The sequence below is a fragment of the Engraulis encrasicolus genome, chromosome 16 (genome assembly GCF_034702125.1).
Source record: "Engraulis encrasicolus isolate BLACKSEA-1 chromosome 16, IST_EnEncr_1.0, whole genome shotgun sequence".
NCBI classification, from domain to species: Eukaryota; Metazoa; Chordata; class Actinopteri; order Clupeiformes; family Engraulidae; genus Engraulis; species Engraulis encrasicolus.
The window spans coordinates 27,946,790-28,165,633 of NC_085872.1; the positions used below are offsets into that span (position 1 = coordinate 27,946,790).

General features: G+C 43.3%; 10 protein-coding genes and 2 long non-coding RNA genes across 17 annotated transcripts; 9 read left to right on the forward strand and 3 right to left on the reverse strand.

The window, feature by feature from the left end:
* The first annotated feature begins 1,201 nt into the window (after window positions 1–1,201).
* rnf182 (ring finger protein 182) lies at window positions 1,202–1,966 on the forward strand. Its single transcript, XM_063219955.1, has one exon. The coding sequence runs from the start codon at window positions 1,202–1,204 to the stop codon at window positions 1,964–1,966; it is 765 nt and encodes a 254-aa protein (XP_063076025.1).
* Window positions 1,967–5,611: 3,645 nt separating this feature from the next.
* On the forward strand, window positions 5,612–15,288 carry ranbp9 (RAN binding protein 9). Its single transcript, XM_063219231.1, has 14 exons — window positions 5,612–6,251; window positions 8,116–8,227; window positions 8,330–8,382; window positions 8,748–8,915; window positions 9,367–9,389; window positions 10,618–10,802; window positions 10,956–11,068; window positions 11,335–11,443; window positions 11,547–11,701; window positions 12,005–12,170; window positions 13,027–13,148; window positions 13,735–13,886; window positions 14,825–14,936; window positions 15,132–15,288. Exons 1-14 carry the CDS (start codon window positions 6,035–6,037, stop codon window positions 15,260–15,262), a joined length of 1,818 nt encoding a protein of 605 aa, XP_063075301.1. The 5' UTR covers window positions 5,612–6,034; the 3' UTR covers window positions 15,263–15,288.
* A 1,522-nt stretch (window positions 15,289–16,810) lies between these two features.
* nol7 (nucleolar protein 7) lies at window positions 16,811–20,152 on the reverse strand. 2 transcript variants are annotated; one of them, XM_063219232.1, is made up of 8 exons: window positions 19,940–20,151; window positions 19,754–19,814; window positions 19,559–19,614; window positions 19,436–19,461; window positions 18,914–18,974; window positions 18,515–18,636; window positions 17,677–17,754; window positions 16,811–17,005 (listed from the first exon to the last, which is right to left on the reverse strand). In XM_063219232.1, the coding sequence occupies exons 1-8, from the start codon at window positions 20,116–20,118 to the stop codon at window positions 16,932–16,934; spliced, it is 657 nt and encodes a 218-aa protein (XP_063075302.1). In that variant the 5' UTR covers window positions 20,119–20,151; the 3' UTR covers window positions 16,811–16,931. The 2 variants fall into 2 exon arrangements, with proteins under 2 accessions (XP_063075302.1, XP_063075303.1); XM_063219233.1 differs by lacking the exon at window positions 16,811–17,005 and adding an exon at window positions 17,040–17,554 and having other exon boundaries at window positions 19,940–20,152.
* Window positions 20,153–20,617: 465 nt separating this feature from the next.
* epdr1 (ependymin related 1) lies at window positions 20,618–24,783 on the forward strand. The gene is made up of 3 exons (XM_063219234.1): window positions 20,618–20,971; window positions 22,549–22,757; window positions 23,631–24,783. The coding sequence occupies exons 1-3, from the start codon at window positions 20,724–20,726 to the stop codon at window positions 23,819–23,821; spliced, it is 648 nt and encodes a 215-aa protein (XP_063075304.1). The 5' UTR covers window positions 20,618–20,723; the 3' UTR covers window positions 23,822–24,783.
* A 306-nt stretch (window positions 24,784–25,089) lies between these two features.
* On the forward strand, window positions 25,090–34,998 carry stard3nl (STARD3 N-terminal like). Its single transcript, XM_063220357.1, has 9 exons — window positions 25,090–25,227; window positions 26,581–26,864; window positions 28,187–28,264; window positions 28,879–28,956; window positions 30,004–30,057; window positions 30,405–30,525; window positions 30,894–30,995; window positions 33,408–33,469; window positions 33,835–34,998. The coding sequence occupies exons 2-8, from the start codon at window positions 26,673–26,675 to the stop codon at window positions 33,464–33,466; spliced, it is 684 nt and encodes a 227-aa protein (XP_063076427.1). The 5' UTR covers window positions 25,090–25,227; window positions 26,581–26,672; the 3' UTR covers window positions 33,467–33,469; window positions 33,835–34,998.
* Window positions 34,999–79,996: 44,998 nt separating this feature from the next.
* Window positions 79,997–112,066, reverse strand: amph (amphiphysin). Its single transcript, XM_063219956.1, is given in 25 exon segments — window positions 79,997–80,107; window positions 81,205–81,306; window positions 82,293–82,454; window positions 82,815–82,958; window positions 84,840–84,881; window positions 85,357–85,410; window positions 86,336–86,389; window positions 86,877–87,038; window positions 87,986–88,030; window positions 88,691–88,723; window positions 89,065–90,684; window positions 91,442–91,465; window positions 91,644–91,667; window positions 91,932–92,030; window positions 93,312–93,428; window positions 94,349–94,484; window positions 95,135–95,226; window positions 97,222–97,297; window positions 98,967–99,052; window positions 100,557–100,661; window positions 100,880–100,975; window positions 102,573–102,667; window positions 102,904–102,958; window positions 106,204–106,284; window positions 111,998–112,066. Coding segments are annotated over 25 exon segments (3,678 nt in total). The 3' UTR covers window positions 79,997–80,002.
* A 1,462-nt stretch (window positions 112,067–113,528) lies between these two features.
* Window positions 113,529–124,987, forward strand: otulinb (OTU deubiquitinase with linear linkage specificity b). Of its 4 annotated transcripts, none has more exons than XM_063219235.1 (9): window positions 113,529–113,867; window positions 114,496–114,681; window positions 114,829–115,068; window positions 115,185–115,282; window positions 116,986–117,092; window positions 117,804–117,947; window positions 119,371–119,490; window positions 120,104–120,370; window positions 124,376–124,987. In XM_063219235.1, the coding sequence occupies exons 1-9, from the start codon at window positions 113,689–113,691 to the stop codon at window positions 124,655–124,657; spliced, it is 1,623 nt and encodes a 540-aa protein (XP_063075305.1). In that variant the 5' UTR covers window positions 113,529–113,688; the 3' UTR covers window positions 124,658–124,987. The 4 variants fall into 4 exon arrangements, with proteins under 4 accessions (XP_063075305.1, XP_063075306.1, XP_063075307.1 ...); XM_063219236.1 differs by having other exon boundaries at window positions 113,530–113,867; window positions 116,989–117,092; XM_063219237.1 differs by lacking the exon at window positions 113,529–113,867 and adding an exon at window positions 114,061–114,163.
* Window positions 124,988–126,357: 1,370 nt separating this feature from the next.
* Window positions 126,358–146,727, forward strand: ankhb (ANKH inorganic pyrophosphate transport regulator b). Of its 2 annotated transcripts, none has more exons than XM_063219239.1 (12): window positions 126,358–127,101; window positions 132,063–132,279; window positions 134,305–134,423; window positions 134,670–134,753; window positions 135,994–136,164; window positions 136,792–136,926; window positions 138,230–138,322; window positions 139,597–139,689; window positions 142,171–142,300; window positions 143,617–143,740; window positions 144,097–144,196; window positions 144,450–146,727. In XM_063219239.1, the coding sequence occupies exons 1-12, from the start codon at window positions 127,006–127,008 to the stop codon at window positions 144,585–144,587; spliced, it is 1,500 nt and encodes a 499-aa protein (XP_063075309.1). In that variant the 5' UTR covers window positions 126,358–127,005; the 3' UTR covers window positions 144,588–146,727. The 2 variants fall into 2 exon arrangements, with proteins under 2 accessions (XP_063075309.1, XP_063075310.1); XM_063219240.1 differs by having other exon boundaries at window positions 144,453–146,727.
* Window positions 144,460–150,475, reverse strand: LOC134465533 (uncharacterized). Its single transcript, XR_010038163.1, has 3 exons — window positions 150,396–150,475; window positions 149,852–149,932; window positions 144,460–144,551 (listed from the first exon to the last, which is right to left on the reverse strand). It is a non-coding gene; the product is annotated as an uncharacterized LOC134465533 (long non-coding RNA).
* A 130-nt stretch (window positions 150,476–150,605) lies between these two features.
* On the forward strand, window positions 150,606–152,400 carry LOC134465532 (trichohyalin-like). The gene is made up of 2 exons (XM_063219241.1): window positions 150,606–151,267; window positions 151,673–152,400. Exons 1-2 carry the CDS (start codon window positions 150,704–150,706, stop codon window positions 152,144–152,146), a joined length of 1,038 nt encoding a protein of 345 aa, XP_063075311.1. The 5' UTR covers window positions 150,606–150,703; the 3' UTR covers window positions 152,147–152,400.
* A 6,088-nt stretch (window positions 152,401–158,488) lies between these two features.
* Window positions 158,489–161,296, forward strand: mycb (MYC proto-oncogene, bHLH transcription factor b). Its single transcript, XM_063220358.1, has 3 exons — window positions 158,489–158,671; window positions 159,078–159,722; window positions 160,087–161,296. Exons 2-3 carry the CDS (start codon window positions 159,080–159,082, stop codon window positions 160,653–160,655), a joined length of 1,212 nt encoding a protein of 403 aa, XP_063076428.1. The 5' UTR covers window positions 158,489–158,671; window positions 159,078–159,079; the 3' UTR covers window positions 160,656–161,296.
* A 2,820-nt stretch (window positions 161,297–164,116) lies between these two features.
* LOC134466460 (uncharacterized) lies at window positions 164,117–206,245 on the forward strand. The gene is made up of 3 exons (XR_010038307.1): window positions 164,117–164,275; window positions 169,160–169,355; window positions 206,055–206,245. It is a non-coding gene; the product is annotated as an uncharacterized LOC134466460 (long non-coding RNA).
* Window positions 206,246–218,844: the final 12,599 nt, after the last annotated feature.

Consider the following 218,844-nt stretch of genomic DNA (forward strand, 5'->3'; position numbering starts at 1 on the left):
GCAAAGGATGGACTAAAGATTTAAAATAGTTGGATCATTGTATCTTCAACCACGATGCAAAATCAACAACAAGAAGAAAAATGTCCATGTTTATGTGTTTTAATCCTATTCAGTCTAACAATAAAGGCATGCATTGCTGCTTTCAAGGTGAGTGACTTTGATATAGACATGCTCTTTTACATGCATGCACACAGGGCTATTAAGTCTGGGTTTATAGTCAAGAGCAGGGCCGATGACAGCTTTGGATGGGCCCGGGACAAAGATACATGAAGGGACCCCAAACCCAATACATACAATCTAATGACGATCCAATTCTGGGGCCCCTCTCTCCCGGGGCCTGGGACAAGTGACCCCTTTGTCCCCCCCCCCCCCCCCCCCCCCCCCCCCCCCCCCCCCCCCCTCCCCCCCCCCCCCCGGCTTCCCTGGTCAAGAGTGAGGTCCCCCAGAAGTTTTTTCTGTTTATTTGACATCCATCATACATGGAAGGGCCCGAACAATGTCTGACTTTCTGAGCGAGAAGAGAATGAGGCACAGTCCTGACCCATTTTGCTTCCTTATGACTGAACTCCATAGATTGCTTCAAAACTAAGCCACTTTTTCAATGCCAAGTTACAGTCCTAGTAACATCCTCTACAGTAATTACAGTTTGAGCAGTGTAGGCTATAGTCTCCTTTTTAATGTCAATATTCTGAAACTTGTGGTGTATGTGCCTTTTGAGAGATGCAAGTCCCTTCTGGTTGACAAAGGGAAGATTCTTCATTATGATCTATCCTTGCACAACTGAATGAGCTTTCTGTCAGTCATTAACAGTGTACCAGAAACAAGTGTTGCACCACTAATTGGACTGAATTGCACTGGCAACAAAAGGCCTGGCTAGAAAATTCCAGCCCTGGTTTTACAGGGGCTGCTTTGTTGCTGTTGTGTTTGTTCTCTATTGCTGTGTTAACAGTTATCTTTTCTCTGGCGGCCTCTCCCCACCCTTCCACACAGCCCATGAAAGGCTCTTCTGCACGAATCAGCCCAGTGTTGTGTGGCACGGCACAGGGGCAGTTTCGCTCAGCTCTACCCCCAAATCCTGCCTCACTCGGCCTGCATGGGACAGCCTCCGGACCCCAAGACTGGCGTAGCAGCAGCTGCCTCGCGACCATGCTCCCCAGTCCTGCCCGCTGAGCACGCGGAGGACTGCCAGAGCTGAGAAGAGATGATGGGACAGACACCGCAGACGCTGGGGGATGGTGTTGCCCCTGAGGAGCTGGAGTGCAAGATCTGCTACTGCCCCTACAGCCTCTCTAGTCGCCGGCCCAAGGTGCTTGAGTGTTGCCATCGGCTGTGCGCCAAGTGCCTTGCCAAAATCCTGGACTTGGGGGAGTCTCCACCCAATGCAGTGGTGTGCCCATTCTGTCGGTACATCACTGGTTTGCCTGGGGAGGCAGTGGGCAGTCTTCCCGACGACTGCAACTTGGTGACGGCGCTGTCCCTTCAGGTGCACAACCACAGGAATCTTCAAGATGGAAGCGGAGAGATTCTTCTCAACCCTCGGCACCTCAGTGCCCTGGTGGGGCCGTCTGCCACAACCCCCCCATCTTCCTTGCGCAGCTCCAACTATGTGGTCATCACCATCATGGAGCCCCGGCCGGAGTCTGGCAACCGTCAGCCCAGGGGCCTGGCCGCCTTTGGCAGGGACTACCGCTCCTCCAGCCTGGACTCCATGGCCTCTATCACACAGAGGTGGACAGTGTGGAACTGTGCGGCCCTGCTGTGCCAGACGTCTGCCCGAGCGCTGGTGTGGCTCCTGGGCCTGCTGTACTTCAGTTCTCTGCCTCTGGGCGTCTATTTGCTCATAATGCAGAAAACCACGTTGGGTGTGCTGCTGGTCAGCCTGGTGCCCGCTAGCCTACTCATGATCATGGCGTATGGGCTCTGCCAGTGCCTTTGTCATGAATTCTGGGACTGTGCGCCACCTTGATAACCAAAGCACAATCATCCACATCTGTGCCCAGGATATGTTGTTCCAGAGTGGTTGTGAGGATGGCGGGGAATTGATGTGGATACAACATCCCCACCATAGTTTTGGACAGTTTGGAATCAACCACAATAAATATATAATGGGTAAAGGACTCAACAGAAAATGTAAATAGTTTTAGCTATAGATAATAACATTGCCAGTAGATCCTTGTTTTGCTAATAACTGCATTATAATGTCTGTCATGTTAAAAAAAAAAAAAACAGGTCCACTAAACTGACCACTAAATTGTAAATTATTTTTCTCACTGCTAAAAGCTTAAGACAAGCAATTTATTAGTATTTGATTTTTTAATATGAATCTTTATGAATCTTATATACAGACTACCCAACCAAGTATGAAGATGTAGCCTATACTTGCCTCACAGTAAAAAATGACCAACCGTCTATCACATGTTCAAATGTTTCTAAGCAATATTTTTGAGGTCTGTTTATGTTAACCACCAAATGCATTCTTGTGCAAACTCTTTGGCAATGGCTATGGTGATCAAATGTCAATGAACAAATGTGATTTCTCTTTTATATGGGATTTGCAAAGACAGATCGATGTCTTGAATATAGTGTTGTGTCAATACAATGTGACTTCAACAGTCATTTTGTTCTGTCATTATTCTGACCAGAAAGTAAATGTGGGAACACTTCAGGAAGACTCGTCTTGAGGTATTTTGCATCCTATAGAGGCCAGTAACTCTATACATGGGTTCTCAATTTTTGTTTTCCTCTGGCTGTGTACAACTCAACCTCTGATTGTTGGAAACAGCCTGTCGGTCAAAAAATTAGCTCACGTGGTTGGCTGCCAGAATCTTGCCCCTCCTCACAACAGCATGTTTATAAACAAAAAAAAACATGTATGTGTGCTGGGAAATGTTCAACAAAGGGGTATGGAAAATCATCAGAGCAAGACTACGTACATGTATATGAGACATTAGAAGCTTAGGCATGAGAGTGATGGCAGCATATTTAATGATTGTTAAAATTGTTCAAATTAGTTTTGTCATCAACATGGAAAGCATGCAGTGAAGGCTAGCCTGTCACATTTCTCCAGACACCAGACCACAGTTTAACCCATTGTGTCCTGGAGCGACATATACGCTGCATTCAAGTTCTTGAGCGGTTTTATTAAAAATGTGGGTACGTTAGAGTTGAATGAACACATTCTAGTGCGTAGTGAAGATGCTAGCTTTTCAATGCAACTTATTTCATGCTTTTATGTGTTCGGAGGCTGAGATATTTAGGTTTTAATAAGTAGAGTGCACATTTTCCCAAAAAGGGCTTAGGCTAAAATGGGTTAAAGGACAGTGCACTATTTTGAACATTAAGCCTTTTTTCTGAGTTATCTGCCCATCAGAGCCCTCTCACCATTTTTTTTTTTTTTTTAATTATCTTATGTTATGTTTGCTGCTGTCTCCATTATTTGGCTAATTTGGATGTTGTCTCAATTGCAATGGTCATCTATGGGCAGGTCCAAATATGTTCTTAAAAATCACCCTAAGCAATTGTTTTCTAAAGTAGGCCTATGCATCTCACTACTGTAAGTGGTTGAGTTGTTCAAATTCCCTAACTCGTTTGAAGGCGAAATATGTCATTTTGTGAATGAAAGGGGAAAAAACACGACAGAAGCCATGCTGTGCTGAATTATATGGAATAGTGAATACCCCTAAACACTTGGTGGTATTCATAAAACAATGTCTAGTGGGGTTTTAAGAACAGATTTGTACATGCCTGTAGATGGCCATTCTAAATCTGGTTGAGACAAAATCCAAATTAGCCAAATAACAAAGACAGCAGCAAACGTGAAATAAACAGTGAGGGGGACTCTAAATAAAGCATTGCAGACAGACAACTCAGAAAAGGGGCTTAGTGTTCAAAATAGTGCACTTGTCATTTAAGAAGTTGTTGACCACGGTTACTGATGAAAGTTGTTCACAAAATGTTTAAATTAAGTTTTTGCTTAGTTTCTAACTGAATAGCTGCTGCTTTTCAATGTGCTCTAAATATTGCATTTGAAGATAATCAGTAGAAAAGGAAAAGATGTGCCCAATCAGCTGTTTTCATGAGTGAGTTTCTTTTCTCTTTGAGTTTCTTCTCTTCTCTTGTAGGCCTATTTGATGGAAGTATTGGCATTTTAGATTGAATGTCAGTTTTAAACTTCTCCAACTGCGAAAAAGTCTCACTCTCAAATAACTTTGGTCGTTTTGAATGATGACTTGTCCTGGCTTTAAAAATCATACAGCTGACCAATACATGAAAGTGAAAGTGAAAGCCCATTGGGAAACTCCAACTCCCATTGTCATTGTGACACAGCACTCCACAGCACACAAGTGAACACTGCACACTACGAAATTGCATTTATGCCTCACCCGTGCAAGGGGGCAGCCCTCAGTGGCGCCCCATGGGGAGCAGTGCGGTGGGACGGTACCATGCTCAGGGTACCTCAGTCATGGAGGAGGATGGAGGAGAGCACTGGTTGATTACTCCCCCCACCAACCTGGCGGGTCGGGAGTCGAACCGGCAACCTCTGGGATGCAAGTCTGACGCCCTAACCGCTCACCCATAACTGGCTTTTTAATAACAATAGGCAATATTTCGTAGCCTACAATGTGCATATTGTGTCTTCAAAATCCTATGTAACAGGCATAGGCCTTAATAAAAAAATGCTTTTACCATCAAATCACATTAAATGCACCTATAATGAACATCAAATGCACCTGTTTAATTTTTATGCCAGGTGTAGGCCAGGTGAATGCTATTTTATGCCAGGCATGGAAAGAGTACTGAAAAAATGTAATTAAGGAGATATTTGTACGTAGCCTGCTACTTAAGAGTATAAGTCACTTTGTTACTTTCAGTTAGCTTATATCGAGAAATTATTTTTTTCTTCTTGAATAGTGCCCTTCCGTGACCTCTGTCTATCTCTGCACCAGTCATCTTCCAATAACCTGGCTATCGTGACTACACAATTCTGTGCGCTTTGGTCTGGCAAAGTTGACCTGGACACTGTGTTCTTATGTCTGGCAGATTTTCCCCTTTATTCCATTTTCTCTCCCTATCAGAATGTACTGAATACAAGGCAGATTCAAATGTATATCCGTAGAATAGCCTACTTGTGCCAAAAATGTAATTTGAGAAGGCATATAAGTAAAATTACCCATTTTAAAAACTACTTTAAAAATTCTAAGTTACTCATCAAAAGTACTCAATTACAGTAACTTGAGTAATGTTACTTTCCACCCCTGATGCCAGGTAGGCCTAGGGCTTTGTCTAACAGGTAGCTATTAGGCCTAGGCTATCTCACCTGTTGGCTTTCCTCCAGATATGGCAGAGAACACCTATAAAAAGCTTGCCAAGTATTCATGACAGCTGGTTCTAGTAGGAACAACTCCTCTACAAAGCAGAAGAACAAATGAGTAAAGGACCTTGTCAGTGCTCTTAATCAATACAAGGCACGAGGTGTACTCCATAAATATAGGACAATCTATCACTGTCTACTACTGTAGACTACTTGAATGGAGAAGACGGTATGCCTGGTCATGTTTGATAGCCTCGAGGCATGGACATGACTGGACTTTCTCTTAGCCAATCAGATTTCTGGATTCTTCACTAACAACAAACAAAAGATCGGGTTTACCTACAGAGCTATCTGTCGATGTCCAGGCTTAATATAGCACGTAGGATCCATTGTGTATCACGTAGAGTCATAGCGTCAAACTTGTATAACATGTCATAGGTCGCGAATGTTCGTAAGAGTTATACTTTATTTCCGTTGTACATGCCAGCTAATGTTAGATAGCTAGTTTCCATTGCTCACTTGGGCAAGAGAACTGAGGAGCTAACTCGAGGTGCTCTTTGCATCGGAGCTAGCTGGCTAGCTGGGTTCAGAGGGGTTTACAACACAGTCAGGACCACGACATTTGTGGTCATAGTAAACGACTAAAATCGGCCGCTCTTCAATAGCAGTCCAGCTGTAAAAAGCTGGCTAGCTATTAAAGCAAACGGATTAGAACTATTAGCCATGTCAGGACCATCTTCGGGCTGTGGATTGTTCATGTCGGTTGTTGTTCACGGAGACTCTGCTCTTAACGAGCAGGAAAAGGAGCTCAATCAGCGACTCAGAAGATTATATCCAGCTGTAAATGAACAAGAGACTCCACTGCCTAGATCATGGAGTCCCAAGGACAAGTTCAGTTACATTGGTCTTTCACAGAACAATCTCCGAGTACACTATAAAGGTACGACAAAAATAAAATAGGCTAGCTTAAGCCACTGATGCTAACTTTATTTGTGGCTAGCTTGCGTCGCATTACTATATAAAGTATCTGAAAATCAGTGTTAGCTGCAGTGGCTAGCTAGTTAGTTAGTTCGCTAACTTATATATGGGGTAAACAGTTAAGTCAGCTTTGAGGCTCTTTTTCTTTTGGATCCGCAAGTCAGTTTGGCCGACATGCTAACTTTGCATGGCTAAAAATAGCCCAACCACCTCAAATACAAAATAGACATAGCTGTTAGTGCCTTTGAATAGGCTGAAGTAGGTAGCAAGCTAGCCAGTTACAGCTGTCAAGCTAGATCGCTAACTTTATGAAGTAACATCAACATAAGCTAACATTGCCCTAGCTCGAGACCAGTTTTGTGACAACCATTCGCGTGCCTTGGTTATATCCTGTTCACAGGCGAGGCCTCAAATGTGGATTCCTCGAATTTAAAAGAGTCCCTTATTGATAATTAAGTCAGTTACTGTTGTATATCTCAACAGCAGTAAACAGAGAAGCCTAGCGCCTTGGGCATACCAGCTGAAGCCAGTTTGGTTCACGGCTACTCCGTATGAACCTGTTTATGTGCTACTAGTTGGGAGGCTTGTGTGTTATTGTCAGCAATGTTGACAGTCCCATTGTGCTCACTGGTGTTTGTCGACAGTGTGACTTAACTATGACATTTATCCCCGTTTACCAACACAGGGCCCTGCATGCAAACACTGCTCTTTAGCCTATCAGTCGAATGTAGAGCCACAATTTGCTTTCTGTGGAGTGCAGACCCAACAGGTCAGCCAGGTCCGGAAATGTTGACTTGGTACATGATCGCTTCAGTGCAGAGCTAACGAGTAAACAACAGATAACAGTTAGCATCATGCCAACCTGAAGATTAAGTGAATTGTATCGGTGGGGCTGGACCACTGACTCGTTGAATACGTATATTGTGGATTGCGCAGGATACCCTGATTACTGTCGGTAGTCTTGGTGCAATCGAGCCATATCGAAGCTATGTGGCTAAGTATAATCTGCTTGTATCGTTAGCTTGCTAAACATTTTCCCTAAGTTATGACGTCAAGCCTCCATCTTCAGTTATCTCCGACTCAGCGCAAGCTATTGCACCTAGAGAGATTGGCTCCTACACAACTAGCTGTATTTTCAGTGTCAACTCAAAGCAAAGCGTACTTATTTTCTTCTGCATGTGTGAGAGGGCCCTCTCTATTTTTTTACCCAGTTGCACATGCAAACTCCGAGTAGAAATTATTATTTATTTTCATACTCTGTGAAAGGTTGAATAAATGGTAGTCTATTGCTCTTTTTGGACTCTACCTGGTCGAATAAGGTGGAACATTCTAAAGCAGGGATGGGCAATTATTTTAGCGAAAGGTCTGCTTTGGGTTCACAATATCGGGCCTGAGTTTGCCCACTCCTGCTCTAAAGGGATTGTTCTGTCCCACTATGTACACAAGGCCATGAAACATCTTCATTTGCAGGACAGAACTCCATATGAACATAGCCACATTGTCTTCAGTGGCAGTGGCAGTGGCACAGTTGCTAGATGGAAAATGCTGAATTATCGTACTAAAACCTCAATATTATCGTTTTAGGGGGCTTTTTGGGAGGAAATTATTGTACAAGACCCAAATTGTTGTTTCAAGGCATCTAAATGAACTGAGTGACACCTCTGAAATTATCGCACATCATGTTTTTTCGATTGTACAGAGGACAAAATGGACAAAATTATGATATAATTATCGTACATCTGGCAATACTGGTCAGTGGCCTATTAAGCCATTGACTAATCTACTATTTCCATGTGTTTTGTTGGACACTGTATGTCTCATTGAAGGTCATGGAAAAACCCCAAAAGATGCTGCCTCTGTAAGGGCAACCCACCCTATCCCAGCAGCTTGCGGTGTTTACTATTTTGAGGTGAAGATCATCAGCAAAGGTCGAGATGGGTAAGAATTGAATTTCTGCAGCTGTGAAGGACGTCTCACTAAACACTATATCACTCTATAGAAGGGATAGTTGGCTAATATATTTATACTCTTGATTTTCAGTTATATGGGCATTGGCCTCTCTGCTCAGGGTGTCAACATGAACAGACTCCCAGGTAAAGCAGAACCAACAGTTTACATATTTTTTTATGTGTGTGTGTCTGTGTGTGTGTGTTGTGGTACAGTTGAAAAATGTCCCCGTTTAAGCCTGTTTTATGTCGTCAGGCTTTTGGGTGTAAGGCTGGAGGAAAACTCTGGCCTGAAATGACACTGCACTGATGGGGCCCCATGTTTACATGCAGCCTGAGCAATCTGTCCCCTTTTAACACATCACAGCCCACCCGTTGGGTCCTGTACAGTGCTGTGGGATACAAGAGATCCAAAGAGATACTTCAATTTCAGTGTATTAAACAGTCTCATGGCACTGTGTCTTTCCAGAATGGAATAGCAGTCATTCTTTTTTTGTAATAATCGTGTACAGGTTGGGACAAACACTCATATGGCTACCATGGAGATGACGGACACTCCTTCTGCTCATCGGGCACAGGGCAGCCCTATGGCCCAACGTTTACCACTGGCGACGTTATTGGCTGCTGTGTCAACCTCATCAACAATACCTGCTTCTACACAAAGAATGGTCATAGTCTAGGTATGAAAGTTTACAACACTGTGGCTTTGAGCTGAGCGTCAAAGCTGGCTGGCCTCGTCTTCTCCCCAAACAAGGCAATTTCAGCCTACACCAGTCTGTTGTTGTCCCGCAATGGTGGTGGCACTTGCTATGAGATTAGTGTTTGTCCTCCTATACGTTTTTAATAAGCTGTTAAAGTAGTTCAATTTTCCTTTAAATCTTTTTTTACTCTATTCCTTTGTATGTCTATAGCTTGTTTATGTCCTTTATTATTGTAAGATTACAAAAAGAATTTGATTTGAATGGATTAGGAATTAAATATTCCAAAATGTCCATTACAAATCGTTAATTTAGCTTGGTGCAAATTTTGTAGATGGATAGTGATTCGCTCACTCTATTGTTGGCATCTTGTGTATGCAGCTGATCTGTAAGAGATGAATATCTTAAAGTTTCTTGTTTTTCCTCCCTTTAGGTATAGCTTTCACAGATCTGCCGGTGAGTACAAAAGCTGTGTCTGTGAAAGACAAAAGATGAAAGGATATGTTGTGATTGCTGATGTATTTAGCACTCTGTTATCTTTGTCTGCCCGCTTATGTCATCAGGTTAAGATTATTTCATTCAGTTGAGTTCTAATTTTGACTAGACAGTGATGATGTTATGCCTCTGTGGACAGGATGATCAATGATCAAATATCAGCTTGTTGTGGTGGTTTCACTGTCTGACTTGGAAGGCATGTTGTTTTAGGGAGGAAACCTGATCATGGTCTGTGATCGTTCTTGGCCAAAGTGCACAAGAACAAAACTACCACCCAAACTATGTATGCATAAATTGATGTAGGCATGCTGAACTAGCCAAAAAATATGTTTACTTTCAATTGAAGTTCAGATATAAGAGCACAAGTAGAGACTGTGAGTCACAGTGCTGCAAATTTTCTCTCTTCTTTTGAATATCTGTAACACTCATTGCTAATTCTTACCTGTAGGTTGTAACGCTAAACATAATTATCCAGAGAGGTAGAGACATAGTAGATTCAAAAACCAATGTCTGGAGAAGTTACTGAAACAAGTATCTTGTCATAGCTGCGAAGTTGCATGATGTAGTACTAGCAGATTTGCCAAACAAATGTCCTTTATGGAAATCAGATGAATCAAAGTTGTGTGATGTACTGGTGCTATAAATATGCATTTTTGGTCATGGATAGCACCCTGTTTTAAAAAGATATATGGTCAAATCCTAGGTGTTTGGTGGGGGAAGGACCATTTTTTATTTAAATATTTCATTTATCAGTAGTGTTTGCTAGTGTATTCTAAATTGTGCTTAACCCTGATGTTTTTACTTAAATCTGTCACTCAAGTGTTAAGTATTACATTTATGGTAAACATTCTCAAGACGAACCTCAAGGGTAAATTGTCTTCCCTCAAAGCAGCGGAATGGAAGACGGTGTTAAGAACAAGGCAAGAGAATAGGTGTGTTTTGATTGACATGTTTCCACCAAAAAATAGTGGAGTTTGAGTGCAAGAATTACATTAAATCATTTCTTGGAGTGTTAAAGGTTCAGGCTCAGGATTTTCTTCCATACCGTATCTGCAGTGGTGTAGAACAGGTTTGTGTTGCCTTAATCTGATAGGCAGATAGGGATAAGGAGGACCCCCCCCCCTAAAAAAAAATCCTGTTGTGAAATCTAACTTCTGGTCTTCCATGTCCATATTTTCTCTCCTCGCAGCCCAACCTGTACCCCACAGTTGGCCTGCAGACCCCAGGGGAAGTGGTGGATGCTAACTTTGGGCAGCACCCCTTTGTGTTTGACATTGAGGACTACATGAGCGAGTGGAGAACAAAGATACAGGGCCAGGTGGACCATTTCCCTGTCGGCGAGCGAGAGGGAGAATGGCAAGCTATGCTGCAGAAGTGAGTGAGAACAAAATGGCCAGCTTTCTCCGATCTGTTTGGAACTTCCCTTAGTATAAAGCTCTGCTGCCATGTTTCACATCACATTGGCTGCAGCACAAATTTAATTTTCGATTGTTGACAACGTCCTTCCCTTTTCCTCATGTCTCTCAGGATGGTGGCCTCCTACCTAGTTCACCACAGCTACTGTGCCACTGCCGAGGCCTTTGCCAAATCCACTGACCAGGCTGTGCAGGAGGAACTGGCTTCCATCAAAAACCGACAGAGTGAGTCTCCCCCCGCACAGGTCATGTGATCTATGGCGTTATTTGCTCAGCAGCCAAACAAGGAAGATCTCTTCAGGACTGTTTGTTTTATTGCCATTTGCCAAAGCAACACGCTGTTCCCTGAACAAAGCTGGAATGTTGAGCAAAAATGGCAACCAGATAGAAATGTGTTGACATAAGCCAATTGTATAAAATGTGTAATTACCCAACAAAATTACTCCATGCGAAAAGGCATAATTAATTAACTCATTTTAACATGCCAACAGATATCCAGAAGTTAGTCCTATCAGGAAGAATGGGCGAAGCCATAGAAACCACACAACAACTTTACCCCAGCCTCTTAGAGAGTAACCCGGACCTCTTATTCATGTTAAAGTAAGTCACAAGGTGCATGAAAAAACATATTTGCATATTGTTTGATAACCAATCACCATCACCAATTTAATCAATCTAAATGGCACTCGATCCCTTTGTCCAGAGTCAGGCAGTTTATCGAGATGGTGAACGGTACGGACAGCGAGGTGCGGTGCTTGGGTGGTCGCAGTCCCAAATCCCAGGACAACTACCCTGACTCACCCTGCCCCTTCAGCAGCCCCTCTCACAAATCCAGTTGCACACAGGGCTCACTGACGGGTACGTGTAAAATCTATCTTCAGTCTAGTATCTACGTCAAGACATGTGATATTGGGACCGAGATTTATTTGCCATATTTTATCTTGCACTTCTTAATTGTTATGTCCATCAACAAGCTATTCTCTAATTGAAGAAAGCTAAAAAAAAAATAATAATAATAATAATAAAAACAATTCTGACAACCTTTTCAGCAAAGTTGCTGATTTCTTAATCCTTTGGAATCTGGTCAAAATGTAAAAGATCAAAACCCTAAACGCTGAAAACAGCATTCCTGTTGACTTTGTCTGTCTTTTTCCTTCAAAGGTTTTGAGGGTAACTGTTGTAACGGAGTGTCGTCTAGTAAAGCTCCAGCCGCAGCCTCAGCCCACTCTGGGAAGACCTGCCCTTCCAGTCTGGCGGGTGGGGATCTCGGCAGCATGAACGGCACACACAGCCAGCAGCAGCAGCAGCAGCAGCAGCCAAGCACCAGGTAAGCTGCACCCTGTACCAGAGATTCTTTAAGTATATAGAGATATGCCAATGTAATAGATTGCTATGGGCACCTAACATGACCAGGTTCCGGTCTGCCTAAAGGGCTGTGTCATAATACTCCTAGCATTGAATAGAACAGTCCTTAGGTCTGCCTAGGTCTGCCTAAAGGGGGATTTCTCCTCCCTCGCCCTTGCAATAATAGAACCCGGAAACAATGGTCCAATGGAACCTCTCTCTCTCTACTCTCTCTGCCTGTACCTTGCCCATACAGGTCAACACAGGTCTCCCTCTGCCCCAGACCTCCAGCCAGCCATAGAATAGCCATGCATGTTCCTGTCTTGTGTTTGGACTAATGGTAGGGACACATAGACGTGAATTTGGCCAAGCGAAATGAGGGAGGTGAAGGCAAGCGAACAGGAGCAAAGCAAAGCGAACTTATTCAACCAAGTTTATATTATGCAAATGAGAAGCGAATTTCGCGTGCTGCGGCCTATCAAATCAACAACACAAATATTCGATTTGATTCGCTGCAAGGAGCTAATGACGGTTGGGCTGTCAGAATGGACCACTGAATTTCACCTCGCTCGTTTCACCTGCTATGTGTCCCTAGCGTTAGACTTTTAAGTGACTTTAAAGTGAGTTTGCTTTCAGTTTATTTGACTTACATGCTTGATTTACTTCTGTCACAAGCATCATCCTGTGTTATAACCTTTCCAAATGTGTTGTATAATGTGAGATTGCGGTATGTGTTTGCTCTTGACATTCAGTTCTCAAATAATATTTCAACACACTTCTCTAATGGGAATTAGAGCTGGTGATAAGTGTGGCTTGATTGATTTCTTGTTCATCCACAGTAGCGAAGTGGAGATGGAGGTGGATCATTTCTCCAATGGCACCACAGAATCCTCCTCAAATGGCTTTCTCAATGGGAGCTCAACGCATGGGGTGGAACCAGAGGAATGTGATACAGATATGGGTGAGTGTTTTACCAGATGTTGGTTAAGAATGTTTTATGTAGCATTTTGTAAATATACGTTTTCTGTCATTCACAAAATACCTAATAAAAAATGATGGAAACCATTGTTCGCCTTATAACTTGTTAGGGAATGCCATTGAAGACCCCTAACCACTTAGTAAGATGTATACTTTCGAAAAACAAATGTTTAAGGTGTTTTTAAGAACATATTTAGACATGCCCATAGACGGCCATTGTAAAGCCAATTGAGACAAAATCTTAATCAGCCAAATAACGGAGACAGCAGCAAGCATAAAAAGAAACGGTGAGTGGGGTTCTAAAACATTGCAGACAACTCAGAAAAGGGGCTTAATGTTCAAGATAATGCAGTTGTCCTTGAAGCACCTGGCCTTATTTACTGTGGTGAACTATCTGCATGTTTTTAGTTTGGCAAATCTGTTTTATCCTGCCTTCACTTTTTGGTCAACCACATCATATTCTGCTCCGAATGTCTATTTCCCTGACCCCATGGTCTCTGATTGTACATTGTGCTACAGTACCTATGCAAATACATCATTCATGTACTCCTGTGTGCCTGGTTCCACAGAGGTGGAACCTGCTCAGTTCAAGAGGCAGCTATGCGGCGGCAGCTCGATGGCCATTGAGAAGATGATCCACTTTGGCCGGGAGCTGCAGAGCCTGAGCGAGCATCTTCGCCGGGAGCGCGGCAAGAATGCCACCAACAGGAAGATGCTGCGGGTATGTCGCTCTAAATGATATCTAAATGATAACTCAGTCCTGTCATTTGCAGAGATGTATAAAGTACTGGAGAAAAGTAGTGGAGTAGAAGTACCAGTATCATCTTGTCAAATGACTTGAGTAAAAGTCAAAAGTAACCTTTCCTTACCTTACTCAAGTAGAAGGACAAAAGTATTTAAAATGTGTTGTACTTAAGTAAAGCAAGTAGAAGTATTGCAAGTTTTGCTACTTGAGTAAAAAGTAGAAGTAGAAGTAAAAGTACTGCATTAAAAATGCGGGGGAAAAAAGTCAGTCAAAAGTTTGAATACCATTTGGTTTATTAGAGCTCTGTACAATAAGTCTCTTATGAAGTGCAAATACCATTATGGTTTGTTATTAAAACAGCTTTGTAACACAAGTTCAGTTTTTAAGAAAACGTAGGGCAGTAGTTTTACTGCTTAAAACAGTGCTTCCAACCAGCAACCGTGGCCTAATTGTAGGGCTCGAGGTTACAACACTGGCGACCCGAGTTCGAGTCCGGCCCGGGTCATTTTGCCGGTTCTTCCCCGTCTCTCTCTCTCTTCCCCCCACTCGTTTCCGGTCTCTCCTTCACTGCCCTGTCACAAAATAAAGGCACAAAAGCCCTAAAAAATATATTTTCAAAAAATGACAAACTTGCTCCAGAGGATAGGGATGAGAAAATCAAATTCAAAAGTGTTGTAAGACTGCAGTTCTAGCTTGAACCATCTTTAAAAAAAACTAAAAAAAACCAAATTTTCTTTGGATTTTATTCTCTGATATCTATACAAATTTCTGTCATTGAGCATGTTCGGCTTTGATCTAATGCTTCTGTTCAACCTTTTGAAAAAGCTATTCAGTTCTCTCTGTAATTCCTCAATGTGCTAACTGAAATCTGAACTCCTGCGCGACCTTTAACGAGTGTGCTCCCGTCCCTGCAGGATGCCTTCAGCCTTCTGGCGTACTCGGATCCCTGGAGCAGTCCAGTGGGCTATCAGTTGGACTCAATCCAAAGAGAGCCAGTCTGCTCCACACTAAACAGTGCAATATTAGGTATGTCTTTCGCATGTCGCATGCTTTCATTTTTAGTGTTTTATTGTCAGTCAGGTAATTGGTGGTGCTTTGTCTCTTTGAAAATGTCCGATTTGTCCGTTATATTAATGACAAGTGAAAAATGAGCATTTGATTATGCACATATTATTCACACCGTCTTTATCATCATGCAATGTTTGTATTCTTTGTTCACAGAGACTTATAACCTGCCCAAGCAGCCCCCTCTTGCCCAGGCAGTTGGCCAGGCTGCACAGTGCCTGTCCCTCATGGCACGCACAGGCATTGGCTCCTGCGCCTTCGCTTCAGTTGATGACTACCTGCACTAGCCCCCAGAGAGCCCCGCCCCACCCCCAACCCCTACCCCCCAATCCCAATCCTCATCTGGAGCCTTGGAACCCAGGCCGACGATCCATCCCAACTGCCATGCAGCAACACCCCAATTCCCCCCCCTCCACGATCCCCTTCAATCACCGTCAACAGCTGGGCTCCCCGTAGATGAGTCCATGTGCAACCACCAGGGCCATGGCCCTCCCCGAAGACTTTATCCGCCCCTACTATGCCACATGAGACTTATGGCACATCAGGAGGATGGTCCCTAAGTCGGGGGGGAAATCCTTTTGGTTATCATTACATGGTTGTTTTTATTTTCCTTTACTTAAAGTTTTAGATTGAAGATTTGTTGAATATATATAAATATATATTGAGGGATGGGGGTGTGGAGGCAAGGTCTGATTGAATTAGTTTACAAGGCATGATGCAAATTCTGATTTAATTATGATTAAAGGTATTATTGTTATTGTTATTATTATTAAACTTGCTTATAAAATGTTTTTGGTTGAAAGCTGCAAACTCATGAACTAATAAAGGTCCCATCACAGCAAACTTGCTACTACCAAGTGTCAGAGTGATGTTGCGTTAATAATAATAATTTAAAAAAGGTGTGGAATACTTAGGGATTTTTGAGAGAGAAAAAAGGTTTGAATCCATAAAACGTTTGTTGTTGCAGGTTTAGGTATATTGAGATTGTAGGAGTGCCTCTTGTAAGGAAAGTCCTGTATGTATCAGCCTCCACCTCTCTTTGCCAACAGCTCAGCAGGGTTGATGTATGTTTGGGTGCATTTATTTCAATTCGTTCAGTCCATGCTTGCTCCCTAACCCCTATTTTCATTTTTCTCACATTGTGTTCTCCTTTATGTCCATCTCAGATTTCGTTTTGCTCCATTTTTGTTCAGTACAGCTGTATATCTGACATGAAGTACATAATGTCCAGCCTCAAAATGGATCTGCATTGTCAGCCATTTTGGTTTTGAACTCGTACCCCTATGCCTCTCAGTGCTGTGCTTTAAGTCATCTAACTTGGGAGACTGGTTCAGTATTGTCAACAGCACTGTCTTAAATTTACAATAAAATGACCCTGTGCAGGAGGACCGTGCCTCTTCTGTCCAAGGCTCTTCTTCATATGGCCATTGTTTCCACTGCATCACACAATGATTTTTCCTTTGGCTATCAGGTTTACTTTTAGCGTTGAATGTAAGCATTTTTACAAGGCACCTGACCTACCTGCCTCTGCAGATAGGCATGTCCATTGAACAGATTTTAAAACAACAATTTGTTTTTGGTAGACAATTCATGCATGTCTGTTTCAGAGTTGTTCTGTTAAAATCAAGTCTGAAGGTGAGAAGAATTGACAGGTTGCGTGCCTTTCCCCACAAATAGATTGCAATGGAGTGCCAAAAATCAAGCTTAGCTACTGACTGTGCAGTGCTGTCGAGACCCAAAGTTCGCATGTGGCAAATACCTCATCAGAAACTGTTTTTGATCAAATACAGTTGCAGTTATAACCATAATAATAAAAGACAAAAGATACAACATGACCAGGTTAAACATCTTTACTGGGTATCTGGGGGTTCAAACACAGTGATTAATTTTCAAATATGATACAAAAGCCATGGTCTTCATCCATCCCCGCATCTCTGCTTTTTGGTCTGTCCACCCTCAGGTGCTAAGGAGCTGCTTCCTGTGCATCCACCGTTTGTTGGCCTTCTCCATCTTTGCTTTCTCTTCACTACCTGTGTGAAGAGTTGTACACTAAGTTACACCTATAATTACATTTTATGAAGATTGGATTAGCAACATATAGGAATCATTTTCTGGATCTTGCACAGGGCTTGATTGACTGACTTTTCAGCTCAGTGGCCACTGTGGCTAATGATCATTCCCAAAAATACAGGATTTAATTTCCAGTTTACCAGGTCACAAGCCATTCTCAACAGTTTAATTGTCAGTAATTATTTTTTGTATACGAAAATATGTCTAAGGTCTGAAGATGAACATGTCTATGAACATACAGTAGCTTCCTACAGGAAAATAAAGGAGACAATTTAACCAGTATACTTTTTACCTCCGCCAAGGACGGAGTTGGTTTATTTTTCTGTTTCTTTGTCTGTCTTTCTGTAAGATAACTCAAAACGTTATGCACGAACATTGATGACATTTTGTGGAGTTGTTAGAAATGACAAAAGGAACAAGTTTCAAAAAAGATTTTTCACCATTGCGGCCAGGATAGGGCGGATTTTGACATTTCAGTTTTGAACTCTACAAGAACAAGGCAGAAAGACCTGGGGAAAAAATTTGGGTGTAACAGTCAAATGTTCTATCAAACAGCTTCCTTGGCAGAGGTCTGCACTCTGAGTACATAGTTCTAACTTACTTCAAACACGAAAAGAAAAGGGGAACTCACTCTGTTTTTTGTTGCCAAACTGGAAAGCAGCACCTTTTATTCTCCCTTTCTTCCTTTCTAATGAAAGCATATCACTGTCTGTGAGAGAGAGAGAGAGAGAGAGAGAGAGAGAGAGAGAGAGAGAGAGAGAGAGAGAGAGAGAGAGAGACTTTATTAATCCCCAAGTGGGAAATTGAGTGCCACCTGGCCATACACACAACACATAGCAGGAAGACAGGACAAATACATAATAAATAAGACTAAATAAATAAATAAATAAAAAACAGTCCATCAGAAAAACACAACGCAACATTATAAAACAATTCAAAAAGGCACTCAGCAGCTCTTGCTAAAAAGTGTGATGGCTGCAGGACAGTGGCAGGCCTGTTGCGTTAAGGTAAGCAATGTAGGCAGTTGCTTAGGGCCCCCGAGTAGGAGGGCCCCCCAAGTACGACAGGTTATGTGTCCAACAGCAATGACGATTTTAAATAGCTTTATAAGGACTCTGCTGTGACATTATGTTGTAATAATGGTAGGCCATGTGACAATGACTGAAGTGCCATCCAAAAATGGTCTGGCCCATCCGAAACAGAAATTCTGGCGCCGTGGCTGCCCTGTCAGGCGCCCCCCGTCTAAAAAAAATGCCCTAGGGCCCCGACAACCCCATTGCCTAGGGGCCCCAAAATTCTAGAAACGGGCCTGGACAGTGGAGAGGTAAAAACTTGTATTGAGTGTAAAATACATATACATATGAACAATGTGGAACTCACTTACTGTACATACATTTAAAAGGCAATATTGGAAGTGGACCTTGCGGATAAAGACAGATTTCAGTTAATGAGTTCAAACCAGTTCTTACTTGATGTTCGTCGAGCGTTTTTCCCATAGAACCTTGACTGAATGAAGTCCATAGCCTCTTTCTGTTGTGAACCAGATAGGAGTTGATCCTTCACTCTTGTTACACTACAGTTTGCCTGTAAACTACATGGTTGTTGAGATAATTATTAGTGAGAGAGGTCAAGTCAAGTCGTTTAATTGTCAATTTACATGCACTGATCATACAAAGAATTGAAATTACGTTTCTTACTTTCCCATGCAGACATAGGTGTGGACATAGACAATTAGACATAGACAGTACACATTACACCTAGACTACCTATACAATACCCTTACAGACATACAAAGTGCAGACTGGGCAACAGCAGACAATCAATAAACAATATCAATATAAACAATATCAACAAGATTTTTTTTTTACCTTCTTGCTCGTTTTTGTGTTCGTTTTGTACCATCTGAATCCAATGCCTGTGTTTTCTCCACTGTGGACAGAAACAACAGCACATTTCTAGGACATGCAGCAGACAGTGGTGGTCCACGAACACAACACAACCACTGGCAGAACATGTCCTCAAACAAATTCACTTACGGCATAAACAGCAACTGAGCACAGACACAAGTCAAGAGTATTTTATTGTCAAAAATCTATGTAACAGGGTTAGCACAGAAGTTTGAAATTGCGTTTGACCAGTCTCCAATGTGCAGTTTGACTAAAAACATTGAAGTAAGACATTGACAATAATCTCTCTCTCTCACAGATGAATTTACAATTCTCTCTGACATTCATTCACAGCATACATACAGAAAATACACACTCACACGTGCCTGATATAGACATGTACAACACAACACACAGTGTGCAATAAGAATAGTGACATAATACACATACACACACAACTAGCTCGGAAAGAATTTGAAAAGTAAAACAGACCACACAACCTACCTGTTTTGCCCGTGGATTCATCATGTCTGCAATAATAAGGAATTAGCAGTTAGGCCTACAACTCATTAAAACGAACACAACTTGGTGAAGTAAAGAACAGTAAACATTGAGCAAGGCACTTACATTTTGGGCCGTGCATCAATTTCCTCTAATAAGGATTCGGGAAGGAGTTTTCGTTTCTTGAAAGAATGGAGGATTCGTGAGTTAGTGAATCACATAATATGACATGCAAGAAAATACAGTTATGACATGATGGCCTGTATTTGTCCTGAAACAGTACTGTAGTTTGTTTACATTGTGTCTACTAGCGGTACTGACCTTCTGTTCCAAAAAGAGCTCTTGTTTTTTTCTTCGCTTTTCTTTCAATGTTTCTTTTTCTCTGCAACGTCAAAACAACCAGTTTGTGAGTGAGTAGGCCTAACTATCGCTTTTATCTCATACAAAAAGTAGCTGAAAAGCATAGACTATGGATGCTAAAGTTAGCATATAAAACAGCTAATTTACCTTCTACTTGCTTCCAACGCGTCTTTTACGCTTTGCAACGCAGATCTTTTAGAATCCTCAAAGTTAACTTCTTCTGGAGCCTCGTCATCGCTCGAATCAAACTGTAAATTATTATCAATTATCCTTGTTTCACTGTGTGCTTTTCCTGACCCACGTTGTGTTTCACTCATTTCAGCCATGTTGGCAGGAGCTAGAAGACCAAAATAATGTACGTCATCTCTACTTGACCAATCACAGCTAAAAAATACAGTCTAGTCTACACCATAAAATAAACACTGCCCCCTAGCGTGTGGATGTTTAGAGGTTGGGGAGTACACTATACAGTCGACGCTTGAAACCACAGAAACAGAAGCGCTGATATGAGCCAGCCTCCAGAAAGAATCATCCTCCTCAGTCCTCACCCAAGGATGGACTGGCTGGCCAAAACTGATCAAACAGTCTTAACTAAGCAAGAGGAAGAAAAAGCTCAATGGCATACTACTAACGCATACAGGGGTTATCCAAAGTAGCCTAATAAAAAAATAGCCTGGAGAAAAATTGCCTAGATAGCCTAAGTGGTCAGTTAAGGATGCCAAATAATGTTTGTTTTGGTTTGTTGTGTTCTTGCATATGACCCCGTTACGCAAACCAATAAGATGCTTCAGAGCAACGCTGGAGGTCAAGTCTGCGTGCGCCGGATGACGCCCATGCGACCTGACGCCCGGTGCGGCACAATCATCCCTTGTTCCAGTTGGACAGCTCGTAGGAGCTAGATGTCAGCTTGGTGCACCACGCGAAATTAATTATGATGGAAAACACGAAGGCAGTTGTGCTTTGGCTTGCATTTTGCGTGTCATTTGTAATATCTGCGTTGGGGAATCCAGCTGGTGCATCCCCGGCCAAACCTTGTCTTGCTCCTGTACAATGGGAGGGGAGGATTGTGGTGTATGATCACGGTACGGGGCGCAACTCCCGGTCCGCTATATCATACGACGGAGAAAATCAACGCATTCGGATACTTGAACACAAGAAAGGACATGTTCCATGCAAAAAGTATGTAGGCCACACTATTTATGATCTAGCTAAGCGTCGACGCGTACAAATTGTGATAACTACCCAAGTATCAAATGCAAAAACCCGTTTTAGATAACGTCGACTAAATATACCCCATTTATGACGCTTGGCGCACATGCTTTTTTTTTTTATCCCAACAAGGGTGTGTTTCACTACAAACAACCTGTTTCCATTATATGCTACTTTGTGCTGCTGTTATAATAGTATAATAATAATAATAATAATAATAATAATAATCATAATAATCATAATAATGTTGTTGTTGTCAACTCTATTACCATGTTATTATTATGTTGACCTACCAACATTGTACTACTGCTGTTGCTACTATAATAATAGTCTATTGCTACTTAAACTAATACAAATACTAAGCATATTTAATAACAATATAACAATACTACTAATGACAAGGTTGTTGTTGATGATTGCAATGATGATGATGATGACGATGATGATGATATTCATGATAATGATGATGATGATCATTATAAAAACTACTAAGTATTGCCCATGGGTCAATGTGATAAAGTGACCATCACTTGTGGGTGTGCTCTGACATACAACTAAAGCAGAGTTGAATAATTAATTTACATATATTATACATTCACATATTAAGTCTGTCAGTGCAGTATTGGGTGGGTTGGGGGGCGGTGATTAGCAGGCGAAGGGAAGTCAGATAAGAAGAGCAGATGGTGGGGGGGGTTTGGTGAACCAACAGCCTCCATAAAGGAGAAGGGTGGGTGGGAGGGGTTGGATATGCGGTCTAGTCAGTCACCTATGACATTATCTTTCTGTGTCATCTTGTGTGCTATTAAAAAGCTGGATGGATCTGATTGAGTGAGTAAAAGTCCAGCTAGATCTTCCTTCTGCCTGATCTAACAGAGATTTCATTAATTAGCTAATCTACCTGGCTGAAGGGGTTTGGTAACTGTTGTTTGGATCACCGAATTGGCTTAAATATGCTGTTTTTTGTTGTTGTTTTTTTTACTTTCTGGACCCGGAATATCCTGTCATGCCCTTTGGCCTCTTTGGTGATGTAACAGTCAGAGCCAGTTTGGTCCCCCAGTAGGCTTGAGTCCAGGCAGGGCATCTCCTCCTTTACTACAAATCGTGTAAGATGGAATGACAAAACATAAGGCTATTGGAAGAGCATCCAACTATGAGCCACAATGTAGATCCAGGGGACCCCCACGATACGTAACTACTGTTTGAAAGGCCCCAGTGATGGGTGATACAAGGGATACTGATGCCATCTGGTGTAGTGGTTGGTCAGAGCAGTTTGATACACCAACATGGGTTTAGGTTTCAGTGGGGACTACAGTCAACATTAATCTTAACCCCTGACCTTACTGTCACCAAAATTGTAATGGCTATGTTTTAATCTGTTACTTAAGGCTCTCAGTAATTGCATAGCAATGTTATTATGATGTCGTTGAGTATTTCCAGCAAATTATAGTGAATAGGCCCGCCAGCGACCCCATCTGCAGTAAGAGGCTGCTTAAATGAAATTGTATGGTTTTTGCGTCACTGAAATATTTTGTGTGATTACTTTTCAGGTACTTCGAGTACATCTACTTATATCAGAGGGGGATAATGTTCCAGATTGAGCAAAGCACTAAACTGTGCTCAAAGTTGGCTCTGACACAGGCATGGGACCCATTCGACATCCCTGACAACTCCACATATGAGGACCAATACTTCATTGGAGGCCCTGGAGATATGATTGAAGTGCAAGAGTGGTCTGACAGAAAGCCAGCTCGCCAACGTAAGGACTCATACATAGTATTTGCTATTATTATTATTGTTATAATATTCTTCTATTCTATTCTATGTTTCCCTATATGCCTATGTTAAATGTTCAATGTTAAATGTCTAAAGTGTTATTTATTACTTCATCACTGTATTGTTACTGGTTCATCACTGGTCCATCACTGTCACTCACCAATGTTAAATGCTCAGTTATTATATTACTTCATAGCTGTTATGGTCAATCACTGTTACTTGTCCTGTCTTGCACTTTGATGTCAGTTTGTAAATGTCCGTCCTGTATATGTCTATGTCCTTTCATGGTATAGAGCAGTGTTTCCCAACCTTTTTTGTCTTGTGTACCCCCAAGCCTTGTCGTTGTGCCATGAGTACCCCCTATGTCAAGTTCTATATCGCTTTCTCCATCCCACTGTAACTAAGCTCCATATATTTGTTAACATTATTTTTTTCCAAGTACCCCCTGCAGGGTGCTCGCGTACGCCTAGTGGTACACGTACCCCTGGTTGGGAAACACTGGTATAGAGAGAGAAACGTTATTTTAATTTATAAAACAAAGGAGATAAGCACTCCGCGCTTCTAAATTAACAATCCGGTGCAACCAGAGCAGGACCAAAATATAGGCAAAAAGGGAAAGAAATCTGGTGCCACACGGATGTCTATTTTCTGTAATTTATTTTTTAGTGCAGTGAGACTAACGTTTCGACATGCGTCTTCATCAGAGTCCTCGATTATTTTAATTTCCTTGTATGATCTGTGCATATGAAAAAAACTGACAATAAAAACTGACTTGACTTGACTAGACTGATATAAAGTATTCCTTACATCAGTAATCTTATATTGCTTTTCCCTTTTTTTGTTTCCTGTCATCCAGATGAAACCTGGGTGGGTGTGTACACCATGATAGACTGCTACCCTGTGCAGGAGACGTACACAAAGAACAGCAGCGTGACCACATCGACACGGTTTTTTGATCTGTTGCCAGGCATCAGTGACCCAGGGGTTTTCACACCCCCAGGCACATGCCAATCAGCCAGCCCAGAGAGGATTACATCAGAATGCTGAGTCACCGTTTGCATCACTGACATGTTTATTTACTCTATTGTCCTCTCACGCTATCATTGAGTTTGAGATGTCTTTTTTGTAGATAGCACTGGAAAGCATTAATGTCTGTACGCAAGAATGAAATGAGTGCTGAACAATGATAATCATGTTGATGTGTGGCTGGTGTGTTTAGCCAGATTAACCGATGGAGCAGTGCAGGCAGGGGTGGATTAAGACTTAAAACAGGGGTGGGGAACCTTCAAGGGCCGTAAAAGTCCTCCAAGGACCATACTATGAACACAAACCAGGATTTCCCCTGGCACTTTAGGCCTATATTGAAGGCAGCCACCAACAGACGCCTTCTCTGAGTCCCCTGAATATAGCTCAATTGTTTTGCAAATTGAATTTCTAAGATTCCTTTACAAAAGACATATTTCATATGAAGCTGCTTAACAATAAAATTATGTCGGAGGCCGAATAAAACGGCTTCAACAAGGGCTGCAAAAGGCCCTCAAGATATAGGTTCCCCACAGCTGCCTTAAGGAATCATCAATGGTTTTGGAGGGCATGCGTAGTCGCAATGGTGCACGGGGGGTTATGATGGTGGGCTGGAGTAAAATTGTCTTGGCACCTTGGGACCTGCGGTCTGCTGCGTGGGCCCAAAAGGCCTGCTCATTTATCCAACCCTGTCTACAAGATGAGAATTCCAAACCGGTTGTGATTTGCGCATTTTGAATGTTCTTTTATAATAAAATGTTATTAGATGTTGCTACTCTCTCGCTGTTGAATCACACTTTCTCTGCTGTTAAGTAACCTAAGCTTGTTGGCAATTTCCCCTTAATGAACGCACACTAAAAAAATACATCCTATGCCCTTTTCTAATTTTAATGAATTTGATGTGCATTTCATTAGGCCTATTTACACAACTACAATGTTTTCCCCTTTAGGTTGTGTTACAATAAAGCAAACATCTGTCTCAAAAATGGTTTAATTACTGTCTGTCTTATGAATTATCCTGTGATTTGATGTTCAAGTTCAGCACATTTTGCCATCAAGTAAATGTTCATTTGGAAAGTGAGGGTTTTATAAACCCCTGGTCTCATAGGCCTACTTATGTGTCTTCAGTGCCAAAGGTACTGTGTCTAAAGATAATAGGCTTAAGGCCAATATGAATGACAATAAGCATCATCATTAACATGCAACGTTGCCATCCAAAGTCATCTCTGTATCCGAAAGTCCCCAGGCCTACATATCCCATGAAGCTCTCATCAAAGAGTGCTTTCATTATTGTCCGGCAGGAACAAATGACACAGCACTGTAGTTCTCACAGGTTGTAAAGAAACCGACCGTTCAGACAAAAACATCGATAGCCAGAGGCATAGCTTGTCAGCCTGTTTGCATTTTTCAAATTCGGATATAACGTAAAGGTAAGATACAATCCTCTAGGTCTATATTTTAGTAGTAATGGCGCCTTGCGTGAGCTAGGCTACTTAATTCATAAATTTCCATTTCAGTGTCGTGCACAACGGCATGCACAGCTACCATTTTACTTATCGGTTTGATTAGGATTTGATTTCCGTTTGATAGCGATGCTATTTATTTGACAGACCTGGCACCCAAAAATAATATTATTATCAATGTATGCAATTAGCAATGAGTGATTCATTCTGAGCGAAGTTGTTTCCGCTATCTAGCACAGCAGTAGCAGTTTCGATTTAGCAAATGGGCCAGACGTTTTCCCAAGCAATTGGCCTCCATTGTCAATAATAATGTCATTATTCAAGTCTATATCTGCAACTTAAAGAAACTGTGAACTGGATAATATAATTACACTGATATAACTATTGCGCTTCTGGCACGCAAGTGCAGGTCGCTGACTTGCATTGTTATGGTCGTGATTCACATGATTTGGAACACTTGAGAACTGGGTCGCTAGTAAACATGTAACTTGATCGAGGAAGTAGCATGTCGGCCTATGTCCTACTGACGATGCATGTCCTTGGCTTTTGCCGATCAACACTAAAACTTGCCTGTTTTGTTATCGATGGGCCATGTAGCAGATTATGAAGTTAGTGTACCTACTTCTGACCAATTATCAGATCAAATCCCACCACCCCTTGCATGAAACAAATTCCATCACGATATTCTGCATGCCAAAAGATAGCTGTGTGTTTTAACTTTTTCCCAAGTGCACATTTGTCATTGGAGATGAAAGCTGTCTTTCAAGGATGCATATGCTCTTGTAAAGGCCTCATAATCGCTGTTGATCTGTATGGTCGTTAGTCCACTCAGGAAATGATTCTGAATTTTACCAACCTTCCATGTGAAAAAAGGAACTGAGATGTGGCCCTTTACACAAAGCTTTCTGACATCAACATAGGCTTACTGTAAATCACTACATGAAGTGTATTGAAGTGCAGTTGTTCAACTGTAGTATGATTTTTTGTTGCTGTTCAGTGACCTCTAACCCATCCGTCTACAGCATCTGTTAAAGAAGAATGACTGGTTTGAATATTGTTTTCAATTGTGTGCCTACATTTCAAAACCCACTGTTGCTCAGAGTATAAGTATAACAGTACACATTACACGTTGCAATGCTTACACAGAGTCCACAAGCCTACCCAGCAGTAGTCCGAACCTTAATTTCCTTGGGGATCAATCCTGGATTACAACTTCTTGGCTCTTTTACCGTACAGCAGTGATGTCCTTGTCCTTACCCACTGGTCAATGCTCACCACCACTCAATTGTGCTGTGTTCCCCCTCCCCCCCATCTGAACAGGAGATGTGCGTACAGTGATGGCAGTCCAGCGCGCAGGTGGCCTTGACTGACTAAAAGATCATTGGTGTGCATCCATCCGGGAGTAGGCAGGTATGGATAGCGAGTGCGGCAGCAGTGTGGATTGCCGGACCACACCTCGGGGCCTGGGCTCCATAAACTCGGCTCACACCGAGCTGTACGAGCCAGCGGAGAAGAAATGCATCTCTGACGTGAGGAGGACGTTCTGCCTCTTTGTCACCTTCGACCTGCTCTTCGTCACACTGCTGTGGATCATAGAGCTGAATGTAAGCACCAGAGGGAGACGACGTTGACTATGGCTTGGTTAAGGGAAAGACTTGGCCGACTTTGACTGAAAGAGTGGAAAACAAAATATTACAAACACCATGTGTTTGTGTAACTGATGCCAACCATACGCATGAACGGCCATCCGGGTACTTTGCTCATGAATGTGCGTTACGCCCCTTTATGTGTGAATACAAACCGAATGTCTCATCAACTTATATGCCACATCGGATGGCCTACATGAACACAGTCCATGCTTCAGTCACGGCTGTTTGGCTCTATTATTTGAACAGCCGGCAGCACAACACGTTTTCGGCATGTTGCGCGTGAACAACGCTAGTCTACAGTTCCATATCTTTAGTTTATTAAACCCCAACATCACTAATTGACTTGCATGGGTTGTTTTCCCCCACAAATGGGCGTAACGCACATGGAAAATGTCACGCCATTCATGAGTATAGGCGTAGCTAGGGGTGGGCCTGGGTGGGCCTGGGCCCGCCCACTTGACATCCAAGCCCGCCCCATTCACACTTGACGGTCAACTGTTGCCTCATTGAACTATAATTAATGGCATAGCACTGAATGATAATTAATCATTTTGTCAAAAGTCTGGTTCTGTGATTTCTATGATTTCCATTTCAAAGTATTATTTTTGAGCGCGGTATTATAATATCTACCTACACGCTTTCGGGTTGGGCCCGTCCGATTTTTTCTGGGTCCACCTTTTTTAGTATTTCTGCCTACGCCCCTGATGCCAACTAGAAGAATTGAGTGGCAGAAAGTTTGTAAACTTCCCTCCAGACGCTTTATACACATACAGAAGCGCTGAGTTAGCTGTCTAGACCTTTAGATCAATGGTGTTGCACTATGCCTCCCATGCCAAACCAGGGCGTAGACTGGAATTAAGCGAGTTTGAGCCCCAAGTGGCGGACTACGTAGGCTTAATGGGTTACCAAAGCGGAGCTCTGACTGCTACACCAAAAAGCCAGGCTCACTGGTGGGACAGTCAAGAGAACACTAATGATGCTGTTTAAAATGGCCTTGTGACCAGTTGGCTATGTTGAAAATAGGCTTGGGATCACGTCAGTTGAAAGTTGAGATGAATGTCTGGAAAAGGCTGCATTGTTTAATAATCTTAGCCTGATGGGTTAATGTGGGTGTGTGGAAAATGTAGAAGATAACACTATTTTATAGTATTTTTATCATGGTTCTGAAGGCTGCGCTTATGTTGATGTCCGTAATAAAATCATTGTTAAGAAAAAATAGCATGTTTTAAAGACTACATGTGGCCCTGTTTTAAACAATCTCTCTTCATCTGTTTCAGGTAAATGGTGGTATTCAGAATCGACTGAACGAGGAAGTCTTGAAATATGACTACCATGCATCATTTTTTGACATTTTTGTAAGTGGGACCATTTGAATGACTTCAGCCATCTCGAAACTTGTCTTTTGCTATAGTGTATTACAGGTATAAAATGATGACACTAGGTATTTCACGCAAATTTCACCAAAGAGTATCCAATAACTAGTTCTAAGTGTAATTATGGGCAGTCATGGGTGAGCGGTTAGGGCGTCAGACTTGCATCCCAGAGGTTGCCGGTTCGACTCCCGACCCGCCAGGTTGGTGGGGGGAGTAATCAACCAGTGCTCTCCCCCATCCTCCTCCACGACTGAGGTACCCTGAGCATGGTACCGTCCCACCGCACTGCTCCCCATGGGGCGCCACTGAGGGCTGCCCCCTTGCACGGGTGAGGCATAAATGCAATTTCGTTGTGTGCAGTGTGCAGTGTTCACTTGTGTGCTGTGGAGTGCTGAGTCACAATGACAATGGGAGTTGGAGTTTCCCAATTGGCTTTCACTTTCTTTCTTTCACAATTAATAATAGGGCACAACTGGCTCAAATGGGCGTTACTCGTCCTAGCAAGGCTAGGACACTTCACTTTGAGAAATAGCCACTGTGACCGGTAACTTCTGAAGTTGTCTCTTTCTCAACTCTTCTCCTTCAATGCCCTACAGCTGCTGGCGGTCTTCCGATTTGCATCCCTTATCCTTGCGTATGCTGTGTGCAAGCTGCGCCACTGGTGGGCCATTGCCGTAAGTTTTCTTTTATTTTCTCCATGCAGTATTATGTGGATACAACAGTCTTAAGCGAATAGTGACTTGGGACAGTCGTGGTCTAATGGTCAGAAAGTTTGTACTGGAGTCAGAAGGAAGTCCAAATCCGATACTGTCAACAGCTGAAGTGCCTTTAAGTTTGCTACCTAACCCCACATTGCTCAAGGAACTTTAACCAATGAAGTGGGAAAGTCTCGCCCTTCTACTTTCAGACCTTGGGTCACATTTTGTGAATGGAATTAATTGGAGAGAGGCGAGCCAAATCCTTATTCCGTTTGACATGTGGTCTGGATTTCACATGATGGCATTGGATTTTAAAGAGTTACTGTAGATTGGCATCAGAAGACCACTTATTTTAGGCTGAAGTCAGGCAGCTGGCCCTACTGTAACTGAAGTGGCTGAGTACATCAGATGTGCAACCTCTCTTGTGTAGTCCAAATAATTTTGTATTTTTGCACGCACACAACTCACAAATTGCTTGACAAGTGAAGTCGCCAATCACACATCATTAGTAGAGGAGCAGTATATGTGTGATCAAGGGGGGTTAAAGAAGTGTATTGGAAGATAGTTTTAGTCTGTCCATTAGATCCCAGTCATTTTTTTTTTTACTTCTTGGGCCCCATGAAATTTTGACTTAGGTACTCTACACATCTGTACCTAAATAACTGGAAGTTGGTTTGGATAGACGCGTCTGCGAAGTGTAAGAAAATGACAGCAGAGGGCAGTGTAGCCTTTCTAAGTGAAACCCCACAGACAGGAAATACTGTACGTCACAATTCATATTAACACATTATTCCGTTTTGTTATAGCTGAGGAAATCCCATGGACGTGCTAATTACACTTCAGATTTAGCAGCAGCATGTACCTAATCTTTGTACCAGCAGCACTTGTCCTCTGTTTTGATGGTTAATATATTACTTGATATGCAAGTCAATAACTAGAGTAACAATGTAAGGATGCTGTGTCATGGACAGTTGAGAGCTGTTTGGTTGCAATATGAGAAGTATTGTGTTGCTCTCTCAACAGGTTACAACAGCAATCTGCACTGGTTTCCTGATTGTAAAAGTCATTTTATCAAAGGTAATACATCAGCCATTATCGTCCTTTATTGCTCACCATTGAAATGCTCCTTTAAACAATTTAACTAGATCATCTTATTATCAACATCCCTTAGAACCTCCCTTAGGATTTGTACAGGAAGGTGTTATGTATGTATGTTATGTATGTTTGATGTGTTTGCACACTTCTCAGATGAACATTTGTCAAAATCAAAATCAAAGTCAAAGTAGAGAATTCAGTTAATGCTTTACCAGTGCTATCTATGTGTATTTATGCTGCATTGAAGAAGAACATCTCCATCCCTGTGTGTCTGTCTGTCTGACGGCCTGCGTCTCTCTATTCCTCTCTCTATTCCTCCCTTTTGAAAGCTCTTATCCCAAGGGGGACCTTTTGGGTACCTGCTGCCCATAGTGTCATTTGTGCTGGCCTGGATAGAGACCTGGCTGCTGGACTTCAAGGTGCTGCCACAGGAGGCTGATGATGAAAACAGTGAGTTTAGTAATCATGGAAACCACACATGTGCACAGTAGTACATTGCGCATACATTCACTAATTTGTGCTATGCGGCACTGTTGATGCTGTTACGTACTTACATTTTGCTGTACTCTGTGATAATGGCAACACGTCCTTGAATCAGTTTTGAGCATCCTTGTAATCAAACAATCGATTTCAAAAGATTTCCAAAATATACAGAAAAGCAGATTATTGGCAAGTAACAAATACATTCACATAAACATTATGTACACAGTGTAACAGACATTGAAATATCTTTTGCGTATCTAAGCCTATTTTCCTTTGGTGAATTAAGCCATTGTACAGTGACATTTGCAGTAAGATTGTGATGGTGCCCTGTTTAGGATATCTGTCTGTGTTGGATGCTGCTGAAAGGGCCCCTCTCATGCGCCACCCTGGCCCGATGTCTGACGGCCAGTTTTACTCACCTCCTGAGTCTCTAGCGGGTGAGTAACACAGTTTAAAGTCTTTTTAAATCAATTTTCAATGGGAGAGTACAACATTTTCAAGCCTCCTCCAATGTCCCTCAAACCACAAACTTTAGATGATCAGATTTTCAGAGCCATTTTCAGGTAGTTTTGAAGTGCGTGTCGAGGATATTCTAGCACTCCAGACATTTGTGACCTATTGAGAAGTATTATACAGCCCTCTAGTAGAACGTTACGAGAGCTTCCATTCGTTTTGAATGGGCTTCTATTCCCAGACGTTCGGTGGGCAACTATTTTTTGATAGTGCCTGCTGCGCCCAAATAATGACCAGTTTATGCTATGTTTTGGTATTGACACCATGTACTGTATGGGATCATTTTTATAATCAAATTCATTTTTACTAAGTGTGCATTATCAAAAGTCATCTGACAGCTTGTTGAAAAATGGCTGCTTTTTTTACAAAATGTTGATTTTATACAAGCAGAAAAAACAATTTTAACAGTTTGTCACTTGTATTCCCCAGAATGTGTAGAGCCCCACATTAGTTTTTTTACTTTTTGAAATTGTATTTATTGAGTTTGAGTCTCCAAAGTATTTACTAGTAGTAGTTATGTTATAATCTCTTTTAAATAGAAACCATAATGCATTCATATATTCAGATAGGCCTGCCATCTATATCATCACAGTACACCAGAGAGCAGATCACCTACCTAACTAGCTTGGCAGCAGTATTTAAATTTTTAATTAATTCATAAAATGAATGTAAATTAAAATTAAATTTTATTTTGTGTTATTTTAGCTATCAACTTTTAAACTTGCGTTTTTTTTTGTTATTATGAGCCGCTATGTTGGTTGGGCTGGCTGCGGGAAACTTTCGCTTTTAAGGGGTTTCTGTGTAGTGTGTATTGACAGTGTTTTCTTGAAAATGGGCTACATTTTGTGCCTTTTTTTGTCTGATGAGCATAAACCTTTGTCTTTTTTAGTGATGAAGAACTTGAATAATTAATGATATAACGGAGGAGGTTACTGTTTTTTAATTGACATTATTATATGGTTGTGACGTCATCGGTCGAATGCTCCATTCATTTCAACGGGGCTCCCCAACGTTCGCACGTCTGTTATTTTTCGATAACGGACGGGTTGGTCTATAACAGACCGCTGTCAATGGCAACAAGACTTTTCACTGCTAAAGCGACTTTTCAACAAGACTCTAATCAGCTGCTGTGATAGACAGCAACCTGTTGTCCTGGCTACCTAGCTGTTGCCTAGCGGTGTTCCACAACGGCACTGTTTTGTTTTGCGCAGCAACAATCTTAACATTAAATAGGCCTAAAGAAATGTCCCCGCCATGTGTGAATCATTTAAGTATATCCATATAATAAGCGGGTTAACTTTCGGCGAGTCGGTCGCTTTGTGGAATAGCAGCACTTCAGAGAGAACAAGACCCCTCCGCTCCGCGTCGGGGTCTAAAGATTCTCTCTGTCGTGCTGCTATTCCACGGTAGCGACCTTCTCGCCGAACGTTAACCCTTACTTAAAATTGCCAGAATGGTGAAGTTAACCAATTTAAAAGTGTCAATGTGTTTTTCATTACACATTTTTGACAACAGTAACATCACATGTACAGTCAATAGTGTACTCTATATGAAGAATAATAAGTTGACCGTTTGAGCTAGTGTTTTAAATGTACAGCGGCATAGGGATAAATAGGGCCTTAAACTGGTTCATGTTATCAAGGAATGGGCAGCACAGTTGTGTGTACAACATAGTGTAATGGTTCTAGATGGTTTGAAATTGTCTATTTTAAACAGGTAGAACAACATATATGATGACTTCAATGGATAGAGGGTGCAGTGATGCTTAGCCATTCTGATATAGTTACATTTGGAAACAAAAAAATCAGATTAAAATAAGAATAGATATTTTAGATGGTGTAGGGCCTAATGCACAGACGTATCCACAGGAGACATTCTAGCCAACTGTGTGGCTCAATATCCAGCAAGGGTCCCATTAATCAAGGGTGTCTGTATGTGGCACACAACACTTAAAGCTGAAAATGCTCTACCCATAGACATTCATTTCATATCTGGTGTGTTTATTCTTTCCCTTAGTTAATTTGCCCACTTTCCCAGTGCTATTTATAAGCAGATGTTCTATTACCGTTATTACCGGTATGTGTTAATCGTTATGGGCGTGCAGGTGCAATCGTTTCTCAGAGATACTTATCTATTAACCGCTCATTTCTTAGAAAAGAAGACGTGTTTTATATAACGCACACTGACTCCCGGAAATGCACCCACCCATTTTCATGTTCTGATGTGGTAAAACTTGCGAGGACTGTATGTAAATGTTTTGCTATTACGATAAAATGTGGAAACCCCTACCTCGCTAATATTTTGTAACTTCTTATTATTATGTTAATGTATTTCAGATTCAGATGATGAGTTGTTGGATGACAGTAAACATGACCCTGAGAAGCCTGTCATCTAATAGGTAAAGTATAAAATATACAGCCGTATTTGCTTCTACTACTACATCCCTTTCATACAATTTGAGTGTGAGAAGAGTGAACATTTCAGACAAACATTTAAGACAAACACAACATACTGAAAAGTATGCAAGATTCATCTAGTAAGGTTTTTAGATAGATGAGAAAATATCTATTACAAAAGCTTTATTTATGTAATTAATTTATGTGGTGTATTCATTATAATTCCGTCATCAAATTTGTAAAATACATAAACATTTCTTGATAAAACCTAAACATAAACCGTTTCCCAAGTGTGTGCCTATCATCCTGATGATGCACAAACCGAGATTCCACAGTTTGGTCACCCCTTCTGTCTCCACTGTTGCAGGGAACTACATGACGGCCATGAGGCATAAAAGTATGGACACCATGCCGCTGTCTGCCGACTCTACAAGGATCAGCAGACTTGTGGTATTCACCCTTCACAACAAGTTTGTCTGACCTGGAGCATGGCAAAGGAAACCACTCTTGGGTCCAACACTATTCTGTCTTTTAGTTTCAAGGTCCATTTGTGTCATTCCACAGAACAAACGTTTGACACAACAGCACCTAAAATATATATATGATGTATATCTTTTAAGAAATGATAAGTCTGTGCTGTCACCCATGAGCAAAGCCCGTAGTCTGGTGGCTACACTTTAGGGGAGAGAGGATTCTGGGTTTGCTCAGTGCCTGTATGATTTGCTCTGCTTGATCTGCCTTGTACCCTTAAGCACGCTCACAGATCCCAGTGTCTTCACTGCAGAGACACTTAAAAAAAATGCTGCAGCACTCCCGCGATAATGTGTCAAGATATGACTGACGTATGGCGACTGAATGGGTGTTAGGAAGTTAATGTCATTAGTATGCACAGTACATACAGCTTCCCTTAACATGTGAAATTCATTTGATTTGTATTTTAACAGTGCATGGTGAGGCCAAGCCTCAGTCATCGGTGTTTCATGAAGGCGTTATTGTGCCCAGTGAAGGACCTCAAGTGTTGCCGCACTGGGGTTGAGTCATAATCAAACTCCTATTACTGGACGCCAAACAATATACTCTTTACTTACGATGTGAGGTATTTTTATGCATGAGTATCTAGTCTCTTTATTATTATTTTTTTGTTGTTGTTTTTTTTCCTTTTATTGTTGATGCTTCATTTGTGGGCCTCGTTTTCACCTGAAAATCACTGTGGTTTTTTTTTGTTTTGTTGCCAAAATAAAGTGACACAAGATGTGGCAGAGCTCAGTTTTGAGCTGCAGCCAGGCCTTGCCTGTGCCATGCTGTGCTGGGGCTGCATGCATGGATCTGGTACTCTCCTCTCGGAGGTCTAGAGCCTGCTGCACTCTTGCTGGCCTCACCTGCAAAGGGCTCTTACACTGTCCACCAGTCGTGCTGTTTTGAAATGGGTGTGGGGGAATCTTTTTGGCGCATTGACACCACCACCCTCTGAAATGAAATGTATGTTATGTGTGTTTTTTATTTTATTTGCCGTAATAAACACAGTTTATTATTTAAACGTATAGTATGTGCCTATTTCTTTTATTTTCCATCAGATCAGATAGTCTTAAGCTTTGATGTATGTGTGAAATATGCACACAGTATGTACTGTAGGTATGCTTACAAGCTCATTTGGGTTCACACAATTCTCCACAAGGTAGAGCATTGGTGAGACTTAACTTCTCTCTGATGTAGTCCTAGTCCCTATACAACCAAAGAAATATAGGCGTGTGTGTGGGTGTGTTTGTGTGTGTGGGTAGAATGTGTGTACAAACACTTCTGTTTCATGAGCTTTCGCGTGGGCCTGAGTTGCAAGCATCTGATGTTGTTCATGGTTGTTTGCCCTTGAAGGTGATGCGCTCTTGCAGTGACCACCTTACCCACAAATAGTCGAGTGCTCGAGGTGATGACGCGGTTCCGGTCGGGAGGTTAATGGCGTTGGCGTGAGGCACCGTGACCCCGACACCCTAATATGTAATTTACAACTTAACTAAAGAAGATTTGCTAAAGAAAAAAATTGAAAATTAAAGAAAGAAATGTAAGTGTACTGGACTATCGCAGATGTCCGCAAAAACAAGATCAAAGGGAAAGAAACAAGAGTTGGCGTCCAGCTCAACCATGGAAGACGCACAGGAAATTAAACAGCTGATCACGGACTTGAAATGCTCCATAACGGGAGAGATCCAGGAGTTTCGAAAGGAGTTTAAAAACTTCAGACAACAAACAGAGACCGACATCAAAACAATCTTGCAAGAAAACAAGCGGCTGCAGGAAAATGTGGAAGCCCTGGAAAAAAGAACAACCGAGCTGGAAAATAGGATGAGCCAGCAAGAAGATGACGCGTGGAGATATCAAACGCAGATTAAGGAACTCCAGAAACAGGTGGATAACATGAGCGACCAGGTGGATTATCTTGAAAATAAATCTCGGCAAAATAACATATGTATATACAACATCCCAGAGAAGAGTGAAGGAAGCGACATGATGAACTTCATTCAAACATTATGGCGAGAAACTTTGAAAATGGAAACGGAAATTCCAATAACCCGGGCGCATAGAATAGGCCAAGAAGAAGAGGAGCGCGTGAGACCGATTATTGTGAACTGTTTGCATTTTAATGACAAGAGAGCGGTGTTAAATGCAGCCTGGTCGAAGGAAATAACGTTTGCAGAAGAAAGGATATACTTGGACCACGACTTCACCACGAAAGTCAAGAAACAGAGGGCGAAATACCGTCCCTTAAGAGAAAATCTAAAAAGTCAGGGGGTGAAATCGCATATCCTTGCACCAGCAAAACTTAAAGTTTTCAACTCAGACGGAACTGCAACAATTTACCGGGACGCGGAACAAGCGCAAAAGGATTTACAAACCAAAGGCCTGTTTAATCCTACACCTGGTCCTACACCTGGGGAGTCGGTGTAGTCGGTGAAAAAAAGAAGGCAACAACAAACTGTAAGTGCGCTTTCCCTACACTTTATGTCATGGTAGCCTGTCTGTGGACCAATTAAGAACTGTCACGACCCCATTGATTTTGTTTGTACCGTGTTTCGATGATGGAGTATCACAACCAAGAAAGACATTGTCGGTTTGACAAATAACAACGAACTATTAATCACTTCCCCTTGCTGGAGCGAACTCTGAACGCCACTATGGGAGTGCCTTTGAAACTGTATAGGCCCATGTTCTCACGGAAGGCGCGTCGGCTGCAAAGATGGATAGAATTGACAGAGTCGCCAAGGAAAACGGAAATATTTCGAAAACGAAAGACACGTACATGTCGTCTACGAGACGCAAGTTTATGTTAAAGGTGTTGCTCGTGATTTTTTCTCTCTCTCTCTCTCTCTTCTTTTCGCGGTGGCGATGGGCTACCATTATTGGAGAAAGGACTCTACGACAACCATGGAATGAAAAAGAACAACAAATGGAGGTATCATGGACAGGCTTGCTTAAGCCAAATATGATGACACTGCTTGGACATTCTCTCTCTCTCTCTCTAGACTGGTGGCTGGGTAGGTGGTATGCTGGGTTTTGTGATGTTGTGGGGATGGAGAGATATAAATGGTGTGTGTGTGTTTGTGTGTGGGGGGGGGTACATTGAGTGTGGATGGAAATGGTCTGTATGGGTGTGTGTCAGCGGAGGGGAGGGGTGGTGGGGGGTTGCTTTGTGTGTGTGTGTGTGTGTGTGTGTGCTGTGTGCTGTGTGCTGTGTGTGTGTGTGTGTGTGTGTGTGTCTGTGGTGTGGGAGGGCGAGTGCGGGTATATCTGGTAAATGGAGTGCTGGGGAGATGGAGACATGGCAAGGGTGTGTGTGTGGGGGGGGAGTGTGTGCCTGCACAGAGTTGGGAGGGGGAGCTGAAGGGTTTTGTGTTGTGGATTTTGAAAGATGGTGTTTGTCTGTGTGTGTGTAGGACTGAGGCAAGTGTTGTGGGGAAGGACATATAGAAATGGTAGGTATGGATGTGTATGTGTGTGTGTGTGTGGGGGGGGGGTGCTGGGAGGGGGTGTTTTGTGTAGGTCTGTGAGGCGTGTGTGGGCGGGTGCGGGTGTGTGTGGTAAGTTTAGGACTGAGTACTGGGGAGATGGAGATATTGGAAGGGTGTGTGTGTGTGTGTACGCCTGAGCGTGCCTTTGGAGGTGAGCCTGTGTGTGCACACAGAAATCTAAAAGTGAATGAGGAGTGTTTTAGAGATGAAACAGCGCGAATGACATTAGAAGCTGGAACCAGGGAAGGAATGGATGTGTGTGTTTAACAGTGATGTGCTGTAAGGTGGAATGTGAAGGCGTGTGAGTAGTGTGTGAGTGCTAATGGTTGGGGGGCTGGGGGGGATGGGGGGTTGTGAGAGCTAGAGACTAGAGGAGAAAACCATGGAATTAAGCTAATTAATAAATACAAATAACTTTATTTTCGATGTGAAACATTTGTTTTATATATATATATAAATCATTATTGTTGTTTATTTCATTAATATTATTATTATTTAAAAAAAAAAAGGTTTTGCTCTGGATCTTTTTGTTGGTTATGAAAAATGGGGACGGGAAACGAAGTCACTGCCAACGAACAAACTGTACTGACGTATAGACTTTAATTTTGAGGAGGGGCGACATAAAGTACGCCAAAACAACCATAAAGGATGGTTGATGAAAATAAGAAACTTGGAACCGTTATTTTCCTTTTCTTTCTCCTTTATCCTTCCACTTTTTCTTTAAATTCACTTGTTTTATCCTGCACTTCTTTTGTTAGTCGTTTTCATTTCCCCGACACACTGACCCAACACACAAAGGTAATGGTAGTTGCTCATATACAGGGACATATAAGGGTCTCAAAAACAACATGGATTAACAAACAAAACAAGACCTTTAGTCTATGTATCTTTTAAATGACTGATATAAACATAATATCGTTAAATGTGAATGGGCTGAACAATCCAATAAAGAGAGAAAAAATCCTACTACAAATGGAGAAAGACAATGGGGATATAATATGTTTACAGGAAACTCATATGCAAAAACAAGAACACCAACAACTTAAAACTAAAATTAAAAGTGAAGTTTACTTCAGTTCATATAATTCACGCCAAAGAGGTGTAGCAATAATAATTAAACAACATCTAGGCTTTGAAATGGAAAACTGTATGGTTGATAAAGAAGGTAGATATGTTTTAGTCCTGGGTAAAATACAGGGAACAGAGCTGTCTATTCTCAATGTTTACTACCCCCCTGACACAGGAGCCGACTTTATGCTGCACCTATTAGAATTAATAACAACAAAAAGCAAGGGCATTCTGATAATGACAGGAGATTTTAATCTTGTGCTAAATCCAAAATTAGACACTTCAAGTAGCAAGACACACAGAGCAGAGAAAAACGCAAGTATATTAAGAAAATTCAGTTCAGAGGTGGGATTAATTGATGTGTGGCGAGCTCTCCATCCAGGTAAAAAAGAATATACATGTTATTCAGGAAGGCATTCTGTATATAATAGATTAGATTATTTTTTTATGTTTAAAAATAATATAACCTCAGTAAAAAAATGTATTATTGATTCAATAAATTTGTCTGATCATGCAGCTCTGACACTAACAATAACTTTAAACTCTACAAAAGGCAAAACATTATGGAGACTGAATAATTCACTATTACAAGATAAAGATTTTCAAGACAAAATAAAAAATGTTTTGAAAGAATATGTGGAGATTAACAACCAAGAAGAAGTAGACCCAATCCTACTATGGGAGGGAGCAAAAGCTGTAATTAGAGGACATATTATATCTTTCTCATCAGCAAAAAAAAGGGCGAGAGATAAACAACAGAAAAGGTTAACTCAAGAAATAAAGGAACTGGAAATTAAACATAGTAAAACAAATAGGGATGAATTCAAAGCAGAATTACAAGGAAAACGTCTCGCACTGGACAAATTACGAAGTTTAGAAATTGAAAAATTAATGAAATTTACACAGCAAAATAATTATGACGGAGGACCAAAAGCCTTGAAAATACTAGCATATAAATTAAAAAAGCAAATAAATAGAGCACATATTACAAAACTAAGAAATAGAGAAGACAAATTAATTACTGACAACGACATGATTGCAGAAGAATTTGCAAATTATTATGAGGACTTATACACAGAGAAGAGAAGTGAAAATATAGAGACTGTACAACAATACTTAAGTAACTTAGAGATACCAAAGTTAACTGAAGAAAACAATAAGGAACTAATAAAAGAAATCACAATGGAAGACATAAATAGACAAATTCAACAATTAAAAATAGGGAAATCTCCTGGAGACGACGGCTACACAAATGAGTTTTATAGAATGTTTAAAAACGAACTGATACCTTTACTGCATCAAGCATATAACTATGCATTATGTACGGGCAGATGGGCAAAAACCTGGGCCTCATCCATCATAACATTGATACACAAACAGGGAAAAGATATAACAAAATGTGACTCGTACAGGCCTATATCACTACTTAACACAGATTATAAAATTCTCTCACAGATACTAGCAAGTAGGTTAAAAGATAATATTCTAAATATTGTTAACATCGATCAATGTGGATTCATTCCAAATAGATTATTAATGGACAACATTAGAAGGACGCTGAACATAATTGATTATGCCCAAATGCAAAATGAGGATATGGTTTTGATTACACTTGATGCAGAAAAAGCTTTTGACCTCGTCAGCTGGAATTTTATGTTTGAGGTATTTAATAAAATAGGTTTAGATTCAGTTTTTTGTTCATGGCTAAAGGCGATATATAATAATCCAACGTCCAGGATAAAAACAAATGGTACAATATCAAGAACAATTAAAATACAAAGAGGCACCAGACAAGGAGATCCACTATCCCCACTTCTGTTTGCTATTTACATCGAAGTATTAGCTGTAGCTATAAGACAAAATACAAATATAAAAGGGATTCAAATAGGAAAAGACTTACACAAATTAGCTTTATATGCTGATGATGTTATACTTTACTTGCAAAATCCTAGGGAATCATTCCAGGAATTAAAAAAAGAAATTCAAGTATTTAGTAAACTTTCTGGATATAAGTTAAATGAAAGTAAATGTGAAGCATTGATAATTGGTAAAGAAATTGAAGAGGAATTGAAAAAACTTTTTAAGTTTAAGTATACACAAAAAATAAAATACCTGGGCATTAATATTAGTAATAATTTGAGAGACCTGTATAAGATTAATTATGGTGTATTGGAACATAAAATAAAGCAGGATTTAAACAAATGGAAGATAATCCCAGATGGTATCTTGGGTAGGGTAGATACCGTAAAAATGATGATTTTACCACGCTTTTTATTTCTGTTTCAAGCCTTACCACTGGTGATTCTAGAAACGCAGTTCAAAGTATGGAACAAAATAATTTCAAATTTTATATGGAACAACAAAAAACACAGAATTAAGTTTCAGTCACTAACTCAACAGAGAGAAGAAGGGGGCTTAGCGGTGCCAAACTTACAAAACTATTTTTATGCAACACAAATACAAACAATATTGAAATGGATTAACAAAAAACAAGAAGCTAAATGGATCAATATAGAAAAAGAAGTGTGTGATATATCTTTAGGGACACTACCATTCCTAGAAAGTAAAGCACAAAAAAACTATTCAGGACATAGCTTTTGTGTTTTCAATACAACGAGGAATTGGAAACGAGCTTGCAGAAAAATGAAAATAAGAGATAACCTAGTATATCTAAGAGAGATGGCACACGATCCTGACTTTCCACCAAATAAAATGGATCAAGTTTTGAAAAACTGGACTGCTAAAGGCCTCATAATATATGCACAATTTTTCGACCAACAAGTACTTCAATCATATGAAAATATTGCCTTTAAGTTTAATTTGGATAAAAAATATTTCTTTAAGTACCTACAAATAAGAAGTTACATTAAGGAGCACCCACCAGACGAAACGGAAAACGAATTGATACAATATTTGAGGGAAAACAGATTTACAGGAAAAAATAAACTTTCAAAAATATACAAGATAGCACAAAAACTTACATGCGCTAAATCTGAAGTAAAACATAAATGGCAAGAAGAATTAAATATTGACATTACAATGGAAGACTGGATGGATTCAATAAAAAGAAACGTCAGAATTACACACTCAAAACACTGGAACGAATTTGCATGGAAACTGCAACACAGATTTTTCATTACACCAGACAGATGTAAGGGAATGCAAACAATAGGGACACACTGCTGGAGGAATTGTGGTGAACAAAAAGCAAACCATAGTCACATATTTTTCATGTGCCCAGCACTGAAAGGATTTTGGGAGAGATTTGAAAGAGCAGTAAAATATGTATTTGGAATTAAACAAGTTTTGACTGTAGATAACTTATTAGGCATAAATCTTCCAATAGTCAGGGTCAATTTTCCCAAAAGATGAACCCTGAAGGCAAATTGTGTTAATTTTTGGTATACAACTGATTTAGGGGTATTCAAGGGTGCTGAATCCAAATCTGTTGTATACCGGACGCAAAAATGTACGGAAATGCCTCAAACGGGCAAAATCCAATATGGCCGCCGACACCAGGTTAAAATCTCGCAATCCCTTTTCTTTTTGACTATACAAGGTATGAATGTGAAAATAAGACTTATTTTTATGTTTTCATATATGGGGAACCCCATTCTGTCATCAGATTTAAGGTCAGATTTGAAGAAAATGCTTATATAATTGGCTGGCAGCTTTTTTAAAACAGGGAGCCTCATATTGTCAACGATTTTTAGCATTATGATCAAACTTTCAAGATCCACAGAAAATAATGTCTGATGTCTTTGTGAACACCAATACTACCATAAACTGCACTGAACTGTCTACTTTCACCTGAAAAAAGAAGTTTGTGTCTACCTAGTTCCATTCTTTAGTTACTGGCAGTAGAACATAGGATGACGCCTCTAAAAAAGCACTGATTTCTGACCCAAAAATAGTACACTTCTGTGTCCATATTTTTTCTTTCAGGACAAAGTGCCTTTTTATAGTGTTCATGTTTGGTATACAGCATTTCCATGGGTTTTGAAATATGCTCAATTCAAATCTGTCGTATACCAGGCTCAAAAAAATCCTATAATGCCTCAAAATGAAGGAATCCAATATGGCCGCCGTCACCAGAGATATACATATCTTTGATTAAACAAGGTGAACTCTTAAAAACATTATGTAGCTATATGTTTTCTTTTCATACATGGGGAAATAAATTAAATAATTTAAAATTTATAATCAAAGGTAGTCAGTGTAGTCAGGCAGTTCAGTGTAGTCTGAATTCATGTTTAGGCTACAACCATTGTTTTTCATGCCAATTAACTGACAGGCTAATTTCTATTGAAATATTTTCTTATTTCAATTGCTTATGCACAATGAAATGTGTTCACCTCAGCCCACCTCTTCCATTATGAACAAACTATACACAGATAAGCCTGTATGCCTGAATGTACCTTCATCTATGAATATCTAGTTTTGGGAAGTTATTGTCTGCTGATTTTATTACCTTGTTTAGATTAAATCCTTGAACGGTAGAAAGGTGAAAGGTGGAACAAAAGACAGGTTGATGTCATTGTGAAATATTTACTTTCTTGATAGTTAGGCTATCTCCAATCATTATCAAGCTCCTCCTACTCAGTGATTTGGCCACTACATGTTTAGACACTACATAACACCAGGCACTACATTGTACTTTTGCTAGCGAAAGCAATGGAGTTGTTTTGCAGTGATTAGTCCTAGTCATAGAGTCTTTGCTATCTACATCAGAAGCCACACAATGGCATATTGTGCCCCCTCATTATCAAGCCAATGTACTCAGGCAGGATCACATACTCCACCCTGTCCTCCTGTCAGTCACTGAAACGGGATGGATGAAATTGAATGGGGCATTAGTCCCACTACTCCTGTATCTGCCATTCACGAAGTATGAAAAGACATCACAACTTGTGCTCGCCCCAAGGAGTGCCTCATCCCCCTCTGGATCTGCAAGAAGAGGCATGGAGTACATGGAGTCATTCAGTTGCTGCAAATAAGATAAATTTGTCTTGGGCATACATAGCTGTCGCATTTAAGCGAACAACTCCTTCAAAATCACTGGAGAGGAGGAGAGGTAATTGAGAATAAGTTAACCTAGGGCTCTGACTTCTACTCCAAAGGGCTTGGATCATAAGTGGGACAGTCAGAGCACACCCACAACCCTAGTGATGGTCAATATCACGCTGCCTTCCCCTTACTTGCACTTCACCCCCATGGTGTCCCTCACACAACTGTGTTTCTCTCATCCAGTGTGCTCCATCATCTAAGCTTCACCTATCACTTGGATCCCTCACATGGGATTACAACTCCATCACGTACAGTAGATAACCTATAATCCTGGGCAGTCATGGGTGAGCGGTTAGGGCGTCAGACTTGCATCCCAGAGGTTGCCGGTTCGACTCCCGACCCGCCAGGTTGGTGGGGGGAGTAATCAACCAGTGCTCTCTCCCATCCTCCTCCATGACTGAGGTACCTTGAGCATGGTACCGTCCCACCGCACTGCTCCCCATGGGGCGCCACTGAGGGCTGCCCCCTTGCACGGGTGAGGCATAAATTCAATTTCGTTGTGTGCAGTGTTCACTTGTGTGCTGTGGAGTGCTGTGTCACAATGACAATGGGAGTTGGAGTTTCCCAATGGGCTTTCACTTTCTTCACTTTTTCATCCTTCGGATTCGCCCTGATCGCAAACCACAATACCGTAGAACCAATCAGGATCACTGATTTTTCAGAGATGTGACACAGTCAAAATGTATGGTGGTGAGAAGTTAAATAAGTGAAAAAAGTAGTTCTTTCAGCAACAATGACTGCTCCAATGAGTCACTTTTCGAATCTGTGAATAGTTAAAGCGCAGCTCAGACAAATGTGACACAAAATGTGTCATAAGTGCAAGGATTTCTTTAAATAACTCCACTCTTTTGGACCTCTATGCCTATGGCGTAGCTCCAGATGGAAGTTGCTGTGGCCAGCAAAAGGTGGTAGTCTGGTATACAGAGAATAATTTCTGTATCTTTGAATGCAAAGAAAACCAAAGAGATAATTGTGGCCTTCAGAAGGCACACCTACAAGAGGAAAAAAGTTAGCCCCTCTCTAATCCTCCTGCTGCATCAACAGAGCTAAAACATTATCTAGGACAGCCTCCAACCGGGTCCTCAGCTCTTTGCCTTGCTGTCCTCTTGGTACAGGTGTGTCAAAGGAAGGACCAAACAACTCAACAAAGGGCCATAACCACATTTCACACGCACATGCACAGAATGACCATTCATTGGTATCCCTCAATCCAATGATCTCTTGTGTTCTGCAATAGACTAATTGATACAGCACAATGTAAAATAGTTGTGTTTGCAGAGTGGGCCACCACTACTGTAATCTACATTGAGCAAGACAATCGATGCAATAACTCTTGGATACCAATGAGTATGACATGAGTACCAATACATGAGTATGTCCTCTGTGTATATATTCACACACACACACACACACACACACACACACACACACACACACACACACACACACACACACACACACACACACACACACACCCCGTATGCACTCCCTGCTCTGTTCATGTTTTTTTTGGCACTACTAATTGTATATTCTGCTCACCAAAACTGTTTTGTGAATTAAATGTGTGCTCTGAAGTTTGTTCCTCTTCATCCTTGCCAACTCCTAGCTGCAAAGGCGTCATAGTGTCCCAGCTGCCGCAGCGCCCTTACTACTCGCAATCCAGCCCTGGCAGGGGGCTCCCCTAGGTGGCCGCTGGTCTCTGCCTGAGGTTTCTTCCTGACTACAGGGGGTCTTTTTTCTCAGACCCCACTGAGCTTTTTTTACCCCTCACAAACTATGAATCAAGCGAAAGGGAGTTTTTCCTCACCCCTGATGCCACCAGGGGCCGCACCTGAGCGCCCAATCTCTGTGTGACTATCTATGACTTATGATAGGCCCAGCCACTATGGACCTTACACATCTAAGAATCCTGGTCCTAACCTACGTTGACCTTATGACTCTACATTCTCTGTCTATCTCTTCTTCCTCTGCCTTCCTGCTTTTTCTGCCTCTCTTCTCTACCTCTCCTTTTAAATCTATCTCTAACAATGTTTTTTCCCATTTGTTAAGCACTTTGAGTTACATGCCTTGTATGACACAGTGCTATACAAATACAATTATTATTATTATTATTATTGTTGCTTTCAATCTCATTGAACATGTGCATAGTGACAAACACCATTCTATTCTATTCTATTCTATTCTATTCTATTCTATTCCAATCTATTCTATTCTATTCTATTCTATTCTATTCTATTCTATTCTATTCTATTCTACACATCAGCTCACCACTCAATCCTCCTTTATTCATAGATTGAATGAGCACATCAATAAAATTGGCAAACAGTGATTTCCATTGTAAAGTTGTATAAAAAGAATTATTTAGGCAGACTCGTGTGTGCACTTACTTTTATGGTTGAAAAGATGGGAGCATGGGACGTGTTTTAAGATGGAAACATTTCATCATGGTATAATGACTCAATTATTGAATTGAAATCTGCCTGAGTGTATATTAAAGCGCCTGTATACGTACGTATGTGTACATTGGTGTTCCAATAACAATGTCTTCTCTGCCACACTTGCGTGTGTATGTACTCTCTCAACGTGTGGTCCGTCCGAACATTGCCATGTCATGCTTGATTGTTATTTACATTAAGAGTGGCGACAGGGTGGGGATGAGGGAGTGAATGTAGTGTATGTGGGTAGTAAGTGTTGTCTTTTCAGTGACAGTGTTCGTATTGTAATGGACTCTACCAGGGGCCTATTCGAAAACAAGATATGTTATCTAAGACCAATACATTTAATTAATGCCGGATTAAATTGAAATAGGGGAAATATTCCAATATAAACGATCAATTTATTAACAGTCTTAAACATGTATGCAGGTCTAAATCATGTCTTTTCATCCAAATCTTAAACCCGAGCACAGCAATGAATTCCCCATGTATGAAAACCTATAGCTGGCATAATATATTTAAGAGATGACCTTGTTTAATCACAGACATGTACTGTATATCTCTGGTGATGGCGGCCATATTGGATTCCTTCATTTTGAGGTACTATGGGATTTTTTGAGCCTGGTATACAGCAGATTTAAGTTAAGCATCTTTCAAAACTCATGGAAATGTTGTAAACACTAAAAAGACACTTTATCCTGCAAGCAAAAATATGGACACAGAAGTGTAGCATTTTTGGGTCAAAAAACAGTGCTTTTTTGGTGGTGTCATCCCATGTTCTACTGCCAGTAACTAAAGAATGGAAATAGGTAGACACAAACTTCTTTTTTTCAGGTGAAAGTAGACAGTTCAGTGCAGTTTTTGGCAGTATTGGTGTTCACAAAGACATCAGACATTATTTTCTGTGGATCTTGAAAGTTTGATCATAATGCTAAAAAATCGTTGACAATATGAGACTACCTGTTTTAAAAAAGCTGCCAGTCAACTGTATAAGCATTTTCTTCAAATCTGACGTTAAATCTGATGACAGAATGGGGTTCCCCATATATGAAAACTTAAAAATAAGTCTTATTTTCATATTCATACCTTGTTTAGTCAAAAAGAAAAGGGATTGCGAGATTTTAACCTGGTGTCGGCGGCCATATTGGATTTTGCCCGTTTGAGGCATTTCCGTACATTTTTGCGCCCGGTATACAGCAGATTTGGATTCAGCACCCTTGAATACCCCTTAATCAGTTGTATACCAAAAATTAACATGATTTGCCTTCAGGACCTTAAATAAGCCCCTTTTCTGGAATCCTGCCTAGACTACAAGAGAAATCACTTCAACGAATCACAAGGTATTCAATATTCTACGTATTACCGCAATAAAACAAATAACAAAAGCATGGAAACAAACAAAACCACCAAACCTGGACAAATGGCATAATACAATAGACAATATTTTAAATATGGAAAAACTTACATTAAACTCCAGAAATCAACTGCATAAATGGTACAAACTATACCCAAACCCTATAATAAACAAAATAGCAAGATACTTTAGGGAAACTGATTGATAAAAATATAAGACAAAAAGAGCATCTACCATAAACCGTACACACACACACACACACACACACACACACACACACACACACACACACACACACACACACACACACTTCCCTCTACCTACCTCTACCCCCTTTTTTTTTTTTTTTAATTCCCTCCCTACGCAGAGGCATATATGTTTATGCAAAGGTCACCATTTATGTTATCACTTTATATACACACAAAAAAAAGAAAATGTCTGCAAGTTGAACCGACAAATGATCAGATGAAAATGTTGACTTGAATAAACTTGCAATAAAGTATTAAAAAAAAAAAAATAGTCGAGGGCTCGCATAGCAAGACTAACAAAAACAGCCGCCACCATCTAACCGGCATGCACGCCATCAGGCTGCGGTTAAACTGTTGCGCTGTTTCCAGTAAATGCTGTCTGAGTGTCATATGTAGATATTAACCACATGTTCCAACCACAGCCCCCTCCACAGTCATGTGCTAATTTCTCAACAGCACACTTGGCGAATTCATCTGATTATACAAGTGCACCTTGTGTGCAATTGTGAAAGGCCAATGCACCCTGAACTCTGTGCTTATGAGCCGGAAGATACGTGTGGCATTATATCAGTAAAAAATCATTGCAACTATTTCGAGAGATGTATCTGAATTTGGGAAATGTCTTTTTGTATTGTGTAATTGTAACAATCTGACATGTACTTCATTTTTTAGCACTGATAAAGGGTGAAAGTGTGCACTGAAATATATTTTTAGCACTAAATGATTGGTGCTGGTATCCATTTTACTTCAGTAAAGGACTAACTATTGTAGTAGTAGAATTAATATTATTGGCTTCAATAGTTATTCCTGATTAGAATGCAGATGTGAATGTTGTCATGAAATACACTGTATATCTGAAAAGTAATAGCATGTAGGGCTATGTTACTTTTCCTTTACTGGCAGTTCTAATTAATCAGTAAAAATCATGTTGATTTATTTTTTTCTTTTTACTTAAAATGGTCTTGTGATCTAAGTCTATCCTTATGTAAATAGTATGGTTGTCTGCCCAGATTCCTTTTTAACAACGCCTTCCAACAATCACGTATGTATCTAAGCTTCATGTGAAACTCGTTGATTATTTTTAAAATGTCATAAAATATTTCTTCATGAAAGGAAGTATATTATAATAATGACAAAATAAATCCTCAATAAGACAGTAGGAAAATTAGACCTTTATTTAAAATTGCTGGCTTCCATAATAGTAATTTGTTACAGTTGAGAATAATATACAGTCACACTTCAACTGTCTAGAGATACAAATAATTAATTATACTATGATTTCTGTCATATACAACTGAAGAATATTGAATTTCTAAATGTGATTATTGTTTGAAAATGGACAATGTAAAATATACTGTGGGGTTGATATATACAAATCGTAAAAATAAAAACAGCAAAATTTAATCATTTCAGGTTACTACTACTGCACACATACACAGGAAAGAAATAAGCACAAGATGAGATGAAAAGAAGCTAAAAATGTGCAATTTCTGATATTCTGCAGCAAAAATACCAAACCACTGATAATAAAGAATAACCCATTCAAACATATTTCATCAGCAGAGGTAAAGTGCACCATGCCGCTCCATAGCTGTGGCAGCATCAGCATCAGGGGCCTATACTAAGAAGCTGGTTCAGAAGTAAACCAGGTTAAGTTAAGAGATACATCATCTAATAGCAGTTAACTTAACCTGGTTTACTCCTGAACCAGCTTCTTAGTATACCCCTCAGGGAGCTCTCCTGTTGGGAGGGGGCTGGCTGGCGGTGCTCTTGGCCCACAGGAAATAGGACACAGCACAGAGGTACACCATGCTCTTAATGATCATCATGGTGTACACCCATGTAGCCAAATACAGACTTTGCTTTGCTCCAACGTACTCTGTCAAAACAGAAACAGAGAGAGGACATGGAAGGTGAATGTAATGTGACATTAAGTAGCTGTATGCATGGAACTGTCTGATTTTTTTCTGTATAACACATTAGATCAACTACATTTCATTCACACACATATCTTCAAGTTATGTGGGTTGTATAATGCATGTATGCATGTATGTCTGTATGTAGGCCTGTGACCTCTGTTTTTTTGTTTGTTTGTTTGTGTGTGTGTGTGTGTGTGTGGGGGGGGGGGTCAGTTGTGCGATAGTCTTGTGATGTGATGTTATGTCCTGTCTTAAACAAGTGTTGCTCAGGGACGCAAAATGAATTTCAGTGCAAACTGACAATAAAGTGTAAGCGTATCGTATCGTATCGAATAACACTTTCCAGGTACTTTACCATTTAATGGTTGTGGATTTGTGCCATAGTCGATGTCAGGGCAATCCGTAGGTACTAGCAGGGACGGAGAGGTAGCAGTTTCCTTCTCGGAAAAGTTCCCTGTGACAAGAGAGGAACAGTATTTCAAAACCCAACTACCCATTCAAAATATAAACCCATTACAATGTATGCAACAACTGAAAAGACACTGTGAAAATGCAATGAATATTGGAAAAAAAGCAAACTGGCAAACAGTTGGACAGAATTGTTTTTTCTCTCTAACTGAAGAAACATTGTAATTTATTTGTAAATATTTTAGCCATCATCATAAATGACATGATCATTCCAAGAAACGAATAACCAAACCAATTCTTGTGAAAACTTGAAGGCACCTTGCGGCATCTCCACCCGTTTGGCTTGTCCGCCCTGGTTTGCCTCGTGTGTGTATGAACAGGCATAGCGATTTCGGTCGTTCTTGCTGACGATCATCATGCTGGTCTTGGTGCTTGTTGTGGAGCTGGACTCCAGCACATCGGCATCATCTCCCACACTGGTCCAGGCCTGATTGCTGCCCTGCTTCTCCCACTGGAAGCGGATGATGTCTGGGAACATGTCCCTCGCGTGGCACAGCAGGGTCTTCTTGTCATGGTGGGCTTTGGGATTGGAGTAGATGGACACTGTTGGCGCCCTGTTGCTTTCATCTGAGGGTGTAAGACAGGCAACAGCTCTTTATTTTTTTCAGAAGAGACTCACTACATTTTTAATTTTACAGATGCATAAAACACAAATAAAGAAAGATTGATGTGATTTATATGTGGACATTTTTTTTCCAACATATTTATAGCAAGACCTCTTGTTCAAAACACTATGTTAACCAATTCCTAACTAATCATAAATGTATGTACAAATAGAATGAATACTTTCCCCTCCCTGTTTTCTTATGCTCCATACCTCAATATATTGTATTTATGTATATTTAAGTTCAGTTTTTTTCCACATCGTAATGTTTCAACTGAACGCATCAACTACAATTGCAAATTCATTAGGTGAAAAATACATCAATACCTGATTTTTGTTGTCCAAGAGTGTGTTACTGGATTAATGTATGGGCATCATGACATTTTTATCCTCACTTTTTGTTGAACTATTTTTTGTTTGTTTGTTTTTTCTAAGGTTAAACAACTTATTACCGGCGACAAATAGCCTGGTCCCTCTTTCAAGATGTTTAACCCATACAGTGGTGTACATACAGGGAGTTCAAGAATATTGGGGCAGAATTCCTTAATTATTTCTTCACTTCAGCTAATTTGTAAATAGTTATCTATGGCCATCTGGTGCATGTTTTAATTCTACAAAGTCATGTCGGATGTTGTGAGGCTGTTCTCCATACAATCATTTTTTTAATCCATAATCCTTGCTTCACATAATATGAATATTAGAATACAGCTATTTAACTCATGAAATGATTGTTATGACACATTTGAGATCTTACCTGTGACAAACAGTCTAGTTCCAGACCCAAAGCGTTTAATCATGTATCCAGAGGAGCACAGTGCCTGAATCAAATGCTAATACTATCTGGCATTTACATTTTCTAAATACAATCACGGGCAGCTACCCTGTATTATGTTTATTGACCTGTTGACAATTATCTGTAATATGTTTAATGACCTCATAGAAAATTGAAAGCAAATGTAGGCATATAGTTTGATATGATGCCTTTTAGTAAACCTAGATGTAGTGTTCAGACAATTATAATAGGCCTACCTACATGAAAATGTCTTAATGTCAGCTTTTCAACAAATGTAGGCCTATTTGTTACTCTGTAATCGTTACGTATTCCTGGTACCCCATTTCTACTAATTTACTGTCTGTCTTAAAAGTCTACACATGTCTGTGCATAATAAAGTGCATCTTTTTGCATCTAATGTATTTGTTTAAAAATTGACTGACTTACCAGTGACAAATAATCTGGTACCACTTCCAAAATGTTTGACCCGTGCAGAGGTACACCCTCACTGAGTTCAAGACAAATAGTATTGGCAGAATTCCTGCAGTATATCTGCATTCTTAATTTTCTTAATTATCATGAATTGGTATGCATTAATATGTGTATACATACATACATACATACATACATACATACATACATACCACATGCACAGATGCATACACATAAATGCTGGAATTTGTAAATAATGCAATTATTTATAGTAAAGTATTGTACTACTAGCATTTTTACACATAGGCCTATTCCATAAGGTATGCAGTTTTCTAAACAGAAGCTGTTTTGTCGCTAATGACTTCTCATTAATTGTCCCCATGGTATTTTCCTCATCAGTTTACACATTTGCATTGTATCCATTGATTTTATTCATGGTATTCATTTATTGTTTAACAAATAAACTAAATTAGAATAAGATTCAGTGCGTTTTTGTCTACTTCAAATCAATACAGTCTGTATATTTTACTGGCGCCCTAATTTGCATTTTACTATAAGTTATAAGTGCATCTATCCCTTGTATTTGAGATCTTACCTGTGACAAATAGTCTCGTTCCTGCCCCAAAATATTTAATCCAGTAGCCAGAGGAGCACAGTGCCCGCGTCAAATACAAATACTATTTTGCATGAAGTTACTTCTGATGGAAGGTTTTCTAAATATTTATCACCAATCAAACCTTTCATGTCATAAAAGATGTTAAACAATCTGCAGTATTTCCCCCAAATTGCCAGAGTTATGCCTTTGACATTTTTTCTTACCTGTCACATAAAGTCTTGTCCCTGATCCGAAGACCTTTTTGTCTTCCACAGTGAAATGCTCAACAACATAAACTCAACCATCTTTCAAACCATTTTAATATTTAAACATGGATTAAAAAAACATTAATGGAATTTCCTGACGCACCTTACTATTGTAACATGATTTTAAATGTTGTATTAAGCCCATATACTGACATTAAATGTTATATTAAACGCACATATTGCCAATTACTGACACCACTATGTATTCTGCAAGAAACATTTTTCCATTGTCATTTTCATTACCTCTCCTTTTTAGCATGTTCATCTCCAAGAATGCTAAACTTTATCAATGTTGTTTTGTTTAGGCTGTAAAGAAAATATTGTTGTCTCATACCTGTAACATAGAGCTGGGTACCTGATCCAAACACCTTTGCTCCTCCCACAATCACTCACTGAAGCACAAAAACTACAGAATTAGTTGTTACAATAAACCAAAGGCCAACATTATTTTTTCCTCAATGTAGACCTATAGGAGGTTATGGCGTAAAAGCCACCATTTAGATTACCTGAATTTCTCATAACAGGACTAGGCCTACCTGTCTTGGGACAATTTAACTGAACTGTAACACACATATGATGTCAAGCAAGTCGATACATGAATACAACAAATATCTTAATAACCAACCGTTTAAATGGCACAGACCTATAAATCATTTTTAGTAGGCCAATAATTTATACACTGGAATTGTATATCATGCAAACTAAAGTGCAGTAAAAAATAAGCGACTACAGGCCTACGTCTACTATCTAGAGGTAGACCTATTACGATCTATAATAGATAGGCTTAATCATCCGTTGTATTCAATTCAGGAAATGCGCCCTCTGCACCTTTTGTGATGGCTTTCTTCATCAACGTGCCATCGTGTATCCACTCCATGCTGCACAGTAGTATTTCGCCTGGTTGTTGCCATCAGCAGCTCCAATAGTTAGGGTTGATTTCTGGCCACTTCTTGACGCGCCAATTTGTGAAGTCAGCGCAACGTGGCTTTTGCCTTGTGTGAAATATAATAGTCGTTGAAAACCATTCCCGCCTTTTTCTACGTACCAATGGACTGCATGGAGCTCCAGAGGAAGGCGATTATCCACTTCGCAGTCTATGAGAGCTGTTCTTTTGGGGCGTACCATGACAAATGGTTTCTGGTTGATGATTTGTTCAGTTGTGAAACCTAAAAAGTAAAAGAGAGTATGAAAAACAGCATAGGCTTTACATGGCAGGCGGATACATTCCAAGTGTAAGCCTAAAGACCTTACCGAACAAGACGACAATTAAGTATGCAAGTTGATGTGGCATGGTTTGATGAACGGTCCTAACCAAAATGAGGCCTATACTAACTGACACTGACTATTTAAACAATACTATTCAATTAAAATCCTCGAGTGACCATCACATAATCTCGTCCATGCATGTCTGGTTTAACAGTTGCTTAATGAAAATACAAAAAAAAATAAGTTCATGTGTTTCCCTGCAACAAGAAACTAGTCTATGAGGCGTGGGCGTGGCTGCTTACGTCCGCACTGTCGTCTGTGGGGCGCTGTCCATGGTGCTGAATCGCGCGTAAAAGTTTTTCAGCGCTCGAACAGTGAAGTCGTGTTTACGTGCCGGCTCGATCTCCAGAATTGGTCTTCCAATCAAAGGGAATCCTGTAGTTTGGAACTCATCCATCAGGTATTTTTCTGGAACAGCACAAGGCACCCTTTGTTTCCCATAATAACCAAAGTGCTGGCTCATGGATTAATGGATAAAAGTATAGCTGCAGTCCAGCACCTTCAAGATAGGCTATAATCATACTTCAGTATATTTAGTTGATTCTTTAACTCCTGCTCCTTTGAAGGGTTGAGTGGCCATTCAAAATGGGTAAGTCAAACCTTGGTTGAACCTTTGGGATTGTGTGATTAGTAATACAGAGGATGCAGTTAAAAGTCAAACAGTTTAACTCAATGTCTAACTTTCAATTCGGATATCATTAACATTATAATTTCGTTGTGTTACAATGCAAAACATTTCATCCTCTCCAGTAGAGGACTGGTATTCTGTTACTTGTCTGGATCTAGACTCCAGAATTTACTTCTACAAAGACGTGTATTCAGCATGGAAAACCCCTAAACAACAAAACATAGCTGAAAAGTGCTGTGAATCTAAGGGGAGGGTGAGGTATTAGTCTCATCCTATTACAGAACTACAGTGAAGATTTTGCATGAGCTTCCTTTGAAAGCTATCACTGTGTCTCCGCTCCACACTGCACAGAAGTAGATGGCTTTGTCATCAGGGCTTGCACTGGAAATGGTTAGAGTTGATATTCGCCCACTGTTTACTGCTGTGTATTTTGTGCCTTTTGAGGTATCGTCTTTTACAGGGTTGTTGTTGCTGTTAGCTGGAAAGTGGAGAAGTCGAGTAATAGCTTCCCCATCTTTCAGTTTATACCAGTGCAGAGCGGTAGTTGTCAGAGGATGGGAAGAATCCACTTCACATTTTATCCGTGCAGCTCGATCATTCTTGGCTTTTACCCATGTCTTTGGATGTGTCACTTGTCCTGATGCCAATCCTGACCAAAAAAGTAGCACAAATGTATTGCAGTTACTGCTATTGGTGTTAAAGAGTCTTTATGAGAGACATTTCGATGTGAAAAGCTTACCAAGAAATATAAAGGCACAGATAACTCCTCCGTTTTCTAACATGTCCTTAACACAAAGTGTTCTTGTGAGCACTGCTGATTACTGAAGAAAACCTGTACATATTGAACAAAAGAAAGAGGAAGTGCAATTGGTCTGTCCTCCCAAACCACAGTACAGTACTCTGTGTGTGTGTGTGTGTGTGTGTGTGTGTGTGTGTGTGTGTGTGTGTGTGTGTGTGTGTGTGTGTGTGTGTGTGTGTGTGTGTGTGTGTGGTTTTAACCATAGCTGTTCTTTATTACATATAACGTTATTCCTATTAAAACAGAATTGCCATTGTAGAGAAATGAATGGTATTGTATTATTCTTAAAGGGGTATGCCACTATTTTGGGGCTTAATACAGTTAAAATCGTTGGCTGGGGTTTATAAAGGTGGTAAAGTGTCTTATTTTTCATGTTAAGCGTTGTCTTGCTTTAAGACAAGTTAAAAGAGGGAATATGTCGCTAAGCTAGTGAAAGTCAATGTATCCGTGTAGCATTCTAGCATGCTACATGGATACATTGACTTTCACTAGCTTAGCGACATATTCCCTCTTTTAACTTGTCTTAAAGCAAGACAACGCTTAACATGAAAAATAAGACACTTTTCCACCTTTATAAACCCCAGCCAATGATTTTAACTGTATTAAGCCCCAAAATAGTGGCATACCCCTTTAAGGGGGAAGTTGTGTGTAAGCTGCATCATGGCACAGTATTACACTCCACTGCATTCTCAACAGCAACCCTGACATGGTGGTGAAATGTGAACAACAGTGGGAGAAAAATATAGGCAGTTTATGGGAATGCCCATACGTTTGATTGATTGATTGATTGATTGTTTACATGTATTGCCATTTCAGCAGCTATGGCTATATCATGGCCAATACAGATAGGGGGGAAAAACCCATTGATGCCCATAAGTAAAATATACTGTAGAGTTCAGATGAAAAAAAATATGGATCAATACATTGAGTTCAGCTATTTTCACAAATAAATACAATGTAGGCATAATTAAGCATAATGCATGTGGAATGTGGATCTGGATAACAAATAAACTCATCAAAGTCATCAAAAAGGCGGTGGTAAAAGAAGTCCGCAGCATGAAATGGAAGCCTTTTTTTCACTTGTTAACTCTGGTGCCACCTGTCTTCTCGCAGGGGAATATATAGTTGGGAGATACACTTCACAGTTTACATGATGACACAGTCTGAGAATTTCATCCAAGAACACCTGAGTGGTAGCCTAAGTGTTTGCATTTGTTTCTATATTTTTATTGGGGAGTTTATTTTGTTTATTTTGGTGCATTTTCAATAATATAGGGGTACACAACAGGATAGTAAAAACAGTGCATAATCCCAGTGGGAATATTGTGTAATCACTAGAATCTTACTATGAAACTTTATTTTGTAAGTTATTGTGGTATTGGGTACAAAACAATACAGTAGATAGAGTAGGTAGTCTTTTACACTTTATTTTGTTTTATTAATGGTCTTTGATAAGGTGAACCTACACATAGCAATCAAATTAATATTCCATAGTCATATGAAATAACGGTTACACATATTGTACACATCCAGTTTATTCCAGGTGTTTGGGTAGAGGTTGTAGGAGTTTTTTGTGCAGGTTGTCTACAGTCTCTTCCACTGTGGGAGCCTCTTTCCCAGCAGGCACAGTAGTAAACTGCACTATGAGACTTCTTCAAATTAGATATCTTTAACCTAAACAAACGATTGCTTCTTTTATCTACGTCAAAGTCCTTATCAGAACCAGGTTCCCGTGTTTTGCTTAGAGCAATCATTGAAATGTAAAAGATTCTCTTGAAGGCCTCTCCATCTTTCTTCTGGTACCAGTGGATGTATTTGTAGCAGCCTGATCCATGAGTGCAGCTAATTGAGACGTCCGTCCCAGGACGTCCTGTCACACTGATCTCCTGATGAAGTTCCACAGCCTCCAGGCCTGAAGTGAGAAATATCAGAGGTCATTGAAAGTGCCTTTCAATTCAAACATGTTTTATTAAAAACCCTACACCACTCCCTCATTCTGTTTGCATCTGAATTTCAAACATGCATAATGTAACAGAAGGATGTTCTAAATAAACACATCTGACCTGTGATGCTGAGGATGATGAGTGTGCAGCAAAGGGCTGTATCCATCCTTCTCCTGATGACCAACAGCAGAGAGTGGTTGGTGAACACCAGATACAGTATGTGGCTGCTGCTGCTGCTGCTGCTCTGACGGCTACAGCTCTCATCTTTGGCCTTGCAGGAGGAGGAGTTGGGGCTCAGCATCAAATGTAATGAGCCAATCAGAAGGCTGAAGGGGGCATTCTCAAACATTCTCACTTCAGAAGGAGGAATATGAACACAAGCAGTGGTGTAGTCTACTGTTTAGAAGTGGGTATACTGTATATTCGGCCAGACATAGGCTCGGTGGTTACCAAGCTAGGGCTCGGGACGCCACCCCCTCGCGACCCCTCGCGACCAATCTAAGTGACAAAAATGTTTGCGTCCATGTATCAGAGTTGTTGTACAAGGCACTTGAGCAAAGAGGCTATATGGTACGAAAATGTATTGCATCTCAATATCTCAATTTCCAACTCTCCATCGGAAAGATGTTCAATAGTCATGCCCTAATGCCCTAGTAAAATCTATTCTATCTATCTATAACAGTTCTTCGTCATTCATTTTACTTTTTAGATTAAGCACCTTGAGTAAAATGTGACAGTGCTTATAATATGAATATAATATAATATAATATAATATAATATAATATAATATAATACAATACATAATATAATATAAAATAATATAATACAAATAATGCATAGGCCTATACCTGCTCTTGGATGTCAATAGATTCCTGGAGTATTTCCCTAGTGTCTACTGCCATCTAGTGGTCAGATTTCGGAACTGATCCTGGTCACGAATGATGGCTTACCCACTGGTGTTTACATTCACCTGAATTGGTTAGATAAAAAATCCAACAAAGTTTTGTTGTGCAAACCTGAAGTTTGTCCTTTCTGTGAAGTAAAGGTCATGAACTTGGGAAACAATTACTGATCCAAATTGGAAGTCACTATAAAAATGATTATGTTATAAATAGTGTGAAAGGTTACAGTTTGATAATGCAAATTTCAACCAGAATTGAACATAATAATGTAATAAAAATTGTAATAATACATTTGTACAAAAAGTGATTGAAAAAAGAATGCACAATATATAGAACCTTTCAAGGGCACACACATGTGACAATATACAGTGTAGGCTATATTTATTTATATATTTATTTAAATGTTTTTGGTATACAGAGTGATTGTTTTGAAGTAGCAGAACACCATCACATCATGAAACAGGTTGTGTGTCTTCGACATGTCCATTTATTTCATAAAAAAAAAATCATTAACAATTGGGCAGAACACTTAATATTTAAGTTTGAACTAAACTGGAATGTTCGTGAAAGTTAGACGAGGGGTCATATTGTTATTAAACACCTTAGCCTACCTGTCACAGCCCTGGAAAGTCTACCCTGCAAACGCGAACCCACGGATGTTGAGATGATAGTTGTATAATCCGATCCAAATGGTGAGAACATGAGAACGTATCAGCCCACTCCAGATGTACAAGGACATTTCGTAAATGCCTCGAGTTTACAATTTAGCAACCTTTAGCAACTACCAATACGCACTCCATGTTAGATTTTTGTTTGGGATGGATGACAGGGAGGCAGAAGCGTCTGATTGGTTGGTCGCAAGGAAACCATAGATAAATGGACACATTAATTGTGGCTATTCAGCCTTTCGGCATAGCCTAACCCCAGGCGCCGCCATCTTTGACCTGCATCATTACATTTTGCATTGATGCTACCACCACCTACAGGATAATGTGCGTATTAGTCTGGAACTGATTGATGCTGGCCATCTAATTATGATACCGGTTAAATATGGCGCCGCTCTGACAGCAGCCGTGCCTGGTTAACACCAGACCTAATCACAGATCGAAACGATTGTGTAGAACTAAAGGCAGTATGGGTGTTCCCAGGCTAACAGCAGCCCAGTGGTCAACTGAAAGGCGTTCATATCTGGAAATAGTAGGCTATACCTTCCGTCAGAGAATGATTGACGCAATCTCCGAATTAATAAAGTCTAATATATCGCTGTGTTGTTAAATTACAATGCTTCCATGAGAAGTGGCCGTTGATGAAACGGATATTCTAAATAGCCTATTGAAAATGATTTTTAAGTGGGTATACTGAACATTAGAAGTGGGTATACTGAACATTAGAAGTGGGTAGGCTATACGGAAATTACCAAAATTAAGAAGTGGATATAGCCTACGGCGTATAGCCTACCTGCGTTCTACGTAGACTACACCACTGAACACAAGCCTATTGTGGCTACATAGGCCTATAGGCCTATTTATTCTGAGGAAATCTAATGCAGTGTCCTTTTCAATCTGCAGTGTATGTTAAATATGATGGAATCAGAAAGTAAGTCTGTCATAAATGGTCTGTTATTGTTGCTTTTTTGCTCACATTCACAAGACCCTCTTTAAATGCATTGTTAATGTGTAGGCACTTTGCTGAAAGAGGCTGCCCTGCACTGCTACCTTGCGAGATTCCTACACAGACCTTGCTGCCCACCCCCACAATAACACACACACACACACACACACACACACACACACACACACACACACACACACACACACACACACACACACACACACACACACACACACACACTCATATGCTATAGGCCTACACAAATTCAGGTTCATTAAAGAAACGTTTGGGGATCCTCATGCAACTGAGGGTTCTTTGAGAGCCTTTAGATTAGATTAGATAAAATGGATTAGATTAGATAAAACATTATTGTCTGTTACACATGAAACAGAAAATTGTCTTTGCCGTGGCTTCAGTGATTCTCACAGACATTGGACAAGACTTGAAAAAAACAGGACAAACACAAGACAAGACGAAACATGCATGCTGAGGCTGGACAGCTGGTCATTGTTATTCTCTTGTTCAGTAGGGTTACAGCTGAGGGGATGAAGGATGTCTTGTATCTGTTTGTGTGCTCCAGTGGAAAATTGAACCATCGACCTGATGGCAGCAGTTGGAAGGAGTGATGGAGGGGGTGAGTAACCTGATTTTCATCATCTGGCTGCGTTCAGCAACTACATGAGGGCGTTCCATTCCCTGCCGTACCGTAAGCGGAACGGCATACCAGAGGGCAGGGGTCCATGATCTGGAGAGGGGGTTAGATCATTTAGTGGCAAGTGGCATATGTGCCAGTGACATGCGGAAGTGCCGCAGTGGCATGTCCATTGATTTTACATTAACCACAGACCTATACTAATTATCATTAATAAGTGTAATCATATTTATTAATAGTAAGTATTATTTTTAATTATTTATGTATTCTAGGTCTGTAATTACAACAGTTACCGGGCATGTCAAGCACCGTCACGGCATGTCACGTTGGTTACTATGTTACAGTGGCTACTACGATGTCAAACTGTGCCTAACCCTAAACTTATTCCTAAACCTAAGTTTTATAATTGCATGCCAGTGATGCTCCGCATGTCGATGTTGAACTGTGCCTAAACCAAACTCATTCCTAAACCTAACCTGTTAGTGAAAATTGTGTGTAGGCTACACCAACCTATAAACATGTCGAACTGTGCCTAAACCAAAACTCATTCCAAAACCTAACCTGTTTTAAAATGTGTTTTATATAGCATGCCACTGATGCCACTTCCGCATGTCACTGGCACTGCCACTGAATGATATAACTCAGTGGTTCTCAAACTTTTTGTGTGAAGTACAACCCGAGAAAAAATTGAGGTCTCTGAGTACCACCTTGAATACAAACATTAGAATATCGCAGCAAAGGCATTCCATATTCACTTTTGCCAGTCAATACAGGAGAGGTTCATAACGGCATCAACAGCTATGGTCACATTAAGTGCAAGTTTGTTTTTAAATTTCTTGCTTGCCTAGTATTATTCTGCATTATGTTTTCAGATTCATACAGTTCAAGTACCACCAGAGATGTCTCAAGTAGCCTACCACCAGTGGTACGCGTACCACAGTTTGAGCACCACTGATCTAACTCCTACTGATGATGATCTGGTCACCACTGTACAGCTCAGATAGGGAGAGTTGATGTAAGACAGTAATTTTGATAGCCTGGTTCACTATGTGTGACAGTTGGTTTATTTTTACAGTGTATCATATTGTCCTTGAATTCTTGACATGTAGGCCTATTCTATAGACTACCTGCTCTATACATGCTCTTACTTACGTCCCAAAAGAAACGCACTATAAACAGAATGCTGCATAGATCGGTGGGACAACAGGTGGTAAGACAAAGAGATGTGCCACTGCCACAGTTTAGAAAATAGAAAATAGACGGAGCATTTGTTGCTTCTGCGCGGCCTCACCAACAAATTCCTTCAAAAATGTCTTCTGTTCATCTCTAAAGAGTCAATATAGTCTATAATCTCTCCTGCGACTCCTCAATGCAAGCTGCCATTGATATTGAAGCAAATGTTCGGTCTACTTTCTGGCTGAACCCATGGCATGCTCTATACATTGGTTCCGGCTATTTGTAGGCCTACACAGACGAATGCGTACGCAGCTAGGGATTCCAAAATGCTAGGCGGCTAGGTGTTTAACATGGGAAGTTCAATTGGAGTAGTATAGCGCGTGGTTAGAACCCGTTTTCTCGTCAGCTGGATGTTGTTGCGGTCTCTGTCGTCTCTGCACTGCTACCAACTCAATTCTGGGATAACATATCTTACAGTGAGTACATCAGAATCGATTCCTATGCTTTGTAAATGAAGTTTTATTGTATCACACCAATCCAATCACACGTGAAGAGGACGTTTGAGTGATGGCAGCTTCCAAACAATCAGAAGCCACCGCCGACCGCGAAAGCCCGCCTTGTCAGCAGTGGCTAACACTTTGCAACACAATAAGGTCGTTCATGATGGTGTTTTTTCAACCAGGCAGCAAATTTGATAGGCAGCGAGCATGCTCACTGTGTCCGCGTGAAGCATCCTGGTTAGAATTTCCGTTAACAACGCAGCATAAGGGAGTGACCTCTGCGCCGCAGTCGTGTCACATGGTGTTAAACCATCGCGGGAACAAAAGTTTTGTCAAGCAGCCACGCAGTACCACAAGAGCAACTGCTGGGCAGAAGACCTCCTCCATGCCGTCGGTAATCTGCTGTGATTGGCATTCATCAATCTGACGTGAATTGCAGGTGTAGCCCACATGCTTGTGAGGCAGCTCACTCGCTGCTCCAAGTAGGAAGCAGCGTTTTTTATGTCTTGGGAAATCACGTTAGAAAAAACTGTCCAACTTGTTTGCCAAGCATTCAACTCTACCTTTATGTGACTAAGCAGATCTCGTGTTGATCAAGCATTTTTATGCTTGGTTTCGTCCGTGCCTAATATAACGTTTTTCAGAGCACATGGCAAAGAATTCCGAGCGACATGATAGTATGTTCTTCTAAACGGTGTCACAGACATGACAGCGTGCGAGTAAGTGGATAAAACCGCCAGCCGAGAAGACAACAGGTTCTTGTCATACACTGTGCAGGGCTCCAATGGCACTTCCAATAAGGTCATTCATGATGGCGTTTTTTCAACCAGGCAGCAAATTTGCTAGGCAGCGAGCATGCTCACTGTGTCCGTGTGAAACATCCTGGTTAGAATTTCCGTTCACGACGCAGTTTAAGGGAGTGACCTCTGCGCGGCAGTCGTGTCACATGGCGTTAAACCATCGCGGGAACAAAAGTTTTGTCAAGCAGCCACGCAGTACCACAAGAGCAACTGCTGGGCAGAAGACCTCCTCCATGCCGTCGGTAATCTGCTGTGATTGGCATTCATCAATCTGACGTGAATTGCGGATGTAGCCCACATGCTTGTGAGGCAGCTCACTCGCTGCTCCAAGTAGGAAGCAGTGTTTTTTATGTCTTGGGAAATCACGTTAGAAAAAACTGTCCAACTTGTTTGCCAAGCATTCAACTCCACCTTTATTAGACTAAGCAGATCTCGTGTTGATCAAGCATTTTTATGCTTGGTTGCGACCGTGCCTATTGATAAACACCTAGCAGTTTGGAATCCCTGACTGCGCGCGCAATCAAAAGTTTATAAATATTCAAAATGTATATGGCTATGTACCAGACCGTAGTGTGTGTAGCTCTGCTGCACCAGGGGGCGCCGAAGCTACACAAACACCGTCTGGTGACAACCAGGCTACTTCACCCAGATTGACTCCTAGATACTGCACTGCCCTAAAGAAATGGATGGCCATGAAATGTGTAATGTGATGTAATACAATGTTAATACAGTAGGCTATGTAAGCAGACCTGATTGTCAAACCATTATGGTTGCTGTGGGGCCCCCGGGAGGACAGATATACTTTGTGTCATAAGGGCTAGGAATTAAGGATATGTCTACCAACTGTACTCATCACCACAGATTCATTTTTCAGTATTGCATCTTGATGGCCAATCAGGGGGTCTCTGGCAGGTGGAGGCCCCTAGGCTGCAGCCATATCTAGCCTGTGCGTTAATCCGGCCCTACATACATATATAGGCCTACATACATACAGTACATACATACATACATACATACATACATACATACATACATACATACATACATACATACATACTGTACATACATACATACATACCGGTACATACATACATACAGGTACATACATACATACATACATATGTATATACAAAAAATGGCATGTTTGTGGTGTGGTGTTTGTGATGAGGTCCAGGGGACATTTATTCAAAAAAGCTTGAGAACCTTGAAACAAGAATCCTTCCCTCTCTACTCGCATATGATGGCTGCGTGAAGCTGGCCCCCCTTCCGACCCAAAATGCTGAAATAACACTGCAGATTGTTTGCTACCTTTGTGCCGGATTGTGCTGTAAAAAAAATTGTTTGTGCCGTTAAGTATTTTGAGGAATTCAAATTCACAGGTGCATGAAATGAATAAAGAACCAAACACCAGCATTTCAGGTGTTGTTCATGACATTGCAGGCTACGTTTAGACAAGGAACTGGCCATTTTAAAATATGAGTTTTTTAGATATTCAATTTTTAATTTTTCAATTGATCATAATTCATATTCTGAGGGTTGTTGTATTCCAAGCTGATTGTGTAATTTGTAGAGCCAGAAAAGAGCTTTCAAACAACACCACAGACAGCTTTTTGTGACTAACACTGACTGATATAATCAAGGCTGAATGTATAGTGTCCTACCCTCACATGTGAACCTTTCCTAGTCTGTTTCTCCCTTAATATTAGTGTCAGATTCAAACCAATGCAGTTCTGGGGTGCTACCTTGCTATTAAAAAGAGACACCAAGTATGATTGAAATCTGGGTCGGTCGGGTCCCAAAGTGTCTGATTTCACGTGAAATGACCCTAATAATACATTTTATTTGTAGCGCCATTCAAGGTACCCAAGGACACTTAACAGTACAGAATTAAAAAATTGTAGTATGTTAAAACAACTATAGAAATAAGCAGTCAAACAGTAGAAAGAAACAAAAGTCAGCAATACAAGACAAAAGGCCCAATAGTAAATAAAAGTTAGCAATACTTGTAGGTAGGCCCTACAGAAGTATGACACAGAAATAACATCAGAGCAAGAAAAAAGTCAATAAAATAAAAGATAAGTGAGGTTAAAATAAATAAATAAATAATAAATAAATAAATCAGTAAATTACCATTGTGAAGGGAAAGAAATGCGTGTATTCAGGCTATACATAACTATATTCATCTACCTTCTTTAAAAGATCTGCCAGGCTCGGGGACCTCACACGCTTCAGCAATGCCTGTTTGACTGCAGCTGATCCGAGGAACCCATTCAGAGCTCTGTTGAACCTGTGGTCACAGATTCTCTCTTGCATGTGGAAGTCCCTCATGCTTTGGTCTCTCTGTTTGGCTACAAGATAGTCCTCATCATCCAACTTGTCCAGTTCTGCTTGAATGAGTGCGTTCTCATTTTTCAGGCGCGCGATCATTTCTTCCTCCTCCTTTATCATCGCTGCCTCTGCGTTGACCTCCATGGAAGGGATACTCTTCTCCCATTGGCACTTAGATCACTCAATCTCTCTTGATGCCTCTATTTCGTGGGAACAGGTGGGCATTGAATTGTGTAGCCTACTTATATAAAGGAAATGGCCGGGGTAGGCTACATTGCATTTACACCAAATTGGGAAGTGAAGAGACTGACACATCAGAATGTCTTTGTTGCATACAGTATTAGAAATAAAAGAAAGAAATCATTACTTATTAATCACATTGTTTTTAACCAAGGATGACCAGATACGTCCTTTTTCCTCTCTAAACATTTGAAAGGTTTGGTGTCCAAAAGGCATATTCTACATTTTTTGCCATACAGTATATCTTTTTTTCCAACATTGCAATTTTCAAGATTTTAGAACATGTTCAATATGTCAATATGACATCATATTTTGTTTTGGGTCTTCTGTAAAGTTGGTCAAATGTCACTTACGCCCCTCTGGCTCCAAACCCTCGATATGCATTTGACATGATATTAAAGAGTGAAGTGAAATGACATTACGAGCCAAGGGCCAAATTTGCCCCCCAGGCCTTGTTTGGCGCCTCATAGCATACCGTATCTGCAATAGGCTATATGGGCCTAGACCATTAATGACAAGTTTTAAACTGAATTCTAAAATTCACTGGAAGCAATGACCTAAGAACTTTGTTGTTGGTTAAAAATCTAGCTGCAGCATTTTGGATTAGTTGCACATGCCTGAATGACATTTGGGAGAGCCAGTAATGCTTGAAAGCAATGTAAATGAACCCTCCAGACATGGTCAAAATGGTCAAAAATAAAATAAAATAGAAATAGCCTTATTTCATAGACATCCAAATCCTAATTTGTAAAGCACCCTTCCCAAATACTGAAAACCCACAAAAAGGGAGGCATTTCTCCATTAGGCCTATGTAATTCAGTTTTTATTTCACAAAACTGAAAATGTAATGCCTTCAAAAGTACCTGTGTGAACCCTTTAGGCTAGTACTCTATAGATTGGGGCATTGCGCAATAAACTTCACGCTAGGCCTAAACATCATTCATACACACCGAGATCATGCGTGAGCAGAGACCCTGAGACAGTTTCTCGTGTTACATTAGGCCTACAGTGTGCGCAATATTGTGAGTTTACACATATATATTGTGAGTGTGACTTTTGATAATTTGAGACACGTAGGGCGATTCTCCAATTAAGGAACAATTTATGTCCCTGGCGAATATTGAAGATTAACTACCGGTATGTCTATATTTCACCCACATTTAGTAAAGGGAACTTGGAAAAAAAAAAAATCATGGTTCAATTATGCTCTCTATATTACTCTACAGAGGCTTGAAAACTCTCTAAACTTTTCAAAACTTAATAAATGGTATTTCTCTAAAATGTAATTGTTTTTTGTCAAGAATTTTTCAAGCTTGTTTATATTGTGATATTAATGGTCTTATGGTAGATTCATTGGCCTGCCCCCTACAGGTGATGCAATATGAAATGTGTGAAAAGATGAACCCATGCATAAATTACACACCAATGATAAACATTTTGTTCTTCAACAAGATTGTATAAATAAAACAAGCAGTTGCCTAATTAGCTGTTCTGCATTTGTCGGGTAGATCGTTAATATCAGCCCAAGCCTAGCCTACTTCTTAAAGACAATTCCTGTTTCATGTGTTACAGACAAGCACCTGATACAAGTTATTTGTGGTTTGTCCCTGTCATGTCAGAGAGAGAGAGAGAGAGAGAGAGAGAGAGAGAGAGAGAGAGAGAGAGAGAGAGAGAGAGAGAATTTTGTTCAAGTTGTCTGCAGTTGCACCTACTGTGGTCGTCAGAATACAAGTCCCAGCAGGCACAGTAGTAAACTGCACTATGAGAGTTTTTCACATTAGATATCTTTAATGTAAACAAACTATTACTTCTTTTCTCTACGTCAAAATCCTTATCAGAGCCAGGTTCCTGTGTTTTGCTTCCGCCGCTTATTGAAATATAAAAGATTCTCCTGAAGGCCTCTCCATCCTTCTTCTGGTACCAGTGGATGTAGCTCCAGCAGCCTGATCCATGAGTGCAGCTAATGGAGACGTACTTCCCACGACTTCCAGTCACACTGATCTCCTGATGAAGTTCCACAGCCTCCAGGCCTGAAGTGCAAATATCAGAGGACAGTGTAAAGTTAGCGAAGCCGACTATGTCTGAATTTCAAACATGCATAATGTAACAGAAGGATGTTAGAAATATACATCATGATTAGTCTGACCTGCTTCTGTAGTCTGAGCCGTAACACCTGTGGTGCTGAGGATGATGAGTGTGCAGCAAAGGGCTGTATCCATCCTTCTCCTGATGACCAACAGCAGAGAGTGGTTGGTGAACACCAGATACAGTCTGTGGCTGCTGCTGCTGCTGCTGCTGCTGCTGCTGCTGCTGCTGCTGCTGCTGCTCTGATGGCTACAGCTCTCATCTTTGGCCTTGCAGGAGGAGGAGTTGGGGCTCAGCATCAAATGGCATATTAGCCAATCAGAGGGCTGAAGAGGGCATATCAGAAATGTTTTAACATGCACAAGTCTACTGCACAGCATTTCATCTGAGACACAGGAGGCATGAATGATGACTTGCCACTATTTGCAGCAAGGAGGTTATGTTTTCATCAGGCTTCTGAAGTTAATTTCTTTGTTGGCTTGCAAAATATCTCATCAACACATGCACATATTGTGCTGTAATTTTGTCAGTGTGTTGGTATGGTGAATGGCTCAAGCAGATCCTTTTTTAAGACAATCTGAAATGGCTCGGTGGAGGTCTTCACTCTACAAGTGCTCTTATTAAGTTCATTCTCATGTATAATATCAATGTATTTGTTAATTTCTTTAGGGCTGGAAGGAAACAGTCACCAACAGTCCTACAGAGTTTGAAACAGCAGTCTACAGCCTGGCCTGGTGAAAAGTTCTCTGTTTCTTTGTCTGTCTGTCTGTCTGTCTGTCTGTCTGTCTGTCTGTCTGTCTCTCTCTCTCTCTCTCTCTCTCTCTCTCTCTCTCTCTCTCTCTCTCTCTCTCTCTCTCTCTCTCTCAGGCATGGCAGGCAGTGATATACCATTTAGCACCCAGCATTTTTGACATCTATACATAGAGGCCAAGTCTTTGAGGCTTTTGTGCAGGTTGTCTACAGTCTCTTCCACTGTGGGAGCCACTTTTCCAGCAGGCACAGTAGTAAACTGCACTATGAGAGTTCTTCAAATTAGATATATTTAACGTAAATAAACTATTATTTTTTCTCTCTACGTCAAAAGCCTTATCAGAACCAGGTTCCCGTGTTTTGCTTCCATCACTTATTTTGATGTAAAAGATTCTCTTGAAGGCTTCTCCATCCTTCTTCTGGTACCAGTGGACATAATATCGACATTCTGATACATCTTTGCATGTAATGGAGACTTCTGTCCCACGTCCAGCAGTCACACTGATCTCCTGATGAAGCCGCTGGGCACCCACCACTGGAATGACAGAAACAATACATGAATATGAGCACAGCTAACTTTGTCTTTCAGTCCAAACATGTTCTGACTTTTGTAATTAAATCAGATGCGGAGTAATGGTTTGGCAGATGGTCTTGGAATTTGAAGGTCACAGGTTTGAGTCCCATACCATGCACAGCTGAAATGCCCTTGAGTAAGGTAAATAACCCCACATTGCTCCAGGGAGTGCACTGATGCCCAACTGTAGGTCATATTGGATTGAAGTGTATGTTGTATAATGGAGCTCAATTTAATGTAAGATAAAAACGTACGTTTTTTGATATGCCACACTTACACTAACATTTTAATTCGTGGGTTATTGCCACTAACACTGTATTTCAAAATAAACACCATATTTAATATGAGTAAGTATGATATTCCATCTGACCTGTGGTGCTGAGGATGATGAGTGTGCAGCAAAGGGCTGTATCCATCCTTCCCCTGATGACCAACAGCAGAGAGTGGTTGGTGAACACCAGATACAGTATGTGGCTGCTGCTGCTGCTGCTGCTGCTGCTCTGATGGCTACAGCTCTCATCTTTGGCCTTGCAGGAGGAGGAGTTGGGGTTCAGCATCAAATGGCATATTAGCCAATCAGAGGGCTGAAGAGGGCATATCAGACATTCTTACTTCAGTTGGAGAATGATGCATACAAGTCTGTGGTTGTATTTTCATCTAAGGAATACAGGAGGTGAACATGCTGCCTTGGTTGCCCTTACTGCATCTGATGTCATTATTATGTCATTATCAAGGAGGATATGTTTTGCCAGGTTTTGTGTGCATTTACTTGTTTGGTGATTTGCAAAAAAAATGACTTCCCAATGCATGCACAAAACACGAGGGAATTCTGACAGCATGCTGGTAAGTATCATGCCCTTTTCGTGATCTGAGCCGACATCGTATAGGTTTGCACTTGCTACAAGTGCTCTTGTTATCTATGTAGGCCTATCTGAATATAGTTTAATATCCATGCATGTATCCATTAGTCAATTTTAGGGTTGGAAAGAAACAATCACCAACATTTTCACTGTATTTGAAGGAACAGACTGGACTTAAGCTTCTACTCAGTAATCATTTCCCTGCACATCACCCGTGTGGAATTAAAACAAGTATCTTATAAAACCAGATTAAATTTGCGGAAATATTAGAGTCTGTAAGTGACAAATTCATTGTGGGTAATGGTAGAGTATGATTAAAAAGTAATATAAACATGAAACAGTACAGCAAACATTACATACAGTATAGACAGGACCATAGACAGAACCAAGACATTGGCAACAACATATAGCTTAAAATCCTACTAAACAAGAAACATTCAAACGTGGATATAGAGATATAGCCTTTAGCCTGGTACAATATTGTTCTTAGTTTCAGTCTCATATCAGTATAAAGACATTGCTTAGACTTTCTCTCTCTCTCTCTCTCTCTCTCTCTCTCTCTCTCTCTCTCTCTCTCTCTCTCTCTCTCTCTCTCTCTCTCGCTGTCTCTCGGTCTAATGGAAAGACTAAGACAGGGTGTACAGTGATATGCCTTTCCCCCCTGCTTATCCCCCCTGGGATAACTACATGCTGTAGCCCACACACCAAGTGTTTTTCCACTGTAACTCCCCACTGTGGAAGGCAAAATCCCAGCAGGCACTGTAGTAGACTGCACTTTTTTTCATGTAAACCCAGACAGACAGTTAACTTTGTTTATTTCTGTCTAAACCTCCAGTCATGATGTAAATATTTAGACCAATTCATTTCTCGTGTATGTGTGAACTGCTACCTTTTTAACAGTAAGTCAACCAACTGATGTACAAAGGGAATTAAAGGGCACTAAGTGGACTGGACCACAGATTCTCATATCAATATAAAGGCATGTTTATATTGTTCTCTCTGGACCACAGTTGGTATGGATTGATAAAAGGGTTCATAGAATTGTGGAGAGGGAATGTCATGCTACATCACATTACTGAACATCTTCGGTTCTTGCTCAACACCTTCACAGCTGCTGTCACTGTGGGAGGTCCAGCAGGCACAGTAGTAAACAGCTTCATGCGCCTTCATCACCTTCGGGATTTTTAAAGTAACCATATCATTCCCTCTTCTCTCTGCTTGAAATTCTCGATAACCATGGTCATTTGTTTTGGTCCCGTCAGATGTATCGATGTAAAGTATTCTCTTGAAGCTCTCTCCATCCTTCTTCTGGTACCAGTGGATGTATCTGTAGCAGTCTGATCCATAAGTGCAGCTAATTGAGACGTCTTTCCCACGACTTCTAGTCACGCTGCTCTTCTGATCGAGCAGCTGGCCCCCCACCACTGAAATGACAGAAATGTGGTATTAGTGTAAGTTCATGGTGGCCTTTAACTATTGCTCTAACAATAAGAAGACAATGACATTGACACGTATAGTACAGCCATGGCCGTAACTACCATTGTAGACACAGAGGTCATGTCCTCTGTCTTTTTTTCATTAATGTAAAATGTATCTATGATGAAATATATGACCAACAATGAAACATTCGGTCTATATACGCCACCCCCTCTATCAAGACAGTGATGAGTTTGGCTTAAGTGTTTGAAGCAGTCTAAATGTTCAGTATGCAGTACAACACGTAGTATTTGACCTCAATATTTGAAAATGTGTCATAGGTGCCATCACACGTCATAGCAAAATGGCATTGTTATGTGTAGGTACTATTCACAAGTAATACTGACAATATGTAATGTATATTCCATCTGACCTGTGGTGCTGAGGATGATGAGTGTGCAGCAAAGGGCTGTATCCATCCTTCTCCTGATGACCAACAGCAGAGAGTGGTTGGTGAACACCAGATACAGTCTGTGGCTGCTGCTGCTGCTGCTGCTGCTGCTGCTGCTCTGATGGCTACAGCTCTCATCTTTGGCCTTGCAGGAGGAGGAGTTGGGGCTCAGCATCAGGATGTCATATTAACCAATCAGAGGACTAATCAGAAATTCTTCAACATGCACACACATCTACAACACTGGGACACAGGAGGTGTAATCGTAAGTCAGTGGGTGTAATCGATGAATTGTCACTGTTTGCACCAGGAGGTAATGTTTTCAACAGGCTTTGTGAGTTTATTTCTTCGTTGGTTTGCAAAATACCTCATCAACACATGCACATATCGGTCTGAAATTTTGTCAGTGTGTTGGTATGGTGAATGGCTCGAGCAGATTCTTTTCATATCAATGCATTTGTTAATCTGTTAACAGGTTGTCAAGTTTAGTGCTGGAAATAGTCACCAACATTCCTACATAATTCGAAGCAGCATCTAGAGTCTGATCTGATGAAAAAAAATCTCTCTCTCTCTCTCTCTCTCTCTCTCTCTCTCTCTCTCTCTCTCTCTCTCAGATTTAACTGACATTACAAGACAGGTCGAGGCCATGGTAAGTAGTGATATACCATCTGACACCCAGATTATGTGACATCTACATACAGTACTGTATATATAAGCCAAGTCTTTGAGGTTTTTGTGCAGGTTGTCTGCAGTGTCTTCCACTGTGGGAGCCTACCCAGCAGGCACAGTAGTAAACTGCACTATGAGAGTTCTTCAAATTAGATATCTTTAACTTGTACAAACTATTATTCATTTTCTCTACGTCAAAGTCCTTATCAGAACCAGGTTCCCGTGTTTTGCTTCCATCATCTATTCTGATGTAAAATATTCTCTTGAAGCCTTCTCCGTCCTTCTTCTGGTACCAGTGGACATAATTCAGACAGTCTGATGCATCTTTGCATGTAATGGAGACTTCTGTCCCACGTGCTGCAGTCACACTGATCTCCTGATGAAGCCGTTGGGCACCCACCACTGGATGGAATGACAGACATGTGAATATGAGTACAGCGTTGTGGTTCATGTGGGTTATTGGCATTAACACAAGCTAATAGTGTATATAAATGAGGAACTGTGTGTGTAAATAACCACTATATTTCAAGAGAATAAAAAAAGATATTCCATCTGACCTGTGGTGCTGAGGATGATGAGTGTGCAGCAAAGGGCTGTATCCATCCTTCTCCTGATGACCAACAGCAGAGAGTGGTTGGTGAACACCAGATACAGTCTGTGGCTGCTGCTGCTGCTGCTCTGATGGCTACAGCTCTCATCTTTGGCCTTGCAGGAGGAGGAGTTGGGGTTCAGCATCAAATGGGATATTAGCCAATCAGAGGGCTAGAAGGCAACTTTCATAGAAAGCAGGACTGTAGAGCACCACGCACAATAGTGAAGGGACACAGCAGGTAAACATGTTTGTTTTTGCTCTTTAATAAACTGAAATTGATGTCATGAGGCACCAGATTAAAGCTGTAATTGAAGTGATGTAATGAAACAGTCAGTTGCATAGAAAAGTATGCACGAAAAGTAGAAAAGTAACCATGGTGTGGTTGATGGTCATAGATTTAGAGAAATGGGTTTCTTTTGAAAATAATGAATGAAGAAGTTTTTGCTCAGGGTATTGTGTATGATGCAGAATGCTGGTTTCTCCCTGTTAATTTCAAGCATGCATGCACGCACGCACACACACACACACACACACACACAGATAATTGCTTTCTAAATGCTAATACAGTGGTTCTCAACCTTTTTTTGAAGAAACGCCCATGGCCTCATCACAAGCCTCACAACGCCCCCTTGACATCATCATAAGACTGACAATGCACACCCCCTCTCAGGTGTATCCTTCTCAACGCCCCCCTCGAGCTCTCCAAAGCCCCCTGGGGGGCTGTACCGCCCCCGTTGAGAAACACTATGCTAATATGACAGCTACAACCAGGCAGCGTGGTTTTTGTGCAGGCTGTCTGCAGTCATACTTACTGTGGGAGTCTGAAAGCCAATACCAGCGGGCACAGTAGTAAACTGCCTCATGTGCCTTCATCACCTTGGGGATTTTTAAAGTAACCAAATCATTCCCTCTTCTCTCTGCTTGGAATTCTCGATAACCATGATCATTTGTTTTGCTTCCATCAGATGTGTCAATGTAAAGTATTCTCTTAAAGCTCTCTCCAGCCTTCTTCTGGTACCAGTGCATGAAGCGGGAACCATCAGAGTCAGATCCATATGTGCAGCTAATTGAGATGTCTTTCCCACGAGCTGCAGTCACGCTGATCTTCTGATTGAACCACTCCTGGGCCCCCACCTCTGCAATGGCAGAGATCTTAGATCAGTCTAGGTAGTATAATACAGTGTATTGATCTAAGAATGAGAAGACAATAAAATGTACACTTATACTCTGAATCTTCAATCCTAACATTGTTGGGCATATTAATATCATAGTATAATGGTATGTCTTGTGTATAAATTATTTACAAGTAACACAGACAGTATGCATATTCCATCTGACCTGTGGTGCTGAGGATGATGAGTGTGCAGCAAAGGGCTGTATCCATCCTTCTCCTGATGACCAACAGCAGAGAGTGGTTGGTGAACACCAGATACAGTCTGTGGCTGCTGCTGCTGCTGCTGCTGCTCTGATGGCTACAGCTCTCATCTTTGGCCTTGCAGGGGGAGGAGTTGGGGTGCAGCATCAAATGGGATATTAGCCAATCAGAGGGCTAGAGGGGGGCATTGTCAAACATATTTCAGTGCAAGCAACATGCATACAGGTCTAGTACTACACAGCATTTCATCTGAGATACAGGAGGTGTAATTGATGAATTGTCACTTTCACCATGGACATTTTGTATTCACCAGGGTTTGTGAGTTTCAATTTGTTTGTAACTTTGCAAAATAACTTCATTCTAAATCATTCTGAATGTTGTCAGTGTGTTGGTATGGTGAATGGCTCAAGCAGATTATTTTATTATGATAATCTGAAATGGCTTGGTACAAGTGTTTTTAATTAAGTCCATTCTGATAATAATATTAATATATTTGTTAATTTGTCAAGTTAGGTTGACAAGTTTAGGGCTGGAATTAAATAGTCACCAGCCCTCCTACAGTGTTTGCAACAGCTTGTGTATGTTAGCTTGTTTGTGGGATTGCAAAATAACCCACCAATGCATATATGTATCTTTCTAAAATTCTTACAGTGTTGGTATGCAGCATGGCTCAATCCGTTTTGGTGCTGATGTGAGCTGTGAGATGGGGAGGTCTGCAAACTACAAGTAGGCTACATTGTTATAAAAAAAAAAAAGTGAAAGCCCATTGGGAAACTCCAACTCCCATTTGTTATTGTGACACAGCACTCCACAGCACACAAGTGAACACTGCACACAGCACACAACGAAATTGCATTTATGCCTCACCCGTGCAAGGGGGCAGCCCTCAGTGGCGCCCCATGGGGAGCAGTGCGGTGGGACGGTACCTCAGGGTACCTCAGTCATGGAGGAGGATGGGGGAGAGCACTGGTTGATTACTCCCCTCACCAACCTGGCGGGTCGGGAGTCGAACCGGCAACCTCTGGGATGCAAGTCTGACGCCCTAACCGCTCACCCATGACTGCCCATGAATGTATTCTGAATATGAGTGATGTCATGGCATGGAAGGATTACCAGAACATCCCCAGTCTGGTACTATATTATTGCTTATTACATGGATATCGACCTAAAGCATTGTGTCATTCACTGTACACATATTGTCTCTCTCTCTCTCTCTCTCTCTCTCTCTCTCTCTCTCTCTCTCTCTCTCTCTCTCTATATATATATATATATATATATATATATATATATATATATATCTGAAAAGAAAAAAATAAAGGCAGTGTTAGCTGTAAGGTGCTTATTGGCAACCAGCTCCTGGTTTGAAGTGTTTGAAGTTTTTGTTCAGGCTGTCTGCAGTCACATCTACTGTGGGAGCCGGAACTGCCCCAACAGGCACAGTAGTAAACAGCACTATGACTGTCGCCCAATGTAGCAATCTTCAAAATATATTCCCTTCCCTTTTTTTCTCCTGAGAACTCATTGTCTTTATTATGTACAGGATCATTTGTGGTTCTTCCATTATCCATGTCTATGTAAAGTATTCTCTTGAAGCTCTCTCCACTCTTCTTCTGGTACCAGTGGATGGAGCTCCAAGAATAACACCCTGACCCATAGGTGCAGCCGATAGAGAGTTTAGTCCCGTGAGCTGCAGTCACACTGATCTTCTGATCAAACACCTTGGCACCCACCACTGAAAGAAAACATAACTGAAGTCAATGTACACTGTACAGTATGTGCCTAGCTTTGTGTGTCGATTCAAACAGGTTTTGCCATGATGGAACTTATTAATTCTGTGTTAAGAAAAAATATAGGCCTACACTGTTGCCAGACATTCATTTTGGCACTAATACAAGTTGGAAATAGTGCACATAGAAAATGTGTTTCTAATAAACGTCATATTCCATCTGACCTGTGGTGCTGAGGATGATGAGTGTGCAGCAAAGGGCTGTATCCATCCTTCTCCTGATGACCAACAGCAGAGAGTGGTTGGTGAACACCAGATACAGTATGTGGCTGCTGCTGCTGCTGCTGCTGCTGCTGCTGCTGTTGCTCTGATGGCTACAGCTCTCATCTTTGGCCTTGCAGGAGGAGGAGTTGGGGTTCAGCATCAAATGGCATATTAGCCAATCACATACCTGAAGAGGGCATTCTCAGAAATTCTTCAACATGCACACAAATCTACTACACTGCGACACAGGAGGTGTATGATCAATTGTCACTATTTGCACCAAGGAGGTAATATTTTCACCAGGCTTTGTGAGTTTATTTCTTTGTTGGTTTGCAAAATATCTAATCAACACATGCACATATCGCTTTGAAATTTTGTCAGCGTGTTGGTATGGTGAATGGTTCAGCAGAGTCTTTTTTTCACAATAATCTGAAATGACGTGTTGGAGGTCTACACTCTACAAGTGCTCTTACCATGTTCATTCTAATGTATAATACACTGTATTTGCTCATTTCTTTAGGGCTGGAAGGAAACAGTCATCAACACACTCTAACAGAGTTTGAAACAGCAATCTACAGTAACCTGGTCTGGTGAAAATTGCTCTGTCTGTCTGTCTGTCTGTCTATCTGTCTGTCTGTCTCTCTCTCTCTCTCTCTCTCTCTCAGATTTAGCTTACATTACTAGACAGGTCAAAGATATGGCCACGAGTAAAATGCTATTTGGCACCCAGATTATGTGACGTCTACATACAGTACATACAGGCAAAATCTTTGAGGTTTTTGTGCAGGTTGTCTACAGTCTCTTCCACTGTGGGAGTCATCCCAGCAGGCACAGTAGTAAACTGCACTATGAGAGTTCTTCAAATTAGATATCTTTAACCTAAACAAACTATTACTTCTTTTCTCTACATCAAAATCCTTATCAGAACCAGGTTCCCGTGTTTTGCTTCCATCGCTTATTTTGATGTAAAAGATTCTCTTGAAGGCCTCTCCACCCTTCTTCTGGTACCAGTGGATGTAGTCCCAGCAGCCTGATCCATAAGTGCAGCTAATTGAGACTTCTGTCCCACGTGCTGCAGTCACACTGATCTCCTGATGAAGCCGCTGGGCACCCACCACTGGAATGACAGAAACAATACATGAATATGAGCACAGCTAACTTTGTCTTTCAGTCCAAACATGTTCCTCTGAATTGTAATGAAATAAGTGGTGGACTGAAGGTAGGGAGTTGGTCTTGGAATTTGAAGGTCACAGGTTTGAGTCCCATACCATCCACAGCTGAAATGCCCTGGAGTAGGTAAATAACCCCACATTGCCCCAGGCAGTGCACTAATGCCCAACTGTAGGTCACATTGAATTGAAGTGTAATATAATATAGTTCAATTAAATGTCAATACATACACTAACATTTTAACCCATGTGTGTTATTGGCACTAATACTTTATTTCTAAATAACCACCATATTTAATCTAAATAAGTAGATATGAAGATCCCATCTGACCTGTGGTGCTGAGGATGATGAGTGTGCAGCAAAGGGCTGTATCCATCCTTCTCCTGATGACCAACAGCAGAGAGTGGTTGGTGAACACCAGATACAGTCTGTGGCTGCTGCTCTGATGGCTCTGCAGGGGTTATCATAGATCTTTCAGGAGGAGGAGTCAAGATGGAACACACAAGGCTGAAAGATTTCTGGCATAGTGCCTGAAATAAGACAGTGTAGTAGGCTACATAAAGTAAAACATTTGGTAATATACACTATGTGTCACTATATAACAGATTTGGTTATGCATTTAAAACATAAAGCTGTTTTTTCCTGACCCCCTCAGACAACTTTAATGTGGTTGGAGTAGCACTCTACCCAGTTCAAGCTCAAGTTAAATGTATTTATTTAGCACATTTTATCCAATGGAAGGTGGTAAAATCGAATAAAAAAATGTTGAGTCTTCTTCAGAATAATAATTTTGTCTTAAAGACCCAGGAATGAGTTTGACCCTGCAGATCAATGTGTGCAGTACTGAAGTTTTGAAAATGTTTTCATACTGAACTGATGTTTTATAAATTAAGTTGTATAATCAGAAATTGACTAACAGGTGTTGCAAAGAGGTATTTTAATAAGCTACAAAATGCATTCCTGATGAGAAGTGAAATTGTCATGCTGTTACGGTAAATGGAGATAAATGGGTTGAAACAAAATACTGTATTGTAACCATGAATGTTAAATTCCCCATGCATTTTACATCTGCATCATTGAAGGGATAAGGTTATGTCTGAGGCTGGTTGTTGGGTATAAGTGTGTGTGTGGCTGGGGAGCTAAACATCACTGAAAACAGCACATATGCCACATTAGTATAGCCATATTAACTTTTCTTTATTCACCTTATAGATAAATAACACAGATATGTACATCACAAAAATGTTCTATGGTGAGGGCTAACTGTACGGACACAGGAGTGGCTTAGTCTTTTGCTAAACTAAACAGTCAGACCATGGTTGTCCAATGAACCAGCCACATATATTGCATATGTTGTATTCCCATCCCCCCAAAATAAACAATCCAGTGATATTCTGATTTAAAAAATATAAAGTTCAGTAAATACAATTCATCAGAACATACATTTCCATTCACAGGTGGATGTTTTCTTGTCTCCACTGAAAGACTTGTTAATATATGTTCTCCTGGATATAAGGTTTAAGACACACAAGGACTCGGGGGAGCTACATTTTATGTTTTGCAAAGCTGTATTTGCCAGGTCCTGTTTTTTTTCCTCAGGTTTGTTTCCCTCAAAGATCACTGTCTCATGCTTGTAACTCAACAAAATATCCATATTCATCAGTAGAACTTCGATTCATTTTGGCAAGAGCACAGCAAGTCTTGTCAACGGACAATGTCAATAATACGCCAAACATCACCACAGCCGTACACATCCAGCCATGAAACTACAGAGAACACTAACAATGATGCAAGATAACATTTATGACCGAAATGTCTGAAAGAAAACGTCTGTCTTGTGTAACACTGAGAACGGTTAAATAGATCATATCACTACAAAGTCTGATAAAATTCGCTGCAGAGCGACAAAATCAATACAATACACTTGGTGCAGAGAAGATAAGGTCATTTTTTTTCATTGGTTAGAGGAAAACTCACTTCAGTTTGCCTTAAAACAGAGGGGGGTTACGTGTGGAAGTCACCACAGTTCCAACAAAGCACACATCAATTCGCTGCTGTTCACAGGTAAACAAACAAAAAGTCTTGATTTTCAAAAGGAAGGTTAGACCATAACTATCGCATCATGCTCTGTTACAAATCTTTTATTCTCAATAAGCTCTTGAATAGTTTTACTGTATTTTATCCACAAGGGTTCTTCATTTATGTTCTTTATATGAGTGTTTTTTTTCTCTTTTTTTCTTCGGTCACTGGAGTGTTTTTGTTTGCAGTTGTCCCTTTCTGGCAGGCCATGGAGGTGGGAGTAGCAGGCAACTCAACGCAAGCTCCCTGGACAAGCGAGGCCTCGTATGAGTGTGTGTGTGTGTGTGTGTGTGTGTGTGTGTGTGTGTGTGTGTGTGTGTGTGTGTGTGTGTGTGTGTGTGTGTGTGTGTGTGTGTGTGTGTGTGTGTGTGTGTGTGTGTGTGTGTGTGTGTGTGTGTGTGTGTGTGTGTGTGTGTGTGTGTGTGTGTGTGTGTGGTGGGGCGAGGACCACTAATCCACACGCTGGCAAAAGTTATCAGGGAACAGTCCTGTTTTAGCTGAGGCACCCTGCTGAAGCCAGTCAACCTCTCGCATGCCCGTGAGCCAGCCAGCATCCTGGAGGAGGACACAGAGAGATGACAGGTGCGGAGGGAGAGAGACACATGGAGGGAGAAAGACACATATAGAGAGAGAGAGAGAGAGAGAGAGAGAGAGAGAGAGAGAGAGAGAGAGAGAGAGCGAGAGAGAGAGAGCTATGTTAGATGATACGTTCCGCTCCAGTTATTCTTATCAGGCAAACACACAAACTCATAGTGTACAGAAGCTATACAGTAACATGCTGTTTAACCCATAGAATGTATAAATAGCACAGAGCCTATATTATAGCCCTAATGTCACCAACATTGTAATGGCTATGTCTTAATATGTTACTTAAGGCTCTCTAATTAGTCATAGCAATGCTGTGATGTAGTTAAGTATTTAAAAAAAAAATAGTGATTAGGCCCGCCAGCGACTCCATCTGCAGTAAGAGGCTACACAGACCACGTTCAAAACGTCAAGCAGACAACACGGCATGTTTCTGAAGGGCACTATTGCTCTCTGCAGGTGAGAAACAGAACTTGCGGTTTCCTTTGCATATTAGCCGGAGGAGATGCGCAACACGCCTGTGTCTGTCTCTTTTCATGCACCCTCCTGTGATGTGCATGGAGTGTGTAATATATTGACATGACTTGTAAGCAGCTAGACTCTGAGATGCGTATGTTCTGTAGGTATCGCATAGCAGCCTTCATCATATTGCCCGGATGTGTAACATCTAGTCGGTCTGCCAAATGGAATAAAAACACACCAGTCGCGTTCGTAGTCTGTCTCCAGGAGTGACTATTATACTGATAAGGATTGTCAGTCAGGTAATTGAGAGAACCCAAATATATTACCAGAGAGTGTAGAGAGAGAGAGAGGTTCCGTTGGCCCATTGTTTCCGGGTTCTATTATTGCAAGGGGGAGGGGGGGGGGAATCCCCCTTTAGGCAGACCTAGGCAGACCTAAGGACTGTTCTATTCCATGCTAGGAGTATTATGACACGCCCCTTCAGGCCGACCGGAACCTGGCCATGTTAGGTGCCCATAGCAACCTATTACATTGGCATATCTCTATATACTTAAAGAATCTCTGATATTACAGAGTGACAGGAGGTGGTGAGGAGGACGCCATACCTGATCCTCCGCCTGGACTGTTGGAATCACTAAGACCATGTCTCCCTGCTTCAGGTTGAGCTCGTCTGTGTTTTCTGCATCAAAGTCATGCAACGCCTCCACCTGAAAAACAGAGAGCACAGACGCAGCTGTTTTATAACCATTTGTTTTTCTTATTTGTGCAGAACTGTGAGTTATGTTTGTGCAGTACTGTACGTTTGTAATACAGTAAGAGCACATACGTACATGCAAACATACAGTACGTGTGTGTGTGTGTGTGTCAGGGGTGGAACTTAAAATCTTCTAAAATCTACCAGTCAGTCACTAGCTATATTTACCACTCAAAGTGACTGGTGGGTTGAAAAATTTACCAGTCAGCCCTGAAATGTATCCGTCCTTACACATCCGCATTTGTGCAGAACTGTAAGTTATGTTTGTGCAGTACTGTAAGTTTGTAATAGGAGCGCATATATACATGCATACATACAGTACGTGTGTGTGTGTGTGTGTGTGTGTGTGTGTGTGTGTGTGTGTGTGTGTGTGTGTGTGTGTGTGTGTGTGTGTGTGTGTGTGTGTGTGTGTGTGTGTGTGTGTGTGTGTTATGCGTACAGGTATGCCTTATGCACATGTAGCATGCTTGTGTGTGTGTGTGTGTGTTGTGCATGTGTGTGTACTGTATGCATGTGTGACAGAGTGGGATATATATATTGTGTGTGTGCTTTTGTAGAGTTTTTTTATGCATTTATTTGACAGGACAGTCGAAGATGGTGACAGGAAACGAATGGGACAGAGAGGCAGGGGAGGATTGAGAAATGACCCCGGTCGGACTTCAACCGTGGTCCCCGTGGGTGGGCATGCAAGCCCATATGTGGGGGGCTTGGCGCGCTGCGTCACAAAGCCCCCTATTGTGTGAGTGTGTTTATATATCCATTATACTGTATACAGTATATACAGTAGATGCTTGGAAACAGCTGAGGAAGCCAGCTGGCATGCCCGCTTGTGTGTGTGTTGTGTGCGTGTGTGACAGAGCGAGATATATATTTTGTGTGTATGTTTATATATATGTGTGTGTGTGTGTATGTATATACTGTAGATGCTTGGAAACACACCTTATAGAGGAAGCCAGCTGGCATGCCTGCCGCCCCAGAGGATGTGGGAGCCACCCCATTGTCGCTGGTGGTGGTGGGAGACAAGATATCCACGTCGCGGTCATCATCTCCCTCGTTGCTGGATGCCGGCTCAATGACCACAGAGGGAATAGGCATCTTCTCCTGGAGGACACAAAGACTTTGCTCAGCATTCGCATTCTGTGGTTTCCTTCAATGATGCACACTGACTGTGATCGGCATAATTCAACTGACAAAAAATGAAATTTTCCTCTTAAACAATTTTGAACAATAGATTAACTAATAAAAGAAAATAAAAACAGCATACAGTATTATACAGGAAGATACCATGGGGACAAATTAATGAAAATCATTTCACAACTGATCATTAAAACTTACAATACAATAGAGGGAGTGGGGGAAAAAAACTTAAATAAAAACGTTTTCCCTGAAGAGTGCAGTAAGTTGGAAAGGGCGTGTTGACGTGAGGAACTGGCATGGTTGGTTGGGTTGGTTGCTGTATACCTCCTCAGACACACTGTCTGCCGCCCCCTGTGCTGGAGCTGGCGCGGGCGCGGGCTGGGCAGCACTGGCCGCCTCCTCCACCGGGGCCTTCTGCTCCGCTCCGTCGCTGCCCCCACCCTCGCCATCAGGCTGGGCCGCCTCAGCCTGGGACACGTGTCCAAATCAGTGAGCTGGCATCACGGTTAACGCTCATGCTCACACACAATTCAGTATGTATATTACGCTGGATGTAAGAGTGGTGGTGGGGGGGTGGGGGACTGGAGCACCATACGCACCATTCACAGGTGTATACTGTGTGGTGGTGGATGAGAGAGGGTTGGGGGGTTGGAGAATCGGAGCACCATACGTATGTCGCCACAAGGGGGAGCGTTTGCAGTGGAGTTTCCAATGAGAAGCTGGAGAGCTCTGCATCATTAGAGTCAGACTGATGACCATGAGGGGAACTGGTTTGGGGGGTTGCAGGGGTTAAAAAACGGTCCGTTTTTTAATACTCCCGGTCACGTTCCCCCAAAAGGTAGAACACAACCAAGTTCACCTCAGCTGGGATGGTGGAATGGTGATGTTCATGTTCTTTCTGTCTGATGACGGAAGAGAGACCAGTGTAGGGAGGGAGGGAGGCGGACGGAGGTGTGGTATCACGGAAGAGAGACTTCACAACTGCCTGACCTACAATGCTGCTCAACAGTCTTATACATCACTCTGAGAGCCAAGACAATCAGGTTTGGCTGAAATACCTGAGCTACTGTGTTAAATTGTCAGCGTACGCTCAATTTGTGTAATTGTTTGCAAAACACAAGTTAAAAACAAGATGGAAAAGTAGGTAACGCATGCAGAAATGAAAGATGAAACAAAGTTTTATGATCCATATTCTGTGTGTAGCTATTTATGCAATCTAATTCTGTCAATAGAAACATTTAGTCACCTGCAAAATCAAATCATCCTACAGTCCCGCTCAAGAGATTCATATTTTTTCCATCGTAAACTAAACTAAATAGCCTTTGTATGTCGTGACTATGTAGCTGTCATTTTTGCTACTTCTTCAGAGTGAAGGGGTCCAAGTAAGACATCACAAACCACTCATTATGGCATGGCCCGTCACCATGGTAACCACGGAAGGTCGTTTAGCTGAGAAGGGCCGTAATCACAGTCATCAGTGATGTGTCCTAATCAGGATCCCGTAATTGCGGGGGAGCCAAAGATGGAAGAGGTCACTCACTGCACAGCGCTCACATAATCTGATCAATTTCTGAGATTTACCGTCTTTTAGCGCTTCACTAACATGTAAACTCAACGAAGAACGTCAATACAGCCAAGAACAAATGACTTTCTGTGTTATCATGCAACTGGCACCCAACACAGGTGTGCTGGAGACCCACAGTAAAATGGATGTTTACTGTTCTACAGAAAATCAGGACAAATACGAACATAATTTGTATCTGACTTGATATGATGAAGTAGACTAACACAGAGAAAACAGGCTAAGAAAACAGGGAAGTAAGAATGCCTTCTTGTATTTTAAGCAGTGTTTTCTGTGTTTCTCATGAAAAAAGGGTAAATGTGTAAAAATCAAATAACAAAAAAAATATGTTGAAAAAATGGATCTAATGTATAATGTCTTTGAAATCCATGAGAAAATCCTTTCAAATAAAAATGTATTTCAGAGAATAACCTCCACACACTGGTGTGAAAACGGCATACTTTCTAAACCCCAAAGAGCATGGATTTCATTACCCGACACTATACACACACCACAGCCTGAGCAGGCATGCTACAGCATTAGCCAGAGCACACCCCTGAGTTAAGGCTTAGGTTTAGTTGACACCAGGGGTCTATACTACAACGCTGGTTCAGGAGTAAACCAGGTTAAGTTAAGAGGTAAATCACCTAATAGAAGAGTCTGGAGTTTTTCATTTTCTTAAGCTCTTCTATTAGATGATTTTACTCCTGAACCAGCTTGGAAGTACACGCCCCAGCACAATGAGGATGATTGGGTTTGATATGATTAGGTCAGTGTAAGGTAGTTACCGGAGCCTCGTCAATAGGAGACCCCTTGTCCTCAGCAGAGGCCTACGCAAAGAAACATTAACATTACACATGGTAGCCCGACCACCAACACATTACATACACATATAGAGTCACCGGGGGACTGACACAGATGAGGTCCTTCACAACACAATTAAGGTTTTCTCACAGAACAACAAATGATTACAAAACAAAGACGGATACAACAGGAGAACATGTACAGTACTGATAATGGGAGAGGCCTCAAACCATCCTCATCACCTAAAGTTACACCCCCCCTGGGGCCCTGTTTCATAGTCCAAGCAGAATTATTTTATGGTTGTGTTCTAGACTAGCACTGCTTGTGAGGCAAAATCAACACCGTCAAACATAAACAATTGCCTCAGATGAGTGCTGTTATGCTGCCGTGCTGGCCCTGGCATTACTGCTCAGGTGGCAGCCCAGATGGCTTGTAGTGCTGAGGGGTCGTGGGGTGGGGGGGGGGGGGGGGGGGTCGGGTTGGCAAGGAGGGCATAGTTACCGGAGCCTCCGCAGTGGGGGACTCCTTCCCTGCCTCTGGCACTGCAGCCGACTCCTACACGTGAAGGAGAACGTTGCGTTGTTTATTCAGTCGATTGTCCATAATGTGTTTTACTCAAACAGTTTGGCCACCGTAATCGAGACTGGGCTCGTGTGATAGATGTTAGATGTGTTCGATTTTAAACTGATACACTGTGGAAAGGTTGTTGTTGTGACTTCCTCCTAATGCTGCTGGACTGAATGAATTAAAAAAACACTATGGTAGCACCCGGCAGCTACATGACTGACACATCTTCATAGCTTGTTGCTTTAGTTTAGACACAAACAAGACTTTAGACAAAAAGTGACAATCTCAAATATAAATGAAATAAATGATAGAGAAAAAAACACAAACAACCTTGAATGACTATGGATGTACTAAAACAAAACAAAAACAGGACATAGTAATAAAGGAAATAAATAAACACCAACAAAACAGAAATAACTTTAAAACTAATTGAAACTAATTGTGTGTTGTGTGTGAGGACATGAGGTGTCTAAATGTTCTTCCCAAGAAGTGGAGCCCCACATAGGCTACGCTTACATGTCGTTTTTAATTCCGAATTAATAATTCCGAATTAAATAGTTCTGTCGAGTTTACTTTGATCTTTCATTTAATTCCGAATTGTGAGGTGTTTACATGACGTTTCAAATCGGTATTAAGCTTTATTCAGAATTAAAGTGAGTTAATTCTGAATTAAATGTCTCATGTAAACGTGGCCATGCTATACTCCCCACAGTTTAACCCTTTAAGACACGGCGTTGTAAATTTGCTGTTACCAGAATGGCAATGACCAAGTCGTAGTGCATTACTAAAGGCCCGGTGTTATGTCATAGTATTGTAGTACTATGGTATTTAAGTTTTCAATGGCTATTACAGCGTGCCACAGGAGGTATGGCATGCATTATGGGGCTACAACGGGGGAATGTAGACCACATACCTCAGTCTGGAAAGCGTCCACATTGCCAGCAGACACTGGAGACTCTGCTGGCGTCTGAACCCGACACAGTGCACAGGAAAACACAGTTAGCGCTCAGTGAGGAGCCTACCGCACACACAGCTTATGCATGAACATGATGGAGCGAAGTGAAAATAATAACACAACAGACATCTTTTTTTTACAAAAAATGAATTAATAAACAAATAATTAACAGAAAAATGAGATGGAGATAAATGATCGATGAAGAACAAACTGCAACCATGACTTTAAAAATTATGACAATGAAAAAGAAATGGCTATAAATCCAATACAATTCATTGATGATGATGATGATGATGATGATGATGATGATGATGATGATGATGATGATGATGATGCGAGGAGGAGGAGGATGATGATGATAAAGGTGATGAGAATGAGGATGAAAATAACAATAATGATGACCCTCGCAATGACACTGTGGATGATGGCAATGGGGATGGTTTATACCACCGAATTGACACGTCAATGGTCATGCACAAAGACTCCAGTCTCCACTTACAGGTGCTTTCTCTCCCGGTGGGCTGGTTGCTGTGGTTTCGGGGGCCTCAGCAGCCTCAGCAGAGGCAGGCGGGGTCGTGACCTGTCCCTCAACCCCCTCGGCTGCCACCTCTGCAGCAGGCGTCTCCGTGGCAACAGGGGCCTCCACAGCCTCCGCTGCGTCCTTTCCACAAGCACAGGCAGGGGCAGCCAGTCAGTGCCATGCTCCCAGCCCCAGACACTGGCAAGACAGGGCTGGGGTGGGCACTGGCACAGTGCTAAAACAGCGCTATACCTGCTCCTCAAAACTGAGACCAGCTGAGGGATCTCTACATCAGTGACTACAAGGGGCGGAGCACTGTTATTGTGACAGGGGGGCTGAGAGATGTGTCAGAGGCCCCCCTCACACCTAATGATTGAAAAATACGGCAATAAAGGCATTTAACACCAACTTTGCTGTTAAGCATAATACTGAACTACTTAAAAAATAGTGAAATATCGCAAATGGGACCTCTGAGGTGTTTAGAAATCCAAAGCCATTGGTAGGGGCCCCCCTTAGTGGTGAGGCCCGGGGTTTCTGGACCCTATGCCCCCCCCCCTCTGCTCCGCCCCTGGTGACTACCGTTCTCCAACTCATTCGCCAAAAATAAAAATAAATGTATATACATTCATTGCTTGAACAAGACTTACCCAGACCAAAACAATGGTACAATGGGCAACAAAATATTACATGTTGTATGAAGGTAAGTTAGAGATGAAACATGCGATACCTATTATTTACAGTAATAGTAATGTCATAACAAAGCATGTCGTAACTATGCTTTCGAATCTGAACAATAACACAATGTACAATGAAACTTAAAAGAAATAAAAATAAAAGAGTACACAACAAAACATACACGAAGCATACTGTAGATAACAAAAACAGTTCTTACATAACAAATTATGGAACAACACGAGCACAAAGATGCAACAGCAGCGATGACGGCATTATCCTCATCGTATCAAAATCATCAGTTGGGTCAGCATTTCAAACATGCACTCTATCACCACTGCTTTTTGTAAACAGGCATATCAGATGATTCGCTGACAGGAAACGACGCTCATCGCCACGTGGGTTTGTTTACTCACCATTTTCTCAAAGTCTGCAGCAAAGGCAGGGACAGAGGCGTCCGTCTTCAGAGAGGAAGGAAATGAAAGAGCATATCATCAGTATATCGTTGTAATCTTGCACAACAACTGACACGTTTAATCAAACATGCAGTTAGTATCAAAGGAAGGAAAAAGAACAGGCTTTGATTAAGTCATTCCGGGAAAAGGTGTTAGTAAGGGGAACAGTGGAGCATACACTTATGCCTCTTTTCCACTGTCGGTTTTCTGGCAGGCCTACAGCTTGACACAGCACGACTCGGCCGCCACCTTTTGCTTTTCAATCGGGCATGACACAGCTCGATTGTAAAGCAAAATGTGGTGGCCGAGTCACACTGTGTTGAGCTGTAGGCCTACCAGAAAAGCGGCAGTGGAAAAGAGGCATTACAGTATTACAATAATACATATACTAATGTTGGGGTTTTCTTGGCATTTCTGACCCAGATTCGGGACCTACTGTATGCTCGGCTCACTACGAAAAACCATCTTGCAGCGATCGAAACAATGATCTGCATTGACTAAATGACACTCAAATAAACATAATATGCTCCTATTTTCTCGAGACAAATGAAAAAAAAAGACAAGTGTAGACAAAAATGTCTCTGATGCAGCATTTTGTGAGGCAAATATAGAGAATGGACTATGGCACCATGTTAGAATGGTAAAAAGATCTTGAATCTTGTTTACCTGAGGAAATCCATTAAATGCACTGTTGGACACCTAAACCGAATCATAGAAAAACAATTAGACTTTGAAGCTGCTCGGCATGTTTTTTTCTAAAATTGTATGATATAAATGGAGTAGAAATGCAATTTCAAACATTAGTTATGAAAACATTTAAGCAATCAGCAAACAAGCAAGCAGAGGAGGGAGGACCACAATCTTTGGGCTGCTGCTGGGGGGGTCCAGGGGGATCCACAGACGGGGGAGTTCGTAGCAAGGGGGCAGGGAGGGGGCTGGTACCTCATCTGCGGGCGGGGAAAGAAGAGGGGGTAGGGGGAACTCTCGCTGAGTTCTACTACTCTACGCTACGCTACACATGGAGTGAGGAAGTCAGGTACCTCGTCTTTCTCTGTATCTATTTCTTGGTACAACTTTCCGTATCTCCGGTTTGCAACCTCGTCTTCAGAGAGATCTGAGTTCTCTGGCTCTCTGGGTGAAGGGACTCCGTCTGCTTCGGGGGCTTTGGCCCCCAGTGGCTCAGTGGGGCTGGGGAAGGCGGCGAAAAAATCCTGTGGTTGGCTCGCGCCTCCACCCCCACCCCCACCCCCACCGCTAGTGCCACTGCTGCTGGCGTCGCCTGCCCAGCCTGCCGTGAAGTCGCCCTGTCCGTCGTTGGAGAAGAAGCCGCTGCTGTCACTCACCTCCTGCCAGGAGCCCTTGCTCGACGAGTCGGCCTCTGCGGTGGCGGAAGGGTTGGCGAAGGCAGCCCACTGCGCTGAGTCCTTAGCCTCCTCGCCGCTTGCTGATTCCGCGCCTGCAGCCCATCCTTGGGCATTGGTGTCGGCGAAGGGGTCTGTGGCCCAGCCGCCGTCAGCTGCGCTGCCCTGCTCGGTGCTCTCGGCGAACGGGTCGGAGGGGAACCCCATGGCCTGCCCGTCGGCTGGCACCTGGGTGTCGTCTGCTTGGTTGGCGAACAGATCCTGCTCCGAGCCGGCAAAAGGGTCTTTGTCAGAGGATCCAAACGGATCCGTTTCAGAGGTACCGAAAGGGTCCTCCGCGGAGGCAAATGGGTCCTTTCCTGTGCCAAAAGGGTCGTTATCTGTGCCAAAGGGGTCAGCATCAGTTCCGAATGGATCAGAAGCTGCTGCAGACTCAGAGTCCGGCACAGCCTTGGGGGTGTCAGGCGGCGACATGCTACTGGGTTCCTGAGACACCAGCTCGGTGGTGGCTGGTTGGTCCCACTGCACCGCGAAACCCTCTCCACTGGCACCTGCATCAGCTGCCGGGACCTGCTCTGGAAAGCCGGTAGCCGCGTCGCCTGCACCCCAATCGGCGAAGCCCTCCTGACCGCTGCTGCTGCTGATGGCAGCGTCGGCAGGCACCTGCTCTGCGGGGGGCTCGGCGACGGCCCCCTGCTCCGTGCTAGCTGCCAGCTCATCGTCAGCGCTCACATAGCCTCCAGGAGCATCTCCCCACTCCTCCGCCGTCTCGTACCCATCGGACCCCTCCATCTGGCTGCTCCTGCCCTGCTCCCCGCCCTCCTGGACCTCCTGACCATACTCGTTGGTGAAAACAATGCCTGGCACAGCGCCCTCCCCCTCTGCCTCCCCTAACACTCCCTCCTCAGTTGCTGCCTGCTGCTGCTGATCCCCCCACCCCCACCCAGCCTGCTCTGGGGCCCAGCCCGCTCCCATTCCCTCTTGCCCCTGTCCCAGAGCCTGCTCCTGCTGCTGCTGCTGCTGCTGCGCCAGCTCAGCTTGGCTCTGCACCACATCACAGGGGTTGGACTCGGGGGTTTGCTCGCTCGGGCCCTGGCCTCTAACCTCGTCTCCGGCCGGCTCCACCGGAGGCTGCGCTGCCTCTGCGGCCCAGCCGCTAGCCGGGGGCCATCCGTCGGCCGCAGGGGCTGCAGCGGCGGGGGCGGCGGCGGCGGCGGCGGCGGGTGCCTCTGCGGTCTCTGTGGTTGAGGCGGCGGCGAAGTTGGCACTCCAGTCGACGGTGAAGCCCACGTCAGCAGCCTGGTCCTGGAAGGCGGGGAGCGAGGGGTTAGCATTGACACTAGCCTGCTCCCCCTCCCCTCCCGGCTGAACCACTCCTCCTGCCCACGACCCAGAATCCAGCTGCTGCTGGGGTGAGCGGGGTGAAGAGGGGGTAGCGGTAGAAAGAGGAGGAGGAGGAGGAGGAGTGAAGAAAGCAGACAGTTTACACAAGAAGAGAGGATGCTGTCTCAGAAAACATATCCATACATCACGAACCAAAAAAGTACAGTACATAAAAGAGATATGTACGCACCCGTTATAGTGCATATATTCATCATTACATACCGCAGTGTTTACCAGACCACTATGGACTGCTAAAACAAGTTTAAACACACTGTTATCAGTAATATGAGATCACATAGCAATTGTTCTAATATGCAACTGTTCTAATATTCTTCTGATATACAAAGCTTACTTTATCAGGAATGTGACATGCCTTGAGAGATATTATCTTAATAACTAGTCTTACACTGACTTCATGGTCAAAATTGGAATGCTTATACCATTACCACTCAAGTGTGCCCTGAACCTAAAATTTACTCCGTTAAACATACTCAGTCATACAGTTACAAGATCCAGGAAACAATTGTTCTGTCAACAGGAACAAGTGACTGAACATAAGTCTTGGTACATTCTCCAATACAAGAAAGTGACATCTGTGGGCGACCGCAATACAGTACTAATGTGAGTGTTTTGAGTGGCTGGGAGACGTCACTGCTCAGCAGTCGGTACTCACGGGTTCTGCAGCTGCTGCGTTTCCCTGAAAGAACAGATGAACAAAGGCCTCAATGAGTCAACCGCGGCTGACAAGCCCCACAAACCGTCTTCTCCGCACAACTCATTGTCTAATACACTTTTACACTCGGCTACATCCATAGTTTCTGCCGAACTAAATTTTGAAAGACATCGACAATTGAAGACAGCAGAGAGATACTCACCGACCATAGATCCCAGGATAAATTCTGAAAGAGGAGAGAGAGAGAGAGGGAGGTTCATTAGATTTACTGACTGATCCACTCAATCACTGCGCTGCTAAACCCACTCACATTTAGCCTATCGGGATACATAGCTCTTCTTTCTCTCAAAGCACATTCAATTCTCCTGCTAACTCAATTTAGCGGGGCAGAAAAGAGTGGTTTCATTAGCTGACTGGGTCTTGATGAGGCATAGAGAGGCAACCCTTCAGAGAAGTGGAGAGAAGAGAGATGGAGAGGGGGGGGTCAGACCTGAGTCATAGGGGACGCGGACTGTCCGATGGGCTGGGCAGTGCTGGGGAACGGATCGAAGTCCAAGTCTAGCAGAGATTCGCCAGGTCTTTCATTTGGCTGCAGGAAGTCAGACACAACAACAGTTAGTTGATATCACCATATAATATTTAAAAATATACCGTGGGAAAACTCAACTTTGTTTTTGTAGAAGCGTTTTGTCTGCATGAATATATCTGGAGATATCTGAAGATATCGCATTTAAATGTGATATAAAGGAGAGGCCCAAACAAGCCAGAACACAATTCAAAGCCAGAACATTTTAAATCCTTCACCGCCTACTTTATGTATGGTATCCTCCACAGAAATCTTAAATAAACCACCTTAACTATCTTGGTTGCCCACAACATCTAGACCTCCTGCCCGTGTGGTTTCCTCTACTTAATTATCAAAGTGATGTCCAGTGGCTAGGGTGTGGGTGTGTTGAGGCTGACCAGTGTGGAGGGTGTGGGGCTGTAGACTGACCTGTGTGTATTCACAGAAATCTTAAACAAACCATTTGGACTACCTCTGTTGCCCACCACATTTAGACCTCAGGCCAGTTCGCGGTGGTGTGTGGGTAGGGAGGGGAGGCTGCCCAGTGTGGGTAGGGGGGAGGGAGGTTGACCAGTGTGCAGAGTGTGAGGGGATGTTGATCAGTGTTGGTAGGGAGGGGCAGAGAGGCTACTCGAGGGTCATCTGGGGCCCCAAGCAAAAATACAAAGGAATGAACATACCTGTAGGAACCAAAATCGCCACTACTGTAGTAAAGTGAGAGTTGTTATTCACTAACTGGGACTTGGGGGGCCCTAGCTGCTGCTTGCCGAGCCTGGTGACAAGATGGGCCTCTGGGGAGGGAGACTGACCAGTGTTGAGTGGGGAGGGGAGGCTGAGCAGGGTTGAGTTGGGAGGGGAGGCTGAGCAGTGTGGCTCGGGTGCTGTGGACTGACCAGTGTGGCTAGTGAGGGGATGCTGACCAGTGTGGGTAGGGAGGGGGGGCTGACCAGTGTTGAGTAGGGAGGGGAGGCTGAGTTGTGTGGGTGTGTGTGTGTGTGGGGGGGGGGGGGGATAGGCTGAGCAGTGTGGCTCGGGTGCTGTGGACTGACCAGTGTTGAGTTGGGAGGGGAGGCTGAGCAGTGTGGGTAGGTGAGGGGAGGCTGCCCAGTGTTGAGTAGGTAGGGGGGGCTGAGTTGTGTGGATAGGTGAGGGGAGGCTGTCCAGTGTTGAGTAGGTAGGGGGGGCTGAGTTGTGTGGATAGGTGAGGGGAGGCTGAGCAGTGTGGCTCGGGGGCTGTGGACTGACCTGTGTGGACAGTGTGAGGAGGCTGAGCCGTGTGGCTCGTGGGCTGTGTCGTGGACTGACCTGTGTGGAGGGTGTGGACACTGGGAAGGCGCTGTCAAACAGGTCTATGATCTGCTCCGGCTGCATGTCCTTGCTGGGAGTGGACATTGGTGGAGGTCGCACAGGAGGTCCCTTTGCCTTGGGCTGCGGGGGAGGGGCACGCTCATTAGTCATCATTTGGAAAGACGAAACACATGAATGGGGATTGATACACACATAGATTAGGTGCGTGCATTCACCAATACACCTACGCACACAAACACACATTTGGGTACATACAATATAAACCTGTACACTCACACACACACACACGTCACACACACACATACACACACAAAAGCACGCAAACACACATACATACACACACACACACACACACACACACACACACACACACACACACACACACACACACACACACACACACACACACACACACACACACACACACACACACACACACACACACACACACACACACACACACACAGTCACTTCAACTGACACAGACAATCACAACATGGGAAGGATGTACGACACTAATATACAGGTAAGGAGCAATTAAAAGACTGCAAGGCAACTGGGATTGAGTCGAGGTTGGACTGGATGCTGGGTACTGGATACATATACAGTACAATATGTACAAAACCTGGAGGGTGTTTGGAATAGGGGGGTCACTGGTAATACTCGTCATTTAGGACATGCTACAATATACAGTACAGACTACAGTATACACTACTGACCACTAGACAGATACTTACATCTTCAGTCTGTCACATGTACATGAAAACAAAGCAAGTATGAATCAATATCAAATGCACACCGGTCTGTTTGTATTAATGTAATATGTTTGTCTTAGAGAGGCACAACCCTGTTCATCACCACATATTCACTTATCACTTGAATCCATCATTGTGTCACCACATTTGAAAAAAAAAAGTTGATATTTGGGGAGGCATTGATGGATGTGTGTGTGTGTGTGTGTGTGCGTGCGTGCGTGCGTGCGTGCGTGCGTGTGTGTGGTGTGTATGTGTGTGTGTGTGGGCGAGCTGTAGCACCTGTGAGGGAGATTTGGGCCTGGGCGGGCCAGGAGAGGTGGGCCTCAGCATGTGGTTCGGGGCCGCATCAGGACTCTCCGGAGGAGAATCGTCCGGAGGGGTTGGAGTTCGAGCCAGCCTCAGTGGACCCGAGTCACTGCCGCACATCAGAGTAGAGTAGAGCATCATTTTTTAATTCCGAGGGAAATTAAGGTAGCATACATACATACATAAATACAGAAAAAAACACAAAGACATTACACAAAACATTGCACATATATTTGTATTCAGCAGTAAGGGACAACACCATTAGCCTTAATAACCTATTGAGCACATTGCGCACTTCCTCTGCCACCCATGATCTCAGCACGTATGCCAAACGTGTGCAGATGCAATGCGCAATGTGTGCACTAAAACCTATTTGTTTGCAGGGCAATATTTCAAGGAGATGTTACTTGAGGGAGACTAATAGTGTAATTGATTCTACTGTACACAGTGGGAAATCTATGTTTTTTGCAAAGTGCTACGCTAGGTACCTAGTCTACTGACATTAGACTACGGTAACTCAAACATATTGGAGGGGAAATCCTCTACTGTCTGATCGTCTACATGTCACTTACCCGCGGCACATATGGGCATATCTGGGCAATATGTAACTTCTGTACGGTGAAGCAATATAATCAATTATAAGTTTAGAGTCCATGCCTATTATAATAACTGTATTATTAACATATATCCAAATGTGATAATTCATAAAAATAACTAAGTAAATAACATTTAAGTGACCATTTTTAAGACAAAATAAACAGCATTTACCTGGGTGCTCCTTGGATTGTGAACATTTTGTCAGCATGCTGTTCAGCCAGTCTGTTCATCACCTCATATAGCTTGTGACAGAGCTGGGAGAGATCAAAGAAAACAGGAATGAAACAAACTTTTTTCGCAAAGATTACACTTTAGCACATTACAAAGAACTTCATTAGCAGAGAGCTATAACTTCGGTAACACTTTATTTTAGGGATACATCTATAAGCACTAATACAGACAATGCTAATGCCTGCATAAGTAACTTGTAAGGCATGTACTAAGCAAACGCTAAGGCCTACTAGGTCCTTACTAAGGTTAAATTGGTAATAAATCCCTTATTGTGCATGAACAAGACATTTGCGAATACATGCCTAATAAATGTTTGATTTTGCTTTGCACATGCCTTACAAGTTACTTATACAGGGACATTGTATGTATTAGTACTAATAGATGTATCCCTAAAATAAAGTGTTACCATAATTTCAATAGCACAATCAACAGTTATCACGGTCCAGTAAATGTAACCATGATCAATCTGTCCTTATATCTCAATCTCAGGCTTTACAGTGACCAATACACACAGAAAAGGGTCCTTCAGGAGCCATTTCAGAGGAGCACGTGGGAGCTACACCACTACCAATTCACTGTGATCTGAGCAGGCCAAAGACAAACAGACAGACAGACTACAGCTCGACACAGCGCGACTTGGCTGCCACTTTTTGCTTTTCGATTTGGCGCGACACAGCTCAATCTAAGAGCAAAAAGTGGCGGCCAAGTCGCACTGTGTTGAGCTGTAGGCCTACCAGAAAACCAGCAGTGGAACAGAGGCATTAGACAGACATGAGCATGGTTGACTGAGGCCTAACATGGCCCATTTCAGCCGAGGTAAGAGGATGAGCAGGGAAGAGCGCAGCACAGCACTGAGAGAGTGCTATCAGCCAGGAGATCTGTGCCAAGGGCTGCCGCTCACCGGAAGCACACTGACTGCACAGACAAAGGCTGGCTTGTGTGGGAAGTAGGGTGTGCACAAATGGAACACAGATATGCCTCCAAGCACTTACACTGAACCGCCCGTGCGTGTTTGCATCACACACACACACATGGAAATGCACACACATTTGTGAATACCCACACAGACACACAACACTGCATTACACAACATTCAAAGACCACATATTAAAAATAACATTAAAGGGCAGTTTTATTTCATCCCCTAGCATCTTCCACCCATTTCTGTTGAGGTCCAGAAGGGGAATGGTCAGACCAAAGACACAAGAGACAAGCTCCCCTGGCGAGGGGGAGGAGAAAAGCTTGCCCAGGGCTTCCATCAGCTAAACAAACAAATGAAATGAAATGAAATGTTGCCCGTGGGCCTAGAAGTGCGATATGAATACACACTATTTCACAATATGTCAGTCAAGACCTTTTTCCATTTTCATGCTGTGACCAAAGCTGCCCTGACTATAAATCTGAACAACAATCTGCTTCAATACAAAAAAAGCCACAGAATCACAAGAAGGACATGAATTGTATGCTGTGTAAAATTCTGAATTCATCATCATCACTGCTCATTCAAAAGGGATCATGCTATAGGCATGTTGGGTTGGGTGATGTTATTATATGAAGAGTGTAATACTCTTTAGTGATGGTTAAGATGCTAAGTGGCAGTAGGCAGGCAGCTGTATGACAGCATGTCAATTGCACATTACACAGCTGCACAATGAGGGCCAACACCACACCGGAGCTGCAGACTGACTACCCCATCATTTGGCAAAATTACACTGATGGGAGGTTGTCAGGCGTGCTGACAAGAAAATAAGACCAGAATCCATGTTGAGAAAAACAGAAGACATACAAATTGCACATAAAATCACTAAGTGTCAGACTTGTGCTATCAGACATTCATGCAATATTCAGTAGGTTTTGTTTTTTTTGCTCTGTCTTCTCCATCCTTCCCTTCACGTTTTTTTTCTTCCCAGCAATGTTCTTTGCTGGGCCAAAAACCTGTAATTCAAGCTCATCACCTCACCCATGAACGTTTCATCAACCATCAGATCTTTTACAGAGAAAGAGTTAGGGAAACATACCATTGATATGTCTCTATGGAATTTGGCCTCCAAGCTGGTGACGCTCTTGAATGTGTCCACATAGAATCCAACTCGGCTGCAGCAAAGGGGAGAGAGAGAGAGACAGTGGTGACGAGAAGCACCTGACTTCTGTTGAATGTGTGAACAAAGACAAGATGTTGAATGACAGGCGCCGCGCTATGACAAAAGAAAAACAAAAAAAAACCTTTCTTCTCTCACACAGCATGCCCTTAATGGTTTTCATAATGGATCTACAAAGTATGAATCAAAGAATACAATGGAATAATGATGTGCAAAAAAAACATGTTAGGGCACACTAGGGCACACAATTCAATTTTAAAAATAAAAACGAGAAGGAAACAAAACTCAGCTCCTGCAATATCTGCACATGATTAGCTGCAATTATGTATAATTACGCTCCTGTTACCAATTATTGTGCACGGGGTAGCATTTCCTAACAGCTGGCCCCTGTCCGGGGCATCCTCCCCGATGTGTGTCAGCAGCATATTGAACATGATAGTCCCGGAGGGAGGGGGAGGTGTGTGTGTGTGTGTGTGTGTGTGGGGGGGAGTGTTGACTATGAGAGAATGCTGCGGAGGGGCGGCAGGAAGCAGTAGGAGGATATAAATAACCCCCAGCCGCCCTCCTCTCCTCTTCTCTCCTCTCCTCTCCCAGATGAGCAGAGCTGGGGGGCTGCAGGGTCCTGCCACTAACAGCAGCCATCCAATTGGACACATTACGCAATCAGGCCCCGCTGCTGCTCCTGTGCCCAGGCCAGTGTTGCCAGATGTGTCTGATCAAATCCCGCCCAAAAGGTTCTCAAAAACTGGCAAAATGCACTAAATTCCGCCTAATTTCAACAAATTGCATTGATTTCTATGGGCACAAAACTGCAGAAAAAAACGCCAAATGGCCAATTTTTCCCGTTTTTACCCACAGACAGCCATCCCAAGAAGCCCAATTGGGCAGGCAACACTGGCCCAGGCAGGCAAAGGGGCCAAGCAGGCCGGCTGGCGTGCGGGCATACGGGCAGGCGGCTGGGCATGCGGGAAGGCAGTCGTATTGCATGCCACAACCTGCCACGGAGAGAGTGAGCAGCGTGGCAGTGTGCTGGTGTCTTACGCACTGCCTCAGGTGCTGACCACAGCACCAGCTCATTTTACCCCCACATGCAAAATACAACCAGGAACAGCAATCAACATGAGTGCCGACAAACCAATATTAGGGGAATGGAGCACTCTCTCTCTCTCTCTTTCTCTCTCTTTCGGTCTCTTTCTGTCTGTCTCTCGCTTTTTTGTCACTGTAGGAGTGTGTGTGTGTGTGTGTCTGTGTGTGTGTGTGTGTGTCTGTGTGTGTGTGTGTGTGTGTGTGTGTGTGTGTGTGTGTGTGTCTGTCTGTCTGTCTGTCTGTCTGTGTGTGCGCGTGCCTGCGTGTGTGTGTGTCTGTATGAGTGAGTGAGTGAGTGAGTGAGCAAGCAATTTGGAGAGAGATGGAAAGAGAGATAGAGAGAGAGACAGAGAAAGACAGAGAGAGAGAGAGAGAGAACACTTTAAATGTTTTTATCTCCAATGTAAAAAGCAGCCTTGGGCATGCTCTTCACTTTATCACAATTCGTAATTTATCAGTAGTTTGGCCGAGCATCAGTGGGGAACTGAAAAGGATGCCCAGGCAGGCAGAGTGCTGCTTTAAGCCTTAATGCTTAATGATTAAACGAGTCGAAACCCAGAGGCAAAGGTATCGCTTACCTGTCCCAGAGACCGGGCAGCTCATCTTGCAGGCCGACATTGAGATCGTCAAACACCTTCTGCGCCTTCTTCAAGTCATCCTCCGCCTAGGCAACAGAACGCAGAGACCCCTCATGTATCAAATGGACGTTACATGAGATCATGCAATACTGCATGTTTTGTTCATGCTGTGTCTATTACAGTAGCCCCTTAATGCGCGCCGTACCTCCAGTGGCACGCTGTAATAGTCATTTAAATGTAACTACCATAGCACTACAATACTATGACACTACACAGGCCCTTTAGTAATGCACCACGACTTGGTCATTACCATACTGGTAACAACAAATTCATAAAGCCGTGTCTTAAGGGGTTAATGCATACATGTACGCTTGCAGTACTATTATTAATGTGTAATTGTGGACTCTACTAATTAAGACAATTGTGGACTCTACTCTATTAATACTAAGACTTCTGACAGTGGCTGTACCTGCAATAGTATATGTATGCACATCTCATGTGTCTACAGTATTAATGGATTAATGCCCAAATGTCTGCATTATGCCCTCCTTCTACAGTACATGTCTGCATATGTTACACATGGGTTTTCATTTTTTGTTTCCCCTGGCTGCGCGACCCTGACTGCACAAACTCAACTTCTGATTGTTGGAAACCGCTGTCGGTCAAAAAAATAGCTCATGTGGTTGGCTGCCAGTGTCTTTCCCTTCCTTACAACACTGTGCTTATAAACAAACAAAAAAACATGTATTCTATGACTCTTGTAATACAACTACTACCAGCACCACCACCACCGCCAAAGACAATTTTCTGTTTCCTGTGTAACAGACAATAAAGTTTTATCTTATCTTATCTAATCGCATCACTACTACTACTACTACTACTAATACTATGACTGAAGAAGAGGCTTTTCCAGATACCAGTGTTAAATGTTAATGTGCCCTGTTTACAGAACTGTGTATCTCTCATCTGAGTTGTCGTGTGTGTTCGTTTATATAAGATGACAACCTCTGTGTGCATCACAAGCGAGAAGCTGTCAGTATCCATTCTTCATGTCAGCTGCGTCAACATCAACAAGTACAGTACACATCCATTTCATGCATACATTTCAAACATGTTGAAGGCAAATACAACACTCCAACCATACTTTATCACGGTAAACCATCTGATTACACATCAGCTGTACATTGTGTACTTATATATTGTTTTATGTTTCAGGGTCTTCATTAACTGTTTTACGTATGGTTTGGTGTGCCTTTATTCGATTGCTCCAAACAGCACCTCTCTGTAGTTTTACAGTGGTTCTAAAGACGAACACTACTACTGCTGCTGCTGATGCTGGTTATACGCTGTAGAGTGTAGTGGAAAGTGCGCACATCCAGCAAAACAGCATCAGCAGGTGCCAAATCAAAAAAATGTCACATGTAGGAGCGGGAAAGGATCTGCACACTGCTTGCAAAAGACTTAATTTATTAGGAGCAACGTTTCGATCATACAGTAGATCTTTCTATGATCGAAACGTTGCTCCTAATAAATTAAGTCTTTTGCAAGCACTGTTTATAGGCTACCATTAACTACTACATTTGACTTTACCTTCATGATCTTCCTCTCACTTCCTTTCACTGTCTGCAAGGTCTCCAGATGGTGCCTTGCGCTGTCGTAGTCAATCAGTTTTCTGGCTCTCTTTGATACACGCACCTACAAAAAAATATTGTGAAACATATACTTAAATAAACATGTAAAAAAATACAACATATAATTTCACACATTTTATAATTGACTATGACTGAATTGTTGACATTTCCCCCCTAATACATATATAGTTACACACAACTCCTGCATGTACATGAACACAAATAATACAGAATGTATTTATGCAGACAACAACACATTAGGGGAAGCCATTGAAACCGCACCTTGAGGTCTGGGAATTGTATAAGGTAGTTCTCCAGTGCTTGGATGGTGGAGTCCACAAGCCTCTGATGAAAATCCTCCCACAATTCATCACAGTTCTGCAGGAGACAGCAGCATCAATATGTAACCATTATCTCACTACTCACTGTGGCCGTTATCTTCACATCACGCTGTCCTCCCATACACTATGATTAGTTATACAGCCATACGTATCCATCAATCTCAAGCTGTCAGTCCCCGGTATGGTTATTCTTTTCTCAATGTATTCTTTTCTCAATTGTATCATGCCACCTATTCTGTTTCTTCCCCATCTCATCTCTAATGGTTACCGTACATGAGTCATGGAAACAAAAATGAACTGAAGAATGAATGTTTAAGAACAGGCTTGTGGTGGGGAAAGTAATGTATGTCTCAGAAAGATGAGCATAATAAATACAAAGTATGTGCCGCTCGCCAGAGAGAATATTAAATGAGGCTGTAGGACGGAACTGCAGCTCATCGTTCTCATTAGAGAGGCCACAAAAACATGAGTCATGAAATTGTTGAAACCATAAAAACAAGCCACCATGGTCTTCTAGTGGTGACCTTTGCTTACCACTGTGTGGGTTTGTCGATGGTACATGACATGCCTTGTACGTTGCTGAAGTTTAATAAGGCAAACAACTCTTTTTAAAACTAGACAAGGGCAATTAAGAAAGCATATGCAGGCATGTGAAATACAACAAAGTCTGTTTTAATAATTATATGGAAATACTGTTTGTTTGTTAGTTATTTTGTCTGGAACCATCTGTTAATTCCTGTATCATGTATGAATTTACTATGTCTACAAAAAAAGAAAAAACATTCCAAACTAAGGTGTTGCATACAACAGTCAAACCAAACCGACCTCCTCATCTACTAATTTAATTAGCCGTAAAATGCCGCTTCATTTACTGCACCAAATTTGAGAGGATGTTTCACCTCATCCTCACTCCATCGTGAATTTGGCAATTGAGACACAGAATAAAGACCATCATGTCAGTGCTCCACTCTCAAATGCCCGCAAATGATTTGCTTCGAGTCAGATGTCACCTTTTATTTCTTTCGGTCCCTATGACATGCCGTGGCATTCAACAGACATCTTTGACAAGGCGAGTGGAACACTTGGCAGTGGACACTCTGTCTGTGTAGACAGCTTGGCTTCTCAGTCTATGCCTCTGTCTAGAGAGTAAGCGATACTAAAACATAAAAATGTCTTATTTCCCCCGAGACAAGGGCCACACATTATTTTCAACTTGCAGCCACAACAGATGAGGTCATCTTTGCACTCAGCATGTGACTCCATGTGGAAACACCTTGATGCGCCTTTCTGCATGTGTCTAACTGTAAGAGACTAGCTCCAATTCAATCAAAGGAATAGCCCCTTGATTTGTTATTAAGACAGCACAACTGTGCCTTCTTCTTTCTGGCCGTCACTTCCGTTCAGCTGGCTGCTGTTAGATAACTCTGTTTGTGTAGCTGATGAGCACGACGGGCCTTCGTTTTTCTCCATAGTGTGACCATACCACTAACATGGTTATAAATTATCACACAGATCATTTCAAATATTTGATCTACAGTAGGCTACTAACATTATTTGAAATGCCATTCAGTTCACTCATCAAAACCACAGACTGTATCAAATGATTCGTATGCTTGGTTGTCTCTGCTACGTACCTTCCCGATGGTCATGACGTCATCCTTCCCATGCCAATCTGGCTCATACACCTCATGGAGCGACTCTGTCAGATTCATAGAGGCCTGCTGCATGGCTGTGGGAAAATCAAACAAGAAGAGGTAGATAAAAGCATGCGTTAACCGTAACCAATGACATATATCAATGGGAAAGGTAATTACAGTACATAGAGAGAGAGAGAGAGAGAGAGAGAGAGAGAGAGAGAGAGAGAGAGAGAGAGAGAGAGAGAGAGAGAGAGAGAGAGAGAGAGAGAGAGAGAGAGAGAGACGGTGGATATTTGTGAATTAGAGTAGTTGTTTTCGGATGACTCACCTTTTACAGCGGCAATATAAGCCTTCATCTCCCTCTGCAACCGGCCACCCTCAAACTACAGGCACAACAAGGAGAGTCGAGAAATCACACACACACACAGTCTTGCATAGAAACACTGATACATAGCATGTGTGTTTACATACACACACACACACGCACGCACACGCACGCACACGCACACACACACACACGCACACACATTCATGCAATGCACACACACACACACACACACACACACACACACACACACACACACACACACACACACACACACACACACGTACGCGCACACGCATACACACACACACACACACATTCATGCAATGCACACACACACACACACACACACACACACACACACACACACACACACACACACACACACACACACACACACACACACACACACACACATTCATGCAATGCACACACACACACACACACACACGCACACACTCATACACACACACATGAACACATGTACGCACTTATGCACAATCTCCATGTCCAATCATGACTGGTATGGACATGAGGCCACACTCACTTCTGATCAGAATCACATCAGTCTCCTACTGCCATCCGTCACGTCACACAGCACACATACAGTCTTAAACATACAACGTTTCAATAATTCAGTCTTTAATTTATGGGCAAGCGCATACACACAACACAAAAGTGCATCTGTGTCCTTTCAGTGCCATCTGTGTTGTGATAATTGCATGGTCCAGTACACGCCGCTGTCCGCGGTGCTGAAACGGCGCAGCGCTGCCTGCGAAGATCAGTGTGTGGTTTTTTAAATATCTGGGCCTTGTTTATTTACAAATCAAAAGCCCGGGGCTCATACATATTCTGCGAGAGCGGTTCCACTGATTGAATGGCTCTCACTGGAGTGGACCGGGGTCATTTTGCAAAGCATGAGCTTCCCATCCTGGACATAATGAGCTCTGTTCTGCCTGATGACAACCTGCTGTACTGTGTGCACGGCATCATTAGATTTTGATGAGATCAGATTGGTCCTGTTCTGCGTCGACTATTAGAGCAGAGGCACAACACAGCACAGCACTCTGCCAGACTCTCTTTTATACTGTATGTGGAAGGTCAGTAGACCGAAAGCTTGGCCTATTATTAAAAAGAACAAAAAGGGGATTTAAGTGTGCAGACATTTTTCTTTCAATTTTACACAGTTTTTGTTATGTTTGGCACCTTTTAATCAAGAGTGCGGTGTGATCCGGCTAAATACTGTATGTGTGTAAAAGAAATAATAATATGAATATTTACAAGCCAGGCAGGCCTGTTGAGAAACACAGGCTCAGGTGTGAACTACATTGAGAGCAGCTGATAAACAGTGACAACACTTCATGGGCCTATCACATGTGAGAAACAATGTGTTGAAACTACCAACAGCGATAGGACCCTGAGTCAGCATTATTCTCTCACTGGCTGGCTGGCTGGCTGGGTATGCTTTCAGACCTGCCTGCTATGAAATATGCACGACGCTCTGTGGACTATTCATGACCAATCATGATGGGGCACATTCTGTATATTTACATATAAATGTAGCCAAATATGAAGGAGCCAATGAATGCAGTCAATCATGAATTAGCTGTGAATTGTCCACAAGAGGGAAGGGGAAAACAAAAACCTGGAGGGATAAATAAGCAGTCAGACTCGAAGATGAGGTTAGTGAGAAATATAAAAAGGAGGCAGCGTGTTTCTGGGTAGGTCTGTATACCCTTGGGGTTGAGGCACTTTAATCAGGATTAGAGAGGGCAGGTGGGAAGAGAGGATTAGCTATGGTTTTTTCCAGCACTTCAAGAAAGTGCTGTTTTTTCTTTTTTTTCCAATATATTTTTTGGTCTTTTTTACTTTATTTATGACAGGACAGTGAAGGTGGTGACAGGAAGCGAATGGGGAGAGAGAGACGGGGAAGGGCCGGCAAAGGACCCGGGCCGGGAATCGAACCCGGGTAAGCTGCATGGTAGAAGAGTGCCCTACCGGTTGGCCACGGCAGGGACACTGTTTTATGCTGTCTATTCACAGTAACATCTAACCATCAGTCCTCACAGTTTAGCATTCTTTTCTCACTGTCTTTGCCTCGTTTTAAATTGGGTTACAGAGAGTGTGTGACATCAACTTTCTGTTGATTTGCCTTCTGGGGTAACACTAGACATGCTGCACGGTTGTCAGAACAGACTGTAAGTATGAATCGCTGAGGCTTCAGTGTTTCGCTCTTTTGCTCTTAACATTTTGCCTCTGAGGCAGGGTCAGCACTTCTGAGAGCTGAATGACCTATTTCGAGGGATGGGCACTCTTAGACAAAACTGTAATATAAACCTATAGACCTGTGGGCTTACACAAAGCATAGCCAGAGCTGTAATTGCAAAGTGTATTTAGGGGACATGACTGTGCTTGCTCTATCTATCTTTCATCAAAATATCTGTTTTTACAGTGTGTGTTTGAATGGATGAATCAGTACCAGGTACACAGCATGGCAAAAACAGTTGTCTTCAAAAAAAGATCTCAAACACTAATATGTTGCTGGACCGCCTTTAGCTTTGATTACAGCACACGTTTGGTATTACATTGTTTCCAATGCATTATTACATGTATTACATGCATTTATTACATGCATTTATTCTTTTCCAGTGTTGCATTATGCAGTGTTGCTTGATTGATGGTAGTAGATTCTGATTGCTGTGTCTCCTCCAGAATATCCCAAAGATTCTCACTGAGGTTGAGGTCTGGTCATTGAGGTGGCGAATCCATGTGGACAAATTATGTGTCATACTCCCTGAACCATGATTTCAAAATCTGAGCCTGATAAATCTTCCAACTGGCTTCTTCTGGAATATAATATGCTTGTGCCGTCAGGAAAGAAAAAAAATCAATTGATTGTATTACCTGTTCATTCACTAGAAGACATCATTTTTGCACATGGATTGGTCACCACCAGAGTCCAGACCTCAACCTCATTGAGAATCTTTGGGATGTGCTGAAGAAGGCTTTGCACAGTGTTTAAACTCTACCATCATCATCAGTACAAGATCTTGGTAGAATGTAACACCAATATAAGATATAAATAAATCTAGACATTTCAGAAATGTATTGAAACAATGCAACACCAAGTAAGCGCCATAATCAAAGCTAAAGGTGGTCAAACAACATATTAGTGTGTGCGACCGTTTTTGGGTTTGTTTTTTTTGGTGGCTACTTTTTTTAGCCCCACAGTGCATTTTCCTGTACTGACCATGATAACATATGGGTACGTATGTTCTATTACATGAAATGGGTCTGCTTTACCTCCTGTCTCTTGAAGTTAATAACAGCTTGCTCAAACTGTTCATCTTTTGTCTCGTCTGCCTTCCCCAATTTCTGCAGCACCTGAAATCAGACAAACACTATCATGAGGACGGGAGAGACAGTACATGCACACAATCACAAATCAGACACTACCGTTCAGCTGCAACAAAGATCTTCTGTAAGAGATTCAAATTTTATTTTATAATTATGGATTATATTGTGGGTGTTGGGAAAGAGGCATACATCAAAAACCCCATTTCTAGTATGTGTCATACAATATCTCACATGCAAAAAAAAAAACCAAAACAAAGCAACTGGATGGATAACAAAACAGAGACACTAAATCCTCTTTGAGGGTTTCCTTGGCAGATAAACAAACCACCAATCCCACACAAGAACAATGAGACAACCCTTGACCCTCGAATGCCACAGACTATAGCCTATGACGAGGTCACTGGCCACTAAGACAATCACATAAACCATGCACTCCTCCTGGAGTGCATTATAAATCTCTCGCAGTGCTAATGCAACCATCTTACACTACACAGCAAGAGCACCCATGACAGAGGCCTGCCCAGACATATCATAAGCAGTGGCAGTAGGAAGGCCTGCAGCCTGAGTGGAGCTGCGTTAAGACCCAAAAGCTTACGGCCAACCAATCCTTCTATGCGCCTGATGATGATGTCATCACGCTGCTTTCTCGTGTAAGCAAATGACAGAGGCCCATGAGGGGAGGGACGGAGAGATAGGGAGAGGGGGGTAGAGGGTGTGACTAAGCCTATAAGTGTGTGAGTAGTGTGTAAGTGCGTGTAGTGGAAGAGAGAGAGAGAGGCACAGAGAGAGAGAAAGAGAGAGAGAGAGAGAGAGAGAGAGAGAGAGAGAGAGAGAGAGAGAGAGAGAGAGAGAGAGAGAGAGAGAGAGAGATAGAGAGAGAGAGACGGAAGGAGGATGGGAGGTAGGTTGTGACTAAGCCTGTAAGAGCATATTAGTAGTGTGTGTACGGACTGAGAGAGAGAGTGAGAGAGAGAGAGAGAGAGAGAGAGAGAGAGAGACAGAGGCAGAGACAGAGAGCGAGAGCATGGGAACAAGGCAGAAAGACAGAGTGAAGTCCTAGTCTAAAACATCAGCCCGTCACTCACACATGACATGACACATGACTTGTCCAATTTCAACCAAGAGTGGAACATGAAAATGATGGCTCATAACCACATGCCACTACAGCCCTGCCATGAGCCTGGACTGTGATAAAAGCGGGCATTACGCTTAAAGTGATACTGTACCAGACCGGTTACCAGTTAGCCGCCAGCTGGTCTCATAGGACTAAATGTTAACTGCTAGCTTGAAGGTAAAATTTGCACTGCCACTGCCTTCCTGCGGGAAGTACAGGAGAAAGGTAAAACCCAATCAATGAGAGGTGTAAAATAAGTTTATTTCCAAAAATGGGACAGTATCACTTCAAGACAGTACCATAGCGTTGTCCCTATGTACAGGGGATTGATTAACATCCCATCTCTAAAGGACAATGTCACCAATGACATTGGCTGAGTCACTGTGTTTGTACAGAGGCAAAGTGGAATAATCTCAGAGCTGGGCCTCCACATCTACTCCGAGCATCTGAACAAATGTCTTATTCACAAAAATGGCTAAGAACACACAGTTAGCTTAAGGATAACGCAATCAATTCACATATATTATTCCAAACGTGAAAGGTCACAGCCACACATCAGTGAGCACGACAGCCTGGGTAGCAAACACACACAAATGTCACTTTATCATTCAAATCTTAGTGCTTTGCTCACTGGTTTACCATGTTTGAATGGACGGGCTCCAGAGATATAAAAACAACCAATCTGCTATTCAGACAATAACAATTAGTGGTCATTTTTTAATCCAGAATTACTGCCTTGTGATGTATTAGAGTTGGTTATGAATATTCAAATTCCCAAGTAGTGTAATCCTCCAGCCAAGCTGATGAATTGGTGGTTTCTCTAACATTGTATATGTGAGCCTACAGTAATGACGTGGCAGTCCTCAAAGGACCATACTGGGAACAAAAAAACAGGATTTCCCCCTGCACCTTAGGCCTCTATTGAAGGCAGCCACCTTTAAAACAGACCCCACCTTCTCTAGGTCCCCTGAACATAACTTAATTGTATTGCAAATGTAATCTCTAAGACTCCTTAACAAAATATGTCATATATCATGTGAAGCTGCATAACAGTGGAATTATATTGGGGGCCGGATAAAATGGCCTCAAGGGCTGTATATGACCCTGAAGACATAGGTTCCCCACCCCTGACTTAAGGTGTGCAGCTAGCCGCTTGGAGCTTTGGCATTTCGGAAGTAGAAATTGATCTGCAATCTGAAGTACCAAAGCGGCATGATGCGGCATGATTCTCAACCATTGCCTTGGGGAAGTCAAATAATTTGCATTTGTATTTGCAAATGGTTTTAGCTAACACTATTTCTGGTTAGTCATTATAATCAATCAAAGCAGTTATATAGGGCAGTCATTGGTAGGCAGTTTGGGCGTCAGACTTCTATCCCAAAGGTTGCCTGTTCGACTCCCGACCCGCCCGGTTGGTGTGGGGAGTAATTAACCATGCTCTCCCCAATCCTCCTCCATGACTGAGGTACCCTAAGCATGGCACCAACCCGCTGCACTGCTCTCTTGGGGCGCCATTGGGGGCTGCCCCCTTGCACGGGTGAGGCACAAATGCAACTTCGTAGTGTGCAGTGTGTGCTGTGGAGGGCTGTGTCCCAATGACAATGAGAATTGCAGATTTCCAGGCGGGCTTTCTTTCCCTTTCATATAACACATTCAATGTGCTTGGAGAAATAAAATGACAAAAATATAAGACTGACTGGAAAGATGAAGAATGACAGCCGCTAGATTAGAATTGTTGTACTTAGCTGATATGCCAGTTAGTACACACTAGTACTCTTACTTAGTACACATTAGTAGAAACACTTGCAGTCACCTGCTCAAGTGATTGTAATTATAACTCAGCATTTCAGAAATCAATAGTGCATGTGCCCCTACTGAGTCAGATATAGATTTTTTTGTAATATTTTTATTTTTATTTTTTATTCTTTGTGTCTTTATTGCAGATAGGACAGTGGAGGGTGACAGGAAGTGGATGTGGAGAGAGATGGGGTAGGGTTGGGAAATGAACCCGTACACAGACTCAAATCGGGGTCCCCATGGGCATGCAAGCCCAAATGTGGGGGGTTTAGCGTCCCACATTTAGAACCCTGGTTCTAGGGTTGCAGTGCATGGTCCTGTAGGCCAAATGATTCCATTAAGTTAATAAACACACACTCATGTAAATCCAAAACCACCACTGTTCCTTGACCAAAACCAGCCTTTAGACAGGCCTAATCATGCATTTCAATAACCATGGACACAGATGATATATGGACATGTATTATTCTTTTTCATTCAGCATCGCATTTCCACTTAACTTACCGTATTTTAGCATACCAATCGTTTAAATTTCATTCTTACCAATGGACCACAGTACTGGTGTGGCTGGTTGTATAGCATTAGATCTGGACACATTTTCTAGTTAGGTCATACAATCTAGCTCAGTCAATAGTCTATGCAATATTAATGCATACGTGCAACCCCCACGGAAAGGTGTGTGCGTGCATGTGTAGGCCTATATGTGTAGGGGGGGATGTTTTGACGTGATGTGACTGAATTAAAGGCTTCACAGTCTTTCCCCCCATCTTTTCCCAATTATAATAAGACCTGCTCTAAGTACACATCAGTTATATGATTTGTCTCTTTTTGAAAACTGGGAACAAACGAATACACGTGACCACGGTAGGCATCTCCCACTCTGTATGTTTAATTATGTATGCCTCTCTTCATCTGCATTGAAGAACACTGACCGCCTACCTGTAACTGAATGAATTACACACTAGCCTGATGTCCTTGTACTGACGGGGCCCACCATGATCCTCCACAGCCCAACCATGCTATAAGGCAAGAATTAACTAATATCAATACCTTACAAGTTCTGATAAAGTGTTAGCCGTGTATAGAACATTGTTAAGAGTAGCAAATGGTGCTTTAATACAGAGCAGTGAGGCTTAAGGGGACGGATCTTGTTCCAGGCTCCGTGTGATCTGTCCTCCTGCTCCAAAAGCTCATGTTGCAGTCACTCTCAACCAGACACAACAGTCCGCCTGTGACTGAGGTCAGGTAGGCCTGTTGAATGTGTCCATCCTCTATTTCCCCTTAAAATCAACCAGATAGCAACATCTAATGCAGAGATCAAGCATTCATCAAGCATTCATCAACCTCATCTCTTTGTTTATGTATTTCAGCTCCATATAATATCTGAATTACCAAGCAATTACAAATAGATGGAGTGTTTTTGGAACAGCTGAAACAGACCCAGCCACTTCTGCAGGCCTTGACTATAACCTACAAATATCAGAATACAATGACAAATTAAACGTGTCCTAGCAATCTGAGCTACTACAGCAGGTGTTGAAAAACACAAGACACGTCACAGCATGCACTGATCTTCACTCTCGCTTCGTTAGTCGACTGACTGTTCGAGAGCCTGGATATTAAAAGAAAGGCAATCCTCTTAACGCCGCCCTAAACGTTTCGGACAACGCCATGTGCACAGTGTTTACCTATTGGAGATGAATGGTACAATTTCATGTTCTAACAACACAATTCCTGAACATTCACTTGACCTTTTGACTATAGAGCTAATATATTACCTATGCAGACCTGTCTATGCCACTCCTAGTAGGCTACATGATTAAATGAATGGGATACGTCCCCCTAAACCCAACAACCATGAAATGCGCCTCGGCCTAATCAGTCTTGGAAAAGCTGAAACTTTGTATGATGGCTTTTACAACAGGATCCTTTCGATATTTGGACTGAACCCATTGTTCTATTTATAGACATTGGGTTTGAAAAGAGGAGATTGACGGACGTATTATCTCTACACAACCAGGCGGTTAACTCGGGCGTTTAGCCTACACATAGCCTAGTGACAGATGAACATAGCGTGGCTCCCATCGGAAGTCCTCCCCCGCTACCGTTCATACCGCAGAGAGGGCATCCCCCACCTCCCCTTCACTGACCTTGCAAGAACACCATTGCTTCACATAAATTATGTGCGAAATTGACATATTCCTGAATGAAATGAAATAATTGATCGCCCTGAAAATGTCGGATTACCACTACCACCACCATCATCACGACCGTACAATTTTCAGGACACGACATTTCACTCGTTGATCGCGTCCAACTGATTTCGGAGCGAGAATAAAATAATGCGTAAAGCATCCCCATAAGTTACTCTGCAATCATCGTGCGAAAAGCGGCTGTTTTAGTAAGCATATCATGAATTCCCACTGTGGTTTTAACTAGTAATGGACCACTGTCTCGCAGTAGCCTAGGCTATTTCTCCTGTCGTTTTTAAATGGCAGTTGTGTGTTAGAAGCCGCTTGGTTGCCACCAAACAAACCTTTACGCACTCGTCTAAATCTTTGGATGGATGTCGACGCACGTAGGCCTGCGGGAGATCTTGAAACCACCGCAATATTACAATAGGCCATGTCGACAGATATCTAAGAGGTTAGATTTCTCATCCTGCCTCATCCTTGCCTACTCTTCCTATCGCCTCCAGCATCGAGTAGCCCGAGCATCTTCTGGACAGCTCCTCTGCGACCACGAAGCTCGCAACAGCTAGAGCAAAGGGGTTCAGAGAAAAATACAGTGGATGATGGTCATGCCTAAAAAATGATAGTTATGCCATACCTTTTCCTGAGCTCGACTGATCCTTTTCTGGACATTTTTGGCAAAAATGCCCGTTTTAATTTCCGCCATGGCTGGTACCTACTGAATCTGACAGGGAGGCTTCAGCACCAACAGATTCACTCACCGTCGGAGCAGGAGGGGGAGGAGTAGCTTGGCCCTTAAAGCTACAGCTCAAAGTACACCAGGAAATGAAAACAGAATTTAACCCAAACGCCGTTTATAATTAATTTAATTCCTTTGAATAATTCAAGAGATTCCAAATTTACGCACAGATTCGCCTTTTCGATGCACAAGAACGAAAATCTTTTTTTACTGACAATATTTCTATGGCTGCGTCAACGTTACATTGGCCTACAGATCTTCATCAATATGGATAGCCTGTCTGTGTTATGATACTGCAGTGGAAAAGCACTTACAGTTTAGTAGACATCAGAGGGCGCACAGTGCACGTTCATTGCATCAAACACAAGGACTGGCTTAACCATTTAATTAAAATCTCCAATGCTAAATGTATGGTTTAGAAAAGGTTGAAGAAAAACAAAATACCTTTGACAGATGGAAAAGCCTAGAACAGGGGTGGGGAATATCTCGAGGTAGGCCCTACATTTACGGCCCTTGACCTTGAGGCCGTTTTATTCGGCCCTGATATAATTTCAATATTATATTAGATTTGCAATACAATTATATTCAGGGGACCTAGAGAAGGTGGGATCTGTTTTAATGGTGGCTGCCTTCATATAGGCCTTTAAGTGCAGGGGGAAATCCTGGTTTTTGTTCATAGTACAGCCCTTGGAGGACTTTTACTGCCCTTGAAGGAATTTGAAGAGGCCCCTCCAATGAAAAAGGTTCCCCACCTCTGGCCTAGAGGCCTATCATGGCTAATAGGGGTGTAAAATTGTGTTAGGGCCATGTAGGGCCAAGTTGGCCTCCGTTACACTCTCCCCCCCTAAACCTCATCCCCATTCCGGGCCAACGGCACCACTGTAACAGAGGTGTTCCTGCACAGTTCGTTCCCTCGGGGAGTGAACCTGCCACCTCGTCAGCTACATCGGTTTGACAATGGGAGTCACAATACATACGAGAACGCTGAGCTAAAGGGCCGGTCTGATAGCCCAACGCTACCACACTGTATTGAGGTTGCAGGTTCAAATCCCATGTTTACCAGCACCTTCATCCATGGCTGAAGTGCTCTTGAGCAAGGCACCTAACCCCACATTGCTCCCGGGACTGTAACCAATAGCCTACCCTGTATATCGCTAAGTTGCTTTGGAAAAAGTGTAATGTAATATAATTTCTCACACACACACTTGAAATGTCCATGTTTCGGAATGTCCTTCATCATCAACATTTTACTGACTTTATGACAAGAGTCATGAAGTCCAAAAGGCCCTTTCCAGTCACATGAAGTCATTTTGATGAGTTGATGAGACTGCCATCTAGTGGTACCCAACATGTACTCCAAGCTCCACAAACAACATGGGCAGGGGAGGATCAGGTATCACACAGAGTTATTTCAGTCATCTTCTATTTTAGGAGTCTTGTTCCAGATGCTATAGCCTACAATTCAGATCAACATGAAATAATCGGAGGGAAAGGGGGTCGTGTAATCGTCCGGCAGACTGAGAATGGACTCAGCGGTAGGAGTGGAGTCTGTCTGATAGGCCCTAAAGAACAGGTGGTGCGCCGTGGACATGGGGAATTGCTGCCGGGCCCAGACCCAAAATAACCTTGAATACGGAGATGGTCTCCCAAAAGTAAAAATCAAGAACCATTGTGTCAACGCCAAAAGTGATGGCAAACCTGAGGCCAAGACCGTGGAGAGGCGCGAGAGCAATACGCTTCAGAATGACTCTGTAACAACATGCAAAGGGTAATAACAATAGTGTGGCTGTACTTTAATCCATCTGTTTTTGAGTAATGTGTGTAGGCATTGTGCTCAGTAACACAACTACCTTCTCTTAATCTAACAGACTATGTAGGCTTTTCCCAGTGTTGGGCCCTCTAGTGCAGGTTACTAAAACACCATTACCCACAATTCCCCAAACCAGGAAGTATTTGAAATCGTGAAAGGCTGAGTGGCATAGCTGTCACGCTTTCTTCGTTTTATCTCACTTCTTTACTTTAAACGACTGATCATGCAAAACCAAGTTATTAACACTCGGTCCGGTAAGGCCAATCTTTGCATTCTTTTGCAGAGTTGTATCGACTTAGCTCGATCTAGCCACCCTCAACTAACTAAATGTACAGGTGTATGCTACTCGTGGTGTTTGTTAATGACAGCCACTCTAGCTTGCAACAACAGTAGCTAACAATTTTAATGTAACCTAAACAAGCTGTAGAGAGTTGTTTTTCAATGTTAACCCAGTAATGCCGGAGCATTAGCAGCTATGCATGGGGAAGTTAACATCTTACTTTTAAATCTGCCAGCTCATAGCTTTGCAATACATATTTGGCAACTGACAATTGTTTACATGCCTCTGGCTAAATGTCGTCCTTAGGAATGATGCCTATCCAGTGGATGTGAGGACTATGCCTCGCCCAGGAGGAAAGAGCCCAAATAGTTTTCGGGGTTCTGCCAAATCAGATCGCAGTCTGCAGAAGTCAACAGTAGGCCTACAGTCGACTTCCCCTTCAGGCTGTCAAGGCGAATATCAACCTAAAAGGGTTAAAAAACAAGCTAGTCGGTATGTGTTACACTGCTTCTCAGAATTCATGGACACGTAGCCTACAGTTGGTCTTTCGACACAATGCAGCGTTGTGCATAGATACGAGAAAACAGTTATTTCCCCCTCGGTTAAGTTTCTATTTTTTTCCCCCAACAATTGTTTAAGACATGGAGATGACCCTCACGTGAACTGTTCGCAGCTGAAAGCGGCAAATGCTGTAGAGAGCAGAGAAAAGGCTGTGGAACAAAATAATGAGAGGCTGGCCAGGCTGGGGGGAACCATGGAGAGAAGAACAAGGCCTACCACAGAAACACCTTCCACGACTCAGGACAAAGCCACTGAACAAATAGGCTCTGGAGAACACAAACCTCCTCTCAGCCCCCGGGTGCCAGAAGAGGACAAGAGGTATTTCCAACAACTGAACTGATTGATATGCTACTGTGTGAAACCAGAGTGTTGTTTAAAAAAGGCTGTAAGAGCATACTAATTATGTGGTTTCTTCTTAAAACATTGTTTTGTAGTGAGGATGATCTTTACAGGGGAGAGGATGAAATCGAGCAAGAGCGAATTGCCAAAGCTTCATCAGAAGAACACACCTTTCCTGGCAGTCAACCACTGTGTGAGTGCAACAGGGTCATGCCTTTACTATCTGATTACGATACAATACGATAGTACTTTATTGTCAGTTTGCGATGAAATTCATTTTACATCCCGGAGCAAGACTCGTTGAAGACGGGACATACACATAATAACATCATAAGACTATTGCATGCTGCATGCTCTACATGCATAAGCCCTAACTGACAAAAACAGACAAAACATTGCTTATCAATGCACATGCACATTCACCTTCTCTCATGAGCGTTCTCTAAATGTCACCTCAGTCCTGCCAATGGTACTTCATGTTGTACAGTATATCACGAAAGTGAATACACCCCTCACAGTTTTGCAGAATTTTGAGTGTATCTTTTATAGGAAAGCATTACAGAAATGTAACTTTGACACAATGATTAGTGACCTTTTAACAACATATTTAACCGCTTAAATTTCTTGTTCACTCAGAAAAAAGCAAAATACAGCCATTAATGTTTGAACATGTACTCACAAAAGTGAGTACACCCCAGATTAAAATCCGGTAGAGAAGGGGCTATGTTGGCTCGAATCGTCTCGAAATGAAACGAAATGAAAAGGGATGACAAGGGAGGTCATCAGTGTGTGTTTCAACATTTCTTTGCATTGAACTTTTACATTTTGAGTCTGCATCTGGCTTAAATAGATTGGTGTGAGATTTGAATGCAATCCTATGGAGAATATCATGATCTGCTTCAGTAGTCACAGTGCATGTTGACATGTATGTTTCTTTTAGGTGTATTTCAGATTGCCAATGTTGACAGCATTCATGCATCCCCAAACCATGTCAGTCCCACTACCATGCTTGGCTTATGAGAGGATACACCTTTTTTGTAAATCTCACTTGTTTACCACCACACATGCTTGACACCATCTAAAGCAAATTTGTTTATCTTGGTCTCAAGAGAGATGAACAGACCAAGGATATGGATCACTGGAACCATGTTGTGTGATCTGAAGAGACCAAGATAAGCAAATTTGCTTTAGATGGTGTCAAGCATGTATAGTGGTAATCAAGTTTTACAAAAAAGTGAATCCTCTCTACAGCCAAGCATGGTAGTGGGACTGACATGGTTTGGGGATGCATGAATGCTGTCAATATTGGCAATCTGAAATACACCTAAAAGAAACATGCATGTCAACATGCACTGTGACTACTGAAGCAGATCATGATATTCTCCATAGGATTGCATTCAAATCTCACACCAATCTATTTAAGCCAGATGCAGACTCAAAATTTAAAAGTTCAATGCAAAGAAAGGTTGAAACGCACACTGATGACCTCCCTTGTCATCCCTTTTCATTTCGTTTCATTTCGAGACAATTGGAGCCAACATAGCCCCTTCTCTACCAGATTTTAATCTGGGGTGTACTCACTTTTGTGAGTACATGTTCAAACATTAATGGCTGTATTTTGTTTTTTTCTGAGTGAACAAGAAATTTAAGCGGTTAAATATGTTGTTAAAAGGTCACTAATCCTTGTGTCAAAGTTACATTTCTGTAATGCTTTCCTATGAAAAGATATACTCAAAAATCTGCAAAACTGTGAGGGGTGTATTCACTTTCGTGATATACTGTACGTAATCTACTGATAGAAAAGGAAATAAGTTACATTGCCCTAATGTGTATATATAATTGGCTAGAATTTGATAAGATTGCATGTCACAACACTGAAATTCTCCTTCTTCCCAGTAGTGTCTTCAAAGGACCAGTACAGTGTGGAAGACCCTGTGGACCTCATGACGTATAGTCAGAGAGAGTGGAGGGGCAACACCGCCAAAAGTGTCCTTATCAGGAAGGTTAGTGTCAATCGATGGAGTATGAGGCAAGCGACTGACTTTTCAGACAGAAAATTCACATGCTGCTTGTTAGTACTTATTCGTTTGCTTTAACAGTCAAATGAGTAAAGATGTTTCATTTTCCATTCTTCTGAGTAAGTACACTTACTCACATGTAAAATCCTGTAAATTCAAGAGTCTAGGCCGGGCATATTGGGCACCATAGTAGTATCAGTTCCAGTTGCATTTAAAGGAGCACTCCTGCCAATTTCAATGTGCTGTTGTATTGCTCACGCTACCCTTGACTTGTCAAGGGCTCAGCCCTTTCCGAGATTTGAGCTATTCTAATGGGGGCAACTTTTGTTTACATTAAAAAAAAAAAACATTTTTATTCATTCCCAAAAACATCCTAAAGGGAATGCAACATCAGCAGACAGCTAGCAAACAGCGATACCTTTTGGGAAAATATTTGGTGTAGGCCTATGTTCATTTTTTTCAAAAATGTATACAAAAGTTGCCCTCATTAGAATAGCTCATATCTCGGAAAGGGCTGAGCCAAAAACTGCGGTGTCACTGGGTACTGACGAGTCGAGGGTAGCGTGAGCAATACAACTAACAGCACATTGAAATTGGCAGGAGTGCTCCTTTAATACTGCTGTAAAATGTGACTTTTTATTGATGATTTGATGGTGACACCTTTCATCTCTCTGCTATTCTGTTTTGAACTCGAAGGGTTATGAGAAGATATCCCATGAGTTCAGCCAGCTACGCAGAGTGAGGGGAGACAACTACTGTGCCCTGAGGGCTACTCTCTTCCAGCTCCTTAGCCAGTCTACTCAACTCCCCAAATGGATCGCTGGCCATGATATGAGCCTGGTATGTGTCTCTTGTAATGCCTGTAAGTTTAACTCGGTGCACACAAGCCTTCTATGTACAGTGATATCAATGGTTGCGCTAGACTTTTTCACAGCCCGTCATTTTGACGGACAGGGTCGAAAAAAAATCCGTCATCGCCTATTTTTAAAATTCGCCACCTTGTTTCTCAATGTGGGGGGTCGCGACCCCGCACCGAGAACAACACATGCGCAATTGCGGCCAATTGAGAGTAAACCGCTGTGAATACACCCCCTTTCACTCGACATTCATTCTCCGACTTCGAGGATGGAGTCAATTTTGCTGTCCACTTTCTCTCTCTGCCTCCCTCATTGCACTGTTTAAAAAACTGCAGATATCTCTCATGGCGCGCGTCTGATTCAGTGTTCAGCACTATGGTCACAACAAGCACTTTTTTAAAAGACGCGTGCAGGGCTTTATCCAACAGCTGTCAGTCACTCGATTTGCTCTGATTAATGCACCGATTGTAATACAACAGCGCAGTGTTAAATAATATTCGCGTTGGACTTCACATGCACAATGGAAAGGAAAGCCGTCTTGAAGCAGAAAGGTGTAGCCCAGACAGTAGCCATAAAGGCACTGAAGCCTACAACAGGAAGACGACCAGATTTCACAAAACTTTGCTGTAGGGGTTTTTGGCGCGGCCAGGCTAATGAAGGGCGATAGAGGGACAACTTCGTCATTGGCAGAAAATCAGATAGTCGGTAAATGTAATAGGCCTAGGTCTACAAATAGTTCTGAATCTTAAAGTCGAAGTCACACGTGTATGGTGGCAACGTCTTAGTTATTTTAATTCATTATTTTGAGCAAGCGCAGAGGCGCGCGCTCTGCTGCAGCCAGCCGCACAGCCCAGCTGCGGCGCATGGTATGACAAGCAGGAGAGAGGGAGAAAGGCAAACGATAGTAGCATGAAATTATCTGCGCTGATAACTATGCCTAATTGAAATGCATATTTGCTCTATTCGATAGAGGCGTAGGCCTATTTAAACTTGTGATTTATTTATCATCACCCTGAATATTGATCCGTCAAAATGACGGACAGGCTTCAGAATTTTCCGTCATCCTTCAAAAAAATCCGTCAATGACGGACATTTGTCGGTTAACGCGACCTCTGAGTGATATATATTTTTTCACTTTTATTTGTATTACTGTGGTATTCATTTCATATTTTAATGTTCTTTCTGCAATGGCATTGTAATTTAAACAATCATTCGTAAATGTAACTGGGAGTGACCTTGGGTTATGCTTGCTTGATCTGGCATTTGCACCAGTTTTAGTGTTATGTTTCTGAGACTTGCAGTGTGCCAGAAACATGTCCAATTGCATTTCATCTATGAAGTACCTATTACTCTCTTATCTCAAAGTTATTTCCCTGCCTGTTGCTATTCCTTCTGTTTCTGTGCAGTTGCCAAAGAAGCTTCCGTTGGATCTTGTAGATCAGTGGACGTTTCCCTTTGAGAATCAGGGCAGTTCCAAGGGAGCCGTGGAACAACTGGGACACTACCTGAAGCTGCTGAAGAAGCGGGTCATTGCTTTAACTTGCTTTTTGAAATGAAATACTCCTATTTGTTTTGTTCCTTCACTGTATAGTAGATCCACATTGAAAATTGATTAAATAGTATACAGAGTGTGACCCGTACCAACACATAATGTAATTATCCGTCTTTAAAGGTACACTGTGTGAGATTTTTAGTTGTTTATTTCCAGAATTCATGCTACCCATTCACTATTGTTACCTTTTTCACGAATACTTACCAGTACCATCAAATTCAAAGTATTCATTATGACTGGACAAAATAGCACTTTTCATACATGAAAAGGCGGATCTTCTCCATGGTTCGCCATTTTGAATTTCCAGAAATGGCCATTTTTAGCTGCAAAAATGACTGTACTTGGGCCATACTAGAAAATATTAGTTTATTACTCAGTAAACTTTCATGAAAAGATCAAATTTGGCAATAGGCAACCCAGTTTCAATGAGCAGCATAGTTGCAGTACCTTTTTTGACCATTTCCTGCACAGTGTACCTTTTTAACAAACATTTTACTCGGATGACAGTACACTTAAATCAGTGTTATAAATGAACAACAACAACAGCTTCATAACCGATTGCTCCTCTCTGCTTCACCGACATACAGTGGCAGGAGGCAGTGGAGGCTCGCGGGCCGGAGAGGGAGAAGCTGTGCAAGGCGGTGTTCCAGGGTGGGGAGGAGGAGTACGGCCTGCTGGAGGCCCTCAAGTTCCTCATGCTGTGGAAGGCCGTTGAGCTCCATGGAGCCAGCGACCGCGGCGACGCAGTTCCGGAGTTCTGCTGGCTGCTGTTTGCACGCGACTCCTCCCGTTGTCCAAAGACTCTCCTGACCAATCACCTGCGACACGTGGGCTTCAGCGGAGGGCTAGAGCAGGTGAGGGTGGCGACTGTATGTGCTGCGTGTTACTTCATGTGGTCACCTCTTAGTACAGATGGGCCTGTCAATGGGCCTATTCACTCTGCTGAAAACACTGCCCTACATCATAACAACACTGATATGACATTACTGAGAGTCTAAAGTATATTAAAACTTGGGTCTTAACAATTGTGGTGACAGACAGTAACAACAGCATGGCAGCAGAATGGCAATGGGGGTGCTTAGGTCTGTGCTTATACATTTGCATAATATCGGAGTAGTTGCCATGGGGAACCTATGTCAAGTCAGCAAAAAAAATAGTAAAGTGTTCCAATGCTGGAACAACATGATCTCACCGGATTCTGTTAAATGAATACGTGTGACACAACATCAGTGGAAGTTTTACCAAAATGCTGGAAGTAGTTTCTGTGATGGGCCTATGGAAGTGCTTTCTTTATATTCCCACAGCTCTATGTTCCCACAGTCTTAAGCTCCAACTTATGTTGTCTCAGGATTTTTCTCATTTCAAAGATGCTTTTTCTCAAAAACATGTCATACTGACAGGTTAGGGTTAGAGATTGTTTTGGTCGGGGCACCGCGTATACTGCTAGCATTCTTTCATTAAGTACACAAAATTGGTACCTTATCAACCAAGTGGAAAAGGTATTTCTCAGAAACATTTCTTTACTAACAGGTTAGGGTTAGGGGTTGTGTGTGGTCAGGGCACAACTGAAATTGCAATAGCATTCTTTTGTTTAGTAACAGAATTTGGTATCGAGTGACTGGAAAATGTACGATAGGCTTTTTCACTGTCCGTTTTCTAGTGCTGCGGGAACTTGCAGTTCTTCCCATAAGTTTTGTTGCCTATATACACTCACCGGCCTCTTTATTAGGCACACCTCTCCAACTTTTCCTTGACGTAAATGTCTAATCACATGGCGACAACTCAATGCATTTAGGCATGTAGACATGGTCAAGATGATCTGATGCAGTTCAAACCGAGCATCAGAATGGGGAAGAAAGGCTATTTAAATGACTTTAAACATGGCATGACTGGTGCCAGAAGGGCTTGGTTAGAGTATTTCAGAAACTACTGACATACTGGGATATTCATACACAACCATCTCTAGGGTTTAAAGAGAATGGTCCAAAAAAGGAAAAATATACAGTGAGCGGCAGTTCTGTGGTAAAAAATGACTTATTGATGGCAGAGGTCACAGGAGAATGACCAGACTGGTTCGAGCTGATACAAATGCAACATTGAGTCAAATAACCACTTCTTACAACCGAGGTATGCATAAGAGAATCTCTGAATGCACAGCACATCAAATCTTGAGGTAGATGGGCTACAGCAGCAGAAAAAACCATGTTGGGTGCCACTCCTGTCAGCTGTGAACAGGAAAATGAGGCAACAATTTGGACAGGGTCACCATAAACAACACTAGAAGATCAAAAACATGTTGCCTGTTCTGATGAGTCTTGATTTTTTTTGCTACACTCAGCTGTAATTGTCAGAATTGTGCGTCATTGACATGAAAACATGGATCCACCCTGCCTTTCATCCACGTTTCAGGCTGGTGTTATGATGGCATAGGTATATTTCCTTGCCACAGTTTTGGCCCCTTAGTACCAATTGATCTTCGTTGGATGCCACAGCCTACCCAAGTATTGTTGCAGGCAGTTAAGGCAGTTCTGAAGGAAAAAGGGGATCCGACCCTGCACTAGAGAGGTCTTCTAATAAAGTGGCCGGTGAGTGTATGTTGGAACAACTGCTAATATTCTGACTTTCAATCAATCAATTGGTTTCAGAAGTCACCCATATGAAAGCTACTACCCTCCCAAATGAAGCTGTATGTGAAAAATGCGACAAAAGTTATGGGGAGGAGTCTGCTGAGAAAGTACTTCTGTGAGTCCATCACAGAAAATACTTCTGTGAATCCATCACAGAAAATACTTCTGTGACCTCAACACTGAATTAAATTTGGCAAAATATGTGAAACTGCTAAAGATTTCGTGTACCAAGGGTTCGTGTTGATTTCACAGAATTTTATGATATCAGGATGGCTGGTGGCTATAAACAGCTGATGGCTATAAATAGGGATATAAACGTTGCCGGTTCGACTCCCGACCCGCCAGGTTGGTTGGGGCAGTAATTAACCAGTGTTCTCCCCCATCCTCCTCCTCCATGACTGAGGTACCCTGAGCATGGTACCGTCCCGCCTCACTGCTCCCTTAGGGCACCATTAGGGGCTGTCCTCTTGCACGGGTCAGGCACAAATGCAATTTCATTGTGTGCAGTGAGCACTGTGTGTTGTGGAGTGCTGTGTCACAATGACTATGGGAGCTGGAGTTTCCCAGTTGGGCTTTTATTTTTCCACTTAAAATTAATACTAGTATTCTTTCTTTAATACTAATGCTTGAGAACCAACTACTTCCCCTCACCTTCTGTAGAATGTCTACATGGATATACTAATGGCTTTACTTAGTAAAGTAGATGAAACCACCTAGTGGCCAAAAATATGTTTGCCTGGTCAGTTGGTATGGTCCTTGTAATTTCACCACACCAGCCCGGACATGCCAAACAGAATGTGAGTGCCCCCCTATTTATTGTATGTGTGGGGTGGGCTTTGGCAGGACGTGTAGACGGCAGAATGGCTACAGTATGTTTGAATGTTTTTTTGTGGTTTGAGAAGTTGTTTGAATTAACCAAGTCAGTGCAGAGGCAATTTGAACTATAGGGACAACAGCTTATTCCCACCCACAGCCCTCAGCTATTTAAATTGTGCTATTCCAGACTAAAATGGTCATGTTTTGGTCTGGCTCAATAATCTACTGATAACTCACACATGTCCTGGAAAATCTAGGGAACAGTTGACTTCTTTTACAGCTTCAGAAATCAAGTGGGAAACTAGGAGGCACTTCTAGATGGCATACGTCTGACAAGGCACATCTGACAAGGCCCGCATTCATAAAGAATCCTTTTGGATGTCACCGTCAAAATCGTTTAATTGTCTAATTGCCTCATTTCCATGCAAACAACAGCTTAATTAGCAAACCGTAGTGGCAGATTTTTTTTTTTTTTTTAATGTTTTTGCCTGCTTGGGCTGGTCTAGCGTTGAACCACTGGGGGTCATTGTGTCTGAGCCATCTTTATGGCCATCTTTATGGCCCAGGCACAGTGCACTATGCATGGGTTTCACATTTGTAAACACCCCTGGCAGCGCACTCTTCAAACTTCAAACTGATTGTTGGAGTCTGCTGTCACTCAAAAAATGAACTCACATGTTTGGCTGCTTAGCATTTTGCCCCTCCTTACAACACGAATGTTTGTAAACGTGAAAACCTATGTATTTGCGCAGTGATTTTTGTGTAGGTACAAAAAGGTGACATCTTCCAGAAACAAATTTATGCTGGGAGCACTTTTGGACCTACAGTAAGAATATTTTCACAACCCCCACCCAGCTTATACCAAACATCACATATTTTGGTTTGATTTGGTCCTTTAACATTGCTAAATTTTCATTTGAAATTCACAATAAAGATACATACACATATGATCCATAGAAGTGAATACTATTGTCATCCAATTTATAGAATAGAATACTACATATCAAAGCATATATTCAAAGTTTTATGCAAACAGTCCTTTTTCTCCGCAACTCCACTGAGGTAGGTCGAAATCCCCACTTTGGGAGCCGCTACTGTAAGCAGTTTGAATGCCAGCTGTTTGCCTGTGTTGCCTGCTTTGCCTATGGTGCAACCCAAGACTATATATTGCTTTTTACCTTCTGTAACAAGTTAATGAATGACCGACATATCCAATTAAAACAGCAAATAGCCATGTCTTGAAAAATGTTAACTTCCGAGAATATTTCAGCATAGGCCATAACGTTTTAACCTAATTGAAGCCAAAAATGTATGTGACATTATAAAATTATCCAAATGGCTGTCAGTTCCATCATAACAAACAAACAGTATATGGTGCTCTGAGGTGTCATCGGTCGTTCCTTGTGTGCACTGCAGGTGGAGATGTTCCTCCTCGGCTACTCCCTGCAGCAGACCATCCAGGTGCACCGCCTGTACAAGATGGACACAGAGGAATTCATAACATACTACCCGGATGACCACAAACAGGACTGGCCTCACCTTTGCCTTCTGACAGAGGATGACAGACACTATAACGTCCCAGTTCCCAAGACACCAAGAGCAAAAGCGAACTCCTCAGGGCCCTCTTGGCGTGTGCCCTCAGGAACTACAGCTATGCATGGACACTCCAGCAACAAGACAGGACAGTCCAAGAAGTGACCTGTTATTGCATCATATATGCCCATCTCTGACAATCATAAGTCTGGAATCCTGTTATCCAATGCTAATGACCTTTTTTTTTTTAGGTTAGGAATGTGTACGGTAGGTGTTAATGTTTTTATTTTATTTATAATTATATTGTTTAAATGTATTGTTTGCATTCAAATGTGAATGCTTTAAAATTAAATATAGTTTCTGCTGTAATTTTGATGTTTCTGTTATTCCAAAATATGTCTGTCAAAGTTTTGTATTGATTAAGTTTTGTTAATAGACCAATTGCTGATGTTTGAGTGAATGAATTACAGAAATAAAATGTCTTTACCGCCGAGATGTAGAACTGTTTTGACCCTGTTTTTGGACAGGCTCATAATACTCTGTTACGTCTTCCATAACTTCATCATGGAATGCAATGGGTCCAGAGTACAGTGACCTGTCACTGGGAGAGGTTCCAGAAATGTCAGAGATGATGACACACGTGTGACTGCAAGGGTATGATTGTCAGGAGCTCACACTAGAATTTCTCGCGTTTTATGTGTAATTGGGCCAAGTGTATCACCAGAAGCATTACACACCATAAACCCTTTGCTCTCGCTGAACTTTGGCAGAGTTAATATTGTACTACTACTTTTGAAGTTTTTTTTTAAATGATTGACAATTTTTTTTATTGTTTTCAAAGATTTACATAGAAACCTGGACATCCCTTGTCTGTCCACCCCCCACCCCAACCCCCAACATGCCACGACATGTATATGAAGTTCCAGTTATACTACATGGGTCATTTGCACAATGTGCATTACACAAACAAGGAAAATAGAATACAAAAACTTAAAATTAGCGTCACACCACATTTCATTCAGATTCACTTTAAAATGACATACATTCCACATTTTTTCCCATACAAATCCATCTTTACCATCTTCCTGTAAGACATTTTTTCCAATGCCGCAACCCTCGCCAGTTCAGCAGTACATTCTTGAAATGAGACTGCTTTTGAGGTTTTGAAGATAACACTGATTCTGACTTACATCCTGAGATCCAGATTCAAGCTGGGTTGATGACACCTGGTAAGATATTATTTTGATGGCTGAAGATAACATTCAGATCACTATTTCTGATATATAATAGAACTGAAGGTACAGTCTCTAAATCACACCAGTATTTGTCTGAGGATGACAAATGCATTTTACAACCCTAAACTTCAACTGTTCTTTGGGGGTCCAGTTTGTACTTTTATTTTAGTAGTTTATTTCCAAAATGTTTGCTGTAGTTAATTTGCTGATTTCATCTTTTTCAGGGATTCAATGTATTAATGTAAAAGTAAAAAGTAAGTATTCTTCAAAAAAATAATATTTTGGTAATTTGATACTGTAGACCTATTGCTAATGTTTATAAACTATATACTATAGGCTATATTATAATAATGAGGTGATTTAATGTTTCAGTGCAATCATTTTATAGCCTACCATGGTATTACGCAGTTGTAGAATGCTATAACGCGCGATTTATGATAGGCTACACGGTGCCATGTGTGTAGAAGTTGAAACGCTCATAAGTTCATAGGTCTTTAGAGGAGCCATTGCCTTAATCACTTGACCACGAGATACTATTCCTAAAGGATCTTATTTTACGGGTTATGGTCATATAGGGCACTTGCAGTACAGCGGGGCTCCTGATGGAGATGCCAGGGCGCCAGGGTGACCTGGAAAATTTCCCACCCGCTGACATTTCCGAGACTGAGATGAACCAGAACCACAATGACTCGACTGCATTTAGTCACTGACGAAACAGTTAGCTGGTGATCCTTTTATCTACCATCGCTTATGTTTTGTGAGATGCGCCGTGTTCTGTTGACCTGGGTATCTTTTTCTATACGCAGCTGGTGACGTCCAGAAGAGGAGTGGCTTTCATGTACCGACCCCCACGTGTTGTTAGGGAAGGTTGATGATTTAAGAAGAGTTAACCATGGGTACAGCTACTGCAGAATAGCGGCAAACTGGCGGAAGCTCGGCCTGCGAATTATCCTCGCAGGCTCTAATCTGTCGTGATCTAAGGACGCCTGCGCGTAATCACGGCGGCTTCCTCGCCCGATTTTATGTATTTATTTTTCCTCTCCATCGATGGATGAACAATGGAGAAGCCGTCAGCAGAAATTTCTGGTGACCCTCCTCTTTTCGCCTGCAGTAGATCATTGTTTTTGATGCTGTTGTTGTGTAGGAGGGTAGGGACGGACCTGATCTCGTTGGATTTCTGCTAGAAAACACCGAGAGCACCATCGCGCAGCGACTCAGTTTTTCATCCTCTCGGCTCCAAGCAGCAGATGTTCGCAGTGCTGTCATCCCGGCGAAACCATGGTGAAATTCCCGGCGCTCACACACTACTGGCCTCTCATCCGATTCTTGGTTCCTCTGGCAATCACGAATATTGCCATCGACTTCGGGGAGCAGGTATGTTTTTCTAATGACATCATGAACCGAACGTCCTGTCTCTCATGCACAATGTTTTAATCGCACTGACCATTGCCGTTTCACGCCCAGCATACGCATTTGACTTGGCCTGTGTATCCTACTGCAGCACCATTACATCTTGTCAAATGGCCCTGAAGAATTAGGCAGTTGTTACATGTCGGCTAAACATATCCACCCTAATGTCTCATTTAATTCACTTGATCGTCACACCACATAGCCTACTGTAGTCTACATACTGTCATCTGAAAGGAGCAGCTGAAATGGCAGGACTTGAGGCTTGGTCCTCCAGTGCAACACAAACATACATGAGGTGATCACCTGGGTGGATGTCAACAACTGGGTATAGGCTACAGTGTTGTTATTAACATGTGTCAAATTGTATTCAGGAAGAGAACAATGCTAGACTAATTTTTTGAGTGAGGTGATTGTGTAGTTTGGGATGGTCTGATTTTTTTTGTAGCCATACATGTATAACCTCTCTGTGAACTGGCCTTGTTGTCGTTGTTAGACAATGATGTAGGACAGAAACACAAGCTGTCATGTGTCCTGTTGTTATTTGGTATAGTAAATAAAAGGCAAGGGGTACACTATTTTCCTGGCCCGGCGTTGGATGGAATAATCTAATGGATCTCCAACATCTTCTGAGGTGTACAGAGAGCCATCAAGGCATTAGGAGGATGCAAGACTATTAGGCTACTCTGTACAGCTGCCTGAGATTGCATTTTCACTGCATGGTGTCAACATATTGTTCTACAGACCGTATTATCAGTGTTTATGTTTTTCTTGGCAGTTGAACAAATTATGGATTTAGTCCAAAAGTGGGCTTAGACACTGAGGAACGGGTAAACTTCCTAATACATTAATCCAAGGCTTTTGGAAGGGAAATTAGGCAGTATGCGCTCGATCACACAGGTCTAGCTCTGATTTAACTCATCTGGATTAGTCATTGCTGCATGGAATATCCCTTAAAGCTTGGTTACAGACAGATATATGTCCTTTACTTTTTGGCAGGTAGATAGTTAGACAGATTTTATTAGCTTTCTGTCTGTTACCTGCACAAACAGACCTTCCAGATAATTTTCCTACACATCACAAGTACTTTAAAAAAAAAATCTCACCCATTCATCTTATTCTAAGGTTCAGCTGTAAGCATAAAATCTAGTGTGTCTAATGTTACTGCAAATGGAGCCGTTGGCTTGGGCATACATGTTTACAAATGCATCATATTTAATTAGGGAACCAAAAAATAGCTTTCCAAAAACGAACACAACACCCACAGTAATCTGAAGAAAAAGAACTCACAACCTGCCAAATGCGTATGAGCCTACTCAGTCTAAAATTGTCACATGACTTCATTCACAGTAATAATTCCAAGAACGTTTAAGCTTCTAGAAACGTAGGTTATAATAATTTGATCATATAACCGAAGTTTGGAAAACATAAATGTATTTTAAGTAAGTATGATGGGCTCTTTCCCCTTAGTCATTATGGAGAGAGGCCAGTAATAGCATGGGTTGTAATTATATACATGGCTTTTAGGAAGATAAATATTGGAGTAAATTCTTCTCAGTACATGAGAGAGAGAGAGAGAGAGAGAGAGAGAGAGAGAGAGAGAGAGGAAGTTCAAGGGAATCAGCTCAAACAGTTCCCTCCAACAGCCACTTTTTTATCTTTACTACACATTGTTGCAAGGCTCCAGAGATTAACTTCCACACACTCCCCAGACTCCCTGCTCCGGTTGTACTGAATGTGTAAAAGTAAAATTGCTTGACAGTAGAGTGCTAATCCTAAATTGAAATCATTTTGTGTCATTGTTTCTTCTTTTGCTTGTTTTTGTTCTTTTTCCTGTTAATTACTGTTGTTATTATCATTTATTTTTTTTAAATTATCCATTTTTAGTTTTTTTCAACTTTGTTTGGACAGTATAGTGAAGAATGGGACAGGAAGCAAATGGGGAGAGAAAGACGGGGAAGGATCAGCACCTGACCTGGGCCGGGAATCGAACCCAGGTCGCTAGCATAGTAGGCTAACCCAGTGTCCTACCGTTAAGCCACGGCAGGGCCTGTTATTATCATCTTAACTTTGTTTTTGTACTTCAGGGGGTGACTACTGACTGTCAACGGTCAGTTATCTCTTGTGTGTTTCCCAGCCACTCTTATAACTGTAGTGCACCAGGCCTGTATTAACACAGCTCTGACATTGCAGATATCATCTGCAGATAATCTTTTATGAGTCGTTGAGTGTGTGCGTGTGCATGTGTGTGCGTGTGTGTGCGTGTGCGTGTGTGTATGTGTGTGTGTGTGTGTGTGTGTGTGTGTGTGTGTGTGTGTGTGTGTGTGTGTGTGTGTGTGTGTGTGTGTCATTCAGTAGAAATGTGGGATCAGTGATGGTTGTGTCATGTGTGTGTAGATATTTATACACATGTTCTGTACTATTTTTTGAATGTCTGGTGATGTGGGACAACGGTGGGGGTGACAACCAGCAAACAGCATCTTTAGCATGATCTCCTAATGTCCTGTCAGCTGATGAGGGGAGAGTTTAAACCCTCCACACAGCACCGCTGGTATACCTGTTAGTCCTCTTATTGATCAGAAGCATCTATAGAATAGAGGCCACCCATGGACTCATTTTCCTCACATTCCCACAATTTAAAACACGGCAGTAATTGTAACCAAGAATTCGTGTTCTTCTTGCATGCAAGCACACATAGCAAACATGGATCTCTTTTCAGGCTAAAGGATAAGTCAAAAGAAAGAAGAGATGGGATTTCATGGCATTTTAGTCAGATTAAGGCTACCAGATATGTGCAGTTACATTTTTGGACAGATGTATATTTATGCATTTGAACATCTTTCCAGCAGGATGTTGTGGAGTAGGGACTTTTCATGCTTTATGCGTCTCTTTCCGAAGGATGTTCTCTATGTGTCACTTGAGTTCTGTTCCCTTGTTATTATACCAACTGACACCAGAAAGACTTTTCCAGTTGTATTCCATGTTTTCCAGGGAAATAAACCACATGCTGTAGAGTGATGCACTGCTCTAAAATATGTGGCTTTGACCTTGAGTCAGCTACCTTCCATAAATTGTGAAATACGGAATGTAGTATGTTGTGGAATGTATGTTCCCTATGTTGCGAAATGTTGTGTGTGACCTTGGTAGAATCAGCCACCAGTATCAGTATGTTGTGAAAGAATCTGTGAAAGGAAATGGCCAGTCTCTCATGGCCTTAGAATAGCCGTCTGTGGACATGTCCGATTCTGGCCTAAAAAAACACACAAAACATGTGCAACTCACCAGGTGTTAAGTGATTTTCATTGGTCTTCCATAATACGTTTTGAAGTGAAATATGGCTTGTGCTGTGCTTGACATAGCACTCTGCCAGTCCCATTTTCCCTTTCATTTACAAAATACCAAATACAACATTACAGAAGCCACATTTTGGAATGTGTGGAATGTCAGTGACTACAACTAACCACGTGGGGAGTTGCACATTGTTTAAAAGTCAATATTTTGGGTGCTTTTAAGGATAGAGATGGACATGCCCATAGAAAGCAGGTTGAGACAAAAATTCTAGTTAGGCGAATAGCGGAGACAGCAGCAAACAGAGCGAAAATCGATTAGGTCCACTGTTCCATTGCAGACAATTCAGAAAAGGGTCTAAATAGTGGCCTTATGCTTTACAGGGGAGGATCCTATGTCTACACATGTTTCAGCCATAAGAAAGATCAGTATCCTTGAGCGTGTGTGTGTGTGTGTGTGTGTGTGTGTGTGTGTGTGTGTGTGTGTGTGTGTGTGTGTGTGTGTGTGTGTGTGTGTGTGTGTGTGTGTGTGTGTGTGTGTGTGTGTGTGCGTGCATGTGTGTTTGTGCACATGCGTGCGTGCGTGTTTGTGCACATGCGTGCGTGCACGCGTGCACGCATGCGTGCGCCCGTGTGCGTGCGTGCGTGCGTGCGTGCGTGCGTGCGTGCGTGTGTGTGTGTGGGACTGGTAACTGGAGACCACTGCTAGAGAAGCCAAAACACCAGAGCGTACAGATTAGGGGCTTGTGGACCGAGATAAAAAGTTATGAAAGACATGTATTGTCAAATGACACACAGGTAGGTCATAACATACAAAATTGTCACTCGACACTAGTGGACTGTCATCCTCAGAGGAAAGCATGGGGATCTTGTTTAGGTTCACTTTAAAAATGGTAAAAAAAAGCAAAAAAAAACACACAGCCAATTCTAAATGTCATTTTCAAGTATGCCAGTTAAGCTCCTCTACACCATCCTCAGAAAATGTCAGATGTGTTGTAGTATACAGTATACCACAATGCCGTTTTACAGTTCAGCCTTTTTTCTGTGCCCAAGTTCCACTGCAGTCTGTTTTCATTATGTAGCCTACACGTCAGCCTTTGTAGCCTCCCTGGAGACATAATAGTGTAGTCTAGACAGCTACAGTGCGCCCATGTTGTCAGAGCACATATAGACTATAGTATATAATATAACATATGAAGAGTTTTGTTGCAAAACGATGGATCCACCATTTTTTACTTGAGCATTTGAAATGACTATTCAGAAGTCCTATCATCTACTATATGTGTGAATTATTGCCATTCAAATATTTTGAGAACACACTTTTTAAACCCATATAAAATGCATTTTGCAATGCAATGCAATGGAATGACAATACAAAAATGTAAATTTCCCAAAATTCTACAAAACGGATGTACATACACCGTTTTGAAATTAAACTCTTCATATGTCTCTATCTTTTTACAGGCTCTAAACAGGGGCATCGCTGTCCAAGTTCCACCACAGTCTGTTTTCATTATGTAGCCTACACGGCAGCCTTTGTTGCATCCCTGGAGACGACATAGTGTAGTCTAGGCCCATGTTGTCAGAGCACATACTGTATATAGTAATATATGATATAAAATATATCTATATCTTTTGCAGGCTCTAAACAGGGGCATCGCTGCGGTCCAGAAGGATGCGGTGGAGATGCTGGCCAGCTATGGGCTGGCCTACTCCCTCATGAAGTTCTTCACGGGGCCTATGAGCGACTTCAAGAACGTGGGGCTGGTGTTTGTCAACAGCAAGCGCGACCGCACCAAGGCCGTCCTGTGCATGGTCGCCGCCGGGACCATAGCCATCATTTTCCACACGCTCATAGGTAAGTTGGACATTTTCCACCTCTTCCACTCTGCATTCATATACACTAGGGGTGTAAACCACAGCCTCTATGACGATATGATTCAATACCGATATCTACTTCGATGCGATGCGATTAAATTATTTTCGATACTTAAGAATGCCCCACGATACGACACTATGCAATTCATTTCGACTTTTTTCCAATTACTTTTCCACTTCTTTTGTGTTTTTGAGCTAGGGTATTGGCAGGGGCCAGCGATTCGATTATTTTCGATACTTAAGAATGCCCCACGATACGATGAGATTCGATTCAATCGTCAGATTATATCGCGATATATCGATGCATTTTGATTATTATTTTACACCCCTAATATACTCCCATCTCATGTCATGCTATGCCATCCCCATCTGCAAGCACTTTGACTTGAACACAAGAGAAAAAGAGTTGTCAGCGTTCTCAGTGCCAGTATCCAATGCTATCCATGCTCATTGGTTTGAATGGAAAGACACACACACACACACACACACACACACACACACACACACACACACACACACACACACACACACACACACACACACACACACACACACACACACACACACAAAGCCTATGTGTACGTTTTAGTTTGTGTTTTTTTCCAAAACCGTCCTTGCCATTTAGCCGTGCTGAGTAATGTTATGATTGGAAGGGAGGGGAGGTGGGCTCTTGGTTTAGATTGTGTTTAATCAGGACAGGCCTGAGAGTCAGACCAGATGTGCACTCTGCTTCCTTTGCCCCCTCTGCTCATAGTGACTTCAGGAGTAATGACTCCACAGAAAGAACTGTTTGTCCTTTGTATGGTAAAAAAAAAAAAATATATATATATATATATATATATATATATATATACTGGATGTCAACTTCTAAATATCTAAATTGCCCTATCATTCTGAATAGTTTGGGGGGTACTGTACGAAATGGCATCTTCTTTCACGTAATTGAGGAACCTGTGTGCAGGCGTTCCTTGTGCACAGTGTGTAATTACGGCTGCCAGTAAGCTTATGGTCGTAATCATCAGCCAGCCCACCCAGCTCTGTGACTTTTATGCACACGCTGCTATCCACCTCTACCCCACCCCCACCCCTTTTTTGTGCAATTACGCATCGCTTGGAAGTTTTTTCCCCCTCAAGCTGCTAAAAATATCTCACATTCTCTCACATTCTCTTCAAACAAATTTGGAAACGGCTTGGCTCAAAATATGCGTCTTGGCTGAGAGAGTTAGGTTGGTCTGTTTGTTTGACACTGAGCGTACTGTATGCCGCCTTAATTTTGGTCTCCAGTGCACACAGTTGTCATGACTCAGCCTTGGCAGTAAAGTTAACATAAATAGAGGAGCAGATGGGGGCCCCTGCCCTTGCGGCTAACGTGGCTAAGGCTTCTCAAAGGCATGTATGTATGATGTCATGATTAGGTAAGAAGACATGTTACATGTGAAAGAGGCAGATTGCTTGTACCAGCTAAATTGGGACCTACCCTATAAGAGCACACTGAAGGGATCTTAGCCAGTGTAGGCTAGTAAAGTGGCTATATACAAGCTACTGTAATATTAAGAGTAATAGCGATAGTAATAGTTATTAGTTATGAATAACCGTGGTAGTTGTATCAGTAATAGTTTTAATTGTTCTTTTCATTACAAGGCTCCTCCTACCTAGATGCTCCACCGAAAGGTTCAGAAGATCTTTTATTCCTGCAGCTATCAGAATTTTTAACAACAGCTGCTGAGTGAATTTTTAATGTTTTTATAATGTTGTTGAGATTCTTTGTGTGTTTTTATGATGGACTGTTTTAATTTTAATTTATTTTCTTAGCTCTTATTTATTATGTATTTGTCCTGTCTTCCTGTTATGTGTTGTGTGTATGACCAGGTGGCACTCAATTTCCCCTTGGGGATTAATAAAGTCTCTCTCTCTCTCTCTCTCTCTCATTTCATTATATGTTTTTTGTTTTGTCAGGATTTATAAATATGACTCGAATAACTCTCTGTTGTGGTCCTCCCATTAGCCTACACTGACCTGGGATATTACATCATCAACAAGCTCCACCATGTGGACGACTCTGTGGGCAATAAGACAAGGAAGGCTTTCCTCTATCTGGCAGCCTTCCCACTACTGGACGCCATGGTTCGTCTGTCTTGCATTCTATTTCCGCATTAATGATTCATAATCCCATTGTCGCACCCTATTAAAGCTGAGACCTTTTGTGTGTGTGTGTGTGTGTGCGTGTGTGTGCGTGTGTGTGCGTGTGTGTGCGTGCGTGTGCGTGTGCGTGTGCGTGTGCGTGTGCGTGTGCGTGTGCGTGTGTGTGTGTGTGTGCGTGTGTGTGCGTGTGCGTGTGCGTGTGTGTGTGTGTGTGTGTTTGATTTTCAGGCCTGGACACATGCAGGTATACTTTTGAAGCACAAGCACAGTTTCCTGGTGGGATGTGCCTCTATCTCTGATGTCATTGCTCAGGTAAAACAACATGTGCAGTGCAGTCTATACCACTTGCAGGGCCAGTGCTAGGCATAGGCAGACAGGCGGGCGCCTAGGGCGCTGAATTATGGGCACTAAGTACATATGAAGGCATTAGATCAGCTGTGCTCGATCAGATGCATGACACTATGTTTACACATGCCAATTTCTAATTCCGCCAAAAGTAAAGAGGGGTGCTCGCCTAAGACACCAAATTGACTAGAGCCGGCCCTGCCTGCTTGGGTTATGTTAAAGACATCCACATAAACTCTGTGCATCAGTAGATTTGTGAATAACTAACTTTGTGGTGAAGGCAGCCATAGCAGTTGGCTGAACTTAAAAATGAGGCTTAACTTTTCTGTGGCGTGTACTTTCTTGCATAACAAACAATGAGGATTGGAAATATGCCGTTTTTGTTGTTATCGTTCAAGACGTCTGAGTTTGAAAATCCTTTTTGGTCCTATTGTTCCTGGGAGTATTAGAGAACAGCTAGGAGATTAAAGGAAAAGACGAGCATGAACGAGGAAATGTGTATTGATTGAAAATTAATATGATTTGCCTTAGATTGTTATCTTTTGTGTTATAGCACTTATTCCAAATGAAACATTTTAAAGGTTGAGTATGTATTTTTTAGTAGCTTACTTCCAGAATGTATGCTGGCCATTCACAAATGTTATCTTTCTTCTTGAGTATTTTCCATTACCATCAATTTCTAAGTACGCTACTCATTATGATGGGAAGATTGCACTGTTCTTATATAAAAAGGTGGATCTTCTCTGTGTCTGCCATTTTGAATTACCAACAACAGACTAATCTCAAACTGCATAACTAACTGTACTTTGGTCACAACAGCAAATATTAGTTTATTACTTGCCAATTTTTCATGAAAATGACAATTTTGGGAACGGGAAGCATATTGCAATGGGCAGAATGGTTGGAATGCCTACTCTGGCCATAATCCTCTATACTCTACTTTTAAGAAAACATGCATATCTACATACTCTATGCCTACATCCTCAAAAAAAATCATAGCAACAAATCATGAGTTTGAATACCTTTTGAAAGAAATATAGCTGTGTTGAAGCATTTTTCACTAGCACACTAATTACGTAATGTATTTGTGACTCTTACAAACAGTGTCTTCACTTCTTTCTTTCTTTCTTTCTTTCTTTCTTTCTTTTTTTCCTCACATACCACACACTCTCATCACTTGCCTTTTCTTCCTTGTCCTTCCCTGCAGATTACGTTCGTGTCCATTTTGCTCCACAGTCATTTGGAGTGTCTGGAGCCTCTGCTGATCCCCATCCTGTCCTTGTACATGGGAGCGTTGGTGCGCTTCACCATTGTTGGCCTGGGTTATTACAGAAACATTCACGACACTATCCCCGAGTCCAGTGGGCCTGAAGTAGGGGTAGGTCACCTTGAGGACACAATAGCCTGAAGCCATGTCCCTGGGAGATGGATGTGCTGTACACTGCAGTAAAGCGGTTTAGCTAATGATGTCTGCGTAGGTGGAGGGTCTGTTTGCAGTGTTCTTTTGTTTAATATACTAGCCATTTGTTATTAACCCCTTAGCGCAGAGCCTATGTTATAACCTTACTGTCACCAAACTTGTATTGGTATGTCTTAATCGGTTACTTAAGGCTCTCAATAAGATCATAGCAATGTTGTGATGATGTAGTTGATTATTTTCAGCAAATAGTGAATAGGCCCGCCGGCGACCCCATCTGCACTAAGAGGCTACAGCATGGATATTGTAACGTTTATGTTTTTGACAGGTATCCTGGGCCATGTTATTCATACAGATAATGCAAGACGTTTTTTCTTTCCCCTCTCTCTCTCTCTATCTCTCTGTCTCTCTGTCTCTGTCTGTCTCTATGTCCCTGTCCCTGTCCCTGTCTCTCTGTCTCTGTCTCTGTCTCTGTCTCTGTCTCTGTCTCTGTCTCTGTCTCTGTCTCTGTCTCTGTCTCTGTCTGTCTGTCTCTCTCCCTCTCTGCACCTCACCTCTCCCCTGCTGACTCACTGTCGGGTCTCCCAGGGTGACGCCACCATTAAAAAGATGCTGAGTTTCTGGTGGCCTCTGGCACTCATCCTGGCCACGCAGCGCATCAGCAGGCCCATCGTCAATCTGTTTGTGTCCCGCGACCTCAAAGGAAGCTTTGCCGCCACAGAGGTCAGCATTCGCCAGCATAATGCCCTCACTCTCTCTCTCACGCACATGCACATTGCACACACATGCATATACACACACACACACATGCACACACACGCACACGTACACACACACACACACACACACACACACGCGCGCGCGCGTACACACACACACGCGCGCGTACACACACACACACACACACACACACACACACACACACACACACACACACACACACACACACACACACACACACACACACACACACACACACACACACACACACACACGTACATACACACACACACATACACAAACACACACACACACACTAGATATTGTTTTTGATCCTCACTTATTTGCAATTCGACATGAGATGAGCTATACACTATTATTATTCTAAATTAACATGAATATCATGAGTAGTACAGTTACACCTTGTAATATGACCATTATTTAGTCATCAAAACGCTCGACTGCCGGTCCTGACTGGTGGAGTGGCTGTGTTTGTCCATGCCCTTGATGCTATCAGTGTCTCAAGTATGTAAACAGTGGCATTGCTGTGTCCTCAGGAGGTTCGTTCCTCAACTATTTCGGGAATTACAAATATTTACAAAAAAAACACAACTGTTCATCCGTTTACCCAGATGTTTTATTCAGCAAACCTTTTGTCAATGAAAACTTAGAAAGGACCATATAAACACTGTTAACCTGGTTTTGCTGTGTTATAAAACCAGTTATAAAATTTACTATTAGAATGAATGAATATCTGTGTTGTTAACTAGGGGTATGTGTACCACTAAGGGTACACAGGAACTCTGCTGGGGGTATATGAGAAATGAAGGATAGTGACATTGGGCTTGAGGAAGAGATGTAGTGCCTGAGTTAGGTATTCATATCTTACTATGATAAAGTATTCATATCTTACGATGACAAAAAGGCTTCTGGGGTACACAAAATAAAAAAGGTTGAGAAGCACTGGATTGGAATTACTTTAAGGCGTCCTTGATAGTTGTGCACCTCAGATCATTCCTCTGCATACCGTGGTGAGTGGTGAGTGGCTAGCGAGACAGCAGGGCCTCACGCAGGAGACGACTGTGATAATGCTAACCTTCATCAAGCCTAGACACGTTGCCCCAGCCTGCGGATGTCTTCTTAAACCCAGCACACCTTAAAACCCATGTGGCAGTCCTCCTCCCCCAACTTGGTTCCAGTCCATCCACCAGCCAGCCCCAATTAGATTGTATAACTAAGCCTCTTGCACAGTCAATCGGTACTGTAGTGTATGGTAAGTGTATGTTGTGTGTATTTTTGTTTTCAGGCAGTGGCTGTGCTGACAGCAACATATCCTGTTGGCCATATGCCGTATGGATGGCTGACAGAGCTGCGAGCTGTCTACCCTGCTTTCGACAAGGTAAATCACTGCACAGTTGCATCTACCTTTCCCCCTGGGGATCAATAAAGTTACTGTACTCTACTCTACCTGTTCATGTGAAGTGTAGCACTCTGCAACCTCCTGTGAATATGTTAATATGCTTAAATCAGTTCCTTTTAGGCAAACATACTATACTGCACAATGATGTAGCCCGTTAACCCATTTTAGCCTAAACCCTTTTTGGGAAAAGGTGTCCTCTCCCTATTAAAACCTAAATATCTCAGCCTCTGAAGCACATAAAAACTTAAAATAAGTTGCATTTAAAAACTAGAACATTCAATGTTTTACTAGAAAGTGTTCATTCAGCTCTAACATACCCACATTTTTAATAAAACAGCTCAAATCTCAAGAACCTCAATGCGGCGTATATGTCGCTCCAGGACACAATGGGTTAATGCACGCCGTACCTCCAGTGGCACGCTGTAATAGACATTGAAAAGTTAGCTACCATAATACTACAATACAATGACATAACACAGGGCCTTAAGTAATGCACTACGACTTGGTCATTGCCGTTCTGGTAATAGCACATTTATAATGCCGTGTCTTAATGGGTTGAAAGATTAAAACAAAATGCAGCTCTAAAACTCAATCCTGTTCTAAAAAAAATTCACCCTGGCTTCCTTATTTCCTGGCCCCCTGAAGTTGTTCCCGTCCTGTACTGTACATGCAGGTGTCTGAGGCAGCTGTGTGGCACATAATAATGTTTATGGGTAAACATGTGCTTAGCTGAGCAGAGACAAGCCTGCAGCAGGAGGCTCCGGAGCTGTAATTGTGGAAATGCAGTGTCTGCTTAACTGTCACTGCTCACTGCCAGACACCAGCAGGCATGGCGGAGTTTGCGCTAACGGCGCTAACATATACTTAACCCCTTAGCGCAGAGGCTATGTTATAACCTTACTGTCACCAACATTGTAATGGCTATATCTTAATCTGTTACTTAAGGCTCTCTGTACTGTCATAGCAATGTTTTTTATGATGTAGTTGAGTATTTTCAGCAAATAGTGAATAGGCCCACCGGCGACCCCATCTGCAGTAAGAGGCTACAGCAGCCAGGAGTGTACTGGTAGAGTCAGATTACTCTATAAGGATTATCAACAATTTACTTCTGTCAAGACATTTGATGTTCATGCCAATGTTGAAAATACAGTTCCAATGTTGACTGCGAGTTATGATTGTTAAATAGGTGTTGATAATCGCTGAACTTACCCTGCATTTCACCATGTATTCTTTTCTGTTCTCTCTTTCCCCAGAACCCTAGCAACAAGCTAATGAACAGTGGCACCCCAGTCAGCAAAACCCACATCAAGAGATTCACCTTTGTTTGCCTGGCACTGTCCATCACGGTATGACCCTCCTCAGCCTCCATACTCATTGTCTGTGGAAGAGGCCTCCCTGTCTGCACCCTTTACTGGCCTTTACTGGGCTTTCCTAAAGTGCAGGGAGGTGTGGAATTCCAAGCAGTGCTTTTGTTTCTGTCAGCAGGGTTTGCCACTGACACCGCAGGTTTTTACGGCTGTCTTTGGCTGTTGTGTGCGGGCGGTGGTTGTTGTTGTTGTTATTGTTGTCGTGGCAGTTACGCTGATGTTGTGGATCAGCCCCGTCGCAGGCTATCACTCCCTGCCAAATGCCGTAAATTAGTAATGAGCATAATAAGCCCACATTAGCGCCATGGACGGAGCATCGATGCCTGGGAATATAAAGGGCAAAATGATTCTGATATAGAACATGCTTGACCTACTCTAGTGGGTGAGCAGTAGCATGGCATGGAGATGGGAAAAGTGCAATGGGATCCCATGGTCTGCTCTGGTGCATGAAGCGATTCTCGCACTGCGTCTAAATGATTCATTGGTGCGCTTTGCTTCAGTGGTAATGGAACTCATTCTATATTCTACTCATCAGCTGTCCCAGAAAAGAGAGGCTTAGAGATGTGCTCTGTATTGGGTCACCCATCTTTAGAGGAAGGACCTACATTCCAGATGGTCTTCATGCACCAGAAGTGTTTTGGTTGTGGATTCTTATGGTGACATTTAAGTATGTTTAAAAAAAAATAATAATAAAGCCTGTTAGACCTAGTCTTCAGAGGTTATTGTTTCATGTTGGGTTTCATACATTTACAGTGTCATTTTATTTTTTTAGGTACTTTTTTCTCAGGGTGTGTGTGTGTGTGTGTGTGTGTGTGTGTGTGTGTGTGTGTGTGTGTGTGTGTGTGTGTGTGTGTGTGTGTGTGTGTGTGTGTGTGTGTGTGTGTGTGTGTGTGTGTGAGAGAGAGAGAGAGAGAGAGAGAGAGAGAGAGAGAGAGAGAGAGAGAGAGAGAGAGAGAGAGAGAGAGAGAGAGAGAGAGAGAGAGAGAGAGAGAGAGAGAGAGAGAGAGAGAGAGAGAGAGAGAGAGAGAGAGAGAGAGAGAGAGAGAGAGAGAGAGAGAGTGAGTGAGGGCATTATGCTGGTGAATGCTGACCTCTTTGACGCCAAAGCTTCCTGTGTGTGTGCGTGCGCGCACATGTACATGCATTTTATGTGTCGTGTACTGTATGTGCTTGCATGCATGATGTGTTTGTGAACTGTGCTTTTAATGAGTAGTGATACACTAGGGCAGGGGGGCAAAATCTGAATCTGTAATCAAGCCATGGGCCTCACTCAATGTTCAAAAATTGACTGACATTGTGCAAAGTACTCAAATATTTAAATCTTAAACACTTAGAATCTTAAAACAAATCTTATAAGTCTTAACCAGCATGTTCCTGCGCAGTCTTAGTGGGAGATATCACTGATGCACTTTCATGAGCATGCAACGAATACATTTCATATTGCAGTCATATTACAATATACTGTATTAATGTGTATGTGGGCCAACTGCAATGCACATTTGAAATGATCTCAAAATAAATCCCAAGGATTCCAGGGATACCAAGTTTTTGAAATTCTGACCAACGGTTCAAAAGTTACAGAATGTAATGTACTTGCAACTTTGACCTGCTGGTGGCGCTACAGAGTTTGAGGTACCCCTGTGAAAAATACAAAACCTGGTCGTCTTATCAAGCCGAACGTTTCGGTCTTTGAACGGATTTTCTACCTTGAGCGGTTCTTCAAAACGAATGGTTCGTAGACGGAAGAATAAAATAAAAAAAAATAAAAAGGGGAAACGGGTCGAATAACAATAGTATGCTTGCCGCATGGCAAGCATACTAATTATTATGTGGGCCAAATTGGGGCCCCAGGCCTGAGTTTGGCATCCCTGCACTAGGGGGAGCCCAGAAGAAGGAAGGCGTAATGAATGACACACAGGAAGAGCTTTTTTCAGTGACAGTGGGTGCGTTCCAATATGCGACCTTGCGTCCTCCACTTGTGCTTGTGGCCTCATACCAGGAAGCAATACGTTGTGATGACATCACTGACAACAGCATTATATTTCAATATCTTGCAAAAGCTCAATTGTAAAGTAACTTTCTCATTTGCAATTGGGATGGTGAATGAAAAACAGTCATCCAGAGGTTGTTGTGGCTAGGCTGACAGCTGGGAAACTTAATAGTTTACTCCACAGAGGGGGGGCCAGGAGGCGGGGCGAGGCCACAAGACCAAGTGGAGGATGCAAGGTTGCATATTGGAATGCACCCAGTGAGTGGTAGCGGCATTCCTCCAGATGTGTCTAATCTTCTGTGTAAACAACGGTTGTCGTGGCACCACAGGCTGGGCAAGATCTGTGTTTGGGCTACCGCTGTACCCAAATGTCACTTTTTCCTCATGTTCCTGTTTCCTGCCTAAATCCCTGTCTGCTTGTCTTTTTGAATTTGAATTTGTGTAATCTGCGCTCTTGTTTGTTCCTCCAGCTTTGCTTTCTGGTGTTCTGGACCCCACACTTCTCTGAGAAGATTCTGGTGGACATCATTGGGGTGGATCATCACTTTGCTGCGCTCTGTGTGGCTCCGTTACGAATCTTCTCCTTCTTTCCATTACCAGGTAAAGTCATCGACGTCACTTACAGTAAGCTTGTGCACAGCCACATTTTCATAATCAGACAAACTTCAGAGAGAGAGAGAGAGAGAGAGACAGGGCAGAACAAACACTCTTGCCCAAACCTTCTCCCCTCCAGTATAGTATTGGCTGTGCTCTCCTGGGACTTTGCACCCCTGGCTGTCATTCACTCTGGCAAATGATAAAGAAATCAGCCCAAAACAAAAGGCTTATTTGGGGTTTGTAGTTACATAAGGTTAGTGGCAGGAGAGAGAGAGGGGGGGGGGGGGGGGGGAGAGGGGGGGGGGGAGAGAGAGCGAGAAGAGGGAGAGAGAGCGAGAAGAGGGAGAGAGAGCGAGAAGAGGGGGAGAGAGAGAGCGAGAAGAGGGGGAGAGAGAGAGAGAGAGAGAAGAGGAGGAGAGAGAGAAGAGGAGGAGAGAGAGAAGAGAGAGAGAGAGAGAGAGAGCGAGAGCGAGAGCGAGAGCGAGAGCGAGAGCGAGAGCGAGAGCGAGAGAGCAGTGTGCAGTGTGTGCAGTGTGTGCAGTGTGTGCAGTGTGTGCAGTGCCAATGTGTGTCGAGGCTCAGCTCCAAATCAGAGCCCTCCTACCGCATGTGTCTAAAGAAGCTCTCACGAGGCAGACGGCTCGCATGCTTAGTTAACATGCTTAGTGATGCTCTTTAAATAAATATGTGCCAAAGCATTTTTGTGTGTGTTGAACCACATGGCTATTCATTCATTCATTCATTCATTCATTCATTCATTCATTCATTCATTCATTCATTCATTCATTCATTCATTCATTCATTCATTCATTCATTCATTTGTTTATTTGGGCTTTTATTTGTTTGCTGATGAGAGCTTCAATATAAACATGCCAGAATTAGCATAGATGGTAAATTTCATCTGTCCTAGGTAGCCTACTCATACTAAAAACAAATAGCAATAGCTATTGCTGTGTTCCTCTGCTGGATAGGAACTACTGTCTCTGCTCTCCCCCCAAAGGAGTATACAAATCTGTCCACTGCATCTGTGAGAGATAATCGCAACTTAGCCTTTACTCACCCCTCGTGCCTGCTGGAGTCAGGGCTGTTATGAATGAAAATGAGCAGCCAGTGTGCACTGACCTGACCCTCCCTCCCTCCCTCCTCTCTCTCTCTCTCTCTCTCTCTCTCTCTCTCTCTCTCTCTCTCTCTCTGGTCTGCCTCCTGCCCTTTGTCTCCCTGAACTCTCTTTCTCTCTCTCTCTCTCTCTCTCTCTCTCTCTCTCTCTCTCTCTCTCTCTCTCTCTCTCTCTCTCTCTCTCTCTCTCTCTCTCTCTGCAGTGACCATCCGAGCTCACTTGACGGGCTGGCTCATGACCCTGAAGAAGACCTTTGTCTTGGCACCCAGCTCTGTGCTGCGCATCATCGTCCTCATCACCAGCCTCATAGTGCTCCCTTACATGGGGTGAGTGCAGTGCACACCCGCCTGGCCTTTAGCCACCATTGGGGAAGCCCAATATTAGATCAAATGTTATGGATTTAGTATATTATGTAGTGATTAATTATAGTATATTATGTAGTGAATAAATGTAATAATATTGGACGGCAATATTTAAAACCTTAACATAGTCTATCTAATCAGGCTTGACTTGATTGTTTAGTGCTGCAAAAAACAAACTCTGTATCTCTTCGTGTTTGTGTGCGTGTGTGTGTGTGTGTGTGTGTGTGTCTTTGTGTGTGTGTGTGTGTGTGTGCGCGCGTACGTGTGTGTGTGCGTGTGCGTGTACGTGTACGTGTGCCGCTTGGCCATTGGGGTGACAGGGTGCATGGGGCAACTCTGGGTGTGGGTTCTCTCTTGGCTGGCTTCCTGGGTGAGTCCACCATGGTGGCGATTGCCGCCTGGTACGTCTATCGAAAACAGGTAAGATTTCACAACATCTAATCTAATTACAAAATTCTTATTTAAAAATTCTCAAAAAAATTCAAACACTTAAACTAAATGATCATGTTGCACTTCCTTAATAGTAGTAATGGAGAGATAATCACATCAGGTTCATCCTTAGTGATCGACATGCTTTTCATTTATTGAATCTCCCCTCCCAAAATATTGATGAAGCATTGGTGTTTTCTTGTTTTGTTTTGTTTTGTTTTATTTTATCTCCATTTATACCCAGAAGAAAAAGAAAGATTCCGAAGGCGAGGTGGTGATCGAGGGAGAGGATGCTGCGCCAATGAATGAGGTGCGGCGCGCTGGCCCGATGGATGACATTGAGGAGCTGAGGGAGGAGGAAGAGGAGGAGGAGGACGAGTGAGAGCACAGTCTGTCTGAAAATGCACACACAGGGGCTGTCCGGACTCTCCCTCAGCCTTCTCCAGGGCAGATTTATTCCACAGGCTGCAGCTTGATGCCCCCTGCTGGCCAAAGTCAGTATGGTTGCGCCCTCATGTATAGTGCAACCGAGAGGACCCCCCCCCCCCCTTTTCAGTACCTGCAGCAATCACGTGGAAACACATTACTTTTTGCCTGAACATATCCCTGTAATAATATCACTAATCAAATGCTCACACATGCAGACAAAAACATTCACATCTTCAGACTGTTCCTCTGGTGGTCACCAGGACAGTGGATAGAGAAGATATTAACTTGTACCAAAGCAATGATGTGTAATAATTAACTAGTTCCTTTCGCTGACAATTTATGTGCTGCCGTCCTCAACATTTGTGAAACCCCAAAAGAAGAAGGAAAACGTTATAACCACCTCCTAAACTCTTATCTGCTTGGATTTTGTTTTTTCTGTATCTCTCTCTCACACACACTGTTCAGGCTACATCTCTTTATTTAACGTGGAACTGAATGACAATGAGGTCCCAGTGCTGTAACCTCTGAACTCTTTCTTTGCTGTACAGACACGAAGGAGAAGGTTTTGGGCTTTTATTATGAAAGAAAAAAAATATGTACAAAGTAAGAAAAACGAGAAAGTATTTATCTGCAGATTTCTACAGGATTTAATTATAAGGTAGTTGGTAAATCAGATTGATGAGTGATGAATTTTGGCCATTTAGATTACTTATTTTTTTATTATACTATTATGTACTCGATGTATACAATGTGGTATAAACAAATTTTTTATGAGTGTGTCATGAGCTGAACTGTGGGGCGAGAGGTTAATATAAACTGGACCACAAGTATTTTTTATTTATCTTCTTTTTTTAATTGAATTTTGGCACTTTTGTTTGTTTGTTTGTTTGTTTGTTTTTATCTCAGGATGTTCAGTGCAGTAAACCGGTGATGCAGAAAGTACAGTGAAGTCCAGTTGTAGACCTGCCTTTCTGTTCCTAAACTGTATTACAAGTTCTCTCCATTGACAACAATGCACAAAATATTTAAGGTGTCTCGAGCTCGTGTATATTTTCTACTGATTGTAATGGACAGTGAGATCTGGACATGGCTGTGGGGAGGTATCTGCTTTGTATTTTGAAAGAAGCAGGGTTATAAAAACCTGATTCTTGTCATCATTGTCTCCAATATGATTGAGAAAGGGACAGATTCATTCTTCTGTGATTAAAGAGTGGTTATGTGATTTGAAATTGTACTGTTGTTGTACTTTTTACTTCAGCCCAAGTGTCATGGCCTGAAGACCATTTGTTCTTGTTACCATTACCATGCACCGGCAGTTGATTTCATACTATTATTAGGCCTTCAAATCAGACACCTTTCCTTCCTTCCTTTCTTCCTTTCTTTCTTTCTTTCTTTCTTTCTTTCTTTCTTTCTTTCTTTCTTTCTTTCTTTCTTTCTTTCTTTCTTTCTTTCTATATTGGAGACAGAACCTAATTTTGAAGCTCTGTCCCCAAGTAGGCTGATCTAACCAATGCATAAACCAATTTTCCCTTTTTATAGATTAAATATTACTGCAGCACTGGACATGTGCATGTTAGGTATCTTTTATTCTGGGACAATGTCCCAAGTTTTTTTCAGATATATGTCTGTGCCTCTCTAAAACCACAGCCAAGGTTTCACTGAAGGAATACTGATGTCTACAAACAATATTCGCCCGCCACAGTGCTTATTCTTTCCTGAGTGTTTGTACATTCATCTCCATTGCAGCGATGCATATTTTTTAAGGACACCTCACATTTATCTTGAGATGTTTTCCTCCTGGAAGACTTCTACCATAGTGATTTACAGTGTATGGAAGTTTATAGGTTAACACATTTCCACAATGGTTACGGACTAATTCAAGCCCATTTACTTGATGCATACTTTTCAAATGTTTTATTGTTAATAATAAATTACAAATCTATCAACCCAGGTTCACTTTCAACAATGTATCATTATCAACCAATTAATTGCTGTGTACGCCCATCTGTAGCCTAATGAAAGTATGCTGGCTGCAACATACTGGAACATCAATCTGGTAAAAGCCTATCTGTATTTTGGGTAATGTTAGACCATCGTGTTCTGCTCCGCCAGATTTTCAGGGCATAGTTATTGAAGGTGGTCTGACAAGGCCAGAGAAGAAACAACCATCTCAGCCACATTAGGGCACGTCCTGGGCCGAATTAAGATGGCCCGGGGACCCTAGGCTACAGGTTGCTGTGGGGGCCCCCCTGGAAGGCAAATGCGACACATTTACATAGAAAGTGTCATAAGTATGAGCTAAGGGACACATACACACGAATTTGCGAACTTTGCCATTCATTCCTATGAGAGAGGCGATGGCAAGCGAAAGCAAGCGAACATGAGTGAAGCGAAGAGAAATTATTCAAGAAAGTTTAATGTTATGCAAATGAGGAGCGAATTCGCCTGCCGCGGCCCAATCAAATCAACAACATAACTGTTCCATTCCATTTGATTCGCTGCGACGACCTGATGACGGTTGGATTTTGCCTCTCTTCGCTTCGCTTGCTTCGCCTCCTATGTGTCCCTACAAGTAATGGTAAACATGTCTACCAACTGTACTCAACATGATGGATGATTTTTTTAATATTGCATCACAATTCTGCCATATTCCACATGTGGCCAGTCAGGGCCCCCCTGGCAGGTGGGGGGGGGTTGGGGGCTAGGCTGCTGCAGCCATGTCTAGCCTGTGCATTAATCCGGCACTGGGCACGTCTAAATTATGCAAACTAGTTTGACGGGTGCAGTCTTGGCTAAATACATCTGTGGTGCAATGGTGTAGGTTACGTTGATGCCAATTATGATAACATTATGTTAGTTGTTTGTCAGTATGTTAGTTCATTTAGGCCTAATTCTACTTTGATAAATGGTAGTAGGCATTCACGATGGTTAATAAGTTCATTTTTTGGATAGAATAGGCTAGCTGATACTTGTTGAGACCTATACTATGTGCATTTACTGAAGACTCCTTGTCCCATATTGAGTTGGCTACCTTTTGTTCCTGGAAGTGCACACTGTGGGAGCTGGGTTTTTCCAGCGTGTGCCAGCTCCCTCTCCCCCCTCTGCTCCCCTCATGGTAGAGATGTAGTTGAGACCGCTTAGTCGGAGACCAAGACATTACCAAGACCGGAGGGTTATCGAGACCAAGACAGACCTGTCCAGACCAAGACCAAGTCGAGACCAAGACCAAGACATGGCAAAACCAAATCAAGACTAGCCCTAGACTTGCCCTACAGTGCAAGAGATTGTGAACTGTGAACTAAAGAATAAAAATGCCACAATTAGGTTCAACTCTGTGGTCTAAAATAAACATGCTTTAATATAAACTAGACAAAGGGGGGTACAGACATTTTGGGTACAGACATTTTGGAACAGACAGTATCCAAAATGCTCTACTCATATCACTATGCAGTGCGCTGTGTAGGGGACAGCACAACCAGGGGTGCTAACGGGGGGGGGGGNAAGGGGACAGTTGTCCCGGGCCCAGAGAGAGAAGGGGCCCAGAAATGGCTTCTCATAGCACTGTATGTATTCACAGGGGGGCCCTTTTAGATGAATTTGTCCCGGGCCCGGTCAAAGCGGTCAGCGGCCCTGAGCACAGCACATGTGGAGAACTATGACAGGAAGGGTTCTGCATCAGCCTCTTAGCGCCCCCTGCTGTTCACAGCTTCTCAAAGCAGGTGTTCTTCACACCACTCGTCCGATGTGTATTAGTTATTACCATTGCAAATCCCAGAGCATACTTGGCACTACACATAGAGCAAGGAGAAGGAGAAACGTTCACATCAGAGACAACTCTATACGGTATTATATTTTTTCTCTGTCAACATCTCCAGTTTGTAGCATAACTTATTGTCCCACAGGAAAGCCCTCAAGCATGGCAGTGAAATCAGAATAACCAGTCGTGGCCCAATGACACACCCTTATAAACAGTGGTGGTAATAAGTATTTGACCCATTACTGATTTTTTTGGTTTGCCTACAACTAAAGACATGATCAGCCTATATTTTTAATGGTAGGTCTGTTCATGTAGGCCTAGAGACAGCATATAGCAAAAAGAAAATCCAGAAAATAACTTAAAAGAATATAGGTTATTTTAATTGAGGGAAATAAATGTTTGATCCCCTGCCAAGCATCAAGAGTTCTGGTTCCATAGACTGACAGATTGACACTTCCTATCAACATGTTGCCTGAATTACTGTAAAGACACATCTAAATAGTCACCTTCATAAAAGATGCATCGAGTCAGTAGAATCAGCCCATACTAGTAAATCAATCAAACTACAAACTCGCCAACATGAGAAAGACCAAAGAGCTGTTAAAGGATGTCAAGGGCAAGTTTTTAGAAGCAAGCAAGCAAGAAACTGAATATGAAGGAGCCAACTATTTCACCCATGGCAGGGTAGGAAGAGGTAAGGGTGGGATTCAAACCTGCAACCCTCTGACAGACCAACTCCCTTCCCATTATCTATTAGTTCACTGCATGACTTTGAACTTTCTAAAACTGACAGTTGGTCAAGGAACAGCTTTAAAATATGTGCTGTCTATGTCTAAACTGCTGTATTTAACAACGGTTTGCAAGTTGTCAAATGAAGTTCACACACGTCACAACCCTGCCCTCCATGTCATTCACAGTTATGATTACTTTCCAAGGCTAAATAAATTGTTCAGTCAAAAAAGGGACATCTTCAGACCTATGCGACCACCAGTTTTCCCACATTTCTAAATTAATGGCAAAATGCTATGGAGACAAATGTATGGCAAATGCACGCCCGTTAACAGGTGACTCTCCAATCAGGGTACAAATTAACCTGGACAATTTCAGGAAATGAGAAAACTGAACTATTATTCACATTCTCACGATGAATGAAGATGTTGGCAGTGATCATGTTAGAAAATTAATACATTTTTGGTATTTTTTCCAGACCAGACAAAGAACATGTAATTTCCATCATCGAAATAGTAGTGGAAATGGACATTTTCTCAATTTCCCTTCAAAATCTCATGCTAGCTAAGCAGTAGTGTTAGATGATCACAAATAGGTTTGTGATCATAAGTTTATAATAAGTTTATAAATCCCAAAATGTTTTATTTCTCTCATGAAATATAAACGGTTTGAAAATAACATACATAAAGACATACACATGTCTGCTGTGTTTAAGCCATATTTAGGCCTACCTTGACTTCTGTTGTTTTTCTTACCCCCTGAGGGAAGAACTCAGTTCTTGGGAATCCCTCTGATAATTTTGCCTTGAATAACTGTAAAGCAAGGTGCTTGAGATTGTAGTTTGTAGAGTAGTGGAAATGACAATAAACACAGGGGGCATGTGTTCAACATGTGAAAATATTGATAGCCTATTTTCACAATGTTTATTTTTAATACAATACATGTTTACTGACATGGATGTAGGCCTAGGCTAAATGAATGTTTTCTGATTAGATTTTACATTAATTTATAATTCTATCATTAAGGCAAACATTTATTTACTATATGCCTACTTAAAAGCAGTTCAATTTCAATTCACTTAAAGGCCTTCTGAGCCATTGATGTAGCCTACCCCGATGGCAGTTGGCTGAATTAGGTGTTTGTTTTTTCTGTTTTTTGTTTTGTTTTATCTGGTTGAGTAGGCTACTGGTATGTCTGTTTGATACAGTTAGATAGAGCTCATCAAGAACTTTAATTTGATATATAGAACTCGTTTTCGCAAAAAATGCCACTTACGATATTGTGATGTGTATGACTAGTAGCCTACTTGCATGCACAATTTCAGTCTATTTTGAGCGCGTTTGGCTAGGGGTAGAGTTCGATTTTGGCCCACTATGAATTTGATTCCATAAGTTTGTCAGCTCACCTTTTATGATGCGAGTACTCCCAAGGGCATTATGCCGTCACTGCGCATTATATAAAGTTCCACAAGCAAGGTTAACTTCAGAATCATTTCAGAGAAGAACACGTTTGACATTGCGGATAATTATCGACAGATACAGAGCGCTTTATTTGTGTAGTGCGAGTGCGTAAGGCTTTTCATCATGAATCGCCTAAGTTACTCGGTAGTAGCGGCGATGAGCATTCCAGAGTGGGATGAAGCGGAGGCCGTTGTTAAAGCTTTGGCTAAGGAGTCTGAGAAGAAAGAGCAGAAGCTGATGGCCACCATGCAATCTCTCATTCAAGACATCTCCAAAGTGGAGGACGGAATCGACGCTGACCGGAAGGCCTGGGAAATAACCAAGAAAGAACTTTCCCGCACAATAGAGGCAGCAAGAGAGGATGAGATACAAAAGTGCAAACATGAGAAGAGTATCCCTTCCATGGAGGTCAACGCAGAGGCAGCGATGATAAAGGAGGAGGAAGAAATGATCGCGCGCCTGAAAAATGAGAACGCACTTCTTCAAGCAGAACTGGACAAGTTGGACGATGAGGACTATCTTGTAGCCAAACAGAGAGACCAAAGCATAAGGGACTTCTACATGCAAGAGAGAATCTGTGACCACAGGTTCAACAGAGCTCTGAATGGGTTCCTCGGATCAGCTGCAGTCAAACAGGCATTGCTGAAGCGTGTGAGGTCCCCAAGCTTGGCAGATCTTTTGAAGAAGGTAGATGAATATTATGTAGGCCTATAGCCTACTGATTTCACCCCTTTCTTTCCCTTCACAATGGTAATTTACTGATTTTTTTTAATTATTATTTTTACCTCAATTATCTTTTATTTTATATAAAAATATGATATTATTTCTATGTCATACTTCTATAGGGCCTACCTTCTACTAGTATTGCTGACTTTTACTATTGGGCTTTTTATCTTGTATTGCTGACTTTCGTTTCTTTCTGCTGTTTGACTGCTTATTTCTATAGTTGTTTTCACATTCTACTATTTTTTAATTCTGTACTGTAAAGTGTCTGGGTACCTTGAAAGGCGCTACAAATAAAATGTATTATTGTTATCCTGTTATTAGTCTGGTAGCCTAATATAGCCTACATATTCTGTGTCTGTCCTTCAGGTGGCTTGTGAGGAGCCAGAGGAGGAGGATCCAAGGCTTCGACTCCTCAGGGAGAGATTTGAGGCAAAAGAAAGAGAGCTTCTTGATGAAATGAGCCTACAGGAGAACTTCATAAGGGCCTTTCACCTGAGTGATACGAGAGCTCTGGAGAGGAAGATGGTCAAACAACTGGAAGAGATCAAAGCCAAAGAGTTGGAAAGAGAGGAGAAGAGAAGAAGAGAGGAGGAAAAGAGGATGAAAAAAGAGCGGTTGAAGGAGTTGGAAGCGATGGAGAAGAGGTGGAAAGAGGCAGAGAAGAAGAGTAAGAAGGAGGAGGAACTGAAGCAAAAAGAGGAGGAGAAAAGGAAAAGAGAGGAGGAGAAGAGGAAAAGAGAGGAGGAGAGGGCTCAGCGTAGAGCTCAGTCAGGGCCAAGCATATGGAGAAGATTCATCACATTCATCTCCGAGCAGATAGACATCCTCGTCTCCGAGTGAATCACCAGACACCAACAACACAAAATTATTCATTCAACTTGATTGGACTTCAACAATTCACCAGTACAATTCACCACAGAACCCAAAGCAACCAATTCAACTAAACTGGAGTTCAATAACTCAAATCAATCAATTCAACTTCACTGGACTTCAATAACCCAAATCAGATGGCCCTCAATATCCCAGATCAATGAATTCAACTTGGTTGGACTTAAACAACCCAAATCAACCAATTAAACTTGACTTCGATAACCAAAATCTGTTTCAGTTGTTCAGATTCAGTAGTATTATGATGATGATGATCTGTTATATGAATCTGATAATTATGAATGTTATATTTGCATGACCAAATATCACTTTCATAAACAATTTTCACAAAAAAAGTAATGTGGTAAATAATATGGTAAATAATATGTAATAATGGTTACATAGCCTTTTCAGTATCAGACTCAATGAATTTCTACACAAATGATGTAAGGCTTTTTGCTATACTCAGATTTTGCTACGTATACAGTATGTTAACTGCAATGTGCAATAATGTGTATTAGGTCTTTGTCTATGTATTTTATCTATGTACGCTGTCAGACACCTTAATTTCCCTCGGGATTAATACAAGTGCTCTACTCTACTCTACTCTACTCTACTCTACTCTACAAATGGCAGCGACTGCTCAGCATGAAAGCAGAGGGAGGGAGTTGTCCACACGTCTCACCTTTAATTAGGACAGTGGTTCTCAACCTTTTTTGAACCAATGCCCCCTTGACCACATCATAAGCCTCTCAACGCCCCCTTGACCTCATCATAAGCCTGCCAATGACCCCCTTAGTATTGAAAAATAGAATAGACTAATGCCCCCCAATGGTAACTAAGCCCCCGTTGAGAAATGCTAATTTAGGATATGCTTCAGCATGGGACACAGCAGACAGAGTAGAACTAAGACAAACATGGAAATCCATAAATGTAGGCTGCTGGGTGCTGGACCGAGTAAAGTAAATTAAGAGGAAGAAAAATCAAGTTCACAGCACCAGCCCCAATTACAGCTTTTTGATCATGACATTTCATGCATTTTACCCTTCATGGGCAGTCATGGGTAAACGGTTAGGGCGTCAGACTTGTATCCCAAAGGTTCCCGGTTCGACTCCTGACCCGCCAGGTTGGTGGGGGGAGTAATTAACCAGTGCTCTCCCCCATCCTCCTCCATGACTGAGGTACCCTGAGCATGGTAGCGGGCCGCCGCACTGCTCCCTTGGGACGCCATTTGGGGCTTCCCCCTTGCACGGGTGAGGCATAAATGCAATTTCGTTGTGCGCAGTGTGCAGTGAACACTTGTGTCACAATGACAGTTGGAGTTTCCCAGTTAAGCTTTCACTTCACTTCATAGATGAGGGCCGGGCTGTTGAAAATACACACAGCCATTGAAAATATGCTACCTTGCCAAAGCAATGTGATTGTCAATGTATGTAAGTTATTGTTAGGTGTGACTGTTCAGTTGCTGTGTTACATTGTGATTCAGCTACTCGGGCACGATCAAACACATTTTTTTTGTTCTTTCACCTTGTGGCTTGCTGGTATTAATTTCATGCAAGGCTACTTTTAACCTGGCTATCATCCATAGATATGCACATCCAGAAAATGTCATGAATTCCTTGACCAGACCCCCCCACACTCCAGTCCACCCCCATCCTGCTTCCTCTGGCCCTCCCCGAAGTGCTCCCACAACCTGCGTATGTGTGGAGCAGCGCATTCACACAGGATCATGTTTCCAGCACGGTCATAGCATCTGGCTTCCCCTTGTACCCACTTGGCCCACCGACAGACACTCAAATTGTACCACCTCAGGGAAAACTGCCCGTGCAGCATGCACCCGCTGCTGGTGAACTCATGTACCCAACCCATCCCAACACAACCCCACACCTCCACCACTGGCACCCTCTTGTCCTCCACCGTGCCTAAACATGGCGGTGTGTCATGCGGCATTCACGAGCGGGACGCAGACCGTTCTGCGTCTCCAGTTTGAGGCACAGTTTCCTGCTGGATCATGGAGACAACCCCCCCTCACCAAGAACACATGCCAGGGGTGTTCTCTGACCACTTCTGTGTACTGATTATGATTGTTTGTATTGTACTTGAATTCAATTAACTTCTTAACCCCTTAGCGCAGAGCCTATGTTTGAACCTTACTGTCACCAAAATTGTAATGGCTTTGTCTTTATCTGTTACCAAAGGCTCTCGGTACTGTTATAGCAATGTTGTTATAATTTAGTTGACTATTTTCAGCAAATAGTGAATAGGCCCGCCGCCAGCGACCCCATCTGCAGTAAGAGGCTCCAATAAGATAGCTTGTTTTTTTTTTTACAGTCAAGACTGTAATTTAAGTGTATGAAAGTCATATCAGGCAATAAATTACTGAACAGACGGGTCTGTTAATGATCTGATAACCTGAGAATATGCAGTGCCCACTCAGGTTACAGCGATACTGCATGTGAGAAACATGGCTGTATTTATCAGAGCTGCTTAAGATGGCCAAAGGTCACAGGCCATTTTACATAGGCCACGGCTATTCTGAGGTACAATATGTCACAAAATCACACCTGTTTGTCTATAAAAGAACACAAATGCCGTAACGTGAAATCCATGAAACACAGAGGAGTGAACAACGTCACATAACATTTGTGTGATGCATTACCGTAAAATATCTTTGCATTCTTCTACAAACTATACATAAAACAAAACAATAACAAATCACACTCATATGTATGGTTATGTTTAGTGATCTCTACAGATTATAACTGTGCATTAGCACCTCTTCCTGCACTGCAGAATTCATAGAGACCACATTGGTAAATTGAGCCATTTGCTCCATGAGAACTTGTCCCAGATATATCCGAGACTTCATACCGTCATCAACACCTTAAAAAAAAACATGAAGAACTTCCATCTGTTCAAGACCAAGACTGTTCAATCTGCACTGGGCATAATGGAATTATGCTATAGACTCAAACCAACATGGAACCAAGTGCTCAAAAAGGCCCATGTGTACAGGTCAGTGTGCACAGTCTTTTTTGAGGTTTAAATAAGCCTAAAACACCCATCTAGTTAGTAGTACAACTAAATGTTAAAGTAACACTGCAAAATTTACTGTGTAGGCCAAAGAACATCACTGTAGGCCTACCGATGAATGCGCTGCCATGCTCTGATAATGCCTGTGATTCCAACCACAACTGGCTGTGAGCAAACAACCTGACAGCACCTCTGATGGTATATATAGTGTACGACACGGTGCTACATTTGGCATCAGAGTCAGGTGAGAACCGCCACTGGTGTAACCTGTTTCAGGCAGCAAGACACATTCCCTCGCAACATACAGCTGAAATACTGTTGGGGAGAAAGAGACACATTGTTGTTTTAACTGGGAATGGGGATTGAAAGGGTTGCTCAGTTAACATCAATTAGCCAAATATACAGGTTCACTTGGACATGATTTCAACAGCTCAAATGGTAGGTGTATTCTTCATCATCTTCCGCAGTGCTTTCCTGTCTATAGTGCTTACAATGGGACAGGTCTTGGGACCTAATCAAATAATTCAAAGGGAATTGAAAACTTTATGTAATAACTATGGTAACGATTCCCTTTGCCTCTTTCATTCTGAGTGACTCAGCCTCTCTTTGATGGCTTTATACCTGAACATTCATGTTGTCACTCAATAGAATTAATTTTGAAATGTTCTTCCTTTTGCATTTCACAGGTAGGCCTACTGTCCCAACTTATTTGAGACATGTTGCAGTTATCAGATTTGAAATGAGATATGTCCCCCAAAACAATATTTTTCTCTCGGTTTTTAGCCGTTAATATGCTGTCTTTACACTATTCTCCAATGACTGGATTGAATGTTTTGAAAATTATATTATTTTGATTTTATTCAGTTTTCCAAGTGTCCCAACTTCATGGGAGCTGGAGTTTGTAGGCCTATGCTATGAGTATGAACATGACTTCTATTAAACATAAGAAGGAACCTGTTATTGACAAATAGGTTTGGATTGAGCTGTGATAGATGAATAAGTGCTGCCATTGTCCTTGAACAAAAAACAAAGGAAATGAAAATGAAAATGAAAAAGTCTCAGCAGTAGTGGATGGGTCTCCTGCAGTTCATCCCATTCCTGACACATCACATCACAGGAAGCAAAGGGGAGGAGAGTTGGCCCACACAGCTTTGACCCTGGGCTCCTGGAGGTGCTCTGACTGCCAGAGCCATGGTGTGACAGTTCCACGACCATGTCACTCCATCACATGCCATGGGCCTTCTGGAGGCGTTAATCTCGGGGTGTAGAGTCGTGAACCACCAGGAGCCAGAGACACAATCAACTGCCATATTAGCCTAATAAATTAAATAAACTTGCATATAGTGCAGAAAATATTTATTTGCATAGCGAGGCAAACCCATTCTCCATCCTCACAATGAAAGGTACCCCCCGCCATCCTCCTCCATGACTGAGCATGTACCCTGAGCATGGTACAGTACTGCCGCACTGCTCCCTCGGGGCACCATTGAGGGCTGCCCCATGTGCACGGTTGAGGCATAAAGGCAATTTCGTTGTGTGCAATGTGCAGTGTTTACTTGTGTGCTGTGGAGTACTGTGTCACAATGACAATGGGAGTTGGAGTTTCCCAATGGGCTTTCACTCACTTCACTCACTCACCTTTCAATCACTGGACATTGTTGGTGCCTAACAAAACTGTATAAAGTTATAAAAAAGTATGGCCTGCCAGGCTATAATACTTTGTAAAAGTATGGCCTGTCATCTCATTGATATGGATGGAATTGAGAGCTTTTCTCCTGTGTCATGTTGAACCATGTGCTATAGCCTTCTCTCTTGAGTCAAATTTCTGTGTCACATGCGAACGTAAGAGTGGAGTTGCTACGTTTGCATGAGACATTTAATTCAGAATTAACTCACTTTAATTCTGAATAAAGCTTAATTCTGCTTTGTAAACGTCATGTAAACACACAACATCACAATTTGGAATTAAATGAAAGATCAAACTAAACTCGACGGAACTTTTAATAATTAATTAATAATTAATTAATAACTAATTAATAATTCAGAATTAGAAATGTCATGTAAACATAGCCAGTGGAGTTAAATCCAAGTATGGCATGCAGGCTCTAGCCAAAGCACTATACTGTTAATTGCAAATGAAACCTTTGGTTGGCCCATGGTGCTTGTGCACCTGACTGAGCACCTGAGTTTGTGCTGCTTGGAATGTTTGTTTGTTTGTTTGTTTGTTTGTTTGTTTGTTTGTTTGTTTGTTTGTTTGTTTGTTTAATCCTGTGTTGCCTCTCTTTGCATCCTCATGCAAAGGTGTCTCATGACCTCTCTCTCTCCCATATCAATGGTAGCATGCTTTTTGATGTAATTACATGATGTAACTACATGGTCTTAATAGTTTATACACCAGATTTTCCACTGTACCTAATGACACCGTAAGAGTACTTCTACGTTATATACACACACCTCTCTGTTCTGAGGTCAAACAAAATGCCCCATGTCTAAACATCAGGCTACAGTGTTGCTATACTGTACAAAGTCAGCAGAGGGCGCTATTGTAACGACACAGTCAGAGCCGCACACAAGTCTGTCTGGGTACAGCCAACTGACTCCTTGGTTCGTCCGTCTGAACAGCATAATATTATATCTTTTTTTGCAATTGAAGTTGTCTTAGTGTCACTGAGTGTGAATTGGGTGTCACATAAATTCATTTTGAATGGTGGCAATGGCAATGACATTTGCATATTTTACACATGTTATTGCAGTGTAAGCACAGCCTATTTGAACTTTCCCGGGAAGTCAGGTCAAACTGACAGTTTTGGCATTAGTGTATGGGAATTGGGAAATGTCCATATTTATTTCACCTAGGGTGTGTTTGTAACATCGAATGTGCGTAGATTGAATCTCCCGACCCCATCATCTCTGCGCCAGACGGGCAGTACAGCAGTAACCTACTACTAGCAGTAGTAGTAGAGCTCTGTTGGATCCAATGCGTTTTACTATAGCCCCGCCCACCAGTCCAAGCACGCCTTAATTGTTGCGCCGCCACTTCAAGTAGTCCTCTGTTGAAGACTATTTTTCTAAAAACATAAACATCCAAATGTTTTGTAAATGTGCTTATTCATTTATTGTTTCAATTCATTATTATTTAAGGTAAGTAAAATGTATAATATGCGTCGAATAACAACGTCAGAATTCATGGCGGGAACCACAGCGGATTGATATCTGAGTCTAAAAAAAACAATCTGTAGTATTAAAACCCGCGGGAGCAGCTGAATCTAGAAAATTGTTGCGGTAGGCTTGAAAAGTGGAGACACACACGTCTGAGCTCATGCCGCCTGAAATGCAGTTAAACGTTTGAACCGCTCCAGTCAACTCCCACTTTGGAATATCACTTTCACTTTACTACAGCAAGACTTTGAGTCGTTGACTTGACTTATTTTGACCATTTTCTCAACGTCTGTATATTGATTTTTGGTAAGTATTGCTGCGTTTATTTCCATCCATTAGGCTCATTAACTTTACCAAGTAGGCTATGTATACTGTCTTGATTATAGCCATGTACGCACATTGCTGGTACTTAGTAGATTATACAAACATTTAACATGCTTAGTAAATAGTGTATTTCGGTGGTGGGGTGGTAGCACTATCCCTGGGCAGTCCATGCGTAGCCTGCATGATGATACTTGCATTTAAATGCCGGTGCAGGCTTGCACTGACAGTTAATGTTAGCGTGAGTTTCTGGACCGCAATTTCAGTGACCACCTCATACCGACGATTTATGAACACTGTCATCCATGTGTTTAAGCATGCCACTTGTACAGGATACACCAAGCAACAAAAACTTAGCTCAGATTTTAATATTGTTTTCGTTTACTTGCAGACATGCCACAGAGTCCGAGCATGGCGAGCAAGAATTATGACTACGACTACGACTCCTTTCAGCCCTACTTTTATTGCGATAATGAGGATGAGGATTTCTACTATCAGCAACACGGACAGGCGCAGCCCCCGGCTCCAAGCGAGGATATATGGAAGAAATTCGAGTTGCTACCAACGCCTCCACTCTCGCCAAGCCGGCGACCATCACTTGGAAGTCTCTATCCCACAGCAGAACGATTGGAGATGGTGACGGACTTTCTTGGGGATGACAGTGTGGCCACACACAGTTTGATTTGCGATGAGGACTATTCAAAATCTATCATCCGGGACTGTATGTGGAGTGGCTTTTCCGCAGCAGCGAAACTCGAGAAGGTAGTTTCTGAGCGTTTGGCATCATTTCAAGCTTCAAGAAAAGAGGCAGTTACCAGTGAACCTACCGTGAGCAGTCCACAACGATTTAAGTCGAACGTTTGCTACTTGCAAGACATCAGCACCCCGGCGTCGCAATGTATTGACCCATCTGTCGTGTTCCCCTACCCACTGTCGGAAACCCCCAAAACCAGCAAAACATCAGAGGCGTTGGCAGTTGGCCTGCCCCTGGATACTCCACCCAACAGTGGGAGCAGCAGCAGCGATAGTGATTCGGGTAAGGATCGCTTTACTTCTGTCATATTGCCCATGCTTTGCCATGTCATTTAGGCGCTGCTAAGCCTATGCTGTTGTATTAATTGGGTGGACAAATTGAAACGACTGTTACATTTAAAGGCGTTGATTGGGGGGCAACGATGTGCTCAGATCTGGGCAATTAAGTGTTAGATCATCTCGTTGATTGTGGTTGCATAAGGTGGGCTTTCCTCCCCCTGCTTTAACCACAACGTGTTAATATAGGATGAAGATGGGCTCACTACTGCATTGCTCTGAAAGGGGAGAGGGCGGGGACGCACCGTAGCTTCTGTTTGATAGTGTGACCAATGGCAAATATTTACAGTAGTGTTTCCCTTCTATTTCAGATGATGAAGAAGATGACGATGAAGAGGAGGATGAGGAGGAGATCGATGTTGTCACAGTGGAAAAGAGAAGATCTTTGAAACGTTCGGAATCATATTCTTCAGAAGCTGATTGCAGATCACATCATAGCCCTGTGGTTCTGAAGCGCTGTCACGTCAACGTCCACCAACATAATTACGCGGCACATCCATCTACCCGAAACGAGCAACCAGCGGTCAAGAGGATTAAGTTCGAGAGCAATGGCAGCCGGGTGCTCAAACAAATCAGCAACAATCGGAAATGCACGAGTCCTCGGACATCTGACTCGGAGGACAATGACAAACGCAAGACTCATAATGTGCTTGAGCGTCAGCGGCGAAATGAGCTCAAGCGCAGTTTTTTCGCTTTGCGCGACGAGATCCCAGACGTGGCCAACAACGAGAAAGCAGCCAAAGTGGTAATACTCAAAAAAGCGACAGAGTGCATTGTCAGGATGCAGTCAGAAGAGCATAAACTCATGTCAGTAAAGGAGCAGTTGAGGAGGAAATGTGAACAGCTAAATCAGAGACTGGAGTCACTGAAGAGATCATAGTATGAACTATGAGAGACTTGATGCTTTGCACCTCTCCCGCCTGAATAGGCTAAAGACTGTTCCTTGAGACCACTTTGGACATTGAAGCAATCAGATCACGTTGAACACAGTCTCACTGCCTCATTTACATGGCCTACTGGAAGTTTTTCACTTTGGTTTATTTTGTATTTATTTTTTTTAATGTACAATGGCAGACAAACTGACTACAACCCTAAATTAATATTGTGTTTTGTAATATTTGTACATATTTGCGCAGATGTATTTCAGATGTTGTCTTCATTTTGAATTGTAAAATGTATACAGGTGTAAGTACTCATATAACACAAAATATCTGTCCCTCTATAACACAGTTGTACTGGCTGGATTTCCCTGTTCTGAGGTTGTTGTTTTTTTGCATGCGGTGAACATGGTCCACCGTTTTGCATTCCAAATGCAGCCGAATGGCCTCTCAGGGGTATTTCACACGGCCTACTGGAAGTTGATCACTTTGGTTTATTTTGTAATTCATTTTTATCATACAATGGCAAGCAAACTTGCAACCGCCCTAAATTAATATTGTGTTTTGTAATATTTGTACATATTTGCTCAGATGTATTTCAGATGTTGTATTGATTCTGAATCATAAAATGCATTTGTTTATACATTTTGTTTGACTTGTTCTTGCCATAGCACTTGTTAGTAACACAAGTTGTTACCGTATATTAAAACTTTTCACCAATTTCTAATATGACTGAAGTTTATAGGGTCATAGAATGTTACACACATTTCCAAGAGCTGAACTTGGTTAATCTGGCTGTGTAAGGTGCTAGGCTATCCTTACCAAGTGTTTGAGACAACAGGTAGCCTGCAATCTATCGTCCCTTGCACCTGGCCATTGCTGGCAGAAAAAGGTGTGCCTGAACTGGCCCTAGACTAGTACAGTTGACTGAAGTAGCTGTCTAAACAGTCTGTTACATTAAACAAAATGCAGCCCACTTTGGGTCCATTGCCCTTATAGCAGTGGTCTTTATTTTAGGGCCTAAGTATTCAGACCACCAAGTTTTCTGTGGAAAGCAGAGACAAATTAACTTTACTCCCAATGTGTCTACTTCCTTCTAGTGTGCTTCCTCAGCTTTATTGATTTACGATTTGTCATGAGTAAAAGCTGTGACTTCACAGGACTAAATAATCCCAAAACAAATGCATGACTTGGATTTCTTTTTTTGATCTTTTCATTGGTGAAGTTTTGCTCTTGGTCTCTGATGTAGTTTCACTGGCATTTTTCTATAGAGGGTAGTTGGCTGAAGGCAGTGGACCTCTGCTTATTCATGCAGACAACCAGGCCTCTTCACTCTATGTGAAAACACTCAACACTCAATATGTTAGTACCGATTAAGACTTGGTCAATACATTTTTGGAAACAATAAGGTTAAAGAAAGAGGCTGCGCAAAAAGGGGTTAAACATCATCGGCTTGCATGGAGACAAGTGGTGTGACCAATCAACCGGTACCTAGATGCATCTGAAACAGACATTTGTCCATTCTGAACATCAATGAATTTCAGCAAACTGGATATAGGCAGAGCATATGCAGTCAGGATCCCACATGCCCTGTATAAGTCTACATCTAATTGGTGCACTTCCAGGTCAGGTAAAGGCCTCTGTAGGCGACCATATCACCATATCTACAGCCTGTCACCCAGGGCCACTGACAGCTTTTGGCATTTGAAAGGCCAAGTCATCTGAAAGCCCGCCGCCCCCCCCAATACATGCAATGTCATAGGGAGCCAATTACTACCTACCTCTTTAGTCCTTGCTGTATTTAGAGCAGAAGTTAAGCCACTTCTTTTTTTTGTCTTTTATTAATTTATTTATGACAGGCCAGTGAGAGATTGGACAGGAAATGAGTGGAGAGAGAGAGATGGGGAAGGTTCAGCAAAGGACCCGGGCCAGAATCAAACCCTGGTCGCTAGCATAGCAGCCCAGTGCCCTACTGTTAGAGCCACGGTACGCTAGGGCCGAAGTTAGGTCACTTCTGTGGTGCAAGTCAAAGTCCAAGAGTCTGCTCTGACTACATGCACATGAATCTGCCTCGTCTATTTCTACTAAAGGTTGTAAGAGCATAATTAAGTAACCATTATAATACACTACACTACACTTGTTCAATAAAGCACTGATTCTATTTTATTGAACAGTCGCATGCAAACAAGCAGAACATTCTGCCACCAGGCTACTTCACCCACGTGTCTCCTCATTTAAGTTTTATTTTTATTGTATAAGACACACAGTTAATGAAAGTAATCACATCAGAACTTGTTACAGCTGGAAAAGGCTGGGAACTTTAAGGGGGGGAAAACACAATATTGGGATACAATTAAGACTAAATACTGTTCCGTTAATATTCATTTAATAATTAATAACATAAGGCCCTGCTGTGGCCTAACGGTAGGGCACTGGGTTACTACGCTGGCAACCCAGGTCCGATTCCAGCCCGGGTCATTTGCCAATCTTTCCCCGTCTCTCTCCCCCCACTCATTTCCTGTCTTTCCTCCACTGTTCGGTCAAAAAAGGCAAAAAAGCCCTAAGATCTATTTATAATAATAATAATAACAACAACAAAATGTCTGAAAATGTGTACATCTTCAATAAACCTCAATGTCCTATCGGCACTAGAGATGTTGAATCTGTTCCTGTGGAGGGATCTGGTTCACTGGCACAATACGAAGTAGGGAAAGATCGTTTCAGTGAAAGTGTGTGAGTTGCATTTTCAGGGTTTGTGAATGACATGGTCTCCTCCCAGTCCAGTTTCACTCTGATACTCTTGGACTCCGACTCCTCTGTGAGGGCAAAGTTTTCTGTGACTGGAGAAGCAGCTGTAATAACTAGGCTATATTCACCAGAATCATACCTTATTAGTTAATAGTGGCAATTTTCAGTGCCACTTTAGTCCCAGTTCCCTGTCAAAGTCAAAGTTCTCTGTTTGGCATTTGTGCACAAGCTAGTAGTCCAGGCACATTGGAACTCGTGTGCAGGCCATCTGAGTCAATAAATAAGAAATACATTAAAACGTGATCCAAGGCAGATACAGAAAACATCACAATGTCAGATCTTTTAATTAGCCATCAGTGTTACTGCATCAGGGAAAACGCTGTTTGAAACCCTTGCTTTGAGATACTGTTACTACCATTCACCACCTCCACATCCCAACAGTGTGTCCATGTGGTGCCCAGACCCAAGTTTGGCCACATCTGCAGTAGGCTGAAGTCCTTCATCTTCTTCTCACAGGCTTTGTACTTCAAGTGGCCACACTGATCAGAGCTCCTTAAAAACAGATCTCCTGGTGTCAAACATGTCAAACATCACTCCTAGTAGCCAATAGGCCTACAACGCACACTGACACCACACCATCACTCAAGTTCATGCAGAGAGCATGGCACAGAGGAGCAGACGGCTCGTGACGTCAGAGTCTAGATCTGACACGAAATGCTCTACGATGCGCATGCCTGCAAAAGCACATGGAGGAGAGGACGTGATTTAGCTGCTAGGTAGCAAATAATTTTAAGCAACATCCGATGTTTAATATCTCTGGCGGAGAGAGAACAGTACAAATATGATTGCAAGAGATGACGCTAATCGGAAAATGGTAGGGATCCTTTTCTATTTCCACCAGCATTACAAGACACAACTGTGCACATGCTACCCATCAGTGTGGGATAGCCTGTTAGCTTGCTTGCTAGTTGCTTCAGTTGAACAGAAGTGTGTGTTTGTTTCTGTGTTATTACGAAAGACTGTAGATTAGTCATAACTGAATGCAATGCCTACATAATGTATGTAAATAGCGGTGTAAGAGCTTGGTGATGCCATCTGTGATGTGACATTTTACTCCATTGGATAATTATTATTGTTGAGCAAGTTCAAGTTCTTGTTTAGTTTACAAAGTGTTCCATGAATCCTTCTAAGGTTACTGTAGGACTCGCTGTAGACCAGTGTTTCTCAACCTTTTTTTAGGTGAGGCACCCTTTCAATTCATGAAGAATCTCAAGGCACCCCAAACCAACAAGCCGGAACATGGCATTACATCCGGTCCGATGCCACACAAGCTTAGAAAAGTAACACATTTGGAGACGTCACACGACCTACATTCGAAGTTGCAGCTGACTGGGGCGACCTATATTTACTTTATTGTGCGTAATTGGCAGATGAAAGATTCCACTGACTAGCATTAACTTATCAATTTAGACAAATATGTATTATATTACATAATTTATTTATCAGCCACGTTTCCGCGGCACCCCTGAGGGGGGCCCTTGGCACCCCAGGGTGCCCCGGCACCCCTGTTGAGAAACACTGCTGTAGACGAAAAGTGGTGAAAACAAGTTTTCATTATTCAGAAGTGTATTTCCAAAGTCCGATCGAGTCATGCAGCCACGTGCAGTTGATTATTAAAATTAGGTGGCGACGACAGTCCCATGAAGGAGAAGGACAACAGTGGCTCATCTTACTGCAGCGTTTTGAGTTTGATAATATTACTAGGCTACCCGGGAAGTTGTTAATATTTTGAATAGTGCATTATCATTTCAATATATCCCAATCTCTGACAAAATAACTGTAAAGAACACTGTATTTAAAATGAAATAAGGTGGCAGTCGCTCAACTGCTATGTGTTTGGGACGTCCTTGTGACTCTCATGGATGCGCCTCATAAATTGTGAAGGGGAGGAAGGCTAGTCATCATGGAGAGGATCTGATACCCCATCCTCCCCTCACCCCTGTAGATTCTGGCACCAGCCGCTAAGCCCGCCCCAGCTCACCAGAGTTTGCTGGCTCAGTACCAATATTCTCCCTAGTTGTAACTTTGCAGCTAGTCCAACCTTTGAACACTAGCATACACTGATAACACTCAACTCAAATTTGGCACAGACATAATAACCAGACTTTATAATACTAGGATGAAGGGAAGCACTGAATGAGTGGTAGTGGGCTAATGATGTGAGGCAGAAGGTGTTGTACAGTCAGCATACAATCACTGGTGTGGCTTTGGTTCATTGCTTGATGTCTGGACTGCAGTGTGCATGTGCACAATGATCGCTGAGGTTAAATTATGCTCTTCCACCCCCTCCACTGCATGGTTCATTGCTCCATATACTCTGGGGAGATTACAGACGTTGTCGACAGCAGCTGATGTCTCTCGGGCTGCGTGCATGCATGGATGGCAACATGCAGGTCTGGACTGGAATCGAAAAACAACCCGGGCACTTTTGACACATGCCAGCCCATCAGACAGCCCTCTGTTTCTCTGATTTGATTTGAATTGAAATTGTATTCTGTGATATTATGATTAGCTCAGTCCACAGTTCACATATATTACTGTAAACATAGGCCAGTGGGCCATCATCTAAATTCAGAGCTGGTATCTAAAGGAAATAAACAAACTAACTAACTCATTAATTAAAAACAACAGCACCGGCCCCCAAGGAGTGTCGGCACTCTGGGGAAATGCCCTGTATACCAGATTACCAGTCCAGCCCTGGCTTCCTGCATCCTAGTCTGAGACTGGGCATGTGCAGCATGTACTCATGAAGATCATGCTTGATGGCTGCAAAATGCTTGATGGCTGCATAATGCTTGCCTGGCCGAAAGCCGACTGTTGACTTCGTCAAACAGTCTGGCGAAAGCTAAGAGGATTCCGTCTCCGTGAAGGGTGGGGAGATGGTCTGATCTTACTCTGCCATTTAAATACATTGGAGTTCCGAATTCAAATTAAAACCCATATTGTGCTTTATTAGCATGACTGTTACGATATAGTGTTGCAAAAGCGTACAAATAACAAAACCTAATTGTGAATAGTGATATCTTAACCAATCAGTAACGGACTTGGCGGACTCTCAACTGTTTCCTGATTGGCTAAACAGTGATCGAACCAACCTAGGAGGCTTTCACCAGACTACAGTCGGTGCGCCGCCAACAATCTTTGGGTGGAGTACATAGGTCCTGGCGTCGCCAGGCTAGCAAAATGCCCTCCTGGTATAATCCCAGGAGGGGCATGGAGCCGGTCCTGGCAGGTGTCCCTGCACCGCACGACTGATGGCTCTCTGTCACTTTCACTGAATTGCCTCTCCGCTAACCTGCTGAGAGTGTCAAACTGGTTGTGTGGTCTGGTCTGGGCTGGTCTGGTCTGATGACCACACGCACGTTTCTGGCAGTGACACATTGGCTTTTGTGTGCAGCCCAGTTCCTCATTTCATTTGCTCGTTGTCGTCAATCTCCAATCTGGTATATTATCACCTCCAGTGTGAAAAATGGTCATGACATGACCTGCCCACACCCCCCCCCCCACCCCACAAACATGGGCTCATTTATTTAGTGTCGTTCTTCGCTGAGCTGGGGTGCATTTCTTGAAAGCATAGTTGTTAGCAAGTTAGTAAGTTGCGTAGTTGCCAATTTGAAATTGCATTGCAAACTGCAAAGTAGCTAACGTAGTTAGCAACTACGGCATCGAAAAATGCAGCCCAGTGTTGCAGCCGTTTTGTTCTTGTGTTCATTTGTAATCCTCACTGTGTTAAGCGTAGTCGTGAGTGACCCATAGTCCCCACTGTTGGCAGCAGCCCTGACTTGTTGCCTGTGGGGGGTTTCCAAACATGGCTCTCCCTGGAAAGCTTGCAGCTTACATGCTGCCAGTGTCCCTCCTCACGCTGTCTCCTCACCCCAGCTCTCCCCTCTCCTCCCCTCCCCTCCTCGCTCGGGTCATCGGGGCCACACACGACTGCCCATCATGCTGCCCTGCCCCTGCCTGCCAGCTCCACAATTTCACTCCTCCGTCATAGTGGGTTTTATTTTCCACCACATCCCACTTCCAGTTTCCCTCCCTCCGCCTGCCTTCTTCCATCACCCCCCCCCACCCCACACACAAAGACACACACACACCACCACCACCACCTTTCCCCAAGTGGCCATGGGGGCACCATAGAAGGCTCTGGGCAGGAGTGAGCCTCTGGCTATGTGTGATGTCAAGACAGTGAGGGCACACTCGTCACCAGGCTCTCACATGGTGTGTGATGTGACAGACCCAACCCCCAGGGCACACGCACACGCACACAAGTTTACATTTTGAATAATCTGTTTTATTAACACAAGGGCAAGCACATTAAGTTAAGAATGCAGTAAAAGAGCCTTGCAAGTAACAATGTGTAGAAAAAGAGACACACAGGCATTGTTGAGTGATCTGAGAAAGCTGTTCAAACCCCGCCTAACAAGAAGGATTGACAATGACACTGTAGTATCAGAGAAGCTACAATGTTTTGTTATTATAACAAAGTCAATACTGTACTTTGCAGAGACTTAATCAGCAACATAAGATTTATAGATTTAGATTTAACAACAATCTCTGTTTACAAATAAATCCGTTTTTCATTGTGTCTCGTCATTGTCCTTGACTGTATGGCAGTCCCTGGTCTCTCCAGACCACAGTAGTAGTAGAGAAACTACAATATTTTGGTGTTGTGATAATCAATATTTTGCCGAGACTTTGTCAGTGTCATTAGGTTTGCAACAGCTGAATCTCTTACAAACAAGTCAATTTTTCATTGTGCCTCGTCATTGCACTTAACTGCAGGCAGCCTCTGGTCACTCCAGACCACAGTAGTAGTTGTAGTGTTGGTGTGTCGTGGGCGGTGGAGCTGCTGGCTTGCGGCATCATTGTGTCTGCTTTGATGAGCAGTAACACAGGCCTTGGTGGCCTCTGGGCCCCCTCCTGAAACACAGCGCTTGCTTCCCAAGGGAGGGTTGGATTGCTCCCGCTCCTCCAGCTGCAAAGGAGCAAGAGATGGCTGACCATCTGGAGAAAACGATACTATCGCTGCCAATTCCAGCCATTTAGAGTGGCCCTTCACTCCCCCAACCCACCCACAGCCCCATCCCCTTCTGTAGCCTTGACTGCTGTGTTTTCATCAGTCAAAATATTAGATGCCACTTTCACATGCTGTTACCCTCACGCTGTGTTAATGGACAGCATGTGCTGTCTTCGTGTTGTCTACCACAGTTTATCTATCAAAGATCTCTTGGCCTTGTCTGTGTTGTATGTTTATGTGCACTTGTATAAGTTGAGGCGCCTGAGGGAAGCGAATCGACTTATCCTTAAGCTTGCACACGTTTGTGCGGCCATGTAATCGACGTTAGTAAATTATTTAGAACGTATCAGGTTGTCTAACACAGACATAGGCAGATTATTGTCAAGCACTGTTGAAAAATATCTGCAATTTGACAAAAACCTTTCAAACAATATATTATTCATTGAAGAAAACTGTTGTCGTGTAACTTTTGTAGCTTCTTGTCATCTGAAAGAAAAGAGCAAACAGTTTTGTTTGATTTGAATAATAACGTAATGTATGGGGTTTTACAGGGTTTGTAAATGAACACAAGAACAAGTGGCAATGCAATTCACTGACTCCGTAAACTTGCTGAGGTTTGTTAAGCAAATCAAGACCACCTGTGACTGATTAACTGCTGGGCTTCTTTTTTTTCTCTTCCAGGGGCAGAGGCTTACGGCAATAGGTGATGGCCCTTTGATGGATGCAAGTTGGTGCAACTGGCAGGGGGCTTTCAGGGAACAGATGGGCTGTGTAGCAGGGAGGAGCTGCACAGATCTGCTATTGACACTCAACCCCTGACAATGTGCTGCCGCAGCAGCCCACAGCAGATGCCTTTGGAGGTGTGTCTTTGTGTGAGGTACAGTCAAAGGTTTTTTCTTTTCTGTCATTATGAGGAGGGCCGTGATCTTTGATCACTAGGACTGAAAAACGGTCATTTGATCTCGCAGCTCGACTTGACGGTGGTTATTGCCACCTGCTTTCGCCAACACCGTAGCAGGTGATGCTCAGGAAAAGTTACTTCCTGTTTTGAGTTGACTGTTGAAAAGCTGTTTTCCTTGGAAGGCTGGAGTCAAATATAAACAAAGATTTCAAGGCTTGTTATGCAAGCAGTATGTAATGCTTTTGTTCAGTAGTCAGTACCCTGTATTTCCTGTTATGAAGCAGTTAAAAATCTGTATCACTGTTTATGTTTGGGGATAAGTTTTTAATCAGATGGACTTGAATCAGGGATGAAAATATTTTCATTCTTCGACTGTAAGACAAAGAACACAAACTCGGATGTGAGCATCAACAGCCTTATCTCCACAACTGTGGGTTTAGTAGGACATTTGAAGGCCCTCTAGAGCCCAAACTTTATCATTTTTGTTATCTTGTATTTGGTTTATTGTTTGTATACATTAGCTATTACATTTATTTAAATATTTATTTTGTTTCTATGCTTTCCCTGCCAACATGCCGCGGCCCCCCTTGCACCCTCTCGCGGCCCCGCAGTGGTCCCCGGCCCCCACTTTGAAAACCACTGCTCTAGATGCTGAATGAAGTACATCAGCCATTCAGTGTCTCGTTTACCAACAGAATGTGTTAAGAGTCAGTGCTGTAGCCTGAATGACATTAATGCTGTTTGCATTATAACAAGTGGAGCCAGTTCTAGCTGAGAGAGATCTAAAACCCTCTCATTATTCACGCCCTCGGGAACTTTGAGCATGAGCTCCCACAGTCTTGCAACTTAAATAGAGACCGACTTCTCTCAATTAGTCATGAGAGTGAGATGGAAGCTTGAAAGGAAAAAGAGCGAGGCAAATCAATTATAGCAAATGCTTCTTCTAATGGATCTTAGTCGATTTAATCTGTGAATGTGTGTGCGTGCGTGTGTGCGTTTGTCTGTCTTTGTGAGAAAACAAGGTAAAAGTAAGCCTACCTCGCTTCCTAAATTTCTTTTCAGAGCTGAAATGGGCTTTGACACCAGCAGTGCATAATTGCACTGCTTTACGTTTGGTGTGAATTGATTTTTGAAGGCATAGTGAACACCCTTCCAGCCACACCCCTTTATCATATTACCGGTACATAAAAGTAGGAAGTGGATGTAATGAAGTTAAGAAATTACAGTAAACATCCTCCCCTTATGGGAAGTCTCCCCCAAAAGGAGAAAGCACTTTGGCTTTCCCAATTGTTTCACTGTGAAACATCCCATCCCATCCCATCTCTCTCCCTCTTCCTCTATCAAGCGTCCATCGCTTCACCCACTCATGGCCTCAACCACACGGCATAGCACAGCACACCTTCCTGTTATTTTCCCGCGTAGTACACACGAGAGGTCCTGGTGAGCATAGGCAGCGCGCCAGTGGGCAGCGCCCCACCATCACTTCCTGTTACTCAGCTCTTTTTTGGCGGGCAGATGGGCATTGTCCACAGCGCTCAGGAGAACACCATGCTCCGCTGGACTGGACAGCTGATGTGTCCGCCGAGACCCGGAGCGGTCCAGTAGCAGCTGCCCGAAATACCTCCGTCTTTTCCTGCCTGCCATGGGGGTGAGGGAGACAGAGGGACTCATTGTGCTGGGCCCCCCTTCTTCCAGAAGGAAGGATCTGCTCTAAGAGGTCACAGCGTGGGGTCGCCAATTAGGCTCCGCGTCAAACTCTGAAGAAAAAAAACGCAATGACAAACCGGCATTAGCACATGTGTGGTGTTTTTGTTTGTTTTTAAAAAAAAAAGTTTTTGGAAAGCTCACTGTTGTCATCTGTTGAGCTTTGTCAGAATTTCCCACTTCCCCCCTCCCTGCATTAGTCAGGGCTTCTGGAGACTGCTCCCGCCTTCTCCTGATACCCCGAATATAACTCCCATCTCTCTGCTCTGCCCTGCTCTCATTTTACCCTTCTGCTATAGGCCTGAACCTAATGACCCTAAAGCCAACTGCCCACCACCTCGTAGGTCCAGGCCAGAGCAGGCTAAGAGTGCAAGTTGCTGTAATGGACATAAGGCTTGTTGATGCTGATCTAATCTTAGCCGCTCTAACCTTACCTCAACACAAGCTCACAAATCACCAGCAGCTAATCTGAACGCGATTCGGAGCAGAGTTAAAGTGGGTGGGCAGGCCTCTCCGCAAGCAGAAATAATGGGGGAGGTTTTTAGCTTGCCCTCAGGCCTCAGTAGAGACTGGGTATAAGGCCTCAGTAGAGACTGCGTATGAGGCCTCAGTTGCCGCGCTGGTTTTCCCCATCAACCCATCTCCACCCCTTGTGTGTTCCATTTCCTTTAGATGTTTTTGTCAGTGGGAAGGCTGATCATGTACCGTCTAACAATGGCTCACCATTTGTATGGAAAGAAAAGCTTCTTGACACTTGGCACCGGGCCATTATTATCCAAAGTCAATTCTGCCTGTATTTTTAATGCGCTATTTCTGTTCCTGTTGCTCAACTTCTATAGCCCACTCCTGGTGGCGACTGACAAAAGACGGCTCCTGAGCTGACATCGATGGCTGAAAATAAGATGAATGGGCTTATATACGCACACAGCACAGAAGGAGCTGTGATGCAATGCGTAAATGAAACCATGTGTTATGTCAAAGCTTTGCCTCTCCCCCCAAACGTGGTGTCGGAGAGAACCTTTGGTTTAGGCCTGACATCTCCACCCATCTGAAGGCCTAGCAGACATAAAACCCTCCAATGAGAAGCCTGTACTGTGGACAGGCTCTAGTTTTTGTCAAGGATCCACCAGCCCTATTCCAACCCATTTTATGTAATTTAATTGAAAACAGTCTGACCTTAAAATAGTCCTGGTTGAAATGCTCAAACTCTGAAATCCTTATGAGCACGACCTAAGCTAGGGGAGGCGGGGGAGCGCTGCCAGTAGTTGTTATTTTTTCTTTCCGCTCTCCGCGATGGTGAAACTCACGCAAAGACGTAGACGATGATAGCACATTTTGTCCATCTCTCTTCCGCCCCCCTCTCTCCCATGGATGTTTTTTATCACTGAATACCCAAAAGAGAGGAGTGTGTGAAACTTTGGCGCTCCGTAGTGCTGCTGATTTCCTGTGAACATGGTCACTCTCACACTACCCACTGACTCACCCCCCCACCCCCTTTCCTAACCCCGTTCTGGAGCCAAGGTGACATCTCAGCCGGTTCTGTGTAGGGGTGTAAATCACAGCCTCCATGACGATACGATACGTTATCGATTTCTTAAAGCAGGGATTCGATTATTTTCGATACTTAAGAATGCCCAACGATAAGATTCGATTCGATGTGATTAAATCGTCGGCCGTAGGATCGATGCAACGATACATCTAATTTTTGATTATTTACACCCCTAGTTCTGTGTCTGATCAGAGTGAGTGAGTGCAAACGTCAAGACACTGGCCCAGCGTGTTTGCTGACTCACTTTGCCTACCGATGTGGGGATGATTTACTACGTCTGTGTAAAGGGCTCCGAGTTAGTCGTAGCCCCTGCCGCTGTATTTTTGGACAGTGCTGTGTAAGTAGGGGTGATGCAAGGAATGTGTAATGCAATAAAGGAACATCTTGCTCCTGTAAGTGCGCAGGGGAAAAAATAAAGATCCCCGGAGTGGAGCAGAGGTTGAAGTCCTGTTATAGCCCCTCTGGATGCGAAGTCTGTAATGTACACATATACGCTGCCAGATGTCTTAAAATATCCCCCCTGGTATTCTCTTCCTGATCCCCCCCTTCTAGAAGCGTCCGTGTTCTCTCTGTAGTCAGTACACATCTTTGGCTGACACAGCAGTGAGCTCAGCCTTAGTTCTCTGGTCAACTCGGTCGGTACCACCAGACTGACTCAAGATGGTTTTTAACCCTCAGATACTCCCACCCCAGCCCAATTTCTCTTTGTTGTTCTGTCTCTCTCTCTCTCTCTCACTCACTCACTCACTCACTCACTCACTCACTCACTCACTCACTCACTCACTCACTCACTCACTCACTCTCTCTCTCTCTCTCTCTCTCTCTCTCTCTCTCTCTCTCTCTCTCTCTCTCTCTCTCTCTCTCTCTCTCTCTCTCTCTCTGTGTCTCCCCCTTTAAACGCTTTAATTTCTACTCTTGGCTGGTCTCCCAGGACAAGGCTGTAAATGGCAGAGGGAGACTGTGGCAGAAACGAAGCCCAGAGAGAGAGAGAGAGAGAGAGAGAGAGAGAGAGAGAGAGAGAGAGAGAAGGAAAAAGGGGAAAAAAGAACCTTGGAAGTTTTAAATAAATAGCGTCTGTCTCCAGTAAATAAGACCCACTAAACAATCAAGGACTTGAAATGCAGGGTTTCTGGTGAAAAATGTCTGCTCCGTGCCAGGGCCCGTCCCTGAAGGCCCCGTGCCAGAGAGGCTTAACACACTTTTACCGTAAACAAGCTGGAATCTTGGCGTCTGTTTGAACAATGCGCTGGCCACTTTGCCAGTGGAGCACAAGCCTGTGTTTCATGCCTAAACTCCTCCTCCTTCAGGAGAGAGTCAGCATTGAGTAATGGGGATGACTGAGTGTTGTGTAATACACAGTAATTTGGAGATAGTGTTGCCTGCCTGTTGCGCTAGGTTGGGAAAAATGCCGTTTTTGGCTGAGAAGGGTGGAAGCATCTCTTGAAACACTTCATCTGCGCTCTCTCTCTCTCTTTCTCTCTTTCTCTTATTCACTCACTCACTCACTCACTCACTCACTCACTCACTCACTCACTCACTCACTCACTCACTCACTCACTCACTCACTCACTCACTCACTCACTCACTCACTCTCTCTGTGACTGCCTCGGTCACTGGCAGACTCTCCTCTGTTGGCCTATTCCTACCTCTGTACTGAACCTAGTGCCAATGGTGTGGTTTGTGTGAATTTTACAGGGAGTGAGAACGACGAGGTCCCCCTTGCCAATTTGAAATTAAAAGCAAGACATAACTTCGGGGCCCAACTCAATTTTGTCTGGGGGGGGGGGGACTTGAGTTTGTTCTCATGAGCTGTGTGTGACTTTTCTCCTGCTCTAATTTTGCCAATCAGGGACCCCAGTCAGGGTGTAGTGGGTTTGATGATATTTCCAGCTAATGGTGAACTGAATGCCTTCCACATGCTATGCACCCTCCAACCTTGCTCTTACACCCCTCTCACCCAGCAGCCCCCTCTGTGAGGTGGCACCTGTTGTGTTGGCTGTCTCTCTGTCCGAGTCCACTTTTGCACTCTAATTTATGAAGCGCAGCTGTAGCCTGCGTGGCTTGAAGTGACCTTTCAACTCCTGCGTTTGTGTTCCTCATCCGTGTGTGGCTGTGTGAGCTGAGCTGCCTCGCTGAACCAGACCTTTGGAGTGTTTGGTTACAACAACCCCGGATGAGCTTTCACCAGTGAAAGTTGTGTGATGCAAGGGCTACCCCGTTAGACGCCAGAGACAGAATTCATGTGCAAGATCAGCACTCATGCGCAAGATGAACCGGTGTCATAATGGCTAGTTATGAGAATACAAGTGAAGGGGGTCAATTAGATGTCGAAGGGGTTCAAGTCAAGATGACGCTTCCAATGCTTTATGTAAGGCCATCAAGTGATATGGATTTAGATTGAAAGGGAGGCAGTTATTTTGGTCCTCGTCCGCCTTGTACTGGCCATGCTTGGAAAAGGGACTCGTGGGTGCTGTAGTTCTAGGAAGGGCGGGAGACCTGAGAGGCGTGTGCCTTCTTGTGACTCCGTTCCCGCCCTTTTGAAGGCCACATGGCTTCGAGCAGTTCGAGGAATGGAATCTGACAGTCAGGGTGTACTTGGGATCAGGACACCGTGGCACCGTTTCCACAAAACCCAGAAGTGAGGGTCCATATGCCGTACCCAGCTTTATGGGGTGTGTATGTGTGTGTGAGAGAGGGAGAGAGAGATGGCACCCTCAGAAGCTGCACCCACCCCTCTCCTGATAAGTCAACCTGCCAGTCAGAAATGACATGTATGTGGAGATGAGATTTCAGTGCTGCAGTTGTCACTTGCGGTGGTAATCGCACAGCACATGCAGTCTCCAGTGTCCAACATATATATATCATTCATTCATTCATTCATTCATTCATTCATTCATTCATTCATTCATTCATTCATTCATTCATTCATTCATGCATTCATTCATTCATTCATTCATTCATTCATTCATTCATTCATTCATTCATTCATCCATCCATCCATCCATCCATTCATTCATTCAGTTATTCATTCACTAATACTCACTCACTCATTCATTTATACATTCGTCCATCTATTCATCCATCCATTCATTTATTCATTAGTATACGCGCATTCATGTATGCATGCAGCTCTTGATAAGTGGAAACCATTGAAGTAGAATGGCTTTAACACTTGGACAGGGTGATTGGCTACTCCGTGATGGCAGCCTTTTTTTTCCCGGTCCAGAGTCATCATGTAGTAATTTTAGCTGCGCAGGTTTCACCTCCTGTAGATATTTCAGGCATTACGTGTAAATGTATGGAATGCCAACTAGGAAGATTCAGCACCCATCTGCACCCTGCACACCCCCACACGCCCCATCCTACCCCAACCAGGGATGCAGACAGGTTGGGGGGGTGAGGGGAGCTGCCCCAGGCCCAGAGAGAGAGGAGTCCCAGAATTGGGTCCTGGTGACATTGTATGCATTGGGCTGGGGGCCCTCTCACAAGACTTTGTCTTGGGCCCAGCCAAAGCTGTCAGCGGCTCTGACCCCAACCCAATGTCTGAAAACAGAGGATGCTTTATGGTCGATCTGAATTCATCAGGCTGCCCCTAAGATGAAAATTGTTGCCCAGGAGTTTTCTCCATCGTGAACCCTATTTATACAACCCCTCCCCTCTCTCCCTCTCCTTCTGTGTCTCTCTTCTCTCCTCTATCTCCATCGCTCCCTCTCCCTCTCTCCCTCTCTCTCTCTCTCTCTCTCTCTCTCTCTCTCTCTCTCTCTCTCTCTCTCTCTCTCTCTCTCTCTCTCTCTCTCTCTCTCTCTCTCTCTCTCTCTCTCTCTCTCTCTCTCTCTCTCTCTCTCTCTCTCTCTCTCTCGCACACACAGTCTATTCATCCAATCCCACACACATACTCATAGTTAGTCTATTTATGCAGTCTCTCCCTCCCTCACTCTCTCTCTCTCTCTCCCTCTCTCTCTCACTGTCTATTTCGGCAGCAGTGGGCCTGACTGCTTCTGCTGTGTCAGAGTCAGGGGTAGGTGGTGGGGGGGTCGGTATGGTGATGATGGTGGTTGGGGTGGGCAGGAGGGGGGCGGGTGAGTGGAGTGGAGTGGAGTGTGCGTCCGGATTGCTTTACACCAGGGAAAGGCCATCCCAGCCAGCTGCAGAGTCATGTCACAGAGAGAGATGCTGTCAGGCGACCGCCACTCCACCACCACCGCCACCACCGGCACCCCCCGCTTTAGATGTCTAGCCTCACCCTGCACTCCTCCGAGACAGGAGCACCGCAGGAGACGCAACTCTGTTTAGATAGCGCACACAGGTTAAACAGCTGATTTCAACACCACGTGCAAGAGGAAGGGTGAAGTGCTTGCGTGGAGTCTTGACAGGTTTTGTTTTGCGTTTTGTTTTTATAGGCAAGGTCATGTCACTAGTTGCTTGGGTAGGCTTGTTTTTTAAAAAGAATAAGTTAAGAGTTGAACCACATTCACAACAGTCTCAAATGAGAAACCTTTATATAAACGTGCGTATGAAATCGGCATCTCTATGGGAAAAGTTGAAATGGTTATTGTGTGCAGATGTTAATAATTAGAGAGGCCTATTGCCCATGTCTGCCATTGAACCACTTGAGGAAGTATATTGGGTCTTACCATGAGCCGTAATAAAATAACATCGACAAAATTACATTTAATATGCACCCTTAACATGCTAAAAACAGGGTTCCCACAGTCATTGAAATCCTGAAAAACACACAGCTGTCATGACTAATGGATACATAAAGGCACTTTCCCACATGTGGTTTGGCTCTTGGCAAGCATCGCTCATTCCGATACAAAATGCGGCACAAAACCAACAAGGTGGTGATAGGTGGCAGTTTCTTGTTGATTTAGCTTGAGCTGAGCTATTGTAATTCAGTCAGACCATATGACCCGCAGTTCAAACTTTGCAGAGTTGATTCAAACAGTAACAGTTTTTTTTATGTGAATTAAATAAATGGCAGCAAGGTGTGGTCATCATCTCAGCTCCAGATTTCAGTTCGACAAATTACTTTTGCTAGCATCTGTACTTCATTGTACTTGTCTGTCAGTTTTGTTGGATTTCAGTTTGGGAATCTCGATGGATTGCCGCATTTGCTGTCTTAAAATTGTGGTTGCACAATTACAGATTTCATTTCAAGAATCCAGCAGTGGCATCATCTTTTTTTGCATTAGAGCACACGCGACAGAACTAAACCAGAATTAAGAGTATTTGGTCAATTTGCCTGATCCTCTGGTTTTGTATTTCCACCGGTAGTGATTGGCCAGTTGTTCTGATAAGACGGCCCATCAGCTTCCATTCAACCGTTTTTTGTTTTGTTTTTTTTAAGTAACTTACCAGAAACCTGCACATTTGCAGGACTGGACACCGGCCTTGAAAATTCTTACAGAATCTGTAGAGAATTGGAGCAGACCACTCATTCATGAGCTGAGCAGGTACCATTCTCTGATGAAAGGCAGTCTCCTAAAAATAGGATATGGGGCTTAGGGCGAGCCAGCCAACGAGCGAGTGCTCACAGGATAATCATAATGAGTGATCTCAGCCCTAATTGCGACTGGGGGTGCTCTCTGTATCTGCGCCGCGGCTCAGCCCCTCTCCCGAGTGGGCTCAGATGTCTGCTCCTGCCTGTGAGGGCTTCTGTATTTGTATTAGAGCATGGAGCACTTCCTGTGTCATGTCTTGTGCCGTGCCGTGCCTCCTGGGGGGTGGGTTGTCTCCTAGTAACCTAGCCACCGGGTAACCGTAAGTAACCGGAGTGGCCTGATCAGCTGGCCTGATAACGAGAGCAGACGGCTACCAGGAGCGCGAGGCGAGGGGCTCTCCGAGCCGTGCCGGCTGCAAACGATCTGTGCCACGCTGTAACTCTGTACGCCAAAGAGCCTCTGCTCCACAATACCTACCCTGCCCCTGCGAGACTGCTATACAGAGAGAGAGAGGCAGACAGACAGACCACTGCCCACTTATCTTACAGAGCTCCTTGATTTCTCCAAAGAGCACCAGGCACTCTATGCCACATCTTCTCCTTAACCCCATTTCTTTGTTGCTCTGGCTCTTTGGAGTTCCTTTCTCCCCTACTCATATAGTCTTCTGTTCCACCATCCATCTATCTATCCATCCATCCAGCAGCTACCAGTTGTCGGAAAGACAGACAAACAGACAGATAGACCGCCAGTTAAGAGGAATGGCATTCAGGAGGCCCTACTGTAGCAGTTTTGTGTTTGCCCCGAGTACTGCAAAGCCTCTGCTTTGTAGTCCTGTTGGTCTAGCAGAGCTGTTTCTACTGGCCAGCAGTGAGTGGCCCCAGCTGAGGTGGGTTTAGCTGTGAACACACAGACAGGAAGCCCTCTCACATTCACAACCATAACAGACAGACAGTGAAGTCAGCTGAGGCTGCTGGGGATGAGGCCTGTGGTCGGGGGTTGGGAGCCGCAGGGGAGGGGGAGGCAGGGGGGAGGGTTATCGCAGGGGGGTAGAGAGCCAAGTGTGTTACACTGCTACACAGCTGAAGAAGAGGTGGGGGGTGGGGGGTGGGGGATGGAGACGGGCCTTGGTGCTGAGCGGAGCGGGTTCATGGAGTTCGTACGCATACGCATACTAGCACAGAGCACTGTGTTTATGTGGGTGGGAGAGGAGAGGCTGCATGAAGATAACACCAGAGCTGTCTGCCATGGGAGAGACACAACAATGCTAATGTGAAAGGGAAAAAATCTCACAACAATGTGAGTAGTGTACGATTATCATAGAAATTCATAACTTAACACCAGTATTGTATAAACATTATAATTAAGTAATAAATCATGTTTTTTGAGGAATATATGACGCTCACAGGAACTGGTAAATATCATTATTTCAGTTCACCTAATGCCAGTCAATGAAATACAAAAAAGCTATCACAGGTATGCATAATAATCCAGTGGCTCTGCAAAAACAAATAAAGGGACACCTTATTATTGACATCTATGGTATATGCACATTCTTATCTTGACTATACTGACGATGCCATTCTGAGACAGGAAATTCTTCAATGCTGACGACCTTATCTGGCCTGCGGTGACATCAGCTGAACCTCAAATAGTGGAAAATACAGTGGTGGAAAATAACTGTGAAGACCTGTTGTTTTCATTTAGTTGTGTTTCATACATAAAGGGCTTCACTATGTGAAGTTACTGTTAAAAAATCTGGAATTATCTATTTAGGTTTATGGTTATGTAACAATTTTGGTGGCCCAAATGAACTTTCTGTCTACCACATTACGTGTCTTGTGTAGGAAGTGTGTTATCTTTTGTTTCTTCTGGTACAAATGTTTCTCTTCTAGATGAAATCAGACATCCTTTTCTCAAAGGTTTGCGTGCCTTTGGCTGTGACTGAAAGACTGTATTGGCAGGAAGGCCTTTGTCTAGCCTGTCTGAGGGTAGCTTTGTAATGTGAAATTCCATTGGCCTTCCCTATTACCAGATCACTGTCTGAATGCTGTGCTTCAGAGTTTAGTCGTGTCAAGGCCTTTGTGAATTCTCATAGCCAGGTTCCTTTATGAAGTGGAAGTCATTTACCGTAGGTACTGGCCAGAGGGCATTCGAGGTTAAACCTCTTTGCATTCATGCAAATGAATACACCACGAAAGTCTGTAGTCGTGGGTGGGTGATGACTGTCTGCCAGCAGGGCCGCTGACAGCTTTGGCTAGGCCCAGAACAAAGTCATCTGAAAGCCCCAGCCCCACCCCATACATGCAATGCAATGAGAACCCAATTCTTGGCCCCTACTGTTCCCTGGGCCCGGGACAACTGACCCCTTTGTCCCCCCTTGTCGGCTTCCCTGCTGCCAGTGACTGGAGTGCTTTTGAATGAGCGTAGGGCTTGATTGGGCCTGGCCAGGTTTGCATTTTCATCCTGCCTTTTTTTGATAACCTCAGACTGAGTCAGTAACGGATCTGTTTGTCTTTTCTTATACGTTGACACCTGATTTTCCATGGTGGTGTTTTTTTTTTTCTTGAATAGAAACGTTACCTAGGAATTCCTTCTATCTGTTTCAACCTGTGTTTCATGCGTGCCTGTGCTGGGTTCAAGTGTAGACACTGGCAGTTAAAACATTTGCAATGCAAATCAGGCTTGTATTTTTTAACCAGGTATTGTTATCTTTGATTTTGCTTTTAACTGTCAAATGCTGGCTGCTCATGTTTTTTCTATCTCCAGAAAATAAATATGTTGTATCGTTGGGGTTTTTTTTTGGGGGGGGAGGGGGGAGGTGGTGTAAATCCAGGTCCTGTGATACTGTACTTCTTACTGAGGTAGCATTAGTCCCTGTGTTGGCCAACAGTAAGAGAAAGGAAGGGGCCAGTGAGAAAGGGTGTGGTGGGCTGGGCTGGGTGGTATCCTTGTTGGGATGTAAATTGCAATATCTTGGTTTTGCATCTCTTAGTCTGCCAACAGTGCAAACAAATGAGATGCTGACTTTCCACTTATCACATTACACAAGCAAAAACCTGCCTACAATAACTACAACAGTCTCTCGATATCAATTTGGTTTGGATGTTTGTTTCCTTCAGCGCGGTCTGGAAAGAGAGACTGATTCAATCAGTCCTCGACAGTCCTCCTCGATGTGATGCATGCTCCCAGGTCCATCAGTCACCACCAGCAGAGAGTAGTAAAAACTGTGATGTTATTTCATTATTGAAAAGACAATGGTTTTTATACGATTTTGGCAGTGTTGTGTTTTTTTGTTTTACTTCCAGTCAGAGCACCTGCATCCTCAGTACAGTCACAGTTCCTTGTTTCCTTTTTGCGCGCTTGTTTGGGCCTCCCTCTCTCTCTCTCTCTCTCTCTCTCTCTCTCTCTCTCTCTCTCTCTCTCTCTCTCTCTCTCTCTCTCTCTCCTTCCTTTTTCCACTTCCTTTCTCTGCCCTCCTCCGTCAGAACAGAAGGCCTGCTGCTGTTTTGGCATCCACAGTACCAAAGTGGTCTTCACAGTTTACACAATTGAGACCAGCAGGGAAGAAGAAAGGCATGATATTGTTTAGCTCCCTTTAGTGGTGTGAAAGTGTTACACATTAAAATAGGGCCCCTATTCAATCCCTGTCAGCGGGGCGCATCTTGCATGATAAAACTCCTTAAGCCTCAGGTTGTTGAAATGTATGCAGCTCTGGGTCATAATGAGCCTAGGCCACCTCCTAATGAATTCCAAAATGGATTACCTTGATGCTTGAGAGCACCCATCACTACAAAAGGAACTAAGGCAGCGTCCCACTGACACCCATGCCATGCCAGGCCAGGCCAGGCCAGATCAGCCCCAACACCTCCTCTCCAAGCTACTTAGGAGAAAGACAAAAAATAAAGCCGGAGACAAAGGTCGGTGACTAGGTGTTGTAAACCTGTTAAGCAAACAGGCGGACCGGACAGCTGAAGTGTTGCTGAACTCTTGCAGCATGGTCATTGCATGTGTTGTCTTCCATATAGTTTGTTATGAGGGAAAGCCACGTTGGTCCAGCTGGCACAGGAGGGAGCATGCCTGTATGTATACGCCGTCTCACGCAGAGACATGTTGGTATCTAAACAGCACAGAGGCCTGAGGCATGCGGAGCCGGTAACAATAACGTCACAACCAGCACGGCCATGATTTAAGGTGTACTGGAGGGGAAACGTGACCAGGTGGAAACGTTCTATTTTAGGTCTGTGTGTAACTGTCAACTCTTGTTTTTTTTTCTCCCTCATATCCCTACTGGTACCTTTGCTTTCTTCCTTCCCCTTTTTATGTCTTTGTCTGGCCAGACGGTGCCATCCAGCATTATGACACACTATCTAGTTCCTCCATCCAACAGAATAATAGCAAAGGCCTCTGCTGGAGAAGAACGTTGGCTGGCTGCCAGAAGACATCATCAATGATTAATGGCAGCAAAGAGGAACTTGCCGTGCATTTGAATATCACCAGACTGGTTCTAAACGGAGGGTTTTTCCTCTTCTTATTTCTAGCCTTCCTCCTGTTCAACATCTGCCTCTGGTAATCATATTTTTTGAGGGGGTGAAACGTCCGTCTGATCCCTCCATGAATCACGGCACTGACAGCTGGCCTTTAGACTGTCGTCTGTGGGACACCCCGGCAACTTCCTCCAGCTGCGTCCAAAGATGCTGCTCGTGGACTGCAGGCAGCAGCCTGTGGATGTTTTTTGTGCTCCAGGCATGTCTGGCTAGGCTCACAGGCTTAACTTCTCCATATTTAGACTGTGGCCAAGTTCAGTGGCTCGTCGTGGTGAGAGGCAGCTACTGGTATCCCAAGGACCTCTATGAAAGGAATGGTGAAGGTTGTAGATTGTCATTGTGAGATTAACTTGTTTTTGGCATCGTAGCGGAAGATCTGAGTGGAAATGTTTTGTGGTGAAGATTAGAACGTGCACATGTTCCAGTGTTGCTAAATTGCTAAGAAAAGATTTGCCATATGTTTTGATGAGAAAGGGTTATTTTTTTCCCACAAGAACACCCTTGTAGTGTACATATGTGTACGTCATGCATTGGCAGATCACAGATATACAGTATCAACACAGGACCTTAAGTTTTTAGCCGTTTTTTCGATGGCTGAATTTGTTTTTTTGCATCTTATCCTACAGGCAGATGAAATGAGTCTGCTCATCCTTCTTCACCTCCCTTGCTTCCCTTCTCTGCACCTTTATTTCATCTTCTCACTCTATCCCGTCTGTGAATGGAGGCAGGCGGGGAGCAAGGTGAAACCCACACCGGAGTGTCATCAGAGCGTACAGCGCTCTGCCACTACCACTACCACTTGACAAAGATGTGTCGCTCGCATCCGAGGAGAACACCTGATCCTCTCTCCTGTGCTGGAAAAAGAAACTAAACCTTACTACAGGCGGCGTGCATGGGATGAAAAAAAAACACACACACACAAGACTGGGAAGTTTCTCTGCACTGTCTTGTTAATTTAGTAGGGCAGACAGGCCAAAGGGGGGATGGGATGGTGATGGTAGTGTTAATGCGAATGCAACATGTGAGTTTTTTTGTCCCTGACTTCCATTCCATTATCTTTGGTCACAGATAAAGCACTGGAGCCCTGCATTTGTTATGAAGGAGTTTGCCTTCAGTGAGGGCGTGTGTGTGAGGGAAGAGTCTCCGAAGACCAGTATGCTACAGACCAGTTCATATGTTGCTGTGTTTGTACTATCTATGTTTGTGAGCCTGTAGATGCAGCAGTTATGCATGAGAGCGGAGTGGCTGCTGTTCCCAGGGTTAGACACAGCTTATTAGACTGAAGAATGTATCACTTCTATCTGAACAACTTGGTACTTGGCACTGCACTGACTCAATGATGCCATTAGCCACAAACTTACCAGATTTGAGCTATGGGTTAGAGAGTTACAAATGTAGTGCAGGCGAACACTCTCTCACACACGCACACACTTTTATTAATACAGATAATTGTTATTAACTTCATGTTTTTTTTCTTTCATTTAAACATCTTGATGGCCATTTATGATTTTTTTTATATTATCATCATAGTTCTTGTATAAATGACAGCCATAACAGAGAGCTACAACTTCAGAGGGAAGCGTCATATCCACCATAGGCTCCTCTGTTCACCCACCACCCAGTAGTCACCTTCTACGCTCACCTCTGCCGTAATACCCCTTTGTGATTGATGCCTGTGGCATCAGAAGCATGCGGGGTGTGCCAGCGCCTCTGGAGCCGCGTGAGCAGCAGCACTAGCGCCGAGCAGCTGACGAGACCTTGAGCTCATTGGATCGCTGCTTTGCGTCAGCCAGACCGGCAACTAGTCGAGCGTCATCGCTACTGTGGAGAGCGCTGGCTCTTGTTGCTGCTGCTGCTGCTGCTGCCGCTGCTGTTTGAGTGTGAAGTGCAGCACAGGGGGGGCGGTTGGCTGGGGGCCAGGGTGCCACACGGCCTGCCTGCCCCAAAATGGTAGGAGTGCTGTGTGAAACGGGCCGGCTCACCTTGCCAGTGGAGACTTGCCAGTATCCCCTGGCTGTCAGTGAGCCTCAAGCCAACAACCAGGCATGGCTGTTAAAAATAAATCCGTGTGACGACGAGGCAGGCACACACACACACACACACTCACACACACACACACACACACACACACACACACACACACACACACACACACACACACACACACACACACACACACACACACACACACACACACACACACACACACACACGGGGAGAGGAATCCCCAATCCCAGCACAGGATCTTTTGAATGACTTTCAGCATGCAAAGGTAATTGCCAGGGATCTTTCAGTGCACGACAACTCTGGCTTCCAATCCAGAGTGGTGTTCTGTGCGATGAGCTGCGGGTGATGTTGTCGCAGCTTACAAGCGATCACTAGCGTCGGGAGTAGGGATGCAAACGATTAATCGATTAATCGTCTTTAATCGATCAATGCATCAATCGATTAAAAAACATTAAGCGCAATTAATCGCCAATTCAACTGACAAGAGACCCAGGTGAAATGGGCATGTGAAGAGTGGGTGTGAGGAGGGGTGTGAATAGTGGGAATATTGAAATCACCTTTGGATTAAAGAATTTAAATAGAATTAATTTGAATGTAGTATCTTATCAATTAATGTATGTTGATCGCTAAGGCAATCAATTAACGATAAATTAATTACTTGATAATTTGCATCCCTAGTCGGGAGTAGAGTTATTTACGACTCTCTCTGCCCCAGTGCAGTGGCCAGGCGGCCCAGAGAGGCGCGGCTGATAGCAGGGGCTTAATCTCCAGTGCAGCATTACTGTGTAACGATGCACCCGCAGGCAGCGAGGGTGTGCCGAACAGGTGAGGAGCCTCTCAGGTGTCAGTGTGCCGGGAAGGTTTAATCAATCCACTCGCTCTCTTCTCTTGCGTTCATGCTCTCTCTCTCTCTCTCTCTCTCTCTCTCTCTCTCGCTCTCTCTCTCTCTCTCTCTCTCTCTCTCTCTCTCTCTCTCTCTCTCTCTCCTGCTCCCTCTCTCTTACTCTTACTCTCTCTTAGTGTTACTCTCTCTCTCTGCCTCTCCCTTTCTTTCATTCACTCTCTCTCCTTCTCTTTCACTCAAGCAGTTCGTTACTCACTGTGACCCTGAGATCTGCAGCCAGCTAGCCAGCTCACTCCTGCCAACACTCGCACCTGCGACTAGCAACCGTATACCTGTGTCAGCAGAACCCATTCACATGGTTAGGAGAATTTCCTGTGTGACTGAATTAGGCACAACAATGAGTATAAATATAGTCTCTCTCTATCCACACATTCACACACACACACACACACACACACACACACACACACACACACACACACACACACACAGGTGGTTGACGTGACGCCTTGTTTTTTCGTAACATTGGTTAAAAACCTACAAAACTGTTATTTTTCCTTTAAAGAACAAATGTCAATGAAAGAAGATGTGGTACATTATGTTTCATATTTCTCTTAGATGAGAAGAAACATTTTTGTTAAGATTCATGTAAAGGTTTATATGTCAAATATCCTGCGGTGTGACTGTAACATTAATGACACCTGGAATATAATATATATATAAATTAACCAACAACATTTTGAATAATGAATGAAGCATTTGGCATGATTGCATAAATATTAACTTTATATTAAGATATGTGAATGTGAAAAAATCTCAAGACAGTAATATTAAATACAAGTTCAATTTCGTAACACAAATTGTGTCCTGTGGGGTGACATGTATGTCAATGTTTGTGAACAGGCAGCTGCAAGGCCAACTACAATGGTCTTAAAGACTGGCTCCTAACCAGTCAGTACCTCAGTTATTGGAGAGTGCTGTGGAAGCTTAAGGTGACTATTAACCTCTTAATATGTCTTCATATTGCAATGTTTCTATCACACAATGCTTAGGTTCATTTTATGGTGTCCTGTGGTGTGACTGCTCTTATAGAAGGAAAAAAAAGTTTTTTATAAATGAAAACACATTAATCACACAATATCATTATCAAATTAGCATGAGCTCAGATGTCAGTCATGTATACAAAAGGATTAAAATGGCCATAATGCAGTGAATTTCCTCTGGTGTGACTTCATTTTCCTGCGGTGTGACATGCCTATGCAATGTGTTGATGTCGTGTTGACACATTTTCCCAAAAATGGCAAAAATTAGGCGAAATTCCACAGACCACTACGTGCTTTCTTTTTTTCTATTTTTTTCCTTCAAATATTTCCTTCAATTTTTTCAGGAATTGGAATAACTTTTTTTTTTAAATTGTGTTACGCCCTTAAACGTCAATCACCCACACGCACAGCACGGAGAGTGTTTACGTGATTGTTTCCGGTCCAGTTTATTTATTGAGACATTGAAGTCTGTGTTCTCTTCGAAATTCTTGATGAATGTGTGCTACATTGTACTTCCTTGTGGCCTTGTGACTTGCTGCTTTTGTTAAATACATTTATTGACTGCAGTATTTGTTTGTTTGTGTGTAATTATGTTGACTCCCAAATGAGTCAATGTGATGAACAGTCAGTGGATGAGCCAGCCGGATTAAACAATAAATTGAACAATAGCTGTGTTCATCATCATCATCCTTGTCGGCTGGCTGGCTGGCTGACTGAAACAAAGGGAAGAAGGCGGTGTGAATCATTTGCAGTCGTAGCCACCGGCCTCTGGGCTCCGTTCGTTCGGCTCTGCCCTGCTGCCTCTCAGCCTCCCTGGGCTCCCTGCTTGTAGAGGCTGTCAGTGCAGCATCAGCCTCAGGGAGTTCATCAAGACCCCCTCACCCCACCCGCCTGCTGCTCCCCCATCACCACCCTGGGCATCGCTCTGGCGGGATATCACATGATCAGCTGGGGAGGAGGAGGCTGGGAGGGCAGTGTGCTCCAGCCTGACCCTCCCTGCCTCTTTGCTGCATCCCTCACACTGCTTCAGGCGAGGGTAACCCCCCCACGCCACCCCAACCTAACCCTACCCCGATGCTTAGATGCATCCCACAACTCAGACCTCTGTTCTTCTCCCTTCCTTCCCTCAGCCACAGCTATTTTTAGGGCCCTCATATTTTTACCACTCTCAAAAGATTTGGTTGCTCAATGCTTTTTGTTCTCTGGATCGCTCACTGAAAAGGAGCATCTTTTCATTCTGCCTCCACTGTTTTTTTTTTTTTACTGCTGAGCTTGAATCGAATTTGCCTTCGACTGAGTGTTATGTCGGATGCATTCTGTTGTCTTTCATGTTTTTTTGTTTTTTTAAAAGATATTTGTGGTCTTTTTGACTTTATTTATGATGATGAAGGTGATGACAGGAAACAAGTGTGGAGAGAGAGAGGGACAGAGAAGGGCAAAGGACCCGGGCCAGGAATCGAACCCGGGGCAGCGGCATGGTAGAGTAGACGAGTGCCCTACCGGTTGGCCATGGCAGGGCCTAGGTTAGTCTTTCACATGTTTTTGTTGATGTTCATTAGTCATCACCATTAGCCTGGTAGTACCCATGCTGCCTTGCGCATTCTTTTCGAACTGCTGGACTGCTAGATCACACTTGTGACACACACCTTATACTCCACTTACTACTGACAGGTGAAGTGTGTGCTTCTGTTCTGTGTGTCAAGTGTGTGTTTAACGTAGCGTTTCTCAACGGGGGCGGTACAGCCCCCCAGAGGTCTGAGAAGTATACAGCTGAGAGGGGCCGGTGCTTATTTGCCATTGGGGGGCATTAGTCCTTAATTTTTTTAATGCTAAGGGGGGCGTTGTCAGACTTATGATGATTTCAAGGGGGCATTGGGAGGCTTGTGATGAGGACAAGGGGGGCGGGCGTTTGTTCCAGAAAGTTTGAGAACCACTGGTTTAACGGCTCCATCCACCTCCACAGGCAGTCGGTTTCATAGGTAGGAGGCGAACACATAAGCTGTGACCCCTGGCCCCTCTGCCAGACAGTCATTTGCTGTGTCGTTACCGCGTAGCCCTTTCATTCTCATGACCACCAGTGGAATGTCCTATTGTCTGTGTGACTGTCAGCTCACCCATTTAGGTCAGCACTTCTTGGTCTGTGTTTTAAAACATCAATCAAGTTTTTAGAAATGTCAAATGACTTCATAGAGCAGCACATAAAAGCTTGACCCACAAATGGCGCTCCATATGTTGCCCCTGATTCCTGAAACGTGTTTGTTGAGGGGGGGGAAAAAAGTCATCTGAGTAACGCGTTCGGTTCAGCTGTTTTTTTAAGCTTAATCCCAGCTGGGCGAGAGAATGTCAGCTACTCGTAGCAGAGAGTCCAGCGTCAGCACCTGATAGAGATCTGTTTGCAGAGCGAGCTGCATCCACATCATCAGTCTGCTCAGCTGCCTCTGTTGGTGCCGCTGCTGCCTGCTTTGGTGCATTCAGGGTAAGCAAGTTCACTCGGTCACACAAGGTAGAGGCGATCTTGTATTCTCTCTCTCGCTCGCTCGCTCGTTCTCTCACACTCTCTCTCTCACTCGCTCGCTCTCTCACACTCTCTCTCTCTCTCTCTCTCTCTCCCTCTCTCTCTCTCTCTCTCTCTCTCCCTCCCTCTCTCCGCCCCACTCCACCCTGTTGTGTCCCTCGACACCTCCAGCATCAGCTTGTCTGGCACCCATCCCGGCATGCTCTTACCGGCGGCAGCGCAGCACGGAGAGGATACATTAGCTTCACTCCACGCATTCCTGATGCCTCCATGAATCCTGTCTGACAGTGTGTGTATATACGGAGTCCACTCCGGGTGTGTGTGTGCGTGCTTGCGTGTGTGTGTGTGTGCTTGCGTGTGTGTGTGTTTGTGTTCATTACTGTTTGGACACTTCTCCCACTAATCCCCAAGTCCAGAGGATGTCTTCTCTGCTGCTGCCTGAACTGTAGTCGTCTGGCATTGTGTGCGTGTTCTGCAAGGTTTGCATTTGCTGGCTTGTTCACTGAGAGCTCTGCGTTTCCTAATTTGGAACAAGGAGACACATTTCAGCCAAGATCGCCTTGGTACATACTGACGGGCTCTTTGGGTAATTGAGGAGTGTTTGCCATTAGCCGACAAAATAAAGCGCTGCGGGAAAATTTTAATTTTTTTTCTTTGTTGTCAGATGTTGCCTCCTCTCACCCCGAGACTTTTCAAATTGCCTCTTGCTTTTAAAGCCAACCCATTATCATGGTTCACATTAGCAATTTTTCCCCGCTCAGAATCCTGAGATGTCATAACTTGTTTCTGCTGCTGGTGCCCTGCCAGCCTCCAAGCCTGTAAAATGCTAAATGCTGATCCAAGAAGTAATTAAATGTGTCGACATCCCACAAGTCTTCACAGATTTTTGTAAGCTAATGAATTGAACTTGCATTATAACACAGTATAATTCACAGAGCTGAGCATTTTAAGTACACTCACTCTTGAGCAAAAAATGCATAAATGGTTTGGAGTCTAACCGTGCGTAGCTCACTACGCAAATCATTTTCACAGCAAAAAAGCAGATCCACACACGCGCACCCACGCATATACACACACACACACACACACACACACACACACACACACACACACCCCTGAACGTGAGTGTGCAGCTAAATTACTCGTCCGCCAAGCAACTGTGACCCCATTTAGAACAACCTCTTAACAGAAAATGGCCAACTGGCATTACTGCTGACTGTGTCTGTGTCCGGGAAGACAGGACTTTCTAGTCCTTTGTTGGCAACTGTGACATTCTCAGATTTCACGTAGGACAGCTGGTGGGCCGATGCCAGTTTGGTTTTGTGTCATGAGTCACCTGACCTCCACGTGGGGGGTAGCGGCAGCAGCGATGTCAGTGCGGCTACATTGGCACTGCCCGTGGTAGGAGTGAGTGGAAGTGTGTGTGTGTGTGTGTGTGTGTGTGTGTGTGTGTGTGTGTGTGTGTGTGTGTGTGTGTGTGTGTGTGTGTGTGTGTGTGTGTGTGTGTGTGTGTGTGTGTGTGTGTGTGTGTGTGTGTGTGTGTGTGTGTTAGCGAGAGGGAGAGGGAGAGAAAGAGAGGAGGGCGGGAGGGAAAAGAGAGGGGTCTTGCAGAACAACAAGCTTCATTCATGTTCAAGTGATGATGGAGGTAAACATATGGGGTAGTGGAACCAGGGTCAGTCGTGTCATGTGTCTTTGTTTGCTGTCCTCAAACTCACATGGGTGAGTGAGGCATTTCAGAAGGTCAGAACATTGAGATTTGTGATCTTAAGATGGGATTCCCTTTGGTATTTTCCGCTTTATTTATTTACTCATAACAAATACACACACAACCGTGTACTGCATGTGCAGCAAGGACTTGAAAAGTGAGAAATAAAATGAATTAAGAAGGGAAAAAAGCCTAATGGAGGGCCAAAGTGCAGTAGTGAGATGTGTGCCATCTGCCCCTTGGTTTCCACTCCCTGCTCCCTGCGTGGGGGGCCCTGGAGGGTGAACTAGGGAGTCTGACCTTACTGCCACCAAAGATGCTGGTCGGCTCCTTGCCAAAGCAGCTCCAGTGTTGCCAGGTTGGGCAGTTTCCCGCCCAATCAGGCTGCTTAGGATGGTCGTTTGGGGATAGAAATTGGTAAAATGGGCATTTGGGCGGGTTTTTCTGCAACTTTGTGGCCATAGAAATCAATAGAATTCTGTTTAAATTGGGCGGGATTTAGTGCTTCCCGGTGGGTTTTCAGCATTTTTTTTGGGCTGGAAATCATCCTCATCTGGCAACCCTGAGCAGCTCCAGACTAGAGCCCCCTGATGGTGCTTTACTCCTCAGGCAGTGATGCGAGGAGAGGAGATGATGCGCTCGCTCCTCAGGATGGGCGTGCTGTGGAGCTCTGGCCACATGCCCCCCCTCTCTCTAATGAGTCTGAAGGATGAGGACTGGAGATGGCCCTTTTTAAAGGGACACTGTGTGAGATTTTTTGTTGTTTATTTCCAGAATTCATGCTGCCCATTCACTAATGTTACATTTTTCATGAATACTTACCACCAGCATCAAATTCTAAGTATTCATTATGACTGGAAAAATTGCACTTTTCATACATGAAAAGGGGGATCTTCTCCATGGTCCGCCATTTTGAATGTCCAAAAATAGCAATTTTTAGCTGCAAAAATGACTGTACTTGGACCATAGTAGAACATATTTGTTTATTACTTAGTAAACTTTCATGTAAAGATCAAATTTGGCAATAGGCAGCCCAGTTTCAATGAGCAGCATAGTTTCAATACATTTTTGACCATTTCCTGCACAGTGTCCCTTTTAACCCATTGTGTCCTTTACGGGTTTTTCAGGATTTTGAGATTTTAGCTGTTTTATTAACTATGTGGGTATGTTAGAGCTGAATGAACACATTACAATGCAAGGGGAGGGTCTTGGCTTTTAAATGTAACTCATTTCATGTCTGTATGTGCTTCGGAGGCTGAGATATTTAGGATTAAATGGGAAGAGGGCACCCTTTCCCAAAAAGGGCTAAGGACAAAATCGGTTAATATACCAGGTTGGCTCACACAGATCTCGCACAGCTGTCCATTCTGAGGAGGGAGGCTCTCAACCTGAAATCAGTACAGGAGACATTTTTTGTAGACCTTTTTCTGATGAAAATTGTGTTTTGAATTAAGTCACATTAACAGAAATAAGCTTAAATGTTTGATTAAACAAGAGTTTGGCATTGAAGAGGCATTCGGGAGATATCATGAAGTATATTGTCTATTGATGGACAAAGGATCCTAGTTTTTGTAGTAGAGCCCTAACAAGGGCCCTTCTACAAACACTATACTACTACTACTATTACTGAATGTATGGGTGAGTGTCATACATGGGTGGATACATTAACAGGGACAAAAATGTTTGCAGAAACAAATACAATATGTCATAAATATGGGGATTGCTTGAATTATATTGTTGATATAGATGGACTAAGGGCCTTCTTTAAATACGCATTGTGTCTTTTAATTTATGTCTGAGTGTCAAGCATACTGTAGGCGGACGGACATGCGTACAGTACTTGAGATCGTTAACTAATGTAGTGTTTCCAAAGGTGACCTGCTGTCAGGTGACTGCTTTCTCACTGTAAACATGAGGTTTTGTGGGGTCAGCTCTGCCATATCATGTGTTTGGTTACATATTAGTCCATGTGTGAGTGTTTGACTACACACGCCACACGGCACTGCAACATAGACGGGCATGCTATTGGCTTAAACAGTCAGTGTGCCTAAAACCAGCCAGGTTGCGGTTAGCAAACCTGCTCGTATCAGCTGGAGGTATTTGTCACCTGCACGTGAAGCTCGGCCACACGTGAGGTCCAATCACCACGTCGTCATGTTGTATGTACTACCACTACCTGTGGGTTTGTGTGTGTGCTGTGCTCGTTGTTCCCCTGGTTCCTTGAAAAGCATTTTTTTGTCGCAGCAGTACAGTATATGGTGTAACTGAGCTCAGACCTATCACATGAAGTACTGCATCAAGTCATTTTCCCAGTGTGACTCGGCCCAACTATTGTGAAGAACACAGACCCACGCACTCTCGCTCGCTCGCTCTCTCTTGCTCGGTCTGCAGTCCTTGTCGCTGAACCCCACAACAACAAGACATTTTACCAACTTGAATGCTAATAACTACTCCAACAAAGTCTTTACCCCCATTACCCACGTCGCCTCGTAAAAACGTGTCTGCACGCAAGCACACTAGGCGTCGATACGCATGGCAGATAGATCGTGACTGGGGGGTCTTTTTGTTCATTTGACATTCGGGTCAGCTGTTGACAAATTTGCTCGGGGAGGAAGTGTTCAAGGTGAAAGGTTGAGCTCAGGTTCAGAGGGAGGCCTGTCGGGTATGTTACTCATTTTTATGACTTGTGTGTTTAATAGACCCTTGTGCTCTGATGTCTAGACGGATGCAAGGGGATCCTGCTCCCCAAGTATCATGTGTGCCTCTCTCTTAGCATGTCTGCAGTAAGATTGTGTTTCCGCCCAGATCATCTCTTTTTTTCCCCTGTCTTTTGTGGAGAAGACGTGCACACACAATAGCCAACTTGTAGCATGTGTGTGTGCATGTATGGGTAATCTCTTTATAAGCCCAGTTTTGTAAATCCGCACCTGCCCATACCCACTGTGCTTCAACTCACTGACGACTCGCTGTCTAAAAGATAATGCAACTTCTTTAATTACCTATTTGGCCCATCCTGTCTCGACTGCATTTAAGCCACTCTCTCCATACACTGGAGTTGCCATCAAGGTCCAGAAATCAAACCCACAAGGTTGATCATATACAGCATGCAGACTTGTTTTTAACTTATAGCGAAGATTTTTGTACAAGGATCAAAGCGAAGGTTTTGTACAAGCTTGTCTGACTGCTTAAAAGCATTCTTTTCGCATTCATCATGGGCCAGAATGTGTGAAGTCTGGAAGGACAGATTCTGTCCTTGAACTATTTGGCTTATCTGAACGCGTCAACACATTTTCATTTTCATTGCTTTCTCAAGATGAGAGCAAAAGTTGTCTATTGAATGCGTCTGTACAGGCAGATAATAAGACAGACGTTATTAAATGTCTTCACACCTGTGGACATGCAGCTTTCAGATACTTTTGTTAAGAACCTTGCTTTAAATAAGCGGTGGAATTTCAGTGAGCGTTGGGGATTTTTTTGCTGAACCAATTGCTGAACTATTCTAACTTGGAAACAGTTGATTATTAATTTAGAAAAAAAGAACTAACTCTTATCCAATAATGGTCTGATCTGTGTGACCCTTTTAAGTTTCAATTTTCACTTCTTGTGAAATACCTCCCGTGCATGAGGAGACATACTTCTACTGGCATAGTCTGTGAGTCAATGCATTTCTCAGAGCAGAGACCGAGCTCTCCTCTCCCCCACCCACAGAGGGGGAAAACCTCCCCAAGTCACTGCAAGTGTAAACAGGGCTAGTAGTAATGCTGCTCGTCTTCAGCGCTGCTCTGTGTGGGCGCCCAATTAAAGGTTCGTCACTGCTGCACCAGAGATTCTTTAAGTATAGAGATATGCCAACATAATATGTTTCTATGGGCACCTAACGCGACCAGGTTCCGGTCTGCCTAAAGGGCCGTGTCATAATGCTCCTACAATGAATAGAACAGTCCTTAGGTCTGCCTAGGTCTGCCTAAGGGGGGCCATAATAGAACCAGGAAACAATGGGCCAATGGAACCTCTCTCTATCTACTCTCTCTGGCTGCACACTGCTGCATTCATGAGCGTGCGAAGGGATTCCCTTATCAACCACCTCGACACCTTGTACTCTCCGTTTCTCATGCATTACACACACTTTTTTCTCTCTTCTTTTCTTAGTCTTCCACACTTACTCTCATTCTTTCTCTGTCTCTCTCTGTTTCTCCCTCTCTCTCTTTCTCCCTTGCAGCCACCCCCCCCCCCCCCCTTTTTCTCCTGAGTGACCTGTGTGCATTTTTGGCACGCGTTCGCCAGGGCTTGGTTGGCAGTGGCGCGCCCTGTTTGGCAGTGGCCCGATGGCAGTTTGGCGCGCTGCTCCAGGGGCTTGGCTTGGCTGCGGCCCCTGCTCTCATGTGGCATGGTGTTTGTTTACCAGCGCCAGCGGTCTGCTCCACTGGCCCTCTGTCTGAAGCTCAGGCCCGCGCGCTCTGTCATTTGCTCCAGTCCAGACACTCCTCACCTTATGCTGTGCTGTACCTTACCTGCTCTCCTTGCACTGTGGGTGTGCAGCGTGTGTGGGACACATTAAAGGGGGGTTTAGAGTCGCGCGTTCGCGGGGGTTCTGCACAGAGAATGAGCCACAGCGCCCCCCTGTGCAGCGACAAAACGACCCCTGGCTGCAGTACACGCATGTTTCTCCCAGGCTGAAATGTCCGTGAGCTGAGCTATGCTTGAAGACGGTGATTGGTCAATGCGCTTACGGCAGTCCGGGGGGAACTCAGCCCTGATAGGTCAGTTGTGTTCTATTCTTCTACCCTACCGCGGAGGTTTGAAGGAAAACGAAAAACACGATGCAGATGACTTGGCAGGAAATCACTGGAGTTTACTTGACAGGGAGAAGAGAAACTGTTTTTTATTTCAGTAGTACAACTTCCAAAAAATCAATTAGAAATGGAATGGAAATGATATGTTTGTAGTGTGGTAGTAGCAAAGAAGCCTCTTTGTTCTTTTGTAGTGTGGCAGCTAGCTCATTAAAAAAGGGTTCGCTAATGTCCTGTAGAGTTTGAATGGGTTTGGCTGACAGTTGCTAAGCTAGCTGTTAATTACAGGCTATCTATTGTATTTAAAAATGGCTTTTGTTTCATTTAACCACCTCAACTGTAAAACATGAATAAAGAGAGACTCTTGTATGCTATCATCCATGTCTAATTACGCCACAACTTTTTAAATTAATAGCAAGAAGCCCCTTTGTTGATACAGTATATAGTACAAGTAGTGTGGCTAGCTAGCTTCTAAAACAGGGTTCGCTAATGTCCTGTAGAGTTTGAATGGGTTTGGCTGACAGTTGCTAAGCTAGCTGTTAATATGGCCATTAGATGTATTGTATTTAAAACGGCTTTTGTTTGGCATTTTAACCACCTGAACTGTAAAACATGAATAAAGAGAGAATCTTGTATGCTATCATTCATGTATAATTACGCCACAACTTTTTAAATTAATAGCAAGAAGCCTCTTTGTTAGTGGTAGAATTACGTTTCAGGTGGCTAGTCAACTAGCTTTGAGTTTGTAATGACTGATTTAGCTGGCTAGCTACTACTAGGCCCCAGGTGTGAATGGCCATTCATGCTGTCTATTGTCTTTTAAAATGGCGTTTGTCTTGCATTTGATCTCATGTAGTACTTGAACAAAAATAAACTGATGTTGTACCATCTAATTATGCCCCAACTTTTAGAAGTAGGCTACTAGTGGAATATTACGTTTTACATAGCCAGCTGATTAGCTTTGTGATTCATTCTAGGGACTGGGCTCAACTGAATGAGTTAGTTCGCCCCCTGTTGTCACGGAGGTGAATTGACGTCATTAAAATCTCCTCCTCCCTCCCCCCTTGCCCCACTCTTGAATTTTCGGCGGGAAAAAAAAACACCACGCCCTTTCGCACGCATTCGCATGTAGGTCGACTATGAGGCAATACCCCCCGCTGACAGTACGTCTATGCTTTACCCCGCAATCGGCACCGCGTGACTATGCATCAGCCTTAAGTGTGTGCGTGTGCATGTGCGTGTGTGTTCAAAGGGGCACACTCGTGGAAATGTGAGAAATTACTGCTACCAATGATTCATTTTTGTATGAAATAAGAGAGAAATGAGAAAAAGTCCTCCCTTATCTCCAGTATAATGTTCAAACACATCTGGCTGTTCTCTGATAGTAATTTACGGGGGGGGGGTTATTTTAATTTTTTTCAAAAGCATGACCGAATGACACATGGCTTTAATAATTAGGCATCATTATTACGTCAAGATTGTAATCTCTGTATGTAGAGCAAGAGCGTATCTGGCTTGCCATATCTGATATGAGACCTTGTTTGATCTGGTTTATCTTGTGATCTAATCATTTGTGGTTTTGCTGCTGCAGCCGTGTCTTCGATTGATAGAGAGTGAAAAGCTTCACTGCAAGATCATTTTACCAAAGCTTCACTGCAAGATCATTTTACCACCTCTAATATCGGTTTCTGCAAGGCATGCAGTCTTCCATTTGACATCTTAACCCATGACGTAAGTGATCACAGAGGGGGGGGGGGGGGGGGAGCCATGCTGCAAAAATCCTCTCTTGCAAGGGGAAGGATTGTGTTTGCATCGCACGGTCAAAAGAAATCACTTATCTTTTATCTGGACGAACCTTACCCACAGGCTTGTTCATGGATGTTTTCCCTCCATTAGAAGGGAGCTGGCTGGGTGGGCTGGGGTTGGGTGGGGGTAGTGAGGAGGTCCAGCGCTCTGCTGGCTGTGGTCCCAGGGGCCAGCCAAGCAAAGTGGGTAGCAGTTAGTGTATGTCCCCTCGTCCTCAGTAGCCTGGCGGGACCTTGTGCACCATTCACTTTATCGACATTACAGTATATAGATACTGCATAAAATGGCACCAAGTACAGAGGAGGTTATACATAAAATGACACAGTACATTTAGCTTCAGCATTGAGACAATTGGAATATACTACATTTTTCGAGATACATTCAACAAAGGAACACAGAAAGTCATATGGAAGACGGGTGTAAAAGTGTGCTCTCTCTCTCTCTCTCTCTCTCTCTGCGTGTGTCTGTGTTTTTGTCTGTGGTCAGTGTGGGATGTGTTCTTCGAAAACCCCCGTGATCTTCATAAGTGACCTGATGAGAGGCGAGCCATCATGCTTCACAGACCGCCGTTTTAAAAATACCAGGCCTTTTCTGCAGTTACTGTCAACTGCAGAATATAAAAACAAGCATTTCTAAGAATCTATGGCCAGGTAGTCAAGAAGTAAAAACTAAGAGGACTTGTTTTTGAGTGGTGAGGTATTTCTACGGTAAATTATAGGCTGTCATCTGGTCTTAGCCTCACATGCTTCATAGGTTGTGAATAAAACTGAAACATTCTTTTGGTATTACACATGCAGCTGAACTATGTGTTAGAATAGAACATATTTTGGTGAAAGAAACACTGTAAATGAAGGGAGATTCTGCATGCTTGCTTCTACACAGATAGAGGTAAAGGCAAAGGAGCTTGCATAGCATTTACCTGCAAAGTCCTAGACTTTCTCTAAAGGTCCTCTTTTGTACAGTCAGACTCTTCTGTACTGATGTCGGGGAGTCAGACTTTCCAGAGTGTGCTGGTGGTTAACACACAGTGTGTGTAAACAGTTGTGTGGTGGTGTATGTGTGTGTGTGTGCATGCGTCAGTGTGAAGGTATATGGGTGGTGTGTAACAGACCAACAGGAGTGCGAGTGTGTAGGAGGACTTGGAGATTTTCAGTGTGCAGAAAGGGAGAGAGATTGTGTAAACCATAGCTGTGGTAGGGTGAGAAGAGGAGGAGGAGGAGGAGATGACGAGGGATGGTCGACTTTCCGTTGTGGGGTCAGAACAGGAAGTTTTTCCCACCCAGTTTCAGACCCTAGTGGCAGATGGAGATAGGCCTGAGTGTGGAGGAGGAGGAGGGTGGTAACAGTGGTGGCGGGTTGGTATGGTCAGAGGCGCATATGGCACCAGGCTAGGCAGGCAGTCGCTTGGGGCCCCCAAGCCTAGATGGTGAAAATCAGCTCGACTTAAAACTATAATAGCTGCAATTTGTTTTGAATGTTCATTCCTTGGGTTTTTTCCTTGGGGCCCCTACTGACACTAGAATCGCCTCTGGGTATGGTGGAGCTGTGGAGGCCAGAAGGGCAGTGTTGTCTAGTTTCCCCTCCAGTGGCAGGGCCTGCGTGAGGGGAGTGATACGGGCAGGCGATCGGTCACCCCCTCACTACGCCCCCACTACCCCCCTAATCTCAACGGGCCAAGTAGTGACCTGGCAGCTGGCTTAGCAACATCCCCTGTGCATTCCTTGCTATCAAATCTCAGGTCTCGGGGCCTGCTCAGACAAACGCAAGTATGTGAAACTGAGGGGTTACGTTATCCCTCTAAGCCACTCGCGAAGCTGTTGGGCAATAACGGTCAAAGAAACGGCACAAAAAATGCAAACTCAACCACCGCACGTGCTTGGCCGCAGTCCAAGTTTTAGACTGTGGCACTTGTTTGGGCTTTGGGGTGTGTTTCATGAAAAATATAAAGTATTTCAGCGTCCCTCCCATCCGTTTTTCATCCCTTATCCGGATTTCTGTTAAACCAGAGAACAGCAAACATCTGAAAAATGCAGTGTTGGTCCATCCTCATGTTCCATTCATGATATTTGCATATTGCGCAACTCTGAAATTGGGTTTTCACGGAATGTTCCCTCATACGTTAACTGATTGAATTTTTTTCTCTCTCTTTTATTACTCAGATGGCTTCACACCTTGCAACGAACTGAGTGAGTGACTAGCTGTTACTGTACTGTAATACTGAACCAAAAAGGGCAAGACTTTCAATCTGATTTCATACGACAGAGGTCGTTTTGAATCCTGCCACTCACTCTACTCTACACTCAAAGCCCTATTTTTTTTCTAATTGGCATTCACCACACGTTTTCACCCCAAAGTAGGACCAATTGAGATGTATGGCCCTGTTCCTTACAGAAATCAGGGCATAAGCCCAAGGTCACGTCGTCCTCCTCAAGGTGATTTGGAAAGGTGTTCGCTGCTTGCCTGCCTGTCAACTGTCAGGTGTTATTACTACAACACAGATTTTAAACATGGATCATTCTCGTCTTTTATGTTCATCAATGTTCGTGTTCATTCAACAAGTAAATCTAGGCTGTTTCACACATACTGAGTTTTTGCTACAGAAAAAAAAGTGAAGGAGTCAAAATATTCAGTGCGAAGCGGTAGGGAAGAGATGTCATCCATGGCTGCTCCCTGCTTAGCAGTTGTTGGTTAGTCCACAATATTAGAGAGGGTAAGCAGCCTCATTACTGAACCATTTCCAGATTTAACACTGATTTGTCTATCCAAATGTATTTAAATGACAGTGTTTCACACATCCTCATGCATAGGCTATACTCACACATTTTCTTTGTTTGGACTTTATTTGTGAAAATAGAATAAGATTTACTGATGGGTATTTTTTTAAATAGCCGTATAAACTTTATATGTAATACACTATTGAGCAGGTAATGAATGCTTGTGTGTCTTGCTTACTTTGAACTCAACTGCAGCTCACTTGCAAGGACCTAAGGTAACCCGTCCTCAAGTCGCCCTCCATTCTTGGATAATGACTGGGGCCATGAAAGACTAAACACAAATCTGTCCTGTGTTATAAATTCCCCTTTGTGTCTTCATTTTCTTATGTGACCACACAATTTGTGGGAACAGTCTGAGGTCACAAATATTATTGCTTCCCTTCTCTTGACCCAGGCTGCGTGTGTTTTGACCACAGCCTCACAGCCTTCTAGTAGGATGTTTTCATGTGCGCCAGTGGATCCAGAAGAGTTTTTTTTTTAACTGCCCTTTAAAATGGTCCTTGCCTACGAGGCATGCAGAAAGGAAAGGCCAAACATGTTTGGGAACACAGCTGTCCTTAAATGAAAAGAATATTTTGACTTGAAGAGCCAAGGCTTTTTTCCACTTGTTCCTCAGACCTGATGTCAGTGTGACCTGCCGCTGCCTGATGGGAAGTTTCAGGTTGTTCTAATAGCAGATGTGATATCACAGAGATGTGCTGAACCTGTGGGGTGGCTTCCAAGAAAGGGGGAAAATGTATTATTTATTTATTTTTTGAGCAGATACAGACCGCACTGAATAAGACACATGGAGAGTGTGAACAAGTCACAGAAGGAGGGAGGGAGAGAGAGAGCAGCAGCCAGAAAATTTGGACCGCTCCTCTCAACTGGGCCAGTCTGTCCGTTGTTATGGCAACAGAGACCCTTTCAAGAGGCTGAGGAGAGAAGTCTCCCCCCTCCCCAATATTGAGTTGCAAACTTTTCACTCCAAACAAGGGACTCAAGAGTGGAAGGCAGTCCATAGATTACCCACTAGACTGTTTCTTTATTAACGAGATCATCAATTTGCCACTTGAGGCATCCTTCAGCTGGCAGCGATATTATCTTCACTTTTATTTTACTATATTGATGGCAGGTAGCAGGATGAATAAACATCTTTCTGTGTTTGATCGCTAGGGTGCAAAATAAGCAGACCAACTTGTGATTCTTTTTTAGTCTTAGCAGCATCGTGTCAACAACATCATCATTCAAAGACACCAGGAAGCCAGCTAATCAGCTTTGTTGCCATGGCTTTGTAGCAACAACAACAAAAAATCAAGTAATAACAATGTGGTTGTGAACAATATTAGTTCAGCACACCATGCAGTAACACTTCAACTGTGATTTAGCAGAAGCTGTCGGTCTTCAGCCTGTCGTTAACGTGCAGCCTCCTCCTGTTGCTAGGCACAATGTGGGCTTTCTGCTGAGTGGAACAAATGCACATTCTCCTCACTTCACTTCACTTCACTTATCTCATTTTGAGTCTGCTGTCACATTCGCAGTGTAGAGGGTGATTCACTGTGAAAAAGGAAAGGTGTTTATGCGGTCTAGAATGAGTCTGCTGTCACATTCGCGTGTAGAAGGTGATTCACTGTGAAAAAGGAAAGGTGTTTATGTATGCTAGTCTAGAATGAGTCATTGTTAGAGAGGTGTTTTGTGGGCCGTTGTTGCGAGTCCTGTCATTCCCCTCCTAGCCACGATGGCCATCGCTAGCTGTAGGAGGGGGAGTTTCTGTTTGCTGTCAGCAAGGCACTTACCAGCACATTTGAAACCGGCACACATCAGAAGGGGTTCTCTTAAGCTCTGTCATTACGCTGAGCCTAGTGGTTCCCTAACACACCTAAACAGATGCGGGCGTGTACAGTCACACACAGACACAGACGAAGCCCACACCCTGCCAGCCTGCATAACTGCCCGCATAAGAGTGTGTAGTACCCATTGTTCTCAGTTGGCTTAATGGTTATGGTGCCATAGCTTACATAGTGTTTTGAAAGCCTCAATTTCATTGACCTGCTGTGTGTGTGTGTGTGTGTGTGTGTGTGTGTGTGTGTGTGTGTGTGTGTGTGTGTGTGTGTGTGTGTGTGTGTGTGTGTGTGTGTGTGTGTGTGTGTGTGTGTGTGTGTGTGTGTGTGTGTGTGTGTGTGTGTGTAAAAGATGTGTGCGTTCGTGTCCTCATGCCCACATCTGTGTGTATAAAAGAAGATTGTGTGTGTGCGCGCGCGTGTGCCCGCCTCTGTGTGTGTCAAGGTGTGTGTCTGTGTCTGTTGGAAGCGTAATACAAGGTTCCAGGTATATTTCCGACGTGCTGTGCGCTTCCTCTGCGGAGGTCTGTCTGTGAGATGCGCACCGCACGGAGCGACCGCTGAGCTGAGCTGAGCTGAGCTGAGCGGGACGCGGAGACACTGGCTCCCAGCAGCAGGTTAATTAGCTACAGGGCTGGGAGCTATAATAAGGTGCTGAGGGAGCCGGCAGCACAGGGACCCCTCACCTCGCTCGGGAAGAGGAGGAGGAGGAAGAGGGAGAGGGAGAGAGGAGGAGGAGAAGGAGGAGGAGGAAGGGAGAGAGGAGGAGGAAGGAGGAGGAAGGAGGGAGAGAGGAGGAGGAGGAAGGAGGGAGAGAGGAGGTGGAGGAGGAAGGAAGGTGGGAGAGAGGAGGAGGAGGTGGAAGGAGGGAGAGAGGAAGAGGAGGAGGAGGAAGGAGGGAGAGAGGAGGAGGAGGAGGAGGAAGGAGGGAGAGAGGAGGAGGAGGAGGAAGAAGGAGGGAGAGAGGAAGAGGAGGAGGAGGAAGGAGGGAGTGAGTGAGGAAGAGGCTGCGTTTGCAAATAGTAGTGGTAAGCCTGCCATTGCCAAGAAAGCTGAAGACACCTCTGGTGCTGTGTGATTTTTGCTGCTGTGTTGGTGATATCATAGGGTTGTTTATTTATCTAGAGTGGTGGTCAGCTGTGTTGGGTTCTTTGTGGATGACATTCAGTTACAGTTAAAGTCTAGAAAGACAAGCGTGTGGGTGCTTTCTCGTCGTGTTTACCCCATACACCAAACTGATATGAATTTAAAAAACCATTGCACTGATTTCACATGTTTTATCACAGAACTGTGGATACTTGCATTCAGAGCATACTCTCCGTCTGTCTCGTTCAGAGCATACTCTCTCTCTGTCTCATGATAAGTCTGATGATGATGATGATGACGATGATGATGACGACGACTACGGTGATGGTTATCGGCTTCAAAAGTCCATTTGTGTGTGTGTGTGCGTGCCTGCGTGCCTGCGTGCCTGCGTGCCTGCGTGCGTGCGTGCGTGCGTGCGTGTGTGTGTGTGTGTGTGTGTGTGTGTGTGTGTGTGTGTGTGTGTGTGTGTGAGGTCCAATGTAATCGCTCAGATGATAGCAGAGCAGATAGCCTCCACAGCTGATGGGAGTCGGGGGTCAGAGAGGGGGTCTGGGTCTGGGTCATTGGACCCACTCCATATTCCCACACAAGGCCACGACTAGGGGGGGAGGGGGAGGACACGATCCCCGGATGTTATTTCTCTTTCATGTTTTTTTATTCTTTTTCTTTTTCTTTTTTGAGGCCATTTATAAAATCACATAGCTGCCGAGTAAGAAATACAGTAATGTGTCATATGTCTGAGAATGTTTCATTGTTGTCGGTTTTTTTTTCCAAGTACAGTAAAAAGGGAGTTTTAGTGAGAGACCTTTGTATGAACTGTTCCCTCAGGAACTTGCCCACGCATTTCTGTGAGAAAGTATTGCACTGTAGCACTGGTACTGTATGAAGTCAGTCAGGGCCCAACAATAGGTCCGTCAGGGTCACGTAAGGTGGTCCAGTGCCTTTTGCTTTGCAACAGTGAAGTCGGTTTTATTGCCAATTTTTTTTTACATGCGCTGGTCATTCGTCCTCGTTCAGCCTTGGCAGTAAAGCACCTGCAACGTCCTTGTCACCAACTGAGACAAGCACAGCTGAAGCTAATAATGAACCTGTGTGAAGTTGGCACAAGTTTTATTTATGTTATTTAAATCTTAAAGTTAAATATCTTAAAGACAGTTTGTGCACAAAACAAACGCTCATTTTGCCTGCACTATCATGCACAAACGAATCAAAATACATTCTTGCATTTGCAACATATGGGGTGCCAACCTCACACAAGTTAATAATGAAGGTGTATCAGAGATCAGGCTGAGATGGGTGTAAGATCAACCAGATTAGACTAGTGGGAGTGATTTTCCCATACTTGTTTGCTAAAGATCCGCGTCCTGTTCAGTGGTCTAACCATCATTGTTGCAGTGTTCTGGTGTGGTGGTAGTAAGATCATTTGTGCGGTGCGCTTAGCGCTACAACAGGATGTCTCTGGGTGAGAAGAGTGCAAACAGACAGCGAGCGGGCGAGTGAGTGAGAGAGAGAGAGAGAAAGAAAGAAAGCGAGAGGAGGTATTAAGCACTGGCACAGGCCAGCAGCTTAAACTCCATAAAGCATATTGCTGCTCTGGTGATTTGATAATTCCCCTCCACTGGCCTCGAGCCAGCCGACCTAACCCTCCCCCTCCCCCTCCGCCACCATCGCCCTGATGAGCTGCTGTCAGCAGCCAAATGAGAGTGCTCACTACCACACACACACACACACACACACAGCTCTGCCTCTCTCTCTCTCTCTCTCTCTCTCTCTCTCTCTCTCTCTCTCTCTCTCCCCCCCCCTCTCTCTCTCTCTCTCTCACACACACACACACACACACACACACACACACACACACACACACACACACACACACACACACACACACACACACACAAACCTCTCTTTCTCTCTCTCTCTCTCTCACTCTCTCTTTCTCTCTCTCTCTCTCTCTCTCTCTCTCACTCGCTCTCACACACACTCAACCACTCTTCTCAACTGTAACTATACCACTATCCACACAAAATTCACACACTCAGCACTGCAGCTTAACACACGTCATACTATAAATCTCATCATAGAAACAAAAGCCTGCCACACACCACCCATACACATACGCACATACACTGTCATACACACACACACACACACACACACACACACACACACACACACACACACACACACACACACACACACACACACACACACACACACACACACACACACACACACTCACACTCACACTCACACTTCACTCTCAATATTGGAGTATGACACACAGACAGGCAATGCTTATGGTGACATAAAAGTAACGTACACAAACACATCCGTTTTTAACACCAGTATTATGAAGCGAAAGGCAGACTGTGGAAGTTTTTTTTTGTGCTGAGGGGATGTGTAATGTGTGACGGTGAGCAACAGTCAAACATAGCTGTGAATTACTCAGTGCTGTAATTTACAGTGAACATCCGACCCTATGGACATCACGCGGTCAGCCAATACGGCATGTACATTTTGTACGGACATTTGGAAAATTATGTTTTTATTATTTCGGAATTGGATAATGAAAATGTGGCGTTCACCTCGTAGTAGCTTTTTTTTCTCATCCAAGATGGTCTCATAATGTTTTTGACTTTCAAGTTACATTTTTACTTTAACTCTGGATGTGATGGATTATTAGGCTCTTTATTTGCCTTTGAATATTAAATCCATATGTCGGGCCTTGGCAGGTGCCTGAAAAGCCTGCTTGACCAGCTCCCATTTGGTTTGTGTTAAGAGGGTGCATACAGCATGATAAGGACGAAGGTCCAATTGCATTTGGTCAATCAGATAAAGTAGTTATGGCCATCCATCACAGTCATGTGTCATTATCCAAAATAAGGAAACAGGAACCAGTTGCTCTGTGTCGTTTTCAAGGTGAAAGGATTCAATTGTGCTGCTATAACGTGTGGCCATTGGATGCATGCTACTAGCTTAAGCTTTGATGTTCACCATCACACTCATGTGGTTTCTTTTTGTTTGTTTGTTTGTTATTCTAGAGTCCACATGGAAGACATCCCTCTTGCTGAAGCATGAGACAGCAGCCGCGCAGACCAGAATGGAGGATGATGCCTGTGGACATCCGCCTGTGTGAGGACCCTGAAACGAGATGATGATGTAGGGGGTCAACCTTGCACCCCCAGGGTTCCCCTGACCTCTGCATGGGGGGGGTTCCCCTGACCTCTGCCTCTGAAGCAACCAGCAGTCAGTGGCCTTAAGCATGAGGTGAATACAAACCCACCCGGACGGTGGGCGAAGGATGTGCTCTCCTTGGGGGACTGAAGGCCACAGGGCTGGGTCACGCCGACTCCCTCAGTTGGGTCAGCGTTTCCTGGTCGTCTTGTCTTAATTTAATAACACAACTTGCTTGCCATATCATCACCCATGACTCTCTTGCATCAAGACAGCTGGACCTGGAGCAGATTTAACTAACACCTGACCCAGACACAACACAGCAATTGAAAGGAATAACATCTCATTTAATAATGCAGCAGTTGTTGTCATCAAAATGCTCATAATCGCAGAGATTGAGGTTAATGCTCAAACATATGTTTTCAACCAGAGCCTTTTAAACCCAATGGTGTAATCAGTACCTCAAGGTGAACAAATGCTGGCCCATATGTGTTTAATCAATGGAAAGTAGCACAGAAATGGATTCGCTTTCATTAAAGCACAGTATGGTGTCATTCCATATGAATGGAGGATGGCAGAATGCAGAAATTGCATTGGTTAAGAAGGTTAATGGAATTGCATTGGTGGTGGGGTTTGGATTGGATGAAGGAGGGGAGGGGGTGGGGGTGGTGGTTGTTTGGTATGTTGAGTTGCGGACTGGACAGGGGGTCATGTTTATGTAGGGGGATGGCGATAAGTTGAGATTAACCTTCAGAGTAGGAAGACATTGCTCCCTGCTCCCCCGCTCCCTCCCCCACAGCCCCCCCTCCTACTCCTCTGTGCTGTGCCACCACCACGGGGGAGTCACACAAGGGCAGCGGCACCAGAGGCAGGCCGCCAGTGGAGGCCCCATAATCCTCTTTGCCTGTGACCTGTGCCTAACCCATCTCACCGCACCGCACAGCACAGGCCATCATCCACCCGTCCAGGAATATGGATGTTGTCGTCGGTCGTAATAGCGTAGAGAAAAAGGGCATGTTTTGACAGGACGACGAATGAAAAGAAGCTTCTGTCTTAAATGGCTGCCCGGGCTGTCAGAGAGAGAGGCTAAACCACAAACTATCCACTTGAGCTGTTGTGTTCTCTCCGTTTGGGCACACTATGGTCAGCCAGAAGTGACTGGCAGTCTGTCAGTCAGTGGATACCAGCTCTGTTTCATTTCTTTTTGTTTCTCTCCTTTATTTGTATTGGACAGCTATAGATTGTGACAGGAAATGAGTGGGAGAGAGATGGGGGGGGGGGGTATTGGGAAATAACCTCTCTCTATGACAGACTCTAACCCTGCTCCCCCGGGTTATATGGTTCAGGGCCTTAGCTTACAGAGTCACAGCGGCCCAGTAGATTCCAGCTCTGAAGGACTTCTGCTCAAGGTGTTTTTTTTTTTTAATGGGCTCTTTTTTCGCTCTCCAGATATCTTATCAAATGCCTTTCCCTCCCCAGACAAATTTCTCCACATTGCTTGCTGTCCCTTTCACAGTTCTGAGGAAGTTTGAAATTTGCCTTCCACTGCTCATTTCCCTGGAAAACCCCAATGCAGGCAAACACTGGGCAAAAAGGGGCACAGGCTGGCTCTCTCTCCGCCTGACAGCCGGCAAATATTTGCCCACGACTTCAAAACGGTGACGGCTGAAACGCCGCGCCACTGAGAGCAGCACACCTTTGGTCTCCCGGCCGGATGGAATGTGGAAAATGTGAGCAGCTGATACTGCCCTGCCGGCCGGCCCCACTGTTTGACAGGGCCCACACACACACACACACACACACACACAATTCCTAGTAGAGAGGAGAGGAGAGGAGAGGGCACGGGAGCCTGCTACTAGTGCAGTGCACTGTAGCATAGTGAGTGAAGAGTTTAATACTGTAAGAAGGAAGAACGTTTCGTCAGCTGCTCTTTGTTTTTAGAAAAAAGTAAGGCTAGAAGTGTGTGTGTGTGTGTGCGCGCACACGCCTGTGTGTCTGCACTGTGCGGCGCATGCGATCAATAAAGAATGAGCCGGTTTGGGGACTTGCGGTAACTGTTTGTGGGGGGTTGTTTTGTTGGAGCATCGTGGTTACTGTGTCTGCCTAGATGTAATCATCAACAGCAACAAAAGGGTTGTGGTGGCACGTCTGTCTATCACCTGCCAACGTCTCACTCCAGTCAGACTAGTGTAGAGTAGTGGAGGAGGCCATGGGCAAGAATGTGAGACTAACGGCGTTACTGGGCACACAATGACATATTCATTCAACTGTGGCTATAATTAGCAGGCTGTACTATTTCGTTTTTGCGGATTTCATGCTTCTGATACAGTCCCACAATAGACGACAGTCATCTATTGATGACACTCTCTTTGAACAGCTGATAAACTGCTTTTTCGTGAATGAATGGCCCAGCTTGTACCATCTGTTGTTCTACTCTAGGGCCTAGTAAGAAAAAAAAAGAACATCATCAGATGTTTGTTTCAGCATCAGTAAATTTCACGTTTATTTGCTGCTACCATGACGTCCCTACCAGTCTTGGTGTCCAAATTTGTACATGTCGTGACTGGTCATGGAGTGAATTCATTGTTTACGGAAGTGACAGTTAGTTTCTCAGAAATGACGCTTCGGAATGTAACGCGGAACAAGATGCTGTCTAAATGAAACGGGCTTGTCCGAGTGTTTAAGGAAGAAAAATCCGCACTCACAAACTGCGTCTCATTATTTATTTATATTACCACCATGTCCAAAAAGCAAACGCTTTTCGGCTATCAAGCCTTCATCAGTGCGTGGTACCACTGGTTGTCCAAGTGTTCTCTCTCGGATTGTTGCACAGGGGGCCAGGACTTTGACCGGTCTCTTTCCCACACTGGGCAGCTGTGGCCTCACTGCCAGGCAGCCTTGAGCCTCACGGGAGGGAGGACTACATAACATTGCATCATTCACCTGCTGACGTTTGTCGGTAGACATCAGTGTTGCCAGCAGTAGCGCTGAGAAATTCGACACACTTTCCCGTTAGCTGGAAGGCTTAGCTGCAGTTGTTTGGAAATCCCCCCCCCCCAACCTCTGCCACGTGGGACCTCCGTTTGCTCGGCACCAACTTCACAGGCCTAAACCCCTCTCCCTCGGACAATCTGCAAGACCCAAGCAGGGGGAAAGCAGGCCAAAACGGCATCCCTCCATCCCTCACTGGTGTTTCTCATTACACTGGATGTTCCCTTCCCCTCTCTCTGTTTTGTGTCTCCTCCAAGGCACTGATGCAGACATGTGAGGCCAGCGCTACTGTTTACCATTAATCGCAGACAGCTGACACATTCCCTGGATTCCACCCTTTTTGAACTGGAAGGATCCTGGTAATTCAGAACCGCATGCATTTTTTCAAAAAACAAATATTTTTGGGGGCGTTTTTGGCCTTTATTACGATAGTGCAGTGAAGAATTGCACAGGAAGTGAGTGGGGAGAGAGAGAGGCAGCGAAAGGTCTGCAAAGGACCTGGGCAGGGAATTGAACCCGTGACGCCAGCATGGCAGACCAATGCCCTACCGTTGATTGATACCGTGAACCAGGGTAGGGTCAAAGAGTAGCATTAATTCTAAGGCGCAGATGTACCCACATGGAAAGACGAGTCCCTCCCATCGGCCATCGCCACTGTCCAGTATCTCCTGTTCTTCCCCTGTCCTTTCATCTCCTCTCTTCCCATTCCCCCTAACCCCTTCCCACATGATCTGCCTCTGCATTCCTGCCCTGTCCTTTCCACAGACATTGCAACCCCTTGCATATCCCACCATCCCCGCATCCCACCCATCCCCCTACAGCCCCAACCCCCTGCCACCTACCCCAAACACTTAAAGGCAGACGGGACACTTCTCATGAATAATAAACAAGCCCGTGTCTTCGCTGGGGCCATTAAATCGGACCTTGACGCGTTATTGATTGGCTCATGCGATGACATCTCTGACCCCTCTCCATTTGAGATGGACCATCTTCCGGCAAGATCAAGTTTCATGTGCAGGACCGCCGCCTCACTTTCTCCTCCTCCCAACGTCCGCCTCGGTTGGTATTCCTAACAGATTATCGCTATGGTACAGTAGCGGAGGAATGATGGGCTGGCACAGGGCATAAAATGACAACAAAAGTATATAAAGTGATTATGGTCGCAGCACATAGTAGCACACACTAGCTAGTTGCCTGGTGGTGGTGATGAGATCCCTCCAATCACAACCATTGCCTGCCTGTCTGTTCCGTTCACAGTGCTTGTCCACTTCGTGATCCAGTCCGTCTTGTTTATAGGCTTGGCTCCAGTATAACCTGTGAAAGCATGTCTTGTGTTCCGTGATGGAATCTGATGAGTCATAGAAGGGGGGTGGGGGTGGTGGGGGGGGTTGGCTATCATTACCAGATCGCTCCGCTATCGATCCATTGCCTGTCTGAGATGCTGCTCTGGACAGGCAGTCTCTTAAAGGATGCCTGATATTGACCAGTTGCGGTGGATAATCTGGTCATCTGTAGTTGGTGGACGCGGTGGAAAGGAGCGTGATGTGTCGCCTCTCTCCGACACTTTGACCTCCCACTGACATCTCCTTCAGATTCATGGTCACTGTCCTTTGGCCCCACTAACAGCACGCTGGCATTGATGTTAAGTGATCAGGCAAGTTTGATCAGAGCCAGAAACGTTGTTGTATGCTAATCTGCGGTTGATTATTCTAGTCTTGACAGTGCAAGGCCAGGGCAGGGAAGCGCTATGATCATCACATTTGAGATGCAGTCTTCACTGGGTATTGAGATGTGAGATGTCTTCTTCACTGTGTAATGGTGTGTGCCACGCATGTAGTCTGTCATCCTGTACTGCAATATATTTTCTGTAACTTCTGTAACGTCTTTGTTTTCTAAAAACAGATTCTATTACTGTACTTAAGTCACAATGTATGGAAAGCATCACCCATCAAATAAAATGTGCCATTACTTCAAATCAAATCTGGCAATTTTTGTGCATTGTGCTTGATTTGCTGTTGGTAAGTCATTTTTTCACAAAATCATAGACTTATTTATATTAATAAAGAGAATATTTTGAAATGTGATTGAGCTGTTTATTGATTTTCTTATTCTTCATACGTAACCCACCAAATATGACATCAGTTATTAATCTTCACTTGTCAATGGGGAAACTATGATAAACCATCAAATGGTTACACAGAAAGCAACAATAGTCAATAACATGCAATGGTATTCCATATTGTAACCTGGAGAGCATCTACTTTGTCAGCCCTAGTAAAGTAGACACAGGTAGTGCTGTGATCCTTATCTGACTCGATGAAGCAGAGTGTATGCTGCCAGGGGTGCCGACAGAGGGAGACAAAGAGGATAGTTGTCCCAGGCCCAGGGAGAGAGGGGGCACAGAATTGGTTCCTCATTACATTATATGAATTGGGCTGGCGGGTCCTTTCAGACGACTTTGTCCTGGGCCCGGCCAAAGCTGTTAGCAGCCCTGCTGGCTGCATCAAGCCCCTCCAACCCCCGTCCCCCCACCCACCCCATCGCATGGAGCCTGGCAGAATGTGCTGATGTGCTGACCCTGCCGCCCCTCACCACCACACCCCACCTCACCTCACTGGGGCAGCAAGAAAAGGCCTGCTGAGTAGGCACTCTCTCAGCACCACGCCCGCCCCTTGCCAGCCCCTCCTCTCTGTCTCTCTCTGTCTCTCGCTCTCTCACTCGCTCTCTCTCCCTCTCCCCTTCTCTCTCTCCCTCTCCCCCTTCTCTCGCTCTTCCTTCTCTCTCTGTCTCCCCCTTCTCTCTCTCCCTCTCCCCTTCTCTCTCCCCTCCTCATCGCCACTATCCCATCCTCCCATCATTCCATCCCCCACCTGACCTGGGCCTCCCAGTGGATACGGTCTATCACTTACACACACTTTTGAGGGATCGTTGTCATTTGTCATGAGTTGAATTGGAATTTGTCTTCCGACATAAACCCCATTTTTCCTTTTTTTCAAATAACATTTCTGGTCTTTCTTTTTTTTAAATGACATAAATCTACACCGTTACATGAGCTGAACGGTAACCCCTAATGAAAAATGACTGTAGAAGGTCAGTGTCTCATTTGCCCCCATCGTATAACAAAATTAAAAGCTACAAATGGTCTCCACCGTCGGGTGCACAATCTCTAAGCAGCACCACACCCTGCCTTGCCTTCAGAAGTGAGCTTTCTGCAAACTGGGCACTTGGCAGTGCGACAGCCACACTGAAAGCCTGAATCAATACTGATGTCTAGACCTTGGCTCTCCACACCAGCGGCGTATGTTGTCTTCCGATGATGTGTTGTCTCCTCCTCCTCCTCCTCCTCCTCCCCTACTTGCTCAATGCAGAGCAGGAGCTTGGCAGAGTCCGGCGGGAAAAAGCACTGCGCATGCCCACAGTCACTCCAAGCCGTGTTTAGTCTGCACTTTAGATGTAGGATTACCTGATATTGGCTAAGTGTCCTCCCGGCCCCTATGGCCGTGTCCTTGTGAGTCGCCAACGAGTGATAGATGAGCGTCCGTGTCTCAGCAGGCTGGTCTGACTCCCCTGTCATTTCATTCTCCTCTGCTGCCCTCGTAAAGGGCACCAACACTTTGGCTTAGTAAGCAGCAAGGGTAGGACACTGGAACAGGACTTACTGGGTCAAATAGCTGCATCCCAAAACCTTATTCACCTTTTTAACACCTTTCCCTCCCCCCGTCCCTCATATTCTAATCCTATTTCTTCATCCTCTGTCCCTGTCCTCCCGTCAGGACCACCCAGAATATCTGGGTTGCATTTCTCGAAACCATAGTTGCTAACTACATTAGCTACTTTGTTGTTTGCAATGCAATTTTCCATTGGCAACTACCGAAGTTGCTAACTGGCTAACAACTACGCTTTCGTGAAACGCATCCCTGTTTTGTTCACCTTTCCTTCGCAGCACCAATCCCTGTGTCTGTCTCTCGCTCGGAGAGGGAGGGACAGCACCTGAGCTTGGGCAGGTGGTGATGGATTGCCACAGCAGTTTCCTGCTGACCCCTCCTCTCTAACACAAACAGACCTCCATCACCACCACGCCACCCCCACCCTCTCCATCTCCACTGCCACCCTCTCTATCTCTGTCTCCATCAGCATTTATTCATCCCCTGTCTCTATTTGTTCATCACAGCCTCCGTCGCCCCATTCACTCTGATTCTGGGCCCAGGTGGGAGACAAGCTCTTCCATAAAATCCAATAGTCTGCTAGAGTTGACAGCTCCCTTTTCCTCGCTCCACCAGTTGACCTGTTCTTTCTATGTGTGGCTTAAAATAGATGTGCTCCTGTCAATGAGTGGGTGTAAGTGGTGTATGTGCGAGTATATCTGTGTTCTGTGTGTGCATTCTGTGTTCTGTGTGACTGTTTGCAATCTTTGAAGTCTATCAGAGTCAGTCCCTGCAACCCATGAAGTCTATGTCCCTTTCATGTAACAGCACTTGATGTTTTTTTATGTTTTGTCTCAAAGACAGCTCCCTAGACAAGCCAAAAATACAACTTAAAAAATAGTTCCTGGACACCTGGCAGAATCAAAAACCCAGAAACGTCAACACAGATTTTTAACAGAGCGAACCCCCTCACCCAACCCACCAACATTAGATTCAGCAGTGAATCCAATATGTGTGCTTTGCATCATTGTGAAATCAGTTTAGGGGGAGAGAGGGTTAGTACAGGTGACCCTACCGCCATCCATCTATGAGCCGGCTTGTCCAATCCACACCCAGACGAAGGGAAAGTGTTTAAAATTGGGAAATTTAGGGGCCGGTCGGCCTCTCGATCATCTTGTCATACTCTGGGTGTGAAAGGTCGTGTTTCGGCTCAATAGTCCTATCTAGTCTGGGGGGATATGCTTGACCCTGAAAGCTTCCTGACTTGGGGTTCACGCCCCCTCTCTTGTAATATGAATGACCTGAAGCCGCTAGGATATGTAAACAGCTACAGGAACAATTCTGTTTACGCACGCACAGGCGCGCACACACACACACACACACAACTCATATTAATGATTGTTTTGTTTGTAGGTTGGATACTGTTTTAAGATTTGTCAGGGACAAGACGACCAGCTCATCTTCTAATGTGAGGTTGGCTGTTTGTATAAAATCTGGAATGGATTTCTATAAACACATACTTAGTCAAATATTTTTCCCATGAGGCCCCTAGCTCTTTCCCTCAGTCTCGTTAGAATATCATTCAAAGCAACAAAATCTTTCCAGGGAAGATATTGCTAATGTTTTGTTTTTGTTTGTTTAAGCAATGAATTAATGTCTTCTATTTTGCATAGCCTTAAGTATTCCGGAATGCATGGAATGCGTTTGGGAAATAAATCCCTCCCAATTACAGCTACATTCACATGCTGTCTTAGAACAAAACTTCTGGCAGGTTTAGTCTATATAGCCTTTTCTGTTTAAACACACGTATGTATGTCACCAAAATAAAGATATTTAGTCTGAATCGCGACGCTGTTTATGAATTATTTATGTTGGAGACTAAATATTTCAGGCAAGGCTGCTCTCCAGGATCACCGGACTGGCATCCACCTAGCCAGCCAGTCTCCAACACTGCTCAAGAGATTTTTCTGTTCTACAGTTAGTCCACCGAGCAGGTGCAAGACAGCTGTCATTATTCCTCTTTTTTTTTTCTCGCTCTTTCACTAAAAGAGGGAACAAATGGACAGAGTGGACTTGAGAGAAAAATGGATGGTGAAAAAACACAGAGAAACACTGAGAGTAGTAGAGAGTGAGCGAAAGTGGGAAGAGAGCGAGCAAGAAAAAAAAGGGTGGAGGAGAGCAGGCAGGAGGCAGAGAGATCTTTAATCTTCTGGCCCCAACAAAAAGACGGCATCTCATTAACATTAGCCAAGCTGCAAGGGAGGCAGCTGCTGCCGGACGCTGTGTGTGTGTGTGTGTGTGTGTGCGTGCGTGCTTGCGTGCGCGTGTGTGTGTGTCAACAAGAGAGAAAGAGAGACAGAAGAGAGGGCTGGGCAGGCAGGACAGAGAGAGCTGTGTGGGCCTGGATGCCAGCCAAACCCCGGCGGCCCAGCCTCCAACTGGACAAGTCTCTGCCATTATATAACGCAGGGTAACATAGTATAGAAACAACAAACACATGCACACACATACACATACACGAGCAGGATATACAACCACCGGAGTATGCTGTGAATTAGAAACAGCCAATTTAACGGGGGAAGAGAAAGTGCTTTGCCCCAGAGAGCCGTAAAACAGGAGTGGCAAATGGGCCACTCCATTCCAGCCAGCCTGGGCGAGGGTGGGAAATCAAAACCCACGCGATAAAAAGCCTTGGACTGTTGTGACGCCTGGTTTTGGCAAAGTCCCTGTGCTGTGAATGAAGGCAGGCTCTCTGGCCATATATCATACGTGTTGCATGTTCTATGATGGTAATGGAAACTGTGTCTTCACAGGGCCAGATTCATGGAGGGGCCAACTGTACCCCCAGAGTGCCATTCCGGAGGCTGTTGCTGTAGAGATGCTTGAATCTGCCCCTGGGCCTTGACAGCGGTAGGGAAGAGGCATGCAAATGGGGACCACATACGTGTTTGTTTGTTTGTTGTTGTTTTTCCGTTGCGCTCCTCCTAACCATGATGGAAGGGGAACTGCTTGTTCTTCTCACCATTCAGCCTTTTCTGTATCCCCCCCTGACAGCTTTACGTTTTCTGTTATACAGCAGCTCAACAGACAGATTCATTTTTCTTCTTAAGGTCTGCACAAGTGGCCCTGCCGTGGACTAATGGTAGGGCCCTGGGTTACTAAGCCAGCAACGCGACTTCGATTCAGGCTTGGGTCATTTGTCGATCCTTCCCCGTCTCTCTCTCCTCATTCATATCCTGTCTCTGCTCCACTGTCCTGTCACAAATAAATGCTAAAAGACCTAAAAAAAAAAGTTCTGCACAATTGCCACAACTAAACTGTAATGAATGGGATTTTTCCCCATAACCTGAAGCATCAAACCAAAAGCTTAATATTGATGTAAAGACCTCCTTGCGGTATCCACAAACTTTCTTTACCCTGAATTTCGAGTGTAATGTAGGTGTTTTTTTATGAGTAACTGGCTAAATATTGGCAAGGAAAGATGATTGTCTTCTTATGGGGCCTAATAGGCCTCACACTATTCATATTAGACGAATCCCCTGAGCTGAGCAGGCTTGGACAGCCACCTCAATGTATATCTGACTGTGAATAAAGAGGTAGCGATGAATGGATGTATGTATACCTAAGCTGACATTTTTGCTGAGTGCATTTAACTTCCTCGGCGCCGTGACAACAGTGGGATTACCCACTGCACCCACTCGTTTCCACGCTTCTCTTCTTCCTCTGTCAGAGTGCTGCGCTCATCAGTTATCCCGCTGCTCATCCGTGGGGGCATGTCCAGGCTTGTCCCGTGGCAGTAGCCCCCCGGGACGGGGAAAGAGTGACAAAAAAAAAAAACCTCCCTGGAGTGGGGTTCCACACAGAGCACAATTCCATGGAATGTCAGATCCAATCACTTGGTGTGTTGGGCGCTCCGGGAATTCCAACCCACCCTCATCAGACACCACATAGTACACCCCCACAGACCATTTAAATATATATATATATATTATATACGCAGTATATATATCCGTAGAAACGAACATCTGCCAGCTGTTGCATTGTGTAAACGCACAGCGTGTGAAAGCTGTGTGTCATGTTGAGCCGTACAACAGAGTGCCCGCCGCCAGTTCAAATATAGCAGCCAGACTCCCAGGGTGAGGACTGTACTGTTCCATTTTGAGGGCGTACAGGAGATGCCTATTCTGGCAGGTGTGGATGAGCTTATAGCTGTCAGCTGGGGGAAGTGCCCGAGGTTGCATGCAATACAGTATATACGAACAGCATGAACATCATCCACGTATTTCCTGGGCGTTTCTCCCCTCCATCCCAGGGGCGTTGCCGGACCTATTTTACCGGGGCACGTGCCTGGGTATTGGGCTGTGGGAACATAGACACGCTCCCGCTGTGCCCCGGTGTGAGTTTCACACAAAAACAACAATCTTGCTACCTTGGACTTCAGCTCAAGTTCACCATACGGAGTAACCTACAGAATGCGCCAGTGGTGTAGTCTACGTAGAACGCGGGCATACGGAGTATACCCACTTTTAAATTTCAGGGATTTCAGTATACCCACTTAAAATTGATTGATCCATTATTTTGAATGGCACAAATATATACAGTATACCCACTTCAAACAATGCTCCAATATACAGTATACCCATCATAAAAAAAAGTAGACTACACCACTGGAATGTGCATACAATAGCGCACATGCACTACTTGAAATAATATGATTAATTTACACGCATCATCTCTCAGTGCCCTACTGTGCCCCTGTATGGCATTAGGTCAGCTGACGCCCCTGCTCCATCCCCATCCCTCTACCTCATATACACAGAGCAGGACATAGGCTGTACTGTATGTTGGAGAACACAGGGCAGGGCATAGGCTGTACTGTATGTAGAGAACACAGTGCAGGACATAGGCTGTACTGTATGTAGAGAACACAGTGCAGGACATAGGCTGTACTGTATGTAGAGAACACAGGGCAGGACATAGGCTGTACTGTATGTTGGAGAACACAGGGCAGGCCATAGGCTGTACTGTATGTAGAGAACACAGGGCAGGACATAGGCTGTGCTGTACTGTATGTAGAGAACACAGGGCAGGACATAGGCTGTACTGTATGTAGAGAACACAGTGCAGGACATAGGCTGTACTGTATGTAGAGAACACAGTGCAGGACATAGGCTGTACTGTATGTAGAGAACACAGTGCAGGCCATAGGCTGTACTGTATGCTGGAGAACACAGAGCAGGCCATAGGCTGTACTTTATTTTAGAGAACACAGGGCAGGCCATAGGCTGTACTGCATGCTGGAGATTGAGTCGTCAGCCAGTGGCTGCCCATGTCAGGAGGGGAGGCTGCCCAGGCCATGCATGCTGCTGCCCTGGGGCGGGACGTCCCTGAGCACATGTGACTGATGGTATCTGTCTTCTCAGAGGTGAACCGACGTCCCTGGGGGGTGGGGGTGGGACTGTGTATTTGGGACCTTAGAGCCTGGCTCGTGTCCTCTACACTCTTCTCTCTCTCTCTCTCTCTGTCTCTCTCTCTCTCTCTCTCTCTCTCTCTCTCTCTCTCTCTCTCTCTCTCTCTCTCTCTCTCTCTCTCTCTTTCACACACACCCTCTCTCTCCCTCTCCCCTCTGTGTCTCTCTCTAAGTGGAGAGATGTATTGAGTTGGCAGTAAAAGTGACAGATGTATCCAGATGGTTGTGTGACTGATTTATAAGGTAAAAATGATCTATGGCTTTCTCAAGGGATGCTCCACCTCTGCATAAACTTGCCGGGTATTTTTCCCCTGTTCTGTGTGCAAGCTTTGCATTTTGTTACTGAGGCCTTGAGTTTACCGTGTCATTAAATTTTCAGCCGTTTCACTTGCGCTGACCATTCGTCTTCATCAAATTATCCTTTCCGACCCAATATTATTAAACAATGACCCAACATTTTTCACAGCACGCTCAATACTTCTTGTTCACCACTACAAAGGCTCAATTGAATGGCACCGCACTGCAGCCTTGCTCACGTTGACAGATCTCAAT

Excerpts from the sequence above, each read along its gene's own strand:
- rnf182 (XM_063219955.1), top strand. The coding sequence starts at position 1,202 with ATGATGGGACAGACACCGCAGACGCTGGGGGATGGTGTTGCCCCTGAG.
- ranbp9 (XM_063219231.1), top strand. The coding sequence starts at position 6,035 with ATGTCAGGACCATCTTCGGGCTGTGGATTGTTCATGTCGGTTGTTGTT. Across the intron at positions 8,916-9,366 it reads AAAGAATGGTCATAGTCTAG|GTATAGCTTTCACAGATCTG; the intron begins GTATGAAAGTTT and ends TCCTCCCTTTAG. Across the intron at positions 12,171-13,026 it reads CAGCAGCAGCCAAGCACCAG|TAGCGAAGTGGAGATGGAGG; the intron begins GTAAGCTGCACC and ends GTTCATCCACAG.
- nol7 (XM_063219232.1), bottom strand. The coding sequence starts at position 20,118 with ATGGCTGAAATGAGTGAAACACAACGTGGGTCAGGAAAAGCACACAGT. Across the intron at positions 18,975-19,435 it reads TGAATCCACGGGCAAAACAG|TGGAGAAAACACAGGCATTG; the intron begins GTAGGTTGTGTG and ends TTCTGTCCACAG. Across the intron at positions 18,637-18,913 it reads ACACAAAAACGAGCAAGAAG|TTTACAGGCAAACTGTAGTG; the intron begins GTAAAAAAAAAA and ends ACAACCATGTAG.
- epdr1 (XM_063219234.1), top strand. The coding sequence starts at position 20,724 with ATGATGGAAAACACGAAGGCAGTTGTGCTTTGGCTTGCATTTTGCGTG. Across the intron at positions 20,972-22,548 it reads GGACATGTTCCATGCAAAAA|GTACTTCGAGTACATCTACT; the intron begins GTATGTAGGCCA and ends ATTACTTTTCAG. Across the intron at positions 22,758-23,630 it reads CAGAAAGCCAGCTCGCCAAC|ATGAAACCTGGGTGGGTGTG; the intron begins GTAAGGACTCAT and ends CCTGTCATCCAG.
- stard3nl (XM_063220357.1), top strand. The coding sequence starts at position 26,673 with ATGGATAGCGAGTGCGGCAGCAGTGTGGATTGCCGGACCACACCTCGG. Across the intron at positions 28,265-28,878 it reads CATCATTTTTTGACATTTTT|CTGCTGGCGGTCTTCCGATT; the intron begins GTAAGTGGGACC and ends AATGCCCTACAG. Across the intron at positions 28,957-30,003 it reads GCCACTGGTGGGCCATTGCC|GTTACAACAGCAATCTGCAC; the intron begins GTAAGTTTTCTT and ends CTCTCTCAACAG.
- otulinb (XM_063219235.1), top strand. The coding sequence starts at position 113,689 with ATGGGGAATTGCTGCCGGGCCCAGACCCAAAATAACCTTGAATACGGA. Across the intron at positions 117,093-117,803 it reads AAAGTGTCCTTATCAGGAAG|GGTTATGAGAAGATATCCCA; the intron begins GTTAGTGTCAAT and ends TTGAACTCGAAG. Across the intron at positions 119,491-120,103 it reads TGAAGCTGCTGAAGAAGCGG|TGGCAGGAGGCAGTGGAGGC; the intron begins GTCATTGCTTTA and ends ACCGACATACAG.
- ankhb (XM_063219239.1), top strand. The coding sequence starts at position 127,006 with ATGGTGAAATTCCCGGCGCTCACACACTACTGGCCTCTCATCCGATTC. Across the intron at positions 142,301-143,616 it reads CTCCTTCTTTCCATTACCAG|TGACCATCCGAGCTCACTTG; the intron begins GTAAAGTCATCG and ends CTCTCTCTGCAG. Across the intron at positions 143,741-144,096 it reads ATAGTGCTCCCTTACATGGG|GGTGCATGGGGCAACTCTGG; the intron begins GTGAGTGCAGTG and ends TTGGGGTGACAG.
- LOC134465532 (XM_063219241.1), top strand. The coding sequence starts at position 150,704 with ATGAATCGCCTAAGTTACTCGGTAGTAGCGGCGATGAGCATTCCAGAG. Across the intron at positions 151,268-151,672 it reads TGGCAGATCTTTTGAAGAAG|GTGGCTTGTGAGGAGCCAGA; the intron begins GTAGATGAATAT and ends TCTGTCCTTCAG.
- mycb (XM_063220358.1), top strand. The coding sequence starts at position 159,080 with ATGCCACAGAGTCCGAGCATGGCGAGCAAGAATTATGACTACGACTAC. Across the intron at positions 159,723-160,086 it reads CAGCAGCGATAGTGATTCGG|ATGATGAAGAAGATGACGAT; the intron begins GTAAGGATCGCT and ends CTTCTATTTCAG.